General features: G+C 40.7%; 5 protein-coding genes, 1 long non-coding RNA gene and 1 other non-coding gene across 9 annotated transcripts; 3 read left to right on the forward strand and 4 right to left on the reverse strand.

Moving 5' to 3' along the window:
- Positions 1-93: 93 nt before the first annotated feature.
- CCDC126 (coiled-coil domain containing 126) lies at positions 94-3,020 on the reverse strand. Its single transcript, XM_064505460.1, has 2 exons — positions 2,864-3,020; positions 94-275 (listed from the first exon to the last, which is right to left on the reverse strand). Exons 1-2 carry the CDS (start codon positions 3,018-3,020, stop codon positions 94-96), a joined length of 339 nt encoding a protein of 112 aa, XP_064361530.1.
- A 79-nt stretch (positions 3,021-3,099) lies between these two features.
- On the reverse strand, positions 3,100-14,120 carry LOC112985292 (uncharacterized). The gene is made up of 3 exons (XR_010387634.1): positions 14,027-14,120; positions 3,914-4,044; positions 3,100-3,268 (listed from the first exon to the last, which is right to left on the reverse strand). It is a non-coding gene; the product is annotated as an uncharacterized LOC112985292 (transcript).
- Positions 14,121-20,064: 5,944 nt separating this feature from the next.
- Positions 20,065-47,321, forward strand: TRA2A (transformer 2 alpha homolog). 2 transcript variants are annotated; one of them, XM_064506313.1, is made up of 8 exons: positions 20,065-20,321; positions 29,915-30,048; positions 31,214-31,313; positions 35,484-35,672; positions 44,633-44,748; positions 45,288-45,395; positions 46,112-46,179; positions 46,364-47,321. In XM_064506313.1, exons 1-8 carry the CDS (start codon positions 20,286-20,288, stop codon positions 46,372-46,374), a joined length of 762 nt encoding a protein of 253 aa, XP_064362383.1. In that variant the 5' UTR covers positions 20,065-20,285; the 3' UTR covers positions 46,375-47,321. The 2 variants fall into 2 exon arrangements, with proteins under 2 accessions (XP_064362383.1, XP_025959636.1); XM_026103851.2 differs by having other exon boundaries at positions 20,067-20,321; positions 31,142-31,313.
- Positions 47,322-72,099: 24,778 nt separating this feature from the next.
- Positions 72,100-192,594, forward strand: IGF2BP3 (insulin like growth factor 2 mRNA binding protein 3). 2 transcript variants are annotated; one of them, XM_064506314.1, is made up of 17 exons: positions 72,100-72,217; positions 72,688-72,909; positions 73,977-74,037; positions 96,709-96,757; positions 126,415-126,492; positions 145,482-145,533; positions 145,626-145,689; positions 154,334-154,618; positions 156,813-156,947; positions 157,528-157,650; positions 160,162-160,297; positions 162,193-162,324; positions 179,453-179,572; positions 183,840-183,914; positions 187,573-187,704; positions 188,897-189,010; positions 189,951-192,594. In XM_064506314.1, the coding sequence occupies exons 2-17, from the start codon at positions 72,735-72,737 to the stop codon at positions 190,050-190,052; spliced, it is 1,833 nt and encodes a 610-aa protein (XP_064362384.1). In that variant the 5' UTR covers positions 72,100-72,217; positions 72,688-72,734; the 3' UTR covers positions 190,053-192,594. The 2 variants fall into 2 exon arrangements, with proteins under 2 accessions (XP_064362384.1, XP_064362385.1); XM_064506315.1 differs by lacking the exons at positions 72,100-72,217; positions 126,415-126,492 and having other exon boundaries at positions 72,302-72,909.
- Positions 192,595-196,127: 3,533 nt separating this feature from the next.
- On the reverse strand, positions 196,128-204,126 carry MALSU1 (mitochondrial assembly of ribosomal large subunit 1). Its single transcript, XM_064506316.1, has 4 exons — positions 203,895-204,126; positions 201,582-201,760; positions 198,377-198,458; positions 196,128-196,989 (listed from the first exon to the last, which is right to left on the reverse strand). Exons 1-4 carry the CDS (start codon positions 204,067-204,069, stop codon positions 196,832-196,834), a joined length of 594 nt encoding a protein of 197 aa, XP_064362386.1. The 5' UTR covers positions 204,070-204,126; the 3' UTR covers positions 196,128-196,831.
- Positions 204,127-205,887: 1,761 nt separating this feature from the next.
- On the reverse strand, positions 205,888-224,577 carry GPNMB (glycoprotein nmb). The gene is made up of 11 exons (XM_026103865.2): positions 224,347-224,577; positions 219,428-219,577; positions 218,527-218,670; positions 217,046-217,219; positions 215,788-215,946; positions 215,037-215,345; positions 213,698-213,793; positions 212,895-212,997; positions 211,768-211,973; positions 209,195-209,282; positions 205,888-208,358 (listed from the first exon to the last, which is right to left on the reverse strand). The coding sequence occupies exons 1-11, from the start codon at positions 224,414-224,416 to the stop codon at positions 208,205-208,207; spliced, it is 1,653 nt and encodes a 550-aa protein (XP_025959650.1). The 5' UTR covers positions 224,417-224,577; the 3' UTR covers positions 205,888-208,204.
- LOC112985320 (uncharacterized) lies at positions 208,231-210,240 on the forward strand. The gene is made up of 3 exons (XR_003259729.2): positions 208,231-208,338; positions 208,503-208,623; positions 209,180-210,240. It is a non-coding gene; the product is annotated as an uncharacterized LOC112985320 (long non-coding RNA).
- Positions 224,578-244,837: the final 20,260 nt, after the last annotated feature.

Genomic DNA, 244,837 nt, shown 5'->3' on the forward strand with positions numbered 1-244,837 from the left:
AGAGCCAACTATTGCTTTGCCCTAGCCACAGATAAAAAGCTTGTCTTAAATAGGACCTATCATAGCTGCAGCAGCACAACATGGCCCTATTTGCTATCTAATGTTGCCTGCTGCATTTACACGTTTATTTGAAGACAGTGGCACTTGATTGCTAGTTCCATTGGTGGTATTTGCTGCTGAGCCATTCACAACAATGTAATCAACTTTGCTTTCCAATTTCACCAGGCGTTGTAAGATGTCATCCAGAAGAACAGCAATTGTTCTCTTAAGATCAGCTGAAGATAACAACAACAACAAAAAAATGATCCTATTACTATGTGTGGAAAAGAACTGCTATTTTGACATATTTACATCTAAACATTTGCTGTCCTTCTTACTATACGCTACGGGAAAGAATACAGATTAGCATATATGTATAGAATAAAACAGATTCTCAAATTTTTTAATACCATTTATTTGTTATTTTAGACAGGGAAGATACCACCATAATAGTAAACTGTGAACTGAGCCAATTAAATATTAGAATGTAAGAACATAACCACTAGTTACACCAGGGAACTGGTGACTATTCAAAGGCAATATTTCAAATTTCATCCAGACAGCAACACTAGAATACCCAGCTATGGCATGTTTTAGCCCTGGACACTACTAGAAAATATTTAAAACACTTTCCAATATAGAAAAGGTAGTTCTTAATCACTTCCGTCTAAATAACTAGAGGACTTATCCTACAGAAAAATTGTTGTGACAAAGTGTTGTATCAATGGAAGGCACAAAGCAGGAAAAAAATGTTATTCTTTTTTCTGAGTTTAAAATTTGCATATGTTTAGCCTAAATTGATCTGAAAAACAAAAAAAAAGGAAAGTAAGAAAATCCCCATGTATTTACTAACAAAGAGACAGAAAAGGAGCTTGAGTGTTGTAAAGCCATTTTCTGGAACACAAAAACAATACCATTAATAGAACCTTCAACGAAAGCTAACTACACTGCTGTCAACATTCATACCACTGTCTTCTGAAATTTGGAAGAAATGAAGAAACTTATCTGGTTTTACAAGTTGTTAAGGTTTCCCCCCGACACACACACACACTACAATCTGCTCTGAATTTTCTAGAAAAATGGGGTAGGAAAAATACACAGGTATGAAAGTGAAGAAAACATTAGTAATACAAAAAAAAAAAATCTGTCAGTCTCTATAAAAAAAAAAAAAAAACATCAAGTTATTCAGTCTCTCCCTCTCTCTAAAAATAACTACCTCTTGTTCAGTATAATCACCTTTGAAAAATAATAGCTTTACACCTGGAGCAGGAGCAACAGAAAACAGAGCAGGGCTGCTGTAAAGGACAAAATGACATGTACTGTGGGTCACGTGCTCTGTAGTACTATTCTGTGCTCAACAGTTTTGAGGGAGGGCACTGCCTACTTAATTTGCAAATCTGATGATCAGCATGTAGATCAAGAGTTGACTATTACATTTTTTGTTATACTTCAAACAAAAGCTTAGATGGCAAATCTCTCTGCCAGATTTAAATACAGCAATATAAAACTGCAGTACATAAGATTTTTAATGTAATTTCTGGGAAAGTAATCCAGGAAGGAAATCACTGAGGACTTCAAATAATAATAATAATTTAAAAATAAACAAATGACAGAATTTTTTGACACTTAGTACTGCCCTCCTTCTCCCAGCCTCCTGGGTTGCTTCCTGCTCATCTTGTCAGCATAGACTTGCCTCCTGATTCCTGAGCAGCAACAAAGAGTTCAGACACATTTTTGCTGTTAGTCCTCTTACAAGGGCACCTACGAAGGGCATCTTACTACTAGTAGAGGACTAGCTTATAAAGATTCCTTGAGAAGCATTAAAGTACATTAATACAAATCTTCAAATATAAAACCACAATTTATATCTTTTTCATAATTTCTTTTTAAGCCTTATATTACCCTTATTTTTACAGATACATATATTTTTATTTATGACAGAACACAGGTATTTTCTTCAAACCTAATTCCTAGGAGATTAACTACGAATTCATAGTAGGCTTCCCTCAAGAGAAGCTATGAGAGCTTGAAGCTGGAGGGTTAAAATTACTAAGACAAGACATTTTCATGGTTTTGCTAAATACAACTCAAAACTGTAGTCTCAAAAATATATTCTCCGTATTTCAGAAAACAGGCACAGGCTCTAGCAATAAATTACCCATGAATACTGGACACACATTCATCAAACTAACAGGTAAATTGAAAAGAGATACAAAGCTGCAAGTATTAAAGCTCAAGAGACAAGCGACCTTATTCTCTACTTGCTACTTTAAAGCAAGGGGAGATCCTGCTAAATTCATAATTGCCTCTCTCAAGACTGCAAAGGCAACCATTATGTTGCCTTCCACTATTTATTTTGTTACTACTTACAGAAAAGAAAGCTTTTTTTTTTTTTTTAAAAAAAAAAAGGCAGTAAGTTAGCAATGAGGAACAATAAGCACCTGGAATGCTGAAGTGATTTAATTTAAAACTTGGTTCCCATATCACGCATATATTTATTCCTCATTCATTTAAGGTTCAGAAAAGCCACAATTTTACTGTTAATGCTGAGAATAAAAGTAGTCATATATTCAGACATATCTAAAAAAATCCCTGGAAAACAAAAGTCTTGTGCTCTCAAGTGTTACATTGCACCGCATCTTAAATTTCAGCTTCAGTCAATAAGCCAAAATCAAATCAGTTAATCCTGGAGTTTTTGCTCTCAAAGAGTAGTATATATTACATAGAAGAAGGAAAAAGTAAAAAAAAAAAACAAACTCTATATTATAATTTTACAGTTTTGATGGGAAAAAAATATTTGAACTAGCATGTTTTTTCCTCTTACCATATCCTGCCATAGAAGCTCCACTGCCACCATTCATTAAATTTTTATTTTCTTCTGCAAGTGCTTTGACATATCTTTTACTTAGGTCTAATATCTGTTCACGCAACTCACTGCTGCTTTGGCGTCTGGGATACTGAAAAGTGTAGCGTAGCAACATCAAACCCCAAATGATTCCAAAAACTAGTAAAAATAAACTCAGTTTCTGGGACATGCTTTTTCTTGAAAATGTTAAAAACATTTCTGATGAAGGCCACACGTGTGTCTTTATCTCAAGAAAAGAAACTGAAATTGACTTAGTCAAATTACGTTACATATTAAACAAAAAGACGACTTCTATAAAGTGAAAAATCCTCTGGCTGGATCATCTTGAATACATCTTTTCCATGTTTTAGTTGGTCTTGATTCCTGAAATTTGTAAAATATTACTCGATTATTCAAAACTGCTACATTTGTTGAGATCAAGGACAAACATCAGTTTCCAAATGTAATACTACTGCACAATCTATAAAACAGCTGTGCATCTATATCTTAGAAGCAGACTCATCTTTATATCTTGCCTGTTGTTACAAGGTTTCCTCTTCTTATTTTTACCATTTTTTAATTCTCAAAAAAATCAAAACGTACACTTCTACTAATCACCTGAAGTGTTTTAAATACTGTAATTGGAACTCACATTAAAGTCAAACACATTTAAAACAAAATGCAACATTTAGAAAAAAGGACATGTAAAACTTATCTATAATTTTTTTTCAATTTATACAGAACATTTTAAAGAGTTATACAGCTACATCTGCACAAAAAAAAGATTTTGTGAAATCATTCACTTGATTTTTATTCTTCACTTAGAAGCACAGGGCAAGTAGAAACAATAAAATGCAGAAGAGAGTTTCTTAGATTAATCTTGGGCATCATCCTGTTCTGCTTTTGCATAGCATTAAGAAATTTTTCTTTTTGGTGTTTTGCTATTCAATAAAGAAATAAAACAAAAATTAAGTTGTACACAATTTTAGCATTTTGCCAGTACTTAAAAAAAAAAAAGAAAACTCTTACCATAGGAGCCAATTTTGATCCTTCAATAAGTCAAGGCTTCAGAAAGGCAGCAAATGCTAGAAAAGCTTCAGCAGTTAAAAAGTAAATGTCCAGAGAGTTTGAAGCAATGAGCCAGACATCTTCAGAGAGCTCTGTATTTAAAGAAAAATGCATTCAAACATGAAAAACATGGGACTGCAGGACTAACACAATTAAAATTTTCAGGTGGAAGTGCCTGAAGTTGAGCACTTCAAGCCACACATTTTTAAAACTGAAATACATTTTTAAACCTAACTTTAAACAAGTGTTAGGGGGAAAAAATACAATCAGGTTCTGTTTTATTATAAAGGCATACATCTGAATGTTCAAGAATTGATTTCAACATAAACTTTTTTTTTTTAATTTGGAAAAAAAATCAGTAAAATGTCTCCCTTTTCTTGTGTCATAAGACAGTGAGAGCAGATATTCCAGATTCATCACATACAGATAAACACGTATGTATTATATACATACCTTCTTTTATTCATCTTTCATCAAATGAGGGGGTTTAAACTTCTTTACATGTGTATTACTACTTCATGTTTCTCACTTTTCAGCCACCTCTGAAACTTTTCCAATTATTCAGTACTTTTTCGTGAGAAAGTTACTATTGTTTCACACAGTAGTCTGGATACAGCTACTTATTTTATATAATAGCAAGTTTTCCATGTTAGTCTCAATTCTTTCCCACCTTTAATCAGACATGAGTGCTTTTTGTACTGCCACTACACATTTATCAGAGTTCCCCACTGGGATTTCCACAGTGGCACGCAGGTGTTCGTATTTAATTGATATGATCTAAATATTCTAAACTTATCCTATTTCTCATTGTGCTAACCACAGATCTAAACTTAACTAGATCTCAACAATGTTCTTTATTGCCTCACTTGGCCAGCTTAACTTTTCTTACACTGATATACTTCAGCCTACCGCAAACACAAGTGTCACCAGCGCTCTCAGTTGTGCTTGTTGCTCACTCTCCACCTTCACTCTTTGGACAAAACTTTGAACAGGCAGGCCAAAGTGACCGATTCATGTGGCAAATTTTCAAAGTGCTTTAAAAACATGCATATCCAAACTTCTGAAAATGGTAAACCCAAATGGTACCCAAACCCAACGGTAATCCCAAACCAGGGGCTTGGGTTTAGAACTCGGACACCAAAGTTGCTGTAAAGTAACAAGCTACTGCATGTAAAATGCCCTGTAGGAACTGCTAGGACACAAAATCTTACATTAGTATACTCTACAGTAAAAGGAAGTGGCAAGTACAAGCCACTGAATGAGGAATATGCTACTTTACTGTAAGTGGGGGATGTGACTATGCACATGAACAAATAGCCCAAGTGCAATAAACTTAATATCCCACCATAACTTCAGTGGGTTGTTATTTCATTCAGAGAATGTATTTGTCCCCCAAAAAACTGTTTTTATGAGAAAAAAATTCTCTTAAACATATAAAATAAAGAAACAACCATAAAAACTTGATGCTCTGTAGTATCAGCTGTGAATATTTGGAACTGTGTGGTTAAAGGTTTCCTCCCTAAACATGAGCTAACCAAGACTTCTTTTCCCTAGGTCTTTGCCAAATCCATGGCTCTGCACTCAGGTTCGAAGCATAAACTACACCTATGTCATTATGCATCTACATAATTCCTGAACGGTGTCAAATATGATAAAAAATAGTTATAGATTAGGTCCAGAAATAGGGTATTCACATGATGGCTCAGACAAGCAAACAGTATCTCTCAAAGAGGAAAAACTACAAGTTTCAAACCTCCCTCCTCAAAGGTCTATGTTTTATACACACAAATATTTCAACGCCTGTTGGGGTTTGAAAATAACACAGGTCCTCTTTGCAGTTGCTGTAGTGACGTTCAGCCCTCCACAGATCTCCATGCAAGTCTCATTCTGAAACAGTTTAGCGGACAATATCACTACAGAGCTTTGGAATGGGAATAACACTGCTGTCACACTATAAATGAAACCACGAGCCAGCAGAGTCCTAGCCAAGATGAACAGATTGAGTAAACTCCTGCCAAGGAGCAGTAGGAATAACAGACTGGGTCTTTGCCATGTGTATTGGATTCACAGTGCACACGCCGACTACCGAGACTGGTGGAAAGAAAGGATTTAGTCTTCTGGGCATATGGCATAACACCCAAACACTGACACTGGACAGAGGAATGAAGAGAAAGATGTACTAAAATGAATGGAACGGTTTGCACCTGTGCCACTTCTCCAATGCTGCAAAGGCTTTTTATTGAATTCCAGAGTAATATCAAAGTTGTGGAGATCTGGTCTCCTCCTCTTTCTTCCCGATACATGCACTTCTCCTAGTATCCCACAGCACACTCCTGTCTGCAAGACCCTTCCAAGTTTACATAGGGCAGAATGACAAAAGAAAAGCAAGTTTATACTAGAGTGATTTTCAAGTAGGAGAAAAAAAGGGTATTGGAGGAGCAGATGTGCATATTAGGAAGAAAATAGCACAATAAATAAAATGGATGGATTGGGTAAACTTTTACCTCTTGTTGCCCTGAAGGGTCAGCACTTCTCTACACGAATACTACTAGTTTAAACAAAACTTATCTGCAGAATGGAACTTTGTTTTCAATAATTCACAGGTAGTATCCCATGAGATAACGGCATACTTGGAAGAAGGATCTAACAGTCTCCTGTGATCTTTCTTTTCTCTCATCCTCTCAGTTCCTCCTTACCTGCCATTCCCTGAGTAGGTGGAAAAGAAAGCTGAGACTGTCTTCTTCACTAGCTCAGCCCAGGTAGGAACTGCAGGCTTACCACTCTCCCAACCTCAGTGGAAGTGCTTTATGTGAAAGGAAAACTCAAAGCAATGCAGGGGAGCAAAGGAAAAATGGACATGACATATAGCTATGCATTTTTGACATTCTTAACACCCCTATTGAGACAGAAGGGAGAAGACCACGAAGATGGAGGAATACAGCCAAGATAGAATACAAAAATCTGAGGAGGGAACATAGGAAAACTGAGCAGACTATTCAGGCAAAATGGCAACCGCCGAACTCAGGAAGAAGTGAGAATCTTTCAAACGTATCTTCAACTACAGACAATTCCAGAAAAAAGGATCTGAGGCTTGGATTTGCCTTTCACAAGCAAGTTTGGTGCTCTCCATTGTTGCTGCTGCTGAACTACAGCCTAAGAGACCTGCCAAATGCAGAGCTAACACTGTCCAGTGGTATGAGGACAAACAATAACACCCATCTGACAATGTACACAATGAACTAACGCACTTATCTTCCCCAAAATACTATCATAACACTATCCTCTGAGCTGTATTCCAACACGAAAATCACATATAAATTGCATTCATGAGTGCATGACACAAAAGGAACAGAGACCAAAGAAAAGAACAACAGACAATGCAACATATGTTCCATACTAAAGCAAAGTTTTAGTCTCTCTTATGCTACTTACCTAACCAGCAACACCAGACCTAGGTTTGAATACTGTCCGTACTCCATGGAAATCACCCTATCCTTGCAAAACATTGTATTTCAACCTTGTTGCAAAGATTTCTTCAGATTCCACTTTACTTCTTCCCAGTAAACACCAGAGACCATGTTCATGTACAACACCAAACACTCAACAATTCCCAAGGCAAAGAAAAGCGTTACACACCTTTGGAAACAACCTAAGGGTATGATGAAAACAAGGCATATTCAAATACTTAAAAGCTTACAATGTACCTTATTCCACTGTCCGTTCTGCTAGTCAGTCAACTCGTTAACACAGCTGAATACTGCAGTGAAGAGTACTTGGAGGGCATATAAGGCAGTGGCAGGTTCCTCATCTCTGGTCCCTAAAGACCAGTACATTTTCATCAGCATTTTCTGGTTTGCACAAGAGGAACCCACCCTTCCTGAACTGCTACAAGTGGTTACAAGCATCAGGAGGGTACAAATTAAAACTGTGCTTAAAACTGTGTGATGTGTATCTTCTAGTTTTGAAAAAAAGGACAGTATGGATGAAGATGACCAGCTACAAGAAAGCAGCAGGCAACCTTAATTCTGCATCATGTATTTCTGGCAGTAAACAACTTTAGCAAAAGCATAACAAAAGTTGGCTACAAAACAGAGCCAGAAAGGATGAAAGAACAGAGGAAACGGAAATCTGAGAGCTGCATTCAGAAGCCTGAGAGCTGTATTTATCCCATTACACTCAAGGTTACAAAAGATTTTAAGGATAAGACCAAAATAATGCATTGAAAATAGTAGCATTAGCATACAGTCCAATAAAGTCACCTTTTCACTTACATATTTTGAAAGATATAATGCCAAATGTTGAGGCAGTGGTGCCTCAGTAATACCCTAGAGACCTATACAAAGATTTAGGTCTTTAAAGAACTAATATATTAAGAAAGAAACCTTCATAAACAGGAATTTTACTCAACATATTACTTACTAGCATAATACTAATCTGTTCCTCACTGCCAAATTATGATCAACAACAGTCTGACACAGTGAATTCAAAAGAAAGCCTGGCTTTGTGAATAGTTATCATTATTAACTGTATAAACAGAAAGAACGATTTACAATGACAGACATAACAAAAAAAGAGATGCCAGATATAATCATAGAAGGCTGCATGCACCTAAAGTCATAAAGACAAAGGGGGGAAAAAATCTTGGAAAAAAAAGCAGATAGCAGACAGAAGTTAGGACAGTGCAAATAGAAGCTGACATTAGTAATTACTATAAAATATTTGTGCAGTACAAAATTAGAATTTATTACAATCTCAGTGGAAGCGCAACAAGTGTATGAAGCCATTAAAGATCTAAAATTAGCATATTAAAATTACATCTTTACTAGAAATTTCTATTAAATTTCTGGCATCAAACATCTTTCAGCACAGTGAGGGCCTGTATTAGTAAACAACAAATGGTGCTGTTTGATACTTCATCACAATATCCAAAATATTATGCATCAGGAAAAAAAAGTTGCAGTGCGTTACAAAACACTGGGAGATATTTTCACAGTTTTATCATCTCTATTCTATTACTTTTCTTTTTTCACATCTTTGCAGATTTTTTCCCCCCATTTTCCTCTGTGACCTACAAAATCCTCTTTTGTTTTCTGCTTTTCCAACATTTTGCTGCATGGTCACTCAACTGACAGACATTGCACTGACCATTCTGAGGACCAAGAGTTCTCAGACCATCCTGAGACTAGCTCTTTCGTATCTGTAAACCTATTAGAGCACTCAGTGTGCAGCAGTGAAAATTAGAAGTCTAAAGAATGACTGACTAGGAAAAAAAAAAAAAGAAATAGAACACAGAACAATTGTTTAATGTATTCATGGACCAATTAACCATTGGGATTATGAAATAAGCACCCTGAAGCACAGATTCCAGGAGCTACATACTGAGATTTTTCCAGAGCAGGAACACCAAAAATTAAAGCTGCTCTGGCAGTGCTCACATGCTGGTAGTTTGCGATCTTAGATGTCTATCAGTTTGGTAGTAGAAAAATCTGCATGGGGTGCAGCTGACAACCAGGCACCCAGAGAAATTAAATATATCCTGTTATACAGGACAATGGTTCCTGGCAATACATAGAAAATAACAGATGGAGAAATTACTTTTATTTCATTTAATTCAACTGTGGTGGGATAATAAAAAAAGACATATGCTCAAATTCCCTCCCTTTCAATTCTCTCTTCATATACATACACACACTTCCTTTAACAAGTCATTTTGCGTGTTTCATTCACATTTAAAACTGGTGTCCAGGCAAGGAGCACAGTTCTCATATTTTTAAAAACAAGTGAGTTCCTGAAAAGATGCCAGTAAAACCATTTTCCTGTACTGGTACATAGGCAATGGTGACTTTTGTAGACCAACACCACCCTTTGGTTCCCAAGTTCATTAATCAGGTTCACACAAACAACCACATAGCGCTGTGAAAGAGCAGAATATTCTACTAAGAGCCAAACAACTAACAGCAATGTATGTCCTTAGAAGACTGAAACCATGACTGAGTTGTCTTCTGACAAGATCAACTCTCAGCATGTTAAGTATGCCTCTTATTCTCCCTACAAAATTTGTGAAGTCTCAGTACATGCTCCTACCATTCCCCATTTCTCAGTGCAGCAAAAGGGTGTCTGGGCCAACGTAAGTCATAGCTCTTGAAGCAGACAGGTATTGTCATTGCTGACTAGCTGCTATAACCCACCAACAGTTTCAACTTCTGTGATTCTCTCAGAGCAGCACACGGACAATTTGTTTTGAAGATGGACTTTGAGCTGAAAGCAAAAAGTATTGCTTTGGACTTGAAAACCCACAAGTTTACAATGGCTCTGCTGTAAAATCATCTGAGTACTGAACACTAGATTGTCTTTTGTATTTCAAAATTTCAGTAATATTGGTTAAACACATGGAAACCTATTTGTGTTGCTTTTATTTATCATTTTCTCTGCCAACAACTCTTTTTACTTTGCATTAAGTCTAAGGATTCTGCTTAAGAACGCATTTGGAAATGCTTTTTGGTTCCCTAAAGTATCCTGGTATTTTTTTCTTTATTTTGCCTACTACTGTCAGTGCATGCTTTTAAAATAAAGCAACTACTTAAAAAGAGAAATTCTTTGTTCCTTGCCTGTGGGCGGCCAGCCAAGATTTTGAGAGGGAAAATGACTTGGCAAGGGTTGTGAAGAAAATTAAAGAAAGCATATATCAATGAGGACAGTATATTATACTTGCTGAAGTTCCCCTCCTCCCACTAGGTCCATCTGGGCCTCAAAATGTTCCCACATCTCCGTATCAGCTTCTTCAGAAAAACCGTCTTCCTTCTGTCTGGCACACTTTTCTCCATATGCTTTATCACTGTCTTTCAGATGATTATAGTAAGACCCTTGCTCATCAGAACCATAGTTATGACACAGCATCAGGTACCTTCTTAGCCTCTTATGTCCTTGCAGGATTGCCACAATTCTTTTGTTGCAGTTTAATACTGGGCTATGACAAATATTCCCTTGCAAAGTCCTAACAAGTACCCCTGTTCTGCTACGAAATTTCACAGCTATGTTTGCACCTCACCTTCCCAATCACACAGGAACCCAAAGCTTCCTTCTGAGGCCATGAGGTTTAGCTAAATTTAGCTAGTTGTGCAGAGAGCCGTACTTGTAGGATCATGAATGTAGGCTACTGAGAAGGGAGGCATTTTCAGTGAACATTTTAAAGAGAACTAAAGGAGAAAAAAAATGAACTAGCAAAGTCACTGCCACAATGGAGAGACTGCCTCTGTAGAACCAGTTGTACACGTACACACTGTGGCACATCCACACAAGTACGAATTCCATAGAACAGTAACAAAAAAGGGCATAGAAACTTTACCACTGAAACGTGCCTTCGGTGGACAAGTTTTGCACACATCCATACTCAGTTTGAATTCTGCGGGTTCCTTGTAATGTAACCAGACAAATTAAACTCGCCCTCCCTACCCCAGTGGAATATATTTTAAGCCCTCTTGAATTTAGTATTGTCTAGACCCTGTTTTACACTTACAAAGCCCCCTCTTTTAAGTTACATAGGCAAATGGTAAAGAAAATAATGTGTTTGTAAAGTTTACAATGCTACAAGAAGATTTAGAAGGCTATTAATAACACTCAGTTGAGGAGTGTTCCCCAGGCCACCTTACAGTACAAGATTTCAAACATAGCTGAAAAAGTTTGTCAAATAACAAATACCAGCTCAAGTACATTTTAGCAGTAAACTTGCACCAGGACAACACACGTTCCTTTAAATGATTGAGTTGTACAACAGATTTTTAATAACTACTGCAAACAACCTAACAGCTATTTTCAACACTTACTTGTCTTCAGATATACTGACTACCCAGATGATAATTTAAGCTGACAGCATGCATTTATCCTAGTTATAGTTTGGGCAAGATTCAAGAACTAGTGTCCTTAACTATTCTTGGAGAAGCTATGAGAAGTGATCATGATCTCCAGGGGAAATATTTTGCTTTTAGCAGTTAAATGATCTCCAACCCTGAAGCTAAACAGCATGTGATTAGCTAATACCAATACCTCCTTCAACTAGCAAGAAGCCAAGAGGCATCTCTAACAGAAGAGAATACAAAAGCTAAAAGAATTGAAAGTAGCTTTATTAATGCCTGTAAAGCTTTAGGGAAAAGACCGATTTACTAGACCAAAGGAATTCCAGCATAATTGCTTAAAACTGTCAAGTAGCTGAAATGAATTATTAAATAATTATATATTGTAACATATAAAATGACAAAAAGAGGCCAGAATAATTCAGGCTTTATACACACGGGTATCTCCAGCCATCAAAATGGGAGAAAAGGTAGCAAAAATCTTCCATGTTTGATCTACAACTACAATCCCTCCACTTGTGACGTTAGAACAAGATGCTACTTACAGTATATTGTTTTTATCTTCCCCTTGCCTCCTTTCTTTGATATTCTTATGAGCAGTGAAACAGCAATTCATGACACTTGCTCTACAATAAACACTGAATCGTGATGAGTTAGAGCAAATCACATACATGCTTAGCTATTATGTTGTGTTCATATTCTGAAGGTTTCATTAAAAAAAAGTCACGATTCCTATACAGCTCACCTTGCAAAGTGAAAAACTGTCACCCCTCCCCTCTCCATAATTCATCCACTCACTAAGAAGAATAAATCCATTGCTAAACTGTTTTAAACTGCAGTAAAGAGATTCTATATCACGTCATATGACAGAACAAAAATTCCTCTCTGAACTGCTTTGTGGCACACAAACCCGGAGATCACATTCAGTTCTAGCTGTCAGTATTTTTTAGATAATGAGATACATAAAAGAGAATTTGCAAGATACCATCATGTTAGATAAGGAAACTGAACAAGCAGTTTAGTACTAATGAATGATTAACTGGGCTACAGAAATACAGAAGAGACATGCCAGTACATTTATAAATACTTATAGAAATAAATTTCATGTAAGGTAAAAAAATGTACTTAAAATATCATCAGCAATTACATATAAAAGCAATTAAATCATATTTTAAGATGGAAGTATTATTTCACAATCCTGGCTGTTAGGAAGTCTTATATATTATATAATCTCTTAACATTAAACAACTGTTTTGCCCATTGGTTTCTATTAAAAGTTGTTAGTGCCATTTAATCTACCATTATTAATGATCCTGCATTTGCTTGAGTATGGATTAAACGCACTCTTTTTCTTCTTTCCCAGTTCCACGACACCATGCTAAGTGTACTTAGCCCCTTTGAAAGTTAGGTCCTTACAGTACAATAAAACCATCAATCTTGCAGAGTCACTGCAGTCACAGTTTATGACAGAAAGGCCGTTGCAAATGACAAGGGGAACCGCAAAGTATTTTAGGAAGTCCTGAGCAAGCTCTAGCTTTGCTTAGGTTGTAATAGATGGACATATTTTAACACATCCCTCGGTGTTTCAAAACAGATCAGTTTGAAGATCAACAGGCATTATCTGAAAACAGTACTTGCACCTACCCGAACAAAAGCAACAGCACGCGCCCGCCTGCCTGCCTGCCGTGCGCCAGGGTGCCTAAGAACACGTTAAAGGCGAAGAACCCCGCCAGCACTGCGGCTAAGGACATTACAAGCCTAAGGCGATCTTCACGGAACTGGCCGCAAGAAGAGAATTTGGTAACACGCACGTATTCACCCGTTCGCCACAGATACGAACACCGCTTCTCGGCCACCGAGGACGCTGCATCACGCCCTGCAGCAGCCGTGCAGCCCGCGGGCGCACCAAGGCGCGGCGGCGAGCGCAGCACAGCGCCGGCACCGGGCCCGCGGCCGCCGGCAGGGCTGCGCCGCCGCGGCGCGCGGGCAGCAGCCCCCATCCCGGCCCGCGGGCGCCCAGGGCAGCCGGTCACCCCACCCTCCTCGGCCGCCTCCCCCCGCCCCCAGGGCCACCGCTCGGCCCCCCAACACGGGCTCCCTCCCCGCCCGCCGCCCCGGGCGCGGGGCGAGACCCCCTCCCCCGCCTCTCATGATGGCGGCGGCGGCGGCCCCTCGCCGCGGCGCGCTGCCTCGCCTCCCTACCCCCAACAGAAGGCCGCTCTACCTTCGCTGCCGGCCCGCACCCGCGCCCCGCCCGGCCCAGCCAGCGCCACACGCTCCGCTTCCGCCCGCCTCGCGACGCCCCGCCCCCCGGCCCAGCTGACAGGGCTGCCTTAATCGCTCCCCCCGCCCTGCCCCCGGCGCATGCGCGGTCGCCCGCGCGCCGGCCGCTTCCCGCCTCGCCGCAATGGCCGCCGAGGCGAGGCGCGGCGGTTGGGGAGGGGGCGGCGATTGGGGAGGGGGCGCCTTCCCCCGTGAGGGAAAGCACGGCGGGGACAGGACGAGCGGAAAAGGGGACGTGAGTAAGTGAAGCTGCCGAGTAAGCAAGTAAAGCAGTGTAAATAACGCTGGCCGAGGCCCACGCAGAGCTGCGGGACGCCGGCGGGCGCCTCTGTGGGGAGCGGGGCTGCCCCTGCGAGGACCGGCCGCCGGGAACATCGCAAGTAGTCGCGAGCCTGCTAATTCTTCTGCCGGAAAGCGTTCAGCGCCTGGCGCAAAAGGGAAACCCCGTGGGAAGGTGGAAAACTTACACGGTTGTGGCTGTATGCCCCCGTTGATGCCTGTAGGTAAAAGTTGCTTCCAGAAGTTATGAGGCATCCATCAAAAATAGGAAAGGTATAAATTGTGCCCTCTAATGGCTTAAGAGAATTTTGACAGTGCTCTCACAATGAGTGTCATCTCTCTGGTCTGATGCACGGAGAGGTTGCCATTGTCCACAGTCTACTTCTTTACTCAACAGATGTGGAAGCGGGGCTGTCCGTGGCTTTGATGCTACTTAGACTTCCACCGTGATTTTCACATAGATGAAATCCACTGTGGGCGTAGAACTGTGCTCACCAAGTGCATCAGGCTTTCTCTGAAATGTGATACTTAAGGAAATTGGTAAGAATTAACAAAAAGTGAACATCAGTGCCAGTGCTCACTTCCAGGATTGTCCTTATGTGGACAAGCTGATCTGTTTAAGTGGATTACATGTCAGTTGTTGCAAGTTGATGTATTTGGAAGGTTCTGCTTGCAACATTGTTTTGTCCGCATGGCCCTGCGCTCTATAAAACAAGCACAGTTACAGGAAGTGTTCTGACTGCTGGCTGATCATACCACTGCTCCACCTGGCTGTACTTGGGCACACACACACTTGTGCTGTGCTACAGCTTTTCCTCTTTTGCAGTACATGGCAGAGGCTGTCTGGTTCCTCTGTGATTTCCAAATGCTCTTCTTGTGCATGGATTAGATGCAGTAAAAGTCAGCATTTAGATCTGTTGCTCTAGAAGAAAGGACATTGATGTGTCAGAGAGGTTGGTGGCCTAAACATAAATAAACAGATAAAAACTGTTGGCATCATGTCAACAAGCACATCAGTTATATAAAAATATTTACTTATGCTGGTGTAGCTTTTATAATGTTGACAAGTCAGCAGGTCCCTTATTTCAGTCTTTTAAAAATATTTTAGAAAAGTTTTTTCTATTTCTTTTTTTTGGTCTGGAAAAATTGGTGTTCAGCTGAAAGTTGATTTAAATTTGAGAAAATTATGCAACTGTTGAACTGGATAGAAGGCTATACCTTCTGGTGACAATGTTTAAAAACCCTCTACTCCCACACAATTCAAAGAATCCTGCATTAAATTAATGATATATTTATTTGATTATACAATTCATTCCATGCAAAGAAGTCTTGATGAATTAGGCAACATTGGAGAGAGGCAAAAATTAAAAATTTAAGTCTTCGATAAGTAAGCTTCTGAGTGAACGGATTGACTGTATATTGTGCAGCACCAATAAAATTGTTCTTGGAATTATTTTCTAAAGTAGAATTGCTTCATCATTTTTGATGGGTATTTTCTAGTTAAGGTTTCCTCTTCTGTATAACAAAAGGTCAAAAAGAGATGGTCTGAAACAGGCTTTGGGTAACAAGCATATCAGTACAGTTATTTACTGCCATTTATTACTGTACCCTTCGCTCAGTGCTTAATCCTTTATTTTCCCAGTCATGCAGTCAACAGCTGTAATATCTTTGTAGTAAATCAATTGTAATTATAATTTATATGGTATTTACAACATACTAAGGAGAGAAGGGGAAATCAGTCTATGGTGTAATCACAGGAAGATTTGCTTGTGGCGATCACGAAAGTGTATTAAGAAATCTGTCTCCATTATAAACTTATCCTCTGTTGACAGGAACTCCCAACTATTAATAACATTCCTAATAATTTCTATTGCCTAGAGGCCTCACGTATTAGGTCATCTTCTTTCACAAAGCTGCATCTCACAAGATTATGTGATACTTTTTCCTCTTTTCCAAAATGTATGATAAAAACTATATCACATAGTATCAGTCAAATTCACCTTGCTTCCTTTCAGTGAGATGTGAGAATCAAAGCTTAATAGGATTTTCATGGCCCTCATATCTGTCCTAATATTATTCTCGGGATTAATTCTAGGGATGCATAAATGCCCAGAATTGCAGTGCTAAAAATTTGCAGTACTACAATGTTCTGTATTATTTTTTCAAAATGCAAAAAAACCCAAAAATAAGTTGTTGCTGCAATATTATCTTTGTTCCTTTCCCATGCCATTCGTTGTCCATAGATTGTGCTTCTCACACATAGACATTACTCGCCTTTTCAAATATTTATTAAAAATCTCCTCTCCTATGACATGTTAAAACTGCTTAATGGTAATAGCTAGAAAATGGACTCTTTCTGATTAGTATACCTGTTGTCTTCTTACATAACCAACCCTCCATTTTGTATTCTTAGATAAGAATATATGCAACATTATGGTTGTCTTACTGCCACTCCTGTTTTTCTCTCTTCCTGTTCCTTACCACTAGTTTATACCTTTTTGGGCTAGGAGATGTGGACTGATCTGAGTTGCTTTTTTGTATTTTTCCCACCACAGTGCACAGTTTTCCCCAAACTGCATATATTCATGTGCTATATACTCAAAACTGTAGTAAGGCTGGTGGTATATTACAACAATATAATAATACGATACACTTGAAAAGACACTGTGAGGAATGCTTGAAGTACATAATTACATCATACTAGTATATCCGTTAGACTGCTTTTATTTTTTTTTTTCTGTTTGAGCTATCTTCCATTTAGCAGAGAGGTTCCTAGAGGCACAGATCAACTTTGCAGTTTCACCAACTAATAGATTGTGAAAGCGGAATCTGAATATATATGTATATGTTGAATAATTATTCATTTTATTCACTATGAAACTATTGTGAAGTTACTGTAGGGAACAATAAAGGCAAAATAGTTATGGAAAATACAGGGAAGAGAGTGTGTACTTTTTAATTTAAAATATAAACATGATCTGACTTTTTACAAATAGTCTTTTATATCAGTGATTGCCATTTTTATTTTAGGATTAATTGCCATAACATTATAAGATCACAGCAATCAAAAAAAATCCCACTGGAATAATGTAAACGTCTTGAATGTTTGCTTTAATATAACTCTCAGACATGCAATCATGAGGAAGGCTGTGCCTAGTTGTTACATATGTACATGTTAACAAAAAGCATATTCCTATCCTATATTCTCCTAGCCTTCTCCCTCCCTCCACACCTTGTTTTTTGAGTGTGATCATTATGTATTCAGTCAGTTCTTCAGTTTTTTCAGTGCCTCACCTTGTGGCAGAAGACTCATAAGCCTTTTCATCTTAGAATTTAAGCATGCCCTTTGTCCTTTTTCCCTGTTGTTTCTACATTCTTCTGGAGTTAGATTATAGGCAATATCAACTGGGATTAAAATCAGATTAGGCCAGAGCAGTATGTGATTTTGTAGTAGAGTAAGTGCTTTATTAATAAAGTTACACTTGGAAGGGGAGATGAGCAAATCTATCTCCTGGAGCTGAGTGGAGTATTGCTGGCACACACACACAAAAAAACAGATATGGCATGGATTCAGAATGTCTTTTGGAAAACAAGACATCAGCAGAGGCTAAAAATCAGGCTAGCCTTTTAGGAATGGAATTTAATTGCAGTTAAACAAGAACTGGCTAAGGCATTGACTACAACTTTTTGAATAAATGACCTATAAGAAGCTTGTAGCCAAAACGAAGTATTTTGCAAACCTAGAGGACAAACAAGATCTTTCCCTGATACTGCCTGCTTTAGCATTGGGAGCTAGTTTAACTTTTAATTGGTTATTTGTTTCTGCTTCACCAATCAAAAAGAGTGTACACCTGGCATGTACACTTCCAGCCTTTCCTTTACAATAAGACACAGGAAATAATCAGATCATTTATGGGTCCAGATAGGAAACGATAAGAATCATTTCCTGAAAGATACGTATCTGTCAAGGCTCTGTTAGGATCTCTGGAACGAGCTATATGTGAACAAGCAGCATAGGCAGGGCTTCGCAGCCAGGACCTTGCCAGGGTGATTGTGACACAGAAGCTGTTGTGTGCTTCTTGGAGCAGGAGGATTTCTAGGAAGCCATCCCTTGTGTGTGAATCACTCTCTGAGGTCTCCCATTCCTTTGTGCAAATACTCATTTATAGGAGCACTCAGTCCTGTGGTTTGTAAGGTCAGGTAAGCTGGTCATTCTTTGGTTACAGCTGTGGTGAGCTGAGGATAACCATCCTCAGGCAATGCAGGGATTCAGGCAGGGTGACCGCTCGGTGGCATACACAGATTTTGACAATTGGTTGCAATTCAAAGGGAAGCTCCTACCCCAGGAGAAGTACAGGCTAGAGGTAGTGCTGGGACAGAGCGGTAGTTGAGCTTTCTGTTTCACTACTAGCCAGAGCCTGGGAAAGTGGGCGTGAGTGCCGTTTCCGAAAAGGGCAATCCAGCAGTGGGCGCTGGCCACTAATCTCCACCCTGCTGTTCTGACTTTCTGATGCGGGCAAAAGCAAGCCTAGCTATTCTGTCATCTCTGGAAATTTTCTGCCCTAGGGAACTACCTATTTGGTCTCGGTGCTGAGCCTCTGCTGGCTGCAAGGTATTAGCTGTTGTAGATACGGCGTATGCTGGAGGGGCAACTATCAAAAACACAGACGAGGAATAAGAAAGCCCCTGTGATAAGACTGAATAGAGAAGATAAGCCTGCCAGTGAAATTCTGCTCAAAAAAAAATTCTCAAGACTGCAAGTAAAATATCCTGTTTAATTTCCACAGTGCTGGCCCTTCTTTCCTAGATGACTTCAAGATCAAATCACGTGCTTTCATTATCAAATTCTCCTTGCAGTGAAAGCAACCTTCCAGCCCTGTGCAGTAAATAACCACTCGTGATAACAAAACAAAACACTGGTAATAGTGGTCTAAATATATTAACTTAGCATGGCCTAAATAGATCAACTTTTAAAATACTTTCTTGCATAATCTGGAACTTCCGAGAATTTACGAAGAAGAGACGAGTGGGCAATGATAATGGAAGATGAAAACTGAAGTTGATCATTACTGCGTGCAAGAGTCAGAAGCGTCGGCCAAAAGGGTAATTTATGAAGGCAACTGCGTTTGTATGCAAAATAGTGGGAGAAGGTTGAAGGGTGAAAGATGGATAACTCAGGGCAGTGGATCGGAGCGGTAGGACGGGTTCAGCGATTGGGAGATTCAGGGAGGTGAGAAACACCACGGAGGGCGCCGCGCCGGAGGGCTCCGTTGTCTCCTGGCAGCGCAGGGGACGCGGAGCGCCTCTCCCCGAGTACGCGCGGGGAGGGAGGGAGCTGGGGCGGGGGCGCAGGCGGCCGGGGGGCGGCGGGAGGCCCGGCGCAGGCTGCCCGCGCCTCCTCCCCGCGCGGGGGCCGTTACCCCACACCGCCCCAAGGCGCGCGCCCCCGGGGCCGGCGCACGGCTCGATCGACCCCGACCCCCGAAATTCGCTGTGGGGGGGCGGCGTGCCGGGCATCCCCCCCCTCCCCGCGGCGGCGGCAACGGCTTTCCCCGACCGTTGCGGAGCGCGCCGCGCCCCTCCCGCCGGCCGCTCGCGCACAGGGCGCCGCGCATGCGCGGCAGGCCTCGCCGAAGCTTGTCGCAGCCGCGTTCGTTGTCCCGCTGGCGGAGCCTCCTTTGTGACAGGCGGGCCGAGGCGGGCCCCGCCCCCCGCGCGGTGTCGGGCGCAGACGAAGCGGAGGCGCCATTTTGCGCTGCTGCAGGAGACGGGTTGGGAGGTTGTGGCGGGAGGGTGGTGGCGGCGATACTAGTGGTGATAATACTAACGGCAACGGTACTGGCAGTAGCGGTAGTGGGTACGGTTGCTGCTTGGGACTAGCGTCCCCATTCGCCCAACTTCGCGGCCAGGACTCTGCCGATATGAGCGACGTGGAGGAGAACAACTTCGAGGGGAGGGTGAGTAGCCATCCCCACCAGGGCCGTGCCGAGGGGGTGACCCGGCCTGGGGAAGGGGGTGGGGGCGCTCTCCTTTTTCCGGCACGGTAGAGGTGGGGGCAACGCAGCTTGTCTCTAAAATGGCTCCTCCAGGCGCCCGAGTCTTGACTGGGCCGTGGGCGCCTCACTCCCCTGTCCTTTCCTAGTCTCCCTCTTTTCTGCCGACCCGGCGCTGAGGACCGGGCCGGGGAACTGGCCCAGCCCGGAGCTGGGCTCCGCTGTCTTCACCCGCACACGCTTCCTTCTCCCATCACGTCTCTGCGTCCCCATCCCCCTCCTTCGGGGTGCAGGCGCTGAGCTCCGATGCTGCTGGTTTGCCTCCATCCTGCTAGCGCAGGCTTTTTCTTGGAGAACCAGGCTTAGAGCGCTGCTATAAGCCTATCTTTTCCCGTCTCCCCCCCCGCCCCCTTTTTCTTTTCCTCTCCTTCCCTTGATCCCGAGCCGTCCAGGTCCTCTGTTGTTTCCCGGGTCTAGGCTTCGGAGTCGCTCCCTTTCCCCGTTCCCCCTCTGCCGCGGGCAGCGCCGGTGTGCCGGTCGTGGCCGGGAGAGCGCGGTCCCGCTCGCTGTAGCCGACGCCTCCGCCCGAGTAACTGGCGGACGGAAGGGACTGGGTCCTGTTGTGAGAGGTGCGCAGCTTCTCCTGCTGTTGGCCCGCAAGTGGGATCTTGTTTGGGTCAGGCTTCCTGAAGCCATCGGGGGAGGTATGGCCGTTGTTGTTAAACCGTTGAAACTCTGTGCATCCAACTGAAGGCTTTCTCTCAGCAAGCTGCTGCGGTTTTGTAGCCTTGTTAGGCCTCTTTCTTCTCTCTTCTCTCCGATTGCTGCGGCTTTTCTCTACACATCTGACCAGTCCCTTACTTTTTTTTTCCTCCCCGTCCCCGCCCCCTCACTCCCTTTTTTTCCTCAGTGTGGTGATCAGAGCAAACAGGAATTAGAAGCTGCTTGAAACACAAATGAGATATGTGTGTTGTCCTCACTCCAGCATTTACTCTTTTAATTTTGCAGGAAATTTTCCGTTGACTTTTAAGGAAGTTGCTTTAGGAGAACACTTGAGCATCCTTTTGGTGACTTTCTCTGATGAACCAGTGACAGCAACTTTGCAGTTATGTAGAGTTACTGCCTGGGGAAAGGAGCAGTGAAATTTTGAAAGAGCATTATTTTTACAGAATTATTATTACCGTGTTGTAATGTTAGTTAAAAACATTCCCCAGGCTGGGAGTGCTGTACTTGGTTGTGCAGTGCCTGCTGCTGGTTCCTCAGGTGAGGTAAACAAAATCTGTTCTTGTGTTGATCGTTTTGACAAAGATGGCTGTGTAGCTGTGCTCTTTCCAGCTAAACAGACTAATCTGTGAAGAGAATACTGGCTTATGTTTCAGTTAGGTCTGAAAAAGTAGAGCAATGAACATGTTTTGTGTTCCACTCTTTAATTTGTTACTTCAGCCTTCTAGTCTACAGTAATTTTTTTTGTAGCTTTTGTATTATTTTCTTTGAAGTTTTTTTATGAGAAATATTTGTGTTAAGTTCCTCTACACAGTATTTTATTAAGTTCCTTGATGGATCTGTTATTAATGTTACAGAGCTGGTATAGCTGTTTGATTTCAGTATTTTTCTATGCTTTTTTCTGCCAAATGTAGAAGTAAAACAATGTTTTGACAGTCTGTGAAGTCTGAAAAGTCCTGCATAGCAGTTTCTGCAACTGCTACTTCAGTTAGCTTGTTCTTTTTTGGTGGTGGAAAATTTACCTGTTGGAGAGAACTGCTGACCCTGTTGAGCTTCCATTTGGAAAACAGTTATTCTTTTCTCTCCACTAATACTTGAATTTCTTAATCAGTCTAGCATGTGGCAGTGTGTTGTCTACTTTTTTTTTTTCCTCCCCATAAAACTGACATAATGGCAGCTACTTAATTCATTTATAGTTTTGGGTTTTGTTCTACTAATTAAGAACATCCATGAGCAGTTTTTTTTTCCCAAGCAATAGATTTTTGTTGTTTCTTATGCTATTAAAAATAATTGAAGTTGCAAGTGATATTTTAGGCCGCAATATTTTGTATTTCATTTTCACTGGAAGTGCTAACAGGCATAAAATTAAGCATATGTAACTTTTGGAGGGATTTAGTGTTTAATCTGCTCTCCAAATTGGGTAGAAGTTTTGTTTTATGCACTGAATGTCCTTGTGCTTCAGTTTACTATGTGCATGCACACTGATCTGTGAGAGTATGGCATAAATTTTCAATGGGCGAAAGAGCTGCAGAAACTGGAAAACATGTTTTAAGAAAACTGTTTTCCTGGAAGCTGCCACAAATGAGAATTCTAAGTACCCTTTCAGTTCTCTTAGTCACCCTCCCTCGCCCCCTCTTCCCTCCCCTCCCCATCTTTCTCTCCTACACAAAATATTCAGTTTAAAAACTAACTAATCTGAATTTCTGGTGTGCTTTTAAATAACTAAATGCCCAAGAAGTAAGGGAGTTCAGTTTGTCCTTTTAAATTTCATTAGTACGGACACATGTTGACCTGAAAAGGCTCTAATGAAAATTACCAAAAGTAGTGATGGAGTCTGATACCAAGATACAGGTGCTTGTTCAATCAGCAGTAACCAAAAAATATAAGGTTTTGTTTTAAAGAGTTACTAATTATAAACTGTTTTCCTGTTTCTCTTTGTGAAGAAAAATTGTTTGTATGTGAATACTAATAGTTCAGCTAAATTTTTAAAGCTCATCTTTTTTTCATGATATGAAGATTAGATGCACATGCTTTGAAATTTCAGGTTTTTACTTAAAAAAAAAAAAAAAGCTTATTTTTAGCAGCATTAAGATTATCTCCAGCTATGTTTTTTGCCTCTAATTTCCGCTTTCAAAGTCATAACTTCATTTAATCTGAGGAAGAGGAAATTTAGAATAACCTTAGAAATAACTTTTCAATGAGATTGCTTAATCTGCAGTGTTTAAAAACTTTTTTTTTAAGTGTTAGGTAAAAATAATTTTAAAAGTTTTTATTATTATTTTATTATTATTATATTTTATTCTTGAGCTCACTCATATCTTTCACCAATGAGATTCTTTCCCCCCGCCCCCCAAATCACATGTTAGTCAGATATGCTCAGGATAATTAACATTTGTCCTGTTTTTGTAGCATTTTTTGATTCCACTTCAAGTTCCATATTAAGAAATGGTTCTCCCCCTTCTCCCCCCCTTAAAAAAGTGTTTTAATGAAAAGAGATTGACACAAGAACTAGAAATACAGTGAACTTGCTAGAGCTAAGGTTACAGACATTAGAAAGGAAAAGGATTTTAAGTCATGCTGCTTATCCAGTGACTTGAATTCTGGAGAAGTCATAAGATTTTTATCACTATTGAATGTTCTTTTTGAGCTGGTTAGACAAATGAGGCTTTTTTATCTTCTATTGTTGTCAGAATTAAAAAAAATTAAGCAGAATTAAGCAAAGATTTGAGTCTTACTTCCTTTCATACTTGTCCAGTTGTTGTTAATAACACACTGCTCATCTGATGCATATTCTGTAATGTAACTTTATAAGGTTTTCCAGAACACTGAAGAAATTGTGATCTGAACAAACCTGCACTTTAGAAATCCCACTTACTAACTTTGATCAGTTATTTTTCTGAGCTTCTGATAAGTTTGGTTTCCATAATCTTAAAAGTGTAATAATTTTCTACTAATATTAATATACAGTTTTATTAATAATTTCATAAAAACTATAGCTTTAAATTAGGAGAAAAGTAGAACTCAATTTTAGAACTCAGGTTCTGTTCTTGTCTTCCTTGATTCTATTCAGGAGATGCCTCTTCCTGCTTCCTACAGATTATCACATTGATCTCAATCTAATAAATATTTAAAGAAATACATGATTTTGCATGTGAGCCATCTTGTTGAAGGAAGTAGGCATAGTTCATGCCTATGCAAGTGGCTTTTGGACCAGATAAATTGTGAATGTCTTGTATTTCTTCATTAAGCTTGGATTCAAAAAATTTTATTTCATGCGCGTTGTCATGTTAGCTACCTAAATCTGATCAATCTTAAGATCAGCTCTTTGCTTTGAAGAAAATTTGGGGGGAGTCTCTTTAGGTAGTTGTAGTGTTAAAACTCTCCAATAGTGGCAATCTGCCACCTCAGTGGAAAGGGAGGCACTTTGCTTTCAATATGTTTTGAAATGCAGGCACGACAGTCTGCCTATGCTCACTAGTTCTGCAGTAGTTTGGAGAATGCTGTGATAGTTCTGTGCTTTCTTATGACAAACATGGGAAAGGAGACTTTTTTTGGCAACCTGCCTTCCCCCCCCCCCCCCCTTTGTTTAGTGAAACTGTTAATAAATTCTACATTATTACCTGGGCTTGGAAGACTGCTCTTTTTGGAAACAAATTCTGTTTCCTATCTTTCCTGTGTGATAAAGGAGTGACTGCAGAACCCTTCTCTGAACAGGCATATATTCAAGCCTCAGTGAGAAGATAAATTGTAAATTGCAAGAATTTTATTTGCTGAAGCTTGCTCTTTCTTTTTTTATTGGAGTGATATCACTGATAAGAGCATAGAGTTTGCTAATGTTGGTAACATTATAAATCTACCTGTCTTCAATATAGCACAACACAGGGTTTGTCTTTTCATACAGAAGCTTATTATGTATACTATTGAAATATTTATTGAAGAGTGGCTTATTAAGGTATTAGTTTTATTTTTAGCATAGGACATAGATTAAAACCAAAATTATTTAACTTCTTGTGAACTTCAGGAAAGGTTGCTAGATTTCTGTCAAAAATGGTGTTTAAAACATAACATTGTCTTTTCTCATAAATGAGATGCCACTATTATCGACAGTTTCATCCAGTGAATGTAGGCATCTATTTCATTTTTCTAATTTTTTTGATTGCTTATGTTTTTCCATCCCAGTATCAAGTTGGACTTTTATATCTTCATGTATTTGTAAGTTTGCTTTGGGCTTTTTTTTTTCCCTAAGTCTTTTGTGGCATCTTTAAACTCTGAACTACCATTTTGCTAGCTTACACTGTTGCTAGACCTCGTGTATGTGTTGTTTTTTCTTTGTTGTTTTTTTCTTTTTTTTTCCTTCTCCCTATGTGTGGGTGGTATTTCTTCTTAAAAAGGTCAAATGAATTGCAACTAAAGTTTGTGTGATTCCGTGGATTTCTTTTTTCCCTCGTGTTTCACTTCTTGTGCATTGTTACAGAAAACCTAACTTAACTTCATTTTTCTATTTAGAGTCTCACTTTAAATTTTGATAGCCTTGTGACAAATGCTTTTTGTCACACTCTGAAATGGTAAGACATGAAGAACACTAATGTGAGGACAGAAGAGTGATGTGAAAGAACAACATTTCTGTCTATTTTTTCTTTGTTTTTTTTTATCATACCCTCTGATGAGTGGTCTATTCTAAAAGAATGCTTCTAAAAGACCCTTGTAGTTCTACTCTGCATAGAACTATTTTGAGTGCTTTTCTTAAAGTAACTATATTAGAAAGTAGCATCACTTTTTTTCAGAGATATAAGGGAGATAACTGATGCAAGTTATACCTAACATTTATATGATTTAAATAGTTGGACCAGTATGAATGAAACATATTGACAGGACTGTCATCTTGCTTAGCTGGCTTGTCTAAAGCTGTTGATCAACTAATGACTGAATTTATGTGATCATGAGGTCACGTGGGAGAAGGAGGGTCCTACCCTGTCCATGTCACTTTGTTCCATGTTGCTCTTTCTGAGAAGAGAGAAGGTAGCAGAGATGAAAAATATTCTTCAATGCTTTTTGTAACAGCTTTACTTCTGCATATTCTTATCTAGTGAATCAGTAGCTGAAGCTGCTGTCTTTAGATTTTCTGTTCACCTACAATTTCTTTGGCTCCAAGTTTCACTCCTTAGCTGGGGAATCATTAATCCTCTTCCCCATTATATACTTGAGGAATGCATCACCTCTTCTTCTAAGGAAGTATACAGTTAGGTTTTTTTATTATTATTTGGGGAAAAATATAGTTGGCAGGTGCAGCATTTGTTTCAAAAGGGAAGTTTGCTTTGAAGAATGTTAGGTAGTTAGCTGTCTGTCTCTACCTTACAGGCTGTGGTGACAGTGAATATAGATTGTTTCAAATGGTCACAGTATGTAGCTGCCTGTAAGTTTGTAAGGGTGAGAGTAGTGGCTAGACAGTTTCACAGTAAAGCAGAAGGCATTAAAATGCACATTCATGTGTCAGATAGTTGTGGGATGGGAAGTTGAGTTCAAGAAACAGTCTTAACTGTGGCCCTCAAATGGTGAGGATTTTTAGAACAGAAAGGTACAAAAATGCTGAGGATCCAGAGAGAAATTGTAGTTTCTTCTCTCATAAGCAGTAGTCAGATTTAGTTCTGGGTTAAAAATGGACCAAAGGACAGAATTTGTAGATTGCTTAAGGACCAGTACAGAATTGAGAGATTTTAATGCTTTGGTTATTACAGTTGTCTGTTTGCTGTCATCAAAGATGACATACTAAGAAAGAATGTTAATTTGCTTTTAATTAAAATTTTTATGCTGATGTTGCAGAATGGGTATCAATTGTTTATGCAGAACAGTCAGATCTCTCTGTGATATGAACTATGATGGATCTTCATTATTATTTCCCTATATGGAAATAAAGGAGGAAAATTCTTTAAAATCTCTTTGTGACTCCTTGAGGCTGTGAATCTCTTAATCCCTGCTTCTAGTCATGCTGCTATAAATCTTAATAGATACTTTTTCAGTATCATCCTTAAGTCCTTAAACTCTTGCAGATTATTGTGATTCCCTTAGTCTCTCCTTTTGAAGCTGTGTAGGAGAATATAACTAGGTGATCTATGTTGCATCAGAAGATGAGATGTAATTGCCTGCCAGTGACAGACACAGTATGCAACTGCTAACAGGTAATCTCTCTTTAGCTGCAGTTTACATCTACAGTTACTTTGTGTGAGGAAGTTTTGAAATGTATAAGAACTCATGCTGTCACCTCTGTCACTCCAGTTTTGAAGTTGTATGTTTGTGAGTTTAAGCCCTTTATGGGCAGCACAAATGATTCTAACTGCATGGAATGATGTAACGTTCACTTCTGGCAACTTAATACAGATTGATTGTCATAATTGGTACTATTAGAATCCCTGTGTGCGATGTCATAAGATGCTTCAGTTGAATAGATGAGGACACTAAGCTAACTTCTTATACTGTATGGGAGTGTTTGGGACCTCAGTTTTTTTGATACCTCCCAACACTTCTAGATTGTGCAGTATCTGTTTTCTTTTTTTCTTAAGTTTCCAAAGTTCTTAATGTTAAAGAAGTGATGTTTCAAATGTAAAGAATGTGGACAACACAGTATCCTCATGAAGGAGTGACCGAGGAGGGTGAATTCCTTGTCTTTTTATTGAAAGATCTGTTCTAAATCTGAAGGATGTCAAATTAAATGCTTTTTTGTATTGCTGATCACTTTTAATAGGGAGGGGAGAGGAAATAATTCCCAGAGGATTTGGGAATTGTTGCAGGGGATGAAGTATAAAGGGAAGATCTAAGGAGGCTATCAAACAATGAAGAGTACAAAAATAGAGAAGAGGTAAATAAAAAGCATGTTAGTGGCTCTAAAAGGAAATGTTTTTTTAAATGAATTTCAGATACGAAAGTAAAAATACCAAATAATGTTTTGGTAATATGTAAGTGCGTATCCCTCCTTTATTTCAGTGAAAGTCATTGAGATCAATGGATAGCCAGTTTAATAAGGATAGCCTGTAATGCAGACTTGATACTATGGTCCACATGTCACAGCTAAACTTTGAAATTAGCCTTCATTGTTAAGTTTGTCATGCCTTTCATCCCAATAGTTGACATTCTCCATATAACTCTTGTCCTTTTATCAAGGTAAAGTGGAGAAGTGTGGATACAGCTTTAGCTGTGATGTTAGTAAGGGATCTTTCAAGTTCTATTTATGGTGGATGTGTTGTCTTAAAATGTGGGGAAAAGGTCCTTTGGAAAGGACTTAAATTCTTGAGTACTTTAAACTGAACAGATGGAAAATCTGAACCTAGACATGGGCAGAAAAAGAAACAAAATGAGAAAAACCATAGTGAGGATGAGCAGGGGGAAAAAGGATGAAAATAAGAATAAAATGTTACATTTGTGGAAAGGGAACTTGATTTACATTTTTTCATTAGGAATTTTGTACGCTTTTTGTGGAGTTACGGATGTATATAGCATACATTTTCTTATTTTTTTTATAGCTGAGCTCCCTAGAAACATTATGCACTAAAACAGGAGGAAATCCTAACCTGCTCTTTGTTTGCTTGTTTTCCTAATTTTTCTATGTGTGCATTATTATGCAAGAAAAAAGTCTCCTGTCTTTCCTTCTAATGGATTGCTTTGAAATACACTGTTGTACAGCTTGCTTTATATGAATTAAGTTATATGCAAGGAAAACAGGATAACAATGAGGAAGAAAATGTAGGAAGAAAAATAATTTGTCCTGCATATATCTATGTGCATGTAGTATGTGAGTAAGTATGTGCATAGATAGGTTTTGATTGGAAATATTTGGCCATTCTGTTGAATTTAGTGTGTCTAGTAATAATGTGTAGGAGTAGAATTTGGGTTATTTAATACTGAGAAGTACAAAGTTGTTATTTTAGGGGGGGAAACCACACTTACTGATATCGATAATTTTAATATATTTGTGCTAATTAGTTTTTAGTACACTATGTATCTTAAAAAAAAATCTGAAAGGGGAGGAGGGTAGCTTTGAAAATATACTAAAACACGGAGAACTCAGTAAGCTCGTTATTAGAACATAGACACTTATACAATTTTAAAGATTTTTTTTTTTAATTGTTTTATAAAGTAGTTTCTTGCACTTTACCTGCTGGCATTTCAATTTGGTAGATAACATCTGAACTCCAGCAGAGTTTTATAATCCCCACGTGCTTAAATATACTAAATGTTCTTTTTCCATTAAGGTTAATGTTCGTGAAGAGATTGAAGAGTTTTTTCCAAGAATGTGGAAGATAAATCAAGATAAAAGAAGGCTAATGAAAAGTATTAAAGATCAGAAAATTAAAATTGAATGGGGGAAAAAATTGAACAGAAGATTGGTCAGATAGAAGCACTTGAATGTTTTTTTAAGGCTATAATGAATTGTTTGAATTGGGGAAGAATACACGAAGTATGAAAAATGAAAAACTCAATGAAGAATGAAGAAAAGTAGAAAGCAAGAGTGAAGTAGAATTAAAAGAATCTGGAAGAATGAATGGGTCCTAGGTTAAGTAAATGTATGGTTTATGTTCCAGTGTCTGTATGATCAAGTTGTAGATGAATTTGCATGATTACTTAGTTAATAGAGAATTGGTGATCTAGTTCAAGCAGGGAACTATTTGAGGAGAGCATACAATATTAACAGTGGGTTAGCAAAATGAAATTTGTTCTGGAGGGTATTGCCTAACCATTTGTTTTTCAGGAGCAATCAATATAATAGAATTACTGTACTTTAAATGTTAGGAGTTAGGCATTTATACAACCAATACCATTTGTAATACTGTCTTCTTTGTTAGGAGTCTCGCTCCCAGTCAAAATCTCCAGCTGGGAGTCCTGCTCGTGTAAAATCGGAGAGCAGGTCAGGATCTCGCAGTCCATCGAGGGCTTCCAAACATTCTGAATCGCACTCTAGATCAAGATCAAAATCAAGGTATGTCCAGGAAGTAGTTCAGGTTGATTCAGTATTATTACCTATGGCTGTTCTTTTAAATATGTTGTTGAAACATTGTGAAAAGTATAAATCTTCTTCTGGGGTGTATTAACAAGACTGTTAGTGGATATGTAGGGAAGGGAGAGAAATAGGGAAAAAAAGTCAAGCAAAAATTGCAGCAAAGGTAGTCTTTTATCTAACTGGGTTAGATAAAGGGAGTAAGCTCTATAACTGTTGAAATAGTAGAACAGACTACTTGGGGTGGTTCAAGAAATGCTTTAATTGGAGGCTTTGAAGACAAAATAAAGTATAGCTTAAAGTAGGCATGGAGAGCGGCATAGTTTATGGGAGCTTTAGGTTTAAATTAATCTTACGGAGCTGCACATGCCTTTCTCCCTTTCTACCCCAGGAATGCATCTGCACAGGCAGTAGTCCATCTTTCCTGTTCACTTCACCAGGGCAGTCTAGAAAGAGTCATTCTGCTGTAAAATCTCAAAGTTCAGCCTAATGCTGTAGCTTCTCTTCTTGCAGATAGCTAACAACTGCTGTTAGGACATAGTGCCGTGTGAAAGCATGTAACTTAACAGGATGATGCTGGTTCAGAACTGAATTTATCATTGGCTGGATGACTACAAAGAAATACTTTAGGAACTAACTAGTTTTTTTTAATCTTGAATCATTTTAGAGCCTAGACAAACTTCAGCTGTAGATACTGTAGTGCTGCTAGGTCTTTCCATTTTTTCAGCTGAGACAATATTTTGTGCTGTGGTATATCTGGCTTCTGTATCACTGTGAGTTCACAGGTTCAAACCTTGAACTTGCTGAAAATTGTATGAATATAATCTTCATTTTATGCCAGAAGCGCTCGCTCGCTCTCTCTCTCTGAGTTAAAAATCTTGCTACTGGACAGGTTGTTAAAGGTCTGCATTCTTTAGATGCACAAAGTGCATCTTCCTTTAGAAGAAACTAAACTATTTTACTTGTTGTGAGCCTCTATAAAATGAATTTAAGATTTTTCTCTGGGAAATGTAAGGCTTACAATTCAATACATGGTACGTATATGACCTAACTAAAAGCTTTCTCTTTGTTGAAGATCCAGGTCCAGAAGGCATTCGCACAGACGTTACACTCGATCCAGATCCCATTCCCATTCTCATTCCCATAGGAGACGTTCTCGAAGCAGATCATACACGCCAGAATACCGTCGTCGAAGGAGCCGTAGTCATTCTCCAATGTCCAACAGGAGAAGGCACACTGGCAGCAGAGTATGTCATGTTTATCAAGGCTGAGTATCGACAAAACAATTGTTACTTGCATTAGTGTAGTCCAGGTTATGTGCAGGCTGAATCTGACCTGCTGCTCTGTCTTTGGAGGGTGTGGGAATTGGTTTTTGGGGCAACAAACTTTGTCCTTATAGCTGGGCACCTATTTCTTAGGTTTATGACTAGCAAGGCACTTAGAATTGTATTGAAAACCACATCATTGCAAGTCAGTATGTGCAGAAAGGTGATATCTGTTTCTCTGTGCTATAGAAGTTGAACCCTTATCCCTGCTTTGTTTGTTTATTTTTGGTAATAGTTCCAAGTATATGTATCCTTCAGAAAGGGGAGAACAACAATGACAAACTACAAAAATATCTACCCTAAAATTGACTAGAGGAGCACAAGAAGTAAATTCTCAACTGCATATGCATATTGACATGCATGTAACTTGCATTATGTTCAAGGTCACTAGTGATTTTATGCCTCCAAGTAATGAATTTGGTGTGACCTGAAAAATTAAACCCTTTATATTTTTAGCTAATGTGTAAATCTTAATAGGCCAAAATATTTTACAATTAGGAAAGGGATCAGTAAGCCTCTTGAAATTTAAATGAGAAGTAGCCCAGTATCTCTATACGGACAGGAAGAACTATAGGTAAAATAACCAAGATCTAATATGCTAGTGCTATATTGTTCTGAGGGCTTTCCCCCAAAGACCCTGTTTGTGATGAGTTTCAGTGTCTGTCTTGTGGTTCCACATCAATTCAAGCTGATATAAGTGCTGCTTCAGGTCTGCCTCTTCCTTTGTGAGGGCTGCAGTATTTTTCTGATCCTTACAGTTTCCATGTGGTTCAGCTTTCCTGAATCTTTTTACTAATCATATCAAAAAGAGGGTGGCTTTTTTGCAGGCTTACCTCTGTGAAGCAGCTCACCTGAATCAGATAAATGTCAGTGTGAGGGGGAAGACAAGAATGTGTGGAAGAGCAAGACTACAGCAGTGCTAATGTACAGTTGCTTAAGCTGTTGTGAAGCAACATTCATAGTTATGCTTTTTGCAGATGTTTCCCAATGTGTAATCATAGTATAGCAAACATGAACTTAATGTCTTGGAAAAATTGGCAGGAATAGCTGAACTTTAAAAGGGTTAGCAGATTTCCTGGAGAAATACAAGTGAATCACTCTTATTATTTTAGAAAATACAAGAATATTTCCTTCTCTGAAGAAGGCTGTCTTTTGCCTGAGAATGACTCTATAACATTAAAGTCCTTTTCACAGTGAATTACACATTAGTTCTAAGAAATAGTTCTAATAGTGTCAAAACTAAACTCTAAACAACCAGATTTTTATCCCCTAAATGGAAGAGGTTCTAAAGGCATCAGAAAAATTGATAGTGATCTTGCTACTTCTGCTCACCTTTGTAGAAGGAGCTTGGATACTGTGCTGATGAGGGACAGCACAAAAACGTAACATAAGGACTGGCTTTTAGCCTTCCACAGTAGAAGTCCTTCCAGTGATGATGCAACTGCCACTCAAGTACCGAGAACCAATTTGCACACCTCATCTTGCCTCAGAAAAGGGTTCATGATTAAGGGGAATATAAAGAAGGACAACACAGAAGTACTTGTATGGAGGGGTTGGTCCAGCAAGAAGAGCTCGAAAGGGTAGAAGCAGTAATTTGAAAAATTGAGAAATTTGATTACACTCATAAGAGTTTCAGTCATAAATGAGGTGTATAGCTTTTAATGCCACTAAATAAATGGGAGCAAGAAAAAGAACTTCAGTTATACGAACTTTCAAGTGACAACTTGACATTTTGACATAATGAATTGTAGAAAATTCATTTCTAAAAACTGAAGTTTGAACTTTGGCCAATGACAAGAAACAAACTTCAGATAGATCAGGTGTTCTGAGCATCTTATTTTTGCAATCCATACTGCGCAAAAGCTCTGAAAGTAGAAAAACACATAGCAATTTGAAAAATAGCATTGTAAAAATGAAGAAAGGTAGTATGAGAATTTGGTTAAATCACTGATTTCATCTCTCTTCAATATCTTAGTGGAAGATAGGAAGGGGAATCCAATATGTCAACAAGCTGTGATTTTATATCAGTCTTTCACTCATTTGTAAGCGTGCCCTTATTTAACAGAACAAAGGAGTCGGATGTATCACTTCCTGTCTCCATGATCAGGAGACGATACTTGATGTGTCAATCAGATTTTTTCATTTTTCTTAAGAAATCTTTGGCTGAATCCAAGTGCTGCTCTTAGGAAGTCTAGTGGCTTGCAATGGTATATGCTTACTGAGCTTTCTGTGTACAGTAGCATTATTTCTGTTGGCAATCTTTTTTTATTTTTTTATATATATATATATATATATCTTCAGAGAGAGAGGGAGGAAAGAAAGGATCCTTTAAGATAAAGCCTAATTCTTATAATGAGGGCTAAGCTATGGTGTGCCTCTCCTATTATGAGAAGCTGATTTACCAATTAAGCCTGTTCAGTTAGAAATAAGTGAGCAAAGTCTTAAAATTCTTAGAAGAAACAGTCTTGTCAAAAGAACTGCTCATCATACTGCTACTTCCTACATAGAAGAGTACTGTTCAAATACCTTTTAGCTCTTGCATAAAGAAAAAGATGTCCTTAACTCAGTCATAGTCAACAATTATTTTCTATTGCCATAGTTCTCAAACTCTTGTTCTCTGGAGTCCTAAGCATCTTCCTGCGGAGGCGTAGAGCCCTGTAAGGGTGAACTTAAGCCTTCTGCCCATAGATATGTTTTTACTTGGTTATATTTTTCAGGCTGTTTCTCAGGGCTCTTTTTCTCAGGGTCTACATGCTGCGAGTTAAAATCTAATAACCTACTTGTATGTTTCAAAATTCTGTCTTGCTTTAGTTACTCCCCTCCACCCTTTTAGCTGGGGACCATGGAATTTTTCCTTGGCTTTTAGTCTGAATTTGTTTCATGACTCTGTATTTTAAAGCAGAATTTTCCTTTGTTGTAGAATTAAACTTTGAAATGCAAGGTTTTACTTAAAAACTGTCATCTTGATCTGAGAGGCTGTAGAATGGGGTTGGGAAAAGAACAGGACATAAGAGCTAAACCTGTTCATTAAGTCAGATTGAAAGGCAAGTTCTGAGGCATGAATTACAGAGCATTGTAGCTTAGAAGTCTGAAACTGAAATACGAATTTCAACTGTGTCAGCTTTCAGTTATTATCTTAACAGAAATATTAAATCTCTATGCATATTGCTACTGTTTTAAATTGCTTCTAGTACAACAGGTGCGAGAAGCTTAACTGAAAAAATATTAATTTTGGTCAAGATAATTCTTGCAGTGCAATTGGCATTATATAAACTCAAAGCATGTGGAAAAAGCTAAATATAAAAATGCTGAATCAGGTAGAAGGATGAATTGCAGTGCATGTTGTACAATTTTATTTGACTCCCTTCAGTTCGATTTAGTTGAAGTGAAATATGTAAAGGATTTAATTTCCCTGCTCTAGAAATTTGTGCATTCTTCTTGGGTTACTGTTTCACAGAATACTTCAATACTTGTAACTATGTAGATGAATGAAGCAGGTGATCTTCATCCAGTTTACAACTGGACTGAGATAAACTTTCAAATGTAAATGTTGACTTTTCAGTATAGTTGAATAGGAAATGTTGAGGGGAGGGGAAATAAACTGTTTTAGCAGCAGCTAAGTTATCATTCAGCTGTCCACGTTTAGTAGCTCGGATACATTTAGTATGTGAAACAGGAGGCCGCATGCACTGTTTAGTACCACTGGTGACCTTCTAGAAAGGCCAAAGATGGGAATTTAGGTAGGCTAATCTGTTCTCAGGCATGGACTTCCATATCATGTCTGCAGCTTGTTGGTGATTCGAGTGGGGAACGGTGATAAAACAGCTTCCTTTTCTACATCTATTTTATAATCAGAATGCTTCATTTTTCTGAACTGGAAATTGGAATTCTTAGAAAAACATGAAATCAGTTGCTTTTTGAAAATACCTTAAAATTGGAATGTTAACTGTTAAAGTATTAAGCTTTGTAATAAACAGTGGATTATTTTTCTCCAGCTAAAATGTTTTTTATAATGTAATTGAAAATGGGATGAGAGAATGGTATAGCTTGTTTTTAATTAACTTAATTGGAGTTGAACATTTGTCTTACCAGGCTAATCCAGATCCTAATACTTGTCTTGGAGTGTTCGGTCTCAGTTTGTATACCACTGAGAGAGATTTGCGTGAAGTCTTTTCCCGTTACGGACCTTTGACTGGCGTCAACGTGGTTTATGATCAACGGACTGGACGATCCAGAGGATTTGCTTTTGTTTATTTCGAGAGAATTGATGATTCTAAAGAGGTAAAGTCATGCTTTACTACTTGTGGCAGATATGCTTTTTGTGTGTTGTCTTCACAAATACCTTTGTAGAAATGTTTTTGAGTGCTTTTGCTAGATAGCTGTCAGAATGAGATTTCTTTAAAGTATTGTGTTCAAACAACATAGCCCTTCTAAGCAGTGAAACAGATAAAGCATACTATTTCAGTGTTGGGGTTCTGTGGGCAAATTTGCAGCCCAGGCTGCCTGCTTTGAATTACTAATGAAGGTCATGCTTCGCTTCATTCAATTTTTTCATTTAAAATGGAAGTAAATTTTAGGGAAACAGAGATATTTAGCATTTTTGAAATATTTTGGAAGTTACTTTTTGAAGTAGTTTCCTCTATCTATCAAAATTCTGAAGGTACTCTTTACTTTTGATTTTCTACTCTTAATCTGTCGTCATGCATTTGAAAAATAAGGTAGTCTTTTTGTACTGGTTTGTGCCTCAGTTGGTGACTTTGCTAGTTGGACAACTAGCACTTTGTAGTTCAACTGAGTTGTTGCTGTCTGTGGTATAGTGGATCTGTAAGGGAAGAAGCAAAAAATCTGAATGGCACCCTGTACTGTGCTTCACCACAGCAAGCAGTATTTATTACCTATGTAGGGATATTGTGAGCATGTTTTCCTAGCCATGAAAAATACTGAAAATTGTAGGTGCAGTTGCTATTAAAAGTAAAGATAACACCTATAACTTTTTTTCAAATTCTTTTTTTAAGAGCCACTACTTCAGTCAGCCAGAGTTTTTACTCACATTTATTGTGTGTTCTTTAAGAACTGTGCAAACACTATCTTAACTTGTAACCATCCACTATAGGGTTATCTGTTTCTTACTTGTGGGCAAACTGAGTCAAAGACTTCAAGCATCCTGTTTATGAATGAATAGTCTTGGACAGATGTTCTAGATTTGCTGTTGGATTTTCTTTACATTAGATAAGTACCATTCCTAATGCTTGGGTATGACTCTTCTCACCTAGTGTTGCAGGAAGAGAGAGTGACAACTGTGGACCTAATAACAATGGATGAGAAATGAAAACTTACAATTGCCTATGCCATATGATGACATTTTAATGAAAAAAGTTTCATAGATGACTTGGTTGGGCTAGACTCTCTTCTGAGCTTTGACAGATTTCTGGTGTGATCCTGAGCAAGCAACTGTGAAAGGTGGAAAAGACAGTGTTCTGTATTTTCACACTATCAGTTTTACTGGGGTGGCCTACTCAGTTCCCACTTCTTGGCCTTATTTCTTTGCACTCTGTTTTTGGTAGGATTTTGAGAATGTGACTGTTTTTCCGTGAAACAGTTATTATCTAAAATACTCGGAAAATACTTGTCACATTAATGTGCCAGTCTTGTCTGTCTGTTTTACAACTTTTGTTTGTCTTTAGAAATTCAATTTTTTAGTTGTCATGAGTAGTGGTCATGCATGATGCCATGCATTTCTTAAAATGCTCCATGTAAATAGCATAAAGTAATTTCTGTTTAGTAGGAAGCTGTCTTGGCAGATACTACAAGACTGTGGAATGCAAAGCAAAAATGGGTAATTACATGCAGAATCAGAAATACAAAAGTAAAGATGAGCACCTTAAGCAGGAACTGAAAAACTTGGGAGCGCAATTGAGGATGCAGTTAAATTTTCCCCCATCCTCTTTCCTAAATTATTTAAGTTTTATGCAAATTCCAAGTGTTCTGAGGTTCCACATCCCTTGCTCTCTCCTCCCCTCCCCCCCCCCCCCGCCCTTTTGGGACGAAAAAAACAAGTTGGTTTGATTTGATTTCCTGGACCTTGAAGAGAGATTTGAAGGTGGCAATAAGTGGCTGTTAGTGTGGAAGAAAGGGATATTGTAGCTCTGAGTATGAAACTCTGCCATAGACTCTGTAGAAGGAATGCTGAAGGACATGAAGTAATTCTTCTCAGTGTGGAAGACAGATGCAAATCTGAAAAGCTGGGTATGCATAGAAGAGATGTTATTTACTTTTGTTCTGAGTAAATAGTCTTCCTCTTTAAAAAAAAAAAACAAAAACAAAACAAAAACAAAAAAATGCAAAAAACCAAAAAACTGCTTACTAGCTAACTAAACTTCTGAATAAAGAGAATATAAAACGGTAGATGTTTAGCTGAATTCCAGCCTTTTAAAGCAGTCCTACGTGGATTAGATAGGTATAGAATCCTACAGGACAAATTCTAAGGATTTCTTACCATCTTCACTATTGTCCTTCCAAGAAAGGTAATAGCAGGGAGCCTCTTAGCTGATGTACTTTCAAACACTGTTGGTATTGAAATATGGCACCAAATGAATTGTGAATAGTTATGTTTAAGTTTCTCTAACTTGTCTTAATGTAGACCAATCACTTGCAGGATTATGTGGATTCTGGTAGGGTTGAGATCCTGTCAAGATCTTCGTCATGGTCTGTTACCCTTCTTACAGATCTGATCCCTTATTGAGCTGGTTAAAATGTTGCTATCTGCTAAGATTCAAGAAAAGTGATACAAAGTTTCTAGTTCCTTACAGTTTAAAGAAAACTGAGTACATACTAGCTCAGTGTTGTGGAAATCCATTGACCTTGTAAAGTAGTGCCTTTAAAAGGTGGTATTTCCGGCTGTTCTCAGTGGGGCCAATTACCAAGTTGATGCATGATTCCGGGGTAAACCTGGTACATGTAATTACAGTTTGTAGTAAAAAAACACCTGCATAATGGGCCTAACCCACAATTTAGGACCATCTTGTGAGGTTCCTCTAAGTTCTTCTCTGAGTACTTAAGTGCTTGTCTGTTTTCAATGCATAGTTTTCCAGCAGTGTTACAGTTAGTTTATGGGACATCAGTAAATAGAACTTGACATTCATTTATATTAGTCTTCCACTGTAGAGTTGAACTGGTATTATTCTAGGATTTTCTATATGCTACATGTATAACTGCTCTGTATCCAGATGCCATTCTGGTTTCTTCATACCTACATAAAATATCGAAAGAGCAGTGGAGGGTAGTGAAGCTTATTTTCACTTAATTGCTAAAGTAGTTTTGGACTTTCAGGACTTCAGATTAATGGTAAGGCAGCGATGGTGTCACAATCAGTCGTTAATGATCATTGTGGTTATAGAGAGTGGTCAAGGTTTAGTTTTCGATAAGTCCTACTTAGAGAGGCTGACAGAGCATCACAGTAGCTTCAGTCATTCCGCTTTAACAGGACCCAGAAAAAGAGTTGGACACATGCTTCCTTTGTGAAGGAAATTTCCTGTGGAATCTTCTACTCTCCCCTAAACTCTGCTGAGCCTGAGAAAAAACTTCATGGTCTGGACAGAACGTTCCTTTTCCATCAAATGTCTTTTACTGCAATGGCCTGGTGTTTGCACGATAGAGCGCTTGACTTGCTCATTATACTCTGACCCGTACTGAAGAAACTCACGGACACTGTCTTCAGTTCAAAATTTGGTGGAGGTATGTAGTAGACAGTGAATGCTGAGGTTTGACAGTTATTGATCCAGAAACCCTGAGGTTTGCTGTGCTCTTTTCAGCATGCTTGTTAAAAGCTTGTTTGAAAAACTTAAGTTTTACGTGCCTTTTTGTAGAAGAAAGGATATTCTCCCCTATGGGTATGGTGTTTTGTGGGTTTTTCTTTTTAAAGAATTTTTTATAGAAAAGCAATACTTTTAAATTGCTTTTTGGCCTTGTCTGTTGCAGTATCATATCATGTTGACCATCCTTCTGCTAAGTCTTCAGAACCAGATATGAGAAGTACTGCAACATTGTTCAAAGAGATCTGTAAACATCTTGTGCTGAAGATGTATTTCAATAGATTGACATCCTTTTTTCATAATTTGCAATATTGTTACCAAACTGTCTGCTTGGTTTGTAGTGTTTTAGCTAAACTGTGAAGGATTTTCACCTGCTCATTGCATTATTATTAGTTTGGGATTTTCCATTTCTTTCTATGATACAGAAGAATACAAATCTGTATACTAAGAATATTCTAAGATTGTTTACCTCAAGGTTACATAAATGAAGAGATTTGAAGCGTCTTTGGTAAGAGTGTCATAATATGGAGTAAAAAGCATTTTGTGGTTAGGGTGATGATTCTTAGTACAGTTACCTGGCATTTCACCTGCAGCAGTCCTGCTTTCCAGTCAGTCATAATATAAGTGGAAGTTCTCAAAATTGAGACTATAGTGAATGTACTATGCATCTGTTGCAAGAACTCATCTGAGGAGCATTAGCTAGAACAGATGTTGGTAATACAGAATTTTCAGTTTTCTAACGCTAGTTATATGCTATTTATACTTTTGACCATATTTCAGAACTGTTTTTCTGAAATGGTGTTAGTTAGCAATCAAGACAAGCGTTATACAGAAAAAGGGAAAAAAAAACTATTCATGTAATTCAATTTTTAAAGACCAGAATAATTATAGGAGTCTTTTTATCTTAATTCACAAGACAGTTAATCTGTGGTGCAAGCTAGCCAGTTTAGGAACATCACTATTGGTCTAAATTTCTCCCATAGCTTGTCTGACAAATGCTTTAAGTATCGTTCCTGGTATCCAAGGGACCCTTGATATACTAGAAAAGAAGACAGGAATGTCTCACGTGTTTGGAATTACAAGTTACAGGCTTCTGGAGACTGAAATATCATCAAATTGCTAATACTTATAGAAACATACATTCAGTTATTCATTTAGTTCTCTGAAATTGTGTATTTCTTGATTCTGAAACTATAAAGTGTACTAAAAAAAAAAAAACCCAAACATGATCAGTAGATGTTTAAACTCGGAAATCAAAAATACATGTGTATCATTACCAATATTCTAATTGTCTACAAACCCCTCAAACTAGAGTAGATAAACTGACTGTCATTCAGAGGTGAAATGGACACTTGGATTCAACTTCGCAAACTACAGTTAGTGTGAAAAAAGCTATGTTTTTTGTTGTTGGGTTTTTCTTTCTTTTTTTTTGTTTTTTTTTTTTCCTCCCCCTCCTCCTGTTGGATGTTTTTCAGAATGTCCTTTTGGATGTCTTCATTAAATCCAAACTTGAACAAGTGATATCAGTATCCTGAGGAAAAAGCTAATCTTTTATGTCTGTTTGTCCCATGCATATAATACAGTGAAGAGGATCTTTCTGTTGGTGAAATTTAAGTACAATATGGGAAGGACTTTTTTTTTTGAATGCCACTGCCTAGGATATAAGTCTTTACATAGTTATTTTTAGATCTTGAAGTACACCTCTAGAAATGAGTTCCAACATAACTTGCTTGTGTTTGACTACATAAAACCTTTCATGTTGTATATAAATATTGCTGTAACAACTGCTCACAAATTACTAAGTATACTCAGTCTGTGTTTTGCTAATTTTGTAGTGATGTCACATTACTGAAGTCATTCAAAGCAGTTTAGACAGAATATTACATGAAAGCTTGATGTGCTTGTACGATACAAATGGTATCTTACTTGGACTTTTGTAGCAGAAATGTAAAGTGACTGTGACATTAGTTCTTATGAAGGATGTTGACAGCTCTGCAAAGTGAAGCCCCCCTCCCCCATAAGCACTGTACAGATTGCATTCTTAGAAACTTCCCACACTGTCTGCTTGTTCAAGCTGTACTTTGTGGCATTATACAAACTGAAAGGTTATTTTATTTCCTTCAGTGAGTTCTTGACTGCTTAGCTAATACCAGTCACCTTTGTAATTTTTTTGTGCATATCATTAAAAGTTCATTGTTCCCAGGCTCTTTTTTTAACTCTACCCAAATACTAATACATTTGGAAAACCCCAAATACTGTGGTAAATATCAGATTAAATTGAACTCTGTTCAGTTTCATGTTTTCTTTGTAACTCTTTTGAGCCACTAGAGGTCATGGCTCTAGTTTGAGAACTGCTTATCTTGTCAAACTAACAGTAGTTACAGATAATAATTTGAAAAAGCTTTATTATTATGGAGAGACTACTCCTAAGTATAACACAGTAATCCAGGAATTCTTACTTGTGTCTTTTCCAGTTTCCATTCAGTCTTCTGACTGCCAACAGACAGGTGTATATTCTGGCCTATGAAGTCAATTTTTCATTCAGAATTTGCAACCAAAACTAATACTGTGTGCTTATTGAAATCTAGTTAACTTGCTGCTTACTGTCTTTATCTTGCAGAAGCCAGGCTAATTTTAAGTCTTCTAACAATATTCAGATATTTAGAAGAAAATACATGTTGAAATAAAAATGGACTGTTGACAATTAAAGATTCCTAAAAGAGTACTGTATAATGTGTAAACCCAAATGTAATTTGGCTTTTTCTTAAATGTTTTATTTGATTATCTAGAAAATATACTCCTCCTTTAGACGGTATCTGAAAGTGTTTTCTGTGGTGTTTGAGTGACTTTGCAAATTTTTTCCTCTTTGACATTTAAATACTTTAACACAGCTTTCATGCATACCCAATAACAGTTAAGAGAAGCAAACTGAAGTTTGTTTTGAATTCAAAGTGATAGTCTAATAACGTTGTAAAATCCCAAACTTGATTATAATCTGATTTTAAGTTTACTGGTATTTTTGCATTTTTTTAAATTACTCGTGTGTTTTGAAAGCCTTCATACAAAATCTGTACTGTTGCATTGCTTGTCTACAACTAGATTTTAAAAGAAGACTTGTCATATTGCAGCAGTCCTTAGCTAATGAAGGCAGCTTAAGTATCTTTGTTTCAAAGAGTCAAGATGTGCATGAAGCATGATGCAGAGTATTTGAAGACATCTTTGGAGGGAGTTACTGGTTGCTAATGACTGAATATTGGGTTTATGATGGTTTATCTTAAGTCCTCTCCTTTCTGCCTTTGGAGAATGCAGTCCAAAATGCAAAAGGCTTTGTATGTCTATATACCTTGTAAAGATTTTGGGTTATTTAAAAATTTATATTTGGCAGTTTTTATTGGCAGCTATTAAAAGCCAAAAAAAAAAAAAAAGGTTTTTGTGTTGGGTATGTCTTTGGACATTGTGACCAGGCCCTTTGGGTTTCATGTAGAGTGGTAGCTATAAACTACCCCCTACCACTGAAATGTAATACACTTTTTGGGAGTTCTAAGACTCTCAAAATTAACTTGTCTGTCTTGTAGGTAGGTTGCTTTTCTCTGTACTGCTCCCTGTGTCAAATAAATCTTCCTCTTTCCTCTCAGAGGTGTTTATTCATTTAACTGAACAAGATACATGTGCCAGATGTCTGGGTTTGAACTGGCTTGTTGTCAGCTAAGTTTATTACTCTGCAAGTTGTTGATCTGACATTAAAATGCCATAAAGCAGAAATTTCCTTACCTTTCAAGCCACGTTGCCTATTACCATGTTTCCAGAAAGGTGTTTTTTATCATGAAGCTAATTTTTCAGCCAGCTTTTTGTAGCATTCAGTTTTAGGTTATTACATTCCAGGCGTGCACACGCGTGTGTGTTTATTTTTTATTTAGTTCATCCTTGTGGAACAGGGCTTTAGTTTCCTAGTCTTGAGTTTTTTTTAATGGTCGTGTTTCAATGTCAGAACATACATTTTAATGCAAATTGAAAGACTTGAAATGTTCTTTGATTCTGCCCTGCAGTTAGCTATATCTAGTTGCTGTATTGTTCAGTGAGAACAGAACTCACTAGGTGGCGATATAGTATAGATATAAACAGCATTATTAAAGCAAATTAAGTGCAATTAAATAGGTTAGGGGATATCAGTCAATTATAGATTGGGGATGTAAACATTAACCATAGGGGTGTCAGTTTTGTTTCCTCTTCTATAATTTTATTCAATAAGGTTCTTGTTAGCAAACTACAAAAAGCTTAGATTTCTGAATAGTTCTTTATTATACCAAAGAAAATGTTAAGCTCAGAGGCACCTTTTATATTTTAAGCCTTTTATATTGTGTCTCAGAGATAAATAATAGCAAAGTGGCTGTGTTGCTTAACTCTCAAGGTTGTGACAGTGTCTCTTCTCCACACATGGAAATGGAAATAATTTGTATATTGGGCAAACCAAGTGTTGTGAACTGGTATTTTAGAGATCTTAAAGCAGTGGGTGGAAGAACCAAAGAATTTTATCTTTGCAAATTTTAATACCTATCAATTTAGTCCAACATTGACTGTTAAAATTATAAGTGTGTTTTTTGTTTTTTTTTTTTTTGAAGTTAGTGTTACATGACTATAATCTAATTCTCAAATGTGCGCTGTGGTCCTTTGAAAAGCTATTTTCATGATTTTGAGTTTGTGAAAGGCCATTGTATTGATTCAAAAACTAGAGAAGCAGGGGCTGGAACACCCAGTGAGCGTGTGCATGGGCTGCGAGCGGGTCTGAGGACCCAGGCTTCTCGAGCGCAGACCATTGTGTGTATCGCTTTAGCTAGCTGCTATTGTGAGAGTGAGTGGGGAGGAAGGTTGTAATTAGGTATCCGTGTAGTCTGAACCCGCCATTTTACTAAGCTCTGCTGGAGTAGGTCCTTGTAAGGGAGATGGCAGGAGGCTGGGAGAGCATGAAATGGCAGCCGACTAGCAGTAATCCGGCCATATGCACCCTACAGGAAGCCACTGCTTTGCACAGCTTCTGAATCCACCCGTCCCCTCTGGGTTGGAGATGGCGGTAGGAAAGATGCAGTTTGCAGGAAAAAACTACTTTGGCTTTCTGTTTACCTTTCTGCTGGGTAGAAGACAAAGTCTAAGGAAAGCAACTGTGTTAGTGGTTAGCAGTGTGCTCTCTTGAAAAGGGATTGCGTGTCACATTACTTCGGCGCCCCGGTGCAGTCCTGTAACACTGCCGGCAAACAGGCTGGGGGACGGAGGCGAGCCATTCGCCACAGTGGGGCACTAGTAACCAGTCTGAATAAAACAAGTTCAGGGCTTGCCCTTCTGACTGAAAATAGTGTGTCTTGTACTTATCCTTTCATAGTTACCAGTAGCTTGCAGATCTCATGTCCCTGTCCCTGTTTCTCATGTCTTCTGCAGGCAATGGAGCATGCAAACGGTATGGAGCTGGACGGCAGGAGGATTCGGGTGGATTACTCGATCACCAAGAGAGCACATACACCCACTCCAGGCATCTATATGGGCAGGCCAACCCAGTAAGAAGTTCACTCATTTTCTTTTAATGAGACTAAAGTTGATTTGAATGGAAAGTTTGAAGTCTGGCTGAAGAAATTGAACTACAGACACTTAATTGTTTTTCTGAAATTTTAGAGTTTTGCTAATTCTATTTTATCATAAAGTATTTTATATAGAAGTATGCATTATTGTGATTAACATGTTATTAAATTCTACTGGATTTTTATTGTACCTTGATTTATCAAAGTTTACTGAAGGAGTTGTTTAAACATTTTTTTTATCTGTCATAGTTAAGACACATCTAGCTTAATGAAGGTATTAAGATACTCATTTGTCTTTGGTTTTGGTGGGAGGTAGGCTCAAATCCTCAGTGGATTTTTTATGAAGATGCTTTTCTTTAAGTGTTTTATTATTATTTTATGGCATAATCTTAAGTGCTTATATGTAAGAACACTGAAAAAAAGCTTTTAAATAATTTAAATCAAGATGAAGAATAGATACTTAAAGGTTTTTTAGGTGATTGGGTTTTTTTCCCCCTTTTTTCTTTTCCTCCTAACAGCAGTGGAGGAGGTGGTGGTGGTGGAGCAGGTCGTCGCCGTGACTCTTACTATGATAGGGGATATGACAGAGGATATGACAGATATGAAGAGTATGACTACAGATACAGGTACTTAATTTTCGGTTTATTTCTGTAAGAACAATGGATTTGTGGGAAAACTGTAAAGTTAAGTGGCCAGAAATGCTATCCCATCTGTAGCAAGATTCTGCATACATATATGCTATGTGTTAGAGCCTCATTATTATTATTATGTTTTGTAGGATTAAAGTAGTCTTAATCTTCAAGGTTTCTGTAAATCACTTACACAATAAACAGTTGGGGGAAGGGTCAGTCTCGTTACCTGAAGGAGACAGAGCAATGCCCTACAAATGTAGGGGGCAAAATAGAAAAGAACACTCCTTCCGTACTGTATATAGAACCAGAGACAGCTAATGAATAGTGCTCTTTTAAGAAAGGCTTATTTGTGCATGCTTTTAGTACACTTGATGCTTCATAATCATCTAACTGTTTTGAAAGTTACCTAGTGTCAGAGAAAATTGTTAAACAAGAGTTGTATGCATGTGTGAAAGTAGCTTGTGTGCTTGCAGGGCTATTAAGGGTTTAACAAATGTTGTCTAGGAATATCTTACAGTGCAAAGCATCAAATGGAGAAATATAAAAGCATTTGTTAAATAACTGGTAAGCCACAGCCAAATAAAACTGAAATCATTGATGCAGGCCAAATCTTTCAGTGCTAAGGAAATGGTTCTGTTCTGTAGAAATGGTGTGAATAAGACCTCTTTCATAATGGATGTTGCTGGGTTTTTCTTTAATTTCCTTTAAAGGAGACGATCACCATCACCTTATTATAGCCGGTACCGATCACGATCAAGATCCCGTTCCTATAGTCCAAGTAAGTAAATGCAAATAAATAAACAGAATTTGGCTGGCTTAAACCTTGCTATTACTAGTATTAATTGGTCAGTGGCAGTTCTGAATGTGACAGCAAAACTAGTTTATCTGATTGGGCATTTTCAAGCTGAGTTTGTGTTGTATACAGTTTGTTTATAGTAATGGTATCTTCTTTTTTTTCCCAGGGCGCTACTGAAGATCAGAAGAGTTACAGTTGAGGACGTGATTTTTAAATATAAAGTTCAGATATTAGCTTCCCTTCTGCTTTCCCTCCCATTCTCCCTTTCTTGCCCTCCATCCAGCTCTTTTACAGATCTTTGATTCATTTAGAATATACATATTTTCAGTTGAAGTATTCCTATTTTCCATCCCTCTTTATTATAATACTCTTAAATATTGTAATGGTTGTAGTTTTTGTGTAGTAAAACATCTTAAGCAAAATTAAATAGAAAACCCAAGGTGTTGATACATTTTGGAAGTCATTCTGATTTTGGTTTTAAAACAATTGGACTCTTGACTAATCAAAAGAGAAGAGCATTGATATTTTTAAAGCTTGCATGTCATATGTAATATACACACTCAGATACTTTAATATAAACCTGCATTTCCAAGTAACTTGTTAATCTTTCTGTTAAGATGTTTACCCATTACTTTGAGAAACAAGTAACAACTTTTGAGCCTTTTCTGTAATGACAAATTTATTTAGATAGTCATGAACCAGAGGATCTTTTTGTCAGGTAGTTGCTTTGAGTGTAGAATATTTGAGCTAGAGCAAAATTTGATATTTGGTTGACCGGGAAAATAGATTCTTGTATGCTGAAAATTAAGGCTGTGTTTTATAGATTAAGCTTCCAGACTGCTACACAGTGGATAACATTTGAAGTTAAAACCTTTTTTCTTTTTTTTATTAGTTATACTCAGTTGAACATTTCCCCTTAATCAGTGCAGGAGAAAAAACTATTTATTGAACGTAGCAATTAGTTGTATAATTTGCTGTTCATTTAAAAAAAAAAACTTTTTGGTATTGCAATAATGGTTAAGCAAGTTTTGTTTCCAGTCCTTTTTGGAGTTTGACAGTATGGATGGAAAAACCTACAACTACATATAAACCTTTTTTTCCTCAATAAAAGTTAATTCCACTGAGATGCAGTTTCTTGTCTTGTTTTGTATTACATGCCACCTTGGTATATAGGTTTATAAAAAATAGGCTAATCAGCCCATAGGCTGTACAGATAATAAAGTTGGCATTTATCTATCTTTTTAGGAGTCTTGTTTTCCCCAAGAAGCAGCATGCAGTTATACGGGATGGCTAAGCAGATTGGATAGTCCTTGTGCCGTCTTTGGCACTTGCTAGACTCATGGTGAGATGGTTGAAGGAGAGAAACACTGTTGACTTTGTTTAGATTTCTGGCAAGTTTTGCCCTCTGAACTAACTCACCGTGTGGCTGGCTGAATGTCAATGTTGGCACAGCAACAGGACGACCTAATCCTCACAGCCAGCATCATTTCATCCTGATTCTCAGGCAATGCCACCAGAAGAGATTTCTGCTGATTTAAGTTGCCCAGAATGGCTCACTGTGAAGGTAGATGAGTGTCAGTGCCTGCCGTGGGGACTGAAAAGTTGGGTGGCAGGGACTAGAAATGCTTCTCTGGTATCTTTTGAATAAATAGCTCAGCTACAGCAATAATTTGATTCCAGGTTTTTAAGTGCAATTTTTGTTAATCTTAGCAAAAGATGGCAAAAAGGTGGGTTACTTTCTTGCATTGGTGAATCCTTATCCTAACTATGGAGTTTGTCATAATATTAAGAGAGTACCTATATGAAACGTTTTGTTATCTATTATTGAATGTCAGTTCCAGGGGGCTATTTACAAGTGACTTAAAGTATCTAAATCTTCTTAAAAGTTTGATACAATATGCCAGAATAAAACAATTACACAGCAGGTTCCTAATTTACAAGTTACAGTAACACTTCTTATCCATTATGTGTTATTCCCAAATTGGACTTAGTAAACTCTTAGCAGAATAAAAACCAAGGATATGAAACTATTCCTCTAGCTAACAAATGGCTGTAAGTTCTAGTCTTCACAGTCAGTTGTTTTTCCACAGCATGGACCACATCTCTAAAAATGTAGTTAATTCATGATTTGTCCAGTCCTCTGCTGCCACTGCAGTAATCTTTCCAAGTGAAATAGCATGTTTCTTTTGGCAAAGTTGATGGCTGGAATCACTGAAGTTCAGCATCAATTAATGTACCAACTCTGACAATTTTACTGGTATTTACTGGTGATCTAGACAAGAAAGGAAGTGTTAATGAAATTGACTCCTGTAAACCAAAGTGCCAAAATCTAAATGTAGAGAGCTGTTGGTACTTACCCTTTTTTTGTTCTTTTAAAATCAAAGGGAGTAGTGTGCTGAAATAGTGAGGTAACATGAAGCAAAAGCATGGGAAACAGCCACAGAGCTGGAGGGAAAAAAAGGCACGTTCAGGCTCAGGGAATTAACAATAACAGCAAGAAAATGGCTATTTCTTGCTGTGTGATGGCATTTGTAGCTATCACAATTGTCAAGGATTGAGAAGTTCTATTAGTCAGCTGAGGAGCAGCTTAGCAATCCTGTTGGCTGGAAGCTAAAGCCAGAAAGAGGAGTGTCTATGCTTAGTTTGAGCAGGAAAGAAAGGAGAGGGGGGAGGAGGACACTGTTTTCACTTACAACTTCATACAGACAAGTGATTTTAAGATTACTTGAATAAACCCTAACAAAGTTATTATTTTATTTGTGGTGCATTATTGTGCTTCATTTTTCTCTTGCGCTATTTTCCTGTTTAATGCTTGGAGTTGGGGTCCATTTGCTTTTGCTTGGAAGGTGCTAGGTTGACAGAAGTGATACAGTCCATCTGAAGAACAGGTGAATCAGTGGTAGATTCTTACAGTATTTGGACACACTTGTACATGTATTTAACATATGAATAACTTAGAATTAAATGATCACTTTTAAAATGCTCAGTCCTGAAGCTGGAAGGATGATTTGTAGCTGTTTCCTCATTCATATAATGCTTTTCTTGGAACTAAGCTGAGACCTCAGTATATTGTCTTCAGTACATTTCCAAGGATGGGAGCAGTTCTTTTTGCTTTCTTGTGAATAGATATAGAGAAACAATTTAATTAAACTACTGATACTTCTGTGAAAGAGAGTAGCCTGGGTAACTCTTCATACTGTCTCATTAAACACAGCTAGTTAAGCAGGTACCTACTTTATCTGAAACTGAATAAAAATACAAAAACAACTAGAGAAAGCATAAGCTTAGTCAGGGCTAAGTAACAAAATAAAGGAAAACCTTTGCTTTGTGCTGGTACACAGTAAGTTTAAGTTCTCAACTGAATTTAGAAAAACCCTTCTGTTCATCTAGGTTGTTGCATAGTCTTAATTCTAGGCTTAGCATGTAGAACACTAGATAATAGTCACTTTTAAACATACTGTGTTGCCAAATGATTAAAAAGAAGCATTTACATGATTACTTTTTAAGCTTAAGTAGTTATTTCTGCATTGTACCTTTTTTTTTTTCCAGCTGTGAAGGTGTCTGTTACATGAGGCGTTAAGAATAGATGGGTAACAACTCTGGTCACTGAGAAGAAGTATTAGTGCAACTATTGCACAAGCTCAAGTTGTGATTCCTCATCTTTCTTTCAATACTATATTAGGAGCCAGGGTACAGAGTCTCTGAACAACATCTCAAACTCAGTAATTTGTGACCTGCCAAAATTTCCAGGCTGAATTTTCTTAAGCAGGCTTGGTCCAGTAATACATGGAATACAGCATCACGGGATAAGGCACAAGATAACCCTCTAAGATGCTTCAGCATCTTTAGGCTTTCAAGATTTATCCTAAGGGAAAGTACTGTCAGAAAATTCCTAACGGTACATAGAGATGTTTCACAGCTGTGGTCAGGAGCTTGCATAGGTCTTTATTTGCTTTAAAAGAGGAAAAAAATCTGAAGTAAATATAAAGTGTGAAGTAGAGCAAAGGGTCAGCTCTGTGTGGAGCCTGGTCCTGCAAATCTGGGATGAAGGAACCATGGGCTGTTTGAGCCCCTCTTGCACAGCTCCATTTTTGCTCAGGTTCTCAGCACTATGATAACTAACTCATCTTCCAGTGTTTTGGGTTGTGGATTCAAGGTTACAAAGAAGAGATACTCATTTACAATACTTCAATAGCTGTAAATTGATCCTCTCTATTTCATGGCTGAAACCTTAAAAGTCATGGAGATGAAGAGGACCTGAAGGATAGCTGAAGGTAACTGATGTTTATACCCTATACAATGATAGCCTTTAATAACTTGCAATAGCTCTGCTACCATTCATAGTTTCTGTGGAAACAGGCACGTAATTCTCTCAACAATTCATACAGGAAACAAGGATCACCAAATACTTACTGAAACACTGTTGAAGATAGGCGATTCCTTTATACTGGCAATCCAGATCTTTATATGAACACTGTCTAGTGTCTAATCTCACGAGAAATACAAAATTCCTTCATCAAGGTGAGTTCAACTAGTTTAATAGCTGCCTTGCATACACTGCTGGTATATTTTAACATGATCTGGGCTGTAGTAAAATGGGTACAGAATGGAGAACTTTCTCAGCAGCTACCATCTTCTGCTCCTGGAGTGTCATGGTCTAACGTGCTTTCCTAATGCTTCTGTTTATCTTCTCCTACCCCTTGCTCTAGATGCCAGTTGTTCCCTCCTCCTTCAGCTTACTGGAGCCAGTGCAGGGTCGGGGGAGAGGAATAAAATCTCAAGAGCAATAAGATGATCTATTTCACACTGAGAAATCCCAGATGCAAAACCCCATAGTTACTTTACAGTTGAACTGATCCTGGCTGAGGACCCTCTCTTTCATGAGGAACTGCCAATTTGGGTTCCTGTGTTGCAGCTTTAACAATATTATGTAGTAGATGTTTGGAAGCTAGGGGAAATGGGTTTGATTTCAAAAAAAATTTTTAATACACCATCACAGAAGTCTTCAGTAGGGCTAAATGGTTTGTATAATTCCACAGGGTGTGAATGCCTCTAACAGTTTTTCTTCAAAACAATTGATTCTTTTCAGAGGAAGATTAATTAATTAATTAATTAATTGCAGGTAATAAAACTTCCCATTAACAGAGCAGTGGGACTTCCATTGGCTGCTGCCCTGGTTGGGTACTGGGCTGCTGCTCTGAACCCCCCTGGTTCTCCTGGGCTTTTTTACCTGTGCCATATGGGGCTAGTGTGCTCAGTGGTCTCCTCTGGGTTGGAAGCTCAAAAAAGGGGAAAAACTGTTTTTAACCTACATTTAACATCTTAAGGCCTTTCCTCCTCGCAAATTGGCCAGCCTCTTTTCTTCTCCCTGGGCTGCATCTGGATAGTCAGGAACATCTCCAAACTAATGCAGGTAAATAAGTGTTACTTGCCAAGCTCAGGACAAGCGTCAAGCTTGTGTTGAGGTATCCTTCATACATTTACAGTAAGTACAAGCAATAATGGAAGTGGCTGATCCAGAATCTGCTTGAGTGGTGATGGGAGCCTGAACAACCACGACAGGCTCCTGGCTGCTGCAGCCCTCCCAGCCGCATCTCTGTGCGGCTGCGGTGGGACCTGGCTGCTGGCACCCCTTCAGCCAGCTCTCCCACGGCGTGTTTTGTATCCTTACACTTGCTACTAGTCCTTGAGGGAAAAGGTAGCAAGAGCAAAACTTCCCTAAAACCAAAAATCCAGTTCTGGTCTCTGACACATATTGAACACAAAATGTAGGTGTTTTTTCTTGTTTTTAAATAAAACATCCTCATTTCAAAATCTGAATGATTTCTAGACAGCCTTTCATATGCGGTGTTATCTTCCATTTATTGGAGGCTGGAATGGATGACAGCAACCAATGTGGGGATTTTGTGGAAAGGAGACAAGAAAAATAAATATTCAGAAGGTAATAAGACAAAACCTTGTTAAAGTTAACAGCTGGAGTAGATATCAACATAGCTAAGAATACTCCCCAAAGGGGAAGGTTCCTGTTGGCATAAAGACACCTGATGTTCTGAGAATGTAGGAGGGCTGGATTCAGGTCCTAGCTCAGCCTACATGTGTAATCTTGAACAGAATATTTAATCTGTTTTCCAGAAACAAAGAGGACCCTTCTTCCATCCTTTTATTTTGTCTATTCCAGCTTTGGAGAACAATGGCCTCTTTGCAAAAGGATCTAGGAAAGATGGCTAAGTAACTCCCAAGAAATTATAAATAAGGTCATAGGGTCTATACCACAGTTGATAGATACAGAGTGTATAAAGGTGGCCACACCTGCATAGGGGTATTTTTAAGGACTGGTTTATCTGGACCCAAGCAGATGTTGCAAGAAATTATGTGGCTTCAAAGAATGTAATTCTGGAACCAAAACACCAAGGGGTTTCTCTTCCTTGTGGATAGGAAGCAGCCGATGAAGGAAATGCAGCTTGCCTCAGTCAGGGGAAGAGGCTGAGGCCTCATTTCCCAGACCACCCTTACTGCATCCCACCAGCTCTCTCCCCAGGGCTGGCAGGGAGGGTCCCGCATGGCTGAGCACTGATGTGGCAGCCACAAGCTGGGCACTGTGGAGCAGCTGGCAATGCACCTCAGATCCCTCAAACTCCAATGCTTTTCTTGAAGCACTACAGAACCCATGTTAATATTTTAATATTCTGTTAAACTTCTGGGGTTTATCGTACCTTTTATCTTACCATGCAGTTTAGCACTCCAAAGCCAGAGAAACCTGAGATCTTGGCTGCAAAGTTAAGGGTCACATGAGATGCTGGTTATTTCTCAGGTTAACTAAAAAGCAGTTACAGAACCCAGTCCAAACTCTGACCACACGGTCTGTACACTGTTACTAAACTCGCCGTTGGGGAGCAGGTCTCCATGCAGCTAACTTTGGTGCTTAACCGCAACCCTCCCATCGCCGACACTCCTGGGCAGGGTTAGGGACATGTCCCCCTCGCCAGGCTCTCAGCCCTGCGGCTGCCCTCTCCCCATCCCCCCCGAGGGCTGGAGGGGCCGCTGGGATGGCTGGGGGCTCAGCGCCCTCCCGGGAAGGTCTGGGGGCTCGGCTCCTTGCATGCCTGACTTTTGTTTGAAAAGGCTGGTGGAGTACAGAAAAGGTGATTGTGTTCAAGGCTGTGTTTGAGTAGATAAATGAGGTGGTTCTTGGCAAGGAGCTCTGACCACTGCATGCAGGAGTCGCCCTGCTCAGCCTGGGGAAGATGAAGGCAGAGGCAGCACCAGCCCTTCTACCAGCCAACCTCCTTCCTTCCGTGTTTAACCCTTGCTTCTCTACCTATCAGCTATCCGTACCTTCAGTTTGGCTATTTTTTCCAGTGTGAGAAAGAGGGTGATGCCCAGGTATTGACATATCATGCCCTTGAGGAAGAGCCTGTCCAGCCTTCAGAGGTGGCTCCTGGTGGCCGTGCCCCACGGCCGCGCGCACCGCGGGGCGCGGGAGCCTCCCACCTCCCACCCAAGCAGGTCCCGCATTCGCTGCTAGCGCTTCTGGGCTGCACCCAGGTGAAACACCAAACATTTTTTGGACGTCTCCCATCTGCACCTCCAGATGAACAAGGGACAAACACTGGCTGGCTGCACCTGCGCATGTATCTAGCTCCTCCAGAAGCAGAGAAGTGTGTGGTATTTTTGGCCAGAGAACAATAGGGAAAGAGCATCTGTGCACGTTTTTTTCTATCTTGCACCTTTGCAACGCCACCATTTGGGAGCAGGTATCAGCTTCTGCTGCCTTTACTCCGTTTTTTTGTGTTGGCCCATTCAGAGCCTGAGGTGGTTGCACCACAAAGCTGAAACTGCACCAGAGAGGACAAATGAAACACTGACCCCCCTCCGAGGTAGAGAGGAGACCACTGAAACCAGGTGTCTGATGCCCAACCTGGTTGTATCATAACTTCAAGCTGGAAACTCTTGGGATGGCATCATTTTACCAGAGTTCCCAAACTGGAGAAAGGAATGACCTTTCCTGGCCAGTGGTGACCATCTGGCTGCTTCTGGAAAGGGAAATCTTCATCACCTGTTGGAACAGCATAGCAAGGGATGAAAAGGCTGCCAACCTGCTTTTTATTCATCTTTGCTTTTAAGCTACTGGAAGTCTTATTTGAGTAAGAATATCATTTATCAATTTAATTAATTAATGGAGGCAGGTAACAAGGAAGTTGCCAGACCTGTGAAGGACATGCCTATTTTTTAAACAAACTTCCCACACTGGACAGATCCCTGCTTAATTATTTCATCTTTTAGCTTCTTCAAAAGAATTTTCCACTGTGGATATTGTACAGTTCTCCTGTATTACGGTCCTCGCTGGAGCCACCTGATATTCCATTTCCCGGGATGTTAGTAAGCTGTGCCTAAAATGGGAAGGTGTGTGTGGCATTTCTAGTGCACAGGAGGAGAAAGTAAGGAGGCATAATTGGAATTATGTAGGTAATAGGCAGGGATATGGAGGGTGGGGGGAAGTGTGGAAGAACCAGCTAAATGAAGACTTAACTGAAGTTTGCTGCTGTGAAACGGGCAAGTCAAAACTTATCTAAAAGTGAAAGCTTGTTCTCTAACCTTGTGCTTATCCCTCTGCGAGGGAGCCTGAGTCTATACCCTGTGTGAGCACGAAAGCTGATGGGTTTGGGCTAACCTGCTCCAGAACATGGGGATTCTTGTTCAGAAATGTACCTTTCGGAGGGTGGAGAACATTAATACTGCCTGTGGCACTTAGCAGGAAAGGAAAACTAAAAATGAATGTGAGAGAGAAGAGTTTTTTCTAATGAGATGGGCACCAAAGAAATCTGGAAAAGTTGCCTCAGGCATTGGCATGGAGATGACTCTTACAAGAAGGTTGCTAAGACAAGAGGCAGCTTAATGTCAGACAAATAGGAACATGTCCTGCCCTTAGTGACATGTGTCGCTCCAGCACTGACCTTACATATTTCTCACTGCTCCACTGCAACTTGAGCAAAACAGCGGCTCCTGTCCCCTAGCCCATGGGCAGAAGCCAGCTAATGGTCTGGAGTGACCAGGACTATGGTCCTTTCAGGTAGAAGACAGTGAGACTGAGTGGGAGAGCACGGCTGTGATCTGAGTTACTGCCTGGTGTTCCACAAGTCACCAAGGGAAAGATGACAACCTGTGCCTGCCTGAGCAAGAACAAACTCTGTTCCAGCCTAAATTCAGTCTCACCGTTCTTTTAATAGGCATCTTTGGCTTCTTCTTGATCTAAACAACTGGTGATACCTGGCCTTTAAAGAAGTGTTAACAGTGACTCCCTTTCTCCTGGAATATGCACAGTTTCTGTGTACCCTTGCAAACACTGTTAGTCTGCTGAAATAGAGGTGCTGCAAAGAGGAGGAGGAGGAAGAAGGGAGCAGGAATTTTTTCCCACCACTCTCTTCATGGAAACAGTTGCAGCTTCTTCTGGCCCTCCGGAAGGACTGACTGGGAAGTGTAGCAAAATGGAGTGTAGTATTTATTTTTGTACTTATTTTTAAACAGAACTGGTGACGCTCAGTCTTCCCGAGCAGAGATGCTTTTGTTCAGATGGAGTGCAAAAAATCGCGTGGCAGTGTTTTCACTCCAGGTCCGCCTTTCCTGGGGTGAACATGTATATAGCCTCATCTCCCCTCTGGCTGTTCCTCACCCACCCCCCAAAAAGCTCTGAACAGTATTTTTATGCACAGCACTTCTAAGGTAAATTTTGTAGGTGTTGTCCTCTTCAGAAAAGCAGTCCAAGTCACCAAATGCACTCTTTGAGACAGTTATTTCTTTCCTCTAACCAAGCTGTCTGTGTTATCTTGAGGATGAGGAGGGCTAGGTTATCAGGGGGGAAGCAGAGCAGATCTGATGGCTTCCTGGCTCAGCTTTTTCTTGCACACAGCAGTGATTTAAGACACTGTTTTGATTTGTGGCTTCTGCACCCCACTCAGCCACTAACATGTTATGTGATGCTAGGCAAAATTATTGAAACTCTGAGCATTTAAGATATCCCCTGTGTGAGGTATGTATTTTTACATGAGTAAAGACCATTCCCTATGTTAAATCTTCTGGCAGAAGGACGAGGAAGCAGGATATTTGTCCACAGGACTGTGCATGCCAGCAGCGTGCAGGTGCCATCGCGACCCCCACAAGCCAGGAACGTACTTCTACCTGCCAGTGATGAGAGCACAGGATTTCCTCTGCAGTAACATGATGGAACATTTGCACACTTTATATATGAACAGCGTGCTTCCAGTGATGTAGCTGGGACAGCTTGTGAACACAAAGTTACGCAGCTGTCTGAGAGACCAGCCAGATTATCCATATCCCAAGAAAAGCTATAGAAACCCACTCTAGGATGCAGAAGAGCTGCTGTTCCTTGCTCCCTTTTGGGAGCTGGTCTGGGCAAATTTCCCTACACCCTCTGCTTTCTTTTGCCTCCTCCCCTTGTCCTGTAAAACCTGCAGAAGCAGCAGCAGCTAATGGGAAGTGTTTCTGAAAAAACTGCAAGTAACCTGTGCCTCCTGCCTTGCCAGGCTGCTTATTTGCCTGGGACAGATGAAGGATAGCAACCCTTGAGCGCCTCTTGTGTGGCAGCGATCCCCGTCCCGTGCAGGAGGAGTGCTTGGCTTCTGCTACGTGCCAGGTAGCTCCTCCTGTCACAGGGCGAGGGCTGTGATCAGCTCCCCAAGCTTTAGCAGCCCCAGTCTGCGTATTGGGAGAGTGTCAGTGTAGCACCAGCTTGTCAACAACTTCCAGGTGTACCTCCAAGATTAACTTGGGCTAGAGATGACAAAATGATGGCTGTCTCTGGCAAAGGCTGTGTCCCAAAGATGAAATCCAGTCCCTTTAGTCTTTGATGGAAAAAAGTAATTCCTGGGTGCTGCTTCAATGAAAACATCCAGTAGCAGCACACTGCACTGGGAAGCCTCACCAAAAAAAGGGAGAGGGCTGTAACCATCTCTGCCAGCTCCTCTGGTTGAACCGTCAGCAGCTGTCAGTGAATCCACCTACCCCACCGCAGCTTCGCCACCCACCTACCCTGTCAGTACAGGCAAAACTCATGCAGTGAGATATCAACATCTGAGAGAGATGCGACCTTCTCTGCTAGTGCCCAGCTGACCCAGGGGAGCAACAGGAAGGAAGTCTACATTGCTATCTACCCAAATGGCCACAACCACCCTTTGGGGCTCATGGAAATATAAACCTTAACTTTTCCCACCTGCTAAAACCACCTGCTGTCGTCTCCTCCTGTTTTCTACTTTCAGCTCACTAGTTTCACCAAAACTACATGACTGCTCTCTCACTGCCTTTTACCGAAAGCACATCAAAAGCAACCGAAGGGATCAGGGTGGCTGTTTGACCCCTGGTCGCTGCTGGGAAGCAGCATGGGTCGGGTTGCGATAGAGTCCATGCTGGATAACCACCCCAGGGGAGAAGCAGCCCCGAAATTCTGAAGGCTCCAATTGTCACCAAGGTCATTTTGTCCCAATCTTCTCTCTAACATCTTCTGTATAAGAAAGATGAGCCTCTATGGCTATAGCTGGCTATAGTGTTAATTTTATGAGTCGGCTTCTTAAATATCAGCACAACAACTGCTCATTAAGGGGTGCTGTCAGCTTACTTTCTAGATGATGATATCCATGCAAAAACTTTCCATAACCTTTCACTAATCATGACGAATGTGAGTGGAAATCCAAAGAGCTACCCGAGAATTTCCAAAATTTCACCACATGCAATAGATCAGACTTAATTAGGGAAGGCTTCACTTTGATCTCCTTCACTTGCTGTGAGAATATTCTTCCTCTAGAGTAAGAGAGCGCGTGATCCAAATCAGATGGCTCTTATGCTCAAAATATATAGTTGATCCTTGATAAAGATGGAAGAGAAAAAGTGACATTGAGAATAGCTAGAATTAGAAAGACGGGATTTGCTGGTCCTCTGGGTGTGTAGCAAAAGCTGGTCATTATTTGTGAGCATCAGCAAGTGGAATAACAGAGAATGCACCATGGTGAAGAAAGAGGGAAGGTGTACAGAAGGACTTTCTCCTTGCTTTGCTAAACAGCACTGGAGCACTGGTAGGGAGGGGGGAAATGAAGCTGCGAGACTGCAGGTAGCAGTGAGAACTGGAAAGTTCAGACATAGCTTTAGAAATTATTGAAGAAGCAGAAAGGGGAAAAGAAAGGAAAGTTATGCCAGGGACAGAGGGAACAGAAGACCCTGGGAACAACAGTCTGGGAGAGAGGAAGCTCCTGGACACACACACCAATGATCGCACCACAGTGGGAGGAGCCAGTTGCGGAAATCTGAAGACCCCTGTCTCTGAAGGAGAGGGGGGCTGAGAACATGAAGATACAGAGATCTTCTGCGTGGCCAAGAGGTCACCTCTGACAGTGGATGACGCTATCTACACTTCTCTGCTTTATCTCAGCAAGTTCCATAGCTAGTCCTAAGGATTTCTCTACCTGCCAAACACTCTCAGCATCCCTTTGTCTCTCTGTGGGACTGCAAACCAGATCACCCCTTCCTTGCCTCCTGCTACACTGAATTTTCATATTAATGAAAGTTGCTACGGTATTTTACTGAGTACAAACTATTAACATTTGAATTATTAACCACGGAACTTGTAAAATTTCAAAATAAAAGAGAGATTTGTTGGGAAGATGATAAGATCATGTGTTTCAATCATAATTAAAGTATTAATGTAATAAATAAAAGAACAAAACTTAAGTTTCAGAGCGAGCTACAGAAATAGTCTTTATTTTCCCCTTGCATCCAATACATTGTTTGCCTTCTGGAGTCAGAAGACTCCTTAGTTCCTAAGTGAACAATATGGATTTTTGCTACTGCCCTCCTCCTTTTTCTCCTTTCCTTATGCTGCCATGAACTCACTCTTCCTGTCAGACATCAGTTACTGCAAACCCACAAAGATCTCGTCTGCTTTTAACTTCCTCCTCCCAGCTTGGGGTCTGCACTGTTTCTTATCCATCTTAATGCCGATTTCTTGCCAAAAAATGGATCTGCTATGGCTGGAGCCTGCCGGAGTCTCAGAGCGCCCTGACCCTGGCTATGCTATCAGCAGCAGTTCCCCGAACCCTCAGCTGCTCCCCAACACCCCAGTGCAGCTCACACAAGGCTGCATTTGATCAGTCAAGAAAAGAGAGCTGTGAAATATCCAAGCACTGTTTTTAAAAATCCAACCCCCAAAGGTGCTGTTCAAGCAGCTTGTACTCAACCAGTCTCCCACGAGTGCTGCGGCAGTGCTTGGTGCTGCATCTTCTCCACCTGCCCCAGAAGCCTCCCTGAACCCACAGATTTCCCCTGAAACAGCAATAAGTTGCTAACAAAATGCAACTTTCTCCAAATCTGTTCTCAAAGGCAAGTGGGAGCTCTGGGAACGAGGAGACCTACAGAAGCTCCAGAACAACTTTTTTTCCACAGTTCATAGCCTGAAGCGTAATCGTCTTTGCACTGACGGGGATTGGTGCTGCACTGGCTGCTCTGAGGGAAAGTGTAGACGCTGGGGGCCGGGTAAGAGGAACTGCCCTGCACCAGGCTCCCCCAAAGTGAACCATTCATGGAAATCCTGACAAAAGATTTTACTTTCTGACTTCAGCCTTCCTGGCCCGGGTCAGGAGGACACTAGGTTAAAGTCCCTCCACGCAACATGGGTACCAAGGCACAGCACAAGCGACAGAAACCCCATTAAGAGAAGGAGCAGTGGGATGGAGGCACAAAAAGCTGCTCAGTAGGGAGGAGAGGGGAGGGAGGCAGGTAGAGAGAAAGGGGAACAGGGGTAACAGCTGGAGAGAGAAAATTGGGTGGGAGCTTGTTGTCAACAGTTGAAAGGGGAAGCGGAATGGAAAAAAACAGATGAAACAGGAAAGACATGATGAGCAGCTGGGTGAAGGAGAGTAGAGACTGGGTGTGAAAATAAGCAGCACTAGAGGTTCGTCAGGCTTTTGCTGCCTAAATACACATCAAATACACATCAGACTTCACAACTAGTCGTCTGGGTTGAATAGCAAGGATACTACTGTGCTGAAAATGTGAAGTCTGAAGAGAGCAAGGAGGCTAGTACTGTAAACCATGAAAAAAATGCTGAGCAGATAGGCAGTGACTATGACACTACCTTAAATGTGTTGAATCCAGTCTTGTTTGTGAGGAAGTGCTCCCGCAACGTGATTTATTCTCTGATTTAATGATTGCTACCCCCTGACTTTTGCTGGAGGAAAAGGAAACATGCTGGAATTTGTTGCCTTGGACATTGTTCTTTCTAAGAGCAGCTTTACCTATAACACTTGGGAAGGACATTTGTGTTACCTATGCAGGGATGTAAAAGGCACTTTCTGGAGAGGCACATGTGTACACACGCTTCCCCTGGCTCTGGCTGTCCTCCCTTCAAGACCACAGCCAAAGAAAATATGAAGAACCAGCACCCCTGCTAGGGACATATGTCTGAATAGATGCAAGCTTAATAGTGTCCCCATTTAAATATGTATAGTGCCAACTGTGAATTGTTAATGTAAAGCAGGCTCCTCCTAAAACATTTTCGGGTGGTTTGGCTTTTCCTTTGCTTGAGGTTAGAGCATTTTCTGTGGGGCCGTTCAAAAGGAAAATGTTGGTGTCTTCCCTTCTGCTGCTTTGAAAGGAGAATTTCTATTCTTTTTTTTTTTTTAAACACTTGGGCTTTTGCGGCTACTGTGAGCGAGCATCGTCCAGAAGGAAGCGTGTGGTTTCTCCAGCAGCTGCTGCACCGGCACGCGCCCTCCCTGCCCTTTCCAAGTGGGGGCCCGGTGGCAGCCGCCTGCCCTGCCGGCCCGCGGGGCCGGCGCGGGGGCCAGCAGGTCTTTTGGTGGGGTGGGATGGGAAGGGACACTGGCAGCTGCGGGGGGATGGGAGAGCAGCAGGCGGCTGGGGAAGGAGGGGCAGCGCCGCCAGCGCGGGCCTCGCCGAGCCACGCTTGCGCATCTCCGGAGACCCCCGTCACGGCGCCGGGCCCGCGGCCCCACGGCCCCAAAGGGCCGGGAGCAACGCCCCGGCCGCCAGCGGCTGGCCGAGAGGGCGAAAATCCCCCCGGGGTGTGTTTTTTGGAGGAGGCGACCGCCTCGGCTTTGCCTCCGTGGCTGGGAAGAGCGTGGGCCGCCCGGCGCTGCTGAAGCCAGCGCGTGCTGTGGAGCAAGGCCGGGGGCAGCCCCGGGGCGCCAGGGGGGGCCTTCCCTGGCCGCCCCATCCTGCGGCCACCCTGCACGTCCATGCCTGTGGCTGAGCCTCACCTACCATTTCAGCTGAGGAGAACCCCCCGGGAAACACACCCAGCCGCAATATTTGCCCGAGGGGAGGGGAACACGAAGTTTCCGATGACTCTGTAGATACCCAGCTCCCCGTGGCATTAGCAGCCCCGCTTCCAGCTCCCGCTCACCCGCTCGAGCTGGCCCAAGAAGGGAAGAACTGCCTGAGCTTTAAGTGTCTATTGTTTCGGCCGGGGCTGCGGCTCTGCCATGGCCAGCCCTCACCCCGACAAAGATGTCTTTCCTGTTGAACTTCCTGGAGCAAGCTGCTTCAGCAGCGCCGAGGCACGCTTCTTAATTAATCGTTAGCTGCGACTGTTGCACTTCGAGGCAAAAGCAGAGGAAGAGAAGTGTCATCTATTAATTTTAGACGCTTCTCCCTTCATTTTTTGAAATATTGTAGAATCATTGCAGGGAATGCCCCAGTTTCTTAACAGGATGCAGATTAACTGGGTTCACTCAAGCAGTTTTCTGTTAAAATGTCCAGCTGTAAGGGAAGGGTGTGTACACAAACCCAACCTCCACTACTGCCCTTAAATCATCTGTTAGGTCGGACATGTCTGTGGAACCTGCTTTATGGGCTTGTAAATGTCATTAAATCTGTTGGGTTTTAACGGTTGGTGCACATTTCTATCCAGGCTTCATGCAGGGGCTTCCACAGTAAAGCGAGACAATAGCAATTTCACATCTTAAAAATAAAATGGTGCACCTGAAGCCCTCTACCGCTCACAGTGACACCGTGGATTTGAGTCTGTTGGTGCAGGACTGCGCTTTTTTTGGTTTTTTTTTAATTAAAAAACCTACACTATGAGTGAAATGAGGCTGATTGCCACCACTCTAGAGGACAGCTCTCTGTGCCCCGGCCAGGTGACCCAGGATGTGTCCAAGCAAAGGGAGCATTTCCTCCGCAATGCGAATTAGCTTCAGTGGCCACTATTCCTCTTTTTTCCCCACTAGAGCTTGGCGGCTCCAGCCAAACGCAGCCCCGCCAAGTCTAGCAAGGACATATCTTACAACATTACTCAGCTGAGTTTTTCTGAAAATTGTTGAACTTCTTCACAAAAGAAATTTGCAGCAAAGGAAGCCATACTTATTTTAAGACAAGTCATTGTTAAGAGAGAACATTGTCCCCGCTAAAATGGGTTTAAGATTTTGTGTTAATATATTCTCTGTTGGCACAGTTTTCTCAGTTTAATTTGGTTACATATAGATTCAAGTTCAAAATAGCAACCAGACATAAAACAGGTTCTCACTCTAAGGCAAAGAAAGGTTTTCATCTGCCACTTGATTAGTCATTGATGATGATTGTTAATGCAGTCAGAAATACACCATGTTGCCATATCTAAAGCTCATTCTTTACATACTTAAGGGATCGTACAAACAGAGAAGAGCTACCAAAAAGAATAGATTGCCTGAAAATATGAAGTGCAGTATTCCAATATTTAATTGCAAGGAATGCCTCATCTCTCCCAGAACAAAACAAACAAACTTTTGTTTTATTCTGCTGTCATTATTTCTTGATTTCGTAATTTTTGGATTATTACTTGATTTCAGATGTAGCAGTTCTAGTTTCAGGAATGTTTGTAACCTCAAAGTGTACAAAAAGTGTCAATAGAGATATAAAGTTGATTTTAAGATTACAAAATTAAAAAAAATCAGAAAATGTCTTAGTAAAAATTATTAGTAAATTAACACATTAGTAAGAACAAATACAGGAGAAAAAAATCCTAGAATTATAAAATGTAATGCAAATCCAAAATAAAATATTAGTTTTATTACTTTAGAAATTCAACAGTTGGGAAAATAAACTCAAGCATTTGTATAGATTCTTAAATTTTGGACATGGGTTTTACACGTATAATGTTTACAACCAGAAATAGTCACTTGATGAACAGATCTCAGAGGTGTTCAGTGCTTTCCACTGTTTGACCTACAACTTCAGAACTGCAGAGCAAGTGCTGGCTTGTTTTGCCTCTTCATCATGCTCCACAGAAGTTTTAAGATGAGACCCTGCATACATAGATGCAACGTGTTACAGTATAGCTTTGCATCTAGATGTCCATCATATGACAAAAAAAGAAAAAACCCAACATTTTGTACAAGAATAAAATTAATCAGTTGCAGCTTTATTTTCAGCAGATGGAAGCAGTATGCACCTGTATAATAGGGTTCTTGAGGAGATTTCAGATATAAAACCTTCTATCTTTTTCACTCCTTTTTCACTCATAATTTGTAGAGAAAACAAAATCTTCCCTTAGGCTATAGTTTGTCATTTTTTTTGTACATGCTCAAAACAGTTTCTAAGCTGTCTGAAAGCGTATATGGGGCAAAGCGCATTTTTCCTATTGGAAAGGAAAGGGTTGTTCCCTCTTTCCTAATTATTAAGACAACTGAACTTCGAAACTTGACGTTTAACTGGTCCTCACTGGAATACACCCACGAACAACTTAGAACTTAGTTTTGAACCTCTGAAATTTACTTATGGGTAATGAGTAAAAAATATAAATTAGGCTGACAACATTTGCATCCAGAAAGCTAATCGGGTTTGTTCTGTTTCTTCAAAAGCGGGCATTTTAAAATCCCCCTTTACAGCTTATGAGCGTAACCTTTTAGCTAGGCCAATGACTGTTTTGCTAAGAAACTGAGTAGGCACCTGTTGGCCTTTGACTTAGTAGAGCCAGGAAACATTTTTCTCTTATTATTTCCACTGCTTAACTCCCTCTACCCCCACTTCTCTCTTTCTCAAAGTAAACAACTACAACTTGGTGAAAATATATTCAGATAAAAACTAGCAATATTTTAGCTAGTTTTAGCTACCTAGAGCTGAAGACAGCATTAGGATTGCACAATCAATCAAAATGACAAAATCAGGACATCAAAATGTTATATTCGACTAAGTAATTAGATTATGCTGCTGATATGAAATATTTTCAGTTATTCTCATTGTCTTAGAAACAGAGCTTCAATTATTTTGACTTCTTTAACTTTAAGAGAGAGTATTGTATTTTTACTATCTTGCCAGTGCTGTAGGAAATTTAACTAGAATTTCCTGAATTTCATGGTTTAATTAAGCAGCTTTAACACTCAATTCAATTAGATTACTTTGCATCTATGTTTCATTAGCATCAGAACAGATATTTGGATTTTTTTTGTTTTGAGAAAATATTAAGATCTTATTTTGACTAGAACCGTGCTTTAGTTCAAAATTAGGATTTCAGCATTATTAGTATTAGAAACACATGCAAAGCTAAAACAAAGGGGTATCAAACATGGCTGAATTTTCTTGGATCTGTCATTTAATATTAAAAAAAACCTGTCACATGCAATTAACTTTTATTTTTTTCATCCAAAGAATGAAAATAAAGAAAAATTTTGTTATGTCTTTGCTAACAAAATTTTGCTGTATTTTCACAATGTTAAGTTATGGCAAACAAGGCGGACATTAGCCTTCCCTCTAACTCTTGCATATCAGAATGCTTCACTAAATGTTTACATATAGGTTGGGGCTTTATCACAGGTCTGAGGCAACAAAGCTGAATTTTTTCTTTGGCCTTTGTGACCCCATTATAGTACTCTGTTAGTGAGCATTTTGTGAGCTCAGTTTTACTCCTACAAAATTACTATACAACCAAACAATGGACTCTAAACAGACTTGCAAAAAATAGCCTCAAAGTAGACTTGCAGACATAGGTTTGCTTAAATATATCATTTGTTTCATGTTTTTTTGCTTGATTTCCTAACTTTAGTTTTAGTAAGCACCTAAGAACTTAGTTAAATTGTTTACTGTTACAAAAAATTTATCTTTAAAGAGACCAAAAATATTTCTTGAAGAAAAAGTTGAATCTGGAACATGTACAAACTACTACTTAACCCAAGATATAATTATGTGCCCCCAGTTGCATCAACGGTTGCTCAGTTGAGATGTACATTGAACTTTAAAACAGGAATTAATTACCATGAACGTAGCACTATAGTTTGACAAAACTAAAGCACATACATAAGAGTTGTATTTATTTTCACAAGTTATGCCTTATGGGAATGCAAATTCTGTTTGATTTACAGACCTCTATTACCCAGAGATTCAGAATGATACTGTTGGAAATACCAGATGATAATAGTCTTACCAAAAAAAAAAAAAAAAAAAACAAACAAACAAAACCAAAAAGCTTATTTTTATATGAGTTTTAGTTAGTTTACTTAGCTACTTTTGGGAATAATTAGACTGTAAATAAAAGGTTTTACAAAAATAAGAGTTAAACTGGGTTGACTAATTAACTACCAGAGAACCATAACTTAGGGGGGAAATATAGGTATTTCCTTATATAATGTGTCTGTATAATATGATATATTGTCATTTTATAGTGAAAATACCCATCTGAATACATCTCTTCTGAGTTCCTTAACATTTCATACCTAAAAATATCTACAATACACTAAAGTAACCAATTGCAGAGGAAACAACTATATGGTATGGCTTTTGAGAGAAACACAGAAGATTGAGGCTAATTTATTTAAAATCAGATAAATAATAACTGAAATGACCTGATGAAATTATTCAGACATAAGCTCTACTGTCTGCAGGAGGAGCCAATAATACTGCAGCTCAGCCTCACAGGTAGCTTTAGATTACCATATACTCTATTATTCATAGACTCAAACATTCAATCCGCTTAAGGAAGAGAGGAGAAACAAAAACTCAGCTGTATTTAACTTTCTTTCTGATCTTCAGAAAAATAATAAGTAGGAAATGACAAAAATATATGCTGTGCTGGGTAAACACGTTTTAAACACAAACAAACATTCATGAGCAGATTCTTCAAAGCGTACATGTGTTAACAGCCAATTTAAACAACTATTTTTATGAACATTACCTGGAAATTAGAATACTTATCCCTGACAGGATGTGTAAAAGACAGAAACAAAATCTAAACTAAAACATCACTTGGACTGGAAGGCATTGAATTTTTAGCAACTTTAGGCTACAGAAGAATTTTATTTTAGGATAATAAAATAATTTAAAACTGTTTTTTTAACTTGCAAACTCTATGAAACTTCTGCAGTTAGCAGCTCCAATTTTGCTTTTAAAATAACAAAACATCTTCAGTTACAAAACATTTCAGAATTTCTTCAGAGGTCAGCATGTGTTACACTACAAATTTTTGAGGAAAAAAAATCAAGATTTTTCTTATTAATAAATAATGACTATTTGGAGGGAAATCTAGGCATCAAAATCTAGCTAATACCAGATATTAAAAAAGCAAATTTAATTCTCCCTTCCTATAACTTTAAGATATGGAAAGTGCTGAGGCTGAATTCACCAGATACCTATGATACTGACTGCTAGCTGAAAACATCTCTCTCATATTAGCAAGGCAAAACAGATCCTGGGGAGGAGGGTCTCATTGTTCTCTCCAAAGGGATTTCATGCTTGGGTTGTTGCCCCATTTTACTCCCTCCCTTGCTTTTTTTCCCCCTTGGCAAAGGACTTTCTCGATCAAAGAAGGGGCAAACAAGAAATATATTCTGATTTCTCTAAAATGCAACAAAACAAAACAAGCAAAACAAAAAACATGTGAACTGAGTTAAATTAAAGTTAAAAAGTGAGAAGCACTTCTGCTTCTGAAATAATGCCTTGATTTTCAGTTCTTGACTTCTTGAAAAAGCTCCACCAAATATTCTGTAGACAGAGGAAGCCATATTGGCAATTACGCCTGTCACTTGATCAAATAAATTTCTGAATTTGTCTGGCCGTGTTGTACATGATATATTTATATTTTCTCTATGGTCTTTCTTCTCTACTATTGTAATGATCTCAAATTTCAAATATCAAATTGAAATACAGTAACAGCTCTATTTTGAAACTCCTTTTTAAATTCAGCTGTGCCAAGCAAAATAATATTGGTGAGGAGTTTCTATATATCCAAGCAAGAGTTTAAGCTAATTTTATATAATTTTAAATGTACATGAGCAAATTTTTGTTTTGCAAGATCTATTCGTAAATGTTTAAAAGCTGAAAATAAAATAGGTTGAACAACCAGTATTTGAATAAAGAGATCCCTTGACAAAGTGTAAGAATAAAATATTTACTTTCAAATCACAATGCCCAGACTCATTCTAAAGCACAGTCACAATGTTTTCTATGTGGGGATACTGACAGAGAAACTGTTTATGTTGTTTTAATACAATAATGTAAGAGTTCTCAACATTAGAAAACAAAGAATTTCCTTAACTTTCTGGTAAGCAAAATAACTCAGATAGTGACCCTCTTTATGCCTCTTTTTTGCTGGAAAAGCTTGAACAGAGCCTGCTACAGTGTTCCATACACCTCAAGCCCCCAAACTTGAGATGCCACCGTGTAATTTATTTGCTTCATTTACCTAAACACAGCCAGCACCTACGCCCATGTTTATTAATTAAATCGCCACGCTTTACTGTGCTTTACAATCGGAACTTCAGACGCGGCGGTAAGTATGCGGCTGCTCTTCAGCGGCAGCGCTGGGAAGCGCTCGCTCTGCTCCGGCAACTTCAGCAGCTCCCCAGCACGAGTTACCGCCGCTTTCCGCCCCTGCAGCCGCGCCAGCCGCTGCACAAAGCCGCCACCCCTCACCCGCGGCAGCGCCGGGCGGCCCCGGCGCAGCTCCCGGCGGGCGGGCGGCCGCAGGAAGCCCCCGAGCGGCGCCCCGGCAGCGCGCTCCGCCCGACCCGGGCCGCGCCGGCTGCCCGCTGCCTCCGCGCCGCGGCCCCTCGGCCCCTTCCCCCGCCGCCTCTTTGTTCGCTGCGCTGCGCTGCCGGCTCGGCGGCGGGGGCCGCGGCCGGGAGGGGCGGGGCGGGCCGCGCCCCCCGGCTCAGCAGAGGGCCCCGCCGAACCGGCGAGCCCGCGGCGGCGCGGCACCCACTTACCGCGGCACCGAGCCCCAGCCCGCAGCGGGGAGCGGATCGCAGGCGGCCCCGCTCGCTCCTGCCCACCCCTCCCCGGCGCCGCCGCGCCGCGCTCCCTCCCGGCGCCGCCGCCGCGCCCCCAACCGCCCCCGGCGCGGGGCCGCCGCCGCTTTCGCGCCACGAGCCGCGGGGGCCGGCGCGGAGGCCAATGGGCGGGCGCGCGGCGCCGCGCGCACCCGCCCGGCAGCCAGTGGCGCCCGCTCCGAGGCGGCGGGCGGCGCTGGTAGGCGCAGGGCGCAGCCAATGGGAGCCGGCGCCGCGCCACGCCCCGCGCCGCTTACTACGAGTTACTATGGCCGCCCGCGGCTCCGCGCGCGGGGCGGCCCCCGCGCCCCCGGGGCCAACGGTTGCCCGCCGCCGCGGCGGAGCGGGCCGAGCCGCGGCCGGACGGGGCCGCCCGCCTGCAGTGGGGTCACGCCGGGCCGGGCCGGGCCGGGCGGCAGCGCGGCTGTGCGCGGTGCGGCCGCCCGGCGAACAGCGGCGGCTCCGCGCCCGCGGCGCCGGCAGGGGCGGCGGCTGCCCGCGGGCGGCGAGGCCGGGCCGGGTGGCGGGGGAGGTGGCGGAGCTGGCGGGGGGGGTGAGGCGGCGGCGGCGCCCAGCGTCCCGCTGCGGCCGCGGGGCGGGAGCGGCGGCGGCCGGCGGGGGCGCGGCCCCGGGCACGCGGCGGGCCGAGGCGCGGGGGCCGCCCGCGAGGCCCGCGCTCGCGGCGGCCGTTAGGCCCCGGAGCAACATGGAGGCGCCAACGGCCCCTGCGCGGCGGCGGCGGCTCCGCGAGGTCGGGGGGCCGCTGCCCTCGCTCCCCGCCCCCTGCCCGCGCCCGCCGACGAGCGGCGGCTCGGCAGCGCCGGGGCGGCCGCCGGGAGCGCGGCTGTGCCCTCGGAAGAAGCGCGGTCGTTAGCGCAGCCCGTGCCGGAGGCTGCCGCTGGCCGCGGGGGCTCCCCGGGACGACACGCGATGGTAAATAGAAACACAGCGGGCAGCGCATCGAGGTGTCTGTCGTGCTTCGAGAGGGGAGAAAATCCGATGGGAGCTGGGATTTTCTCCTTTTTTCTCTCTCTTTTTTTTTTTTTGGTCTTGGAGGGGGGAAGCGGAAGGCGGTTTACGGTACGCCAATGGACGTGGAAAAAAAGATGCGGAGGGCTGTGATTGAGCTTTTCAGGATTTCATGGAGGACGAGGGAGAAGGCACATGTTGGGGTTTGGGTTCTAATGGCAGCCTGTTGTGAAAAAAAACACTAATTACGGACGAGCTTTGCTTCATTATTTAGAATATTTATGTAAATATTTTAACTTCTGCCTGGTTTATGCAGATGATAAATATAAACACTTGAAACAGAGAAAGATTAAAATTTTTATAATGCTTTTTCTTACAGAAGAGGCTTAAAAATACATTAGCTACGAGAATGTGCTGATGTATACTGACGTATTTAATTTGTGACTGCCAAAATAAGTTACATACCAAATTGTAAAACTATATTCCCCCAAAATGTTATGATCTGGGTGTGCCAAGCTGATCTGAACTATGTGTATAGGGAAGCAGAGATTTTTCAAGCACCATGAGCAAGTTTTTGTTGTTGATTTGCCTTTTTTGGCATTCAAGATTTGGATTTACTCTTGAAACCACTAACCAACCCACACTTCTTGACAAACAAAGCTATGCATTATGTAGCTTTACAGAAAATATTTTAGCTTATTAGCAAGATGTTCTCAGAGTATCAAAAGAAAGGGATTGCTAATAAACAGCGTTTTTTTCTATCATTTGATTATCAAGCATTTTATGGTGTTATTGAACAAGTGAGGCGTATTCTTATTTTGAATTATTAATCTTCATTTCTTAAAAAAAAAAAATTCCAGGAAAACAAATAAGCAAACTAGAGTGTTAAATTAAATTTGTGTGTTCTCTTTAACAGTTTTAAGAAGAAACACCAGATAACACCATAGACCAACCATGTAGTAATGAGCACATGCATTTGAGTTAAATTCAGTACAAATCAAATTTATAAGGAAAGGAATTAATCTACAGGATCGGTGACTAATTCCTTTCACAAGTTTGACCAAGAATTCAGTAGTTTGGAGGGGACTGTTTTTGACTTACACAGACAATTGTTTATTTTATCCAGACTACACAGGATGCAATAATGAAATACGAATTCTTTTAGGAAAAATGCCACGTCCAGAATGGAAGAGTTGTAAACAGGTTAATACTGAAGAGAGAAAAAAAATTCTCTCTGTCCCTAAGATAATTATTTGCTAATTCTCTACAAAATGGAAGTTGTGCTTAAATTCTGATGAGCGGAGTGCAAAATGTTCACTTTCTCAATTACAAGCTGACAAAAGTTCATAAAAATGACACTGAGATTAAACAATGAGTTGAAATTACAAGTATTAATTTCTTGGTAAGCAAAGTGTGAAGACGCACACAATAGAAGGGCTATGTTTCTAAATTACTGAAACATTAAGCCCTTTCGTGATAATTTCACAATGGTTTCAGGCTGCAGCCTTCATGGTAAGAAATGTCTCCTTGCATCACACCACCATAAACTAAATCTTCAGCTACTTACTCTCTTTACTGTGCCCTTTCGGAACCGTGTGTGACAATATATACAAACTGCACCGTCCAAAGTGCAGATAACAAAAGAATGTCAATAGCAGAGCTCCCAAGGTAAATTCAGTCTCTCCTATTTAATTGTGCAGTTTGTAGAAGTTAGGTACAAAACTATGAGGCGTTCCTGTTTACTACAGCTGTCCACACATACTACAGTACATGTGGAAATTCATTCACTGCTAACTAATAAAAGTATTTAACTATTTTCCATAGAATACCTCTTAAAACGCACCGCAAAAAGTCTACCACGGAACAAACGAAACCTCCAGCTAAAGTGCATTGAATTATTAAACAAAATCTACTGGATCGCTATATTAAATACAGCGCTGGCTTTCATTTCCGTATCCTTTCTTCATCTTCAGGCAACATTTTGTTTGCACTGGAAGGGCTCCACACCCCCGGCCCCTCCCCCACAAGCCCACCATTGTATCCTTACGAATGGGGAGAATTATGAATGGCTCCTTAAACCGGGCCGGGGGGCGGGGGAGCGCCAGCCCCCTTTGTGTGCCGCTGCCATCCCCGGGCAGCGGTGCCTTCGCCTCCCCGCCGCCGCCATCCACCATTAACTCGATTAAAGGCGAGCGCGGCTCCCCCCGGCCCGGCCCGGCCCGGCCCGGCCCGGCGCGGCGAGGGGGGCCGGGCGCGCCCCGCGCCCCCCCGCGGCGCAGCCACGTTACCGCGAGGGGCCCCTCCGGGCGCGGGGACCCCCGTCCCGCGCCCCCCCTCGGCCCCCTCCGCGGGGGGCGGGAGCGAGACCCCGCCGGCAGCCCCCCGGCCCGGCATCGCGGGGGCGGGCGCTGCGGCGCCTCTCCCCCTCCCTCCGCGGGCCGAGCCCCGGCGGCGCGGGGGAGGCGCGGCCGATTTCGGGGGGCGGGGGGCGGCGCCGCGCAGGGCCCCCCCGGCGGGGGGCAGAGGCCGGCGCGGGCGGGGGCGCAGCGCCGGGCGGGCCCCGCTCCCCCCGGCCGCGGTCCCGCCCCCCAGCCCCCGCTAAACTTGTCCCGTCCTGCCCAGCCTCCCTCCCCCCGTCCTTCACCCCGTCCCTCCTCCTCCTCCTCCTCCTCCTCCTCCTCCGCGTGTGCGCGCGCCCCAGCCGCTCGCTAATTGAAGAGCTGGGATTCCTCACGTGAGAAGTTGATTTGTAGTTTGAACACGTGGCTCATTCAAAAAGCCGGAATATTCAAGTAATTTTTTTTCTCTCGCGCTCTCCCTCCCTCCCCTGCTCTGTTTTTTTTTTTTTTTTTTTTTTTTTAATATGGAGAGGCGGCGCCTGCACGCACGTAGTGTGACATTTTCATAGTCCGCCTGCTGCTGCCAAAGGGGCTTGGGGGCAAGACAAAAAAAAGTAGTTTTTTCCCTCCCCTCCTCCTTTTCCTCTCCTCAGCCCGCCATCCTCGGCCCCGGCGCTGGGTGTTTCCCCCGCGCCCCCCATGCGCCCGGGTAGCACGGCGGACACTTAGGGCTCCTATTTGGTCACATTTTTTTTTCTTTTTTTTTTTTTTTTTTTTTTTACCCCTTGAGAGAGGGAGGGAGGGACACAAGCTGCAGCTCTGATTTTTTTTTTTCCTGTCCTCTCTCTCTCTCTCTCTCTCTCTCTCCTTCCTCCATCGCATTTTGTTTTATTTCCCCCTTCCTCCCCACCTCCCTTTGCAAGACGAGGGTTGTAATCCGCCGTACGCGCGTCTCGGAGCCGCCAGGAAGATGAATAAGCTCTACATCGGCAACCTCGGCGAGAACGTCAGCCCCCTCGACCTGGAAAGTCTCTTTAAGGACTCCAAGATCCCCTTCTCGGGCCAGTTCCTGGTGAAGACGGGGTACGCCTTCGTCGACTGCCCCGACGAGAGCTGGGCGATGAAGGCCATAGAGGCGCTTTCAGGTGAGCCCCGACGGCCCCCGCCGCTCCGCGGCCGCGCAGCCCGGGCTCCCCGGCCAGGTGAGGCGCGGGCTGCCCCTTCCCACGCGCGCCGCCGGCCGCCCGGCCTCTCCGCGGAGGCTAAGCGCCGGTGGGGCCGCCGCGCAGGGGCCCGGCCCGCCGCGGAGGGGCCCCGCGGAGGGGCCGCGCGGCAGCCCGGGCCCAGCGGCCGGGCCCCCGCGGCGCCGCGCCGCGCCGCCCGTGTTTTTCCACATCCCACGGCGAAGCTGGCCCGGCCGGGGGCAGCGGGCCGCACAGCGCTGCGCGGGGCACCCCCCCCCCCCCAACACACACCGCAGCCCCTCGTAGGGCCGCCCCGGAGCGGGCTGGGCGCTCCGCGGGTTTGCGCAGGCCGCGTTTTTTTTTTTTTTCTTTCTTTCTCCCCGCAGGGGAAGGGGCGAGCCGCGCAATTGCCCCAAACTTGGGCGGGGGGGGGGGGGGTAATATCCCTGCCTGTACCCCCCGCCCTACCCTGGTATTTATTTCGGTTTCTCTTTGCTGCTCTCACGCACCCATCACCGCCTCCAGCAGCGCGCCGGCTCCTGGCCCCGACATCCTGTTTTTGTGTGCTTTAAAAAAAAAAAAAAGAAAGAAAGAAAGGCAGGTTTTGCGCATGAAGCGGGCTTCGCGCGGCCCCCGGGGGAGGCTCCCCGGGAAAAGAGCGCTTTTGTTTTATTTTTATTCTTTTATTTCGCGTTTTGCTTTCGCCGCCCTCCCACCTCCTCGCGGAGAATCGCCCCAAGTTGGAGGCCCGGCGGCCGGGACCGGTGGCGCGCGGAGCGGCGGGGCCGCGCTGCCCTCCGCGCCGGGCCGGGGCCGGGGCGCTCCGCGGGCGGCTCGGGGGTCGCGGCAGGGGCCGCGGCCGCGGGCGAGCGCGGCCGCGCTTTGTTACCTCCGCGGGGCCGCCGCGCCGCCGATGAATGGGCCGAAACGTGTTGCGCGCCCATCCGCGGCGCTGCACGGCCGCGGAGCCGGCGGCGCGGGGGGCGCACGGCCGCGCTGAAATCTCCCCCCTCTGCTTGTCTCGGCAGGTAAAGTGGAACTGCACGGGAAACTCATAGAAGTTGAACATTCAGTCCCTAAAAGACAAAGGTAATTCCCGCCCCCCCCCTTCCCCTCGGTTAGTTACCCCGGCAAAAGCGATTTGAAAAATGCTGCCTTTGCTCGCGGATAGCTGGGACTCCGCTCTCTGAGACCCCCAAACGCGCCGTCCGCGCTAGCCCCGAGGCTTCCCAGAGTCCCCCCGCCTGTTTCTGATGTGCTGCACCGGGCAGGCTGCAGGCGAAGTATATCTGCGTTAAAACAAAACCCTTTTCGTGGGAGAAGCGGGTTATGGCGAGTGATTGTTAAGATTTTAAAATTTAAAGTTCCTGAGAAGAGTTAAAATCTGGGCGTTAGCAGGAAATGAAATGTGGTGTTTTGAACTGTATAACGGGCAAGCACATGAGCTTTGCTCCAGCAACAAAAAGCATCTTGTAAATACACTGGTATACATATTTTTGATCCTGCCATGTTGGAGTCTGCAGCATTTTATAGGCATATAGAATAAGTCTCATCTGTATTTGAGAGGATTTTTCATCGGTATTTTGAGCTGGAATGTAGAAGCAGAAGGTGAATGACTTCTTCCCAATAAGGAAAGGATTTATGCATCCTTAATTTTGAAATGTATGCTTAATTTTTGCGAGACAGTAATTTCGTGGGCCTCATTTAAAGAAGCAATACTTGCAATACAGCAGGGTAGTATTTTTATACTGCCTGCAGCAATTCAGTCTGCATTTTTCACAAATATTTAGATTATAGAAAAGCTGGAGTGCACTAGAGAGTAATAGCAAAATAGATCAAACTTTCCATGTGCTTGTTCCTGCCCTCCATTATTCAATCTGGGAAGTATGTCTGTCTGTACAACTTTATTAGAAGGGGCTCCTACTATTTCCTAGTTGTTTTTAAAAGTGCAGTCTATCTAAAATAATTGATTTGAAAAGGTGAATTAACTGTCTTGTTGGAAATTAGATCTTGGTATTTTGTAGAAGTTTAATCTTTATTTAGTGTTGGAGGAAGGCTTCATCTGAGGAAAGCATGGAGGATTTTTCATGGTCTAGAATTAGCAAGGGGGGAAAAAAAAACTCTCTGGACCAATTCATAACATGTTAATCTTCATGGTTATATTTATTTGATACTTTTAATGAGAAATTAATACATTATATGCCCTATTCTTTATTAGGCATGGTATGCAGGTTTGTAATTTACAGTAGTGTATATTTCAGCTTTTTGTATATATAAAAATTTTCTTGCAGACCTAAAATACTGTTAGATTTAAATAAAAAATTCAACGGGACATGTAAGAATTGATCATTCCTTAGACGTCTCCATAATAAGTGAATTTACAAACATGCTTATTAATCTTAAGCATGTGCAAACAGTGATCTATTTATGCCGTTGGAAACAAATTCATTTTATTCATATAAATGTAAATTAAAAATCACTGTTTAAAACACCCCCACCACCTTTTGTATCACTATTTAGTGTATTTAAATGTACTTTCCTGTTCTCTCAGTTGTCAGTTCAGTCAAAATTGTAAAAGTATGTTCTTCCTGTGGGGTAGCATGTCTTCATGTTAGTGAAGTAGGAAATATTAGAAACATGCATCTGTCTGTAACTTCTGTTGAAAAGAATTTTACGTTGAACTTGAGCACTTTTCTAGGTATGCATTGCCAAGATATAGGCATAAGACTCCAAAAATTGCAAATATGATAGTATCAGTATGCCTGTATTGTTTCTCCTGAAGCCCTTATTTGTTAAAACACTGTTTCATCATGCAGTATCATGTTGGAATGTATCAGATATAGGTTGGATTTATACAGCTGTCTAACAGAAAATTAAATTGCATTTCTCATAACTGCACTTCCTTCCCCTTTGTTTCCACTCCCCCCTCCCAAAATCAAATATAGATACCCACTTAAAATTCATTCAATGGCCTCCATATGTAAAAGTGACTTTCTTATTCCTTTTATAGATGTACAATACTTTTGTGGTGTCAACAAGTTACAATTTTTTTTTTCATGTCTCTATATACATTCCTTACTGGGTGTATATTTAGAGTGGCTAGATATCTGTGAAAGGGCAGCCTTCAAATGTTGAATGTTTTAGTAAAATTGCTTATTAGCATATTTTCCAAATAACTTGGTTGAAGCCTTTGTATATTTTTACAAAAGGGGAAGGTGTCAGATACAGTCAGTACCAAGGCAGGGGGTGTGTGTTGCTCTGCAGGCCCACCCAGCGTGTTTGCACGTTGCAAGCCTGGCGTGAGTTTTCCATAGAGCCCTGCGTGTTCCAGTGTTTGATGCAGTTAGAAAAGTGATACCATTGGGGGTGGGGTGGGGGGGGCTAAAAAGTGGATATGTGGAGTCCGTGTTTCAGCATGAGTGTACAATTAATAGTTTGGTCGAATGATTATTTCATAAGAGCCGAAGTTGTTCTGTAGCACACTGAAATTATTCAATACTTTGTATTGACCTCTGGTGTGTGGCTGCTTCATGGAGAGTTCCCGCTCGCTTCATTACAATTTCTTTAAATAAGATTTTTTTTTTTTGAACAGAATATGCGTATTATCACTGATAAAGGTATTTTGAGGGTATCTTTTTCCAGAAGGTGCTGAGGTGCCCAGGAGGAAAGGGTGAGAGTTTGGTAATCCGTGTCCTCGTGCCAGAAAGGAAGGTCAAGGGCTGGCGTCAGGTAGGGCTGCCACAAAGTTGAGTTGAGCCCCCACGATTTGCTGGGTTTGCTGCTTGGAGGGAAATTCTTGGGCCCAGCAGTCACTGTGTTGCAGCCCGCGCTGGATCTCCAGATGTGAAGTGGGCACACCCAGGTCTGCAAAACTACCTTTCTACCTGCTGGGAAGGGGAGGCTAGTGGCCTGCTTGCAGGGAGCCTGTGTGTGGCTCTCTCCCTCCCCTCCCCCTTGGAAGTATTTAAAAACAGACAACTGGATATGCTGCAGTTGAAAGAAAGGGGCCTGGTCAAGGTTTGCTTGATAGAAGGGTGGGGAATTATTTTGGGGGAGGTGCAAAGTATTTAATAAGCTCAGAGTAGATTCCTGCCTTACTACTGAAATCTCGAGGGAATGTAAAAGGAATGCAGAATTTCTGCATTCAGACCCCTCCAAATCAGGGAAGGCTATTGCAATACTTCGAGGTTTAGGTCACTTAACTCAAAACTTGGAGAAGGCATTGTAATGATTTTGACTGCTAGTCATACTCTGCAGCAGGACGCCCTTAGTCGTGATCGCTCCTTGCGCCAGTCACCTTTTTGCAAAAGTGAAGATGCGGTGGGACAGTCACGGCCCCAGCAGGTGGGTGCCTGTTGGAGGTGTGACGCGCACCTTGGGGTGCTCTCTCCCTGCAATCCCCCAGCAGCTGGTATCTCGCAAGGTGACGGCCGCTGCAATCTGATTATTCCAATGGGCCTGAAGCCCCCTTTGTGTGGCGAGGGGGAGGGAGGCGCGAGCCCCGGGCACCTGGGGCTGCCCCAGCCCTGGCCACCTCCTCTGGGGACAAGCTGCTCCCCCAGGAGCCTCAAATGCTTGTAAGAGCTGAGCTGTGGTGCTACGAGGTGGTTTTCTCACTGAGGGGGGGAGAGTATTTTTTCCACCTCTGGGCCTCTTTGTTTCTACTGAGAAAATGCATTTGCAACATCTTATCCTGGAGCTTTTTATTTGGGAGAGGAATGGGGGAAAAGTAACAATGGTGAGCTGGATAGGTAGTGCTGCCTCTTTTAGCAAGCTATTTTGGATCTTAGCAAGTCCGTTACAGGTAATGTAATGAATTTCCCGTTATCCTTCACCTAGACTGTTACAGGATGTGAAGACTGAGGGAAAACTGGCCTAAAAATCCTCACAAAAACTCTCTGTGCTCAGTGAATGAGTTTTATGCTGTTGGACAGGCACTGAATTGGGCTTGCTAATTTTTTGTATAATTAGGGTTTGTACCTTGTGTGTACAGGGTGGTGGGAAATGGCTCCATGAGACAGAACGATGTATTGTAGCTACAACAGTCAGAATTACTTTAAAAATAGCTTAGTTGCACTGATTTTTTACTTTTGATTCCATAAATATCAAGTAGGGAGAAACATGCTGAATGTAAGTAGATATGGTAAAACAAACAAAAATACCCATGTCATTTATTAGCCATATTCATGCTTTGCTCAGTGGAGGGATGCTGAGGACCATGCATGGGTCCAAGTTAAAATGTTTTCAGGAATGAAAAGCCAAAATTTTGCCTAGTGACTTTGGGTTTTTATGCTCTGTTTCTACATATATTTTTGCAGATGTGAACAATTTTTTTTTTTTTTTAATTCTGAAAGCTTACAGTTATAGTGGAAAATACGAGTCTGAATAGCTGTTGTGATTCCTATGTAGGCAACAGGTTGTTATAGCAAGGACAGATAACTCTTCACTGGCTATGCTAGCTGTTATTTTGTTGAAAGTTTAGTTTATATAGTTCCTCATACTGTCTGATCATCAAAAGTATCCTTTTCTTTGCAATAATTAAAAAAAAAAAAAAAGGGGCTGAAGTAGGTGAAACACATCTCTAAACTTGCATCCTGAAGGGTTGCTACTTGCTTGTTCGCTCTGTCTTTGCCACATCCCCTTATGGAAGGTACTCTGAAAGCATCCTTGTATGTGGACCTTAAATTGTGTGTAGATATGTAAATTTTGAAGAGGGGGAAATGGAAGTAGGAACATATTTTGGAAGTGTAACTCAAGGATAATAAAATATAACCAGGAAGTGCTTAAAAATACTTTTTCTCCTCCTCTTTTTTTCTTAATTATAGGGTAATAACTTTTCCATGTGTTTTTGAGGTCTTGAAGGTGGTATTTTTGTAAAATGGGGTTTTATTCACTTAATTTGCTCTTTTAAGTACAGCACATAGGACCCTGCAGTGTTGGAGTACTTATGGCTTCAGGCTAGCTATTGGGTGGAGTTTAAATGCTTGGTTTTGACCTGAAAAATTCTTAAATGGCTTGGGATTTGCCTGTCTAACAGAAAATGTGATGCTTCCTATAATTTCCATGAGAGGGGCCTCAGTAGAATTAAAATACACCCATTTAAAAATGGACAGGATGATCCTTCAAGAGATCCTGCATAGAGGTGTTTTGCTTTTTCCACCTGCTCCCCTCCTGGAAGTCATCTTAACTTTTAGGATTTTATCATCTTGGGCTGTTGATAACCAGTATCTCGAGGTATATAGCATAATTAAAGACAGTTCTGGTGACTTCCTCCTCATACCAGTGCAATGAGATGGGAACAATGCAATACTGATGTGGGATTTTTGTAAATTTGACTTTTTTTTAATTGTGAGAACAATTGGAATTTGATTATTCAAAATCAGAAAACAGATGGAAAATGGGTGCAAATATTAAATGTCATACAGTGCAAGTAAGGAGAATGGCTTTTCATGTTTTATAGAGGGAGAAGGATAAGTGGAAAAGTTTTAATACGATCAATATGCTTACTAACACTGAAATGCATTATGTAGCTTGAGAGGACTTCAGTATATTTCTCTTTATTGTGTCTTCTCTCTATTTGTTTTCACATGCAAAATGTTTATCCATATGTCAGTCCATTCTTTTTCTCCAATGATGCACAGTATAGAATTATCTTTTAATTACTGTTGAAAGTGAAGCTAAAAACAGAGCTCTCATTTCCTTATTTCTTCTGGAAATGTGACATTGTTACCAGAAATACTTATGTGTTATTTTCAAGCCTTAGTCTGAAGGTTCCATCCAATTTTTTTTTCTTTTTTTCCCCTCTCCTGGACATGTCAAGTGCGTGCGTTTATATGGCTTTCCAACCCGCATCTTTGCTGTGCGAGTCCTCGTGTGCTGCCCAGATAAAGATGATATTGTTGGAAGTGCTGTGAGAACTTCCAAAATCTCCCTGGACCCCCAGGTTTGGGGGTGCTGGTAAGGTCAGAAAGCTGCTGGGGGCTCTTCAGTCTCTCTGGGGACAGTTGTCCATGCAGATACTTCAGTTATTCCCTCTCATCACCAGAAATAACCAAACTGGCTTTGAAAAATTCCTGTATAGGAGCAAAAGCCCTTTTATGTTTGGACGTGTTTAAGATAGTTAAAAGATCATACAATTGTATTCTCTCCCGGTTTTGCTGCTTTCTAAGTCTGCAAAATCTGTGTGTGTGTGTCTGCGTGTGGGCGTGCGAAAGATGAATGCATTTAACCAACAAGAAAATCTTAATGTTTGTGGCTGGATCTTTTTGTATTTAGTAAATAAACTATGTGTCATTAGGGTCAGCTTTAGGGTCAACATTAAAATACTGTACATGTGGCAGTTAGTGGCAGTTAATGGCAGTTAAAAAGTAGGGAGGATTTTTTCCCTCCCCCCTGCAGGAGTGTTAAGTTTGAAATGTAAAATCGAGTTAAATTATATTATTTGTTTTGCTCAAGTGTATTCTCATAGTGGCTGCCAGAAGAGAAACCCATAGCACCAGGACTGTCTCCCATACGATGTAACTGAGGCGATGAGGGAGGCACGTTGCTGCTCTGTGCTGCCTCTTTATGGTGCAGTGGGATCAGCATCAACTAAATTGTCCTTTTAAAAATCTGAAAGGGAAACTGCCTCTAACAGGTAAAATGAGACAATCTGTGTCTTTAAGCTAAAATTTGGATAAGAGCACAAATAACAAAATGAGATGAAGAGGGATCTGACTTTTTTGGGTATGGGACTAACTATTAGAATGAAACTGTCTTGAAATGAAAGGTCTTCAGGTGGAAAGGGCTTCTTCAATTTTAGTTTTCTGGTATCATGGTGACCTTGTGACTGTAGTCTGGTGAGAAATAATGTAGAGAAATATTTTAAAGAAAATATATTATTTTTTATATATTAAATATATATATTTAATTGAAAAGATATTACCATAAAACCACTTGAAGTTTAGGAAGAGACTAGCTAAAAATATCTGGAGAATTTATAAAAATAGTCAAGTTTCTTTTTGCTAGTAGTAGTACACTTGAACAGAATTAGAGCTGAATGTTCACTTTTGAAAGATTAACTTTCATGCTCAGATGAACTTTAGGAACGCTATTTTAAAATATGTAGTCTACACTGCATGTCTAATATGCTTTCCTCTGTGAAGATAACAGGGTTTTATTGTTTTGGTAAATTGATTTTATTTTTGGATTTTAAAAGTACAGATTCTATATGTTTTTGCTCAAAAAAATGGAGCTTGCTTCATCTTAATGGATTCTTGAATATTCTAGCGTAGAAATTAAAATTTTGGTTAGAGAGAGCTCTAGTTTGTGTGAGCAAAAATATTCCTGCTGACAAAAACACTCTTCCAGTTGTTAGTTGTGTTCACAATTATTTATTTTGCTGAAACTTCGTTACGTAGTGGTTAGTTATGGAGTGAGGGGGTGGTCCTCTGCAGTTTCTCCATAGAGCTCTCCCCTGGGGGCCTGATCCTGCAGGCTGCCCCCCCGCCCCTGAGGAAGTCCTCAGTGTGCTACAGAAGGGTGCTTGGGGACAGAGTTTGCAAAACTGCCCTAGTGTTTTGCAGGGAAAACACACATACCACCTAGCAAGGGCAAAAGATGCAAACTTTTTTTTTTTTTTTAAAAAAAACCCTAACTTTAAAACAATTCCAGAACAAATAATCTAGAAAATTATTTTCAGTGATAGAGCAAATTACTTGGTCCATGTACTTATGGGATAGTGTTTGTGTGATGACAACTTTTTAATTATCGTAGAACACCAGTTTATGGTTTTTTTCCTACTACTTCTACAGCAAAAAATTCAAAACAATACATTTTTGGAACAATACTTGAAAAGCACAATAATCTGTAAGATGTTTGATGAATTTGGGCAGTAATTTAATCTGAGATAATAGACTACCCTTAGAAGGTAAACCACCTCTTTTCTTTTTCCTCAGGTGAGTTAAAGTTATGATGAAAACACTTGAAAGTTTTGTGGCAACCAGAATCTGATTCTGGTAGAAAATAGTTAAAATATATTTGTCTGTCTCCTGGAATATTATTAATAATTAGCAAACTACTCGTATGAGAAATTATTTCATAATTCTATAATATTGTATACAGGTATAACCCCCCCACCCCCCCAAATGCTGATCTATTACTGATGTGTACTACTGCAGTTTAAAAAACACAGATTTTTCCTACTGAGGCAACTGGATACTTGAACCATGTTTTTCTTTTCATAAAACTAGTATTCTAGTGTGCAGACAGAGCTATTCACTAGGGTCTAGTGAGAATGATTCAATACTAAGTGTCTTTTAATCGTATTGATCACAGAGTTTTGGTGCTGATCAACAATAAGAGTTCTTATATGGCAAGCTTTGCATTTATAGCAAATTTTGTTATTTAAGCAAATTCTAGGTGTTTATGGGGAATAGCGTAACTCAGTGACCAAAAGCTAAAACCCAGCATTGCTAATCAGCAAATGGTGTTATTCCTATTGACCATAACAGGAGTGTTGTAATATCTCATTATATATTTGTTACATGATATGAACTTTGAATCTGCACGGAAGTGTTTAATATACGAATTCATAAGAAATGCATATCTATTGGGGATGCTAGGTATTTAAATCTGCATAAAAATTGAGATTTTCTTTTTTTTATTTCAAGTACACATGAAGAGATGGTAAGCTTGGTATGTGATCTGGTCGTTTGGTATGTGATCTATAGATCTACTAACAGTTAAAGTAAAAGAATTGGAGGATCCTATAATACAGCACAAATGGTTAATTCTAATAATCTGTGCAAAATAAGTGAGAAACAGATAGCTCTTAATGTCTAAGCACAGGTTTTTTTTTTTTTTTTAAAGTACTGTATACTCCTTTTTGTTGAATTTCTTCTCCAAATTTAATGCTGGCACTCAGCAGCAGTGAGGTGAAATTGTTCTCATACTGCTAATACTGTTTCATCCAAAGATTCACCAGAATGCTTTTTGGTATACTGTGGTTACTTTTTTTTTTTTTTTTTTTTTTTTTTTTTTTTTTAAGACCATTAAGTTATAGTCAAAGTAGCTGTCCTTTCATTATGGTTCATTTGTTCATTATTCACTAAATACCGAATTTGGTAGTCGATGATGGTCTGAGTGCTAATACCAAATGGTGAAATCCTGTTCTAGTTTGGTTTGTTTTGAATCACTGCCTATTTTGTTTGCATTAACAATGTTTTTACTTAAACTGAGTTGTATAGCTATTTTCATAAGCTTTCATTTTTTTTTCCTGTTGATATGCAGTTGAGAGGGAATTTTCATAAATAATGTGATATTCTGCTCCCTGCCTCCCTCTCTCCTTCTTCCACCCTGGCTGCTCTCTCAAACAAGAAAACACTGTTGAAATTGCCATGTAAATATACCTATATAGAATATAAATATATTCTGTCTGTCTGTCTTCAGCGGAGAAGTGTAAGCTTCTACGCAAAGTTGTGGTGTGCCACGCCACTTGTACAACTGGACCACAGTTGTTCAACTAAGCTCAAGTCACGAGCAAAATTATCCTTTGAGGTACATCGCAGATGCTTAACCCAGGTAACACTGAAGTCACACATCACTCCTTGAAAGTAACCCTGGAAAAAGATGTAGAAGATTTATCGTTACAGTTTGTAGAACACTTCAAGCTTTTCGACTGACTGAGGTAAAAACAGCTTTACCTCTGTGCTGGGTGAGCTTCAGTGAAAGCACAGAGCGGCAGGCATTGCCCGGGGTTGCTTTCGTCTTCCTCTGTGCCAAATATTCAGGTTATGTACGTTGCTTTTCTTTCTGGCCCCTATTCTCACGTCACCTGCTCCACACACATCGTTACTACCTCTGTACTGGTTTTGCGTAGGTTGGATGAAGTTCAGCATCTCAATGTCAAAGGCGCGATGTCCGTGTGTGCGGGCAGGAAAGGTCCAGCGCTGCGCACGTGGTTGTGCCAGTTTTCTGCTGGGTAGCAGGGCTGTATTTTGTAGAGCAGCTCTTCAAAATGGCTTTTTAAATGAAAGCCAAAGCTACCTGAACTTCCTTTAGCCAAGAAGTGTTGATGGAAATTGCGCTAGTTTCGGGATCCCAGAAAGCTTCTGTTTGATGTAGCTCTGACTTGTATCGCTGGCTGTTTCATTTTGGTTGGTACCCTAAAAAAAAAAAAAAAAACCTCAACTCCCCCCCCACAACAACAACAAAAAAGCAGAGCATGGAGAAGGCTGCCCAAGGTTTAATGATGCTTCATCACAGGGAAGTCCTTGAGGAAGAAATGGCTTTTGGCCAGCGGTAGTTTCCAGCGGGCCAGGGTGGCGAGTACCCGGTGCCACCGCCAGCAGCTTGGCCCCAACTGCTCTGCTTCGCCACTTGCAATGGCTTCAGTTGTGGTGGCTGCTGGTAGTCGGCTGCTCTTGTTTAGTCTGGTGCTAGGCATTAAACTGGTGTCACAAAGATTTGGAAAAAGCTGAATTTTTGGGGTGGGGGGAGATGAATAAAAGAGGCACGCAAACAGTGAAGTATGCAGAAAATGAGCAGTGACTCCTAATGATTTTTTTTTTTTTTAATTTCTGGGGTTGAATATTTATCATGTAACATCACAGTCTTCCTTATGCTGTTTTTTTTTCTTTTTTAATTTGGTAATTGGGTATTTTTAGCTTGCTCCTGCTCTTTATTTCTTTTTTTAAATGTTCTTCTTAAATCCCCAATTGCTGGGCAGATCTATATGCAGATGGAGCGGTTGAATTTCAAAACTTCGAAAGGTGTACTAAAACTATTAAACCAGGCTCTGAGGTAAAAGCAACTCGATCAAGTGGTGGGGGCAGATACCACCTGATAATTTAGGTAACTTTGTTAACAAATCTGTACTTTATGATGGGGAAAAAGAAGATAGCAATTATTGCTTTGGTGTGATAGTAAGTTTGCAAATCTCTATACAAACCAACTTTGAAGTGATTAACTGCTACATGATTTATTAAACTTGGCCAAAATTATCATCATCATTCACCTGAATTTCATTCCTACTCCTGACTTCAGTATCTAGCAAAATGCTGTGCGTTTGAACACCCTGAGCTGCTAAATGCAAATAACCTTGAAATTAATGATAATTGATAATTATATTTATGAATCTGCTGGTTAGCTGTAGCGTGGTGTACAGGCCTTTTCTTTGCCTTGAAACTAGCTGATCCAGATCGTAACACTCAGTTTAATACAAAACGGGCTAAAATAGTTTAAATGTTTATCTGCTGTACTATGTAAAGGCATAGGAGAGCAGTTTTCAGGACTGCAGAAATGTCAACTCTTTTTGTTCTCCGATCACAGCAGTAGTATATTTTAGATCTACGGTGACAATGAAAAAGCAAATGCTGTGATTTTTATCCTCAAAACGTGCACTATATTCTGTTTTCTGTAAGACAGGATATGAAAAATAATGGGGTTATTTAAAAGGTAATAGTGGCTATCCTATGATCGCTTTTTATGCCGCTCCTTAAAGCCATGGCAAGTTTTTATAGTAGTATAAAAATAGATGAAAATTATTATGTAGTAACTGTAAAGGTTAACAAAGAAACTACACTTATGCCTCTTGTACAGAAGTGTTCTGGAACATAAGTTGCTTTTGAAAGTAATAAAATCTCAGAATAATTGTGAACTGTTGCAAAGTTTAAAATTTGTGCACAATTTTTTAAATAATATTTTTTCCAGTTGAGCAGAATAGAATGATACAGTGAGGCTTTCATCAAGGCCTGGTATGAACGTTCAGGGATTGCTTTCATATATATTATTCTATGTAAGCCTGTGTGTGCTCAACAAAGCTACTTTGATGAAAGTGTGCAAGTGCTTTGGAAGTTCTTAAAATGAAGCTTAGTGAAAGATGCAATTGTAACTTAAAATATCTCTTTGTGAAGTAAATATAAGAAATTTCAAGAGAGACTGTTACATGCAGGCTGCAATGCTTTAACTATAGCAGTACATGATATTTAGTGTGAATGCAGATTTATTAGTGCAGATATAATGTAATTGTATTTATCCTGACCAAACTTATTGCCATGTAAGAAGGGAGAGAATAACATATGCAGGGCTGTGTTCATAGAAGACATTGCACAGATGTAACTATATTAAAAAATTTAACTTTAACAAGTCTAGAGAAAGCAACGACTTTTTTTTTTTTTGTTCTGCATCTGATGACATTCAGCATAAAAATGACAAAGCCAAACTGCTGAGTAGTCTGTTTCTACCACTTTTGGGTCTTCTACAGGGCAGCAGAAAGGAAGGAAAAACATTTGGTGGCAATAACAGCAAAACCCCCATATTTTATCACTCCAGTAGAAGTGTTATATCTTGTGTGCGTTAGGTCCTAATCAGTCCGAGGCTGTGCGGAATTGCCATTAGTGAGGGCCACTGCTTGAGTGCTGTTTCTTCGTGTTGGTATCCAGTTAGTTTAGCTAAGTGTGCTAGCAGAGCAATTACTAGAGCATCAAAATAAGAGTCGATATCTTTGTGATATGTCTTAGTTATTGCATGTGTTAATTTAAAACAAAATCAGAAATTTAAAGTATTAACTTTTCACTAGTGTGAAGGTTTACTGTGCTGAATTCTTTAAAACAAAATCAGAAATTTAAAGTATTAACTTTTCACTAGTGTGAAGGTTTACTGTGCTGAATTCTTTAAGAAGGAAGATCTTTATTTTCAAGCAGTATTAATAGGAAATATCTGTTAGAATTGGGATTTCTGCTGTTGTAAGACTAGTCAAGTATAAATTCTACTAAATCTAATCTTTTAGTATGGTCTAGAGGGTCTAAAACAAGCTTCTACCATTGCTTTTTAATATTTTCTTGATTTGCCTTGAGATCGAAGGGTGGAAAGTAGTAGGGAAGAAATATTTATTTATTTATTTTTTAAATCTTAGCATATAAGCAGACTCACTTCAGGTCTTTGTTAGGCTTACCTTGAGCGTCAGATGATGAGCATAGTATCTTTTAAGTGCTCAATTATCACATCTGTAAAAAGCTGGCCTCTTGCTAAATTAAGTAAAATACATGTTAATGAAAAAAATAATAAAAAATGCAGGTTTTGGTCAGAATGGATGCATGGTGAAACCCTGCACACATGCACACACTTTCTTTAAGGGTGGCTTTACATGCTGCAAAGAGCCTAAAACATAGTCAGTCATGTAATAATACCTTTGACAGTGTTGAATTGCTCTTTGCTCTTTTTAAACTTGTTTTTAATTTTCTTTTGTCTTTTAAGCACCAGGACTTTATATAAGAATTTGAAAACATGAACAGACTCTTAAATGAAGTAGTGTTTTTCCCTTATTAATATCCTTCTATACTGTGGAAGACATCTAAAAATGCCAGGGAGCCTGTCTGTTAGCTGAAGCTTACAAATGCACTTAAGATCTTGCTTAACTCTGAATTTTCACTTAATCTAGTTACAGCATGCAAGCTGTGTAAAGTTAGGTGGTGCTTTCAGCAGCAGCAGTCTTCCAGTGTTGTTGTTGTTGTTTTCTCCATTTCTCAGACCCCACAGGAACTTTGCTTTACTGAGATAATTTTAAGAATTGGATGTTGATTTATTCCAGTTTTCACACAACAGCCTGAGACACCAAGCATGTGCAGGGCAGGGGTGAAGCAGGGGGGAAGTGGGGAAGTGTGCGGATACTTGTGCCTGTTCAGCTGCCATAACACCTAAAGCTTCCTCAGGTGAAGGTCTGTAAGTAAGTAGCTTGCTCTCAACTTGAAGAGTTTATATCAGATCTGTGAAGTCTATGTAACGAAATCTTTCAACTGCATGTTATAATCTGGGTGTAGCTGGGGCAACTCTTGCTACTTTATTTCAAGCCATATATCACTTTTACCTCCCCCCCCCCCCCCCCAAACCAGAACTGCATCTGAGTGATTAATCTGAAGTATCCAGTGAACTCAAACTGAGTAGGAACAATTTTAGTTTCACTTGAACCTGGCCTGAAAAAGACCAAAATAGGTTAGATTCCCTGCTTATAATTGTGACAGAAGGATGCACAAAGCATTTTCAATGTTTTCTGCAAATACAGCTTTTTAAAAGCAAGTCTCATGGTTGAACAAGTTGGTGTAGGCAGTATGATGACTACAGAGTTCATCTGTGAACATTGCTGATTTTCTTTAAATATTTTAATCTAGGAAGAATAAATCACTGAGCTATTGTTAAAGAAGAGAACTAATCTGGTGCCATACCTCCTCAACCAAAAATATTGGCAGAACTTTTACATCGTTTGATAGCTGTGTCATGTATTTCCATCAAGCTTCTAACTGAGGTATAAACTTTGGTAGAATAAGTCACAGTAGCGGGGGAAGACAAGCAAAATAGAAACATTGCCATGGTATGTCCAGCAGCTGCTTTGTGGAATGAAGCATTTTATTGGCTTTCTTTTGGATTACCTAAATCTTTATACTTTTTTCTTTTTTTTTTTTTTAGAAATGACACTAAAATATCCTAGACTATTTCTTTTGGCATTTTAAAAGACGCACAGTTCCTTGCAAATTCACAATTCCATCTTTTCCTTTCCTTGTTTTGAGCTCTCCAGCCTCTAACTTGGCTGCATGTTGCAGGGATGTCCTGTGCAAGTCTCAGTCCAGAGCTGCTGCTTATAGCTGAGGTCAAACTCTGCAGCTGGTCTGTGATGGCAGTATTGGCTGCTTCAACTAACGGCCCCTGTTCGCATCACGAGTAGAGAAGGGGACAGAAGAAACCTTTAACTATCTTGGTGGCTGAAGGGGGTAGGGAGGAGATCAGCGCTGTGTACCATCATCAAGGGATTACTAGTTCAGTTGGTTCATAAGGAAGTTTTTCACATGTTTGGAAGCCCTTTTACTTTTTAAAGGTGTTATTTTTGGTCCTTCATATGCCTTCTGAGTGTTTTCACTCTTATTAAATCCCAAGTAACTGCAAGTTAGTGATGGGGTGGGAGAATAAATGACAAGTGACTATAGCTCTAAAATGTTCAGTCAACAAAATTATCTCAGTAGTACAACTGTGGGAGGAACAGAGACCCCAGCTCTGGAGGGGAGGAGGGAAAGAGAAACTGCAGGTTTTCTTTTTTATCAGTTTCTCTGAAGGATTCTGAGAAAGGAAAGAGAAGGGCTGAAATGTCAGAGACCACAAAATTAAAGGTGAGTGAAAAGCCATTTTCCTGCTGGAAGATATTGGAACGTCTCATAAAATTCAAAGCAGTATTTAATTATTTAATTAAAAAAAATCTTAAGTCTTCAGTCATTAACAACACCTGGAAAATGAAAGTTTATTTTTTTTCAAATGAGAAATTCAACATTAATATGGTAATGGTAGAATCTTTAGAGTTTTCTTTTTTAAAGTGTCTTTATGGACCACTCTTGGGAATTTACAAATAATGAATGTAAGCTTTTAGTCTAATTAGTAGTGTGAAGAGTTGTTGAAATAAAATCCTGGAGCAAATGGTAGTAAGTGAAAGCATACTACCCAGCTTGTCTATATAAATTTTAAAAACTATAGTCAAACTTGCATTAGTTGATTTAACTGTACTGCATGACCTAACTTGGATGTGCTAATACTGGTCTTCTGGTTGTGCTTCCTGAGCCACATCCTGCTCACGAATCCAGTCTTTCACAAAAGAGAGATGTCTGAGTTTATCCTGAAACTAGAGTGCAGCTTGGTGTGAGTCGTTTTAACAGGTGACTCAAAATAAGGAGCAGTGCTGCACAGTATGCTAGCTGCATACGTGACTTTCTGACCATTTGTTCTGGTGGGAAGTTGTAAGCAAATTGGGTATTTTGTAGACTCTGGGAGGAAGCTTAATCCTCGGCACAGAGCAACCTGTGAGGTGACCCAAGAGCCAGATCTCCTCTCGAATGCCTAGATAACGCGCTCCTCCAAAACTGCTGCTTTTGTGGCTTGTGTGCACAGGATGAAACAGGACCCCTGTAGTTAGAAACCTGCAAGACATACGGTTGGACCCTATGAATCTTGAGAAAAAAATTGTTTTTGCCTAAATTTTATGAAAAATTCTTATTCCGAGTGGTAGTACAGGGTGCTTTTCAGTCCAGGTCTGGGATTAAGCAGCGAGGCATCACAAAGAAGAGTGTCACCGCGGTTTGCCTGTGGCTTGTTCGGGATTTGTCTGCTCGAATTGCTGAATTGGGTCTGAAACCGGAGCAGGAGCATTTCCTCTTCGTGTATTCCACTGTCCAGATCAGCGCGCGTAAAAATAAAAAGTGGTCGTGTTTGCTAACTAGTAGGTATTTGAAACCATTCTCCTTTATTCTTTCTACAGATAAGGCATCAAGATGAAGTTTCTGGTTCACAAGCTAATAGCTTGGTTTGGTAAAATACAGCAGCTGTGCCTTCAGCTTGCCTTGTTGTGCATGCTAAAAATTAGTTACTTTTTAATAGAAATGATACAAAAGCCTCACTTGCCAGTTTGCTGGTCCCGAGTGCATTTTTAACAGAAATTCAGTATACCTATTTTCTAGAGAAGGAATGTGACCCTTTGTATTTATCAGAGCTGCTCATTAAGGAATAAGGAAATTAGATAATAGAAATATATATAGGAAAAGATGTCTTAAAGCGCATATTCAGCAAGCTTTATTCATATGGTCTTAACTATTTGCTAGGTGCTTTGAGGAGTCAGCTTTGAGCAACAACTTAAAGAAAAGATAACTTAAATGAGCGGCGTTTTGCTGCCAAGTCGGGAGGTGGGCTCAGGCTGCCGCCCCTCTCGCAGGGCAAGCTGCGGTGGGACTTCATCTGCCTGTCACCTGCATGACACAGAGGGGAACCCTCCCACCTTGTGCTGAAGACTCTGCTGCTGCTTCTTCCCCCAGCTACGCTAATATGAACCCAGAGTTAAGGGGGAGGAGGGTGGCCTGTAAGCCTCTCTTATTTTTTTGCACTGGAAGAGCATTAGAAACATTGATTCATTCTGTTGTGTTCAGGCATTGACTACTTAAAACCACTTGAGAGGGTGAAGCCGATAAACTGGTGTGTGTGTGTGTGTGTGTGTGTGTGTGTGTGTGTGTGTGTGTGTGTGTTGGGGGGGTGCATTTTGGAGTGTTTTACCATTTTTTCTAGTCTCAGAGTAAACAGGACACCTTTTCCCCCTGCCCTGTAAACTCGGTTTATGAACAGCAGTTTTACATTTGGGTATAGGAGTCTCTAAGTTTGCTTCTATGGCTCTTCACGTCAAGGCATTTTACAAATTTTTGTGTTGTTCCCCCCCCCCCCCCCCCGTGGCATTAGCCACAGTCCACAGTTTTTGCTTTTTAAAATTTATTTAAATATTTCTTCTCCAGCTGTCCGTATCGCGTGTTAAGTTTGTGTTGTTGGTGAACTCAGCTTAGGAAATGACTGTCCTCTCTTTGCTCGGCTCTTGGGAGCTGAGGGAGAAAAGGGGCCGTTTTGGTGAGAGGCTTTGCAGGACTGCTCCGGTTGTGGGGCTTGTGGGACCACGAGCCCTGCTGCTGCACCGGGGGATGATGGGTGCTGATGTTACCGTACGCCGCAACTGTGCTCTTGGTGTAACTTGCCAAGGCTTTTTCCAGGTTACTAATATAGTAACGCCTACTCGGAATGGAAGTAATGAATAAGCCCTTGCCCTTTGCAGGTTCTGTAAAGTGGAAAAGGTAGACAACTTACTTTCTATCCCCTAGGTATTAAGTTCAAACAATTGAAGGGACTAAAATTTTCAGTGTTCATTTGATCCTTTCAAATAGGTTTAACTTTTTTTTTAACATAATATTGTTAAAAAAATTGTGCTGTGTGGTTTTTTTTTTAAGGCACTAATGTTGCGTGTAGTTCATATGGCTGCTGAAATAAAACTGAATATTACATGGAGTTGATATATGTGGAATATTATGTTGAGGAATGGGAATTAAGGGAGGAGACAGCAGCCCTCTAGAGGGAGGGAGGGTGTTGAGATGGGTCTGTAAGGAGCATGAATACTGTGGCAATGTAGAAGTGTGGTCTCTTAGCTGCTTGTGTGCTTGCTTCTCTCTTTCAAACAGTGAAATAAATCTTTTGACACCTATTAGAGATGACCTGAGAGACAAAAAGATTAGGGACTGTAAGAAAAAGTCTGGTACTTCATTGTGTTTTGCTTTATAAATGTCTCTCTCCAGTTTTTTAAAATCATTGTCTCTTAACTGGGTTGGGGGTCTCATGGGCATTTGTCTTTGCTAAATGTCACATAAAGCATATAGCGAGATTGCGGCATATTTAACCCAGAAAGGTGTAGACAGCCAATTTTTGAGACCCCTTTTTCCTCAAGCTATCAAAATCTGCTTGGGTTAAAAGGATGTATATGGAGAAGCAGAAAGAGGGTTTGTGCAAAGAAGGAGAAGGCTGAAATTGCTTTTTTCCTCCCCGGGACGTGTTTAGTGTTGTTCCCAATGTGTGGCGGGTTCCCTTGGGCCGTGGGCGCTGGAGGCCCTCCGCCTGCTTTGTTGGTATTTGCATACGGGAGATTTCTCTTCTAAAGATTACCAGGATGGCTTTTAGTAAATTATCTGTGTTATGCTACTTTACCCCTTCTCTCCTGGCACACAGGTATAGCACAGACACGCTGTGCTCTCTGTGAAGGAGTGTAACAGCACCTCCTTGCTTTGCCTGCTTTTTCTGAGTTTTGGGGGTGTTTGTGGCCCCCATGCTGAAGGCTGCCAGTGTGCAATATCCACAGCAATATCTACATCGGTTAAAGTACAGCCATCAGCAGTAGCTTGAAGTAACTGAGCCCAGTTACCTGCATCCTGGCTGAAAGCAAGAATCAGGATGTATGCAGTTCCTCTTAAGGAAAGTAAGTCCTTACTGATGACTGCCTATAGACAGCTCTGATGCAGAGAATGGGAAGGTCTGTTTTCCCCTTTCCCCATTAAAAGGTGTTCTTTGCTTGTTTGAAAGACTGAAACAAGCGTACGTATCCGTTCACGTGTTGTGAACTGCGGGTAGCTTTCAAAAACTTCCATATGATACAGAGCAAAATCCTTGGCGTAGTTCACGAAGACTTCCCCCCCCCCCCAGGTGATTAGTATTAGCGATGTGTATTTATAATGAATGAAATGAATTAAAAACCTGCTTAAAGGGGAAAAGGTGCATACCCAAGGCTTACATGAGTCACACAGATGAGATACACTGGCAATATTTTTTTGAAGGACTTATTAAGATTTTTGGTGGATTATTGATTAAATGAATCTATGGTAATAAAGCAGTTATAGACAAACCTAAGACTATAAAAAATACTTCACGCATTCATGCAGCCCAGGATGCAGTAGCGCTAGAAGCTGTGCACACATTGCATCTTGCTGAAGAAAGCAGGGTTATGGGGGGGGGGGGGGGTGGAAAGCCCCCTAAAAAGAGCTGGTGGTGTCTGAGATGGCAGGAGAGCATTTCCGGGAACGTGCTGCCACGTTTTTTTTCCCTCTTCCCGTCCCCCGCGCAGTGTACAGAGCTGTGCTCATGCACAGACGTGCGCTTTTGGAAGTCAAAAGTGAGCCTTGAGGAAGCCGTTGCGGTAAATGGAGATTTGTCCCTTGCTCTTCGCCGTATGCTTGCAGGTGGTTTGGGACTTCTCTTGAGGAAGCTGAGTGCCGTTTCCCCCCCAGGTTTGTGCACTCGCAGAGCAGCTGACTGAACCCGCGTCGGCGCCGGCAGGACGAGCGGGCCGGGGTGTGTGAGGGCTGCAGGAGGAGTGACCCCAGCTGTAGCAGCTCCCTCCTTCCCTCCCTCCCTTCTGGTTTGGTTCGGCCAGGTTCGGGGTGCCTGGAGCCACATGCACAGCTGTGCTGCCCTTGCCAGCCGTGCACCCGTCACGGGAGAAGGGCAGAGAGGGGAAGGCAGCACAAGCCACGTGGATTCCCGCGTAACTTTAAGAAACAATGATATTTTGATTTTCATGAGAGCTGATGGTAACTGAAATAGAAATGTCTCAAAGGGGTTTGTGGTCTTTTACCTTACTCTGCTTGCATGTTGCAGCTTTCTTGGCCACGCAAGGCTTTGTCTGTTTTTTTTTCCAATTGCTAACTGTAACACAGCCATAATATAAAAAGAAAATTTGTAAAGATTTTCCCGTGCATAAGTAAGGATGAGACTTAAAACTTGTGCACTGGGTGACTGCAGTTAAAGTTGGTCACAGTGAGGCCAAGCACCTGATCGTGGTGTAAATAGTTTTAAATGAAATGCTCCCTACGGTTTTTCTTGTATTTTTAAAGTGACCTTTCAGCTTTGTACAATAGGTGTCTCACTATTGCCATAAACTGAGGTGCGCGGTGGGCCTGAACCCATTTTGCACTTAGCCTTCCATTCGCTTTTACTCTCTACATACGTATTGGAGGAAGCAGTAATTTGAAGGTGGCAGTTCTTCCTCGCTTCTCGCCCTTCCTCCTCTTCCTCCCTTTCAGGACACCCAGGTTATTTCTGTGCTGTGAATCTTGGCTGGCAAAGTTTTAAATTGCATCAAACTCTTCAGCCCCTTAAAGCCATGGGGGAAGAAAAAAGGACTTGTTTTATGTCTTTTATTGTTGAATGAACATACGAATATATCCAGACTTTCTGGGAGGGGGAGGGGGGTGGTGTCCATCTTTTGCATGTCATGAAGTAAAATTGAAGCTATGTAGGCTTTTCTTCTGAAATGAAATGTGAGGTGGCAGCTGGGTGTGGGAAACGTGTGTGCGCTTCTGGAAAGGACTTTTTCCCCCTTCTTTCTCGCCAGCGGACTCGCACTGCTCAGAGCTAGTGTTTGCTGCGCGTTTTGTGCGGTGGTGAGCCTGGCCGTAGGAGGTGTGCTGTCCAGGCTGCCGCGCGCTTGCATCCCTCTACGAAGGCTGCTGCTTGCTGTGAAACTCGCATGAATTTTAATCTGAATCTACAAGTGTGAGGCTCTAATGGCATGACACAATGTGAAGCACATTGAATAGAGCATTGAGTGCCAATTTTGTGGTTTGGGATTTTTTTGTGTTAAAATTTCCCAGTATTTTTAATATTAAGAGAGCATCCCCCTTTTTCTGTTGTACTTTAGGACCAAGCTTTCAAATTTCAGGTTGCCGTGTGAGCTTATTTTGGTATTTCAGCGCAGTTTTGCTAATTTAGAGTGGTTGTTTCATAGCAGTGTCACTCATTGAGAGTATGTCTGCAAAAATTTCCTTAAATTGTAAGAGAATTTCTTCTTCCCTCTTACAGCGAAGCAGCTCCTTGCTCTTCCTTTGTTTGGTTGGAAATGAAGGCTTAAAAGGGGCTGCGTGTGGCTTGGGGTTTTGTTCTACCTTCTGGCCTGTCTGCGTGATTGTGATCAAATGATGAAATAAGCTCTTACTTGCTTGAGGGGGGTTGAAAACAGCTGACAAGTGCTGTGTAACTGAGACCTGTTTGTGTGTGTCTTTTTTTTTTTTTTTTTTCTTTTCTCCTTCCCTTAAGAAAGCACATTTGTTCTTGATCATGTGGCCACTGCAGTGTTGGGGCTCAAAACTATTGGTTAGGAGAGCTTTGGGCAAAAAACTTTCTGCATTAAGCCTCTAGTTGCATCCATTTCTTTGGAGAAAAGCATTTCAAGATGTAAAATTCATCGCAGGACTGAGTGTGTGGGTGGCAGTGTTAAGGAAAGGAGTGTATTTTAAAAGGAACTGAGAGGGGGAAATGAAGGCCTTCAATTTTATTGCTAGGCAGGAACATCTCAAAACCTGTTTCATCACAACATTTTACTGGCCTGTATAAGTTTAACAAACTTCTATTGTGTTATAAAAAGTCCCTAAAATAAGAAGTTTTTTGCAAGAGGTCAGTATTGAGCAATTACAATAGTAAAACTGTGTGTTTGAACACAAGACTTCTATTTTAGCTCTTTTTGGTGAACCAAAATGCAGTTGTGGCCTCCTCTGCTGGATCATTACGTATTTGCCCCTTCTCCATCCCCCAGTTCAATGCTAATGGTTTCTTATGAGAGTAGCCAAACTGACCCAGCCAACGCACACTACCTGAGCCCAGCTGAAGCTGCGTTAATCTACACATTCCTGAAAATCCCAAGGGTTTTGTGGCATCTCTGGTATTTATTTGTTCTCCCACTTTGGGGGAAGGGAGGAGACAAAGAACCTGGCTGTGAAGGCAGGCAGCATGCTGCCAGGCTTTGCAGCAGCACTTCAAAGGGGAAATTTTATTTACTAGATAAGCCAAAACTGGTGTGGAGTGGTGGTGGTGGGGAAAATGCAATGAATTTGCCGATTTCCACCCCTTCCCCCAGTTGCAGAGATAAGGAACCTTTTCCATACAAATGTTAAAATGTAGTCCTTTAGGTAGATGAACTGCTTAATCTCAAAAGAAACGCGTGCATCCATTTTATATTCTTCTTGACAAAGAACAGAATCCTGAAGTATCTGCTTTGGTGAATTAAAAAAATGTTTTTAAGGGTGGTGGTGGGGAATAGCCAGTACAAATATATGGAGTTGTTATACCTATTTATAGTGGACAAAGTTAGATAGTCTAGACTTGAAAGCTTAAATCGAAATAGTCTTCAAGTAGAGACTTCAGGAAATGTAACAGCTGTCAAATATATAACAAGCATTACTGTACCAGCTCTTTGCACTTCAGATGGTTTTGACCTGACGTTCCCTCCTGGTGATTTGTTGTTTTTCTGAGCTGTGGATTTGGTTTTGTCCCTCCTAGTAGGAGAGATACTTAAATGTGGATACTGCCATGTATAGTCTTATCTTGTAATGATGTTTTCTGTTTTTTTGTTTTTTTGGTTTTTTTTTTTTTTAACTATTTTCTTCAATTCATCTGCAGGAGTCGGAAACTTCAGATCAGAAATATCCCGCCTCACTTGCAGTGGGAGGTAGGAAATTACTTTTAAAATTAAGACATCCATATTTAAAGCTGTGTGTTTCTGTTTCTCTCTTCATCCACAAGCCTCTCCCCTTCCCCCACCTCTTGCTTGCTTTGCACACACCACCCATTCTGTGCCGGGGAAAAATCCTTTGGAAGAGGGAACAATAGAGCCTTCTGAGCAATTCAGATAACTGCCTTCGCTTCTGCTCTCCGAGTTAACCATAAAAAATGCTGAAATGGGTTCTTTGGTGAATGCTGACTTCCTGATGCCGTCACTCTCTTTGACTGAAAGCTTGTCTGTTTCAGGCCTGGCTGGTGTAAGAGCTCAGTAAACTTAATGCGAGTCCAGATTTAAATACTTGGCCAAAGTCTCCTCAAAAGCAGAAATATAATACTGAGCCTTCCTCTTTGATTTTTTTTTTTCCTCCCCCCTTTGCTCTTCTGCAATGGTGGCATTATGGCAAATTATTTGCTCATACTATTACGTTTACTGGCTCTCACTAACTTATTCTATACCCACTGCTTATGGTGCACAGAGAGTATTATTTTTACAGTGGATGGGCTATTGCGAGAACCGATCTATCTACTTTACTGTTTCTTACCTTGTATATATATAAAACACTTTTCATATCTTTATAGTGGTAAGTCATCTTTTTGTGGAGGGAGGCTGGGGGTTGGAGGGGTTGAGGATAAAGCTCTGGTTATGTTGTTCTATGGTGAGGAGGTTTGGTCTACCCACCTCATCTGACTTTCTACCTGAAGCTACTTCTTCATTTGCAGTGTCCGTTTTTCTTCTTTTCTGACTTAGAAGAAAAATGGAGCCATTGCTCTGTCCAATTTAGGCTGTCAACCACAGGGCTTCTGTAAGATATCAGAAACACCACCTCTCATTGCTGAAGTCTGTCCTTCTGGTGTGTGCTGTCAATGCAAGAATTCCCTCTGCGCTTGCACCTTTTGAGGGGACTCAGTTGAATAGTATCCAGCTACCCTAGTTTTATACTGATAGCTTTTATGCCAAATTCTGAACCACTTTCTGTCTTCAGCAAGATTTTGACTCTCTGGTAAGAGACATGGTTGAAGGTGACTGGTTTGGAGGTTAAGTGGGCTTTTTCTGGGGGGTGTGTGTGGGGGGGGGGTTCTTTTTTTGTGCAAACTTCAGTAGCCTCCGAGGGTTTTGAATAGAAAGGAGTGAGTATCAGAACAGAGGCATTTGATTCAGAATAAACACTGATGTAAGTACTGGTGAACAGTGTGCATCAAAATGCTTCTACCTGTTTCTGAATGCTCATCCCTCCTTACCTGTTTGTAGTTATTACTGCATGTATGTCACAGGTTTCTGCCCTGTTTTCTCTCTGCTTCCTGATTTTTTTGGAATGATTTCCCATTTCTCAATTACTGCAGTTTCTGTGGTGCTGTCTGGGCTCAGGGAAGGGATGTTCCCTCTGCCCTGCCTTCTAAAAACAGTCTTCCTAGTTCCCAAGCAAGAATTCAAATTGTTTCTAGGAACATCACCTGGGCTGTGCCTAGCTTTCCTGAAGTTCCTTGTGTATACCTGACTTTCTTTGTCTGGGCATGGAGTCTAAAGGGATGCTTCCCCAAAATAACTTCTACAATGCTTTTGTGATCTCTTGTGATAATAGGGATGCTTGCCAAATATGGTTTGTCCACAGACTTGCTAAAATTTTTCTCTATAAATGCTGGAGGTCTGTCACTTTTGCACTAAGCAGATAAGTTTTGTGTAGTCTTAAAGAGAAGTCCTGATGACAAAATAATGGCAACTGGTGATTAAATTCATTAAGGAATTGTCTTAGGTCAAGCTTACTTTACACTCTGGTATCTTCCTTTAGTGTTAAAAGGCCTTGCAAGAGCTTCCTCTGAGCTCTGTAAGAAAGTTTCAGATGGTTCCTCCTTAAAAAAAGCTTTTCTTGCAGCCAGTTGCTTGGGAGGGAGAGTAAAAGTTAATACAGACAGAGAGGGACTTATATTAGAGCAACATTCTTGCATAATGTTTTCTGAGAGGATGCTGCGTGTGTGTGGTAGCTGGAGCAATTTTACTTCTTAAATAGTTTCTTATGGTCCCTCTGTGCTAATCTGCTTGCCTCATCACTCCTTTGTTAATTGGTTGAATCAAGACTGACTTCTTCTAATGTGTATAAAATCCTCGAACCAAACCAGAAACAATTGATGAAAGAGGTCTCTGGGTTAGTTCAGTCTGTCAGCCCTCTCGTATGCTGGATTTTGAAATACTGAATGCACTTAGTACCCTGCAACACCTTTCTTTTTACAGTGACATGGGGAAATATAAAGAAAACTGTTTGAAGAAAGATTAATGTTCTTGTGAGACTTTTTTCCTAGTGTGGTCATTATTACGAAGGTTACCTTGTCATTTTCTGCTAAAGTCTGTTCTTCAGCTCTGTTGAAATAACTTATCCCTTGTTTTTTGACTTTGCTGTTTTACAGAAGAAAAACATTTTATATAGGAAGCCTGCAAGTGTGCCTCTAGCAGTGATGTGCATGGCTGGAGTTCGGTGCCTGGCAGCTGCTCTTGCCACCTGTGTGTGGCATGGCCGTGCCTGGGAGTCTGGGGCTACTGTGGGCTGAAAGCCAGCATGGGTCTGTTCAAGCACCTGACAGAGAGGGTCTTTGCCTTATAACAAATAAACAAAAAATTGCCCACAAAACCCCTTTTGAAAAGGAGAGCTACAATATTCTTAAGCGCAGCTTGTCAGGTTTGGAGAAAGCAGATTCTTAGTGAAGTCCGGGAAAGTACTAGGAGTGCTGGTCCCACAAGAATTTCATCTTAGTGTCTATAGCATGAAGTGCAGCGTTCAACAGCAGCTCTCACTCCTGAGCTCTCTGGAGAACAGCTATTGCCTCCTGGTTTTCAGAAATGGAAAATGTTCTGGGAATAAGTTGCAGCTTAATCTGAATTGAGAACACCTTGTGATATATTAGCAGAGGAAAACACCCTGGCATTGATACATATGCTTTGTTCCCCAGGTAGGTAACAGCTGGCTCTTTAGATTCATTAAATACATGTGAGTAAATGAGTTTCCTGTGGACATCTTGTAACTGTTTCACTGATGTACCTTCTTGCCTTTGTAAGAGGTATGTGCACTTATTAAAAAACAAACAAACAAAAAAAAAAAAAAACACCACCACCCCCAAGTGTTAAGGACACCTTGACTTCCCTTTGAAAGAGAATGGTTGTCCTGAAGACACATGCAAGGTAGGACACTTGACCCACGAAGTCTTTCCATATAGACTGAGAGATATATAGTGGGTGTAAATGGCCATAGAGTAAGGAGAACTAATAAGACTTTTCCTAAACCAATTACACAAATTCAGATGTTAACTATTCATTTTTCTAGCTGCCCTTTGGAGAAAAATATATACCAACTAGTTTTCTCCTTTCTGTGGGTCTAGGAAGTTACTGAATAAAATACGGGCTTTTGCAACCAGCAATAACAATTGGACTTGTATTTGTCCCCTCTGGGTAACGTAAGAGTTTGCTGTATATTTATCAGACCATCGTGATATAAGTAAAATGGGTAAGATAACTCTTTTAGACCATATTCAGGGCTAAGTGCTAGAACAAAAGCAGATAATCACCTGCTATAATCTGCTGAGTTACTGCACTGAAACGAGACGACATGGTTCCTATCCTGAAGAGTTAGCTCTCAAAGTGCAGCTATAAAAGATGAAATTGCCCAACGTTCTTTGAGGCATTCAAGGTTAAGTTTGTACAGAACTTGCTTGGTAATTAATGTGAACTTCACTCCTCCTTGCAGTACAAGTGGATTTTTGGCAAGGTTCTGCCGGTTTCTGTAACTGGGCATTGTGTACTCTTGTATTCTTGCCCTGGTTGGAAGAGACTGGAGGTAGAAGGAAAGCAGGATCCATTCCTCTGAACTAGGAAAATTTAATACTTGCCTCAGACTCTTGCTGGAATCTGGATTGCTAGGGGCTTTTCTGGGATCACATTCTCTACTCATCCAGGAGATCGTTTGCATTTTCCCCTTCCCTCACTGGACTATTTGAGTACTCTGGATCAATGCCCATGTTCCATAAAAGCATTATTCTCTTTTCTGGAATGCACCTTCTTCCCTTTCTTATGCTTGCATATGAAGTGCATATAGAGCTTATTATACCAATCTAGTAATTTGAAGGACATGTGTATTAACAGATTTATTTTTAATAAAGCAAAGTTTAGTTTCTCACGAGGTTTGTTGGATGAAGCAAACCCACAAATATTTAGTGCACTTTTTTAGTGATAGTGGGCGGGCATCTTTTTCTTTCTTTTTTTTCTTTCCTACTTTCTTCTTCTTACTCAGCAAACATGAAATCCAGATTTGATACTAAGAATTATGGCAGCTGAAGGATTTCCCATACCTCCTTTTCCTATTCATCACACATACAAGTGTTGTCTCTTTTTTATTGGAGACAAGCCCACTGGCTTTATGGTCTCTGCAGAAATGTATAAAGAGCTCTTTCCTAAACTGCAGTCTCTTGCACAGGAAAATTCTGTTTTGACTCCTAATATTTTGTAACTGTGAGAAATTTTAGTTTGTGAGGACTCGGCTCTGGAGATGTATTTGTAAGACCAAACTAGGTGCCCTCTAGAAAGAGGTCTAGGTGATTTAAAACTGAGGTATGCAGAGTTTGTTTCTGATTCAACATGATGGGAATCTATGCAAGACTGGCTATGTTCTTTTGCTGAGAACGAACTGTTATATTAAATGTTGCTTGTGTTTGCTTTTAAAGCATTTTAAAACTAGCTTTCTCAGTGCAGAAGATGCTTAAAGGAGCTTCCAAACGTTTTTTTCCCCCCATGTTTAATGAATAAAGTGCTAGAGAGAGACTTCCAGGACACAGGTGGTGCTAGAAACAGCACTTGCTGGCTCAGCAAAAAGGTAGCTGTTGAAGAGTTCTCACTTACCTTCTGCAAGTTTATTTTCTTATGGGTTTGTATGGAGCAAATAAACAGAAAAAATGCTGATGGACTTTATGATAAAAAAGATAGACTAAAAGCCCAGCCTGTGGAGTGTGAACCTATTGTGTGAGCAGAGAAGCAGAAGTGTGGTGAATGTGTATACATAGATTTGCTGTGTGACTTTTGGATTATTCTGGGGGAAACAAATGGGTGGGAAGGGAGGTCTAAGTTAGCTCCCCCAAGGGTAAAAGGATGCTGCTAAACAGGGTTTGCTTTTCCTTGCTTTTCCATGGAAACGAAAAGCGAAGTTTCATAGCTGTGCTAAGACTGCTGACACTCTAGATTGTGTATGCAAAACAAGTGGCAGGAAAGGATTTCTGAATCAGAGTTGCAATGTGAGTGCAGGTTTTACACCAAGATTTCTGGTTAATGCTAGAAGGGTGGAGATGTCTCAAATCTATCCGCGTATGTTGTAAGGAAGACAGTCTCACTTCTCTTAAAGAAGCTGAAAATTGATTTTGGTTGTGATTAATGTTAGCAAATCTTATCATAGTGCACATAACTATTTGTCCTGAGGATCAGCAGAAAGGCTGTAGCAGTTGTGTTATTACTTGGGTTAGAACAGCTAAGCTGTAAGTCTTTCCCTTCTGTGTTTTTTTGTTTGGGTTTTTTTGTTTGTTCTAGAGATGTAGTGTAAAAACTAATCTTGCTGAATGGTACCTGTGAATCTCGCTGCTCGTGATGCAGCTTATTCTAAAATACCAAGGATGTGAAGAAGACAGATTGGGAGACGTGTATTTTAAAAAAAGAAAAATAAAAGAACACCACAGTTGAGAATGAGAATTACCTGCTGTGTATAATCCTAATTCATAAAGCAAGATGGAAGGGAAGATGCAAGAATGAGCTGAGCTACCATGAGAAGGATTCTAGAAGACAGAAGAATCAACAGTAAAAAGATTTAAAATGTATTGAAATACGATCTTTCACCTCAAGCCTCCTCCAAGAATCCTAACTTAATGTAGTGCTATAAACATAATTTATAGTTATAAAAATGCTACTAGAATGCTAAGCATGCGCAAATTATCTCTTTGTCTGCTGCTGCCGTCTAGGTGTAGGAATGTCTGGTGGTGATCTTTGTTTTCTGTTTCCTCCTTCCCAGTCTAAGCTACATCTGATGCTAAGCTGTGTACTCTTTGCCAATTACTACGAATCCTGCTCAGCAGGAGAAGAGAGCACGTTCTTCTATTCTCTACAGTAGGCTTACATATTTTAACACCTTCTTTGGTGTCTAAAGAAGGATAAGGAAAGAGTATGTTCTTTCAATCTCTCCTCAAAATTCATGTTTCTAGGCAGCTGATTCTTCTCATGACTCTCTTCTGGAAACATCCAGTGAGGCTTTTTCAGAGTAGATTCTGCAGTTTAAGATCACTTTGAGTTCTTATCTTGTCTTTCACTAGGTTTGCACTCCATCTTAGCCTTGTACTGTCCTCAGATTTAATAAGCATACTTGCTATTCCATCACCCCAACTGTTAATGAAAAGCTGATACAACACTAGGCTTGGTAGGTCCCTGCAAAACCCTATGAAGCAGAGCTTTTTAATTTGACAGTAGGCTGGTAATGGCTATTAGCTGATAATTATCAAAAGGCCAGCTTTTCTTATGCTGTAGTAGCATTGTTTGTGTTTCTTTTATGCGTCTGTTTTAGGAGATGGTATCAAAAGCCTTCTTGAGAGAGAGCTGTGGCTTGTCCCATATATGCAGAGATTAATTCCATTACAACGAGAAACTAGAAAGAATTATCAAGACCAATGCATATCAAACAAAGTTTGAATACTGGTCATCTGCTTAGCGTCCTGCAGGTGTCTCCATGTTCGATTTCTTCCACAGCTTTCCCCAAAAATAGAATTAAGATGGCTAGTCTGCAACTATCCAGATCTCTTTTGTTAAAAATGTTACTGTGCATTTTTTCCTGCCCCTTTCCAGTCTTGTGCTATGTTGTCCTCCACAGGATCTTAGTGACTAACTGTTTCAAGACAGATGATGTTTGAAAGAACAGGTAGGTGAACTTCATCAGGCTAGTCAATTTTAAGATAGCAAAATGCATCCTTTTTGCTATTCTAGGCTGATGCCTTATTCCTTTATGGCTGATAGTGCACTAAGCATCTGTTTATAATTGGCTTAATGAGGAGTGGTGCAAAAACACCACATTAATCCCATCAGTAATACCAGTATTATTTGTCTTTTGGATTTTTTTGTTTGTTTTTATTTTTACTCCCACCAAGTAGTGTACCAACATTTTACTTGGTCTTCCTATTTAAGTACTTGGATAGTGATTTCTTCTTGCCCATGATGTCTCATTAATCAAATAATAAAAATAAAGATTATAAATTATAATTTCTTTAATAATCTGATCTAGTTTGCACCTTCTTGCCTGCTTCTGGTTGTGATCTCTTCATTTATCACAAAACACATTTTAGACAAACTAGTCTATTTTATTACTCTTCATTGGGAAAGTTAGACCTTGTGCCCTTAGTGACGTTCCTTTGAGGAATGTTCCTCCTCCTTTTTAAACTTGCTTTTCATGACAACTTTCTGACCTGTTTTTTGAACTTTAAGTCTGCCTTTTGGAAGTTTCTTGTTTGCTTTTTCTTTCTTTTGGAGTGAGTGTTTTATTTTGCTGTTCTCCTTCCTTAACTTCCTAAAGCATGGCCATCTGCTGGTCAGTCTCATGCATCTTCCTTTCCACTGTTTTGGTCTCAGTAATATCCTCCATATGAGTTAGAATCAAATATACCACAGCTTTCCTTCCTCTTCATTCCTCTACCATTTTAGAGAGCACCTATGACAGGCTGTCCAGTTTTTAGCAGTGACTCCTGCTAAAAAGGTCTGTGTGGTTGCCTCCTCCACTCCAGTGTCACCTCCTGCACTTCCAATGATTCAGCTTCATTGCAAAAACCTTCACTCAAGTGATCTTTCTGACTTAGTGATGCAAGTAAATCTCTTACGATGAGATTTTTTTTTTGATCTTTTTTAACTTGTGGTGGTCTTCCCCTTTTAGCATTTCTTGCAGAATTTTCATCAGTTCTCTTTTGGAGCCATGGATTCTTGTTTCCTCTGGTGGGGAGCAGACTGTGGGCTCCCATCCCCGAAGTCCTCTGTGGCTGCCATTGCCTGTACTGAAAAGCAAGTTGTCTCGGAGTGTATTTTGTTTCTTAACTGCAGGGTAGAGGTTTCCTGCCATTGTAGGAGCATCTTTATCCTATTACTGAGAATACACTCTTTTCAAAGAATTTAAAAACTGCAATCATTTTTTTTGCTTATGAATTATATACCAGCTGTGCTGGTAGTTGTCTAAATGTGATAATTCTTGAATTTCAGTAGTAGACAATGAGGGTGACAAGTTTAATTGTCAAGTCATTCAAATGAATTTTGTTTTAAGCGGAAAAATTAAGTTAGGAAGAAATGTATTTTTGTATATGTGGAAAGAGAGCAAGAGTTTGAAAAGCCTTTGTATTTACATTAGAAACTTTAGTGTAGACAACTGGATGCAAAATATATAAGTGGTGGCACAAACACACTTTGGGATTCTGCCCCAGCACAGTTAGTGGAGATGGGTGTATTGTTGCCCTAACTGCAGAGTAACTAGCAGGGGGGGAAACATGGGAACTGAGGGCAGAAGGGAATGGGGCTAACATTACCTTGTCTCGTCTAGTTGCATTTGACATAAAAACAAACAGCAACAACAACAACAAAAAAACAAACAGTGGACCACCTCTCTGAGCCTTCTCAGGGATCCAGCTGTTGCTAGTTAAAATCGGAGCAGGCAAAATCACTTGGCAGTGAAGAAAAGCCAGGATGATGAAGTCCGAGGGAAGTGAGTAAAATCTGAGGTAAGCTGAAAGGGACAGGACACTTGGGCAGCCTGTCAGCATTGTTCGTAGTGACCCATGAAGTCTGCATCTTTCAGTCTCCTGGTTAAAGGTTTGACAGCCCTGCACCCCCGTGGGCAGACCCCATGAGCTGAGGGCTCTCCCCTCTTCCTCAGCAGCCCTCAGGCAAAGCCCTGGGCAGCACTGCTGCCTCCCAGTCCTGGACCTACCTCAGGAGCGCGAGGGCTGCCTTTGCCCCTTTCCCGGCTAAGGGAAAGGAGAAGGAGGTCTTCTTTCCTTGGGCCATCTGACCACAGCCCCATGCACTGAATTAACTCTTTTGCCTGGGCTGCATGTTTCCCATCCTCTAGCTGAGCTGAGCTGCAAATGAGGCAATCTGATATGGTGAAGCACCCCTATTTCTGTGGCAGACCACCCAGTTCTGTGCTTAAGCCAATGTACTGGCTTATGATTGGGGGATTTTAATTGCTTGGCTTAATTATAGAGAGAGAGATTTACAGGGAAGGTATATGTGAGACAATAAACATCTTTTGCAGGTGTTTGAAATGCAGGGTGTGGGAGTGAAGGTCCTTGGGTAAACATGTAATAAACATATTTTCTTCCTTCAAATAATTTATGTATACATGTGTGTTGGCTACAGCAGTTATTCTGATAATAGGCTTAGAGTTGCTGTAAAAAGGGCTAACAGGGAAAGTCATTTTCTTTGAGATTTTTGCTCCAAATACTCTGTTTGTTACTTAAAAATTATCAAGAACTTATTAAAAGTAGTTGATAGTGATGCTTTTATGAAATATTTATCTGCCGCTATGTCAGTGCTAATGTTTCAAATGCTTCCATGGGAGACACTCTGTGCTTTTAAAATAGCTGTAGGCTTAGGAAAATAATTTGCATTAATTATGCTTCTTTTTGTGTGTGTGTGTGTGTGTCTGTGTGGGGGGACTTGCATTGCAGTAGAGTAGCTTGAGTGAGGAATATAGCTGTCCCAGATGATGTTAGGGTGCTGTTGTGCTAATAAGCTCCTACAAGGTAAGGAAGGTGGTCTTGCAACCCCAAGAAATAGAAGTAGCGTTAGTACTTGGCTTCACAGAAATCTGAAGACTCACCAGGCCAGTGCTGGCTTGATTTGACGCGTTTGTTTGAAGGCATTAAAGTTGCTCTACTTCCTTCAAGTGGTCGAGGTGACAGGTGAAAGGAAGAGGAAGTGAAGGATTTTGGAGCTTGTGCTGCAGGAAATGTGAGGTCGTATGGGTGGTGGAGCAGCCACTTGGGCTTGCTTGGCAGAAGCAGGGATGTTGGCTGAACAACTTTTGAAGAAGGAGTGGAAGTACCACAGACTCTAGCCCAGGATATTAAGCAAGTTAGAAAAACTGAGCTATAAGCTTCAGGGCTTGTGTTGGGAGCTGTTCGGTTAAACCTGCTGTGGAGTGGGCAGGGCAAGGGGCTGACGGCAGCAGCCACTTGGAGCTGAGGCTTTTAATCTTGTCTCATCTGAGCCACACAGTTCTGTGATTCAGTAAGTCGTCAGTGTTGGGGTATGAACCACTTTTGGCACTGATCGGCGTAGAAGTGGAAGCATAGAAATCCAGCGAGTTGTAAGTGTTAAATGTGACCATTTCAACTAAGACATGCAATGTCTTTGGAGACTGCATTTATGGGCATATATTTTATTTTCCTTCCAACATTGAGTTAATGAAGTAGTTAAGGGTTAAAAAAAAAAAAAAAAGCCACACTTATAATTCAGTGCTCTGTTTGATCTTTTTTCCCCTTCCAGATTTGCTCCATCATCCTGTGATTGAGTTGTGAAAAATTGTGCTTTCATGGCTAGTTTTTGATCTTCCAGGATAAAGAAAGGCATAACCTAGGATTCCTTAACTTTTCAGAAACATTCCAATACTTAAAATAGCTGTTAGTGTGCAGGAATGTTGGCATTGTCACCATACGGTTACATGGCTATGTTAGAACAATGTATTGCTCACAAGCCTAGAATAATATGGTTAGTTGTTTTTCCTGGGTTTCTTTACTCTTCTTATTCCACTTTATTTTGTATACAAACCTAACAGTTACTCCAAAACTTGAGAAATCTAAAAAGATGCACAAAGTTTGCTTGGCTCCAAGGTGTTTTTAGGGAAACCAACCACCAAGTCTTACTTTATTTGCAATTCTAGAAAGGTGACTGTGAAGGCCTTTGTTTTTTGCTTGCAGGCTCAGTTGCCGAATTTGTACGCTCCTTAACTATAATTTTCACTTAAGGAATTGTCCTTTTTGTGCTGTAAATTACTCATCCAGGGTTGTCTTCTCATAGAATCAGTGAATCATTCAGGTGCAAAAGGGACCTTGGGAGGTCTCTAGTTCAACTTCCTGGTCAAAGCAGGGTCCACACTGAATTCAAGCCACATTACTTAGGGTTTTGTCCAGTCTTGGAAGACCCCAGGAATGGAGATTGTACTTTCTGTCTGGGTGACCTGTTCCAGGGCTTAATTATTCTCAGAGTGACACTCCTCCCCCCCCCCCCCCCCCCCCCCCCCAAATATGTGGTGAGAACCTCTCTTGTCCCAGCTTAGGCCCACTGTCTCTTGTCCTCCCACCATGCACCATGAAAGAGCCTGACTCTGTTTTGGTAACCTCCCCCTAGGCACTGCCAGGCTGCTGTTACATCCCCCAAAGCTGCTTTTTCTCCAGGCTGAACTAATCTCACTGGGCAAGTGCTCCAGCCCCTGACTGTCTCACTGGCCCTCTGCTGAGCTTGCTCCAGTTTATCAACATCTTCCTTGTTTTGGGGTCCTGAAACTAGATGCCGTATCTAGATGTGGTCTAACAAGTGCCAGGTAAGAGGGGATAATCACTTCCCTCCATACACTGGCTCCGTTCCTGTTAACACAGCCTCGGATGCTGTTGACTTTCTTTGCTGCCAGGGGACACTCCTGGCTCATGTTCAGCTTGCTGTCTGCCAACACCCCCAAGGCCTTTTCAGCAGAGCTGCTTCCCAGCCAGGTAGTCCCCAGTTTGTACCAATGTGCAGGAAATTATTCCTTCCCTGGTGCAGGACTCAGCATTTGTCCATGTTGAATTTCATGAGGTTCCTGCTGGCCCATCCCTCCAGCCTGTCTAAGTCCATCTGGGTGGCAGCCCTGCCCTCAAGCATGATCACTGTTCTCCTCAGTTTGGTCTCATCCACAAAAGCAAGGAGCAAGCAGCACTGTATTACCTCCTTTGAGACATTGATAAAGATGTTAAGCAGGACAGGTCCCAGGACAGACCCCTGTGGTACTTGTTATCAGCTTCCAGGTTAAGTTTGATCACAGCCCTCTGAGCCCAACTGTCCAACCAGTAATTCATTATAGTGTTATTACTGGAAACTAAGTTGGACTGGGAATCTCTGCCTGTCACCTGCATGAACTGGAGGGGAAATATGTCTGGGAATGCTACTGCATCTCTGCAGATAAAACTTGAGTCGCATACCATTGTTGGCTAAATTGCTGTAAAAGTAATGTTAAATTAACCCATCATTCAAGCTGCCCTAAGTGAGACGAACAATCCAGAAGTGAACTATTCAGCACCAACGTGCTGCTGCTTTTTGTTTTACGTGTAATCACATGATCTCCTTTATCTCATTGACACTCCAATAGTGTAAAAAAAACCAAAAAACAACAACAACAAAAAAACAAACCAAAACCCAGACCCTAAGGAATGACTTGGTTAAAAACTGTGGATTCTGAAAACTCTTTCCATTTTGAATGCATCTTCAATTAAGCAAGCTGTAATGAAAGTCCAAGTCATTAAACTCTACCTTTTTTTGACCTATGAAAGAATATACTCTTTTTGATAGGATGGATGTATTCTCATTCCTATCAAAGCTATTGCCATAGCTTTTTCCATGTCTTTTGCATGTAAACTTACTCTTCTAATTCATTATCCATGCTCTTTGATATGTTAAATCTTGCTCACTTTAGTTTTTCTTTCCAAAATGAGGAACCAGTGGTTCTTTTTAGTATTTGGTCTTCTGTGGAAGTGCTGGTTAGATTTTGAGAGTGCACCCAAAAATTCCTGGTGGAAGAAATTAGATGACGATCCCTTTTTCTGGTAAGCACACATGAAGCTGCTGGTAAAGCTATGTACTTTTAAAAACAAAGGTACCATTTAAAATTCATAGGGGAGAACTTTTGGGGAAGTTCTGAAGTAATCTCAGCTTGGAGAGACTTGGAGGAAGTTGTCACTAGCTGGGATTGTCCCTTCAGACTAATCAGTTATATAATTTGATAAGAATTAAAGGAGATACATAAATGAGTTTCTCCTTAGGCAATAATAGGAGAAACCTTACGAGCTCTTGTTTATGGTCAAAGGCAAAGAAATAGAAAAATGTTAATTTCCAGGGGCCTCAATGATTCTTTTCTTCATCCGCTTATTTATTCTGTGCATGAAGAACACAAAAATGGTAATACTGGGTTAAACAAAAGGTTTATGTGTAGTATCCTGTCTCTGGTGTGTCTTGGGAGAAATACAAGAATAAGGGCAAGTATACAGTGCACTCTCCTGGCGTTCAGCATTTTTCAGCCTAGGGACTTACTGAGCCAGAAATGTTGTCTTTTTGTTCAAAAAACTCATCTAGAACTGCTGTGAATATGTCCTTGAACCAGTGTAAACCTTCAGTGTCTTCTGCAGCGAAGAGTTGCGTGGTTTAAGGGTAAGTTGCAGGAAGAACTATCTCCTCTTGTTTGTTTTGAACTTGCTACTTGCTAGTTTCATTTTGCCTCCTAGCTCCCGTAGTGTGAATAGCTGATCCATGTTCTTTCTCCCTGTCTGCTTCCTTTATTATCTTAAGGACTGTTATTCCTCAGTCATTTTTCTTCCAGCCTGAAGAGCCCTAGCCTGCTTAGTTGTTTTTTTTGTATGGAAGATGTTCTCTCTTTTTTTGATTCTTTGTCCCATTCTTTGAAATTCTGTTAATTCTGTTTTGAGTTGAGAGACTGGATCTGCACACAGTTACATCATTCATTTTAAGATGCTTTGTTTTATGAATGTATTTGCTATTGGAGTAGTGTGTACGTGTCTGGTGTTTTGCACCTTAACAAACAAACAAAAAAAACCCAGTGAAACTAGTGGAAAGCTAATCAGTGGAATGGGGTTTGCTGCTTATGTCTCAAGAGATCAGCAGCCTCTCTTCTTTTTTATGACAACCCTGGGAAACATCTATGTTATCAGTAGTGCAGATCCTTCTCTGGGCTTGCTGGTTGCCAGGAAATGCTACATTTGAATCATATGCTTACCACATGTTGACCTAACTTTATGCAACTGGTTCCTGCATAGAGAGAGAGAAACAAAATGTGCTTATTTTCAGGGGTCTGACTAGTTTCAGCTTGGTTGATTCTAGAAAGTAATGGTAGTCAGCACATCTCTGCTTGTAGTTGCACTTAGGGCGTTTTAAGTCGTGTTGATTAGACAAATGGGAAGTGGCTCTTTCAGGCTACTTTTCTGAAAGGCACAAGTCTGCTGACACTGTTTTAAAAAAAAAAAAGCTGTTGTGCTGCTACTACAGCCAGCATTTCTTCACTGCCTCTAAGTTCCCCTTCTATCCCCTCTGCAGTGATTGTTTCACTTGTAATCTTGAACTAGGCCTTATCCATGTCTCTTCCTGCAACTCATGTGCACTTTTATCTAGCACTCCAGTCTTGGGTTATTTCTTGGGCATGTGGGAAAGGAATAGTAGAAACTCACCTGCAGAGCCTCCTGCAGAAAGAGGGAGGTGTACAACTGAGCCAAGCAATGAAGCTGTTGAACAAAGCAAGTGAAAATGCCCCAGGCTTGTGGGAAGGCAAAAGATGCCAACACGGCATGCACCTGCCACTGCTTGCAGGATGCCATTTTATACAAGAGCACTAGTTCATGGCGAGAGCCTGGAGACCGCAGTGGGACAGAAGTGCTTGCTGCTTTGAGGCCATGGAAAGCAGTGGTGAGGATACAAAGAATAGGTAGGAGATCTTTAAGATCTAGCTGAGCACCAACCTGAAAAGCTGCAGAAAAGGGAGATCAAGTTGTGTTAATACATTTCCCTTTTTAAGTTTTTATGTTATTCTGAATCCTGAAGCTCCTTCTAATCCCCTGTCTCAAATTGGTAGCCAAGTACATGTGGGCAGAGAAGGAAGGGAATGTAACTTGAAATAGCTGCCTTATTTTCAGATGCTCTGAATGCCATGGAAATCAAAGGTGGGGGGGAAGTGACTAAAAACCATCAAAGCCACTTGCAAGCACATGCCTTGCAGTGGAGCAAATGAGCAGAATTTTTAGAATATTATGCAAGCAGAAAAAAACTCTGAAAACTATAGCCCACCATTAACTTATGAAGGGGAAGGAGGAGAGTATATTATCATTGAAAACAGCACAGTTAACTGCTCCTTTGTATTATAACATCCCTTTTTCCTAATACGGGCTTGAATGTGCGTGTGTGTGAGACAGATCCGAATCAACACTTCTTGGGACACCTTCTATTGATTATTACTTTTTTTCTTTCTTTCTTACTAATGGGATCAGGCTGTTATTACATGAAATAGTAGATAGCTATTCATGCAACATTTTTTGCTTATTCACTCACACAGTTCACTTACTAACTCATAATTTCCCAGTTTGACCAACAACTGGGAGGCCAACCTCAAGTATGTACTCTGAAGTGGAGGGTTGTAATGATGTGCCAGTGGCTTCTAGGTAGGTGTTCCTTAGTCCTTTGCATCTGGTGTATATGTAATCCTGCAGTCTTCATCTGCCTGCGTATAGCAGCCATCGCCCTTTTGGACGTGGTCCGAATTACATGTCTGTTGTTGATGCTTGTGTGCTAATGTCCTTGTACAGATTCAGCTGGCTCTTGGGGTGGGAAACTTTCATATGCTACCTTCTCAACACGTACTCTTCCTCTCCTTGGCCTGTTGTTTTCTGGTAACTGTTTCCTCCATCCAAACATGCAAAAATTTACAAAAACCTTTCATGCATACCTTTCATGCATACTTGCAGAGAAGGGTGCTTATTACATTCCAGCTACAAGGTGCTTTTGCTCTGACTATGACACTCCTGTGGGCCTGTAGTGCTCTTGCAGGCAGTGTGGCACCTGCAATCATGGGTTCTTGTGAGGGCTCAGGTCACTATCCCTAACTGTGATTTGGGAAACTCAGTTGTTGCACTCAGAATGGTTTGGGTGGCTATCACAAACTGGGATAACTTGATAAATACTTTAAAAAAAAAAACAAACAAACAAAAAAACCACTCCCAAATAATCCTTTGCCTTTACAGGAAACTTTCTTGTTTGCCCCTTGAGTCAGCCATTTCCTAACACTTAGCAATTTTTGTGCATTGCCATCCTTCAGTAGGTTTGGGTTTCATACCCAGGAGGCAACCATTACTGCCAAAATCCTATTTTTTGAGCATGTAGTGGAAGAAACAATGCGGTGAGGATACCTCAGATTTCGAGCAGCTTTGTGTCTGGGACTGCAGTGTGAGCATGCAGGAGGGATTTGTGCTAGAGAAGTGATTGGAACTCTTCTGGCTTTGTGAACTCACATGATTTTTGATTGATGATGAGCACCTTTATGTATGTATGCAGATGGCTATATAGTAGATTTGAGATTTGCTTAGTTATGCTGTGTAAACCCACTGTGAGCAGTTCTCAGATCTCTGAGGTTCTCTGGGGTTGTGAAAACCGCCATGGAATTTAGGAGGAGGGTGGAAGGACTACAAAACATCAGGAGATAACCTGATTTTTGCAGTTTCTGGAGATGGGGAAAAAAATCTGGTGGCATGACTGTATTACAGACAAGTGCCAATAACTTCCACCACTTTGCTATGTGACTTAATTTCTGGTCTAAGCCAACATCCAATGGTGTCTTTGCTTCTGCCTTATAAAACACCAAAGTGATCCCTTCTGCCCAGTCTCAGTTGAAAACGGGGATCATTGATTTAAGAATACAAACACTGACATTTGTTCAGATACTGTTGGTGCTTACACTTAATTTTTTTAGAAATGTATGTGCTGGTGGTTGTTTTATGTGGCCATATGTTAAGAAAGTAACTTGTGTCTTCCAAAAATAGATGAGAGAGCTTCCAAAGTGGTTTGATCACCTGACCGATAAAATGTGTTAGTTCAATGTGGAAGTGTGTGTGTATCTACAAAACAGATTAAGGCAAAACGTTGCATAGCAAATTTCAAACTATGGTCTTAAGGCTTCCCCTAGTCCTGTGAGGCATTGCTGTGTTTGTAATTGCCCTTTATGCCTTGCTTTTTAGATTCAGCATGCAATCTTCACTCCCCCAGCACCATGAAGTTGCTGTCTATTGCAAAGCAAAGAGAAACTGCCTATTTCCTTTTCACAGTAGAAATACTTGGTTTGCTGAGGCCTGGTATACCTGAATTTGTATACCTGCGTGTCAACAGTTTCCATTAATCTGTCAAAACCAACTTGTCTAGTGGCCTCTGTGCAGCTTTATTGTTCAAATTGCCATCATAAAACTGCTACTAATTTCTCCACTATTCAAAAAAAAAAAAAAAATTAGCACTTAAGGTGGCTTTACATAGGTAAGCTAAGCATGCAGTTGTCATTGGGATTGCAGCATAAAAGGGCTGTTTGAGCTGCAACCTTCGGCATCCTTGGGCTATGCTGACCATTCTGCATCACTCCTGGTCCTGCTGTGCCATGCTCACTTCTGAGATTCGTGGGATCAGAAGTGCTGCTCTGCTGTATGTAGCTGGCTGTTGAATGTCTGTTTTCTACTGCCTGAGGAAGAAGGTACAATGTCTGTTACACTTCTGTTGCAGCAAAGCTTGCTCTTCTAGTAGTTGATGGGAGATTCAAAAATGCAGAAGAGCCCTGCTGGCTCTGAAATACTGGGGGAACTCCACAGATCTGTTTGGCTGCTCTCGTGGGGTAGAGGAGAAGCTGAAAACTCGCTCATGGAAATGCCAGGTTGCTGAGGCAGAGCTGCGGGGAGCTGACCTTGGGGTTTGGCCCATAGTCCCACGAGGTAGGAGGTGTTGTATTGGGCTGAGAGACAAGAGGTCTCCAAATGGTGGGGTGAAAACCTGCGTGGGGTGCTGAACTGGAGGATGTTGTGACCACTGCTCAGGCAGGCAGTCAAGTGCCCTGCACCAGGAAGGGTCACCAAATGCACACGTGGTATTACGCTAGGGTGGTCGTAGGCATGTGCTTCTATAGCGTGTGTATATCCAAATATTTCTAAGGCCTTTTAAAAATTATTTTTAACAAATGTTAAAAATTTTGGATAAAATATATAAATGGAAAAACATAGAGACTATGGCTTTCAGCAGAAATTTGCCTCCTTTTAGCAAAGTAGTTGTTACAGGTTGTGTGAGATGGTGGAGCGGAAGTAAAGCTATACAGAGTTTTCTGTATTGATGGGAGCAGATAAGTTGTGTTTGGGGAGCGAGCAGATTGTAGACCTTGTCATAGTTAGTGGAGTGACAAATCTTGTAGCTGCAAGTGGCATTTGACACTTTTGCTCTTTGAATTTCTCATTTTAGAGGAAATAAATGCAACCAAAAGTGATCAGCAGCTGTTCCAGCAGCATTTGGATTACTTCCTAGTGTGTATGTGGTAGAAAATATGTTCTCTCTAGCCTTCCTATATCTAACCAAATCCAGGCTGGGTTTGGGGCACAGAGGAAATTTCCATTTTGCAAGTAATGGGAGAAAGTTGCTTTCCGTCTCAATAGGAAATTTTCAATGAGTAATGACATAGCTAGTGCATAAAATGTAAGAGCAGGCACCGGTGGCTTTTCTGCCAGAGAACTGAATGGGGGAACCCCCTTAAAAACCCCTCCTGACTTTTGTTGTACATAAGCTTTGTTCACTATTGCTCCTGGTCATGGCAAGTGCACGCGAGCTGTAGAAGTGGAGACACTGATGGTTTTTTGAAGTGTTGGAAAGGAAATCCTTTTCAAAAGTATTTTATCTTTTGTGATCTAATTGGAGCAAATAAAGGTACCAAGTTACTTCCTCATGGGTTTTCTCTCATTCAGGCAATGGTAGCTTTATAATCAAGTGAAGGATAATTTTAATAATGGGTTTCAGGACAGCGATACCATCAAAGTCAAATTGTGACTAGAAGTTAATTACGGATACTGTATACTAGTTCTGCTTTTCACTTTGACATCTTAAACTTGGCAAAAGAAAGCTGTAGATTATAAAAAGATTGAAAATTAAAGTGTCTAGTTGAGTTCCAACATCTCATGCACAGTTATTTAAATTAAAAAAAATGTTTTTAAATAGATCTTCCCAGACTGTTAGTCTCATGCCAGATGAACAGTTCAGAGGTATTTCTATAATTCAGAAATAGAAAACTTTGCTGAGTTGAGTCCCAAATTTTGTCTGTAAAGAAGAATACTGTTTTTAAGAGAAGATTACAAACTTTACTTCTCTGTTTGTCTTTCAACCTGCTAATATGTACTTTCCTAACGTTACCTGACGGAAACAAAACAAAATTGTAGTTGTGAATGAATTATTACCTCATTCTAAGCCCCTGCCCTCCTTCTCACAAATTATTCTTTATTGAGCAGTTCATTTTCTCTGAGATGGGCAAAAAAGCAAACATGATGATAATCCTCCATTAGGTTATCTGTTTCTAACCTTTTTAATGTCAGCGTTAGAATAGCAGGTATAGGTGACAAGAGCAGTCCTGTTGCATTCGTGTAGTTTTTCAGCAGGTAATCTGCACTCTGGCTTTCAAACTGGCATTGGAACTGTTAGGTGAGATTTCATATTTGAAGACTTACTGCCCCAAAATAAAACTCTTGCTAGCCCTTGAGCCCACATCTGGTCCTTTTTGGTGGGTAAAAGATGAGTAGTTCCCACTTTGCTTCCATTACAACAGTGTGGGAGGAAGGTGCTTTCTGCTTTTCTTTCCCCACTCTCTGATCGCAGCAGTGATGTGGTAGTATCTTTCTCCTGCATCTCCTGGAGGTGAGAGAGTCTCCTGGAGGTGAGAGAGCCTCCTAGGGATTTAAAGGACACGCAGCTCTCCTGGGAAAGAGCAGGGCAGGGCTGGGGAGAGAGATTATCCCCTTTTCCTCACCTCCATTTGCCAGGGACCGGTGTCCAGTCACGTTGGTACAGGGCAGATGTTTATAAGCTTGTGCTGAAGAGCTTTGCATCTGTATGTGGATTTTTCTAGTTCTTACAACACTGATGCCAAAGGTGTAGTGCTTTCCACATCATCTGATGGCAGAAAGTTGGAGGATGCAGAGGTTGCTGCCATACCAACAGTGCTTATATGTGCTTGAATATATAGTATATTCATTTCTAGGAGGGGATCTTAAGTCTATTCTTCCTTGGGTATGAGGCATTAGTGGCTGGAAATATATAATGGTGTGTCTTTATTTGACAAAGATGAGGTGGTTTTCCATATCCCATTGGTCTTTTTTTGTTCCTTCGTTCTGTAAAGAATGTGACTTAAAACAGTTATAGAAACACCACAGTTGGTTGTAGGAGTAAGAAATACTTCAGGACAATGTTGCAGGTATTTTCTTAAACTTAGACTTCTTCACTAGCAACTTTGTGGATGTTTTCTATGTATTAAGTCTAAAATTTCTGCTTCTGTTTTATTTTAAGGAGAAGGGGAGTTAAGGTATTTTAACTGGTCAAAACACAAAAGATACTTTCTGTATAACCCCGAGCTGCAAGGAAATTTTATGTTGTGCTGGTCAAAGGAGGTATTTCTAATACATTGCCTTTATAATCCATGCTAACCCACAAACAGGAGTCTTTGCACCTTTGGTAAATGTCAGCATGTACATCAGCTGCATATGAGATCCTTATAAAAGCCTTACACTTTCCTGTGTCAAGCAAAATTATCAAGACTTAATAGCTTTCTTCACAAGACAGCTACAGCCTAAAACCTGTATAATATGGTTCTTTATCAACGGCTTATGATTCATTAAGAATGCAAAAATCCTATTTCTATAAATTTGAGGAAATAGGTAGAGAGGAGGGAAGTGACCAGAAATAAATCTGTATCTTCTAACTCCCCATTCACTAGTAAGTCATTTTGCCCTGATGGTTTTAGAAAAATATCAGTTAAATTCCGAAAAAAATGTTGTAAGCACTACAAATACTTCCTATAGACCTGATTGCTAGTGGTAGTGTTCGGCAAACTGTATTCGGAACCAAATTCTAGTGGGGTTTTCTGCGGTTCTTCAGATTACCTATCCGTACAAGAAAAGCGCATAAGCAACACCTTCCTGTGTGATGCTTGTATTTTTCTCTTCAAGGTATGATGATCACTTCTGATCCGCTAGAACAGCGGTAACTATTGTAACACGTATTAACTTTTCTTCTCCTTTATTTTTGCTAGTAATTTAATTCATCTCATAGCTGCCTCTTGCATGCTTTTGTGGCTTTGGCATATCTAACAACATCTCTTGCAGAAGTGTTGCTTTTCATTTCCTTCTGCGAGCAGTCCAGATGTAGCAATGCTATCTAAGGAAATCCTGCTCCTTGACTTTGGCTGCAGCTATAGGAAGATCCTTGACATGATATTCACTCCTTTCTGCTGCCCCGTGCTGTTGCCTCCTCTGTCGTGTGTCTGTAAAGTAGTCCATCCCATCGCAGTTTCTCAGTGGGAAGGGAAGAGCTTTACTTCTGGGAACAAGAAGACAAAAAGCTAGGGAGGAATTGTGGGATGCTAAAGTAGTACATAATTTCCTCCCTTCTCTGTTCTTTTGGTGTATGTACATATGTTAATTTTGTTTCTTATTCCTAACAGTTACTTCATCATGTAGGACCACTAAAGATCCTGTATACATGCACTATCACCAAAATAAATGTTGCATAGAGCTGGCACTTTCTGCAAGCTGGTGAGACCGCTACATGTAAAAGTTTGCGCTGAGGTGGCAGGATCCCCATTCAGTCTGTTCTGAGATTATTTAAAAAGTCAGTTCAATGACCAGGGCCATTAGCTTGTTAATGCGTGTGTGTCTGCAGAAGGTCCTCCCCTGCAATGAGATATTTGAGCGGCATCTCAGATGGTAGGGTTGCGTGTGGGGGTATGATTGTCCATAAGTGATGCATTCATCTTCGTAGCTATCTTTTGAGTTTGGTTTAGGTGAGAAACACACTTTCTAAACACTCGTGAATGTGTTGTTCACTTAGAGATCCATGGAAGTGTCCCCAGTTGCTCATGAAGAGTTCACTTTGTGCTTTGAAACTCTTTGTAACTCCTTGTGCAACACCGAACAGCATATTTGCGTTCTTTACATTGCAACCTGTGGTACATCATTGCCAAGGAGGCCCCCGTTGTCCTCCTGCAGTTGGGGGAGAGAGGGCAAATGGCTTGCTCGGGGCACTGCTGAAGCCGGGGGGGCTTGGTTGGGTGCAGCTGCTCTGTTTCCATCGCAGGGGAGCAGGGTGGGAGTCCTCGGGGGAGCGCTGAGCCACACAGCGCTCCCTGCCACAGGGGTCTCCCGTGTTTTGACTGCAACCAGGGTATGTTCCTAGAGTCCAAATACTGCCTGTGTGCGATCTACATTGGAGCATTGCTTGTTTGGCTATATTCCTCCTGCTGTCCGCGATGTCCCAAAATAAACGTTGCACAAACTTCGTGTCCCTTCAGTAAGCAATCAGTGGAAATAGTTTTGCTTCCACTAAGATTAAGAGTAATCACAGTGGGCAGTGATTGCAGGAGTCTGTTCGTTCTTAAAGCTCGCTTTAATGAAGTCTCTGCTGCCTGATGCAGGCGTGGAAGGAATATGAAATGACACAACCTACAAAAGCTTTACCACTAATTGCTTTTTATGGTCTTCTGCTATACCACGTTCGCTTGAGCACTGGCCATTTATTTTGGTAGAAAGCCCCACTAGCAGAAAAGGAAACTTTATGTAGGCTGTGTAACTAGAAGATGCGAAGTTTTTTGCTCTGAGGTGAACTCAAAACCTCTGTGGTAAATATATTTTAAATTTGCATTAGTGAACAAGTTAAAAAGGAAATGCATTTAAATCGGTGGATTCTTATGTAGCTCTAATTAGTTTAAGGGGGGGCAGGAGGAGGTCAGGTTTGCATTGGCAACGTATACAATTCCATTTTATGGAGTCCAGTTCACTGTGTGAATAATTCCTTACAAAAATAACTAGAGAATCAAGAGATGACTCAGTTAATGGTTTAAAAGCAGTATAATAAAAATGAAACTTGACTGTTTGTATGTGTATGAGAGCTATTTTTGCTTTTGGCTTTGGGGTATTTTTGTGGAAAGTTGTTTTGGGAAAGATACTTTCAGTGGGATCCTTGTAACCATTTCTACAGCTTAACCATGATTGTCTATTTCTAATGTTTTCTCTTTGCTGCTGCTGCATTAAAGGCAAACAGACTGGGGAATGCTGATGTCAGGAAAGTGAAACTCTTCATACAGAAAGTGTGGTCAAACACAGAGCTTAAAAAGGAAGAGCTAGAAAGAAGCTGGTCTTTAAATTCTGATTACTTTTGTTATTTGTTATATTGCTAGATCATATCCTCTTATGGAAGTCACCATTTAAAGTCGATTTACTTCTTACATTAATCTTAATAAGAGAAGTTGTTGGTTCGGCCAGTCACTATTTAGTGATCCTTTGTTGACCAATTCAACTCTATGCAGGAAAATCTTTCTCTTTGAACGCTGGTAGTAGTCTTAACAGAAAGGAAAGAAGGTACAGCGACCTCTGAACCTTGAAGAAAAAGCATGGGGTATGTTAGAGCTCTGAACCTTTTCTTTCAATGTGGGGCTTTCTTTTTTCCTTCCCCCCCCCCCCCCCCCCCCTTTTAGGAAAAATGATTTGTGGAGACAGGGCTGTTGCACCCAATAATGTGCCTGTTAAGAATATTGTCACTTTACGTTTTCCGATTAGCAAAACTTAATTCCAATGACAGACAAATATTTAGATTGGACTTGCAGCAATATTTGCGTAGCTTAAAATTGGGAACTCCAAACTTGGTGATTTGTGGGATGTCGTATGTCAGTGTGCTTTTTCACATTGTATACACATGAAAAGACCAGACTGAGAAAGCAGGTCTGAAGTCTGTCAGGCTTTTTCGTTATTTAGCAGCTGTAGAAGAGTTTTGGGTGAAACTTTTTTCAGAATCTCTGCTTGTCTGATTCCTCACCAAAAAGAGCCTGTTGCACTGCTTGCAGAACAATTCCAGTAATGGGTTAGAGCATTTCACACAGAAGCTTGATATAACTAAAGATTTAAAATAAAACACTGATACTGAATAACATTGTATAATATTTTAACTGATGTTCTACTCATCTGCAAAACACTGAACCATGGTTTATGGGCAAACTTTTTACTTGATGGACACTGTCTGTAACAACTGATGAACAATTTTAACAGTTGCCACTGACAAGTCAATGCATATATTAAGATGAGACATCAGGTTTCTATTTACAAGGTCCTTTAAAATATTTATTTGCTTTATTTTCTAAGCAAATAATTCTGCATTAAGGACTTAGTTTTTAATTTACTTTAACAGTTTGAGGCAAAATTTCTTTTTTTAAAAAAAAAAGGCAAAACAAAACTCAAGGATAACTTGATTCTTTCAACTTTATGCTTGCTTAAACCATTTTCTCTTACTTTTGTACTTTTCTGCTTCTTTTCCCCTTTGCTGATTCTCTTCCCTGAATCTTGCATGTTTTCCTCCGTCCCCTTTCCAGCAGAGTGGAGCACTGACGTACTCAGCTCCTTTGTGCCCCTGCCTGTGTGTAAACCCTTGCCATAAGGGGGAGTCCCAGAGAGGCAGAATGGGAGCTGGAGGGCTAGTGGGAAGACCATGCTGACCAGCACACAACACTTAAGTGATTCCTTATCTATTAGAATGTGTGTGTGTGTTATTATTATTTATTATTACTATTGTAAAGAGATTCTCAGGAGTTCACAGTTTTAGGAAACTTTACACAGAAGTTGGAACTGAGAATTAAAGGTGTCCTGGGGTGGGGCGATTTGTGTTTTGAACGATGGGGGGGATGAAAGGCAAGGTTAACCAAATGCACCAGCCAAGATCAAGGTTTCAGGTCACCATCCTCCAGTAGTGCAATTGGTAGCTGTTTGGGCTTGGAGGGCAGATTACCGCACCCCTCAGTTGTTGCTTGCAAGTTTTAAAAGGTTGTTTTTTCAGTAGTAATGCATTCAAAAGGTTCAGAGTTTGACTTTCCAAACTGCAAGTATATGGATGTTCACAAAATAGCCATGCTCGACTCTTTTACTGAGCTGTAATACATGATTTGTACAGGTGAACTGTGTAACAGCATAGGAGGAAATTACATTTGGATGCTTCAGGAGTGAAGCTATAGTATGAGGATTAAACCTACATCCCCTCTTGACTAAACCAGCACAGAAATATCCTGTAGCTTGGAACTATTTTTTTTTCTTTTTCAAATTCTGGTTTCCTTCATACTTTTGATAGCATGTTCTGTGTAACTCATTCTCTACAAGCAGGCGTTGAAACTGTTTGAGATGCTGCCCTACAAACATCTGTTCCTATGGAAAATTAATGGGGTTTATGTTGCTCTGCAACTTATTTACTAAAGGACATGCAAATGTCTCCCCACTCTTTCCCTCCCGCAGTTGTGCTTGGTTGCTTGCTTTGCTAGCATCAATAGTTGTACACACTAGTACCTGTGCTATCCTTACTGTCTGAAGGACAGCACAGTATGCAGCTAAGTCACAGCGGGCTAGCCAATATGAAGCAGCTAAAGCAACACTGTCATTCTGGAGGCCCTTTAGAGGCGTGTCCATGCAGATCTCGTGCTCTCCAGTCCCACCTTCCAAGCTGCTTGCTGGTCAGCCTTGCCTTCGTGTTTGATTTCTCTGTGTAGAGCACTGGATGTGGTTGTCACAGGAAGCTGCTGTTGGACTATCCATAGCCTTGGGACCATGCTGACCAGCACACAACACTTAAAGTGATTCATTACCTATTAGAGAATGTTTAGTCTCAAACTAGTGAAAACAGATGATGAAGTCAGTGGTATTGTGAAGTGTTTCTGCACACAAGTAAACTGAGTAGTATGGGGTGTTCTTTTCATAATTCTGTCTTCTGACTTCAGTCCTCATATTAGTTGAACTACTACTTGAGTTAGGGCTGTGGAGAATGTGTGGCCACTAATCTTGATAGTTGTTAACTTAATCTCAGTTTTTGGAGTGAAGGCAGGGCTTGTTACACTTACCTACTCTGGTGATCCTGTGCCTTGCAAATGTATGCTGATGATGCTGTAAAGACATACAAACTGCAGGGTTTCTAGGCGCAATAGGCACTGATGTGAGTGGAAGAAATAGATCAGCTTTTGAAGGCAGAAGTCTTCTCTTCAGTGTCCTTAGGCAAAATGCTGCTACCAGGCTTGTACCTTTGTCCTGTTAAAGTCTTGTTTTGTATTTGCTGTGGTGTTTATTGCCATGCTTCAGGTGGGTTAGTGCTTCACAGCCGTTCTGTTCATTTACAGATGGCACGTCCTTTTGCCAGCTTCTCAATTTGACCAGCGAGCATTTGGCTATCAGACCTTGCCTCTGGCCAAAGCGTTTGTTTCACTGCTTGTAGGTGGCCCAAGCGCAGCTCTTCTGACACTATTATGCCACTAGGATGGAAGAAGAATGAATTTATATTCAGTCTTCCCAACTTTTGTAGTAGTCTGGTGCGTCTCTTAGCCCTAGTTGTCTTCCTTGTTGCATAGTTCATTAGCTAAAGTGTATTTAAGGATACTCTGAGTCTGTTACTGCTGCATGTTGAAGAATTTGCTTCAAAACCAAACTATTCAAATGATAATAATTGAAATAGAGGGCATTTATCACTGAAAAAAATACAGCAAACTTTCCTGGGAGAGTGAATAGAGATGGTTGCAGGTGTACAAATATCACTTGAAAGTAAAAGGTTGAACATGTATGTGTTGGTGAAATCTTTATTTGATAAATATTTATATCAACAGACGAGAGCCACCAGATGATGCACTGTGGTCCAGTTTTGGAAGTACTGGATAATATCAGAAATGGTGGCCAAGGCGACAAGCCTTCTTGCTTCCTTTAAATGACTGCTTTCATCCACAGATGAGACGTAGTGAGTGTTTGTTTTTTAACAACTGATGCTACAGGCACTGAAAAGTACTGAAAAAATTGTAACCTAAACCTATGGAACCTAAAATAGAAAACAAAATGGGGGTTGCAAGGCCTTTTACAACACTTCACTATATATTTTTCATTTTTGCAGGCCCTTATTGTCTGCCCATAATGTTTATTTTTCATTTGAAAGAATTTAGTCTGTCAGCTTTCAATTTCTGCTCTCTGAGCCCCGTAATGCTGCTTCGAGGTTTTCCGAGCGCGCTGCATCCATTTCATCCTGACATCATCGCAGCAGCACTGCGTTCAGGGCTGCAGCAGGAGAAGGCATGCTGCTCCAGCGGGTCACTCAGGAGAACTGACACAGTCCCCTGTGATCATTCACACACAAGATTGGGGCTCATCTGTCTGTAAATAAGCATGTGCTGAAGCAGCAAAAGTGCTTTCTAGGCATGTGCCTTTGACACACAATTCTAAAAACAGGGCTGCTTGCAATTGCCACAAGTTCCCAGGCTTCCTATTTGCCTGAAAAGATGTTCCCCCGTTCAAGCAATTATTTGAATGGTGACACTTCTGAAAGCGGGCAGATACTCTAAAGTACTGACAGATTTCTTTTTTTTTTTCTTTGTACTCAACTTCAATACATATAGCCCCAGTTCATTTCTTCTGTATATGACCAAAGTTAAGTACATGGCATATCTGTTGATAATACTCTCAGTAACTTTTTACAGAGGTGCTTTTTGGTCTTTTTTTCTTTTTCTTTTTTTTTTTTCTTTAGGCTTCTGAGCTCTTCCTTTATGATATTAGTGCTTTGCTGAGCCTTTTAAAGTATTGTTACTGTGCTCATGAAGTCATGATTACTCTTTCACATTGTCACTTATTAAAACCACTTTGGATATAGTTGTGACACTGTTAAAAGAATGAGTAGTAGAATTAGCCAAAATTGTCTTATTTTTATGGCTGCTTTTTGTTAGTTGTTGCCTGTGTGACGTGGGGTGTGTATCAGGCAAAGGTTCCCATATGTCTCCCCAAGGAACATTGCTCAAAAGTCATGCTTCTGACCCATGTAGTTTGCTGTGTTACCCGGTAGCGCTATCCCTGATTGCGCAGGAAACGATCTGTCCAAGCACGACCCGATGATTATTGAAGTACAAAGCTTGCAGCAGCATCTGAACCAGGCAGGCTGCTTGTTGCCCCTGTGGGATGGGAGGTAGGATTTTTGCAACTGGATGCATGAGGATATGGGGAGGAATGGGGGAAGAGAGATGTATATATTTTTTAATTAACTGCAAGTGTAAACTTTTATGTAGCTTCCTTCCTTGCCCCTTCCCCTTGGCTTTACCTTTTTGGTGAGAGCATATGGCAGTCTGTGCAGCTTTTTAAAGAGTTGTCGCTGCTGCCCAAAATGGATGTGTGTGGTTTTCCCCACAAAACTGTCCCCTGTGACCCCCCCCCCCCCAAAAAAAAAAAAAAACAACAACCCCAAAACAGAAAAACAAGGCTCGTGGTGAAGCAGCGTATCGTGGCAGTGGATTCGGGATGTTGGGCACTGGGGCAGTCTCTGGGCCCGGAGGGTGCTGGGCTGCAGGCTGGGCTGCATGCCAGCGGTAAGGAGCCCAGCAGCTGCTCTGTATTTACCCCTCCAGCCTCAGGAGGGGGGAAGAGGCAGTGCAGCAGCCGTGAAACCCCCTGACCCTGTGGGGAGGTGAGAGCGAGCACCGGTTTTGGTTGGGCAGGGCTGCTGTTCTGCTCTGTTCCTGAGGTTTGTACGTGTGGCCGTCGCCAGTGGGAGCGCAGCAATGGGGACCCTGCAGCCTCCTGGTGCGCAGTATTAGCCTTCACTGCTCACTAAATTCATAGCCAAAGTGGAGAAATTTCTGTGCCCCCACTTCCCCGCTACCTTGTGTACATCCAAAGACTCAAGTCTTCCCTCAGCCTTTTCTTTGGTAGATGCAATAGCTGTAAGTCTTTAGGTTGTTTCACGGAGGTGATTTTTTTTTTTTTTGGTCCCCTGCACTAGATGCCTTCAAAGCGGTTCATATCCATCTTCAGGTAGCACAGGATGAGCAAACCAGGCTCTAGAGATGGACCTGGTGGGACTGGCTGGGAGGATGCTGTTGGTCCCAAGGGGGAGAGCCGCTCCAGGCTCAGTGCTGGGAAAATAGTGTTTGCTGAGGGTCTTGTCGTTACAAATGTAATTTGGCTTATTCCAAACTGGTTGCCCTTGCTAACAAAATAGCTCTAAGTGTTTGCATTATATCCTGCCATATACCAGCCACTAACTTTGCACAGGATTCTTGGATGCTGGTATCCACCAAATCCTTGAATAAATTTCTTATTAAAATTATTCAAGATTCTTGAGAAAACAAATGTTTAGGCTCTGTACTTCATCATTCTCTATTGCTTTAGAAATAGAAGTAAGGAGTTTGCAAGCTCCTTAGTCTTATTCCCAGCTTGAGCTAACATAAAGTGCAAGTTGCACAGCATTAGAAGGCAGAGACCAAGATGTAAAGCAGCCCAAATTATGCTGTCCATTTCTGAATTATGAATAATTTTGCAAATCCTATTGTATGAGAGAAACATGTGCCAGTTTTGGCATTTTGAATTAGATGCAGAAACGGTGTATGGCTGGGACAAAGAAAAGAGGAAGAAGAACATGACTTGTGGTGCATGAAAAATACACATTTTGCTGCACTATTTCCAGCTCGCAAGCAACAACTTAAAAGGAGAAGCAGCACAGCTTTAGAAAAAATCCACTGACCAAACTGCTTCCTCTGTCAGGAGCTGACGGCTGGAGATGGCCAGCGCTTCCCCGCCGCTGTGGTCTTGCAGCCGCTCCGGAGGCAGCGGCCAAGCCTGGTGAGTCTCGCTGCACCGGGTTGCAAGACGGTCCCATCTTGGAGGTGCTGGCCATGGGGCTGTCACCGTGGCCGGGAGATCCCAGATGGGAAGCGCCCAGGTCCGCTCTCGCGCAGGTGCTGGGCACTCTGCCCTATCAGCATGGATGAGCGTTGGAGGGCAGGAGCTCATTTTCACAACACTTCCCGTAGTGGCACCAAGCTCGACCGCTGCACCTTGCCGCCAGGTTTGTGGTCTCCCTAGCTTTTCTGAGGAAGTTACTGTTGTGAACAGGCATGTGCCTCGCGTCCATGGCTTTGTGCTGGTGTTTTTAATGAGGGAAGAACGCTACACCCGTGACGTGCGTTGCAGTGCGTTATACAGATGGCTCGCCATAGCCTGACACGTTTTGTTGAATTACCAGGTTTACAATTACGTGTTTGTTATTAGGCTCGTAGCTGTGTGAGCGCTCTTCATGGAGTTGCCCTCATATTTAAAGGTTACACTGCTATGTTTCTTTCTGGTAGTATCTAGTAGATAGTGCTTATCTTCATCTAGCAGTTGGCAGCTAAAACAAATGAATCCGATGTATTTGTTGGGGGGTTCGGTTTTCTACAGTCAAATAAGCAAGACTGGATCTGCTTTTAGAGATCTGGAATATTTGCTGATCCTGCAGAAAAGGGTTGGGGTACTGAGCTCTGCTGCTGGCTTATCCTGGATTAAGGAGTTAACTCTCCACATGCATGGAAAATACTGCGTTTTTTGATCTGATAGTTTCGTGGTTTGGTTTTTATACAGGCGTCTGATATTTCAGAACTATACACAGTAGGACATTATATTCAGTTTTTATTATTACTGGCTACTGTGAGGAGGTGATTGTACTTTCTATGAGAAAACATAATATTTCATCCTCTTCATGCACAATTTACTGATTGGAATTTTGTAATTACCGTTCTACCAAGGCTTTCAGTTGATAACTCCAGAATTTGAACCATCTATCTTCTCTTTAACAGTTAGAAAATTAATGTTTAATTTAATGGCTTATGGTAACCAGTGTCTGCTATTTTCCTGTGCTGTAACAAGTGAAGTACAAACATACAGATAGTTTCCTGCTCAGTATGCTTGTGGTACTTCATGAAGGTGACAGGCTGGTGACGTGTGCTTATATGTTCCAATTTAAGCTTTTATTAACTTTAAGACTGAGATTGCAGGCTTGTGCCTACACTTTTCTAAGTAAATTGTTGGTTGCCTAATATCCTCATTTTTTAAAGCTGATGCAATTTGAGCATTTGGGGATTTTGCAGTCTCTGTTAGTGTATCTCGGGAAAACTTTGTTATAAATTTAGGTTGTCTTGGATTGAATTTATGGCATACCAGAAGTGGTTAACTTTTTTTCATGTTTCTACTGGTTGTTCTACAATGTTCCAAGTGTTAAGCTTTTTACGGTCAATGCCTATTGCTGTATTTATAGGCTTGAAAAATCAGTGGCAAAAAAGGTAAATATGTTAAAAAATCTTCATTATCCCTTACTATATACAACTGCGGTAAACTCTGTGTAAACTTAGCATTCACCAAATCTAGAAGGTTTTTTCCTTTTCCTCACACCACTGCATACCTACTAGGTACTTTTTCTAAGATTATCTGTAATAGCACAACAGAAAAAGTAGCTCTGTAGAACTACAGGAGAGGCAAATGCCTTTAACTTTTTGTAGTGATGCTTTTCTCCTTGCATGCTTTGTATTTTAACTGCAACTGTGTTTTCACAGCTGTCTGCGTTCATGCACATGTCTGCTCCTCCAGTATGTGAACTGTATAATAGATGTATGATAGTATTTTGTGTCCATGTGCTTGCATACAGATTTATATTAACAAATCATATTTTGCTTTGTGACCCAGTTTCTGTTTTTTAATGCTGCATAACTTGCGCTTTATAGTTTGCTCAAGCTGGGAATGAAACTAAAGAGCTTGCAAACTCCCTGGTTCAGTTTCTAAAGCAATAGAGAATGATGAAGTGCAGAGTCTAAATATTCTTGGATGATCTTGGATGATTTTAAAGTGAAATTTATTCAAGGATTTGATGGATATAGGCTTACTCCAAACTAGTTTCTGATATACCAGATTATATTTGTAGAGACAAGATTTCTAGCAAATGATGTTTTCCCAGCACTGAGTGGACTGGCTTTAGGTAGTTCCCTTCTCTTCCCCATGGACCTTTTCTGAGCAAACAACTTCTCCACTGGAGCTGTCACATCTGTCTCTTTAGCCAGGTGTCTCCCTGGAGCCGTGTGTTTGCTCCTCAAGTACCACTGTAAGAAGGTGGGCCACTTCAAAGGTATCTCCAGCAGAAGAATGAGAACCCTCCAGAGCCTAAAAAAGACCCCCAAAACGTGACCTCCAAGAAACACTTGAGGCTAAATCCTTCCACTGTATTCGGATAAGACAAAAGTCTTGAAGTAGATGCAACATTTTCATGTCTATTGTAGATAAGTGAACTGGTAGAGGGTTGAAATAGTAAGAGTGAAATCTGCTGTGAAATGGGGAAGCTATCTCTGGTGGTGAGAACAGTCTGTCTAGAAGTCAATTATTCATACTTGGAAAATCTTATGGTAGAGATTCAAACGTTTGCTTGGAATTACTGAGATGTAGCAGATTGCACCTTTTGCCATGTTAAATGACTTGTTGAGATCTTCTATAGCTCTGGGGGTGGTGATTCACACCTGTTTAGCTGACTGTAGAATTTGGGACACAAACATCCAAAATAAAACCTGACTTTGTTAAGGTTGTAATTCATCAGAGCAACCTTGGTTCTGAAACCAGATAGCTGTGGCTGTCATGGGACACGTTATAGATCTGATCTTACAACTTTAATCTTACTGTGGCATGAACACTGGTGCTTGGAGTGTCTGGACTTCAGCCGATACAAAAAATCATTAAAAGCACTTTCACTTTGAGTTTGTGCTATTTGCATGCAGCTTGGAGTGTGTCCTTACTGATATTGCCCTCTTTGAAGGAGTGGAAAAAACAGTGGAGGTGCCTCAGTGTTAGGATAGAGAGCGCATATGGATGGCCTCAAAGTACCAGATTTTTGTTTCAGTAGGAAGCATGATAAAGTGCACATGAAGCCTACTGGTGCATGTGGCTATTGTACTTTATTCCTAAATTAGTCATTTTAGGTGTTCCTATCTAGTATTTAGTCATGGTGTAGAAAATGAAAGGAAAAAGCAGCCTACATCTTGTAACTCTCTTTTTAACTGTTAGGTCATGTTGTAAAACTGTTCCCAGCTGTTGCGAAGAGTTCTGGTCCTGTGCTTTCCACTTTGGCTGGGAAGTATTTTCATTCTGAATATATTTAAGAAGCCAACTTAAGCTGTGTTTGTGGAATACCTTAAGCCCATGCCAAGATGCTGAATTGAGTAAGCAATACTCCATATGCCCTACCAGACCTTGAGATGCCATTGTTAAAAATGAACCAATTACTACTTTTGGGAGATTATACATGTGGTAAATCACACGAGTGAGGTGAACGTTATTCATCTCACTCTACACTACACAGTATTCTCTGGGATGTGTGCAGCACATGCATCCCACAACCTGTTTTTCACTCCTGAAAGACCTTTCTACTCATACCAGATTGCTTTCCATGTTCTGAGTCCTGCTACCTTGTGTGTGTGGGGGGGAAATTATATATGGTGTGTTTGTGTGGGTATGTATACATATATATACACAAATAGGTGTAAAAGAAAGGTATTTAAACTTGTAGCAGTTAGCTGCATGTATTTGTGCACTAGCAGCTTGAATCCTCTTCTGTAGTAGTGATGAAGACCTGCGTAGGAGTGTGGAGAGAAATGAGAGATTGGCCCGTGTTTATGAACAAATCTTTTAAATAATCCTGAGGCTGAATTTGCTGAGACTTGTGTTAGTCAACTGCTGAAACAGGCTGGAATGCTTTTGTGAGAGGTTTCCAGTACACCTTACCAATATAATTAATATGAGAACTATACTGGTACTTGTGAAGTAGTCCTGTCTTCATTCCTGTGCAGTACAACTTGAGGTGAGCATACTGGTATCTTCATGTTTCTCTTTGAAAATCTAGCTGAAGGTATCAGTCCCTGTACCTTAACAAAAAGTAGATGAGAGGAAGTAATAGCGCTCGTTTGTCAGTGTTCAGTCAGTTGCAGTTAGTACTGGGGTGAGATCAGTGGAATGTTTGTCAAAGTGGAGCAGTCTGGCACATGAATGAGCAGAAGGCTGGACTTCTCCCCCATCTAGAAGAAAGTTGTCATTGGTTTTGGGTTTTTTTGTTTTGGGTTTTTTTTTTTGTTTGCTTGTTGTTATTATTACTGCCAGTGGTGATTTTTTTTTTTTTTTTTGAAAAGTTCTAGCTCAGTAGATCCCAATTTAGGACAATTAGATATCAAAGACTGGATATCCAAATGGCTGCTGAACAGGAAGGCACAAACTCCTTTCTAAAAGCTGTGATAATGCATGCTGTGCACTTCAGAAGCTATTCTGTGATAGCCACCACTAATTCAAGTGAAGAGAGGTCCCATATTGGTTGGTGACAAGATAAAGAATAAAGCTGATAAGTCTCCTTGTTGCCATCTCTTCATATTTTCAGAGCATTAACCTTGGAGGGATGCCTTTATCATATGGGAGAGCCTTTATTATGTGTAAAGAGGATGCACCCTACATGTGTTCTAGTATGTCTAGGCAAAGTGTTTCCCTTAATTACACTTTTGTTCCTGAGCCTCACAGAACCTGGGTCAGAGAATGGCAAAGAAAATCCACACCTCCCCCCCGCCCCTTTCTTCCAGGAAAAGCTAATATGGTTATTGAAATATATATATAACTATCTGGATCTTTCTTGTGAAAGCTCACCGTTTCAGATAATGTTACGGGCAGTAGTCATACTGCATGCCGGTGGAGAGTAACAGCAGATAACTTGGAACCCGCAGCTATGATGAGCTTGTTGGAGTGTCTGTTTACAAATCAAATATTGGCCTGGCATGGCCTGTCCTGGCAGCAGAGCTGCGTGCGCTAAAATTAAAGAGGAGGCTGGAAAGGGAGACATTCCTCATGTTCTGGTCTGGTCTCATTGGTTCGGCAGCATGTACCACTACTGTGCTGCTGGCGTAGTAGCCAGCGCAGCTACAGTAGCACATTGTGCACTGTTGGGTAAGAGCTCAACAATAAGGGACTGGAAAAGACCGCTTTCCATAGAGAGGTTTTTAGAAGGCTGAATATTACCAAAATAATTACGCCAAACTATATAATCTGAAAAGCAACTGAAGTGATGGCCCTTGATCTGCAGCCAGACCTCGCGGGGGTATTGCTTTCCACAGGCTGCCGCAGCACACTGTGCCATGTTACTCCATCTCATAAATTTTTTCTCTGCCTTAGCTGAGCTTACTATTTACGATCGTTTGAAAGTTAAGCATGCTCTCCATTAAGGAGAGGGAAAAGTAATTTTACCAAAGAACGTCAAGGAATGGCCAACCGCTTCCATGTGGGTGTTTTGTGTGTGTGTGTTTTTTTTTAGCATTGCAGTATATTTAGACTTTAGTAAAAAGCATTCAGGTTTCTAATGCAGCTTCTGGGCCTAGCAGCAGCTGTTGTAGTATTGTCACTCCTGCCACCAGGCGGAGGCAGGAGTACAGGCTGTTGCCCATGCATGTTATGATGTCCTGGAGAGCACAATATGGCAGCCTGTTTGTCTGAACTTCTCAAATTCATTTACCGCCAAAGATCTTTAGAAATGTTGATAAAATGAAACTAATGCAGGGGGGAATCATTTTCTTTAAAGCAGTAAAGCATCCAGAAATGGGTATGCTCTTGGTTTCTCATCCTGACTTTGTTAGGAGCATTAAGCCTACTGAGTTGCGCCTTTTGCAGTACTTTCAGGAGCTGTGCTGGCACAAGTGCCTATTCTTCATGTTCAGTGTCCATATTTTATTTAGAGTTGCTGACAAACTGTAGTTGCTTATTGTGAAGCTTGCTTCTAATTTCATGGGGCAAGAGGGTTGTTTGGGTCTATTCAGTTTGTTTTTGTGGCATTTAAAATATATCTGGTATTCTCTGGGATGCTGAGCTGTACAAATGTTCTGTCCATTATTCAGAATTTAAGAACCTGTCTTTACAGTAGAACATGTGCAACAGGACCATCTTTGTTCAGTCGACTCTTAAGAGTGCCTCAGAGAACCTCAGTGCTGAGTAACAAAGCACAGCGGTGCTGTAGAGTGTCTCATCTGTCATGCTGCTGACTTTTGCTCATTTTGAGTACCTGCATGATAAAAACGTCATCAGTATTTTGCGTCTTCTGCTTTCTAGCTTTCAAGCTTATTGTATTTGGTTGCTTCTGCATGCTAAGCTGTCTCTGTCTTCTTGAAACTGAGGATAAAGTGGGGTCCCGATATGTGATTCTGTGCTGCCACTTCCAAGAGCATGTATTAATTAATTTCTGATACTTCTGCTAGTGCTTGCCTCCTTTTCTCTCATTACCTTCCTCCTACGTTTCCTTACCACCAGAAACCACTCTTGTGTGTGTGTTGACCTTCTGTTGATGTGGAAACCTCATCTCCGGATCTGCTCCCTTCTCTGATTTGATTGTGACACTGCTCTTCTCTGCATCTTTTATTCAGATTTTTTGAGGGCTTTCTTTCGTATTTCCCCGTGTATTTTAGAAGTGTTCCTGGAAATTATTACTTCCATATTGGTTGGTCACTTCCCTGATATCCTTTCCTACACAGTGGAAATTCAGTTCTCTGAGGTCTTTCCTGTAAACTCACACCTCTTCATTCCAGCTCCCACAAATCCAAATAGTGTTTGGGCCATTGATGCACTGGTCATAGACTCCCAGCTCGCTGCCATCTGCTCTTTCGTCTGGACTTGAGCTGCTTATTTCTCATTCCTACTGCTAGACAGTAAGGTGGGCCTAGTCCAGACTTTAGAAGTGGCCCAGGCTGGCTGAGGACAGCCTTGAACTTGAACAAGAAGATCAAGTGGATGTTTCTGCATTGTGGGTGTGGTGTGTGGGGTTTTTTTTCTTTTTTTCTTTTTCTCTTTTTTTTTCCTCTCCTTCCCCCTAACACTTCCCCGTTTAGGTGTTTCATATTCTCTCTCTACTTTGCTGTGAGTTTGCGGAGACAGGAGCTACTCTTGGTTGTTGCTTTTGTTATTCACGGCAGCTGTTCAGCGCAAGAGTTTAATGCACTGTTGATGATTTGCCATTGATTTTTGCCACTGCTCCTGCAATCCCCTACTAGCAGGCCCTGTGGCTTATTGCTATGTTAAGCTCCCCAAATCATATGTTTCTTTTTTATCCAGATGCCATGAGCAGGGATTTAAGAGCTGTGCCTCCCTAAGTCTTCAGCAGGTGAAGAACCAAGACTACGTAGTACTTCTAACACCGCCTCTTCCTTCTTTTCATGTCAGTAGTAAAATACTGAAGTACTCTATTCTTCTGTGCTTAAAAATCTAGTTCCTCTTCTGCTGGGCTGAATTTTTCACTATGAATCAGTGAAAAAACAGAATGGAGTGTACATTCATGTAGTCATATACTGATGATTTACACTCTAACTTCCCTTACCTTAAACAGTGCTGACCTCTTAAATGTCAAAATTTTAATTTTAAGCTTTTTAAGGAGGAGGAGTTGTTTTGACACGAGGTAGTTCATAGTAAATGAGAAACTGGTAAATGGCGTGCAACTTCTTGGTGCCCTTCAGTATCGTTTATCTTTACTCTTAATTTGTTACTACCATAGACATTTTTGATTCACGTTCAAGGGAATATTGCTGTAGAGAGTTAAAGTACTTCTAGTGGAGGATAGCTTGCAGAGCTACTTACAGAGCAGTTGTGAAACAGAGCTGGAGCCATTTATATGAATACTTGCAGAGGCCATTTCAGAGCATAAGAAAGAATTTGGACTGAAACTGAGTGTCCAGCTAAAGCTTTCTGAAAATAACACTTGTTTAAGGTGAAATATATCAGTCTAGCACTTTGTGTTACACACTGCTTAGATGTTTGGACAGGAGTGTCTTTATCAAAGGATGACTCAAAGGAAAAAAAAAGTGTGTGTGTATATATGTATATAATGTTTTTAACTGCTAAAGCCAGACCTGTTGGACACAACTCTAATTATTTAGCTCAATTGAAAACTTGACTATAAAATGCAAGGCACAGAGATTTATGACTAAACATCCCAGCAGGGGCATTTGAGCCAGTAAGAACAAAGACCTCTGCTTAGTTGTATTTGATTTCTTGTGCTTTTCGTAAGTAGGCCTGATAAATAGTAGGCAATTTAACTGTGTGTCAGGTAAGCAATTCTCTTTGGATTAAAAAAAAAAAAACCCAAAACCAAAACAAAACAAAAAAACTTCTGTCATCCATGTTTGTAGTCCCTCTTTCCTCTATGAATTTCAGTGCTTGTGCAAAATGATGGTATTTCAGTTTCTAGGGCTGTGCAACTATCTGGTATTAATTATTACAAAGCAAGTAGAACAGCATAAGCTTACCTCCTTCATGATTGCCTCAGTCTTGCTTTCCCTTTGGGAGAAGGTGGCTTGGGCTGTATTCTAATTTTATTAATTATGAGGCTATGCAATAAGTTTCAAATCAGAGCTTATTGGTGAGTGGATATATTGTGAGGCTACGAATGGAAAACTCCCATCTCTCTCTGTAGGTCACAACCCGACCTGAATGCAAGGAGATGGAAGCAAAAGTTCCTTCTGAAGTAAGGCGAACTCTAGCTTAATTCATTTGACTGTAGCCATTCTCCTTGAATTTTTTTCAACTGTCATCTCATGAATCCGATTGTAAATTTGAAATAGGTACTTAAAATAATTTATAGTCTGGAAGCAGTTAGCAAGCACTCAATATTCAAACTCTGAATTGTTTTGCTTAGGGGTGTGTGTGTGTGTGTGTGTGTGTGTATATATATATATATTTATCTCTATATAGGTCAAATGGTATTAGCGTAGTGCATCTGTTGCAATGCTAATTTCTAGTTTAGATAATTGCATTTGAAAATTCTGTTTTTTTGCAAAACTTTTCTTAAACTCCAGCTTCCTGGTTAGTGCATGAGTTTGCCAGAGTGCTGGCATTCTTCAAGTTGGACTTGGAAGTCTTATAGATCTGGGTATGTGTTTCAATACAATTTCACAATAATCTCCCTTTTGGTTGTGTGTTGTTGTTCTCCTCCCCCCCCACCCCCCCCAATGTTGAGTTATAAAATTCCTTTTTGGGTTTTAAATATAAGTGCTTCTGCCTTTATTTTAAGGACACTTGAGATGGTTAGGTAGCTTCTTTTTAAAAACATGCTACACTACCTTGCAGAGAGTAGTTTTGCTATTTAAGTACAGAGGAACACATTTGCTGAAGTTAACATTGTTGGAAGAAGAGACAGGCTCCTTTTTTAAATTTCCGTCTTAGAAATTTTCTGCAGTTAAAACCCTTGCTTCTCCTTTACAAGGTTCGTGCTTCCCCAGTTTGAAGGCTTTGGCAGCACATAGTTGTTCGTGAAACTCCGATCTCTGCTGTAGCCCTGCAGAGACCTTTAATGTAAACTTTATTTTAACTTGCTTCCACAGCTCAAAATAATTAAAATTCTTGAAGGTGATGTTCTTGCTGTACACTTCACAGCAAGAAGTGGAGGTCTTTGTATGTAACTTGTATTTTTGCCCAGCCCCAGGGGTGGATGTGTTGAGTGCCACCCCAACCTCCTCCCCTTTCTTCAGTGCCCAGTCCTCACAGCGGTGGCCCAGGCTTCCCCTTCCTCCCTTCCCCAAAAGCAGCTGTACCAGCAAGGAGAGGCAGCTTGGGAACGGCTTATTTTCTCCAGAGTTTGGGGTGAATTTAGCAGTTGCAAGTGTAGCTGTCGGAGCTCAGGATTAGTTACTCAAGCTGCCCCGTGCGTTGGGAGGCTGCTACTGATGGTCTGCACTGAGTACAGGTAAGGGACCTGTGCTGGTAACGTACTTAAATCCCTGGGGCAGGTTGTAGCACCTTTCAGGCACTGACAGCTGCAGAGGAAAGGCTTGTGTGGAAATATCGAGCAATCTAGCCCATGTCCATAAACCTCTAATAAAGTGTAAATAGCACTTCCCTCCCTTCACGTGTCTCTTACATATCGGAGAGTGATTGTTTGGAGGCCAAGCCTTCTCTTAAATGTCTGTCCGGTTCTTAGTGGTGCCGTCGATTAGGAGGACTATGGGTAAGTTGAAGGGGTGATATGCGTCTTAGGCATGATTATTTAAAGGAAAAAAAAAGGGAGGGGGGATAGGGGAGCAAGGAATGGATATCATAAATACAGCTCAGGTAAAGTGCTTCAGTTTCTGTATAATTTTTCCAGGTTTTAAAGGGATCCAAGATATTCATGAAGCGGTTGTTAAAGACTTATCTTTTTTCTGAAAGCTTGTCATCTTGAGTCTTAAACACAACAGAGAAAATGCATCTTGGATGTGATCTCCATCTGAGTTCTTATATGCTTTATTTTTATCAGAGCTAATCTGTGAACTAAATCCATTTTACAGGATTTTCCTCTCTGATTCCCTCTATCGTTTTTAGATAGCTCTAAGCCAATCCTAGAGGAAATGCATAATGTTAGAATATGAGACAAACTTCCCAAGAAAGATTTCCCTAGCAGCAGCTGCAGAATAGGCTCTGTCTCTACAAGGTATCCATACAGCTATACTGCAAGAAATGTTTCATACACGTGGCTTCTTCGTGAAAATATTCCTTTGTCCTTGATTTGGTTCCAAAAGATCATTGAAAAATTGGTTTTTATTCTGACAGTTTTGTTAGTTGCATGTTTTCAACTCTACAGGAAGCAATGTCTTTTTTTAAATTAGACTGTTGTTATGCTGAAACTAGAAAGATCAGACTGGTGGCAGTCTTGTAGCACAGTAGTGGCATTAAGGTGTTTTAGTATTAACAGAACATAGCTTTCAAAATTGCCTTTTTCTCACATTCAAGGGAAAGAGTAAAGCACGTAGGAGAAATGTAGTTCTCCCTGATATTTCTTCCAGTTGGAAAGAGCACATTCTCTGTGATAATATGGAGTAAAGAAAACTTGGAGGATTTTTTTTTTTTTTTTTAATTGGGAGTGAAAGGTTGATGGGAAGAAGGGAAACTGTAACCCCCTTTCCTCTGTGGCTTTTTGGCACTGAGGAGGACACTGAAGCTTGCGCGATGGGGTTGAGCAACACTCCCACAGAGACCAACGCTGGGTGCCTCCAAAGTAAGGTGTTAATGTCAATAAAGCACTAATTGCATTATGCAGTTGAACTGCCCTCCAAATATAGGGCTGTGTAGAAAGCAGAAAATTCACACTTTATCCCTGTATATTTTCCAAACAATTTTTTTTAATTTGCTGGCTCCCATGTATCTGTGCAGTCTATCATTTGCCCAAAGTTGGGTAACGGGTGCTCACTGGATAGTAATGCTTTTACAGGGTGTTTCTTTTTAATGGCAGAATACAGATGAGATGGTAGAAGTAGTGGAGAGTGTTACCACTTAAACTGGCCGCCCCTGTGCGAGATGAGGCAGATGAACACGAGCTAATATTGCTGCCGCTTCCCACTGCATTTCACAACACCCATCTGCTCTCCCGTCATGTGATCCTCGCCTCGTGCGGAGCTGCAGAAATGTCCCCTAACCCGGCTGCCATGGGGAGGAGGACATTGGCCCCAGGCAGCACCACGGGCCAGCTGGGAGATCCTGGGAAGAGCTATTGCCGCCTTAAAACCACAGTCACTGCCCTTAAGGACCTATCCACATAACAGTGACTTTTGATTTTCTGAATTCCTGTTGCATATCAGTATGTGTGTTGAATCATGAGTGTTGTATCAGTGCTAACCTGATTTATAAACTCTGATATCATCTGTGACTTCTTTACTCATGAAGAAGTTGCACCTTTAATCTGAAGGGAAGGGAGATTAATAAAGTATAGCAGATATTGTGAGGTTGTTTAATTGCATTCAGATAACGTTGGATGAATACTTATTTCTCTGTTTTCAAACTTGTTCTCATTTAATTTAGATGAAGGGTGAATAGAAGCTGCCAATTTGGCCATCTCTACACGATTTGTTATTTCATCATACCTGTATCATATTCCTTCTCGCTGCCTTCCAAACTGAATTACTCTACTCCCTTTAACCTCTCTATGAAGAAGGCCACCCGTGCATCTAAATAACTTTTTTTGCCTTTCTCTAAACATTTATCATGTAATTTTTTTAACCTCTGAGGCTGTTTAATGCCATTTGTCAGCCTGATACTATGATCATTTTTTGTGCCATCTCATACATCCTTTGTGTCACGCACACTAATCTTTCCACCCTATCGCACATTCAAGAGACTATTTCCAACTTAGACCGTAATGTGAGAACATGAGAGCACACAAGAACTTTGAGCATGCTGAATTCAGTACTTGGGCTAATTTTCCTCTCTGGTGTCATAGCCCAAACATTTTTTTTCTGCAATTTCTTCTCTGTTTTCAGAGCTAGAATGCTATCTCAGTGACTTTTTTCATCATAGAAATTTGTATTTAAAAAAAGGATGGAGGGGGAGTTTTGATGCTGCGCTTCATCTGTAGTGGTTTTATCCTGTTGCTTACATTTGCTGGATTCTTCTTAAATTTTTGTTTAGAGGCTAACTTTCTTCCATCTGCAAATTATGCTAATCGTGCTTTGTGTGATTTTTGACTTAGCAGAGTTAAGGCAGGTCCTTTTACATGTTATTCTTGAAAACCAGTGTCTTTTTAAGCATTTGGTCTTCTGGATCTCTTATCTTTTGATTCAAAATGTGTTTTATATATTAAAAAAAAATGTATATTTCTCTATGTTGAAAAATGATCCAGCTGTCTTATCTGGAATTAGTTATAAACACTTGTGGCAGGTAGAACTGGTTGCAGTATGTAGTTATGGTTGCCTGTGATGCCCTGCTTTAGACTTTTTTCATTTGCTTAGACTTTTTGCCTAACTTAAAACACTGAAGTTGAAAAATAGAAATAGTGCACATCGTTTCTCTGTCGTCTTTTTTTTTTTTTTTTTTTTTGTCAAGCATTTGAGATGTTCAGCAATGAGAGCAAGGTAAAAAGTGACTTAGCTTGTGTTAGTGCTGTAGGGAGGGATGCTGGTTTGGGGCAAGGGATGGCTCTGCTGTCGAATGAGAAATCCAATGTGTGTGGTGAAGGGGAGATAGGCTGTAAGAGTTGTGCCCCCAGTTACTGCAAAATTAGGAAAGTGTGTGGTGAGTAAGTCGAGGCTTTCTGGAAGATAAACCCTTTAGGTTAGGGGAACTGAATGCTGCCATGGAAAACTGAATTCTACCCCTGCTTGCCTTAGCTATTTGGTGCTGGGCAAACTATTTAGGCAGAAGTTACCATTAGCTGCTGATGGTGTGTCTTGTATTTGGTTTGTCTCACGTGACAAGCCTCAGGTCTCTCTTGCAGAAGTGCAGTGTTCTCCTTGCTGCAGATGAGTTTGGTTTTGAAGCTGTGCTTCGAACATATAGAAATGCTGAGCACTCTGGAAATCAAGCCCTCAGTGTCCAAACCGGTCACTCAATTAGTAGTTCCTTTTGACAATTTTGGTTTTGTTCTCTGTGGTTCAGTTTTATATTCTTAAAACCCTGGTAATGCCACCTAAACTGAATTGTATTATAGGGTAAATTTATTAATAGTTTGAACATTTGGATGTAACTGTAAGTTCCCAGGCAAAGAATTCACTCCAGGGTTTGTATGGGTTGTGGTAAATAAGCCAGAGTTATTGTTTTCAGGCACTGCCTTTCTGGTGTGTGCAAACAATGACTTCAGCAGCTTCCAGACTTATTTTTCTGATTCTTTCAGACTATGGTCATGGTTCCATGAGACAGTAACCGGGCACTGCAGGCCCTGCAGTGCCAAAAAACACCGTCGCCACATGTTGCAGCGTGAACCACTGCAAACTGAGTTTGCCCATTCAGATGCCTTCATAAAGTTTTGAAGACATGACTTTGTCCCAGCAGACTGTATGCTGGTTTGGTTGCTCTCTGTCCATGTCTCCTGAGCTGTGCAAGAGATCCATGTGGTCTGACCTTCTCTTGAAATGGGTGATGATGCTGCGTTCATGTTCTGGCTAATTGCGCGTGATCTGGATCAGGCTTGTAGGACTAGGAGGTGTGTGGGCCTGGCAGTCAGGTCACCCTTCCACAACTGCTTCAACACTGTTGCTACAGCATCCTCTGATTGTACCTTTCAAAACAGATTGCTGCCTCAGGGATTCAGTGGGGGCTTCTTCATACTCATTTCTGCCTGTAAAGCCATAGTAGTCAGGCCCCCTAGCAGAGTCACTGTTTTCCCAACAAAAAGAGTGTTTAAGCCAAAATGAAGCCACTTTGCTAAAGGGCCTCTTTGCCATCGTAAGTTGTGCGCAGCTGGTGGTTCGGCTGGCAGGGCAACCGTGGTTCTGCCGGAGACTCTTCACGTGCTGAAGTAGCATAATGCTTGCACTGTGGTGCAGGTGTGTGCACGCCAGGGCCAAGTGGGCAACGTGTCACTTGTGTTAAGATAATCAAGTAAAAACTGTGTTTCTTACGGACTTAAGTATGCTAAGAGAACGCTTTGGGTGCAGAAAGGGCATTAGTGGATCAACCAGGCTTAATATCTGGAATGGTATCAGCATTGCTTTTTTCCTCCCTCCTCCTCCTTACCACGTTCTGGCTCTCTTTTTAAAGAGGAGAGGTAAAGTGAAAGAAGAAGAGCCATTTGCACTGACAACTTCTTTTCTTTCCTCATGTTGTTGTTTGACTTTTTTTCCCTTTGTTGTTAAACCACCTGTAACACTCAAAGTGTTCGCAGCCAGAGATGTTCGCATGCTGCTTCACTGAATGACTATAACCCTCCCATCTCTGTCTCTCTAGTTGGGGTTTCAGTTGTGTTTAGTTTGAAGTCCTGATCAGCACCCTAGGAGCTGGGAAAGAAGGGGTGGCCCTAATGTATTTGCTTTAAGTGAGTAGAGGAGAAAACTTCAGATTCTGCAGGTAACACTGAGTCCCGTGTCTAAGATGGATGACTTCTGATGCACCTGATGTTTTGAGACTGCTTTGTGATGTAGGGCATAGCCCAAGTCCTACAGCACACATATGAAGATGTGTGAGAAATGCCCTCGATGCTCTGAAAGTGCCCAAAACAGCTGCTCCGGTTTGTTCAAAGGGTTCTACGGCTAACCTTGGAAACCTGCATGAGAATTGGGATATTTTAATGTGTGCTTGGCGTTCTCGGCTCTACTGAAGAGTAACATTTTCTTGTTAGGCAGCCTTTATAAAGCAGCCTCAATTTGTAGGGCTTGCTGTAGGGTAATGCTGTTTATAATGAAGTCAGAATTGGCTTTTAGAGCCTGATGAATGAAAGTCCACAGTATAAGACTGCAGCTTTTTGTGAGAGAGACATCTGTGCTATAACAAGAGCAGGAGACCCAATTTAGACAACTGCTAGAATGAGAGCTCAAGAAAAGGAAAGACTTTTTCTAGCTTAGATTAAATATTTATACAAATAAACTTTTCTTTTCAGCTGCTCATCAGAATTGCTGCTGCACCACCAACTTGGCTTTGAGTTTTGCTCTGATTGCCCAATAAAGCTGTACATGGAGAGTGTTACGGAAGAGCAGCTTAAACAAAACATGTTTGTTTTGCAGCAGAACTAGAGGCTTTGGGCTAGAGAGAAAAAATTGGGGCTAGAGAGAAAAGACAGGGCAAAGAGATATGAAAAAATGGGAAGATGCGAATAGAAATTGACTGTTGCAACAAACACATGTGAAGCAAGAAGCACATGCAAAAATTGGGTCCTGTGCATCGAAAGTGAGTTATAATGGAGGATGTGATTTTTGAATTCCATCTCAATGACTTTTCCCAACTGGATCAGCTGGTTCAGTTAGAAGTACTCTCCCCCTGCAAAGCTGCTTACTGTAAAATAAATACATGCAAACTCTTACCCCAACCACTGCTGCTACTTTTTCTTAGCACACTTTAGATACAATCTGGTTAAAAGACTACCTCTGGGGTGTCGCTCACACCCAAACCCTTGCTGCTTGAGACTGATGGCAGTGCAGATGCAAGCGTGTGATGAAGGGAGTCCTGTGGAGAGAAAGCTCCTCGCACCCCAGAGGGTCGCTTAGTGCTGCTGTTGAAGAAAGCCCCAACCCTTTGAGGAAACATATGCAAAAGCAGTTTGGTGAAGTAACCCCTTTAAGAAAGTAGGACCTGGAGACACTTGGATTAAAACCCAGATGGATGCAGTCTCCGACTGAGACAGCTCGGAGGAGGATTAAGGAAGGGAGTAAGTGGAGAAGCCCTGCTAAAGGGGAGCAGGGTGCCGAACGCCCAGTGCTGGGCTGTAATGCAGTGATAATGGCAAAAGTGCCTTTTCGTTCTTGGGCTTCTTGGAAGAGATGTGAATCTAGCATGGTGAGGGGTTTTCGATAGCGGATTAGAAACAGTAGTTGGAAGTAATAGTTTTTGGAGAGAATGTAATATCTTTACACGAATACATAGATTCAGCTTTTAAGCACTCCTTTTCTTCTAGGTGGAGCAGGTGACTTTAATATGTGGGTCTTCATTTAAAAATGTGCTTAGCAAAGGACATCAATTTAATATGGAAATAGCTTACAAAATATTGGATAACTTTTATTCCGTAAAGCCTTGTAGCTTTTCCCTTTTCCTGTATTGTAAGGATGAAAATGAAATTCTCTAATTTTGAAGGGATGTAGCTGTGGGTCAAGGTGGGCATGGGCTGGTGGTTGGTTTGCATTGTTCAAATGCAATGAAAATTTGTCCTAAGTAACTAAATAAGTTGGCTCATGTTGTAGTCCTGTTTGCTGTGTAATACTGCCCTGGTGTCGACATCCTGTAAGAACAAAGAGATTGCTTTATCAGCCTAATGAACTCTATAGTATGCAGTTTCCAGCGAACACCTTAAAATGAGTCTCTGAGCCAGGGACTTGCCTTGCTTTTTCACATTTTAAAACCCGGACCCCACCTGAGATTCTGTTCATTCTCTGATACCAGTTATGACAAAATTATCATTTAAGCTTTCTACTATAGATGGCTTTTCTCTGATCCCATGCAGTGACTGTCCTAGTTTGTGCTGAAGTGCAAGACCTCAGAATTGCAAGACCTTGCAACTCCTGCTTGTCTGTGTGAACGTTTCCTTGGAAGAGTCTTTTATTTATTTTAATCCCCTGGAAGATCCCTGCTTCAGTAATATCTGGTGAATTTCAGAGTAAAATTTTCCTTAAATAGTTTGAAATTGTAGAATCTGAGCAGTGGCAGAAAACCTGGGTTTGAGGTGACCGAGAAGACTTAGGCGCTCAGGCTAGCCTAAGCTCCAGTTGTAGGAAGAGATGACAATAATCGTGGGCTTTTTTGATAGACAAATTGTTATTAAGAAAACTTGCTGGCCCCTATGTAAGATGAGAGGTGGAATTCTGCATTTAGTAGCAGTGATACGTCGTTCAAACTTGGCAAGCAGTGTGTTGCCTTTTAAATATCTGGATTGAAATATTACCTTTGAAATGTCTGCATGCAATTTCAATTTTAATAGGTGGTAAAGATTAAAATTCAAAATTATATTGATATAAGCTGTCATTAAGTTTGGGCGCATAAACTGCAGTTTATAGTTTAAATGTCTTTTGTATTGTAGTAAAAGCGTACAGAACATTAATAAACTATCATTTTGAATTCCTAACTGCATGAGGAAATGGACTACACTTTGAACCTTCAGTTTTTGAGGATTGGGGTTTTGTGCACGCTTAGTTGCTAGTTATAATAAGTGGAACCTGATTGGAATGATAAGCCGCACAAACGTGATGTATGCCTGTGCTTTTTCTTCCCTACGTCTTTGCTTCCTTATTTCCTTCCTTTTCCCAAAAGAGCTTCCTCCCTTTCGTTATGACGTTTAGCCTTGCGACAGTAACTGAGGAGAGGTACTGCTGGCACAAAACGGGTTCAAAGTGTACTTTCTCACTTTTTGATGCAAACTGTAAACACTTTCAGTATCATTTTAATTCTTGAGGCAAAACATCTGGATGCAGTAAACCCCAATGATATCTTCGTGTCCTGTGCTAGTTACACTGGTGTAGTTACTGTTCTCTTGCCTGTTATTTTCTTCCCTTTAAGAAATAAAGTATATATCATCTGGATTTTAGAAGTGATGCAATAGCAGGTATTTAATGATTTTACTGAGATATTCTGTCACCTTGATTTTCCTGCAAGTCTAATTGTTTCTTGCCTCTTCTCCTTCATCCCTCATTTGACTAGAAAACAGAATTATGCCAGATGAGACTACTCTGTTCAGATTTCCCTCGCCCCTTGTCACATGTTTTTACCTGTTCCTGCCTAGCTTTCTGCTAAAGGACAAATTAATTGCGGCTTTCAAAGGATTGTCAGGAGGCTGGTGCTAGCAGATGCTGTGGAGCTGGGTCTTTGGGAAACCTGAGAGAGCAGGCGCGGAGCAGCCCTGCCTGTGGTGGCAAGGCCTGTCAGCCTCGCTGGGCGCACAAGCCCACAGCTGCGAGAACAGAATATATTTTTCCATACAACCTATGAGTATTGGGGGAGGGAGAGGGGGACACAAAAATACGGTGGCAGAGTTGCATATGTGCTCAGGTTACAGGGAGGGATATTATTCCAGATTTGCTTTTTTAAATTCCTCTCACCTCTGCCTAACCCCACTCTAAGTGGGTACAGGTGATCTGGAGACTTATTTTCAAAGATCAGGACTTACCGTGCAGTGTGATTTCTTGGAGTTCTGTTCTGTATTTTCACATTCATGTTAAGGTTGCAAATGCAGAATTTCTGAAGTGAGAACAGCAATGCATGGTTACTGTTCCCAAAATAATTTGTAGCTCAACAGAGCAGTTGTCTCGAATGCTATACATTTTGGTCAAATGATTACAAATTTTCGTGTAATTACAAGTTGTGTTTTTTTGTTTTGTTAATACACTTTAAAATTGACATCTGCCATTTCTTTTCCCTCTTGATAGGTGCTGGATAGTTTGTTAGCTCAATATGGAACAGTGGAGAACTGTGAGCAAGGTACATGCCCTGATCTCAGATTGCTTTTAGATTTGTAGTGGGAAGCAAGTGCACAGTGAACTTAATTTTTTTCATTGCTTTTTCCTCTCTAGTGAACACTGACACGGAGACTGCAGTTGTAAATGTAACATACGGCAATAAGGACCAGGCTAGACAGTAAGTATTTTCCTTGTTACTGTACTCCAGCTTGCATGTTGGGAGTTCATGTTATCTTGTTGTTATCTTGGTGCAGATTGTATATACAACTTTGCTTCTGATAAATCAATTAACAAAATGATACTGTAAGCAATAACATTTTAAGACAGTCTCTTGACCCTTGCCTGCCCCCCAGTCTTATGTGCGTTATTTTAGTTATTTTTTGTCACTAATTTTACCTCCAATATGCTAAAAATATTTCAAAATAAGTTGAAAATTTGGGTAAAATTATTTGACTGGGGAAGGTTGGAAGTTAGTGATTTACCAATGGCAAACAATGAGAGTTTATCACTTAATGATTTTTAGCCATGTTTTAAAATACTTTGTGATGCCTTTCTGCAGTGCTGGATGTTCTGCCTCTTCTGTTCAGAAGCCGTATTCTTCTCCTAATTGTTTCCGCTTTTCTTGCTGAGGTTTTTTGTTTATTTTTTTGTTAGAAAATTAATGTTCCTTTCAAACAGAGGAAAAAGGTGATAATCAGAATAATTAACTTATTTGGGCTTTTTGAACTTTAGGCTGCCTACTTTATACTTGCTCATATCTTTGGTAATCAGTAACTTTTAATCCAAACATTAAAATTTAGAATTTAAAAATATATATTCTGCTTTCTTAATGGCTCTGTCTCCTTTTTCTTTAAGCATTCATATTATGCCTTATGATGCCTTATTTTTCCTTTTCCACCATGGGTAGAATAAGGACTTGTGTGTTGCTTAATTTTTAATCTGGGGGCATAAACATGTTTGTTTTCCCCTCTTTTTAACCACAGCAGGTTAAACAAAACGAAACCCAGAGAATAGCTTACAACGATTTTTTTTTTTTAACTTTGAAGTTTCTGCCACCTTGTGGCTAACTAAAATCAGCAGTTAAGATACAGACTATGCTTATGGTATGCATTAATACAAAATTACAAGTCAAATAATATTTGTACACAGAATTAAGTAATTATGACTTTTGCATAACTTGAATGCAGCACATGACATGTTTAATCTTCCTGAGTTTAGCTTACTTGTTAGAATATTCTAAACAAATGTGATGGGAAACTTGTGTCAATTTGGGTCTTTTTTTTTTTAAAGAGGCAATACGTTAGAAGGAAGCAATATTTTTCTTAAATTCACTGTTATCGTCTCAAAACTTGCATCTGTCAACAAGATTTCTTCATGTTATTTTGTTGTTTTTAACATAACACATCTCACAATAGTTAAGAAAGATGATGAATTTCTAGTTCTGAAGAAATGCATGGTGCCATGTTATAAATTAACTTTACATTTGACAGTTCCCTCTGAAAATGTAAGAAGGAAGTGCTTAAAATACCATGGGGAAAAAAGCGTGATTCATATTTCTGATCTGTCATCTATGATGTGAGTTCTTGGATGTATGCACTCTGTTGAAAACAACAATGTACAATTTCTTCCCTCTCAAATTGGCTGTGCTAGTGATTACATTTTAAGGTTATTCCTGAGGAAATGCTGAGATAAGCCAAAACTGTGAAGACGCAACCAGGATAAAATTTTGTTTTGCATGAGAAATTGCATAAAAATAACTGAAAGTATCTTGCATTTGAAGCCGATGAGTTAGAGTCCAGCATGAATGTTGGAGGAGGACTTGAAGTGGTAGAGGTTGAATGATAGAGAGTTTGTTGGTTGCCTCAGGCAGGTGGGGCAGGTGGAGGAGCCTTGATTTGCTTTGCAAATGCTTACATACAGACCCATGTGTGTGGGTGTTCTTTGTTTTTGTTTTTTAAGGGGATGAGTCTTATTTTTTTTATACAGAAACTGCTAGCTCAAATTGGCTTGGTCTTTAACCCTAGTAGCATATAACTTTGCAACCATTTAGAAACCCCTAACAGAAGAAGTGGCTAGATGGAGGTTTTTCTAGGAAATAGACTGTGAGGAATTGCAATGAAAAATAACTACAGGGTGTGTGTGTGGCTTTTCTGTAGTGACTGTGGTGGTGTTTCGGCTGGTGGTTGTTGTTGGGTTTTTTTTGTTTTTGTTTTGTTTTGTTTTGTTTTTAAGACATGACCCAGCTTTGCTCCTTGGAAGAGGCTGTGGTGGACAGTAGTGGCGGTGGGGAGAGAGTGCTTTGAGAGTGCTGATATTTGATAAAATTCAGTGTTGATCAGTCTATGCAGTATAAACAGTAACAAGAACTGATGTTCTTGAAAGCTGTTTAGAGTGGTTTGGGATCAGCAGCTGCTAACAAATTTTGTATTTCTGAAACTTAGTTTTTTAGGGGAAATGATGCTCTTGGCTGTGACTTTTGGAGAAAACACTATGACATTGTACATTTTTCTATGGTCCTGCATACAGTGGGTCCTCTGTTTAATTGGGTCTTTTATGCATTTTTTGCAACACACCTACTAACCTCACCGTTAGTAGTGTTGGCTGACAAAACACGCAAAGTTGGCTACCTCCCCACTGGATAGACTATGTGGCGTAGCTAGCTGCGCCTGTTGGAGTGCGTACTGACAGCACTGTGTGGTGAAGGTGCTGCAACACAATCTGGAGATATTTTTGATAACCAATCTGAACAAGTGTGGTATGCATTGCTTGAAGGATGTTACTTCTAAATAAATCTTTGGTTCCACCCAGTTTAGGAAAGTGAGTGTTCTTTGGTCTCGCAAGCCTAATGATTGTGGCAGGGTTTTTCTTCCCGCTTCTCTAGGCTGGTACTGTGGCCGCAGCATAGGCAGCACAGGGCTGCATCCAAAATCAATGTGGAAACTGAAATCAGTGATGAATGCTGCAGTCTTCCAAAGCAGCAAGACTTAGACAGAGCACATAGCATCAAAAATCTGAGGCTTAAGAGTTATTGCATACACACGTTGCTATTGTGTATGCAATCACTTAACACAGTAGTGGATTATACTTGGGAAAAGAGGAGGACAGAGAGCGAGTGACAGACCCCCATAGCTGGTGGCTCAGTTTGAACACCCCGATCAGCATTCTAGGTCCTGAAGTGGCTTGGGATCTTCTCGCCAGAGGGGGACCTCCTGCTCTCCCACCATCGATCCGTGGCCGTAATCAGCAGGTGACATTGACTGTGTCCACATGACATGCTGCCACTGGTTACTATTAGCATCAAAAGCTACGTTACCTTGTCTTTTCCTCCCCCAAATGTTTTAGATGCATAGACTCCTAGTGCATGCTGTGGGATTTAGCTTTACCCAGGCCTTTGGAAGGGAATATCATGCAGAGTTGGCCTTGTGTCCATGGGGTCAATGTATATTGTTTTTTATGAGGCTAGGTACTTATTTTTTTAACCTTATTTTTTTAGTTAAGGGATGAGGTATGGCTGTTGGCTGTGTCTTGTAACTGATGGTATTTTAACTGTTGGCTAAAACAGCAGAAGCCCAAGATCTGTCTCTTTGCAGATGTAAATGGTAATACTGTCTTCTGAGTGTTAAGGGACTAGTGGACACCTTTTATTTAGAGTGCATGCAAGCACAGACAAAAAAGAAATCTTTCCCTTTATATGAAGTATAAAGCTATGTATGTGCATGCTTGCAACATGCATCCTCGCTGAAGGAATGTTAGTTTACATAACTAATACTTCTATATGCCATCGGAGGTCACATCTAATGTTGCCATAGGAACAATAATACTGCAAATCAGTGGTATGTGATTATAGCTTAGATTTATTTTTGTTTTGTTTTTATTTTCAGAAACACTAATGACAACTATAATTGTATTTAATGCAAAAAACATCATAATGGCAAAGAAAAATCACCATCTAAATCAATCTTCTCAGTATGCAAATATATCTGCTCGGGGTGAGGGGAGGTGGTGTAGGCACAAGCTGCATGTGGGAGTGAAATATGTTCTCCATCAAGTGCTTAGTGTCATCACACTATCAATGGATGAGTGATTTCAAGCACTGGTATTTCTAAGGGGAGGTGCCATATTCATTTATTTAAAATATTTAACTTCCACTAAAGGCAGAAGGAAGAAGAAGGCCGCGCAAACACGATTTCCTAGAGAACTCATAAGCAGACAACAGTGAGAGATGCAATTTTTGATCTGAAGAATTTGGGTGACTAATTTGTAAAACATTTCTTCAAACGCTGCCGCCTTGTGTGGGGAGCTCTTGCCTCTGAGCAGGTGTCGCTGGCGTGTGAGCCAGGCTGCCGGGTGTCATAGCAGAGCATAGGCAGTCGCTGCTGCAGGCTTTAATGAACTTGTTTCATAAAAAAATTTTTGACTATGCTGCAAAGAGCCCCCTGGCTGCCGCAACCCGGGAAGGCAGAGGTGTTTGCTGACGGGCAGAGGCGGCACTGCTGTGGCTGGGGCCATGAGGATGCGCTTTGCCAAGGGAGGGGGATCTAACACGTATTTGGTGGACTGTAAAAATGGCAAAATGCATGGCATGGGGGTTTCCTGTAGCCTTGACTCTTTCTTTGTGGCACTAGCGGTACCTCCTTCAGTCACTTGCACTCCCCAGGCTCACGGCCTCTTCGGCGGGGGGACGGGTACGGCTCCCCAGATGGCGAGTGCTGTGCAGAGCGCCAGCAAGGCAGAGATCTGTCACGAGTGCACTGCTGCCCTAGCAAAACGCGTGGCTCTTCCCATGATGCTGGTACAGACTGACCTTAGTTAGGGAGTCCATGGTTTAAATCAAGAGATGAGCAGGTGCTGTTTCTCAGGAATTTTGCATCTACAAGACAGCTCTGAACTTTTTGCAGAGCTGGGGAAAGCAATGGCAGATTTAATTACATTTGGTAGATCTGAGAAAAAGTGAAGCTAAACCTAGAATGACATCTTGCTGCTTTTTTGTTGTTGTTTGGTTTGTTTGTTAGTTATGTCTTCAAGTCGTGTCCCACTCCCTGTCAAGGTAGTGCTAAATGCCTTTAAAAATCTGGGCTTTGGCCACGATTACTTGTTGTGCTGCTGAAGGACTCTTAAACTGGTATCTTACCTCACTACAGCCATAAGTTTTCTGCCACAAAGTTCATAAAATGAGTAAGTTTTTCAGAACAATTAAATAAAGGTGTATGATGGTACGTTAAAAATCTAGCAAAAACTGTCAAATGTTGGAATCTGAGGTCCAGGCTCAAAATTCACAGTGAAATTTCAAAAGCTCTGGGTGTTCTTTTCTGTAAAAAATGCATCAGGACTCTATTTGCTGGGTCTTTCAAAATCGGTCATTTTAGAATTCCTCTCTGTGCCTGAATCTGTGCTGACCGTTAGACACCCGCCCTCAAAAACTGCGGTTTTGCAGATGAAGCTTAGTGGGGTTAAACCACAAATGAGTCAGGAGGGCAGTTCAGTTCGTGGCTCTTCTTCTGACTTGAGCAAGTCAGGTAAACTCTATCATTTGCCTATAAAGCATGGATAACCCTGTGTTGACTCAGAGGGTGAATTCAAGTTCTCATTTTAAATATCTATATAACTAGCTGAAGAAATGATACTAGACATTAGTCTCTAGTATCCAGCTAGAGAAGTGAACTTTTAAGACAGGTTTGTCTTCAAAAGCAACGCCCCAATATTCTTGAGTTATTTTTCCACATCATCATACTGCTTTGGGCAGCAGTTGTTCACTGCTAACATAATTAATATCCCAAAATGGAAAATGAGCTTTTCTCAATTGCCTTTGAATTTAAGGTACTTGTTGTCATATAGAACCATTTTGCAATATAGAAACTCTTTTTAAGTAGAAAAATTCCAACCTTCTTTCCAGGGAAAGTATGCTATATGCCAGTTGTTACTGTATAATGTTTGTTGTGAAAATGTGCTGGGTGTGTAGCTTAGCTGCAAACAAAAAGCTTACTCTTTTCTTCCCCCACCATGTCTGAGGAAGAGTGAGAACTCTCAAGTGCTGATTTAATGCAAGATTTTGCAGTAGTGCTGGGATTCTGCTCTATAATCTTTGAAAGCCAGAGAAGCTTGAAGTGTTTTGGGAAAGATGCAGTGTCTGAACTTATCAAATGAACATGTGGAAGGGAATGAGTTGGGATGGATGTCAACCCGGAGCTTACCAGCATTTTCCAGAAACGATACTTGTTCGTGTCTCCAAGATCTTGAGCTTTGACCGCAAAAGAAACAGGGCTTGTGCAATGGCACTGTCAGGGGGTGCCGATCCCCAGCCTGGTAGCTCTTCAGCTTGTTGGCTGGTTTCAGTAAAATGTAACTCAAAAATAGAGATCTTGAGGATATTCCCAGCCAACCAGCAGGTGATAATATGTTCGGGTTGCATAAGAGAGACACTCCAGGCCCCACCCCTGAGAGAGATTTCAGCAAAATGCCTTTTGGGCATTGGAGATCCATGCAGAAGCTCAACTCTGAGACAAATCCATAGGAAAACAAGTTTCATTAGCTCTGCTGTTCACGTTCCTTACTGTTCTTGTAAACACAGCTTTCTATTTAATAAGATGCTCTTCAAATTCAATGGAGTAAAGTTACAAAATGTCAGCTTCAAAATTGCTTGACCAAATTTTAATCTAGCTCTCTTTTTTGCCATGTGCTATAAGAGATTCTCTTATTATGGGAGCAATTACACTCCCACCCCATCCCCAACGGACTCACGTCTTATTTGGTGAACAGAAGTATTTAATGAGTAGTGATCAGTTATTCAATATTTTGCTTTCCTTGTTGTCCGGTGGGGTTGCCCCAGGCCTTATTTATTGCCAGGCCTTATTAAACACTGCTCTAAAGATGACAATTACTCGTTTTCTCCTAAGCGCTTTACTGTCCTGTTGGAGTATGTCATGGATGCAGATTTATTCCCTCAGAGAGGAGAGGGGCATGTTATCCTCTTTATTATGGCTGAGGCTTAGTACTGTATACCACTTCTTGCATGTAAAGCTACTGCTCAGTTGCAACAGCTGTTTGAGACCCAGAGGCCTGATTTTTCAAATGGGACACCTAAGAGATGAGTATTACTTTTTTACTGGCTACCCATGAAAATTTAGGAGGCTGGCAAGCACCATCCGTTATCGCTGCAGTAGAGGCAGGCACGAAGCTCTTGCTGAGGGCAGTGGTTGATAAACCGGCTATAACTACATGCAAATGCATGTGAGCAGAGGGACTGGATTAAGAGCCTGAATTTGAAAGACCTCGCTCCAAAGCATAGGGTTATTAGACCTTTTAAAGAAAATATTGGCAGGTTCTTTAACATGAGATGGAAATCCCCTCCCTCCCACTAGCATTTTTGATTGAAATTTTGTCTTTAAACAAAATCGCTGTTAACTTTGGTCCAAGTCTAAGCCTGGCATTACTAAATCGCCCCAAATCAATGTGTGTTTCAACAATGTCAAAATATCACATTGTTGGCTATCTAAATAATGCAATTTTTAATGAAAATCCGAATGTCTTTCTCAAAGATGTAAGTTCATACTAATACCTTACCAGCATGCTGCATGTAATTTAGTTACTCCAGTATTTCCTGGATCTTTATTGACTCTATTCTGTTGTGACAGCAAGTTCTTCTGCACTTCAGAAATCTGTCATTTTATACTGCCCCCTTCTGTTCCCTTCCTAAAAAGGAGGAGACCGGCAGGTCTGGTTGACTTGGAAGCACCTTGGTTAGTTTAAACTGCCCCTTCCAGAGTCTTTCCCCTTCATCCTTTCTCCTGTTGGGAACATCATCATATCCTCAACAGTACGAGGGGGGCACTTTTTTATGAGTGCTGTCCAGAAACTATGTGACTGGAGGTGTTTTCAGTCACTAGGGTTAATCTGCGTACAAGAAACGCGCATGTCAGACTGTGCTTGATCTTCAGCATTTAAGCCTTGTCCCTTTGAGGAAGCAACAACAGTTTGCCAACTAATCCAGAAGAAATACAACCTCAGAGCTTGCTGTAGACAAGGGCCTCTTCTTGAACGTAGCAGATGTCTGAGTGGATTTATCTCATGTTTAACGTCATGCTGAACATGTGTTTGGTATCGTGCTGTCTGCGTGTTCTGCAAAGCCACTCCAAAGGTTTAACTTGCTGGTTAACTTTAAACGTGCTTAGAACACGACTAGCTGGTGAGTTGTAAGGTGTTTCAGCGCCACGCTAAGTGGTGTTTCCAGTGCCACCGGTTGACTTGAAGCACTTTATTTCCTGCAAAGAGTGAAGCATGAACTGTGTCTCATACCTCTTTCTGTCACAGCTATATCACTTATTATGAGAACTCCAGCCCAAAGCTGTGCTGGCAAAAACCTGAAGGTAGGTGCTGTGATACCAGCTAAAAAAGTTTTCCCTCTGGTTCAGCTTTAATTCTGTTTGGGAAAGTGATTTAAATTAAATCAGCAGAAGAATGCTTTTGAGGATATAAGCTGTGTCTCCTGCAGGTTTTGCTGATAGGGTTGCACTGGCAAAACCTTTTAAGTGCAGAGAAGCTCAGAGCAAGCAAGAGCTAACTTGCAGTCCTAATATGGTGAATTTAACAAAAAGCATTTTAAAAAAAGAAAATAAAAAGCTGTGTAATCTAAATCTTGATTTAAAAAAATTGAATGTAACTTTTCATCTAGGAATAAGTTTTCAGCGTTGTCATAAAATTTAGGAAGAGTAGAAGTCTACACCTGAATGATTTTTTTTCATTTCCTAAGATCCCACGTGTAACTGGTTTTTTTTTTTTTTCTTTCTTTCTTTTTCTCTCCTCCTCCCTTCACTCTGTAAATACAGAGCAATAGAAAAACTGAACGGGTTTCAGCTTGAAAACTATTCCTTGAAAGTTGCATATATCCCTGATGAAATGGCAGCCCAGCAACCTCCGCAGCAGCATCCCCAGGGAAGACGTGGATTCGGACAGAGGGGTCCTCCCAGACAAGGGTCACCTGGAGCGAGCACAAGGCAGAAGCCCCAGTCGGACGTTCCTCTGCGGATGCTGGTTCCCACGCAGTTCGTAGGAGCCATCATTGGGAAAGAAGGAGCGACAATCAGAAATATTACAAAGCAGACGCAGTCCAAGTAGGTTATTCTACAAAACTGTCACTGTAACCTCTAATGTTGTGCCCCTGTCTTCCACGTAAAGGGAAAGGCAAAATCTCTGCCCTTCTTTTATGGGGTAAGAATGTATTTATAAACCACTGAATAACACTGTTTTTTTGCTAGATGAACCCCCACCACTGGGAAACATCTTGCTTTAGGAATGTAAAAATAGCTTCAACTGTATCTGATTTGTCAGCTGTCTTGTATGATTTTTTTCCTTTGGTTTGTTTTGGTTTGTTTGTTTTTTCATCTTGATGTTTTTTGAAGGAAGCTCAACCTTACAAATACAACAAAGCACAGTTTTTCCACTTGGGGTAAACTGTGCAAGCATAGTTTGCTAGGAGACGACGAGACAGTTGTGGTGGTGTGTGGGTTTTGTTCCCTGCCCCCTTAATCTGGAATAGTTATTTAAACCAGGGCCCTTCAGAAAATTTTGCTGGTAAAATGATCTTGATTGTGGGGAGAAATCCTCCCATAATGCTGTCACAAAAATGGCCTTTGGAAAGCTGCTTCCGCTTCCATGGAAGTGTCACTTTTGGAGACCATGTGTCCGTGCTCCATGTTGCGTTCCAACCTGTGTGTACAGCGCTGCTTTCTGTACTGGGATGGCAAGCAGTGTAGTACCTGATGCCAGAGAGGGTTCAGTTATAGATGTACTAATAAGATTCTAGGCACAAAAAGTGAAACTGGAAGGGCTGTAGTATACCGGTCTGTGGAACGCATGCAGTCAGAGTGGTGACATATCCAAGTCTTTAGGTGCTTGTTCTAGCTTTAGTTTAATTCAGAGCATTATTAGGATTTATAAATGTTTTCAGCTGGCGGGGACAAAAACAAACTTCTGTATCTCCCCTTGCTGCTCGTTGCACCTCACCCCTACATATTTCTGGTGAATAAGTTCATTGGTATTGAGTTGCAGACCGCACCAAAATGTGGATAAAGGAAATGCACAGGAGGCAAAAAGCAAGCTGCTAAGTGTTGTTAGCATATTGTAACCCAGGAGAGTATTTGCTGTATTTAATGGCACTGATTTAAGAGATTTGTTGTGTCCTGACAAGACTCAGTTGTTGTTTACCTATAGGGAATCAACTTTCAGGTGATACCTAAAGCTTCTAATTCATGGCCTATAAAAGACCTGGAAGCTTGGCACGTGGAAAGCTCTCATCTCCTAAAAGAAGGCTGAATAGAGCAGGAACAATTGCAGGTTGCTGACTCTACAGATCTGTGACTTCAGGAATGGTGTCTTTGTTGTATTGGGGGATGAAAAATGTGATCTCCTTCCTCTCTGCACCAAAGGTTGCCTTGGGCTTCCTACCAAGTGCTGCATCACGAAACAAAATGAATTTTCAATATCAGAAAGAACTGGAAAATTAAAGGGATTTATTGAAGAGCAGCAAAGATAGCTGTTAACATTTGGAAACAGCTATGATTGGTAGAGAGGAGAAAGGAAAAAGCATCAGTGAGAAGTGTGTGACTTGCAGTTATTGGGAGGGTACAAATAATACCCAAGGTATTGTCTTGCTGCATGCCATGATTAATCTCATTAAATTTCTGGAGCTTCGTAAGCTAGGGTGTAGCTCAAGGCTGGTAGTTTTAGCATGATGGAGAGCAGAGCTAGCAGAAAGGGAATGCCAGGAGAAATTTTAGGCTTAAGAAGCATAGGAAATGATTTGGATGATGAATGCAAGTACTACTATGCTACCTGCTAATGAAGTGCTAAGAAACTCTGCTACTGAGGTCATTAAAAAAGACAAGGTGGGACAAGGCTCCAATTGTACTCTACCTGAACAGTCGTCATTAGCGTATTAGTTATTAGTGGAGTGATGGGGCTGGTGATAAACTGCTAGAATACTGGGAAAGCTTGAAATGTTGTCTTCGGTGGCTTATTGGAGACTGTCCAGTGTCTCCTCTAAATGTCTTGATGGGACTTTGGTGAAAAAAGGATATCCCAGTGTCCACAAAGATGGGTTTTAGCTGGTAAAATCAGGATGGGGTAAATTCTTAGTGAAATAAAATAATATTTAGGTAACTCTTAAATAATTTTGTACATCATGAACTGAAACCGCTTAAATGTAGTTGTCATTAGTTCAAAATAGGTTATTTTTATTAGACTTGGAAATATGCAAGAATTACTGTACAATACATGGCTACAGCTAGTGTTTTTCTGTCTTTGAAGAATTGATATTCATCGTAAAGAAAATGCAGGTGCTGCTGAGAAACCAATTACGATCCATTCAACTCCTGAAGGCTGCTCAACAGCTTGTAAAATTATTATGGAGATCATGCAAAAGGAAGCTCAAGATACTAAATTGTAAGTAAAAGGCATTTTATTGTGAAGGGATTCAAAATTCTGAATTCTTGTTGACTGCATTTAAAGATGTAATCTTTAAAGTCTGTTACGAAGTGAATCTTTTCTCTGTTGCTATTAGCCATATTTAACCACGTGCAAGAACCGAGACTTTTTTTCTTTTAGTGACCATGTACTTGCTTAATTAGCCCCAATACCCCTCTGCATTTCCAGCCATTGACTGGCTGTGATGTTGAGGAGAACTGGAGCAAATACTGAAGTCTCTTGAGCAACTAGTAGCTTTTAACTGGAGTGAACATAACAAGCTGTGAGCTCTCCCTAGAAGGTCTAAGGTGTATTGCTTCCTTACCAACAGCTTTTGCTACTTCAGTCTGGCTTTTATTTAGCAGGTATTTTATGATGAAACTTTAGATGATAGTACTGAAATATGCGTCGCACTTGGACTCATTCTGCATCTAGTTTAAACAGGTGCAAGTGAATGGGAGTGGTGGACATTTATAGGCAAATGGAATTTATCTGTAACTTGCATAAGAATTTGTACTCTGGTCTCCAGCAGTCTGACTGGGCATAACTTTCATTACAGTACAGAAGAAATTCCCTTGAAGATATTGGCACATAACAATTTTGTTGGTCGACTTATTGGCAAAGAAGGAAGAAACCTGAAGAAAATCGAGCAGGACACGGATACTAAAATCACAATATCTCCGTAAGTGTTTGGTGGCCTAATATTCTGGTCTGAAATGGCAGCAATGCCACTATAGTGCATTCAGATATACAGTTCTTATAAAAATATTATGTGAGTTTTGAAGGTTGTGATAACAATCTTTGAGTGCCTCTTCCATATTGTAGATTAAACTGTTACTGAAGTTCAGGTAAATTTATTGCAAGTGGTGAGTCTTCATGGCAAAGAAGAGTCAGGCAGTCAAGAGTGAGCCCAAAAACAACATGGGCTATGTGAAACATATGTTAGACTGTATTTTAAATGTTTGTTGTTTTTAAGGTATTATATTCTACACAAGGAAGAATGTTTTAAATTATAAGCCTGGATCGATTCTGAGCTATACGTGAAAATGAGTGAAACTAGTGGTGTTTAGTTTCTTGTGTAAGTTAGACTTTTGAGCAAGAGGGAGGGAAATAAAAAACTGAATACTGAAAAGAGTATTTTGGTGGTCATTCTGTCCATTTCTCTGTTGGCCTCTAGCAGTCAAACTGGGATATGTTGACTAGTCTTCTGCTTCAAAACAAAAGCTCTTGGTCTGTGGGTTTGCAAAGATGCCTGAGACCTGTTCAAATTTAGCCGAGATTAAGCAGAAGTTTTCACCTTTACTGGAAAATGTTGGTCTCTGCAAATTGAAGGGGGTGGGGAAAATCATGGATTAGACCAAACAGCTCTGGAGAAGCTTGGCCGTTACTAGTAGCTTTACCTTGGAGTAATATCTTCAGAAAACCTTGTATTTTGAGTAATGCTCTGCATAAACTTCCAAGTGTTTGAGAGGAGCCTCGCCTTAGGCTTTAGCTAGGAGGAGGAGAATAAGGTTTATATAGGCACTAGGGAAAGGAGCGAGTTTGGAAGACAGTGTATGAAGAGATGGGATTAAATGCAGGAGACGAAAACCATACCTGGCACAGAAGATAGCTCAAATGAAGGCCAGGAGGCTAAGACTGAATGAGATCCTTCAAAAAGAGTAAATCCAGAATCAGGTGAAAGAAATGGAGGGCTTCTTGAAGGTATGTAAATGTTTATAGAATTAGTTGGAAGGAGAGAAGTGGATCAATTAGGGGAAAAAGCACCCAGATGGCAAGTATGTTTCAATAAAAAGTTTTGTAAGATCAGCCTGATCACTTAAATGCATTGGCATAAATATTTTGTATGCGAACAGTATACAGACTGTTGACGGTATGCCTTAAAGGGAAGAAAAAATATTTACAGGGTAAATGGGATAATGGTCTTCATTCCATGAAGCAAACTTAACTTTATTGTTAATGACACAAATAACACATTGCCTGTAAGCACTTGCAGAGCAAACTTTAGTTTAGCAAGTTTATGGTTTATGTACATTTAAAATCTTGGACTAAAGATGTCGCTTCTGATGCTGTGTCTAAGATAGCTCCATGGAGTTGCCTCATTTAATCAGTAGCTAGTACATAAAGCATATATGCCCGCTGATTCTGTTTTGTCTGATTAGTCTTTCTCCTGATCTCTTCATTTAGGCTTTTGGTAAGCTTGCCCATAAAGTTAAAGTAAGGCAGCTGATTTGGGAAGCTGTTTCCTCTCTTATTTGGGGTGATTTCCACCACTTTCCTTCCTGATGTAGTACCTCAGTGCTCGCACACTGGAAACTTAACGATTGCTTTGTGGATGCATTTCATGCTTGCTGCTGCCTGACTGAGACGTGCAGGTTGCCATGCTTTCCGCTGTGCAAAGAGAAAGAAACTTGCATGCTTCTTTCTCTCCCCTTCTTGTCTGTCATAGGCTTCCTCGCTTCTCTTCCATTCTGCACTGTTTTTATTTTTTAGGGTTTTTTCTTCCTTCCTCAACTCACCTTTTCTCAGTATATGAATATGTCATGGTTCCCCAGTCAGTATATTACATCTTATCATAGTAGGTCAGCATTTGTTATTTAAGGAAGCACTAGATTTTAATGCTGTAACCCTTTCATTTTCTATAAGCAGTTACTAGTGTTTCACAGCAAATGTTGAATTGCACACAGCTTTTGATTTTCCCATTGTGAGGATTTGGAGGCTCTTCTGCAGTGTCACCAAGGGTTGGGTTTTCCCTTCCTTCCTTCAGGAATCCCCTGGTGTTTCCAGGGAAAGAAATCTTCTTGCAGTCCCTTGCTCTGGAATGTGCAAATTATCTGATGCCCTGTGTTAGCAGGGCTAGTTTGGAGCGCAAAGCTGACGAGCGCTGGTACTGCTTTGCAGCCCATGGTCTAGCGGTGTGTTGTATTTTCCGTTTTGAAAGGTATTTGTTCATGCGTTGCATCTAAGCGCATCTCCACCATTTGATGCCGAACCTCGGTATGGTGGTTTCTGTTGAGTTTGCTGCGAGGGAAGAGTTTCTCCAGATTCTCTGAGAACTATGTTTGAGCCCTGTTGTAAACTGATCTTACGCTCTCTGGAGGGCAAACTCGGCATATTCAGATGTCATCACACTCAACTGATAAACCTAGACTAACATCTACTGCTTGTTAATGCACTTTTGTTTTATCTGTAGATTGCAGGACTTGACACTCTATAATCCAGAACGGACCATTACAGTTAAAGGCAGTATTGAAACTTGTGCCAAGGCTGAGGAAGAAATTATGAAGAAAATCAGGGAATCCTATGAAAATGATATTGCTGCTATGAATGTGAGTGGTCTTACGGCATGGTCCCTTTTTGGAAATTAGAATTGGAATAACTTGGATCTAGGGGAGCTTTGGACATCATCTGGCCCACTGAGGGGCTTGCTAAAAACAGGGCTAATTTCAAAGTTAGATGGGGCTGTTCAGTGCCTTGTTCCCTTCAGGCTTGAACATCACCAAGGGCAGAAAGTCCACAGCCTCTCCAGGCAGCCTGAGCTGTGTCTGACTGCTCTCGTTGCAAAAATTTCTTTCGTGATATTCAGCCGTAATTTCCTTGTGGCAACTGAGGTTGCCTCTTGTAGTCATTCCTGGGGTTTGGGTGTGGGCTTTATTTTTATTACTTTTTAATTCAATTTTGTTTTAATGAAGGCTTCCTCTGTTTTGTTTTGAGCAGAGGAACTGAGAAATTGATTTAGATTGAGGAAATGAATGAGGATTTCACTTTTTCTTGTTGCAGAAACCTGAAAGGAATGTGTGTTTATATATAATTGTGGCTTATGTGCTGCAGTTTGTATAAGTTTCTTAAAGCAGTGATTCCTAGTCTCTTGATGTTAAAAGCGTAACATACAGAAGGAGGATCTCTCCTGCTTTCAGTTTTTTAATTTAAGAAAGGTATATTAAGGCTTTTCTTGATATAGATGATAAAGACATTCAGTTATTCAGAGATGATTGCAAATTATATAGTAAAAGCAACACACCTCATCAGTTTGAAGTATTATGAGCTCATATTGGGAAATGACTGAGATTTTTGATAGGCTATGAAAAGCTTTTTTTGTGTGTATATCTATATAAGTAAATGTTATGCTCTAGAATCAGGCTGGAAAACTTTAGTTTACTGTAGTCTCTGGTTTTCCAGAAATGACTATTCCTTATGGCTTCCCTACCGGCTGGAGGGAATATTCTCCCCACCTTTTCCCTCCCTCCCATCCTGTAAGCGGGACACAAACTGCACATGAGTACGTAGTGTTTGAGAGCCTAGGGAGCATTTTTTTGCTACAGTATAGTGAGTAAGGACACGGGCTGAGCTTGAGGCTGCTCTGCTGTTTGGCAAAGGTGTGGTAAACAACTACCTCTGCTACTAGATGGATTTCAGCTTTAGTTTGTTGTCAAGATTCTTGAAGTAGTGTTTTTTTTGTTTTTGTTTTTTTCCCGACTCATAATTGGCTTATCTTGATAGCCTGACATGATGCCTGTCTCTAACTGAAGTGTTTTTAAAGTATAGTCATGTTACTTGGCAATAATTTGGCAAGGTGAAAAATGAGACTGAAAAGTCCTGGGTCACTCACTGATAACGCGTGGTTCCTGGTACATAGTGCTGCTGCTTCACTCAGGGCAGTGAGCCAGGGGACGCACAACTTTACAGCTGATGGTTTCCCAGCAAACACTGGTGGGATCTTCTCCCTTTAGCTTTTGCTGATACAGAAGGCGAAGGATATGGAAGGGAAGAATGGGTGATAGTATGGGATACGTGAAAAATCAGGGCTTGTGAGTGAGGTTTTTCTGCCTCTACGGGGTGTTTGGTGGTTTTAAGTACAAAGCCAAAATGACAATTATCTCTGGTAATTTTGTTCACTCTGAATGTGAAACCTAAAGGTTGCACTGTTGCCTGGATTTTTTTTACCATCAGGCTTGTCATACATTTCACTTAATTAAGTTGTAGGGAGCAATTCCTAGCTGCCTTTCCTTCTAAGCCATGTTTTTAATGTCATTGGTCTATGTCTAGGGAATACATCTGAATTTGAGTCCTTGCAAGAATGAAGATTTAAAAGTTTTTTTTTTTTTTTTTTGAAATAATATACTAACATCTTTTCGAAAGGCTCTAATAGGCTATGCCAACTAGGATTTTGATTAGGCTTAATGACCTGAATTTTAAAGCTTAAATAACTCTTCTTCCATTGCAGCTTCAAGCACATTTAATTCCTGGATTAAATCTGAATGCCTTGGGTCTGTTCCCACCTTCTTCTTCAGGAATACCACCTCCCGCAGTGAGCGTTGCCTCAGCTGCTGCTGCTGCTTCATATCCACCATTTGGGGTAAGGGAAGTCTCAGATTGTGTTAGCGGATGGTGATATTAATCTGTACAATGCTGCTGTTGGGGAAAGTATTAGATCGTATTTTCTAGAGATTCTGAATTATTACACAAAGAAATGGAATGTAAAATGGAGTTAACAATTACTAAAAGTTTGCAAGTAATAAAATACTAGTCTGCAATTGTATTCCTGCTGATCTGGAAGGGGGGAAAAAAAGGGATCTGTAGTCATAAAGCAGGGATCTATATCTACCAAAAACATTTATTTCAATGTAGTTTTATAAATGTGCAAGTCCTATTGAAATACCATACTGCTGAATAGATAAGATTTAAATTATGTGGATTGATCTGCAGAAAGCTGAGATTTACCTGCCATGTTACTCTCTTAAGAAATACATGAAAAGGCCCAGTGGGCTCTTATTCAGATCCAGCATTGCTTAGTAGTCATAAATGAGCATTTTGTTATGGAGCACACAATACTTTGCCCTAACTGAAAGCTCCAGTGTTATTCTACAAAGAGAAGATGCTCTGCTACTCCAGAAAAGGCAGCTTAATTGTACAGGGAAGGTGACTTTTTTTTTTTTTATCACTCTTCTGTTTCTGGTTGTGGTCTCTTCATTGGAAGATGAATTTTCAAAATTAACTCTAACAAGTGGATGGCAGAGTGTTACAAACTCTGACATGACTGACTTTGCCCTCTCTTTTACTCAACAGTAACATCTAAAAAGTTAAGTCTGAGATTCTCCATGAACTAGAAGAGTGAAAAAGCAGCACAGCATGCTGAACTTTATCAAATAACTCAAGTGGGCCTATATATATTGCACTAAAGGGAAATTGTTGCCTAAATATTTTTCCCAGAGGAAGAAGCCAAGAAAATGTCACTGAAAGGATGAGGAAAAATTCCACACTCGTAGCATTGTTTGTGGGAATGAACAACTTGGGTGTTATGAATGTATTATAAACTATGTTCAGTATAATAGTAGCTTTATCAGAAAAAATGCTCCAAAGAAAACCACAACGGAAATATGTTTATACCCAGTTATCTTACTGTTAATAACAGTGCCTCTATTTATGACAAACAAATCCCTCCCTCCCACCCACCCTCTTCCCCTTTAATTAGAGTGGCAGACTAAACTAAAAAAATACAGTTTTGCTTCAGTGTATTGTGTAAAAATGCCATCTGTGGTAATGGATTGCCTTGATTTATTTTTTTTCTATTTTAAGAGAAACTGGAGATTTTTTTTTAGGAGTATATAACTTTATTTACATTGGTGGTAATGATAGGTGTAACTTTTTCTTTCCTTTTTACTCCAAATTTGCAATCTGCTTTACTATTCTTGAGAGATTCATACTGTAAGCCTACGCTCTTTTGTTCCTCACTTGCTTTATTGTCATTTCTTTTCTTGTTGTTTCTTTTGCTGTGGTTCTTTCTCACTTCCGCTTCAAATATGCACGTAAACAGTGTTGAATTTGACGATTTCAGTCTTATTCTTGTCTGTCCCTCTGTTAGTGCACCATTCTCCCCCACAGATGCACTTTTTTTTAGCCCTCTAGGATCTCTGGGCTTCTGGAAATAGGACAGAGGCAGCATCTGGAAAAAGCCATCAAGAAGCAAGTGTAATTTTGTGAAAGTATCAAAGTTTTACAGCTGGAAGGACCATGCAGTCTGAACTCTCTCTCTTGCTTCTGTTCCTTCTATTCTCTCAATCCTTTAAACGTTTTCCTTTGTTCCAAGTAGTCCAGATGTACGATAACCAAATGTGCAAACACAAGGAAAGGGATGACTGATAGCAGGGAACTTTTGGCTTTTCGAAGTTGAGGGTGGTACCAAGAAAATTCCTGAACCAAACTGAAGGGCTTCTGAAGCAAATGCATGAACTACTGAAACTCTCTCACCTTTCCTTACCTGTATGTGACACTATCTAGAAAGGAACAGGTGGTTTTGTGGTCTTCAGGCAAGTCAGCCCCTCAGGTTACTTGGAGTAGCTGTCCTTCCCTCATGGGGAGAGGAAAACAAGAAAAAGTATGGGCTTATCTTTTTCTTTGGGTGCAGTTTTCCAAGAAAATAAAGTTTCCATATTTTTTGTTTTATAATTATGTTGTCCAAGAGCTCTTAAATCTTGTGTATGAAGTTAGTTTCTGTTAACTTGTGGGGTTTTTTCCTCCAGTATTTTTCTCTAGAAGAACAATTTTTAGACCCTGTTGAAGCAGGGTATGTAGAAATAGTAAGAGCAAGAGAAAAGGGCTGACTGTATTAGAAAAAAACCTTGAAAGGCTAAAGATCAACCGCAGAGGGGGATTCAGGAGAGGATGTGAGGCATTTTGGAAAGAGTCTGTGACCAGCCTCAGAGAAAGAAGGCCTTAGGGAAAATGTTAAAGAAGAAATACCAGGGAGACTTTGTGTCCATTTACCTACCAGCTATTTGTTTCAGAGTTCCTTGTTCTGGCAACTCTGTTTGGGTGCCCTGGGGCTCTTTGGTTTGTAAGTGGACACCCATGTATATCTGGGAATACTGGTGAGCTGGCAGTGATTATACCTCTCTTAAACAGCTGAAAATCCTTTCTGAAAATATTGTTGGCATTAGGGTGACCCAGCAGCATAAGTGTATCTTGCTGCTCTCTTGCTCGTTTCTGTCAGTGCAAATTTTGCCTTTTCCTCAGGACTGGACATGGGTGGCTCTTCCCCATCTCCTGAGTGTGCATGGAGCCAGCACAAGGGGCATCCTGGCAGCAGAGCACTTGCACAAAGAGGGCCCTGATGCTGGTGGGTGAATGCCCCCCCCCCCCCCCATGTTTTTTTCAAGCCAGTGTTACTGGAGCTGCATGGTGAAGGAGGCTGGCCAATCCTTTATCTTCCAGGATCTATAAAAGGTCTTGCAAACCTTCTGAACTGATGATTTATGATCAGTGCTGTGTGGTCTCTATTCAAACTGAAACTGGGAAAAGTATTTCAGCACTGGCAACCTTCACAGTTGATGCTTGTCTCTATCATGGTAACAAGTTTAATCTTCATTCTGGTCTGATTGACAGATGGTGTTCCTCCACCTTGTGCAGAGAAGCTGGTTCTGCACATTTCCAGCAGTTCTTCTGATATTTCCAGTGACTCATAAGGTCAGAATAATCCAAGCTAGGTCACCCTCCTAGCTTGGGGTGGGAGGCGTTGGTGGCTGACAGTCCTACTTCAGACACGTGTGTAGTCTCTAGTTCAGACCTGGCTGATTTCACAGGCAAAAGCCAGAACTTAAAATTATTGCAGGTGATAGAAGGGCAGATGCCTGAGTAACAGGATAAGTTATTTCCCACAGATCCTGGATCTAGGTCTCTGGATCTAGGGCAGGAAAATGCTAATGGAGGCAACTTGTTTTACTGGAGGGGAGAAAAATGGAAGAGATGGGTCTTTGCGCAGGCAGAACTCAGGTGACAGTAGCAAATCTGAGTTTCTGGTACTGCCTTGCCTGGACTGTTGTTTGGCTGAGTTGAGGTGTGTTCCTCACAGCTTCAGGCGCCCAGTTATCTAGGGACTCTTGGCACCTAACATTAGGTCAAGTCTTTCTGTGAGTCTGTATTTACAAACCCTATAGTGTGCCCTGGGACCCTACTATGGTGAGCCTGAGGGCTATGAAGCTTTTGTTTAAATACCTTTGGGCGTATGGACCTTCTCCCATGGGGAATATGGTCTTTGAAGTGGCTCTCCTTTGGGTCAGAAGAGGTGGGTGGGTAGGCTTTGGGCATTTACAGAAGACTTTCCATATGCGGCTGATCCTTCACATGTATTGTTTTCTAGGGACAAGCTGTTGCTGTGACTTTGTGTAGGGCTTGTTCCCAAAGAACTTTGAGATGTCATCTTATGTATGGAAATGAATATCCATCATGTTCCTGATACTGCTTTTCATACAGGTGGAGAGAGAATAATAATAAACAGATCCAGGATTTTTTTTGCATTGGCAGAGCTTAGTGACAGGCCTGAACCCCCATCTATCCAGTCATAGCCAAGCATTCATTCCTAAACCCAAGTCATCTTATTTCAGGAAATTAGAACTGAGTAATTTGATATGTTTTAGCTCTGTTAATGTGAGCTGAGTGCTATTTCTTCCTCTGCCTCTCTTCCCGCAAAACTTCAAGGCGTATTTAACAAGAGCACAAACTCTTCTCCAACTGCTTCAGGAATAGGCCAGTAACACAAACTTAGGAGATGGCAGTGCTGGAATCTCATCAAACATTGGTTTGGATGTAGCACCTTGGCCTGAGCCTCATTCAGGAGAGTTTCTGCTTGACTGAAATACCTCATTCTCCATGGCCCATCTACAGTGTGATTCACACTGGTGCATAACTTCAAAGTCTCATTATGTACTGCTTCAACTAATTTAGGGTATGAGATTCAGTTTGTGTTTCACTAACTGTCCAATTCCCTGCTTTTTCAGAATCCACAGTCACTGTGGACTTGAAGTTGTGTAGGAAATGAAGAAGCTGGTTGTTGCCTTGCCGTTCATGTCCTGGCAGTAGAGTACATACAGGAAAGCACAGTCTGTGTTCTTGGTATCTCTGTGTTTATAGTTAAACACACACGTGTGTGTGTGCACGCACATCTGGTGCCTGTGGCTAACAGAGTCACAGTGTTTAGAGAAGGATAACTGTTCTTATTTGATATTTATCCATCATTAGCAACAATTCTTGATATTGCAGCTATATAACTTACTCTATTTGCAAGTCCAGGTTCCCAGTTTGCCTGTTTAAAGCACTAATTTCATGTAGTCACTCAAAAAGGATGTAATGGAATTGCATATTGTGTTACTGAATTCCTGAATTAATGAATTTTTCTGTCTCCTCTTGCCAAAATCCAAGAGCTGTTACCTGTCTTTTAGGAGGACAGAGAAAGTCAAATTAGAATGTGTGGCAACTCCTGAAACATTTTAAGGCTGGAAGAAAAAAAATAGGACTTAAGAAAAATGTCTTAGTTATTAAGAGTATTAAGAGTTAGAAATTCATGGTACTGTCAAATGGGCATGATTTTGTTTTTACAGTCCAGGTGGTCTGATAACATCTTTTTTTCCTCTTTTGATGAACGTGTGTCCTTGTGCGATCACAGTAAGGACTTGTAGATAGCCTTTCTGTGCCTATTTGTAACTTAGGTCTTGTCCAGCTGTCTGGAAAACCACTGCTTTGTTTATTCTTAAATCCTTCTCACCTCTGCACTTGTGTGTTGCAAGTCTGCAGCAATTGCGAATAGAGTTTTGTTAGTCTGCCTGCAGTCATTGGTAATGAATGTCGTGAGCTGAGAGCACCTTCACAGAGAACTGGGATGTGTATGAGGAAGAAAGAATGCTTATCTTTTTCCAGAAGATCCATTACCACAAAAACATTTTATGAAATATCCAAGAAAAACTGTTTCAGATGTCGTGTTCTACCAGTCAAAGTTGCTTTGATGAACTTGTTGCTTCTGTCTTCTGAACTTTGGGGAGAATACGAACATACTTGTCTCCCAAGAATAAAAACTGATTCTCCTGGAAAGCCAAAGACTTTAAAGCATCAAATGACAAGAAATCCTGATCTTAGAGCTCCACTACCTATAGTCATGCACTCAGCCCATCTATTGGGGTTAAGTAGGTTGCACCCTTGGTTTTATAATTGAAATTTCTTGTGTTTAATTGTACACATGACTGCATTTACTTCTGTAGCCTTTGGGTCTGAAAGTTGGAATCACAAGCCAGAGGGGAGGGTGATCTGTAGGGAGCTCATCCTGTCCTTGAATGCCCAGAAACAGGGCAGTAGAATGAATTCTCCTGTTAAAGGTTCTCTGTAGCATGATAGATGCACTCAGATATGTAGAGAGTTGGGAAGCAGGTAGCTTTTCTCTGCAAAAAGAAGTCATGCCAGCTCTTCTCCTGCATCCATAAATTACTGTAAGAGATAGCTGAACTATGGCTGTGAAATTTAGCTGAGGCCAACCACCACTCCTCCACTTGCAGCAGAACTGCTTTCTGTACTGGTGGTCTTTTTGCACACCCACTGTAGCCTCTTGGAACTCCACCCTCAAAATGCACTTTTCCTAACCTTTTCTTTAGCCTCACGGTTGATTTTCAGGTAATGTGGTATGCATAGATGCTTCTAGGAAGAAAAAAAGAAGTCGTTTCCTACAATAAACAAAATCAAGAAATCAAACTACTTTTCTCCAATGACAAAAAACCATCTTGTACAGCTAGGCTGATAGGTTGCTTTCCTTCATTCTTTTTGCCATCTTTTAAGGCTTTTTGTTGCAGGTGAGGAACATGCCAATGGAAAACTTTCTCCTTAGAAGATGTTGTGCTCAAGAGAGATTCCTTCTTTATCCTCCAATATTTTTCTTTAATAATAATAATAAAGAAGAGTTCTTCTATATCGCATAGATGTGATAGGAGAAATAACTGTATTGTGCTTTTGGCAGGAAAGAAAAGTAATTTAAAATGAAAAATTGCTTCATTGAGGGCCTTCATTTGATGCCCTGAGCATATATGAGAGACAAGGAAGAGGAAAAACTGTCCTATGTTTCCAGGTACTTTGACTCTTACTTGGTGGAGTTGGGTTCCTTTGGATATCTGGGTTTGTTAGGATTAGCTCATGCAACTGTTATGTCTAAGCTACCCGGGGGAGGTAATGTATGTGCATCCATACCTTTGTGTAGTCTCTTAAGTGGCTTTCTCTTAATTTGGCTAGCTTGTTATGCAGTAGATGATCTTGTGAGGAGCTGTCCTACAGCCAAAAGAGGATGTGGTTTGGGGGCGGGGGGTAAAGAAGGATTGGCAGCACTTTTGCGATATGGTTTTATATCTGTGAAATGAAAACCATACATGTTTAACAAAAAATCTGGAGGAGGGCACTACAGGGTGATAGCATTGGCTCAAATAAGCGTTGCCAGCTGATTAGACTTTAAGATTGTAACCTCAGTGCCTTGAATATGCCTCTCCTGCTTAGTTTCCTAAATTTATTAACAACATACTTCTGACACCTGAGAAACTTGCTCCCTCTTGCATGATGCTGTGTGGTTGTCCCGTTCTGTGGAGGAAATAGTGGATCCTCCCCACCAGCTCTGAAGTCTCCCACTTCTGCCATGCCGTATTGGCAGTGGCCCTAGTCGGGAGTGGTTGGAAAGTCTTCCATCTCTGGAGATGGACTGGTCCCCAGTGTGGGGAGTGGTGGGGAACGGAAGTGGAACTGGCACCATGTGAAGTGCAAAGATTTGCCAAACTGACAGCTAGCATTTTTTTATTTTTATTTTTTTCTCCTCCTGGGGTGTTGAAGACTTCAGGTATTCTTAATAGCACTTCGTATGGTTCTGAGGCTGTCATAATGCAAATAGTGTCACTGGCTAACTAATAATGCGCACTTTTAAAAATAAAAATGACATCTTTTTCACTACAGTTTTGAACACTTGTTCGTTTGTAGGTGCCTGGGACAAGAGATAAGAACTTGCTCTGAGGCTCTTGTGGTAGGAAGGAGATTTCATCAGGCCTTTCTTGAACATCTCATACTCCCAAGCTCTAATTGCCAGGCTCAGCGTCCTCCGAATGTCAAACTAAATGAGAAATTTCATTCCTTAAGGTGCCATGTAACAAGTTGTTAGTACAGAGTGCTGACCTCCTTCAGGCCAGAAACAAAAGTCAGTCAAGTCTTCTCATTCTGCTGTAGCTGGCTCCATCTCATGTGTGTGTGTGTTCGTTATGCATGGTGAAAAACAAGTGGCCTTTCTGTGTTTTCAAAACCTGTTTTTTTCCTATAGCCTCTAAGGAATCAGAGAGCAGAGTCTTTATAAACCAGATTAATGGGGTACCTGTATCTTTTTCACAACCACAGATTTCATGGGCAAGTTGCCAGGAGTCTGGGGTACCCATGTGGCTGGTGTGTAAATGCCACAACTTAAGCAGAAGTGCTTTTAAACATTTCTGTTTTTGTGGTTGCAGAACCAAATACCTACGCTTACTGCTTGTGACTGACCAGCAAAATTCCCACTTACATAGTTTCACAGTCTGTTGCTTGTGTTCATTTCTGCTTCTTGGCTATCTATTCAGAATAAAAGGTGGCAGATTGCTTTTTTGGCTTTGTGGCCCATTAGATTTTGCAAAAACAAAGAGTTCATGCCATGTTCAGAAATATGTCAAACCTGTCTGTGCTTGTGAAATGCCTTATAAGCAGCCTGCGAGAAAATGTTCCTTCTCTGCTTCTGTGATTTGCCCGCCTCCCCCCCCCCAAAATCCTGGCTAGATTTTCATGCTGGAAATGCTTCTGATAGGTGCAGCTGGGTTAGTGACTTCTAGTAATATGAGGAGATTCCCTTGGCCTGCCAGGTAGTTGATGATGGTGATGAAAAGCATTAAAGTTCAGGGTCAGGAGCTGAAGTGACTGGTGGTAAGTGAGATGATTTTTAGTAGTTTCTGGCCACTGTGTAGTAACTAGGTTTGTTTCAGTTTCCACTGTTGAATTGCAGTAGTCCCAAAACTGGAAATGGGCCTAGGTCTTCACCCAAGAGGAGAAGACCAGTGTGGCTGACTGGACAGGGCACTCCTGCATGGCACGTTTTTTGTGTGTCCAGGACCAACAGCTGGGGCTGGAGCCGCCCTGCCTGCTGCGGGCCGATCGCCTCTGGCAGGGCGATATTCCTGATTCTCCTGGGGATGCCAGTGTTTTTTCCATTATACAGAAGTAACACTTGCAGGGCAAGGGGGAGCTGGCTGTCCTCTGACCCCAGCTGGCTGCTGCCCGGGAGAGCTGGGCAATAGAGGCAGGTGGTGTCAGGAGCTCCTGGCCACCCGTGCGAGGAGAAAGTGTGGAAACTGCGGGGGGGGGGGGGGCGGCGTTTCTCGTGACACTCTGAAACCCTTCCCTTTTTCCCACCGCTCCTGCCTTTTTGTATATACGTATGTTTGGTTAGCTGCTGACTGAATGAATTTACTAAATAGTGAGAAGTCTCCATTATCTTTTGTGTGTAGTCCTGGCTCTACAGGTAGCGAATGCAGCAGAAGGTTTTAGGATCACAGCCTGAGCTTAAGTCTGTCCTAAATAAACCAGAAAGGCTTGGAGGGTGGGGGGAGCTTGGGTTCCTGTTTGTTAACCTGCATTGGCAGCACCACTTTATCTGATGTACAAAATGGTGGCACAAGAGGTATTTGTAAGGATGTTGTAAAACTCTGTGGATCATGTTAGACCTGTGTACCAAGACTTTAAATAAGCTTTTCTTAATGAGCCTCTTGTTTCCAATGAGGGCTTAAACTTTTAGTGTTGGTATTGGAAAATGAATACACTAGAATTTCTTTCACCAATGTCAAAAGCTTATTTTGTATTAATGCATTGACTCTTACTGGAATGTCTTCAAGGATACTTGGCTTAATGTCGGTTTCCCCTTGCTGCAAACTTTTATTACTAAATAAATAAGAGCATTTAGTGTAGCTGTAGGCCAGTATAATTCCTCATAGTGCATAGCAAAAACATGGTTTAAATTTTGGCTTTGGGTCTGGTAGAGGCTTTGGATAAAACAGTACATCACTCCCTGACAAAGTCTGGGGTGTTCTGAAAACCAAGCGAGTTATGTGTGAATCTGCCTTGCCTTGGTGATGGTGGTTATGGCTGTTGGGAAGGCGGAGAATGGCAAAAAAACTCTTTAATGCAGTCATTTACTGGACTTATTTTTTTCACTTTACAAAGTGGATTTGCTTACTATTAAAAAAAAAATATAAAAAAAGCTAGATTGTGGCCAAGCATTGGCTGAAACGGTTTCATGCAGTCTTAAAATAGTTTTGAATTATTTCCCTCACTGCTAAAAATGGATGCTGGCTAGAAATGGATAACATGACTTTGTAACTTAAAATAAATGCCTCATCGTAAGGTAATTCAGTTGCAGCGCATTTAGAGTAAATGAAAACACATACTGGAGATGCAAAACAGGCTTGGAAAACAGGGAAGATCTGATTCTGCTCCCACTGAAGTCTGGCACAAAAGCCTATTTACTTCAGTGAGTACAAGGATTTTAAAAATTTACAGCCTTATCCCAAATGTTGCAATGGATTTACCAATCACATGTATTTGATGGAGCAAGGGATCTATGGAGACACTTAAAAACACAACTGGAAAAAAAATTATGCTGTTGGCAGGCTTGCAGAAAGACTGAGATTAATGCTTAAGTTAACATGAGGAACATAAATAACAAACATTTTCCCTTCCCAGCCCTGCGATGGGTGGGAACACAGGCTCGCTCTGACCGAGGGAATTGTGTGACCGACCTAGCAGCAGCAGCTTCAGCTGAATGTAGAGAGGTTCCTCTGGGGGAAGATCAGAGAAGGCAAAACTCCATTTGTTTTTTAAAATAAAACCATTCCCAAAATTTGATCCACTCCCGCCAGCTGCTCTTGTGCTTTGGGACTTTTTTTTTCCTCCCCCCACCTGTCTGGAGAATCATATCTGTTGTTCTTCTGAGTTTTCATCCTTACTTGGCCATGCTTTGGCTGTTATGCAGGCCTGAGAAGATGAGGAGTGCTTTTCTTCAGACAATGCATCAGGTAAGGGAAAAGCTCTTCTCGTCAATAATTCTGGGGTATTTGCGGGACTGATATGCACCAGACCTTGGCAGAAGGAAGCATCACAGTAAGCTTATCCCAAAGGCAGCCTCTTGGGCCATAGAGCTCTTTCTAATTCTGCAAACCCTTCAGGGAGAGGTGCAGAAAGAAGAGTGAATCTGCAAATTCGCTTGGTTAGGAGTCCTCCACTTCTGGTTCTGGTGTGGAGCAACAGCCCTCAGACTGGGGGCACAGAGCATATCCTGAGGAGGGGGAAGAGCTTCAGCCCAGCTGTCTCTGCAGTCTGACAACTAAGAAATTACAATTTTGTGCTGAGCAAGTTTGCTGCGGGTCAAGTACAATGTGGTAGGGCTGGAAGCACAGAAGCGTTTCTCCTGGGGAAACCTGTTGGGCTGTAAGGATGAGCTGGAGAGAAGGGGAACCTCCTAATGATATGCCCAGGCGAGCCCTGTGTAAGGGGAAGCAGCAGGGGTTACAGGAGGTAGAAACAGGATAGACTAGACCTTTGGAGGTGAGAATTAATTTTTATTTTACTTTATTTAAGAAATAGCGGGTATGGACTGTTGCACTAAGGACAGATGAAAGGGGACTATGAGGCTGGTGTTCAAGGACTTGAAAGAGGCGTGCAAGGAGATGAATCCAAGCTGCTGTAGGAAAGAGTTGGACCAATCTGAAATGTTTGAGAGCTGCTGGTGTGGAGAAGCAGTTGCTTAGCTTCCTCCGATGGGTTAGATTAATTTACATCTGTGTTTTAGATCACTGTTTTCAATCATGATTTATATTAGCAGGCAGGAAATCTGATTTGAGTTGACTTATCTTGTTTTGCATCTGTACTTTAGTTACCTTTCTGAAAGCCTTAGTGTAGCTGGTACCACCACAGCTACCCTGTTCTTTGCTAACACAGTGAGTATATCTTTCTATTTAAACAAATGTGCGGTTTACCATTTGCTTTGGTTAATGTATTTTTTCCATTTTCTGTTTAAAATATGAATGATGCTTTTCTTATTTGCTTGATTAATTTTTCACTTCTGATTTTCATCAGACTAGATTTGGATGGAAATTGGAATCCAATTAATGAACAAAAACAGCATTTAAAATTGTTTTTATTAGTTAAATGTGCTGAATATAGACGAAAAAAGCTTATCAAGCCTGCTTTGTATTTAAAGCATACTGATTTTTGTTTTTTTTAAAAAAAATTATCAGATGTTCATGAACTGAAGTAATTGTTTCTGGTCACCATGCTCTTCAAGAGTCTCAGTTTCTCAGAACTAAGTAAGCTCAGTTTCTGGAGCTGTTCTTTTTTTGCTTGTTTATTTTTATTCTAAGGAAAAAAGTTCTCCATCTGAGTGAACATCCTGGTGCTGTTTAACTTTAGCAAACTGTGTGCCCCAGCAATTTGAGACCAAAACCTCTTTTCCCCAAATCCTTATTCCTCAGGCATGTGCAGGCCTTCTGCCCCACCACCAAAAATATGTAGGTCAAACCAAACTCCATAAGCTGTTTGATCCACTGCTGGGCTTTGATCAGGTAGCCTGAAAGAGCATAACTAATCATTCCCTTTTCTTCCCTTTTCTCAGCTTGCTTTATCTTATTTGGACTTTAAGGCTAGAGAGAAAACAACAAATTTTCTTTCACGCACCTCCCTGGTTTCCAGTGTGGGGTTTTAGACACCTTCCTCTACCCTTGTGACTGAGCTGTCTTCTCCAGCCTCAGACTGTTGTGTCTGGGGACTGGTGCATCGGGCTTTGCGGTCTCCTCCCTGGAGGATGGTTTTTGGCGGTGTGCGGTCTTTTTTTTTTTTTTTTTTCTTTCCTTTTCTTTTTTTTTGTCTGGTTGTTTTTAGTGGCCCTACGTTTTAAGCCTTTGCGGTGGCCCTGAATCTTAAGGCTTCAGTGAACCTTTGTAGGGCTCATGAGATATACTGGGCCATTCAGCATCTCAGAGGACGCCTTTACGTTTAAAGCTAGGTGATGATCAACCTCCCACTATGTTATTTGATATTAACAAGCAAGAATCGCTTATCTGGCAGCAGATGAGGTCATGTGCTTTGGCCTTAGCAATCCAGTGGGAAGTCCTCAGTAAAGTTGGTAAGAACTGATGATACCTCAGACCAATTTTTGGTCAAGTGCAGTGGGGAAGAAGAAAACTAGAGCTGTGCTCCAGACCCAGCTTGAGTTGAGGTTTGCTCTCTGGCTCCTGCATGGGATGGAAGAGCTCTGTATCTGTTCTGTTTAATTCTACAGCTGGAGATATCTTCTGATCATCCTGCCCAAACCTATTTGATCAAGACAGTTTTGAAACAGGACCTTCAGAATTTGCAGCAAGACCTCAGACTTTGACTTCGTAGTTAGTCCTGAACCCGTTGGACAAACATTGCAAAAGAGGTCTTCTGTCTCACGTGTCTGTGATTGCACAATTACTCTAAGTTAGGATGGACATACGGACCATACATCTTGGAGAAATTGGTTTCTCCATTTCTCTCAATTTAAAAGGCTTTTTCCTCCTGTTCTTTCAGCTCCCAGGACTGGGAGGAGAGGACAAATCAACTGGATGGGAAAGAGGAGAAGAGTGCAGGGAATTCTCCGTGGGCAGGAGACTTTACCATTGTCAAAAATTAGTTGACCAGCTACCACTTCCAATTCCATGACTTAATGAACTTTACAACTTGAGTAAAAATTGTATGCTACTTAAACATTTAAACGGAGAAATATTTAAACTTATGGCTATTGTTAAGGCCCTTAAAATTAAATCTAAAGATAAAAATCTATATTAAGTTAACTATCTTTAAGACAAAAATAAATTTTAAAATTAAAACTGATTCATCCTTCTCTAAGGAGACTATGAACCTGGAGAAATGATAACTTTACCATAAATATTAGGGAGTCTATCAGATACTGCTACATCTGCTCTTAAAGCTCTGTAAACTCTACCTAATTACGTATCTTTTTCCCTTCTCATGCAGCCTTGAAATAATTCCTTTAATATCATTCCTATTTTGAAAAGGGGGCTATGAAGCAAAAAGTTGAACTGCAGGATGCTCTGTAGAGTCCACATGGACAGATACTTTCACCAAGATTTTTTTAGTTTTTACATTGAAGTATATGTTTAAGCAAGCTTCATTTGGCCTTATTAGTCTTAGATTCTGCACATTTGGAGAAAGTTCCCTAAATTTGGTGCTTCTAACACATATTTAAGATCTAGGAATCTATTTCTGATATAACTCATCCTAAAAGTTTCTGGAAAGCTGTATGACTTATGGGGCATGGCACAGAGAAGATTAAATTAGAGTTGATTTTCTTCCTTCCTAAGAACTCCAGAAGCTTCTGTAAGATTGATGGGTGGTGTAATCGTTGCATTACATTTTGATGTGTTTGTTTTGGAGGATAGTCTTCCAGTAAATACAAAAGTTTTTTTGGTTTTTTTAAAGTTGTTATGGGTAAGGAGATAGACAGATAATAAACTGAACTGGTGCTATGATATTCTCTTGAAAGTCTTTGCTATACTTGATTTCTGCCAGGAAAAGAAAAACAGAAAGACCGGTCATCTTGATGTTTATGCTCTGAAAAACAAATCAAGCAATACTATTTTGGGTGGTAAAAATCAGCGTGGGTAAGGAAACGGATGTACTACTTCTAAATCCTTTGTTACATTTTACTGGAGATGGATTTGATTGTACCTATGTGCCAATATACTGCTGCAGGCAAGAATCTGAAAAATGACAATAGATGTTCAGTTCAGTATTGACAGATTTTCCTCTGTTCCCTAACGATAACATATATCACTATTACATCAACATGGAACTTAAATGTTCAGGCGCCTCATTCCAAAAAAGATGTCGGTTCTTTTTTTAAAAGAAGTCGTCTTAATGTATCAACAAGTGAAAATCCTGAGGAGGGAAAGGAGAGAAAGAGATGGCAGTGAACTGACTGTATGCTTGGAAAGACACATGTATGTCCTCTGCCTTTCACTGCCTTTGCCTATGTTTCATGTGTAACAGGTGAAGCAGTAGAAAGGAATTTCAGTGGTGAACTGAATCTAGCCAAGAAAGCAGCTTGAAATCGAGCTTTGGGAAGGAGAAGAAAAAACTGCTGCAGGCAGATGGGCAACAGAGGGAAGGCAGGAAATATCTGCAGACAAAAGTAATGAAGTTTGATTCATTTGTATGGTAGAGAAATGTGTCTGGAGGTGGTTTTAGGTAGAAGCTGTGTAAATTCTTGAAAACCAAGTCAAGTTACGTGGTTGATTTATAGCAACGTTGTATGAATTACCTCAAAGTTTAGCTGGAGGAGAGTGGTTGAGGTTGCATATGGGAGAGAAAACAACAGCAGCGGAGTTTTGCACGAGCCAGAGCGCGTACGGGTGACTGAAGGTAGCGGTCACAGAGGTGAGTGAGCGGGGGCGGCTCAGCCTGTTGCGTCGGGTTGGAAAGCTGGGTCGCCTCTTCACTGGGCGCCATTAGCACGGTCCTTGGAGCAAAACTGGAATGAGCAAACATCTCAAGAATTTGTATCCATTCAGAAGCAGTTTTCCACAAGTGATAAGATCACTAAGCATCTTCAGTAATGTTTCCAAATAACTGGAAATATTGCTGGATTAATGATGAAAGTGTAAAATAAGTACACTCACAGGGTGTTTGTAACAAGGAGAGAAGAAAATGACTAATCTTCTGGAAAGCCGTTGAACACATGTAGTGCCTAGTATCTTTCATTACAAATATGCAGTTTCAGGGCATAGTTTTGAGATCATTTTAAACTGATCTGTAGGCAGATTAAACAGGGTGTTCCCACCTTTTCCCGTACCCTGATATAATTGCTCTTGCTTTCTGTCTTCTTGCAGGGTTGCCATTTGCGTGGCTCTGTGATAAGTCAGGTCAGGCACTTTGTGCATGGAAAATCAGCCGGAGCTGCAATCCTGCTGGCTGCAAAGCATGCAAAAGGAGTGGGGAGGCTGGATGTTGGGGGACTGGGACCTGTATCCAGGGAAAATGTGGACTTAAACCAGCAAAAACTCACCAAGCATCCCGTTGCCTTGTATGCAGGGTGAATTGTGTAACTGTTGTGATCACCTACAGCAAATGGCAGAATGGGTTTCTGTTCTAAATATCCTATTTGGGGATTTCCTCACCTGGTCCACAGATCCATGCCTGGATTTTTTTTCCCCTGAGGTTACAGTTGTCTTACGTTTACCAAAAATAAAGTGGTAAAACATGGAAACAAACATTTTGTTCTGATTTGTTTATGGTTAATGCCTCAGGACTTTGCTTCCCCTTAGTAGAAGTTGCTGAAATTTAAAAGTAAAAATAAGTTGAAATGGCTTTTTTTAGGTTTGCAGCTGCTTTTTGCTGTGTGTTGCATATAGCACATCTTTTTTAAAATATCCCACAAAAAGCTGCTTCAGCGAGTGTATGTGGGCCTGTATCCCTACCAAAATACGCCAGGAAACAAAGCTAAATGAGTATAGTGATTTCCATGTGCTCTGTTCAGTGGTACTCCCTGGTATGCTTTCCTCAGCTGACAGATATAGTGGCTATAGTTGCGTGCTTTTTGAGATGCCTTTGTAGGAAGAGGGGTTGTTGGCCTTGTATAGCTGAGGATGGATGAAATAAATTTTGAAAATACATAAGCATAACTATATAGAGGAAAAAGGTTTAAAGGGGGTCTTAAATGTCTCCTAGTTCCAAGAAGGGCTTGTGTGAAATGTATTTGAGAGGTGATCTTGATGTGAATGGATTAATGGTACCTTGGTGCAGTGGGTGCTCTTAGTCCAAGACAAGCTCTTCAGAAGCTGCTTCTGAGGCTGGCAAAATGGTTATGGTTTATCTTGGTGTAAGTAACCCTGTGCTTTGATCATTGCTACGGAGCACATCAAGAGGATCTTAAGTGCTCTGCATTCTCCAGCTGGGGTATCTGATTGAAAGTAATAGAAAGCTGCAGTAATGCCTGATATCCACTGGGCTCAATATCAGGGTCCTCTTACTTTTAAAAACTCTTAATCCTGCATTTAATTTACCAGCCTGTTTTAGGCCTGCTGCCAAGAATCCAGCTGTTACATAATATTACACAAGAGGAATCATTGGCAATTTTCAAGCTGGCTATCATTCCAGATCACTCCCACACAAAGGAAATTGTAACATCTATTTAATTCTCAGGCTTTCTGTGAAGCTCTCAGCACAATATACTCTTAAAAAGTAACTAGGAAAGCTGGAGATAGTTTGCCTACTTAAGCTATAGCCCCTTAACTTATAGCGGTCTCATCTGCTGAGTCTTGCATGTGGAAAAGCATCAAGGTAGTGACAGGTAAGAATGAATTCCTCTTGAAGGAGCAACAGCTCAATTGTTTTTAAACTCTCAGCATTAAAATTGCAACTATTTTATAAAAGAGAAAAGAATCCTCTTTTGGCTCAAATTGTCCTTTCATGTTCTGTGAACTTCATGATTTTCAGAAAAAGCCAGACTTTTAATATTTGGACTTCACAGGGCATCCTAAGATTTCCCCCTCATTTCCATGCATGCTTGTTCCATACCAGTTTTCCTGTCAGTCTGATTCATAATGTTCAAAAACATTCACTGCATATTTCCTTCTTCCCCACAGCAACAGCCCGAGTCTGAGACTGTTCATCTGTTCATCCCAGCCTTGGCAGTTGGAGCTATTATTGGCAAGCAGGGACAGCACATCAAACAACTTTCTCGTTTTGCAGGCGCATCTATTAAGGTATTATTACACTGACTAACTTTCTGTCTATTTTATATGACACTTTTAGCAAGTTTGCACAAGCAGGATTTTCATGAACATCCTCCCCCACTCTCCACTTAGAATGTGATGTGATAGATGGTACATTTGTTTATAAATCATCTTTTATAATTATCTTGTCTCAAGGAAGATTGGAAGCATGTTTTCAAACGTCTCCTGAGGTGTGAAATATAAGCTGCAAAGAAAACTACTTTGGTGGTCCCAATTTCTTAGAAACAGACTTAAGTCTTAATGATGCAGTGTTTAAAGGCTTTCTTCTTGCATTCGATAAAGTGAAAATTGGCTAAGTAAATTCTCTTTCTAAAAACAAATGCCAGGCAAAGTCTTTTGCTACTGGGATCTGTCTTGCTCTGTTTCAAATGGGTGAGTTTGGGATATTAAGCTCTGACTTCACTCTGAGGTACTTTCTGCTTTAAAATCACTCAGATATTCTCAGTTCCTGAGTGTCTATTCTCTAACATCACACTTACCTCGGCACCATGGTTTAACAGCTAACAGCTTGTTTAGCTGTTTGTGTGTTGACCATCTACCTCAATGTAGATGAGAATAAGATGGTTTGCAGCAGTTGAACTAACAGAAGGATAAGTTTAAATTCAATCTTTTTTGGTGAAATTGCTCCTTGGTGAATTTGTTCCTTGACTGTGCGTGGGGGTCAACAAGTGTGGTTGTCTCCTTGGCTGTAGGAAGGCCTTGGATTCCTGCTGGTAGCACCATGGTAAGTGCAAGGAAGGAGTGCTTGCTCTTCCAGATCCTTGGGCTTTTTTCCTGTGAATAGCCAATTCTGCTATCCTGTGCTGTAAAGATACTGTTTTGGCTTAAATTATTAGTAGTGTTCTGAAGTGCAGTTTGTAGTTTTGTTATATGCTGTTAGACGGACATCATCCTGCCCAAGTGATGCAAACTTTTTCTTTTCAGTTCTCTTTTTCCTTATCATCAGCTTTCCAGTACCTGGAGAGGTGGTGGTCAGTACTTGGAGCCTCCTTAGTGAGTGCAGTGCAGCAGATACCTGCCAAAGTCCAGGGGAGTTCAGGGACAGAGAGGCCGGAGCAGAGTACGCTGAAGCCAGCAAGGCCTGGCTTGTCCTGGAAGGTGTTCATCTAATAGTGCACTGCAAAATAAGTGGGGAACCCCAATGAATAAATCTTGTGTGTGCTTTGCTTAATGCCGATCAATTTACTGGCCAGTTAACCAATTGGCATACTGCCCAGTTCCGTCCTTTATTAAGCAATACATTAAATAATTGAGTTACACAACACGGATGGTTTACATTAGTAGAACACTAGGATGAGATTTTTAGTGGAAGGAATGGAAGGAAGTGCTAGGTGTTGGTGTGGGGGTGCGTGTATTTGTGGTGGTGAGGGAGGTTGTTTTGTTTTTTATCAAGTCTTCCTTGTACTGGGGTGTGCATTCCATAGGTTATATCTATAGATTAAGTAGCATATGAAGGGTACTGCTAGGTTGAGAGAGAAATGTGAAGTAACCTGGACCTCTGAGAACCAGTACAAACTAGTTCTTTAGTTGGTCGTTGGAAGACAGTTTAGTGGAAAGGGAGTTGCCCAGGTTTCTCATGCATCTGCCTAACAGTGGTGCCAGGCTTCCTCTACTGGCTGGCACCCCTCTACCCAATATGTTTAACATATCTGTAATAATTGAAATTCAGATAAGTTTGTTAAAGCTCTGCTCTTCTGCTCCTTCATTAGGAATAAAGTAATAGAGACTTTTGTGGAAGTAGAGTTAAATCTTAATAGAACTATACAGATATAGGGCATACTGGCTAAATAGTGAAATTGCAGATTTCATGTCAGATATCAGTTAGAATAAAAATGTAATTTCAGCTGTAATCTGACCCAACAACATGGAGCAGCACTCTTGCTTTCGTGTGAGAATAAGTGTTTCATAGGACAGTTGGTTCAAACTTACTTAAAACTTCTAAATGTCCTTCATGTTGACCACCTGTCCTTCAAGCAATCTTTACTGTAACTTTTGAGCAAAATAATAAATTATGAATCATTAAGAAATCAGTGTTTTTAGCTAAGAGTGCTGCTTGAATAACTTTCAATTTGCCAAACTAGTAATCATACTTTCCTCCCTGTAGTGAAAGAAGCAAGTCTCTGTGCGTGGCTTTTCGAGCTCGTTTTGAGCTGTGTACAAGATGGTTGCATATGAAAACATTTTACATCTATATGCATTTTTCTTCGTGCTTGTGCTGAGCTTTGTAGATCTGATGAAACTAGGTTAGTCATAAGACTAAATAAATTGCAGCTGGGTAGAGGTTCTGCATAAGGCTGTGGTGTCCAGCTCATGGCTTCAGAGCTGCATGTGGCTGTTGATGAGCTGAGATGTGTTCTTGTGCTGGGTTTGTTGCTTGGCAGCGCAGGTTTGGCAGGGATTTCAAGTAGATGAAATGATTTGGCGAAGGAGCCCAGAGGAAGCGAAGGAGCTCTGAGGCAGAGGTTTGTGGACTGTGTGCCCACCTAGCACACTGGGGTGCTGGGACCTGCTGGAAACCATTGGCTTTTCCTGCTGGTAAATGGTGTTTGGAGCACCTCTTCCTGTCTCTAAAGGAGTTGGTATGAGTGCTACAAGTTTTGGGCATATTAAATAGTTGGATTGTGACTCAGGATATGGAAGACTGGTTATTTTGCAGTTAGGAATGTAAATCTATTTCTCTCATAAGTTAAAAATTCATCACTTAGATAACATTTTTGTGTGTATAACCTCTCCTTCCAAGAGCAGACAGACCAAATTAGCACTGAAGTTTCTTAAATTGCCCCTTCAGACATTGAAAGGTTACTGTCGGTAGTACATGTTTCTTTCATAGCCCTCAGCTATGTTTTACTCCAGCTGTTGAGAAGAGAACAGGACGTGCTAAGATAAAAGCAAAGCAAGAAATGGCCCAGAACATTTATATTTGTGTAAGAAACAAAAAAGCAATGAAGACTTGATGGAAAATTTTTTTCCTAAAATTTCAATAAAGGAGCAGGTGTTCACTAAGAAAACGTGAGGTGATTGAGAGACAAACCACAATGTTCATTGTACTTGAATGGAAATTATCAGGCTGAGCTCTGTTCAGTCAGCTGACTGCAAGTAGTCCTCGAAATTTTGCACCTCTAAAATACTTGTATGTTCCAAATAATGAATGGATTTAGTCTTTTCTCGCTCTTACCACAGCATCGTATTTGATTATTTTAGTAAATGTAGCTGTAAAATGAATGTCTCCTTATATAAAGCCAATTAGAAAGCAGAAGTCATATGAAAAATAAATATGCAAACCAAATAACTAGTATATAGTGTGTTCTCCATCTTAGGATACAATATGGATAATTATATGGATAATTATATGAACTTTGGTTAGCAAAATTCTTTAGTGACAATGATACATGGTGACTGGTAATTTGTCTGAAATAAACTACAGCTGTTAAATATGAAAAACATCCCTGTGCCAACAGCTAAGATGAAATCCTGTAGTGTTTAATATATTGCCCATTCAACAGTGGCTATGTAATACTAGACGCAACAATGGAAATGTCAGTTGTGATAAACAAAAGATTCATACAGAATGTCAGAGGCTAGTTTGAATTATTTAATGCCATTGGAGTTTGAGAACAACACCCACAGAAATCTTACTTTTATGGTGACATGAACTGCTAGAGACCCTACAGGCGTCTCTGTCTCAGCTGCGGTGGGGCTTAATTTTTATCTGGGACACACAAATGTCTGTAGATACAAAACTGCTGGAAACTGTAAATTTGTCATCCAGTATGGATGAATGTTTCGGATATGATTAGTTACAACAATAAAGTGACCTTCTGCTTTCATGGAGACAGTTGTAAACTTTGGCTAATGGGCACAGCTTGTTAGAAAGACTAGGTTAGCAGGTAAGGATAAAAATCTCTATTAACCAGACTTGTTTTTTGGAAGCTACATGACTTGCATCATTCATATCCACATGAAAATTGCTGTGGGATTTTGCCATTGGCAGATGAGTAGCTATACCTTTAATTTTCAGAAGTAAACTTGCTTATGGTTTAGGCCATTTCTACGTGTTTCATTATAGCTAATTAATGCACTTTAAAGAGAACAAACTCATCATGACTTAAGTGTAATGCTACTGCTGTAGCGAATAATTTTTCACTCTTGAACAGAATGTGAGACTGAAATGGGGAGGAGGTGGCTTTAAACTATTCCTCCAAAAAAAGCTACCAAAAGCTATGTTTATCTGTTCCAGATTGCCCCTGCTGAAGGACCAGATGCCAAGCTGAGAATGGTTATCATCACTGGACCTCCAGAAGCTCAGTTCAAGGTACAATGTATAAAAGCTTGTCAATCTGTAGTGGCCTTTGGGCTGTAAGGGGCTGTAGTGAAAATGAAATACTTGTTTCTAAGTACTATTTTATTCAGAAGTTTAGTAAATACTTGATTTTTGCTTTCCTTCTGCCAAAAGGAATCTCATGAATATATGAGTAATACAGTATCATCAGAGGCCATGTTCTGGTTGCCTTAAAGTTGGTGGGAGTTTTACATAAGGTAGAATCAAGTCTAGCATGAAAATATAACCATATTGCATTCCTAATTTTCCCTGTAGTCTATGAGTGCAATAGTTCAGTCTTTCTAGCCTATCTTAACATATGCAAAAATTGAGTCCGTTTAATTGAAATAACAAAGCTGACAAGATGAGACTGAATCTCTCCAGGTTACTGTTGTGTGCCAGATGGAAAATGCTTTTTGGGTAGCTCTACAGATAAGTGCAAGGTTTCTAATTGTATTTACACTCCAACTACATGGATATACTCCAACCTGATTATCCTATTTTTTGTTCAAATCAAGTTGTGGAGTGGCCTTCTGCCTTAAATACTAAGGGATAAATGTAGTTACCCCAAAAGAAGTTGGTCGTGTTAGGAGTAATGCAGATGGTTCTGTGCAGCAGCATAGTTTCGTCATAGATGAGGCCCAGAGCAGGTAGGAAGTCACTTGAGAGTTCACATCCTGGCATAGCTTTCTTGCCTATTCTCATTTTTGTAGTTTTGTATTTTTTGCTTCAGGGCATCTTGCAAGAAGCAGGTGTAGAAACTTCAGGCATATCTAGAATCAGTTTCACGAATGCCTTTAGGAGTTTTGGAGAAGTATCAGGGCAGGTATTCTGCAGTGGTAATAGCGATCTAGATGAATTTGGGATTATTGCTCATTTTGAAGTCTTACCATATCAGTTTGAAAAGCTATTGAGTGCAAAATGTAGTTTAGAAGCTCTGCTTGCTTGAGGTTTTCTGTGGCCTTGTGGGCTTGACCATGCATGGCCCATGTATGGGGCACTCATGTGCTCTGGGAGTAGCACACAGGCAGATTCTGGCTACCTTTTCCACCAGATATCAGCGAATTTATCCTCAAGCAGTAGCAGGATTTGGTCACCCCTTATGCTGATTTTCATGTAGGCATAGTCATTCTCAAGCTTCCTATCTAAGGTAGCTCTGGACTCCCACAGGCCAGTCCTCTGCCAGCCACTTCTCCCAAACCTGGATCATGCAAGGAAGAAAGTCTCTCTGTTTTCCAGCCCCTGCTTTGGCTAAAATCACATCAGTCAGTCACTTCCGTGCGCTTTTTGGCTTGTATTTGCAAAGTGGGATCAACATATTAGCACAACCGATGCTCCTGAGAGTGCCGGTCTTGTGGAGGAGGGATTATCCTTGGGGCTCCCTTCAGCTCCAGCCTGCACTGGCTTTTATTACCTTTTTGAGAAATGCCCTCTTGCCTGAGATGGGCAGGCGCAGAGTCCAGTCCTTTCTTTTATCAGCACTGTTGCCTGAAGCAAGCCTTACGGTCAGGCCCACGCTTCAGCAAGGCTGTCCTTCAGTTCTGTTCAAGTGTCTTCTCCATCTTTGAGCACAGGCTAGCACTTGTTAGACAAAAAGAGCGTAATCTATGTGCACAGCAGCTTGCGGAAGGAATGGTTTCTGTTCAGAGGAGCTGCTGGCTCTGGGAGAGGCAATGTCAGCACAGAGCCTGGGTTTGGTACCCTTTCCCTTCCATGTTGATGTGCTGATGTCTGATTCATATTGGTGGTAGCTGCAGTGGCTGCACGCCTTTCCTCCTCAGCTGCAGTAGCCAGAGGAGGCTGCGATGTGCAGGACTCCCTACTAGCAAGGGAACTGGAAGAAGGTGGAGAACATGCCACTGCTTATGGCCTCGGCTGCAGTGCTCTGTAGAGTTTAGGCATGCCCACGACATTGATATTTGGAGAGGATCGTGTTGCCTCGGAGCTGGGACACGTGCAGAGGAAGTGGAATGCAGAGCAGACAGCGCATTTCAGCCACTGTTTTACTGTAAAGGAGCTACAACCCATTTAAGTTGCACTTCTTTGTCCTTCAAGACTCTTTCAAGAGCTGAAAGATCATAGACCTATTTCCAACACTCCAAACCTCTGTAAAAATAACACCCTGCCTTGCTTTATAATCCAGCAGTGAGGCAATTCTTTTTCCTATAGTACCTCTCCCACCGAGCCCCACAGCCTGAGCAGGTTGTCAGAGGTGTTACGTGCATGAAATATACTGAGATAAAAATGGCTACGCTATTGTCTTTCTCTTGCAACAAATTCGGAAATAGTTTGAGTCAGCAGCTCAAGACCATGGTTTGGAGAAGTATCTTATCTGCTCTTGGCAAACCCTTTTGAATTTTCTCCTAGAGCAGGACATCGCTGGTCTTAGGGCTGTTGATGGTGCCAGCATGCAGTATTGTACTCAGCTCTTGTATGGCTTTTTGGATAGCGCTTTGCCTCACTGGAAAGAGACAGCTTTTCTCCTGTGTAACAGGGTGATGGCTTCCTCCCACTACCTGCAGTATCCCACCACCTAGGTCAAAGCCGTGCACTACGGATTTTTTTTTTCCATACTGCTCAGGTGGAGTCTGACTTACAAAAATACTGAGTACTTTCAGCTCCAAGATCACAAAACATCTTCAGTCTTACCCATTCTAGGGTAGTATAAGCTTGTGTGAGCTTGAGGGAATGAGGAAAAGTTCAGGTAAAATAAACTACTAGTAGTTGTTATAACATGCCATGCAAGATGGTTGTGTTTAGGGTGCGTGCAGTGACAGGGCCAGTGAGTGTGTGATTTAAACAAGGTGATAAAGACTCCAAACTGGAAAAGCTCTGTGGTCACAGGTTTATACTCTTTGCAGAGCAATGGAATTGTTCTTTTGATACTTCTAGGATATGCTAAGAGTGGAGAAGATCCGATGTATCATTTCTTAAGAATTTGTTGATGAATGGCAGGAAAGGAAAAAATAAATGTCTTATAAAGGGGGGAGGGGGTGCGGAGGGGAGAAGGAGACGTATTGGTGGGATTTGGCAGCTAGACTCAGTGGACATTCTTCTTGCTCCCTGGCACTTGTGTGTTCCCCCTGCCCACAACAGGGAGCTGCCTGTTTGTTAAAGTAACACCTGTTCCCAGGGTGCCATTTAGATCTACGCAGATTTAATTTTTGACCTCAGAAAACTGAGCAAGTCCTGCTTCTTTTTTTATTTATTTATTTTTAACCAAAATGGTGTGACTGAGTGTAAAAGTATGCAGTTTGTTGTAAATGAAGTCTTCATCCCATGACTTCTTCTGGCATCCTTAAAAGAATGTATTTTTGAACCAATGAACTGCATTCTGCTCTCCTGATGGCTATAAAAACACAATTTGGCCACACAGTTCTCCTTCTCTCCACCGCTCTTTACCTCTACAGAGACCTAACAATTTATTTTAAAAGCTATATTTCACTGAAAAGCACAATAATAATGATCCCTGAGTTGTTCCTTGATAACCAGGTTTGTAGTTCATACAAAGACTTTTAGAAACATAGCTATTGTATTTATTGAGGAAAACTTTTTATCAGGGTTGTGTATTGTGAGTTCTCCTTTCTGTGGAATTTTTTAAAGTTAACTAGATTTCAGTAAGCACACTGTTTAACTGAAAATATTTTTGCAGGCTCAAGGGAGACTCTATGGAAAACTTAAAGAAGAAAATTTCTTCGGACCTAAAGAAGAAGTGAAACTTGAGGCTCATATAAAAGTGCCATCCTATGCTGCTGGTAGAGTTATTGGTAAAGGAGGCAAAACAGTAAGTACCTGAAGTAAAACTTCTAGAGTTATTCAGTTATGTTTCCTATTTAAGCGTGTATATACCTATAAAGATTAAATATTTAGCTAATAGCTAATCCTATGAAGTTACGTTATAAAAGCTGGTGCTATTTGCTCAATTGTAGATGTTAAATTTTCCTTTCTACTTGCTCCAAATTAAGAAGAGCCAATCTCATAGAATGCTTTATTTCATAAAAATAAATTGTCTCATGAAAATAGATAAACCCAGTCAGATCTGCAGCGCCTCTATTAACAGAAATATAGTTCTTCCATTTAGAATTAATACATTTCCACTTCAGACCTGCTTCTGTGAACCTTTCCTTATGTCAGTTTTTGCAAAGATTTCACTAATCTCTCGATTAAAATTATACCCAATTTGTACAAAGGTGACATTTCTGGCCGAAATGGAGTGAAAGCGTAAGTTTTGAATAAATGGTAGAAAATTGTATTTTCGATGTTTTGAGCATCTTCAGACGTCAATATACAACAAAAAATAAAATTGCTTTGTCTTAAGTGATGACATCCTTTGGCTCAGCTTGCTTCATAGAATAACATCACTGAGATTTTCAATCCTGCAAATGTGCTGGTTCTCCTTTAGTATTTTCATATGCTTTTAAGGCAGGAGCTAGCTGATACTAAATGGGAAAGAGACCCAACTTTATCTGTATCTAACAATATGACAGCTGACAGGCTACTGAAAATAATATGGACACTTCTCATTGTTCTATTCAGAGTTCTCTGTCTTACGGAGGTTTCAAGGAAAAATTTGCAAACATTTGGCAATTTTTTATTCCCTATATTATACATGACATGAGTTTTCTGACCTTAAACTTGTAAACTCAACTGTAAACACTGTCTAACTGTGGCATCTATCTGCTTTTTTTAAGTGATGTATTTAACACCTTCTGTGTGTTGCATTTAGAGTCTTCGAAGCACTTTTACAAACTGGGGAAGTTGGTGCTAATTTATGTTAGCGAGACAAGCATCTCATCTTGCAAAGTACACTGCTGGATGAGGATGCTTTCTGTTGTGTGTGTATTTTTTTGATTTTTTTATGCTTTTAATTTAGAGGATGCTGTTTCTGTGCTCAGCAGCTCTTGATCTTTGAGTCTTGGTTGTTGTGGGATTTTTGTTCCTTTAAACTACTTCATTTTTCTGACTTCTACTTATAGGTAAACGAGCTTCAAAACTTGACAAGTGCAGAAGTTGTAGTCCCTCGTGACCAGACACCTGATGAAAATGATCAGGTGGTTGTGAAAATAACTGGTCACTTCTATGCATGCCAGGTAGGAGGGGCTGGAATGATTTTTTGTATTACCTTGATGTTTCCATGACCTACCTTTATATCCACTTACAGTGGCAAGGGATGGAAGGCCTGTACTCAGAATATAGAAAGTGCTGCTTGCCAGGGTTCTGTAATTGTCTGGCTGAAATAAACTTTCCTCATACATATTAGAAAGACTTCTAGCAATATGGCACTCTTATATGTAAAATAAACTTTTTTGCATGTCTTCTGTCAGTGTGTTTAGGCTTTGGGAGATGCGGACAAATCGCATATGTATGTGCATTTCTTCCCAAATACTATGAGATGGCTTATCCCTCTTATCTCAGTTTCAGTCTGGTCACAACTTGGGTTTTCTTTTTCTTTGAAAGTTGTAACAGTGCCAATCTGCTTATTTAGCATCATAAAGAGAAAGGATCACGAGATTCCTTCCCCTACTTAATTTTTAGTTCAAATTGATTCCTTTCTTGTTCTGCTACAGGTGACTTGTAGCTCAGAAATGAGATGGGAGTGCAGATAAGTCCTGCAAGACTGAATCTTCTGGATTCTCCAGAGTGTCTGCTGCCCAATAGAAGAGTAGTTGTGATAAAATATTAGTGTCTCCAGAGGCATAAAATAGTTAGCCTGAAATGTCTGTTAGTCAGGCTTCCATTAGTCTTAATGTTAGTAGTCATCTTCCTGTGTTCACGATCACCATATTTTACATGGAGAAAACTGACCATGCAGGTAGTTACGGCAGGTGGAAAAAGAAGAAAAGTTAAAAACTAAGTTGTGCATTACAACTAACCCAAGTGATGGGCCATCTGTTTCTACTATCTGTTGATAGTAGAAAATTAGTTACTCCAGATCTCCTGTATCCCAGGAGCATCTGTAGTCTTTTGTAAATAGCAGTAGCTGCAGCATGGCAACATCATGGATTGTTTCTTTTTCTTTGTATCCTTCAGCTTGCTCAGAGAAAAATTCAGGAAATACTGGCTCAGGTAAGAAGGCAGCAGCAACAGCAAAAAACATTGCAAAGTGGACAGCCTCAGCCAAGACGAAAATAAAGGTTTAGGAAATGGCCCATCAGAGACAGATGCCAGACCAAAGACAGACTGTGCAACAGAGAGACGGGTGGCGAGCACCCGTTGAAGTTATATGCAGAAGATCCACCAAGCCAATCACCTGTTCGAGGACCAGGCAACCGTTGAACGCTGTCTCTGAGAATGTATTCTTTAGGCTCTCTCAAACTTTTGAAACCCAGCTTTAAAATAAGGACCCCTTCACTTCCCTTTTGTTCTATTCTCACAATTTAACATAAACTTGTTAGTCTTTTTTATTGTTCTTATTATTCCCCAACAATTTTAGAACTTGGTTTAATGAAGCTTTCTCTTCTGAGTTCACTGGTTTAAAAAAAAAAAAAAAAAAAAAAGGCATTGCTCTTATAGGTCCAGTTGTAAAAAACAAAAAAACAAAAAAACACATTTGGGGGGTGGGATTATGGGTGGGCTAGGGTTAGAGCAAGGGTATTGACAACAGTGTAAGTGTTAGTCCCAGTGTTGAAACAAGTGGCATTTTTTAAAAAGAATTTGGTTGCATTTTTACATAACACTGCCATGAATAACCTAAGGGAAGTGTTGAATGGTGTTGGCCAGGGCATAAAAAGATAAATATGCATTTTACTAAACTACCTCAGGCATTTAGTACCTCAATGAAAAATTGTTCCTTTTTGCTTTTTTTTTTTTTTTTTTTTTTTTTTTTTTTTTTTTTTTTTGGTATTTTGTATACTTTATAAAGCTAATAGTTCTTGAGCATTTTATTTTTTTAAAAAAAATTAAAATTTGATCAGCCACCAGCCAGGAGTACTACAGGCTTATCGGGAAAAAATATAGTAGAGCACTTCTAGCTGCTGGCTGATGGGAGTAAGGTGGATATAAAAAACATAGCCTCCGATTTTCTGAGGGCTTCAACACCATCATTTGTTTGAAAAAAAATTCAGTGAATGTTCAAAAGATAGTGAATGATGCCAACATTCTGATAGCAGCAATGCCGTTTAGTTTTCTTTTAAGATGGGATGAAAAAGTTTGTGACGGTACTTTTTTGGGAACAGGACAAGGAAGTGATGGCAAGAGGCTGGGGTTGGGGGAAAAATTTAGAAGGCTGCAAGAGGCTGAATTTTTTTTTTTTTTTTTGTGCTACTTGATTGAATGCATGAACCCTTTGTGCCTTTGACCATCACTACCTAATAATGCTACATTTAACCATTTGCAGCCCATTTGGACTTTGCCATTTTGTTCAAAGAGCAAGCTTCATCTTCAGTTTGATAGAACACTTGATCTGCGGGAGCGTTTCTGAGGCCGCGAGGGTCTCTGCTCTCTGCAGATCGCATCATACTGCTTTCAGTTACCACAATGGGGGAAGGTCAAACAGTGTTTGATCACATTGAAAGATAATGAAAGGCTAAGTTTACATATCCAGCCGCTGTTATGGGCCACACTAAGCCACTTTGAAGGTTTTAAAAACTATTACAAGAAAAAAGAAAACAACCACCTCTCTAGCCTGGCTTATAATAGATGCAGCAGGATTTATGCACGTTCTGCAACCAACCATTAGAGAAGAAAAAAATGTCAAAAGGCAGGGATAACAGGAAAGTTACCAAATTTTTTAGTTTCCGAATGTAATTTGAATGATGATTGTGGTAATAGTGACACATTCAAGTTTCTACAATAAACTTCAGTCTACCTCAGTTTAAAAAAAAAAAAAATGTGGCAACACATGGTGCATAAAGACTGCTGTGTGTGTGTGTGTGCGCGTGCGCGCCTGTATGTGTGTGGTCGACAGAGCCATGCTATTACCTCTGAACCTTTTTTTGTGATGTTTTTGTGCATGAGATGATCAGAATCACCATGCTGCACTGATTTGAGGGGCACAACGAGCAAAAACATTTGTTTCATCATTTTGTTATCTACCTCTTAGGTTCATGTTGAAATAGAGGCATTACTACATAGACTAGATAATTTTCCCAAAGATCATTGTTGTACAGATTAGATAATTTTGAAAATGGTCTGAAGTGTTTTTTCCTGCATCTCTTCTTTACTAATTGGTTTAAAAACCACAAACTTATGTTGTAGCTTTAGCAGAGAAAAATGAGTTTCTTTTCCTTTTTTGACAGTGACCTTCATCTAGCCTTTAGGATAATTTTTTTTTCCTTACAATGAATTTAAAATTACTGAAGTATGAAAAGTCATAGCATTTTAATTTTTGTTGAGGCTTAAGTCAGTCTGACATTCCTTTCTTAACATTTGAGAAGGATTTGACTTCATTATTTTCCATAAAAGTTACTTTACAAATATGCGCTGCATTTACATCTGCTGATTTAAATACTGTCATCTCTTAAATTTCTAGACTTAGTATGGTAAATCATGTTTTTATTTTTCAATTGAGACTTGGTAATTTGGAGTATTTGGGAATAGCTAGAAAGTAAATACTGTAAATGATTTCAATATCCACAAAGTATGGATCATTTTTCATCTGTAATGTGCCCCCCAATGCAGCTCCACTTGCCAGATGCCTCTGAATGGAATAAAGAGTTTAACTCCTATCATCAGATACAGTTGTGTGTTGTTTTCTTAAACTCATGAGGCATAGTGACTCACTGTTCTAAGCATTTATGTTGCTTTGATCAAGGCGTTCATGGTTTTCTGTCCATAATAGCAACTGGATAAGGAGGAACAGCCACCAACAGGTATTCCAGAGCTGCTAGGGCATCCAGCAGTCAGGTTATAATGTTTGCACTTTCCAGTAAGAGCAGTAACTTCTGTGCCTTATAACTCATCTTCTCCCTTTCATATAACACCACCATACAGCCCATAGTACAACCCCTAGTTCATGGTCTCAGTTCTATTGAGATGACTTAGGCAGGTTTGTTTTGGAAGGGCTGTGCGCTCAACAGTTGTGACCTAGGGCAGACACAAAGGAATCTGCAACAGATTTGAAGCAAGATCCAAATTGTTCACCTGTAAAGCTTTTTTTGGCTGCTTTTTACCCAGTCTTTACTCACTGTGATGAAGCTGTGTAATTAACATGGCCCTAGAAACTTGGATAAGCAGACCCTGTCACAGTAGTGAGGAAATGTGGTAATCTGAATCTCATGTCTACTACCACCACTGTGCACACACAAAGTGCCAGTGAGGTGGTATCTCTTCTTGACTTAGGTCCCCATAAACATTATTGGGAATTGAAATGAGAATAGATGTTTAAAGGTGAATGCTTTAGGGCAAGGGCAGGGTTGGGGAAGGAAGAGGTCATGATAATTAAAACCATTCTCTATCCCTTAAAGAGGAGTGGAAAACCAGATTACTGTTTGCTTTCCAAACTATTGCACACTCCCACTTGTCTTCACAGTGGATCTACTGGGACCAAGTAGCAAAAAAAGGAAATTAAAGAAGCAATCTCTGTGGAAGACACTTGTGTATGGTATTGCATTCCACAGAGAACTCTACTTCTCCCATGCCAATACTGAGCTACCTTCTAAGATCTGGCATCCCTGTCATTCGAGCAACATAAGTTAAACCTTCCTCTGTATTGCTGGAGCATTTGTGATAGCTGAAACGCCCAACTGTTTAAGCATTTGCTTAATCATGATGCTTTTAATTGCTTCTAACCTTCTAAAGTTTTTATTCTTAAGCTGCAATTTCAAAGGCATGCGCTCTTTGTGTTACTTTCTATTAAATGAAGCATGTATACTGTGCAGGACAGCATGGTCTCAACATGGTTTTAGGGCATGGGTTTTTAAATCAACAGGGAAAAACTGCAGAGTAAGCATTCAAGCTGTATCAGAGAGGCTAGCTCAGTTGGTGGATGCAACCACTGCTGCATGATTAAGTTTACTCAAATGCAGTGCAAGACATTGGTGATACAGTGACAAAAGTTCTAGACTACTACTTGTTTCTTCTGTTCATCCCATCATCAAAGGCTTCTGCAGAGAGGCCAGACTTGCATGTATATCTGTAGAGGGCTGAATGAGGGATATATAGACCCTTTGGACCACCATTCCCACATGTTTCCTTTCCAAAAGGACTTTAAAGTTGTACAGTAGCAATCAGCCAGAACACATTTGTTAGTTCCTAGGACCCAGCTCTTAGAGGGTCAGGCCAAAGGCTCGCATCAGACACATCTGGCTGGCATATTGAAAGTAACTTGGTGAAGATGTGGCAGCTTCTCTTAAACTGGAGGTGATGAAGGTCTTCCTGAGCTGGAAATGTTGATATTTAATAGCAATCATTGGATCTTTCCTGATGCTTTCACTTAACTCCTTTTCACAGTGTGCTTTGGCAGTAAATTCAATTGTACTTTTTCACATATTTTACTGCTTTTTGTCCACCCATTTCATTTGATTTTTTGTCTTGTCTTACAGACTCTTATCATCCCTTTCCAATTGTGAGAGTCCTAGCTGGTTCACGTGGAAGCTGTTCCATATCTCTTACTGTTCTTCTCTGGACCTTTCCTTGTGTTACTGCTGTCTTTGAGATAGGATACTGCATACAGGTCTGGTTACTAAATGTAAGGCAGTGTAGGTTCATATAATGGCATGATGTTTGCAATCAGTCTGCTTCTATTCATCCAATCCTATGCATCTTCAGCAGCAGTAAAAGGCAAACAGAACAATAGTCTCAGGGAACTAACCAAAGTTACTCCTAAATATCTTTCTGAGGAGGAAATGTCTGATTTAGAGCCCATCATTCTATGTAGACACTCAAGGTTATCTTTACCCCCTGTGGATTACTTATTGCCAAGTATCATGATATAATCTTGCAAATCTTTTTTTGCAGGCAGGTTTATCACTACTGCCTTTCTTACAAGGGCAAAGATATTTTATCTGCATAGTTTAACTACATTGACAAATGGCCCTTGTTTAATTTGCAGAACTACCTGCTGCCTTTAGCAAAGAAAAGATTAATTCAGGGCAGTTATTCCTGAAAGAATAGAGGCTAGACACACCAGAACAACATGACCAGTCTGAAAGAGCTACTTTTTGTTTAAAAAAAACAAAACAAAACAAAAACACACAACTTTTTTCTAAATCACAAATAAAACTCGAGTATTAAAAAAAAAAAAAAAAAAGAGTGCTCAAGATTCTTAATTCAGTATAGTGCAACCCAGAAGTTACCAAGAAATGGCTACTATGTACAATGAAGTAGGCAGCATAAAATCTGATTTGTGGAAGGGAAGCAAGTTACTTGGCATATAGTTAGACAAATTTCAAGTGATTCAGAGAAGAACTGGCAGTGTAAGGACTGCTACTTACTGTTTCTAAAAGAAAACAATTGTGGGTAGCCTATCTGTAAAACATGTTAGCATTTCAACAGCTGTTAAACTTATGAACCATTTCATGGTCACAGGATGAAAATTCAGCTGCTTTTTCCACCTACATGGTACTGGTACAACTTTATGCAATGTCTGTCACTAATCAGTGGCTCATATTTTGATTTCGTCTATCATGGTAGCCCTTTGGTGTATGTTGGTTTTTTTTAGGTCTCTGATGCCACTAGGACAAGAACACTTATTGCCTGCACACATTTCAGATGGCACTGCCTTCACTGTTGTGCAAATGCCCAGAGACCCAATAACAATCCTTTCAGCCTGTGTCTCATTTCTTTCTTATCTCCCATGAAGATGTGACTATGGAGAAGAAGGTATTTACCCTCAAGATCTACCATTCCTGCTGCATGGCAAGGCAAGCTTCTCCAGAAGGGAAGGGATCCTAATCTAATTATAATAAAAGTCTTGACCTGTAGTGGACATAAATAGCTTGTTTTATATACAGGCAAGTGTTGTTACCATCTTGAAGCCCTTCTAACTAACTGGATGCTAGGAAGTGCTGCAGTCAATGACTATGACCACTGCACAAGGACTTCTGAAAGCACTAAACTGTCCCTCAGCAGCAAGTAAAGCTCAGTGACTAAGTGCTTCCTCTAGAACTGCTTCTACTCCCTTCAAAGGACTGACCAGTTTACACTGCCATAGCATGTTGCCTCAGTGTCCTTTTCCAGAAACTAGATGAGAGGAAAACTAGAAGAGAGGCCAGCTACACACTTAGAATGAACTGAGTATTTTAACATGAAGGCAAGAAGTTGAAGCTCTTGGGTTTTTTCTGTTTATTTTTTTTTTTTTAATTAAAAACAGATTGGCCTTGGCTGAAAAACAGAATTACTGTTCTGTTAACTCAAGACACATTTGCCACTGCTCTTAGCTTTTATGCGCTCAGTTAGTATCAGGCTGTTTTCCCTCTTCTTTCAACTCAAATGGAGTACGATTTGCTTTATCATGACCAGAAGCAACTGACCTAATGCAAAAAGGTTTTACCTAAGCCATACTGTTCCAGCTCTCCGCCTTGCAGCACTCAGACTTTTTGCAGGAACGATACTTCATGTGCACCATCGTTACAGGAGGACCCTTCAACGATATTAGAAAAACATTCATTGGAGGGGCAGAGACTGAGTTTCAGAAGTAGCTTGAGGGGCAGAGACTGAGTTTCAGAAGTAGCTTAAGTAGCTGTCAGTACCCAGCTGTTCTCACTACAACCACCATTAAGACAGTGACTCCACCATGAAATTTCCTTATGATTTGACTCCTTCCTTATGATAAAGCCCAATTATTTTACTAGCTTGTTCAGCAACTTACATAGGCACATCCAATAAAACCTACTGTTTTGTAATAATCAACTGTAGTGACCTAAGCCAATAATCACACTATACGCCTCTCGGAGGTGCGTGAAGGCATACTCATTTCACTTTCCATTTGGGCAACTCAGTAGCTGCATTAAGTTCTTGTTGCAAGACGATTATCACTGCTGTTGGGGAGTGAGTCCAAATATAAAGTCTTCTGGCAGTGACTGTGGAGTCATCTGTGCTAACTGGTCATCATAGGAATGGAGAGTCCATAGCTTTTCCAATTCGTAAGTCTCTCTTGTCTCTGGGAGCATGAAATGCATCACTATGCTACCTGCACAGAACAGAAATTCACAATAAACAAGCAGTAGCAGATGGCCTGGGAATCCTTTATAGCATAGATCTGGGCAATGAATCAGGCATGTCAAAAAAACTCAGCTACAGGTTTTAGCTTACCAGGGTGACTGATAAGTATACTTATTTTAGCAATCTATCAGCAGTGAAACTTAGCCCTCTACATTAAGTGAATTGTAAAACACTACCACATTTCCAGCTGCACAAAAAGTCCAAGTCCTCCATCCCTACTCTGGCCAGATATGACAGGTAAGCTGATGGAGGTCTCCTCTTAAATTGCTGACTTCAGTTCCTGAACAGAGCTAGGAATCAGACATTCCTTCAAAAACCTCCAAGAATACAGCCAGAAGAATGAGAAGGGCAATATGATAGTTTAAACTGAAACTGCATCACCAGACTCCAGACTAAAGAAAAGTTGCAACTTCTGGGGGATAGAAAGTACACTGAAAGAAATTTTACTTGAAAGAGCACCTTCCCTAGGGTTACTTATGACAAACTTTCAGCTTTCCTGTATTATCAACAGCATTCAGCTATATCCAAGAATTTTTCCATGGGTCTGTTGCTCACACCTCTCATGGTTTTTATAAAGAAACAGGTCTGAATTTTGACTTAGCCTCACCTTCCTATTGCAATAAGGTTTTTCTTGTAGGGTTACTATTGCTTGTACAGAGTAAGTGAAAAGAAAGCTAATCGCAGTGCACTTTTCCAATACACTTTTTCTAGTAATGCTTTAAATTTCAATTGATTTTCAGTTAGAATTATCAAAGTCATTGAAAGTAAAGTGAGTGAGGCTTCCTCACCCACCCATGCTCGCTTGTTTATCCTTAATCCAAATCACAAATCTAGAAGGTGAGATTCTAGATGTGGCAATGAAGGAGAAATGCTTTTTGAAAGCAAAGCCTGTTACATTGTGTGGAGTGTTTCACACTTCCAGAACAAAAAAATTAAACTCAGTTTCTTTAGGATTGTGGATTTACCCAGTGTCATGGCATGACATGAACAGTGGAAGAGTTTTGGTCCATTACTAGGAAAGCATATGAGCCACACATACACACGCCCTGGGATTATGTAAACTTTAGAAAGCTGGCTGAGATAGGTTTCCCCTTTCCACTACTGTATCTTCAATTTATTAAGACCTGTTTTAGCCACTGAAGAGTAACTAAGTACTGCTTTCTTCTCAGTGCCAATGATCTTCAGTGAAGATTAGTTCAGTTATCTCAGTGAATTCAAGCAACAATAACGACTGGAATTCTAAAACAATGGAGTATTGTCAACTTTCCACAGCAACTAGGGCTCACACTGAGACACTTCCTTCAACAGAGAGCTCATGCAGAACTTGGTTGTTTGTCAAATTTGCAAATATTTACCAAAATCAATGCACAGCCAGTCATCTGTCTCTTTCCCTTCAATATGAGCATGAGGATCACTTTCTTCTTTCTGATGCTTATACTGAGAGAGAAACAACAGCAGAACGTTAAATACTTCACATTTATTTAAAAGCACTCAAACTTAACAGATAAGCTGGACGTTGTCAGGTTGTCTAGAGTTGTTTTAAGTCTGAAATGGGCTAGATGACTACTTAATGCTAGTTCTGTAGTCTGTACAAGAAGAGGAATATGTATTGCACTTGCAGCTCTGGAAAATGAGTTTGGATTGCTCAATGAGATTTAGTATCAGACCTGACATTGCAATGCTCAGAATTCCTATACAGTTACCCATAAGTTTTACGTGTCTATTTTTTTCAAAATCAATTTTGAATACAGTTGCTTAGCAATGAAGTAGTCTTTCAGACATAGTTTCCCCATGATTGGCTGCATCACAAAGTTTCATTTCCTTTCAGACAGCTTTAGTTGTTGTTTTATGTTGGCTAGTTAGGGATGCAGGAATGGAGATGCCCAGCTTATCTTCTCCCGAAAGAGAAGGGAAACAAGTCTGGACTCATGACGTGAGGAAGACTTTCAAGCAAGCCTCCCGCCTCTTGAAAGCATGCTCTGAACACTGACTGCAAGACAGAGGTACACCAGCTCCACTTTTTACAGAGGAAATACGATAGGCATGAAGGTTTTCAAGCTACAAATCTCCACGAAAGAGGGGAGAGGGCAGCTCAAGCAGGCCTGGAAAAGCTTAGCTGGGGCAAGGCAGTTTCCTGTACAACATGTTGGCTTTCGGGGATGCCAGTTAGAGACGCTCAACTCTTCCCACCTTGTACATAAAGAACCCAAGTGCCTACCAGGGCTGGAGAAATTTGACAGCTAGAAGCTTGAGCACTGTCCCTTTCAGATCTGGCCTTAGCCTACTTGTTTCATTAGGAGAAGCACCAAGAGGTGGTAACTAGAAAAAAAAACTGGAGTGAAGTCAGACGAGTTTTCACACAGCTCCTTATCCAAATACCTTACTTCTCATTTAAGCAGCCTTTCAAAAAACTATGGAAAGCTTTTTAAGCTGTTAGTAAAACCTCCCAACATTTATTTCAGCCCTAAACTGCTGGGGCACAAGGGAACAAAGCATGACTCTAACAGTCCTTTCTGCCTTGAAAGACAAAACACAAAAGTGACACTGAGAGTCTACCAGCATGGCTGGCTAGGAAGTGAGTCCTACTTCAACAGAAAAGCAATTATTACAAAATGCAACTGTTTCTGGCTGTTCCCACACAATGCTAGCTGCTGCACAATAGTCTGAACTTGCAAAACAAAACAGAGAAGAAGAGCACCTAACATAATTACAAAGTAGTTCTCTCTCTCCTTCTTTTTTTAAGACAGCTTATGAGATATCTTTAAAAGTAGGTAATTGCAAAACATTCTCTGAAATTCTGCTTAAAATACCAGACAGTCCAGCACATACTGCTTTCAGCTATGTAATTGAGGTTGGAAAGGTTGATCCCTGGTACAAGTTTTCTTCAGCAATGTCTTTAAAGCCCTTTAATAGTGAACAAATTTTAATAAAGCCAAATGTTATTTTCTTATCCTAACAGGAAACAAGATAGAAAGGGGTAAGCAGTAGTTGTGACTCTGCCATTTACAAGCTTTTGCCAGAAAAAGTGGTAAGGCCTCCTGCTACACATAAGCATCTCTGCCTTTTAGTGTCAGTAAATCTTCCATTACAATAACATTTTAGATACTGTAATAGTAATCTAGCCAACTACCTAATAGCTCTCCCCAGCACCTACTCTGTTTTACATCTTAGGCTTCACTTTGCTTTTTGCCTGAAAGACTTTCAATGTCAGCCAACCTCAGCCCCATTCCTGAGTACTTGACTTCCCAGTTTCTCAGGATGCGCAGGAGAGAAGACCCCATATCCAAGGGCTCTGCCCTTGCAAAAGAGATTCTCTCACAGCCAGCAGAGGGAGCAGCCAGTTGCAGCACATGCATATTTTTGCAGGGTGGGCATGGAAAAAGCAGGTATTCACTGATCTCTCCTGGCCTGGGGAATATGGAGGGCTGTTGATTTAAGACTAGCAGTCTGTGCAAATAACAGAGTACATATTAAGCACTTAAGTTTAGTATATTCAAATCACCTGAATAGAATTTTTCAACTTGAAGCAAAACTTTTGTTTGTGACAATGAATCGATTCCTGCAGAACACAAGGAACTCCCCCTACCTGGTCAGAAAGGCCCTGAAAAGTCTCAGAGCTGAAACCAACGCGACTGGAAGGAAGTGAAACCAAGAGCCAGCCAAAACAGGGTACCGGAAGGGAAAGAAAAGGCACGTTACAAGCTAACAGCATGGATAACCGAAAGAGAATAGGGAGAGTCATATTCCTGACGTTGCACTCATAAACACCCAGCTGGCTCTTTCCTGGCCATAGCTCCTCCCTGCTCTGTGCCAGGTTCTTATTGCTAAATTCCACCTGTGTTTTTGTCCTTGCCTCTATTCCTGTACTAAAAAGCTTACAGTTTCAAGGCCAAACAGTGCAACATTTCAATGCAAGGATAGCTGCTGCTGCTTTCCCTTTCCTTCTAGACATGCACAAAACCCAATTCATGGAGCCACCATTACAAACATGTCTTATGGTAACTGTTATTTAAATAGCTGTTTGCTTTAGTAAACCAAAACGAGGGGATCCTTTGTCTCGCAACAAAGTCTTTCTTCTTTGCCGTCTTTCTTCTAGCCTTAAAAAGCTGTGAGAACCTGCAATTTTTAGGGACTAGGGTCAGAGAACAGTCAGATAAAGATATTTTGAACTGAGCAGGAATAGCTATGAAGCTTGCTGGGCTGAAGACAAAAGGTGGACATGTGTGGCCATTACCATTTCACATCACCGGTACAGATTCTCATTCCAGCCACCAAACTGTGTTACTGTCATCGCTGTTCTAAATACAGAGAGGTCCATTTTTAAAACATAGTCTCTACATTTTGCATAGTACAGCTAAAGGAAAAAAGTACAGTTAGTTGCTAGATGTATTCAGGGCTACATGGCACAAGGATATTAATGGCATTGCATAAGGAAACCAATGTTTCATCTTGCCTGGTACATGGCTATACATGCAAGTTTCAGGAAATTAATTTCACAACTTAAGTTTCCAACTGAGACTGCTCCCAAAATCCCAAAGGGTGTAGAGTGAACTGTCTTACCATTTTCAGCATGTAATATGCCATTGCATGGAGATGTCGTGTTGAAGATCCACTCACAATTATAAAATAATCACAGTATCTTATTTCTGGAGGTACCTGGATGACACAAATATCTTTAGCATTTTCTTGCCTCAGCAGAGCTACAACAAAGTCAATGTTGAATTTGGAAAGAGCATCATCTGGAATAGACAAAACAAAAACAAAAAAACAACCTAACAGTTGCAATTTCTCCTTTTAATTCCAAAAATCAACAACTTAGAAGTTACTAAAGAAGCAAAACAGCAACAAACTAAGTTATAGCCTAAGTTAGCCACTCACTAAGGAGTCTGGTTTGATGCTGACAATGAAACACAAACTGCAGACTTTTAAAACCCATTCAAAGTTGAGAACAAAGCACTCTTCTGGTAAACAATACTCTATCATCAGATATTGCTTATTTTTACAGTACCCATATTATGCTATGCAATTTCTCAGCAGTTAGCAAACATTCAGGATTCCTTTAGGTAACTGCTTCTTGCTGTTAGTATTTATTAGTCAATACTATCATCAGATATTCGACAGTTGAGACAAACAAAGCTTAAGTACTTTAACAGATATACATTTTAAGCATATTAAAAATATTTCAGAACAATGCTTGTCAACAGGTGATACTATGTGGTGAAGAAAGTGCTCAAAAATCTTAAGTAGATGAAATCAATACAGAAAATAGACTTGATGTGATGCAGAGTGTGAAGACAAGTAACTTCCCACCGAGTAAAGCCACCTCTTTTCCTTGTACTCTATCTAGTTCGGCCATACAGAATTATGATAATGCAGTCAAAGCTTTAGTCTCTCACCAATTCAAGCAAGCCAGCTTAGAAACTATTCAGTTAGTGCAACTACTTCTATTTACATCGTGAAATCAGTTTATTTCCAATTGGGTCTAATGAAGTAAATACAACTTGTGTGCATACTTAAGGCATAATTTGAATCTGTCCGCAATGCACGCCCGCCACTATAAAGTGAACATTAGTGCGAAGCAAGCATTAGTGCAAAGCCAAGCTCATATTTACCAATATAAAGAAAAGCCAAACAAAGAAACAATAGCTACATATAATTATATGCATGAATGGGGATATGAAATGGGATCAGATGTCTGTAAAATAGAGCCTTTGAGCTTAGGGACTTACATACTCTTTCAACTTATGCTGTGGTCACACATGCAGAAAATTAGCAGTGGCCACAGCTTCTCCAGACACAGCAGTTACAAAAGTTAAATATTTGCCTGGTAGCCACATGTGAAGCCTCTAGTGCCTACTCTAGAGAACAAATGCTCTAAACAACTCCAGCCACGCTGCATGTTATGGTCAGAGCTACGCTAGGAAAGATTTGTGGAAGAGCTACAACAACAAACCACCAGAGAGCAAACAAAGCTTCTACCAGCCATTGTGCTGGTAAAACCATACCTATACAAGGAAATTTCTTTGAGCACACATTGAAGAAACACACCTCTAACTCAATAGCACTGTACTTACAAAAGTTACTCCAGGCAACAGCCACTGACTTGTTACCTTCAAGTAGGATTTAAGATGCAATGCTGCTTCAGCAGAAGCACTGTAACCCTGAGGTCTGCAGCCTCACTACATAATCACAGTCACTTTTCCTATTAAGCATCTGCAAGGATCCTTTTGCACTTGTAGAACCAGAACCTACATATAGAGGATGAGTTTTATTTTCTTTTTTGAGGCATTATATTCTACAACATTATTTCACAGGCCAGAGAGCACAAGGCTTTCAGTCCAGCTGCCTTGCTGATGCTGCGACTTGCAATCATTCTTGGATCTCCTAGCAAAACACCTCACCTTCTGCTGCGACTGAGGTTCCAGATTACCGAACCTTCGTATTTAGCAGAATTGCCAACTTTAAGGCATTTGACCGGCCACCCACTTACTAGAGGAGAAATAGCCCGCTGGTTTCAAGCACTCCTTTTATAAAGCTATGCAGATGCTGGGCTGAATGAGCCCTCTGAAGTGACTTAGAAAAGGAACAAGCTTAAAAATCTTGAGAAAACCGGAGTGAGGTACCAGCGGGAAGGCAGGAAAGGCCGCGAGCGCCTGGGGGGGCGGGCGGTAAGGCCTGAGCTCCCGGCAGGCCGCTCGTTTAGCGGCGCGCCTCCAAGGGAAGGCGGCCCGACACGCTTTAACGAGGGGAAATTAAAGCCGTTTGGGTGAAAACAGGGAGGACACGACCGGCCGGCCGGGCAGCTCCGCTCCCCCCGCGCCCCCCGGCGACGGGGCTCCGTCCGCGGCCTCGCCCGCCCTCGCCGGCCCCTACCTGCCGCCCGGCGCCGCTCCGCCGCCCCCCGCGCCCAGGTCGCGCCGGCGCCGCCCCCCGCGCGCCGTGCCGGCCGCCCCACACCGCCCCCGGGGACAGCGGCGCCGGGGCGCGAGCCTGAGGGGAAGGCGCTCCCCATCGCGGCGCACAGGGGCCGCAACACCCGCCGCCACATGCCGCCAGGCCCCGACGCAGCGCTCCGCAGCCCGCCCCCTCCCCGGCTATCCCCCGCGCGATTGGCCAGCGGCACCGCCAGCCCCTCTCATCCCATTGGCTCCTCCCGCTGTCGGTCACGTAGCTCCTGTGGGGGCGGGTTGCGGCGCGTGCGCGCTGGGTGCCTCGCGCGCCGGGCCGTTGGTGGCGGGGGAGGGTGGGGTGTGTGCCGCTGAGCTGCGCCAGCCGCCGTCGGGCGGGCGGTGAGGCGCGGCCGTTGGGAGCGCGGTGTTTCGTCCTCGCGGGCCAGCTCCGCTCATGGGCAGAACCGCGGCTGTCCGAGCCCCGGCGTGAGAATTTCGGGGGGGGGATAGTCCTGAGCGTCAGCGCCGGCAGAGCGCCGGCCTCGCCTTCCTGGCGCTGCTTTGCAGCCCCGGCCGTGTTGTTCCCTGAGGGATGTTTGTGCGCTGAGGCGATGAAACGGGGGATCGACGTGGAGAAGGAAGGGATCTAGACACCGGTAACGGGCTCTCTGCGATGTTAGTTTGTTGGGAAACTGGAAAGGAGCAAATACAAAAGACAAAAAGGCAGTGTCATGCCAGCCGTAGTCAGGTGTCCAAGCCCTGTTCCCTCTTTCAAGGGCTATAGTTTCATCTAGGAACCTGCAGTTGGCTCAAAACTAGTTACTTGGGAAAGTGTATTTTACATTTATGTAATGCAGCAACAGTGTGAACATGCAGAGAGTAATAGTCTTGCTTTATTAGTTTTGCTATGGAAAATGTCACCAAGTGTTAAAAAGTTATGACCTACACAAGTTCAACTCTTTATATTTACTATGAGTAAAAATGTGTTTCCCTTCACCATCACCACTTCCAGAAAATGTTGGCATTTACACTGATAGTGAAAGAGAAGAATTATCGTTCTGACTGCTTTTCCCTCTCTCATTGTGCTGAACGATTCGGAGGATGATAAAATGATGGTATTAAGACTTAAAGGGAATAATTTGTGAATGTTGAAGAGCAGCAGAGATTAAAAAAAAAAACCCTTTAGTTTCAAACAAAATCTGACTGCCGTACAAGGCTGGAAGTGTTTAGTTATACTAGCAGGCCACAGTGTCTGGTTGTCTCCTACAACATTTAGTTTGATTTCTTAACGATTCCTTTTGGGGGCTGGTGTTTTTTAGCCTGAGTTTCCACTTGAAAATACTTGTGATAGTAAAAAATGTTAGTGACATCTGATGAGACTTGTGCTATAAAATATGAATGTTCAAAAAAAAGGGAACAGAACACGCTGTTTGAAGTAATACTTAAGTTTGGTAAGACATTTTTCAGCAGACTTGTTACCTAATTCATGTTTCTGTTTCTCTTGATGACATATTTTAAAAGGTGTTGTCTCTAAAGTTGACATATCTATATTTGATGTCATCCTTTGATGTTATTTTTCCGAAGGGGCTGCCTGAAACCTATCTGTCCTGTAACATTTGGTGACGTACATTCACAGATCTGTTGTTTGTAAGCTGCTGTTTCCTTTGAAGGCCATGAAGTTCATTTTTATCCTGATCTGTTCAGGAATTGGGTTCTACAGGTGTAATAAGGTTACTGAGAAAGTCTTCTCACTTCTCAGGTTGGTGGTGCCATTGTCTTAAGTACATTTCAAAGAAGACTGCAGAAGCTGGGAGAAAGCTAACAGTAAATGCCAGATATGTATAAATGAACTAAAACTAAGGCATATCCATTTGTTTTGCCTGGAGGTAGATGCTGTTCTGATCAGTAATTAGACCACTCACTCATCAGGTTGCTCATTTGACTATATCTCTTTCTGAGACAAACAGAACATACTCTTTAAAATCATTAGGTAGTTTATTTGTCAATACAGCAGTCAGAATCCACTGTGTAAAACCAAAGATATATGAATTAGAAGTTACACCTGAAAAGGCATAATCAAGTTGTAAATATTCTAACATGACATTTAAAGGAAGATAATGCAAACTATTCTGTATTCTTAGGATGAAGGATTAAAAAAAGAAAGTATGGATGAAAACTAGTCTCTGTACAATAGCGTAAGATGTCTCTGTGCTTCTGTTTAATACGTAGTGTTGTGCTGGAACAAGATGCTTTCTGCGTATAGCCTACAGTCAGTGACAGCCTGCATCATCACTGATCCTAAGCATTACTGCTGCAGTAGACCTATATTTTCATACTGCATTACAGGTCTTTGTAAGCTTTTGACTAAATTCCTGTCTTGCCTCAAGCCAGAGCAACATGTATGCTACCCTCATATCATCAGTATCATGCAAACTACACTCCCTCCTATCATCAGTCTCACTGATAACTTAGGCCATAAAATGCGGATAATAATTTCTGCAGGAAAATGTGTTTTAAGTCAGAGAATAGTTTTAGATGCACAGTTATGGTTACATAAGAGGATGAACAGTTATGTATAAAGAAGACAGAACAATGGCCAATGTGGTGCTTTTAAAAATATATATCTGGAATGGCCACAAAAGAGTTAAAATAATCAGAGAACCTAGAAACAAAAGAAGAAAGGAGGCTATTGAATTATAACTAAAGAACTAATCTCACGGGTGTGTCACAATCTGAACTTTTTATATTTTCAAGCTATTTAAAGGTCTCCATGCACACTGGGGAGGTGGCAGCGAAGACTCCAATCAGAGTGAAGATGGAGAGCATTTGAGAGGTCTACTAAGATATCAGTAAAATGCATTCATGCTTAAATATCTTCTCATGAACTGAGAGCAATAGGTGTCAGTCTCAAGTTTCAAGTTACAGTAAAGAAGCTAAATATGTTGAAATACAGCTCTTCAGTGGATTCAGCATTTAGAATTGGGTTATGTGAAGTCATTTCCCCAGCTTCCAACTGAAAGTTAATTTCATTTTGATTATAAACTTTAATATTAACAGCAAGACTCCTATGGAAAATGGACCATTTAAGGCATTTTGGTCTGTTTTCTCATCTCAGTGAGCCTCTATAACAACCTCTTCCCTTCCACATATAAGAGGTTCTCCTTTTTTCTTATCATCCAGTGGTCCAGCCTTCAGCAGTTTGCTTCTAGTCTTCCACTATTGAATACCAACAGTACCAGATTATGAGAGTGTATGGCTAGAAGACCAGATCACTTGAGAAAGGCCTAAAAATGAGTTTTGCTAACACAAAGCTGCAGCTACACTAACAAACAAAGATGCATCGATTTTGTAGACTTTTACAGTTTCTAAGCTGTATCATGCAAAAGCAGAAACTGGAGCATATTGCTTTATTTACCATGGGACTTTAATTTATTCGAGTAAGTAGTCAAAGTGAGAGGGGATGGAGGAACAAGCAGAGAACAATGTCTCCTTACAGCATGAGATGAATGGCAAGAGAAGGGAAAAAACACACTCTGCTCTGGGAGTCAAATGCTCACACCTTTCTGTTAGGATCCTTGTTCTCTTTACCCTTGTCCCTGGAACATATATTTGCCCTCTGGGGAGTGGTGGTGCCAATCCGATGTCTCATGACCAGTGGAAACAACAGGAAACAAAGCCACCATCAGCAATCACATCTAAGACTTTTACATGGGTCTCAGACTAAAAGTTTAGGCTGGAGAGAAGCATGTAGGTGGACCCTGTCAATCTGTTGTTTGGGTGTCCATGATCTGGACTACAATGAGATTTGTACATTGCTCCCCACAGACATAATTTGTGTCTCCGCCCCCCGCCCCAATCTTTCTTCTTAGCAAAGGCATGTATCCTGCCAGGGCAGTAAGCAGCTACACTGGACTGTATATTTAAGACGTAATATTTAGAAGTTAAAAAAAACAACAACAAAAACATTAATCTTTCTTCCTCTGGATTACAGATCTGATTCATTTTACAAGTAAGTAGCCTAGAAGTAAGAAAACGCAGATAAGAATGGGGGTTTTAACTATTCAGTAGAGTGTATCCTAGATCACAAGCAAAAGCAACAGGTGCTCAAAACTACCTCACTCTTTTCTAAGAAGGACTATTTCATATTTCTAATTGCACCAAGCCCCCAAAAGTTATCAACCAATCTATATGTGTTTTCACCTTACCCCCTTGTTTTAATAAGAAAAAAAATCCAAAGTACAGTTTAGACATGAGTCCTGTACTTAATCTAATAGTCAGTGTTGAACTAAAGATTTAAACAATGCCTGGCTTGCTTTTCAGCAGAGGATCTTTCTCATTGCTCCTAGAGAAGAAAATGGCTTTGAAATTGCTGAAGTAAGCGCTGAGTCCCTCCTGGTTCTCTGCTTGTCCTGGTCTTCTCTCAATAGGTTTGTATTGTTTGTATCTCCTGCAAGGAATGTGTATAGTTAGTTGCCGAAAGACATTTAAATGAAGGTCCACATTTAGCATGTAGCCAGTACCTATGAGAATTAATCATGTATTCATAATATATGTTCTTTCTCTTCCTTCCCCCTTCAATCCCATACAACAGTAACTGCCACAGATTAGTTGCCTGGTTAAGCAGAAGGCCTGATTAAGAAGAAGGCTTTATTCCTTCAAGGAGTACTGTTGCTCTGTGGAGGTGTTTTCTTTCTCACCACTGACCGTAAAGGGTGAGCATGCTTTTAACTCGGGAGCCTCAGTGTACTCTTAAAGTTTGGTGAGAAACGTTCAAGCTAATACTGCAACAAGATATGCTTCAGTTAACTACTTTCCTGCATGCTGGGTGCCCTTTCCCCAATAGATTTGTCAGTTATTTAATGAAGAATTTTGATGATCAATACTTGGTCTGTCAGTCATTGTCAAACACTGCTGGTAAGAGTTCTAAAACTAAATTAAATTTCTATTGGTTAGCTTTGATTGGATACGTAAATCATCTAATGCAATTGGAGTTTGGTTACTGGCTGAATGCAGTTTCCAGACCTTATAGTATTACTATTTGTGCTTACAAACACAGAATAAAATCTTCTATGAAATTCTTTAATATTTGCATATTTTTGATGGCTTTATGGCTTAAGGCAGTAAACTCATTTTCTTGAGCATTTCCCAGAATATTTGTGAACAGCAATACAAAAGAAACAAAAATATAGCTAAAGCAAATTCAAGTTGTTTGTTTTGTTAATTTAAATTAATCTTTTTGTTGGTTCTCTAAACTATTACTAATCCTAGAAGCCAGCAACTTACTTGTAAAGGACGAAAGCCACAATGAGGACAAACACTGCCAGCAAACCAAGGAAGATAAAGACACCTTCTGTTGTTCCTGAGGATGATCCTAGATTTCAAAAAGTAGTTTTGATTGTAAGATTACCCTGATTTTTACAATGAGATGGATTTTTCCAAAGAAAATGTAATTTTTACCAGGTTGCTTTACAAACAGAAGTACACTTAGTATGTCAAACATGCTAAGCATTGGAGGCCAGTGCCTTTGGCAGGAGGTGGTGCTTTTGCAGCCTAATCAGTTTAATTCTCAGTGCCACCAGGTTGTGAGTTGGGCTTTGGCAGTTTTACATATGGGCTGTGCTCCTGAAAACACGCAGTTGCCCTTTTAGTATGGAAGGGAACAGAGGGTTTTGCTGGCACCCCAGAAGATGGAGCTAATTTGCTCCTTGCCCAATTGCTATGCTAGGGAACCACTTATACTGGGAGTATAAAATACATAATCTCTTTATAAGGTGTAATGTAAGAATTATTGTCAGTTTACTGTCTTAGGGATGATAGCCAGGAGAAGGAAAGAAGGGATGAAAAAATGAAATTTCCAAAGTGTTATTGTTTCAACCTCACATCCTAACATGGTTAAGCGCAGCTGAGTGCCTGATGGACGCAAGGTTTGTTTGCCTCATTCCTTTAAAGAGCTGAGGGCTCTGCTTCTGTAACATTGTCATTGTGGGGAATCAGCTCTGAACTCTGCTTCTCACTGAACTCTGCCTTCTGGTTTGTCACTGACCATTTCACTCATGTCTACTAATTCCATCGTATCTGAGGGAAGAAGAGGCCAAATCAGTACAAGCGTTTTCTTGATTTATGTTAAATATCTTAATTTTCCAGTCCATAGGCTGTACATCAATCCATTTATTGATGTTATTGACACTGAGACACATTCTTGGTCCTCACGTTAATAGTCTTTATACAATGAAGTAACCTAGAAATGTATGTTGATTTACCTTTCCAGTTTATTAGTTTATAATTGCTATATATTAAAATGAAGATATCACCTTTGGGTTTGCTATTTACTTGGTATGTGTTCGTCATGTTTTTCAGTTTGTTGATACAATTTTTGTGAAGTCTTGACATCAGTCCTAGCTTGCACAATATTTTTGTTGATACTCTAGGGATTTACATTATTTTATGAATCATGTAGGTCCTTGAACTAGTTTGCAAAACACCACACAACTATGGGACAGGTATAAATCACAGAAGGGCAACCCCTTCAACAGCAGTTTAAACAGGTTAGGAGTTGATGTTTTGTACAGTGCCCACATAACCCAGTCACAGTCTGCCAAACTTCGAAGGCCAGATGTTTAAGTATACTGAGGCACCAAATGATGGGATTTTCAGAAGCTCATAAATACTTACTGTCCCTTGAAATGAATAGAGAATAATGATATGTGGGAGATGTTTACAAATGCTAGATGGGCTTCTGTGGAATTCATAGCAGCAACCTCTCTTAGAGTCTAATTCTGCTTTGATGGTAGTGGAAGCCCCAAACTACAATTTAGCTTTGCTCCTGGCAGACACCTAGGGAGACCAGCCTCGTTGGACTAAAGTTAACTTCTGTGAATACAATTTCAAGAAATCCTACTAGATGCTTATTTGCATTTTCAGGAGCCTACACACACTTACAGGTTGGGTAGCATGCCTTAGTCATCATGGATTGATTTAGGTACAGTTAAGTTTATACCTAGATTAAATAAAATCAGCTGAAAATGCTGTAGCAAATGGCTACAGGGTCAGTTTCTTGGCTGATGTTAATTAAAAAATGCGGCAGAGTCATCAGGATGTTGAAGTGGGAGGACAGTAAGGCAATGGAGTGGGAACAGAGAGACAGTATGATCAGTTAGGGTTCTTATTGAATCTGAGGTGAATACCTGGTTCTGTCAAAGACTGCTTGGATAATCATGAGCAAGACGCAGTGAGATTCATCTGACCAAAGGTAAACCATTCTATTCTAACCATTCAGCTACTCTATAATAGTCACCTTGCACACACTTTGGAGTCAGTGAATGACACAGGCCTTTCCAGAACTTGATTCATCTTTGCTAATGTAGAAATAGAGACCGGGTCAAGATCAGTGGGTTATAATAGAGGGCCCAAGACAGCCACTCAGCTATAGGCTTTGATTCTGTCTCTAGTGAGCCAGATTCCTCTCTCAGTTTCTCTGTGTTTGAGTTCTCTGTGTGAAGTGGGAAGGCTGGCATTTCTCCTACCTACTTTTCTGTCTAACAGAGTTGTTCTGTGGAAAAATATATTACAGCTTAACAACTGTTCATATTCTTTGATACTGAAGGGTTTGTATAATTACCATACTAATTAGATCATACACATAAACCAAACCAAGTTCTAATGTCAAAAAATCCCATAGGGAAAGGATCATCTGTTATCTTTGTGTGGACTCACAAAACCTGGCACAGTCTCAGCTGAGGCATCTAAGCATACTCGAACCTAGCTGTGTGTTCCTGTGATCCCACCCCCTCCCAAGGGAAATGACCACAAAGGGAAGCTGTTCACAGACCATCCACACCTGCTCCGTGCAAACTCACCTCCATTTACAGATACAAGCGCGCTTGCAAGGGCTTGACTTGTGTCATCTCCCAAGGTGATATTTATACAGTATGTTCCAGGTTCATCAAAAGCTCTCCGTATGGTGAGAAGGCATTTGTCAGTGATGATGATGGGGTCACATACCACACTCTGAGACATCTGGCATGTGGGGTCAGAAACTACTGTACAGACATCTGTAGGAAGACTGGGGTGGGAAGAGAGAGTAAAGAGAGAGTACATTGTATGTGCGGAGTCCTGTTAGCCCAGTTTATAGACACTTTGCACAGTTTTATACCGATGCCTGTTTACTGGAATCAATGATGTTATGTTGGTTTAAAAGAGCATTATGTTAACATTTTTCTATATTTTCTACATACATACATATTTTAGATGTACACAGATTTTATATAAAATGCATATATAAAATCTTCCATAAAATCATCTTGTTTCACTTATAATTATCACTTTATGGTGGTCACAGTTACCTACAGTATGTTGGTTTATAAAGTCTGTTACCTTTAAAATATGTTGCCATGAAAGGAATACAGATTCTTATGTTTAATGTTATGTGCGGTAAAATCGGCATGCTAATTTTAGAAAGATCAATTGTTTTCCAGTTGCATTATCAAGATAGTTGTTGTACCTCTCAGTCCTCTTAATTCATATCCCCTTCTAGGAGGTAGGAATATTAATGCAATTAATACTGCATTTGGCAGTTAGTATTGCAGTTTTCCTATCTGAGGAATTGCTTGGACACACCCATTTACCTTAAACATCAAAAAATCATGGCTAGAAAGAAAGGGTTTCCTTCCAATTTCAATAGACTGCTTCCCGCTTTACAGTGAGTGCTGAAATCCTGTTTTTGCCAAGAAAATATAAAATCGCTTCTACCCACTTATCTAGTTCTCTTATTTTTACTTAGGCATGACATTTGTTCTGAATCCTAAGAGCCTAGCAGTAACCTCTGTTGACACAGTTTACAAGTGAGACTTGCATTATCTTTAGTTTCAGTCCAGAAACAAAAATGCTGAAGTTCCCAGCTTTTGTTCATGCAACTGCATCTAAGTGCAAACAGCATTCCAGCACCTATTTTTAAAGTGATTGGCAGTCTCATTTACACACTTACCTCCCTTGGCAGGTAACAACAAAGTCAACCAGTGAGTTTTCAGCTTGACTTTCTGTCACCTGGATGTTTGTCATCTGAATGATATTTACCTCAAGGATTCCCTCTGGAAGAGGAAACAGATGTCAAGGATAGGACATATGATAAGCTCTGAAGTGTTTGTGTACAGAACCTCAAGTGTTTGGCTGATGCTCAGCTCAGGTTTTGTTTTCCATAACCTTCTTTCTCCCTCAGCACTCCTCTTCAAGGGTTTGAAAACAGAAATGTTCCAGTACTTTTCTTATGAGGTTGTTCCCTTCTGTTCTGCTCTTTTTTTTCTTTAAAAAAATAATAAATCACCTCCACCTGATTACCTCTGTCTCCTGCTAACCAGGACTTCTGCACATACTAAGATCAACCTGATCTTATGTAACCTTTCAGGCCAGTGCGTTTCAGGTGTGCCAGTTTCTGAAGCTAATGGTATAGAAAAGAGTGATATGGCTCACGTTCTTGTCAGCTATTTCCCAGCACAAAAGACTGGAAACATTTGCGCTGTAGCACAGGGGCAGCCGTTGGCAAGTGTCCGGAGCAAGGCCCAGACTTACATGTCTGGAACCAAGGCACCATAACCTCTGCTGCTGGGTCCTGGGAGCGTGTGTAGTAGCTGCACATTAACCTTTAAAAATGTCAGCGAGGTCCAAGAGAGAAGGATCTTATTGTAGGTCACACATTAGATAAAAGAGAGGCTAAATAAATATTTTCTCAACCATGCAAGTGTTACTTTATTAGCCCCACTCCTGTGTTGAGGTATTGACTCAGGTCCTTACCTACAATAGAGATACTGGTTCTGTAATATCCATATCTGTAAATATGGCAGCCTCCATCAGGATTGTCTCCCGTTGTCTTGACAGTGGTAGAAGAGTCTGGATTAGAAGATGGTTCAATGGTTACTGTTGGGTTGGGTAGGGAAAAATAGATACACAGCTTACAACAAGTTCTACTTAGAGGTATTGTGAACATGGCCATGTCTTTCAACTGCATTCATTACATATGTCATTAGTTATTTTGCTCTACAGCTATGGAGTAATGCACTTATCTGTATAGGATCATGGTAGAAACTTAAAGAAAACACATGTGCCCTGCTGTTCTGTAGAAACCAAGAGTGGCTGGGATTTCAGATTCTTTGGCCTGGGTAGCCTCACTCCAAAAGCCGCCATGCTAGTCACCTGTCTCTAAGAAATAAAAGTGAGACTACGAGGTTTGGTTTAATTGAAAACTTATTTAAAATTCCCAGATCAATTATAGAGTAAATCCAAATGCCAATAAAAGCTTTAAAATGCTCTCTTTAAAAATGTGTATTTTTCTATTGCTCTACGTTAGTGTTAGTTGAAAAATGAAGAGGGGAAGTGACGGAAATTTTATCTTTTCCTTTTCATTCTCATTTAACATTTTATTAAAAACACATGTTAAAATTCTGAAATTTGAAAAATGTAGCCACATTTACAATTTAATAGTAGAAGTATTATAACTACCCAGGCTGAAGGTCTTTGGCAAACCGTAAAATTCTTTGAGATGTTAAGCCAGTGCTGAACAGAATGAAAATTATTCTGAAATATGATAGTGCATAAATTTAAAGTGGAAGAGGCATTCTGGGTTAATGCCTTATGAAAATCCCGTATTTTGGAATAAGAGTAACTTTTTTCTAGTTCAATCCAGTCTCATTAAATTTTGGATGGAGGTTAATGAAAACTAGGAAGTAACCAGCTCTAGGAGCTGGTTCATGCAGGCAGCTGTTGTGAAATACCTCTTTTTCAGTTTAAATTTAAATCTCACCTCTGGAAATGTCCCTGAATAGGCAAGACTAAAACCATTTGGTCTGGCAAGGTAAAGGGTCTAAAAAGGAAAGTGTCCACCTGAGGACGCCATTATGCTGTCATCCTTGTGGTAGAATTTGATTTAGTGTAAATGGGATTCGGGTTCTTAAATGTGTAACTGATGCCTATGTGTTTATTGATTCTGTCTCTAAACTACATTTAGTGTTTGCAGAGTTTAGGAGCTCTTACTTTGATGGCATACAACTTTTAAAGATATATACCTAAAACTCTAAATTCTGATTTTTTAGCATTACTGCTGATCCAGTATCACTGCTGATTGATGAACTCTTACCTGCTGAGGTGGGCATTGGTGGAGTGTGTGTTACTGGCTTGCAAGGTACAGGTATAATAGCTTGGACAGTTAAATTCAGAGTGAAGTTTCCTTGTAGAGCATAGGTGTGAGGTGTAATGGAGCTGCTTGATACAAATAACCCACTTCCATCTCCAAAGTCCCACTTGTAGGAGATGACAGAATTATTGAGATAGTAACTGGGATCATGGATCTTCACATCAAATGTGATTGGTGAGTCTTTGATAAAGATAGAGTCTGAGATGTTGCGGTCATTTTTCTGGGACATATTCACAAATAATGGAATTTTTTCTGCAAGAAAAATGGAAGAAAACAATAATAGCAAGCATATCTGTTTGCAAACAGCTCCAAAGTTCCTGAACAAAAATAATCAGAATGCAAGACATTAATATCTTTAATATGGATTTCTACTTTAATTCAGTGTACTGAATGAATGCCAATAGGGAACAGTTACACAGAAAAGTATGGAAACATATAAGGAATCACAAGCATCTATTGAAGACCACGTTTCCTCTAGTAAATCAATTTTCATCACAAAGTGTTACAACTGAGATAGATACAAAGGTAAATTACGTTATTCAAGGCAATTTGCCAGAGATTTCACATCCATGTTAAAACCTGTCTTGGGCCAATGCCTTCTTTTCATCCCAGATAGTGCTCATGTTAAATACTTGCAACACCTACACAACAAATATCTCCGGTATTTTATTACAGTTTATTTCAGGACACTCACCTGTTACAACATAAATGCTACTTGCTCTTGCAATTGGAACATATGTTGAGTGCCCTCTCCTGTAAATGGATACCTCCATCACGTGTTTGCCAAGAGTGATATTTGCTGTGTTGACTGAAACAGTTGTTGAAAAGCGTCCAGTATTTTGGTAGTACTGACCTGAAAAAGAACATGAGTTTATAAAATGTTTTACCCTTAAGGCTAGTTACAGGAAATTGTTCTAAGATAACCAATGTCTCTCTGAATCTTGGATTGTGTAAATCATAATGTAAGTTTAGAATCATCTTTCAGTTATCTGACAGGTCCTTTTGGAGCACTGGGTACTTATACGAGGTGGTTACTCCCATTATTCCTGTGTTTTTTTCAGAGGTGTCAGAAAGATGTCTCAAATTTCATTGATCTAAAAAGAGGCATTTGCAAGGCATCTATATCTTTCCAAAGTAATTACATTATATTAAATTATTAGGGTTTTGTAGTGAACAGCATTACCTCTTAGGCATTCTAAATTAACTTGTATGTCTTCAGGGTAGCAGGAAGGTATAATGCTCCTTGCTTTATTCAGCAGAACCCTTTATATACATTTACTTATTTATATTCGTAACAGCTGATTGAGGTAGGTAAATAGTATCAGCTTTATTTAAAATTGAGGGCATTATTATTATTACTGATGCTTATATTGATATTGTCAAGCTAAATTAGGCTATTAAGATTTAGTATGTAGCCAGCATCAGAAATAGCCCAACCATTACATACTCAGGAGCTGAAAACACTAAAAACCAGCATCTGTGACTAGAACAGTACCACACAGTCAATGGCAGTTTTCACCTTCTCCCCAGAGTCAATAAGTGCTGTACTGTTAAACTAATCTACAGATATACAGCTCTGTGGTCTAAGAATCTGAAGTAGTAGCAGCTGGTCAACAAACCATCTGGCTGACCTGCTCAGGCTCTCTGTTTTCCTAGAAAACTATCTTGAGCACTACTGAAAGGAAATTAATTTTCTATGGTTGTAGTTCTCTGAATGCATAACCTTAAAGAAAATCTCTTGGTAATACATGATTTCCAAATCTGGCAGAAGATAATAGAGCAGCTGATGCCCTCTCTGAAAACCTCTGAATGAATTCAGAATTCTCACTCAAGAACTATGGAATACCTTTTAAGAATTTTTAATGAAAGATATTAGAAAAATGAGTTAATATACAAAGTGAACGTAAGTTTTGCAGCATCAACCAAACCAAGATATGTTTTGCAGTACTAACCAAATGTATGAAACAGATAGACAAAGTTCCTCTTCCTCCAGTCAGAATGGTGAGGGAAAGGTCTCCCATCTGGGAATACATTATGGCTGTGGTTGCTCGTGCAGTTTTCCCAGCCACAGTTGTTCATCCATTTAGTCCTGTTGTAGACATACTGATCCTGTGAAGCCGGAGTATCTAAGTGTAGAAATAGGACATGTTCCTGGTCAGTTGTGAAATGTATGATAAACCAGGAAACAGAATGCAGGCACCCCAGGTCACAGCAAAGTTATTGCCCTTAAACAATGGGGTAAGTGGGCTATTTTTAGACTGACATTTAGTTCTTCTGAGATTGTGTTTTGTTTGCTTTTTTCAGGCATAGTTTAAAGTTGCTTGCCCCAAACCTGCTGTCAATTACAGAGGGTGCTACTATTTCACTAGAGCCAGTGGAGCTGCCCTGACATTCAGCAAGCAAAATTTAAATATTTGAGTAGAAAAAGCATCTGTGGAAGTACCAGGAGGAAGTGATTTGTTTTGTTTTGTCAGAAAAAAAATTCTATGGCACTTTCAAATAAGTTATGCATCAACTACAGTACCATTCTGAATAGTAAAAGGACAGTTCCTCCCCAAACAGTAAAATGAACATTAAGTAGAGAATGGGTGTCAGCAGTTAACGAGACATTAGACAGTGGAAAAAGTAGAACTTATGCTGAAAAAAATTTTTGTTGATGTTCCTTGAGATAGAAATTATTTTGATCAGTAGAAACATTTGTTGAACATTTATGAATTCAGAGGGAGAACAGCACAGCAGCCTGTTTCACTCAAGATCCAGTAACTTCAAACATCAGAACTGTGATGCGTTTTGCTCCTTTTAGCATGTAAAGATGATCAAAAAAAGGTGATACTCTGGTGAAAAGGCTGCTTGTTTTTAAATGATAATATTCTTCTGGTTACTTTTTATTCTTGAAATATGGGAATGTGAAATTTACTCTTCCTTGACGGTTTTCAGGACACAGAAGATGATTTGTAGTTATTCTACAATACTTAATTGAAAAAACATCTCAATTGCATAAGTTGTCAGTTTTATAAATTTGGAAGAAAACAGTGTGACTGAGTGATCAGTTGAACCTGTCTTCATCCAGGGATTGGGCAACCTTGTGAGTGAGCTGAAAAGCAATAACAGTATTTTTAGGAAGCCAAATTAAAGTCAGTATTTTGGAAAGCTAATTTTATAGTGAAGACAAATCTCCTTAAAGTACCTGGCCATTATATGTAGCAGGTGCAGAAGTGTAAAAATAATACAGTGATATTCTGAAGAAGAAAAGTGTGATATTCTGAAGAAGAAAAGTGGCATGACACAGGCTAGACACTAGTGTAGGTATTAGTTAAAAGCAGCATAACTTTTGGTTACAGGTTGTGCTTCTTAAGATTGGAAAGATTTATGACACTCACACCAGAACAACAGTGAGATACATAGACAGAACATGGAGATTACCATTACCTACCCTGGGTACAGTTTCTCTCATATATTATGTTGCCATCATTATCTTCTCTTTGACACTTGGGAAACTGGAGAGTCACGACAAAGGTCACGTTAGAGCCTACCAGTGCTGGGCTATCAGTCACCAACTTGGCTCTCACCCTTCCTCCTGTTGAAAATAAAATTGAGACTTCACTGCAGTAAAGGATGCATCAGAGCAGCAGTTACCTTCAACTGTGCACTATTTACATTTGAAATCCTTTATTGATACTTCCTTTATTTCCAATGGGATTTGTGCTCCTAAGTCACTTGCACCCATATCAAAATCCCAGCTTACAACAATCAGTTAGAGGCATTCATCATCTCCACCAAAATCACTAACTGACCTGCCATTTATTTCCTTCTTACAGCTGAGAATCAGATTTTTACCTGTGGGGTCAATATATTCCAAAGGAGAATACTTTTATTTCTCCTCAGGAATACAGCCTTTAGGCCTCAGCTCAGACAAGGTGATGATGAACTGGGTCTTCACTGACATTGTTAAACTGAAGCCCACAGTAACCTTGGATAGAAGTTGAAGGTACATGTCCCCGGTGCATGTTTCCAAAAAATAAAAAATAAAAAGGATTGTCCTAGAGCAGTGCCTATCGATACCTCTTAATACATATTAGTTTCTGACGCTATGAGTTACGGGAAAGCATATACTGTAACAACTCACTAGTATGCTTCCTCAGACAATGTACTAATAGTAGTATCCAAGCCAATGGTCTCTAATTTATTATTGCTTGCAGCAGCTCTGGATATGGCATATAGGAAATAGCACTACAGCACTTGTGCTCTTTGATGAGGTGGATTTTCTGGCCAATTTTTTTCAATTTTTTTTTGAAAAAATCCAAAAATTTTTTAAATTGTGTATGTGCAACTACCTTTCCAGCAGCCCTTCCATCTGGGATCTCCTTCTTCCCAGAAAGGATAAAGTTTTTCATTCCATTCATTTTGGTCACTAGACCAGCCATGTAGCTTCTTATAGGGTGTGACAGGAGAAGTTCTGTCTTGGCTCAGCACATCTTGAAACCCTAGATAGAAAAAAATGAACATATAATGTCATAATATATTCCCTGTTACTCCATAAGGACATTACTGTGCTGAACAGCCTACTCGTGATTGTGTTCTTGCACTGATTAGAAAACTTCACCAGTGGAACGTTATGGAACTTTATCTTGGCAGCTATAAACACTTAAATCACCCTATAACCAACATAAAGAAAATTCTGTCACTGATTTGCAGTTGCACTATTCCAAGCTTTCCAGAGAAAGACTAAAAAGTTTTACAACATTTTTGTCATATCAGAGCAAGTGTTCTTATGGAATGGACATAACCATGCAATAATCAGGCTAGTTGTAAAGAGGTTGCTTAATTGCTAACTCTTTTGTGCCTGACTGGTAATCTGTGACTAAAAGGGTAATAGGCTAAATTCACTCTGTGTCTAAGTTGTTCTTTAGTGGAAGTTATGCTAGGAATGAGTTTTGACCCACTGAAGCTTCCTTTGTGAGTTGACTGGTGGTTTGGATAGGAGCGGTTGAACCAATCCTAACTGGTATTTCCAGAAAAGGAAATGTAGAGCAGAATAGTAAATTTATTGTGTTTATAATATAACAACAAAAAGATACTAGCTTCATGCCTATTATTTTAAAATGGCTCAGATGATTAAATAATTTTAATAACTTCTTTCTTCTCATTTTAGCAAGTGATGGACTCAGACTTTTCCCAGGCCTTTGAGAGGCCTTTAGGCCTCTGTCACAAAGTAGCTGCATTATGAGAAGCAAAATAAATAACTGAGTAACCTGTAGGAACATGTTAAACACTGTAGGTTGCCATAAAAATATGTTTGTAAGTAGGCTCATGGGCAGAGTTCCATTAAAGCCTGGAGGCTTTAACCAGCTCTGTCATATTAATCAGATACCCATTAAGTGTGCCATTCTGTCATAACATCGAGGCAGTTAGGATTTCTTCTGCTTTTCATGTCTTTTAAAGTTACCTGATGTTGGATACTTCTGTGATTTATATACAAGTGCAACAAAGAGCTAGATGATTTCAGGGAGAATGTAGAGATCTGTAAGAAAGGCAGGAATGGCCCTGTGTGGTATTACACAACCAGCTGTTGGAATTTCTCCAGGTTTTGGAAAAGGCACAGAGCAAGTGTAGCCAGTCCAAGCTGCTGGAAAGGACATCCCTTCAGACAGGCCAATGCCCATCTCCCACGAGCAGTCCAAACTGATGCTGTAAGCTCTCTTGCAACTATCTTGGGGCTTGAAGGCACAAAGGTCTAAGGAAAAGAACAGATTTTGCACTTGGAGATATACACTCCCATGTTCTTTTGCCCTAGAGGAACTCCTCACAATCTCACTTAAATCAAGCCTTTCTTGAAGATGTTCTACATTGATATGAGCAAAGCACAACATTACAACGGACATTGTGATACACCCATTCCTCAGTGGCCTGTGTCACATATTCTGTCATTTTCAGTCTTGGCCAGAAGTAGAGTTGGGTAATGCTTCCTTCAGAAGCATTCCTTTTCCTTCAGAAATGTTTCACAGAAAAAAAAAAAAAACAGATTAGAGATTATAAAAATATTTCACAACAGCTTATCAAGTTCAGTTACATTGTATGTCAAGAAATTAATATGTGATCTTTTTGAAATTTAATGGTTTGGGATTTTTCCTAATTTTCCTATTATCTTTTATTTTACTTTAAAATCATTTAGTGAATAAAAATGTTTTGATTTTGTCAGATCAAAACAATGGGATCAGTCAATGTTTCACCCCCCAAAATGTTCAGTTCATCAAAAAGAGCTGGAAAACTTTTAATTTTTTAAAAGCTTTTAATTTTTAATTTTGAGTAACAATCTTTGAATTCAAAAGTAATTTTCTTGTCCAGCTTTGCTAATAACTGTGGTCACTACTTCTAAGTCACAAGTTCCTAAGGCATTTGTCTGCCTCTCTGATGTGCTTTGTTTATTTCAATCAAATATAAAACATTTCAAAAGCTTCAGGACAAGACAAAGGCATTTTTTTCAGTCAAGCAAATATTTCAGCTCTAGCTTCTCTAACACATTCAACTGAAGATTTTCAGTTGCTGAATTTAAAGGAATAAAAGGTTTTAATGTGTTTCTTCTTTAACGATGGAAAACATTCAAGAACAGATGTTGGTCATAATCAAAATTAGGGCAATTTAGTTCAAAATAGAGCAATAATAGAATCTGAGGAAATGATTACTGTAATAGTTTTGGTGAGGTGATCATAGGAGAAAAGACCTTATTCTTGGATTGACTTTCTTCTTTCTCATTCTGGTTTTGTTTTTGGTGAAAAAGGGACAGAAAAGAAGTTCGGCATTTCTAGCCACACATGGCTAACATGTTAGCCATGAGAGAAAAAGTGTGTTCAAACAGCAAAAAGAAGACATAATGAAGAGGAAGATAAAAGAGTTGTTAGAAGTAAAAAGGATGATATTATGGCCAAGCTAAGAAGTCATGTACATTCAGCTAAGCTGAGGTAAGCTTGGCTAAGAAGCCAAGCTAAGAAGACATTTACATTTTAAGAAGAGTGTAAACTCTGTAAAGCTAAATGTAAAAACATAATAAAGCAGGACAAAAGAGAATTTGAGGAACAACTTCCAAAGACATAAAAGCTACTAATTAATCTTTTTTTCAGACACAAAAGTAGTGGAAAGCTTGCCAGAAAGTCTGTCGGGCCAGTAGATGATGGAGATACAAAAGAGGTGCTCAGGGAAGATAAAGTGATGGCACAAAAGTAAAATACATTAGTTTGCATCTGCATTCACAAAGGAGAAGCATTGGAGATTTCCATGCTAAAATATTTCCTTACAGTGATGGAGAAGCTCTGTTAAAATGAAGTGTTGGCACAAAAAGTTATAGAACAAATCGAGAAATGAAAAAAGTTGTCTAGATCAGGTGGCTCTAATAGTATGGAATTTAGTCAAGAATGAAGTAAATAAGCTGTTAAGCACAGCATGTAACCTCTTGCTTAAAACTGCTTCAGTGACTGAGAAACAAAATGTGGGAAATGTGACGATAATTTTAAAAAAGGGTTCTAGGAAAGATTTAGAGGACTACAAAAAGTCTAATGCCTAAACTGGACAAGCTGATAGAAACAACAGTGAAGAACAGAATTAGCAGAGACTGTAGATAAATGTGATATGATGTAAAATGCTCTAATTCATAACAAATTATTAGAGTTTCTCTGAGGGAGTCAAAGAGCATGTGAACAAGGCTGATCTGTTTGATATAGTCTACTTGAATTCCAGATGGCATTTGACAAGGTCCCCTGCTAAAGGCACATAAAGGAACTAAGTTACCATGGGCTAAGAATGAAGGATCTCACCTGAATAAATAATTGGTTAAAATATATCAACCAAAAGTTATGAATAAATGGCCAGTTTTCTCAGTTGTTGAAATAGTTTTAAAAGTTCATAAATAATCTGGAAAATGGGTGATTTAGTCTGCTGCTAGACAGCAACTTAGAGTAGTAGAGGGGAGGACTGATGAACTGCAGGAAGACTGTATGAGACTCAATGATTGGGCAATAAAGCGACATGAAGTTCAGCATAGTTAAATGTAACTCCAACTTTACTTACAAAATGAGGACCTCTAAACTAGCTATTACCCCTCAGAAATGAGATCTTGGAGCTTTACAGTTTTCAATACAGTGCTCAGTAGTAGTTGAAAAGCTAAGGAAAGGTTAGAAATAGAGAACAAAGACAAAAGTGTTATTATAACTTTGTATAATTCCGTGTGTGTTCGTGTCTTGAACACTGTATGCTGCTCTGGTCTCTACAGCTCAGGAAGGATGTAACAATTGAAAGAGTACAGAGAAAGGTGGTGAGGATGCAACGAAGGGATAGAATTGTTTCTGTGTGAGGAGCAGCTAAATAAACTGGGTCTTGAGCCTGGAGAAGAGGTGACAGAGAAGAATATAAAAACATAATCATGAACAACATGGAGGAACAAGCAGTTATTTGCTATTTCTCAAAGTACAAAAGCTAAGGAGAATCAAATTAAACCATCAGGTTCTAAGCACATAAAAGAATGATATTTCTTCATGTAAGGCTCAGTTAATATCCTGGGTAAATACCTCTATGAGCTTGTCCAGTTATACGTTCATTACTGTTCCCCACTGGAGACAGGTACAAGGCTAGACAGATATTCAGCCTGACCTCAGCTTTTAAGGTCTTCAGTTCCTTCTTGGAGATCCTGGAACTTGAGGTTAAATTCCCATTTCTGGGTTCCTAGCCACGAGGTCAGTGAGTCAACCTAGACTGAGTCAAGTTGGGAGTCCTGGAAGATGAGGAACAGCTCTGTGCCTGCCCACCACAGCTTGAAGATCTGATTCCTTGACCGGACTCCTTGAGGTTTGGCATCCAAAGATATGGGTGTGCCAGCTGGGAGTGCTGCCTCTAACCTGGCCTCTTCTAGCTACAGCTGAGCTGAGCAAATTATGAGAAGTTGTACCTCTGTCTTTTTTTGCTGTGCTTGTGCTGGGGAAAACTTGCTGGAAATTTGAGGAAATGAGACAAGGCTTAGCTGAAGTCAGCTCCCCGTGTATCTGTGGAGCACAGGAAATAGCTGAACAGCTGTCTGCACTTTTCTCCAGCTCAAGAGACATTTCTACCCAGACCCAGGTAACCCTGAGGTGGAGGAGCAGCCAGCTAGCTGCTGCCTACCAGTTCCCAACTGCTGCACTTTGCAGTAGCAACACAGTTTTACAGTGTTGTCTCAGGATGTTGAATCCGGGGGTGTAGGGGAAGAGGAAAGGGGTGAAACACTCACGTATGGCAGCAGTACACAGAACCGCTTCAGCCAGGAGCAGGAATCCGAGGTGGTGGCAAACTCTGCTCATGGTGTGTGAGACCGTGCGTCAGCTCAGCCTGCGCAGAGGAGCAGAGAATGCCCAGTTCTTCCACACAGTAACTCCTTCAGTCTCTGCTGAGAAGTGAGAATAAAGTTTCTCTGCTGCTCTGCTCTCCGATTAAATGAAGGGCCCCAGGACTTATCATGTGATGGAATTAAGCAGAGATGCATGATTTTGTCTTCAGCTTCTTTCAGCTCATGTGCTTATGACTCACTCCCCTTGCTTTCAGCATTCCCTAGGATTTCTGAGAGACCTGTTTAGAGCCACACCATTTACCCTGAAGGCATTCTTATACTAGTTTTGCACTGTGATCAATTTTTGCTCTTATTTGTTTTTAAATTAAAGCCATTTCTTTTCAGAAATCCAAATTAACGCTCACCTCAGACTGATTTGCAACTGTTACTGCAACAGCTCATTGCCTTTGGTTGACCCGTCACTACTTTATTAACCGCTTCGTTAATGACCTGGACGATGGGACAAAATGCACTGTCAGCGAGTTTGCAAGATGATAAAAAACTGGGAGGAGTGGTTGATATACCAGAGGGTTGTGCTTCCATTCAGAGCGACCTTGACATGCTGAAGAAATGGGCAGAGAGGAACCTCACGGGCAATGAAAAGTACTGCCCCGGAGAGGAACAGACCCATGCAACAGTGACCAGCTGGAGAGCAGCTTTGCAGAGAAGGACTGGGGGTCCTGGTGGACAAAAAGTTGACCATGAATGTGCCCCTGCAACAAAGGAGGACAGTAATATCCTGGGCTGCATTAGGCATCTCCAGCAGGTTGAGGGAGGTGATGCTTCCCCTCTACTCAGCCCTGGTGAGGCCACAGTTGGAGTGCTGTGTCCAGGTTTGGGCTCTCCAGTACAAGAGAGAGATGGCGCTACCGGAGTGAGTCCAGCAAAGGGCCACAACAATGATTACAGGACTGGAGCACCTGTCATATGAGGAGAGGCTGAGAGCTGGGACTGTTTAGTCTGGAGAGGAGAAAGCTTGGGGGGAATCTTATCAATGTTTATAAATACCTGATAGGATGGTGTAAAGAAGATGGAGCCAGACTCTTTTCAGTGATGCCCAGTGACAGGACAAGAGGCAATGGGCATGAATTCAAACACAGGAAGTTCTGTTTGAACATAAGAAAACACTGTTTTACTGTGTGGGTGGTTGAGTAATGGAACAGGTTGCCCAGAGAGGTTGTGGAGTCTTGATCCTTGGAGATACCTAAAACCTGACTGGATACTGTCCTGGGCAACCTGCTCTAGGTGACCTTGCTTTGAGCAGGGAGGTTGGACTAGAAGATCTCCAGAGACCCCTTCCAACCTCAACTATTCTGTCATTCTGTGATACTTAAACATGTGTCTGTCCCTACATGCTGGGCAACAGCTATAAACTAAATGGAGACTGGCTGATTCTAACACATCCTTGCACTTGGCTCCTGCTCAGAGTTGATTCTTAAGGAAAACGTTCTTTAAAAGTTTATGTGGTGGGGCACATGCATCTATCCTACCACAGTTGTGTGATACGACGTCACAATGCAAGGTCTCTTTGCAATGTTGCATGACATTGGGGTGATATCACATCAGCCTGCAGGACATTTGCAAATGTCCTTTGTGGCAGTGCTGCTCTTAGTATGATTTCAATGCATGACACATAGAGGCTTTCGCTGAGATTGGAGGCTGTTGTGGGCCCACTTTAAAGTGGTTAGAGGCTGCCCACAGTTAGAGATGTTGTCACAGTCCATATGTAGTGATGTCCAGTCCATATCTAGCTCATGAGTTGCCATGATTGACACACAGGCAAGTGCTTCATTGTAGTCCATGGTGTACAGAGATAACAGAAAAACAGATCAAGATAATGGAAAATGGAAGCCAGGCAAACACTGCACTTAGTTCAAATTCAGATTCAACATGCTTCACCAACCCAGATAGCTTCCACAGGTGGTCTTCTGTAGGCAATGCAACAGCTGAATCTCTCTGCAGCCCTGGCAGCCTCATGAAGTTTATTGCTTTTGTTTTCAGCAAAGCACAAGCTTTTGTGAAACATGGCATAAGAGCAAATATGAAAGTTCTTGAGAAAAACCTATTGTAACAAATAAGGTTGATGGAGCTGCTGACAACATAAGATAACATAGGTAAGTGCGGCTCCGAGCTGAACATCAGGAGTACAGCTAAAAGTGATGAGGGGGTGACCTGAACAAACAACGATCAGAAGGACAAACTTGACCAAAAGCATAGTGAATGCTTCTGAGGGAGGACATGTGATACCAAAGTAGAACTGTGATGTGAAAAATGACCTGGGCCTTTGAATGTGTTGCCATCTGGGTCTTCAAGACAGCAGTTGAAGAGACTGATGTCATTGATCCCAAAGTATAGTACTGGCAGAAGTGAGACACTGTTTAGCCAGAGACCGGCAAGCCAGGCAAAACTAAAACATTTTTATTTTGGGCAGTGCAGGTGGAAGTCTGTAAGCCCAAGGCATTGTCAACAAAATTAAGAGATTGCACAGTGGAAGGATATTTTGTAACTATGGCTATTTATTATTTTTATTATTTGGTTTGGTTTTCGTTTCTTTCATTTTCTACCAGTTCCTCTTAGCTGTTCTTGTCACTACCCCGAGCATCCCAGCCAGCGTTTCTGTCAGTAGCACAGGCTCTGATGTCCAGTCGTCTTTGAGAGCTGTTGGTAGGTGTGAGGCAAACTCCATTTGCCTTCATGATCACTGCACTCCAGTGTCCTCTAAATCACTGTGTTCTGGAGGCTTCAGAAATGGTGAGTCATGGCCTGTATGTGTGAAGCAGACAAAGGGGTAGGAGAGCTAAGGGAGCTGGAGTGCCCTTCTTTCTCCCCAGCAGCAGAGACAATTATCCCAGAGCACATGAAAAGTGAAGTGCATCTTGCATATGTGACTCCACGCTCCAGCACCTTCCCATCTGCAGCCAGCCCTCACTCCTTTGCTTCTACTACCACCCAAAAAGAGGGTGAAGGCAATAGCCTTAGGGATAGCAGACTTGTTTAAACTAAGCCCTCATTATCCAGCAGAAAGGAGAGGGAGCATAAGTCAAAATCAACACCAAAGCTGTGACTGACTATGCAAAAAAAAAAAAAAAAAAAAAAAAAAAATCATATGATTGCAGCATCCTCATGTGATTGTTGCTTTTTTGTTGTTATTAAATCAGCTATGTTCTCAGTTGAAATGTCAGGTTTAGAAGCCATCCACAAGTATTTTTTAACCATCTGAGACGTTAATTTTAACTGCACTCCTTTGTTTGCAGGTTGTTGATCCTGGAAGTGAAAAGTGACCTTCAAATACAGTGTTTCAGCACTGAGGGCCTGATCCAAAGTTTTCCGGGGAGGACGGGAGTTTGAACACTCTTTCCCAACAGGGTTTTTTAGAGCCTCCAGAGAAAAACTGCTGACAACAAATGTCTGGTAATTTAAAACAAAACATTATCAGCTTAAAAACAATAAAGTCTGTTAAGACAGAGGTTTTTGCCGTGTTACTTGATACATGAAAATGTTACATAAATATTGAATGACACTCTCAATAAAGGCCAGCTGGTGGAAATTATTAAACATGTTGTAAACAGGCTTGAGGGGCACTGAGGATCAGGCCTCTGGTTAGAGGAATCCAAAACCACCAGGGCTGGGGTAATCACTAAAAGGTGGCTGTGCTGTAAAGATCTGCTCATTCGTGTTGTTCCTCCTCAGCTCTCAGGCTTTAGACGAAACATTCCAGAAGGTTTGAAACAGAAAATGTTTGGATCTGTTTATCCTATGCCTGCAGCCAACGGCATGAGCAAGAGAAAAGAAGAGGAAGCCATACAAGAAGGGGAGAAGGAGCTAGGAAAAACAGAGATGTAAAAGGAATGGAGAGAAGACTAAAAAGCCAATGAATTGTATTAGGAGTGAAGACTGAAGGGACCATCTGAAAACTGAGCTGACTTCTCAATCTATGTTTGAAAATGAATGCTTCTGAAACACGGAAGACTTGCATGAAACTGGCTGATCACCAGCAAATCTTAACTTAATTTTATAGATTTTACATTATAATATTGGTCTCCGAGAAACAGTTTCACTGTTAAAAAGAACTGAACTAAATTATAAAAGAGAAAAGATTTAAAATACATCCTAAATATTCTGCTAGCAAAGAAACACACATTCAGAGAGATTTAGGGCTTAATCTCACGAAGAAGTGAGTAGGAGGTGTTCAGTACTTCACAGCTTTAGCTCCTCAGTTATTAAAGTCATCCAAGAGATAAATATCTCTGCTACCTGAAGGCCTGTCAGATGACAGGGTGTGATCAAATCATGTGTACCTGCATGTCTAGATTGTGACAGAGCTGGCATGTTCTCACTGCTATCACACTTCCATCTCCTCAATGCGAGTACAGGAATTGTTAATCACTTCTCATAGGAACTATAAAAAAAAAAAGGATTTGAAGAATGAACTTGATTTTTTGCCAAGAAAGCAAAATAAAATGGGACGATCTCATTTTAGCCAACCAGGTACCTTTAGGTAAATACTATCTGCCATTATCAGTGGTCTTTCAAGGGAATTCTGCTTAAGGCTACACAAATTCCCCTTCTGGGAAGAAATTTGTGTTACACTTCACATGGGACAGTAGGCCATCAGCTGACTAAACTGAAAATGTAAACAAAGTTACTTGAGCAGTCTGCAGTGTTTCTTGTTATGCAGAAATCAAAAGTTCCTGATCAGTTTATGGCATCATCCAGCTCAGATTCTCAATGAAAAATGAATAAATCCTTGCAACTGGAGGAACAGGATTTTAATAACCCTATATTCCAGTATCTTCATTTATTCCTTTTGTGATAGCTAGAGCTACAGTGAAGATTGTACCATTTTATTATAAGAAGGCATTTCCATTTGATCACACTTTTCTCCTAATTCCTATGTTGGGGTTGATATTTTGCAAGCTTTGCACTTGACCACCATGAATTATTCTGGAACTGCTTTGCAATAAAAATCATTTTTGGCCTGATTGCCTTGAGAGCCAAGGCTTAAATGATCATGCCATCTCTCCACCTTTTTAGGGCATCTCTGTCAGTCCCATCATACAAACATTAAACTCACTGCTTGGTTGCAACCATGCTCCAGAAAGTCTTGTGGGGAAGGTATGGAAACCTAAGAAACTGTTCCACTCAGGGAAAGACTGTTGTGCTTTGACATCAGCAAATCTGCCTGGGAGCTCAGCCTTGAGATACAGATCCACAGAGCACCCTGGGCCACTGGTTGCCCACACATGGGATGGCCTTCACTGTTCATGGGAGTGCTCATTAAGAAGGGTAAATGACCAGCAGCTAACGATTAAGCATGGTAACAGAAATCAACCCTCCGACCCATACCACACACGTTTTTCAAATGTGTGCAAATGAAGCAAGTGAGCTTCATCCAATGTCTCTAGGCAGATCTTTTAACTATGATTTCAATGCAAGGAGAAGGTGTAGTCAACCTGGTAATCACAGTGCTCAGCTCTGGTAGCTGGTGGTCCTCTAAAGGCCTCTGTAACCTTGTTGTTCTCTGTATATGCACCCCAGTTAACCCAGTTCTAGAGTCTGAAAGCTACCAAACACAGTTCATTTATAGTCTGAACATTGGACTTACTATACTACTTTTCTCATACTGATTTAATGAACTGTTAGTTACATGGCTTATATTCACAGTGACTCAGTAAAGCACAATCCTCTTTGAAACAGGAGGGCATATAATTACTGTGAAAGTGCATGGTTATAATTTTGTGATATTCATCTTTTACATGCTTTACTACATCACTTTATAATGAAATCCATTCGGACATCTTTGTTGCTCAGGGAGATTGAAAAAAAAAGATTTTGTATCATTTAGCTAAAGAGACAACAACCAAATTGCTAAAAAGTTCTGTTTTCTTTAAAGACATTTATTGATATTTTGGCTAGGAAAAAGAGAATTTTTTCTTAAAAAAAAACCCAGGCACAATCAAACAAATAAAAAACCCAACTAAGAAGGTGATATTGTATCAAAGAGAATGCACTTAAGAAGAACATCTGTTGTGTAAACATTCTGGTGGCAGGACATGGAAGAAGTGGTCGCTCAGCCAAAGTCTGCTCCTTTAAAGTTTTTCTAGGAAGCAGTATAAACTGAATGCACTAAATTGTACCCTTATTCCCTGCATATGCTCTTACCTCAGTTTCACTTATTATGGGGAGGGTTTTAGAGTTCAGCATTGAATCTCAGTTGCTTTATGGGCCAGTGAAATTGCCTTGACTACTCAAGAAATAACCTCAGCACTTTTCTGAAATGGGAGTCAGAATAATGAAAATGTTGGCAGCTGAACTTTAGCACAGCATACTCTTTAATGTGTTAACAACAAGAATATGGGCAAAATCCTGCTTTTTTTTTTTTTTAACTGTATCTTCACTGACTCATGTCATTAATACAGACACTGACCTTCTCCTTAGAGGCCAGATTCACGAGCGAACATACAGGCATCACAGAGAGGAGAAAAAAGATAAATACATCATATAGCAACCTGCTTTCTACCTAGAAGCCCAGTTTAGATAGTAACATTTATAGCATAACAGGAAGACAAATAGTGAGCAAGTTAAGAGTTGCTGTACTCCTAGTAATGCATTTCTGTCATTGTAAGACTTAAATCCACCTGGGTCCTGATTCTTTGGCTGACCATATGCAGCTGGGGGAGAAGTGGGGGACTCATTTGGGGGTCTGTAGAGAAATAGAAGGAAAAAGATCATCTGTTTTTTTTTTTTTTTTTTTTTTTTTTTCTTTCTTTCCCCAGATTTGTCTACTGTCACTTGCACAGAGTGGTCATGCCCCGCTGGAACCACAGGTCATCTGGAGAGGAACAGGATGAGCAGTTTGGTTGTACCATGACTTGCCAGTTCCTGCAGATACAAGTGCATCGCTGCCTCAACCTGTCTTACTCTGCTGCAAAGCAGCCAGGTGGGGGGATCCGGCCTTGATTTTGCAATATTGTGGCTGGCAGGGGAGGGAAAAGGGCCATGCTCCAACCTCAGCTGTACAGCTTCCAGATCAGTGCTGGTTCATGTCCAGGCAGCTTGAAGCCTATGCGGAGGAGCTTAGCTCTGCTTGCTCAGTGCTAAAACTTTAACAGAAACTGCTATTTTTCTGTCACTATGTGAAAAATAAAAAGTCTAATGAGCTATTCCCAAAAGCATTACATAATAATCTTTAACAGTTCTGATCGCATGAGAATAGGGAAATACATTATTATTATATTAAATATATAGGAGTTGGGCCCTAATTTATATTTTCTGTGATATGAGCAGTAAATTTTCACTGATTCTGCTTTAAATCTGCATTGGAATATGGATATCTTATTTCAGTTTTCTTTGCCAGTACTGGAAAACCTACTACCACTTTATTGTGTTACTGGATGAGAATCAAAAAATTGATTTAATACAGCAGCTTACTTTCAATCTCTGTCTTAAGAGAAATATAAGGGGTAAAATCTCTCTATCTATCTTGAATGTGTAATGCACTGATCACCAGAGCTTTAAGGTCTGCATGGAAAATATTATATAACTTGATAACAATCATTACAGAAAATGTGTGTGCATCATGTAACAGAAAAATCTCATTCTTAGATCTATAGTATAAACTGTCTCTTCTAAAAGAGCAAAATAGCGTAACCACTCTTCCCTTGGACGTGCTTAATTGCAGTTGCTTGCTCTGAGCACTGTTGTGTGCCCATGGTCTGAAAGGAAGAGAAAGCTCTTCCATGCCTAACAGAAGTGGTTACGTGGTTTCGTTATGCTGTACATGGAATGGAGAAGTTTAACAGTTATTAAAAATAATACAGATTTAATGTAAAATAGTTGCAGTTCTTCTCAGTAAAAGACATTATATCCAATTTGAACAGTCTGAATTTAATCCTGCATTGTTAGTATCTGATGTCAAAGTGTAAAAGATGGAATAGCCTTAAAGAAAAAAAAAAAAAAGAGAAGTGTTAGTGAAGAGATGGAAAATGGATTTTACACTCAGACCTCTATAAACTTACATTGATTCTTCATGTGCAGTTGTGGTGAGTATTGTTTAGATGAAAGCAAAAAATGTGGGTTTTTTTATGAAATAAGAACTACATGATAAAATGAAGAAGAGGTTATTTTACCACTTAGTTACCAATTCTTTGCTACATTCCCTTAGTTCTTGTATTATTACATGATACAAAAGATCTTTCAGCAAGAAAAAAATGGTAATTCAAAGGCATTTTGTAGAATGAAAAAAAGGCATAAGAAAAGGAGCACTTGGCAAGACAAGGAAATCCAATTTTAAAATAATTTACCTAACAGTTGGACTTCAGTGGATGTTCTGATAACAAACTACATCAGGTGGGTGGTGAGGACAGACTAATCGATTACTAGTACATTTGTATGGATTTTAATTTTATTGCCAGCCAAGAAGTTTGCAAATTTAAAGAAATGTAGTGTGCAGCGCAAATTGCGCTATTTATTTGATTTAAAAGATGATGGGAATTCAGAGGGTTTTTTTGTCTTGCAATGGTATTTGTTGTCAAGGAGGAAGTTCAAAAGCAGGAAGGCAGGAGAGCATCCACAGTTAAACTGTTCACATGTTTTGGCATCTGAGTTCTTGGATTTCACACAGGTATGTGTTTATGTTCCTTTTCCCCTCCCATGCCCCTCTGCTTTTCTTAGTGAAATAGTTCAGGTCTATGGCACATTTGAATGCTTACATTTTTTATGCAGAAATAAGCTATTCAGTGGTAAAACTCACTTGGAGGTCACCAATCAGTAAAAAAAGCAGCAAATGAACACCACAGTGAGAGCACTCTCTGAGGCCATCAGCTGCGGTGAAATTGCCACTTGATAGCAAGGTGAGAAGTGTAAACAGGATCATTGGGGCATCACGTCGTTTATTCTCAGTCCTTGTCTGGAGTGGTGGCAGTAGCAGCTACTATTTAGATCTGTATTTTCAGTGGATATGCTGTTTATCAGCTGCCTCAGAGGAATTCCAGCTCTGACTTCTGGTAGATTTATCTAGCTGTAAGATATCTCAAAATTGTCTTAGTTGAACCACAGTTGAACCATCAGAACAGGGAGATCAAGCTGTTTGCTTTAATTTTTTGCTTGTGGCTTAACACTGATAGCACAAAATGGACTTCTGATGCTTATCTTTGTGTAAACGAAGCAAGATAAGAAACTTCATAGTAAATGCACAGGGCTATGTGATTTAGGAGATCAGGTAGAGATTTTGCAGAAAAGAAATGTTCTAAACATCACTGCAGTCTGAGGGTGCATTGTGGAGGATCTGCAGGACAGGGGTCTTCATCATCCCCTCCATGTCAGTAGTCTAAACAGTGAGTGGGAAAACATGATGAGGTGGGGAGTTTAAAACGTCTTCTCTGAAGGTGGCCCTTCCTGAGCTAGCAAAAAGACGGGTGACTATCAAGAAGGAGACTCCGCTGCTACTCTCCTCTTTGGATAAATAAGTGACTTTGCTCTCTATAAAATAAGGGAGAAAAATCAAGGGGAGGGAGGGATTAGTAATACTTTAATCAAAATTATGGTTACAAACATAACAATATGTACCATGTTGATTTATATGTAATTATTAATAACTATGGTCAGGATTCTGTCTGGTGTGCTGAGGAATGGCAGTGTGTTCCTGACCCCATACATGCTCCTAGCAGGTCTAATACTCTTGTAAGAACTCAGTGGTCAGAGATTCACAACATTAAAAGTCAAGTTTGATTTATTTCATTAATTCATCTGAAATGCAAAGGTTCTGAGTGAGAGTGACCAAAGATGACATTTTTGTTCTGTGGAGCAGCCCACTAAAATGTCATAAAAACAGCTCCCCTCCCTCGAAATAACCCAGCTAGATCTTGCCATGGGGTAATACAGTCTCTCCCTGAGATACTACAGTGACGATTGCTTCTCTGTGGGAGGCAGCAGTTTAAAATGTTTCAGGCTATCTAAATTCAGTGAAAAACTGTATGAAAATCACGAAGTATTTTGTTAAGAATTTTGTTCCAGTTCTTCAAGGCTCTTAAAATTAAAGCAACTAGAAATAAAACAAGTAATGAACAAACAGCATTATGAAAAGTTTTAAAGTCAAATGTTGCAAGCCTTAAGTACACCATTTGAATAGCTTCAAAGGAACAGGGCAGTACGCTGTTGTATATTCAGATGTCACCTGATCTTCAGAGCATGTGATGGAAAGCTTCAGGACAAGCTGTTTGTATAGATAGGAATCAGAAGCCCCAGAAAGTAGAATCTTTTTGAATTTTTTGCTGAAATTACAGATCCTGCTTTTTCGTCACAACTCTGTAGTGGAAGAAGAGGCCATGCAAACTCTGTGATTATTTATCTATGAGATGTTCTGTAGTTTTCATTCCTATAGTATTTGAATGCTTTTCACGTGTTTTTAGATTACCCAAAACTCTCCCTCATAATGTATTTTAATAGATATTAACTTTAAATAATAATAATAATAAAGCTTCAGGGTTTTGCAACTGAAGGAAGGTTATTTCTTGTTAGGTGGAGACCACCAAATCATCCAGGGCTTTGAGATGGCTTTCTAAAACAAGCATCCCCGATACACCAGAAAGGCTTTGGCTCTCAAGAGCTATTAGAACATAAACTGAAATTATTCACTATTTAACTGAGAGCAAATATAGAATAAGACAAAACAGAAAGCTTAAAAGAAAATCTGCCACTGCTCACTGCATTCTTGCTGGACAGGTCCTTTTCTTTTGTTGTGTCTAAGTATAGGACCATTTCAGGGGCTATTACAGTTGTAGTAAGTCTGTAATGTCTGTTTCCCAGTAATCACCTTTTGTTAAGATTCATTCTGAATCCTGGCTCCTTAGGTGTTAAAGCCAGTCCTCCAATGCTTTTGCAGAAGGTTGTGTGGAGAAAGAGCTGATGGACAGAAGACTTATGCTGATAATAATTTTATAGAGATAATGCTGTGAGGAGACAGCTCTGTGCTTCAAGATACACTGTGACCTTTAGGGAGAGCTTTTTAATTCAATTAAAAAATGACTGGCCTGGGAGTTTATAATCGACAGTTTGGTAGAGCAGGAGGGTATTTAATTCTATTCCTTGTGTACCTGAAAACCACTGAAAGTAAACAATTTTGTGCCAGCCCATGTAACCTTTCATTTTACCTTTGAAGTCTCCAAATAAGCATCTATTGATTTAAATCCTGGCAACCTACGGCAGGTTTTCAAACTGAATAGGGTGGGAAATTTTAAAATGTCATAGGAATAAAGCCAAGACTTATTTGTTAGAGAAAAGGGTTCCTTTGATGTTTACATCTTCCCAAGTTTCTCTGTAATTAAGTACTAACAAAATGAACTTGCTAATAGAACCACTCAGCATTAGTACTGCAGTAGTAGTCAGCGGGCATAACCAGTTATCACTGCTTTGTGCTAGGCATTTCATGAACATATAATGAAAATCCAGGCAGCCGAGTGCCAGTGTTGCAGAAGTGTTATCATGTGCTGTTGTGGTTCTGCCGTACGACCAGTCTTCTACCACTCAAGCTTTGGTATCCTGGATAAACACAACCCTACCTAATACTTGCCTATTGTTATCTATGTTATTTATTGACAGTAATTAAATTTGCTCTTGTATTAGCTCAAGCTCTTGTGGTAGCCATAGGACAAACAGGTAATATTTGGTGGCTTCTGACGTGGCCAATACAGGTAGCAAAACTTAGGAGTCAGAAGAGACTGGGGCATCAGAGAATGAGAATAAACATCATAGTTACATCTTTTTTCTCATTGTCAGGCTAATGCTTTGGTGATCCAGGACACAAACCTCAGTGTATGCACCTGCAGGGAGCAGAAGGTGCATAGAGATGCACTCCTCTGCTAGGCACCAGGGCACACTTTTACATCATCCTTTTCTCATCATCATTGTAGGGGGCTTCTCAAGATCTGTTTCCTTGCTTTCACCGTGTTAGGCTTCAATAGACCACAGCTGAAGCAAGTGTGAAGGAGGCCCTGCCCCTCTGGCAGTGCAGGTATTCTGGAAGCAATGAAATAGGGCTGAAGGTTTAGTTTAGCATTTTTCTGCTCTCTAGTTTCTCTTGTTTTAGGTCTCAAACAGAGACCTTAGAGCAGAATTCTTACCTGAGTGTTTCAAAAAGGTTTATCAAGCCTTGTACCATGACTATGTAAGAGGTGACCACGTGGACAGATGGTATATGAGCAAGCAGAAATTACATCAAGTTAGAGAAAGTGTGGTTACTTGCTTGATGGTATTTCCTGTGGAGAGCTTGTTACAGTAGTGCTCTGGAGTCTGCACAAGCTTCATTTTCTAGGTGAGTCTGAATATTCTTGCTTAGACCTACATTGTCTTGAATCTTTTGAACCTTTTTATGGTACAATGGTTCCCTTGCAAGATAAGGAGGCCACATCTAGTGATGCATAATCAACTCCCTCCAGTCTGAACAGAGGTAGCTAACGGTTGGCCAGGCTTCTTGAGTTTGGTACACGTGACAGAAAAACATCTGAAACTGTCTAGGTTTGTTCATGTTCAGGCTTCCTTGTGCCCTGAGCCTTAGAGAGTAGACTTTGTTAGGTTTAAGATGATTAGAAGATGAATGTATATGTTGCCAGTCTCCACAGCTGCTATCTGTAGCCAGTATTTTCCTCAAAATTATCTGAGGCTATATGAAATGCAAAGATGATAAAAACAGTTGTCTTATTTCAGTAAGACTGTTATTTCATTTCACTTAAGTGAAATATCATTCACAGTTTCTGTTTCATTGCAGAAGCTCTTCTGCAGTGATCCTGTTTTCTCTATGAGTTCTCAGGAGCTGGAAGTTTCTACATTGGCAGGATCAGAGGAAGGATGGGGCTTGGGCCCCATCAGCACAACTCTTGGATCATAGACAAATATTTCAACTAAGTATGAAATAAGCAGGAAGTTAGCAACCCAATAGGAAGTTAGGAGCCTCAATACTTTGAGGTACCTGAACTTTTAAACATAGTGCTACAGTATGTTGTTCCTTATTTCTTGGTTAGCTTCACATTTGGGAGCGATTTCTTGGTTCACTCCACATTTGGAAGTGAGAGAATTTTGCTTTGATATTTAAAATAAGTTGGTTTTGAACCACAGAACATGTGTATGAGAATTAGTTTCCTATAGATTTGTGTCCTTTGTCCTCTGTAATACCTCAATGGGGCAAAAACCTAGTAATCTACTTTAGATTTATACGAGTGCTGATCAGCCAGCCAGCTGCTAGCAGTACTTATAGCAGCTGAATTTTGGCTGTTTTTCTTTCAGTGGTGACACTAATTTTGGTCTTCTTCCACATCCAGCTGCCAATTTTTTATAACAGCTATGAGAATATAGTCATCTTCAAGACAACCTCCTGGAAACTGGCCAAAGGGTTAAAGAAAGTGACTGGGGCAATACAAATGACAGACAGACGATCAGACAGTATAATCAAAACCATGCTATTTTCTTGGGAAACCTGCTAAAATGATTGAGTATTTTGAATATAAAACAGAAAATGTCATGAATTAGACCTCAGCAGTGCTCTGGCTCCTGGGCACTGCATCTTAAATTGCCATTTGGAAGTGCTATTTCCACAGAAATTTTTAGATGGCTAACACCCAGTGTTACAGCTCTGTAGCGTCTTTTCCAGGGATGGGTCCACACAGAGGATCTGCAAGAACCAAGGAGGACATGCAAGGTGCAGAGCATGCACTAGGGATTCTCGACTCTGAGTATTGCAGGTGAATTAAAGGGCTACATGAATCATCACAGGCCCCATGTCAGAGGCAAAAGTGCTGTGCAATTTATTTCCTCTTCCTATACACCAAGTACTACAATATGTAGACTCCTAAATAAATGATCTAGGATGCATGGCTACAGATTACGGCCACACAGACTAATGGATTTTAAAAAACCATGTTGTTCTCATGTATTTCTTTAGTTATTTTATAGGTCTCCCTCTGTTCATGAATGTTCCTTTTATGTTATTGTTGGAAGAATAAACCTTCTCAAAGTGGATCCTCATAAGAATGGAATGTATCCAATGGCCATGTAAGTAGGAGGAATTCTCTCTTTGCTGCCAGAACCATTTTATAGCAGCTGTGATCAAGAATTGTCTTGTGTGCATTTGTTTGTTTGTTCTCCAGTATTACATTTAATATTAAGAGACATTCTGCTAATCTCTTTTAATATAACCCAGTATTTTGTCAGCTGAAAGCAGACAGAGAAGAAAAGGTCAGAAAGAGCAACCTGTTTTCTTCAGCGCAGGTAGTACAGCCTTGTACCTTGTCAAACATTTCACCTAACCTTGCTACCTTAGTGCAGACCCAGTATCAGCAACCAGATGTGTTTCCTGATGCAGGAATCAACATATACTGCCTATGTTACTTCTTGTATAAAGTGTGCCCTTCGGAAAGTACTGCTCTATACTTTTGTTGTGAGAGGAAGGGTGGATTTATGTTTTAACTGTATTACCAAAAGTTAGGGGATCCAGGCTTTTTCCCCTGGCAGTATCATAGATTTCTGGTATGCCTGCAGTGAAGTTGCTAGAGTACTTTGTGCATGGTTTCCACTCCCACCCCTGTAAAATATTGCTCAGAAGGTGAAAATAGAGAAAGGCACTCTGATTGTTAGCAGATACACACTTCAGTTGTTGTTGTGTGGAGGCCCAAAGATATTTTCTCCTTCCCTGGATTGTATACCTGATCAGCGACAAAATCCTGGTGCAGTCTATGGCATTACAGCTCAGGGTAGAGACTGTGCCTATTGCATGCTGTCTGCTAAAGAGCGCTGGGATTAGAGGATAAACCAGATAGGAAGGTACATCACTACATCAGTGTGTTTTGAGGCAACAGAAACCTTCTGACCTGTTTTTGCCAAACATCAGGGGAACCTGAAGCACTTGCTTGGTTGATGGAGGAAGCTTTAGTGCCCCTGATTTTCATTAGATCACATCAGATATGGTCCTGAGAACTACAGCGAAAGCTGTCTGGGAACAACAGGCAGGAGGAGTTGACCATTGGTTATACAAGATGATTAGGGTTAAGGGGGATTAGGTTTGCTAAAAATGTCACGTGATACAGGTTTTGAATGTGTGAATAAAGTACACTAATGGGAGAGAGGCTTTAAACAGCACCAGCTAGAAAGACAAGATGTGTTGAAGTTCCATCACCACCTACCTGCAGTGTTGCACAGCTCTGCATCTGTTCTTGAGCTGGCTTTGAGGGGGTCTAATGATTCATGAATGTCCTGACGGGGTCATCGCAGTGTTTGCTGTATGCACATGTGAATTCCCACACAGCCTTAAAAAGGAAGCAGCACAGACCTTTGGAGGGGAGGAATTTCTGATGGTTATTCTCCTCTGCAAAATCTGCATGGGAATGCCAAGGGGATCCCGTGTCCCACAGGAATTGGCCTGCATAAGCAGGGGACTAATGAGCTGAAGCAGGCGGACACACCAGGCAAGGGTAAAAGTGTCATCGCTGGGAAGTCAGCTAAGTTAGATACAGAGATGTCTGATGCAGGCTCCAGGCAGAAGGATCTACAGTGACATTTTAGACAGCATTATCTAAGGTACAGGAGATCTGCCTGCAGGCTGGGGTAGGCTCTGTCTGTCTTTCATGCTATGCCAAGTTCCTACAGTGAAGTTCAAGCAATGCTTTGCTTTGCAAAGGCAATGTAGGGCCACCTCCTCCACCACGGAGCAGAGCAGTGTGCTTGCTGGTTCCGAGTCCCATAGGACCCCAGCCGGAAGCTGCCAGCCAAACTCCAGGAAGCTGCCGAGGAGCACAGTTGTTACCCACTGGTTCTGGAAAGAGTTTTTATGCCTCTGTGGAAGCCTGGCACGAGCTTTGGCCAAAAGTGGAAGACGCTAAATGGCAAGTAGTACTTGTGGCATCAAAGAACATTTCAAATCCTTTCTTATCTTTCAAAGGACAGAATAGTCTTAGCTGGGGACTGATATGCAGGATACTCACAAAAGCAGGTACTACTCTGTGACATCAGTCATTCAGAGCCAGCTTTTGTTTTACATTTTTAAAGTCTTGTATGGTAGATGGTTTCCTTCTGCCCTCCCCTTGCCTTCCTGTAATTGCTGAAGACATCTCCCAGTGCGTGGAGGTGTGATGAAGGAGCAGCTTCATTCTCTTTCACAGCCTAGCTGCAGCCTACAGCTGTTTTCTATCTGACCGTGTTAAAGCATATATACCTAATATGGAGGGTTCCTCTCCAGACCTCATCTGCTACCCATTTGTTGTACAGAAACAGTAAGTGACCCAAGGCATTAAAAAAAAAAAAAAAAAGAAGTAACCCATTTTTATAAACGGCTATTTCAGTTTTGCATGACTTCAGTATTATTTCATTATTAGAGCTACTCCAAGAGAAGCCTGGATTTTACAAAGCAGCCCATACTTGCAGAAGGGGAGTAAACCACAATAACAAAAGCTCAGGTGATTATAAGGAGTGCTCTAATACTGAAGTGCATTAAAAGCCAGAGTACTCCAGATGCTTGTCAGGCTGAGAAAAATGCAACAGCACTGGTTAGACAGAAAAGGGAAGTAGTCGCAGATCAAAACTCTACCTCATGAGCCTCCCTTTAAAGTTGATATGTGATCTTAAACATGCACAAACGTTTCTTGTCCAGTTCATAGAGGAGGGTGGGTTTATTTGGTATAATTAGGACTAATCTAATCACCTAATACATATAGGGCATATGTAAGGGGCAGATTTCATGCAATTTGCAAAGATAAGGCTCAGAGGAGACTTACGGAAGCATAACTAGATGCTGACTAGAAAGCATTTCATTTGCTCAGAGTGCTGTGGAAAACACTGCCTTTAAAAAAACAGAAATATAGATGGAACAGGATATAATTGCTGCAGGTACTTTAAAACCCCCAAATCTCTTTTCTGATGACTACTATGCAATTAGCAATGTAGCAGAACTGCCTGCTGGAAGGAGTAAGGTGTAAAACTTGTTTCTCATGTCTCTCATGTGATACCTTAAGAACCACTCCCACTGTCTGGGAAGGCAAGCACAGAAGACTACACAATCCGTCACACACACAAAAATGTTGATCGGCCTGCTGACATTTAAATCTTGCCATTTGTTTTGCTCCTCTTCCCTACAGTTTAAGTTCTGTTTTTGTTATTTTGCAGGAGGATAAGTCCCACCAAAGAGCCCATCACATGGTACAGTGTTTCAAGAATGTGCCCAGCCCTATTCTGCAGAGCAAACTGAAAACTTGCAACAGCGCTGCAGATTAAAGAAGAACATTGCCTAAGGTTGAGTTGCTAATGAGAACTACTCTTTGTTTTCTACTTGCTTATTCTTAATGAGAAAGCCAGGTCATTGGGAGTGAGAGTTTCAAGACCAAGAAGTATATTCACATCCAGTGACTAGCAGCTAATCTGCCTCTATAAATGCAGTGGAGAGAGGCTCCCTCTGCATGGCCAGGGCTCGAAATCATTCTCGGGAGAGGTGCAAGGTGCCTATGTTATTTTGTTTTTTGTGGTTTTTTTTGCTTGGGCAGATCTTAAAAGAGGAAGAATAGGACTTTCCCTATGTGGAAACTATTCCTGGCCAAGAAATCTATGAGGAAGTACTTCAATATTCTGGTTACTAAAATGGTATTCAGCTCTTAGATCTCCTCCTAAACCCTTGTTTCCAACTGTCAGGCATTTTGGTTGCTCTCTGAATTTCCTTTTACTTATCAAGCAGCTCTATGGCAACAGTGTGCGTACAACCCACTGCAGCACTCCTGAATCAGACATTGAATGAGATTTCCACATCTCAAACTACATTTTACTGACCAAACCAACTGTGGGCTCATACTATTTACTGTCAGTATCTTTCAACTGCACAGTTTTCTCAGTCTCTTTGAACACTAGTATTACACATTTTTCCTTCTGTTCCTGGCTTGTATTATGTCAAATACAATCAGATGTCTACTTATAACATCTAAATAGAACCTAGAACTTTTCTCCCCAGTTATTGTCCAGGAAAATGCCAAGTTACAGTTTCTCTCTATCCTCTGCATATAAGAAACAGGAGATGAGCTATAAACAAACAGCATTCACTTGTCCACATTCTTAACTAATCTCTATCCTAATCAGGGTAAAAATAAACATCTGACACCTCTCAAATAGCTGTATCCACTGCCTTAGTAAAAGCCAGTCTCCAGAATCCCCTCAAATTATTTGCAACTGTCTAAAATAACTTCTTTGCTTGCTAAAGTATATTATCTCTCCAGTCTGTTAGCACATCCCTAACACTCTATCACTTACCTAAATAATTGTCAGCAGTATAGTAAGTCCATTAGCTAATCGTCTTACTGACCCATAAGGCAAATTATCTGGATTCCCACTGTGCTATAGTAGGCTCACATTTCAAAAGTATTTTATTTGCCTTTTATCAATAACTGTATTACATCCTCATTGTTTTTTTTTTTTTGACTGTCATCTCTTTTCAACTATTATTTGTTTTAAATCGATTTTCACCATTTTCAGAGTTATCAATCTTTCTTTAGTGCTCCTTTATTAATAGACCTCTTGCATTCCTTTTCTCTAGATGTGTTTGTGAAACCTTTTATTTCCCTTATCCTTCTGGCTGTTAATTCATTGTTTTTGATGCCTTTAGCTTAATTCTCTGAGGCTTAAATCTAGTCATTTGATATTTGTAGTCCATCTTCCTCCTTTCAGTGTAAGACCACCTCACTCCTGACTCTCAGCTGCATATAGTAAAACTACACAGCACATTGCTACCACAGTGCTTTTGTTACAAAATTGTAATGGTTTCTAAGGCTCTTGTTTGTCCTTCTCTGTTAATAGCTCACACACTGAGATCTCTCACTACTGCTAGCATCACGTGAGTGAGAAAGGGCAGAGAAAAATCCCATTTGTTACATACTAGGGCTGTTCCTCTGCTTGGGCAGTGAAGGATTTTTCTCATGCATATGCCCAGCCTGTAGTGCTGCTGTCTGGGGATTAATTCATGATCTCTCAGAAACCCAACTTCAAATCATTCTTCAAATTAGTTGTTTGTACCACACCAGAGGAATTTCAGTGACTCATAAATCCTGTTATTTCAAAGTAAGGGAAGTACTTGAAAATATCACATGGAGCCAGGCTACAGCTTGAATGTTCTAGCCTATTATTTCGCACACTAAGTTCTCCTACTAATCATGACATACTACAGCTCTTTCCTTGGATTTTTCACCTCATGTTTCCTGTTCTAAAATGAGATGCAGTAAATGAGATCTGTGCATCTCATGCTATCCTCTATGTATTTTCATATGCCAGAACACGCTTTTATGACTTTCTGGAGGGCAGCCATAGACCAAACAAAAAAACAGTTGCAAAAAGAAAATGTTAAGAAAATTACAGGGTTGTAGCTAAAACAAGGATAGTCTTTTGCTCTCTTTGTGTGTGCAACCAACTTTAGTATCAAATATACCAAAGGCAGAAGAGGATGAACAGCAAAGAAAGTAATACGGCGCAACTATTGGAGAAGATTGTTTTGATCTACTGATAAATTGTTACTCATTTTCTGCAGTTTAGTAAGCCCATTATGGTAGTACTACTTTTCCTATTCTAGCCTTATTTCCTCTTCTGCAGCCAAATATACAGCTTGCCTATTTCTAGCTAAGTCATATCACCAACTCTAGTCTCACACTGCTTTCCACCGTCTTTCTAGATGCTCAGAAGTCCATTTGGGATGAAGCATCCAGCCTTAGTACCTCCTTAATAGTCATTTTTTCATTTTTACTTTCAGCATGGAAAGATTTGAAAGGACGCATTTGTTTAAAAAAGTTGATGAAATATTAATTTTTTTATTTATTCTGTCATCTAAACCAGAAATGTCTCCCTTAATGTTTCTATTTACATTTCTTACAGCAAAGTGACATAATACTTCAAAATTTCCTTCTCCCCTTAGCTCTCTGTAGGTTAGAATGACATTTGAAAACATCTACTCAATGTTGATCATTTGGCTACATAGGTTATTCAGATTTTCAGTGTCCTGCAATTACTTAAAGCAAAAGCATTTCTACTGTAAAAAGCTCTTGAGCACTACAGGGCCTTGGAAGGTCTTAGTGCAGCTTAGCAGCAACAGCCTGCTGCAATACCCTAAGAATGACTAAAGGTTTTAGACAGCTCATCACTTAAATTCAACAGTAAGCTCCTTTAAGCTCTTATGTAGCCCAGCAGCAGCAATGAGGTACAGAAGCTTAGAAATCTTGAAGTGGCCTCATGTGTATAAAGACACTTCAACTTAGTACAGGTGGATTAATCATTTATCAGATGTAGCCTGTCTGTAACTGCTGCTTAAAAGCATTCCTCTTTTTACTGAAGTAGCCATTTAAGAGGATGAACATTATGAGATAAAGACTAAGTTGAAAGCACAGGTGAC

This window comes from Dromaius novaehollandiae, chromosome 2 (assembly GCF_036370855.1).
Source record: "Dromaius novaehollandiae isolate bDroNov1 chromosome 2, bDroNov1.hap1, whole genome shotgun sequence".
NCBI classification, from domain to species: domain Eukaryota; kingdom Metazoa; phylum Chordata; class Aves; order Casuariiformes; family Dromaiidae; genus Dromaius; species Dromaius novaehollandiae.

What these genes read in the sequence shown, in the direction of transcription:
- GPNMB (XM_026103865.2), bottom strand. Translation starts at nt 224,416, where the DNA reads ATGAGCAGAGTTTGCCACCACCTCGGATTCCTGCTCCTGGCTGAAGCG. An exon ending in ATGGAAGGGCTGCTGGAAAG is followed by an intron (nt 218,671 to 219,427) that starts GTAGTTGCACAT and finishes TATTTTCAACAG; the next exon opens with GAGGAAGGGTGAGAGCCAAG. An exon ending in ACCAATGCCCACCTCAGCAG is followed by an intron (nt 213,794 to 215,036) that starts GTAAGAGTTCAT and finishes CTTCTAATCCAG; the next exon opens with ACTCTTCTACCACTGTCAAG.
- MALSU1 (XM_064506316.1), bottom strand. Translation starts at nt 204,069, where the DNA reads ATGTGGCGGCGGGTGTTGCGGCCCCTGTGCGCCGCGATGGGGAGCGCC. An exon ending in GGAGCGGCGCCGGGCGGCAG is followed by an intron (nt 201,761 to 203,894) that starts GTAGGGGCCGGC and finishes TGTCTATTCCAG; the next exon opens with ATGATGCTCTTTCCAAATTC. An exon ending in CTGGCTGTGCATTGATTTTG is followed by an intron (nt 196,990 to 198,376) that starts GTAAATATTTGC and finishes TGTTCTGTGCAG; the next exon opens with GTAGCATAGTGATGCATTTC.
- IGF2BP3 (XM_064506314.1), top strand. Translation starts at nt 72,735, where the DNA reads ATGAATAAGCTCTACATCGGCAACCTCGGCGAGAACGTCAGCCCCCTC. An exon ending in TCAGTCCCTAAAAGACAAAG is followed by an intron (nt 74,038 to 96,708) that starts GTAATTCCCGCC and finishes ATTCATCTGCAG; the next exon opens with GAGTCGGAAACTTCAGATCA. An exon ending in TTGCAGGCGCATCTATTAAG is followed by an intron (nt 179,573 to 183,839) that starts GTATTATTACAC and finishes TATCTGTTCCAG; the next exon opens with ATTGCCCCTGCTGAAGGACC.
- CCDC126 (XM_064505460.1), bottom strand. Translation starts at nt 3,020, where the DNA reads ATGTTGCTACGCTACACTTTTCAGTATCCCAGACGCCAAAGCAGCAGT. An exon ending in AGCTTCTATGGCAGGATATG is followed by an intron (nt 276 to 2,863) that starts GTAAGAGGAAAA and finishes TGTTATCTTCAG; the next exon opens with CTGATCTTAAGAGAACAATT.
- TRA2A (XM_026103851.2), top strand. Translation starts at nt 20,286, where the DNA reads ATGAGCGACGTGGAGGAGAACAACTTCGAGGGGAGG. An exon ending in GAAGGCACACTGGCAGCAGA is followed by an intron (nt 31,314 to 35,483) that starts GTATGTCATGTT and finishes TTGTCTTACCAG; the next exon opens with GCTAATCCAGATCCTAATAC. An exon ending in GAGTATGACTACAGATACAG is followed by an intron (nt 45,396 to 46,111) that starts GTACTTAATTTT and finishes TTTCCTTTAAAG; the next exon opens with GAGACGATCACCATCACCTT.